The sequence below is a fragment of the Pseudovirgaria hyperparasitica genome, assembly GCF_010093815.1.
Source record: "Pseudovirgaria hyperparasitica strain CBS 121739 unplaced genomic scaffold EJ05scaffold_10, whole genome shotgun sequence".
Lineage (NCBI taxonomy): Eukaryota > Fungi > Ascomycota > Dothideomycetes > Acrospermales > Acrospermaceae > Pseudovirgaria > Pseudovirgaria hyperparasitica.
In genome coordinates, this window is record NW_022985558.1 from 6,640 (window position 1) to 233,120 (window position 226,481).

The following is a 226,481-nucleotide window of genomic DNA, read 5'->3' on the forward strand; positions in this document are numbered from 1 at the left end:
CTTAACTATAACTATAACCTTTCTCTAGAATAGCTATAATCTACTTATAGTAGTCTACGCCTTAAGAATAATAGAGATTCTAGTATATAGAGTAGTTCTAGTTCTACTCTAGTAATCTATATAGAAAGAATAGTAGAAAGTATATTAGAAGATATATTATATAGAGATTACTTATCTAGTATAGAGTACTATCTATATATTAGAGTATAATATTATACTATTCTATAACTAGCTTACTCTATAATCTAACTAGAAGAAGATCTATAATCTTATTATAGTTTAGTATATTCTATCTTCTTATATTCTAGTTATAGTTCTTAATAATACTAATACTAAGACTAAGGGTAGGCTAGTTATATAGTATTTATCTATTTATATAAAATATCTAGATAAATAGATTTATATAGTAGAGAATCTTCTTAATATACTATAGAATATTATTATAGAGATTCTAAAATATAGTATAATATAACCTACTCTACTTAGTCTAGTTATTATAGATATATAGCTATATATACTTTAGATTATTATAATTTAGTTATAGATTACTTATAAAATAGAGAAGCTTACTCTTTATAACTAGAGTATATATATCTTAATAGCTATTTCTTAGAAGAGTATTATATAGTATACTATTCTTAATATTAATCTTTATAGAAATAAATAATACTAACTAGTTATAGTATTATATACTCTATTAGAGCTTCTCTATTATATAGTTTTAAATAATAGTACTATTCTAGGTCTATTATATCTATAAGAGAAGCTAGTATAAGACTAGAGAATATTCTAGTAGTACTAGAATCTATACTTTATTAAAACTATAGTAAAATATCTAAATCTCTCTATTTACTCTTATTACTAGAATCTCTTTATACTAAAAGAGAGTATTATAGAATCTATATATTATACTTAGATAGTAGAGAATATACTAAAAGTTACTTATAATAGAGTAGATAATATAGATATATAGAGTAGCTAGCCTAAGTTTATAGTAGTAGATATCTATTATATAGTATAGTAATTAATTATTTACTACTTTACAATACTAATATATAGATATTTAGTTTATCTAGAATTAATATTATAGTATCTACTTAAGGGGATCTAGAGAAGACTTCTAATTATAATATAACTATTAGTATAGAGTATAGAGTATATATTACTAAGATAGTAACTCTAGTCTTATAATATACTCTACCTAAGAATAATATTATAGTATTTACTAGAGAGTATCTAAGAAAGAGTTCTAGTTATAATATAACTACTAGTAAGAGATAGATAGTATCTATTATTAAGATAGTAATTTCTATATTATAATAATTTAACTCTCTCTATATAAATAACTTTATAGTATCTACTATAAGAGATCTAGAGAGAAGTCTTTCTCTATAACTAAAGATAGCTATTATAAAGTAGATATTAGTTCTAACTATAGTATAGAAGAAATTCTAAATATACTATCTAATAGATATTTATCTATTATAATACTTACTAATCTATCTATAGAACTATTTATTATCTAGAACTATTATAGATTAAATTAAATTAGCTTTTAAATAGATTAAGATCTAGCTAGCTATATACTAAAGAGAGTATACTATAGTATATATAGAAGACTATTAGTATAGTATAGAGTTATTTAGAGAGTATTTAGATTACTTATAATATAATAGAATAATAATTAGAAGATATAATAGAGTTAGTATTAATATTAGTAGATTTAGCTCTTAAAATATAATTATTATAGAGAATAAAGTATAAAGAGAATAATAATTTAATATTATAGAGAACTAGAGAGAAGAAGTTAGTATAAATACTATTATAATATAATAATCTAAGAGAATATAAATAGAAATTAGTATAGAGTATCTAAAACTATTATAGAGATAGAAGTAGAGAATAACTCTAAAGATAGATTATATTATAGATTAGACTACTATTAAATAAATTTAGACTTCTTAAATAGTATAATAGATTAAGAAGAGAGAATAGAGAGAAGAGAAAAAAATTAAAGTTAGAGTCTTAGATATACTAGAAGCTAGAAGAACTATAGCTAAGATAAATTTTTAACTCTTAAATCTACTATTAAATATAATACTAGAGACTTATAAATTAATCTTATCAATAATTATAGCTCTATATATAATAAAAAGTATATAAAAATACTTATTCTAAGTAAAGATAAAAAATAATTAGATAGATTTTTAATTAAGAGTATAGTTAATTTATTATATAGAAAAAGATATTTTTTTATTATAATTCTAGTATAGATACTAGTAGAAGCTAGTAAAAATATTATATCTTTTTATTATTTCTTTAGAATTTATACTAGATCTATTATAGCTAGTTAATATTATTATATAAGTAGTATACTCTATTATTAGAGTAGTAGCTTTAAGATTTAGTTCTTTTATAGTATAGATAGTTAATATATAGAGTCTATTATCTTATAAATAGTTAATAAAGTATATAAGTTAGTATTTCTTAGAAGTAAACCTTACTCTCTAGTATTTTATCTATTAGATATATCTAGTATATTAGAATAAATATTTCTATTATTTATAAGATTAGTTTAAAGAGATTTATATTATATAAATACTATAGCTAATTATTATATATATTATATATTTTATAAGTCTAATAAGATATAAACCTAGTAGTATAGATTATATTTATATACTTATATTTCTTATTATTAGTCTTTTTTAGAGATTAAGTTAATAGAAGACTTAATAAAATTAATATAAGAGAATTTTAGATAGAAAAGCTATTAGAAATATACTTTAACTCTATTAGAAAGAACTCTAGATTTAATATTAAGATAGTATTCTATAGAACTTATATATAAATATCTTTAAATTTTAATATCTTATTATTAATAGAAGAGAAGAAGATATATTTTAAGTTTCTTACTATATCTATACTAGAATTAAAATATTAGACTTATTCTTAAGTTTAAAGAGAGTATATCTATTAGTAATATATATATAGCTTATATTATTATAGAGATTCTAGTAGTCTATATAGATAGTACTCTATTAAAATTAGAGTATAAGACTATTTTTAATATTAATATCTCTTTATTAATAGAGAGAGAGAAAATATCTTTTATCTTTCTTAGTAGATCTATAGTAGAATTCTAAGAAGAGTATTATTCTAAAGTTTTATATAAGTATAGCTATTATTAATAGCTATATATAGATTATCTTTTATCTAGAATCTAGTAGTCTATAGAGATAGTACCTTATTAAATTAAAAGTATTTAAACTTTAATACCTCTTATAAATAGAACTAGAAGAAATATTCTTTATCTTTCTTAATAAATCTATAGTAGAATTCTATAAAGGGTATTATTCTAAAATTTTAAGAGAGTATAGCTATTACTAATAGCTATATATAGCTTATCTTATATAAAAAGTAGTAGTATTCTATATAAAGTTAACTAGTATAGACTCTAAATTTAGTACTAAGCTATTTATATACTATTTATATCTTATAAGTATAAATAGGGAGTTAATAATATATATATATAGTCTATTCACGCCCTATTAATAAGTAAGTAAATACCTAGTATATAGCTACCTAATTAACTAGGGATATACCGGTCCTAGAGGGGTATAAATAATATACTAACTAGTAGACTAAACTATCTCTTCTATATACTCGACTATAAATCTAATATCTAAGGAGGTATAGAGATAGATAGAAGTTAACGTATAAACCGTAATAATAGACTAGAGAATAGTACCTAACTTACTATATGATTATATATATCGCGTCTAGTCTAAAATAATAATAATTACTACCATAAGGTAATAATGAAAATCACTACTATAAGATAATAAGGATTACTACTACTACGGTAGTAATTATCATCACCACGACGGGGCTTATTCATAGTATGGTAGTTATCTACCCGGCACTAAGGGCATAGGTATAAAGGGAGCTATCAACTAAGGAATCAAACTATCCTCCGTAAATAACCTATAACAGGTTAAATGGGCGGATTCTCTTTAAAATCGTTAATTATAAAGGGTGTATAATCCACGACCCAATGGCGTGCGTTAAGTCCAGTCACGAAGGCCTATTAGGGGAGGGGGGGTAATGTATACAATAATGATGATAACTATCACTACGGAACGATGATAATCATTACCACGATAGGTGGTTAGGGAAGCCTAGTATTAAGAAACAGTTTCCTATGAGCCCGGTGGAAACAGGTCGAACAACGCTCACTTATAAGCGGTCCGCTTGTAGCTTAACCCTACGCTACTAAAGTTAAGACTATTATATAGTTCGTTATATGCTATTCCAGACGACATATCTAGAAGGTTTACCGTTCTATATACGCCGACGTACGGACCTATAAGAGTAGCGTTTATAGTATATTAAATCTCAGGGTATTCAAAGGTCATAGAAGCGTCTGGAATCGGCGATTCCAGGTACTTATTTATATTAAGTGATGAAGTTCGTAGATGCGTACGAAAATATAAAGAACTAAGAATTAATAAGACGGCTGAATGCCCACTCTTTTAGTATTACGGTCTAGCTATTAGTCTACGGCTATAGTATTATAGTCATAAGCCTACCCCAGTACTAGATTATAATTTACTAATAACTACTTGAATCTTATACGCATGTCCGCACTTAAGAAAAACCCAACCCTTTAACTACTTAAGTCCATGTCGATATTATTAGGGTCGGTCGAATCTACCAACGAGGGCGGCGGGAAATCTAGGTTAGATCTAGGGAACGCTATATTATAGTAAAGTTCTTCAACTGCGTGTTCGTCCTTAAAAGGGCCATAATTAGCGAGATACTATACCTAGGTAGTAAGCGGCCGGTCTTAGTTAATGATAATGCCACTATTAGGCATGCTAGGCTGTGTATCGATCGTTGGCTATTTAGATAGATCTAAGATCCGCGACCCAGAATCACCCTCACCATCCGATGCGATAGCATCGGTGCCCTTGGGAGATATATACGATGACGTGGTAGTAATAGTCGGCATGGTCAGCGTAATTAAAGGAAAAACAGGAGGAGGGTTAAGGTCCGTAGAAGGTCCTAGAATCGGCGATTCCACACGTTCCTTGGAAACAGTACCAGAGTCTACGAGGGGGTCTAGGGAGTTTATCTATGTAGTATTGTCGGGCACATCATCCAAAACCTTAGAGGCGTCTATAATCGCCGATTCTAGTGCCTCCTCTAGTATCTCGTCACTAAGTTTAACGCGCTTAACGGCCTTACTTAAATCGCTATGCGACGCTATACGCTTCTTCCTTATAGTTACTTCGGCTATAGAAGACTTTTCGGCGGTGTCGGCTAGCGGCTTCATGCGACGTAATAAATCCTCTTCGTCACTCTCGTCGACTTCCTTAGGCGGGTCAAGGTCGGGATCGTCATACTTCAGCTCATCCCGAACTTACTATATGGCGAGCTAATACGCAAAGCCAATATTAGACCAATGATCATGGAAAATTGGACGACCGAGCGACTCCCTAAGTTGGCGAAGTACGGCGAGTTATCGCTCCCGATAATTAGTAGGAGTCTCGAATCTAGGTTCTTTACATACGGGCTAGGCGAGCCAAAGACGAAGACCCTCTACGAGAATTTTAGGGCTCCACACAAGTCTCTCGAGCCGCTCATAGGGTGGAATCAAACGGTAGTATTCCTTGGAGCTATGGAAGTGTAGATCGATGCAGGTATTAGGTCCACAGCCGCCCGCTCTGGCACCACCTAGTATATATGTAATCTTCGCGATAAAAGTAAATCTAGCATAGAGCTTGCCTTAATTCTCGAGACGCGAAATTCTCTCCGCTACAGCCAACCAGAACTACGTAACGTAGTAGTATCCAACCAAGCGGTAGATAATAGGTTTACCTATTACTAGTCGATCGATAAAGAAAGCTATCGCCCAAGGTCGTAGACACCCACTAGGAAGCTTTGGGTCGTTAGAGATTGTGAAGTCACCATCGTTTTTTTTGCGCTTTAGCGCTTTAGCCTTTTTTACAGCTGCGGCTATAACTAGAGTAGTGCTAGTCGGCTTTGCGGTGTCGGTTTAGTTTACCTTTGATCTTTTCGATGGCGTTCTAACTACTTTCCGGGCTTTGGATTTTAACGGTATTCGCGGTGGTAGCAAGTTAGAGGCATCGGGTTCGGAGTCCGGATTATTAGGAAGTTCGCCATCTGCAGGCGGAGGTATAGAACCCAAATCATTAGTATTATCTTCGGGTTCCTTTGCCGAAGATAGTTCCGTAGTAGGGTGTAGCGTTTCTATAGTCGGCTCTTTTACTACTATACTATTCTTAAGTGGCGGTGCGGTCTTAGACGTTTTGCCGGTCTTATTTATAACAGGATCGGCGGTATTTTTAGTCTTAGAACCCTTCTTCTTCTTCTTCGCGGGGGATAGTTTATCGGTTACTAGAGGACGGGCTACCACAGCTCGACCATGTATAACGTTATCCCTGATTATATCCTCGACGAAACGTGTACGGTTAGTATAAACTTCCTAAGACAGAGCTAACTTAACACTAGCGGCGCGAGCCGCATGTACACGAGGTGTCATCGGTGTGTATTAGATAGGTAGTTCTACGGCAGACGGTTAGTATAGAACATGTATATCTTAAGAAGGGCCTGGAATCGTCGATCGCAGACGGTTATAGGGAACATGTATATCTTAAGAGGGGTCTAGAATCGTCGATCCCAGACGGTTATAGGGAAAGACTATAGAGTGTATATAATGACGAATGCGCGGGTATTGGAATCGCTAATCCCAAGGATCACTAAAGCCGGGATTCAACATACCTAGAAACTTAATGGCGCGCGTTTCGATCGACGGGAATACAATACTAAAGAATATTAGTGGATGATAGTAATTCGTATGATTAGAAACCCACTAGACAATAGGTGCAATGTTAAGCATATCCTCCGCCAATGGCACGACGAGTAAGATATCGAATAGTATTTTATTATTATTAGAGTCCTCGAAAGCCATTCGTATACCGAGAAGGGTAGAATAGGCTCCGGCGTCCATAGCCTATCTATACTTCGATGTTCCGAGGACAGGACAAAGAATCCGAGCGACGCTACTAACATCCGGGTCCCAATAATTAACCGTAGTTTCGACGATGCTTTTATACAAACCTCTTAGGACGTCACGACGTTTTTTCATATCTAACTTCGTCTTTACGCATATTAGTATAGCCACGTGTATAATGATTTTTGCATTAAGATTATATGGCTCCGTTACCAGAATTTCCTCGGATTCCAAAACCTTATAATCCGCGAGGGCGGCCACGAGTTCCGGACCGGCTCCTTTACGGATAACTACGTTAATACCACCGAAACGATTAGCATCCAATTACCTCTACGCAGCGTTCACTAAACAGACGTCCTTCTCCAGCATCTGCATAATATTACCGACCACGAACTTTACGCTGTTCATGCGTGACGGCATTGGTTTTTTATAAGATTAATAGAAACGATCGTTCCCTACTAGATTATTCAGGTCTTAAAGTGTCCATTAGGCATGGCGTATGGATCTAGAAGTTTTGGCCGGTTCCGAAGGTCTAGCATCTTCCACGGGTAGCGGAGCTAATTATACCGCCTTCTCTTTTCCTTTGCTTGGCTTGGTCGGAAGGCTCTAATCGCCTGCTATTTTATTAAACCTATATAATCTATTTAGAGGCGTCTGTGAATTGCGATTACTAATGAGATGAACGAACGAATTGTAAGACTTGTTAACGTATACGAGAGTAAGTAAGTTAATATAGAAGAGAGGAAATTATAAGGTGGTATATATTCATATACCTTCGTGCGAATACCAAGCTAGTCTCGTTTAGGCAGTGACATTATAAAAGTAAATAGAGGTTAATGAACCGGACACAATATAGATAAGTAGTAAAGTAAAGTAATACTAAGTAAATGAAATGAACCCTCCCTTACGTCGCGTAAGTCGGAATAATATAATACTAGTTCGAAGCCCATACTCACGTATACTAAGATGTTACTAGGAGTAAAAGGCTGTCGGCGCTCGACGTTTCCAGACGCCTCTAGTACGGAGTGGAACCACGTTTTAAAGGTATGGAAAACAAGTATAGGAATGCTTAACGGAGCGTGTGAGACAGTATTAGAAATTATAATGATATTTAACTAGGCGTCGATTATGAAAGTAAGGAGATATAATAAGCCATGAGGACAACCATCCTTATATAGACTATTAAAGGAAAGATACTAGTAGCCACGAACACAATGAAATAACCAGTGGAATATAAATACACGCTGTTAAAGAAAAGTACCAACCATAGACGCGACTAGAAACGCCGATTCCAATCCCTCCTAGAAGACGGTTAAGCCTTATCATCATCTCCACCTGTGTTTATTAGTATCTCATCTATTATAAACTACTCTACCATATAAGTAGTCCAGTCCTTATTAACGAATCGTTCGGCAGCGTGTTCTATTAGGAAGAGATCTTCATAGTCTTCGATCAACTACATTATGCGGATCGTAGGCTCTAATATAGATCTTAATAATGTTATTTTCTCGCTGGCTTCTCGCAGCGAATGGATCCTGTCTCTACTATCTACCTCGTCCTCACCATGACCATAGGTACTACGCTTAGTAGGGTCCTCATCTAGGCGGTTATTAGAGCGGCGCATAGTATCACTAATAATGTCAAATATACCAGTAGCCCTCTCCGTTAGATCGGTGACACCTAGCCCCTCGCTTTAGTTAATAACGACACCACGGTTGAATATTAGGAGGCGTTTTATGACTTCAAGCACGGGAACAGCCATGGATTCCGGTTTACATAGCTTCTTAAACTCCGGATCGTCTTCATGGATAATTAGATCGAAATCGTGGTACACATCTCTAATTATAGGATACCAGCCCTTAAGAATAGGCGGAATAATAACATCGAGAGTAGTGTCGAGGGTACCGTCCACGAGACTAGATAGAGTAGTAAACATCTTAGGCAATGCTCGGCGAGTCATGGCCATGGACATTTCAGATGCCCATGTGTTTAGCATGTAGTACTTAGAAAGCAGGGTCGGTAAGAGCTATTCAAGTCGAAATATGCGACCTAAGAGCTGCCGCAGGAGAGTGAGATTGGCTGGATAAGAAAAGAAATGAACATTTCTATTCACCTTCTATAAATTAAAACCAACCCCTATAATTCCGCATATATTAACGAACCAATCGATCCGGGAGGGAACTCTATTAATGTCGTCCTAATAGGTATTATCGCCGTCTAAGAACGCACTAGGATCGGCGATTCCAGGCGCCTCTAGTAGGTCGTCCTCATCACCGGCAATATCGTTAGGCGTGGTCTTATTAAAGGCAGAGTCCATCTTCTAGTTAAATAGTCTATACTTTTATTATCTAGTTGGCGCGTCGTCTTCGGCAAAGACGCGTCCGACGTACTTAAAGCCCATTAGCCGTAACATGTAACATACTAACTCACGCTCAATAGGATATTACACCTATACGATGCCCTTCTCCTGGTACTTAAAGTACTGCGTTATAGCTTGTATAGCGAGTGCTACGAGCCGAGGGGACCAGTCAAACAGAATACCTAGTAGTGCCACTAGCACGTTCTCTACTTCGTTAACTAGCTTAGTAAGTCCACCCTTAGGATGGCTTCGATCACGAGCTTAGGCGATATTTAGTAGGAAAGCGTATATCCAACGCGGGCTCTCGTTCTTAGAGCTAGGACGAGGGAATTTTGGCTTCTATTCATTATCTTTCCTTAACGCTACTGTGTCCCTACGCATGAAAAAGTGTAAATACCCAATATAGACAATAGTAGACATCAGCACTAAGTTCCGCTATATGCGGGAGTTCAGGCTCAATTCCGAGGGTCGGTAAGGATTCGGCTAAATAAGCTTCTTTTAGGTCTCCTCGCTAATCGTGTCGTACTTAGCCTACACCTCTAGTAGATACGCCACTTTAATCTATACCCTTTCGGCCCGCGGAATATAGTTACGGATCAAAGTAGCATTATTATCACCATACCGTGAGTCGTTCGTGCGGCGAAGTACAAATACTCCGTATATTATACTTAAGTACTAGCCTTGCACCAGCTCTAATGGCGGCTTGGGATTATTACGGCCGGAACCCAGGCACTAGTACTCAAAGGCCGGAGAAGTTAGATACATACCTAGGACACGATCTAGTTTTTCCTGCGAAACGTCCGGATATAGTCTTACTATCATCGATAGAAACTTATATAGGTTAGACTTCGCCTTAAATGGCGGCTATATACCGGAAATACCGTTGAAATAATCGTCGAGGGATGCGCTCTATTATATGACTTTAAGAAGACCCTATATATCACCAGCGAAGTTATAGACGGGAGTACCAGTCACGAGGACGTAGTGTTTAATGTTAAGCTCGCAGATGGACTGGTTAGTCGTAGAGTTAACATTCCGGAAGCCGTGTGCTTCGTTAGCTACCGCATAGTCGAAGCACTAAGCGAGGTTCTAAGGGGCATTATATAGAAAATGCTGCTTCTCCATATATTTCATTTCTACCAATGCGACGGCGTCCTAATTTCTAGATTTAATATTCTAGAACTCCGCGTACCCTCGTATTTCCTCCCTCTACCTAGTAAGGCTATAACGGGCGTTGAACGTTACGTAGAATATTAAGATAATAGTGCGGGCGTTAATCTCCTCCGGTCTAAAGTACTAACTCTTCTATATTAAGATACCTACTAAACGCGTAGTACCAGTAGCTGATTTCCCGACCCTACTATCGCTGTGACTAGTAATGACACGGAAGAGCGAGGAAAAGTCCGCAATCTGCTCGGCGGTTTAGGTAAGGAGATTTACGGGTACTAATAGTAGGGCGGGCTTCGGAGGAGACACTAGGATACCCTTCTCGCGATTGGCGATGCGCTCGTTAATCAACTACATTTCAGTTAGATATGTGTAGGCGCGTCTAGAATCGGCGATTCTAGAGGCCACTAGGGGAAGGAACTTACATGTAGCCAGTGCGCCAAAAGTATAAATGTTTTACCTAGTCCAACACCATCTACCAATACCACACCCCGTGAAACCGAACTATCCATGCTCTTTCGGAGCTACTAAGCTCCTATAAGTTACTACTAATATAGAGTAACGCCAGGATTCATGTTAAGAATCCGAGGTTTTCGGGTACTAGTGACTTGGAGACCCACCGCGGCTGTAATATAGTCTTATGGTTAGGCGGCGCCGTTATTACTCTAGTCATTTAACCAATCCTATAGTTTACTTCTCTTCTCGCTGCCCGACTTTAACTGATCTATAATTAGCACTATATCACTAAGATCCGTGTTAATACGTGCGGTGATTGCCGCCTTATTATTATTCGCTTAAATAACCTCGTTAGTTTCAATCTCGGAGATCTTTTAAGTACCGCTTAAGCCCTTCATAAGATTCTTAATAGTAAGGTAAGAGTGGTACGGACACGTTCCTAGTTTAAGATAATCCGGATTAACGACGTCACGATCCTTATAAGTTACCGTAAGCGTGGCCTAGAGCTCTTCTTCGGAGGGGAGACTCTCGAGATATGACCTAGCGAATGTACGCCGATCGCCTATATTAATGCCCTCGTCTTCGACTATAAATTCTAGATTATTATAGGTATCTATCGATGCTCCCGATGGATTTAGACCGCGTTTCTATATATTAGTCCACGCCTTAGTATAGTACTCGGGCAATTTTTTCCTTAGTGCCTTTATAGGCTTCAAGGAACGTTTTAGTTTTACTAGGGCAGCTATAGGTCCTTCTTTTATAGTAGCATCTAGTATAGCTAGTGCGTCTGGCATGGGTGCGTCGAGGAGCGAGTTCGGATCTATCGCTTAGATGTCTTCCATCAGGTCCTAATCTGCAGCATCGCTAGTATTCTCACCAAGTTCCCCATTCCGGTTAGTGGTAGAGTTACCATCGGCGGCTTAGTATTGATCTAAACGCCTTCTAGCTTTTTTCTTAGAAGGGCCTATAATCGTCGATCCTAGACGGGCCTATAGAGTAATTAGTGGATAAGTAGGGGGAACCTAGTTAGCAGGAACTTTCCGAGGCATTATAGACATCTACCTCGCGTTAGCATAGACAATTTTTATGCGAAAGTTGTCCTCGTATTCTTGCCCTTGGTTACGGGCATGGCGTCGGTATTTAAGTACATCGTTAAATAGAAGATATTTATCGTTCTCCGATATACGCATTCGCGAAAGAGGATTCGTACGATTAGAAGACAGCTTAAGATCCATCCGGAGAATAAGAGACGCGCGCTACTAGTAATCTTCCCATTCACTACGACTAGCGGCTGTTGCTACAAGGTAATGGGCACGGTCTTCTTTAATAAGTTCCATAGCTAAAGTGAACTAGCTAAACGGATGCGAACCTTCCAGAATCCGCGGGTCAAAGAACTCTACATAGTATTCATTAAGCAAGGCGTTAACTTCAGGATCCTAGAATAAAATGGCTACTTTAACCACGCTAATTCCGAGGTCAGAGGCAATCTTACTAAGGCGACGGTCCTTTTCCAGCCTAGGTTCCTTTTTACACTCCTATCTAGCCTCTTTTCCCGGCTTTAGCTCGATAGGTGCGCCTTTTCCTACTTCGCCTGCTTCCTCCTCTATAGCAGCGACCTCGAGAAATCGCTCCATGGCTTTAGGATTGTAGCCTATTAAGCTACTACCTACGATAAGAGCGGATAAGGTAGCATATTTCTTCTATAACGCTGCTCTGGTTTCGCGAATCTCTTTAGTAGCTACATCTAAAAACGGATCGAGAAAATCATTATCTTCTTCCTCTTATGCTTAAATATTAACTAGAAGAAAAGGAGCCATAATCTCTAGAAGGGTCTGTAAACGGCGATCGGTGGGTTGAATATATATATATCGAAAAAATGAGATTACGTAAGAAAATAGTAAAATGATATAGAAGAGATGGAGAGAGTTAACGGAAATAATATATATAAATATATATTTTGGGTCTTGTCACGTGTTATTATACAACCTCCTTACGTTACGTCATGACGTGTCACAAGTGAAGTGAATTAACCTATCGGTTTTATTAGAAATTCCAGCCCCTACTCTAGGAATCGCTATTTACAGGGTGCCCTATAGTTAAGGTCGTAGATCCTAGTTCTTATACTCTTATACTAAATGCGCAACTGCGTTGCTGGGAGAATCCTTTTCACGTCTCCCTCTTTATATTCTATTTAATATAGGGCGACGTGGATTAAGAGCACTGACTCACGGACGTTATCTATGGGCATTAAGATACTCTATAGACTTTGCATACTTCTAGACTTAAACTATGATAACTATAAATCCCACCGACCCTATCGACTAACATCCACAACCAGTGGAGTGCCCTAATTAAATTCCAGAATGGCATTCGTAATTTCATACGCCCCCTCTCGCCGCTTGCGCTATAGCTAACGGGCTAATTCACTAGAGTCCCATGCACCTTCTCTTATTACCATTGGTAGTTAGCCCGTTTTCGAAATTCCAAACCCTTCCAACCGGGTAGCCTATCGTCTAGATAGGTGGACTACCATTACGCTAAGAGCTCAATATAAACCGAATTTCTATACGCACTTAATATTTCCCGGGAGCCGACGGAACCCTAGTTGTCCCTCCGGTCTAGGCTCCCACCATAGATATAGAATTTATGGCCAGTGATAGGTGAAGCAGTACACGTGTTTAGGCATGACATCACTCTTTCGCATTTAGTCGGCCAGTACACGCTCAACCATGTCTATAAGTCGTCTGTTGTCTAAGTAGTGCGTAGTATAGACTCTACTATTAGTACCGCATGCATCGCAATAACTAGCCCACCATCGTCTCTACTCGGATAATGACTGGACGAGACTTATATATTATCTATTTTATAGACGACGTTCTTATGCTACCAGTTTCATGGACTATTATTATATGAACATTCGTTAATTATAAGTGTCCTCGCCCACGCAATCTTCGTCCGGACGCGCACTAGGAAGTTCTAATACCCGCCCTTTCGCTGGTCTTCCTGCCTCGCCTATACTATTACCATATATACGTGCTCGTTTCATCTTATTCCACGTGCAAGGCGGCTAGCGCGACGGTTAATCGGTCTAGGGTAGGTCGGGTTAACTATTTAAGGAACCCACGGGCGAGCTACTAGGAAGGTCTAGGATCGCCAATTCTAGATCCTCCTAGAGGGTCTCTAAATGTAGCAGGAATATCGATAGGGTAGGATCGTACACATCGCACTTCTCTTTAACCCCGTCATAGCTCTTTCTACCAAACGACCCGTCGAGATACTCGTCTAGAAACACCCTACGACACCCTGTCTAGTTCATGTAAGCAAGTGTTATCGCGTCCTTAGTAGTGGCTTCTCCTATCTTTACGAAGATAGCGAGGCTTCTCGTTAGGTGGTCGCGACCGGCCCGGCCGCTTTCTTATACATAGTCCAGGAATGAAGAAGGAGCGCCTAAGTATATCACGACGCGAATGGCAGCCAGGTCAACACCTAGGCCGAGAGCGTTTATAGCAACCATGATACCTTCTTCTTTAGCGATAAATCCGTTAAGGATCTACTCCTTAGCTATACTCTCTCGATAGTACGCATCATAACCAAGCTCCCCTACGAGGCTAATAGCTTACGTGACCATAGGCGTGAAGACGAGACATCTACCGGTAATGCCCTATCTAACACGTCGCACGTATTCCGCTTAACTACGGGTACCTCGAGCCTTCTTAGGTAGGCTCCCAAGCGTATACACAATATTAGGCCGAGTTATAGCTTCGCGGTAGATGAACACATCTCTAGCGTTCACACGTATGGCTTTCCATAGCCCTGCTTCATCATCGGGTGGCAGGGTTGCACTTAGAAGTATAATCTACATCTCTAGGTCGACCATTATTTAGATGTCGCGAAAGGCCGGCCGGAACTGGTCGTTATTAATGATATAGTGGCACTTATCGACAATCACACGGTCGAGTAGTCCTAGGCTGTTTATATAGTTCATGAACTGCATGAACGGTTCGCCTTTTATAGACTCGGGCGTAATAATAATAATAGACGTCCCGTAAGGGGGGTGCGTAGAGTCGAATGCTTCTATAGTAATACCACCATTATAATAACGGCGGATAAGGTCATCTCGAAGGGCCTTTAGCGGGATAATAACTAGTATTACTCCGTCTAGTACCATTAACGTAGCCAACATGAAAGGTAGACTTTTACCTAAGGTAGTCGGCTATATAACTAGTATCGGACTACGGCCTTCGACTAGCCCGGTAAATACCTTTTCTTATTAGGGTCGCATTCTAGCGTTTTCGTCACGGAGTACGACCTTAACAGCCTTATACGGGTCCTTCTCCCGGAGTGCAGCCTAACGGTAAGCCCGTGCTTATGAAATTCGCGTCTAGCTAGGCGCAACCTTATTGAATACAGGCACCCCGATCTCGTGCTGCTATACGCGACTAACCTAGAAGTACCTCTCTATTGCCGTCTTTGCCGCACTAAACGGGCTACTTATATCACGACTATACGCGATCTAGGCAATCTTTATACTATAACCAGCTTACTTATTAAGAATAGCGGTTAGACTATTATCTCGGGTACCCGGATTCTGGTCCTCGTCCTATAGACCATCCTTATCGGCCTCGTCCACATGGTTAATCTCGTACTTCTGAAGCTTGCGCTTTATAATTATAATCGCGACTTAACGATAGTCTATGATACCCATGTTAACTACTCCTATACTAAGATATATCTATTCCCTTATCGCATGGCTTATGCGCTCGCTAGTCTAGTACGGCGATAGCTATATATATATAGGGACGACTGTCTATGTTAGATCCATGAATCTCTCGAGTTGTTCCTTCCACGGGATGACTAACCAAAGATACCATGTTAGAATATTATATACGACCGGCGGTAGATATCGAAGAATCAGGCGGATATCTCCTTTACGTGTATACCCTTTATGGTACTTTGTCATAATGCAAAGCTTATTACCATAAAGAATAATATTACGTATATCACCCTGTCGCGTATTACGGTACCGTATACTTAGGATTTCTGGTCCGCGTGCAGGCTGTCCAGCTATTATATAGATAAGAATAAGTAGCTGACTAAGAAAGACTCGAATCTATTCGAGCCAGTCTTATACTTTTTATATATCTAACTCTCCTCTAGTAAAGAATGCTAACTATATATTCTAGTCCTTTTTAACTCGCCTTCTAAACCATAAGGACTACTTCTAGAGGCACGCTAACTAAAGGAAGCTATACCCGATTATGTTATCAGCCGTATTATCCGTGAGTGACTACCATGGGATTACTAGTGCTCCCTCTATAGAAGATAGTAGAAGAATATTAGTATATAATGTTCGCGCTGTTCGATTTATTAAGCTAGAGACCATCCCTCTAAATGCATTTATTGGAATTGTATATGCATTATACGTAAGTGTATCATCAACCCACTATATCTTTGCGTCTATGGCTGTGTTACCCACGATTTTAAGACCGTAAGCTCTAAGTTATATCTACTATCCAACTACACCGCGACTACCGCGGAGGAGATACTAGTTAATAAATGGTAAGAGATATCCGAGGACATCTATAGTACCACCCGCTTACTTATGGAAGACTTCCTAGATGGCCTACTCAAGGATAATAAGGCGGGAGAACTTAATAAGTGCTAATAGAGTAGACGTATAGTTCTATGGTGAAAGGAAGCCCCCGTTTCGATCTACATATAGTAGGCCGGATAATGGGACTAGTACGGCCTCGAATAAGTGCATATGTGGCGTCTATCGTAGTAATATAATAATAAGCTATATATAAAGGTAGGCGATGCGAGAAAGAGGGCGGGTTTAGATACTAAACACCTCGTATAGTTTTGCCCGACGTGTTTCTAGATCCCACTCGCTAAGATTACCTTCTACTCCACGATAGTCGTTGGTTACGCTCGTCTCGGGTTTAGAGTCGGAGCTACTATCACTCTCGCCGGATGGCTATTCCGTAGTGATATAGTCCAGAAGCCGAGTAATACACGCCTTAGTCTTAGCGTTAAAGACTAAAGCCGGGAGGTAGTAGGGATTCTAGTACACTTGGATGGCCCCGATAATAAGACGCTAAAGATGCTTCGAGTAATCGCGGAATATTTTCTAGTTCCGATAACGTGCGAGAGGTTACTATAGCCCGGGCTCTATTATAGAACGCGCTACTTCTAGGCATAGTAGTCTATCGTAAGCGCCTACTGTCTCATAGGCTTAGTAGAATAGAACTCTTAGACTAGATAATACTATCTTCAGCGGCCCTTCGGTAGGCACCTCTAGGATATCGGTAAGTGCGAGGACATCCATGCCTTAGAAGTAGTTAATGAATTTTATACGTTCCAGCCATGGATCAACTTCGTCGATAGCGCCGGTTTATACTATACGACCTTCGTCTTTAAGGACGTTCTGCTAATTTAACTAGAGCTAATCGAGTATAGTGTTAATTAGTGTACGAGTGTATGTAGTAGTACGTGTTATAATCGGGATAAGGCGGTTCAACCGGCCTATATTATATAGGCATTAGTATGGTACATTATCTCTATATCCACGTGTCTTATCGTCCGCTCTAGGTGGAGCCCCCCTACGCCCATTGAAGAACGCTATATGTTCGTTTTTAATGTGTGATTTAAGATTCTTTAAAAGGCCAAGAACTAATCCGTAGTTCTCGATAATGCATTAGAACCCTCTCTTAACCGGAATATACCTTATAGGCCGTGATAGGGCAGCGGGTATTCGAAGGTCGTCGATTATAGTGGCGGTATGACTAAGCGAGTAAATATGGCTTTTAATAATCTTACGATACTTCGGTCTCATTCCTCGGTATTCTTAAAGGAGGTGGCGGTCTAGCGCGGATGGGAGGATGGCGCGCTTGTAATCTCGATAGATGATTACTCCGGTGTCAAGGTCGACGACTAGTAGTAAATCTACGGACATCTATATATATTCGTATAGTGTTAGTAGGTTAGCGTCGGGAGTAGACTATGATATATATAATTATGTTCCTATAGATGGGTGTGGAAACGGCGATTCTAGACGGCTCTAGAGTAAGGAGTTTTCAGGTCCTTTGGTTTTCGACGGCCGTGCCGTAGGAAATCAATAGCTGCCACTAGCCCCGATCTTTAGCTAAGGTGTTCCACTATTAGTGTAGTCGCTACTGAATTAGTGTATTTCATTCTCTAATCTACCTCATCATTATCTATAGTGCGCATGTCCTATGGCGTACTTAGCCCCAGGCTATGGTCTTATAGATTAATTAGATTTATAAACTACTCTAGCGCTATATTCGTAATATTTTCCGAGGTTATTCTCTCGATCGGGAACTGCCTAGGTGGCGCAATGTCTCCATTCAAAATCTAATGTAAATATGGCTTAATACCATAATAAAGTCGTCTAAGCCATGGATAACATCGGTCTACGAGGCCTAGGAAGTCCTCTAGTATACTAACCCTTATCTTCTAGAAGAAAGAGTCCGTAATTTCGGGTGGTAGTAGAACGAATAACCCGTCGCCAAACCTCTTGCGGATTAACGCCTAGTGCGCGCCATGACTTAACCAATCGTTCATTTATTTCCACTGTCTTGTCCGCTTAAAGGCCTCCCCTTACTATGTACATATGTCGATATCTAGGTCCTGCGGTTATTCTAGACTTGGCGCATGATCTTCCATGAGTTAATTAATACGGGCATATAGGCGAGCCTTTATAATTGACCGGATGCCTTGCCTAGTGCTAAGGGTGAATATGCGGTCTATTTTTAGTGCCTCCTTAGCAGCGTTTATAGCTTCATATATATCCGCGAGTACTAGGCGACGTCTAATCCCGATAAGACGCGATGTGTGTACTAGCTTAACGATCTTAAAGTAGAGTGTACTAGCCTGGTCTATGAATATACGCACTAAGCGTTCCCTAGTCGACGTTATATCCCTAATAATAACCTATAGGGGATTAAGGCTATGAGGCGCTATGTCTACCGTCTTACCGTCTCGCCATTCTTATAGTAGTAATCTAAAGTAAAGTAGCGTTAACGGTGAACCGATCTCTAATACGCGATTAAGGAGTTGTCTAACCATGTTTGTATCTTTAGGGAAGTATTATAATATGCCTATCTAATGAAGATAACTTGTATTTACACGGAGCTATGCTTCATGTTCGTTCCGTGACGACGGGCTATCGGGGTTAGTAAATGGCTCCATAACCTCCCTAAGCATAGCCTCATGCTTTGCTCTTAACTTAGCCCGGATTTTATTACTTACCCTCGTGGTCGTTAGCGGAGTTCTCGTAGTTAACTATTCGTTCTAGTTAGATGCATCGTTACGGCGCCGCTTTCTAGGGGTATATATAGACTAACGCTCTTCTTCGTCGTCCTCTTCTCGCTCTTAATCGGTATTATAGGCTATTATCTCTGGTTGCGCTGGTACTATACGAAGAGCTACCGTGGTGCTAGGAGTTATATAAGATTATTAAGAGGGTAGGGGAGATGTCGGAGGCGGCAGGCATGTGTTAGGAACGAAATCGTCTTCTTTATCGTTATTAGGCGAGTTATTATTCATATTAGTAACGTATAAATGGGCTGGAATCTATTGCTCGTTCAGCTAACGAGCCGCTACCTCTAGTAATTATACGATAAATAGTGGCGGGCTAGGAAACGATAACGGTCGGAAGAAGGCGGCTTAAGCTCTATCGCTCCCGCCGATGGGGAAAAGTTTAAATATAATGTCCCATGCTTAACGTATACCATCTATATTAGGAAGCGGTACTAAGGGGGGTGCCATAGCTTATAAAGTTCGTGAGTAGTAGAATGGATTAGAATCGGCGATTCTAGAGGTGTCTTAGAGTACGCGATTCTATAAGGATTACTAAGGTCCTTAGACGTATGCGTAGGTCGGCGTGTAGCATACCTAGGTACCGATCGCGCACGGTTGGGAAAATCAAAGTGAAAATCGCGAAAAATGCGTAGTTTTCATGCATATTCTTCGCCACCCCCTCCGTGAAAATGATAATTATAAGTTAGCCAGACATAACTTTTGACCATGCGATTTCTTAATATATAAAAATTATTCGGATGTAGGCGTGGGAAGGGCTGCCTTTCGACTCTGCCTTACGGTGTCTTTCGACTACCTAGTTTTTCTACCAAGAGTCGTGCATGGTTACCGCCTAGGCCCGTGCAACGTTCTTTCGTATATCGAAAGAACGGCTCCTGATTGTTAGATTCTAATAAAGTATATTATTTTAACGACGCTCTAATAGCTTCTACTATTTCTCTAGACGCTCTAGACGCGTAAAGGCGGTCTAAGCGCTCTACTAAGCTTTTCGCTAAGTAGCGGCCGTATATTCTTTCTCTAACTTAAGATAAGTCTTTTTAGAACGAACCTTCTTATCTAGAAATATTACTTACTAGCTCTAATAAGAGGAAAGGGAACTTATAAGATAATTTACTTAAAGCCTTAATTCTATACTTACTCCCTAAGTAACTCTAATAAATATACTCTAAACACTTATTAGACTTTACGAATACCGCCCTATAAGTTAAACTATATTTCTTATAGAATAAGTAAGGGAAAGGTATTTCGTTACCTTTATAATTAATTAAAATAGATAAAGTAACTCTTCGTTTCGCTAGATTAGATTTAGGAGACTTAACTAATTTTATAACTCTAGATATAACGGAAGAAAAGGAAGAAGGGCTCCTTACCGAAGAAAATTAGAATAACCCTCTATTTATAAGTAACTATAGAAGTACTTTAGGACGAAGTACCTTAGAAGGGGTATTATATAATAAATTACTAGCTAGAGCCATAGAAGGATACGTAGACTCTAGTACGAGTAGTATAAGAGGTAGTATAGTACGTAGGAGAGGTGCCTATAATATAATAGATAGCCTTAGGTAGTAACCTAAGGCTAAGATAGATACCTATAGAAAGAGCTAATTATAGGTACTTAGAATAGGTATTCTAAGTAGTCTATATAGTAATTAGGAATAGAACCTTAATATTCTAAGTAACGTACTAAACGCTTAGAATAAGTATTCTAATTAGAAGACCTTAGTAGAACTATATAGACCCTTTAGACCTAACCTCTAGAGATAGTTCTATAGTAATTAATTTAAACTTATACTAATACAATTACTACTTCACTCGTCTACCAGCTAGTTACCATTTATACCCTATTAATACTTACTATAAACCTACTTACACTCCTCTAAGCCTTCTAAGTACCTTTACCTTAAGAAAAGCTAGAATACTCTATATAATGGACTACTTAAGGGATAGACCGTATCCTCCTCTAGGAAGGTTTATTATACTATCTATAGATAATAGGCTATTAATAGTTGGTAGTTCGTTCTAAGCTATCGTACTAGGCTTTTCTAAAAATTTAATATAAAGAGCTTATCTCTATTAGATATAATACTATTAGATAAACTATAGTTTACTATAACTACTTATAGAAATATATAGACTATTTCTTCTACGTCTATATTCTTTTAATAGAGTATAAAGTAGGCGTACTTCGTAAGTTTATTAACTACTACTAGTATAGTATTATACTATACTTATAAAACTAGTTCTCTTAAGAGTAGTAGATCTATTATAAAGTCTATAGAGATTATTTCCTAAGTATATAATAGTAGGGGAATTAGTTAAAGTTCTCCGTATAGTTTATATCTATTAGATTAGCTTTTACTATATAGAATATAGTTCTATATAACTTCCTTAATTACTTATCTTTCCTTATAAGTTATATAGTATCTCTTAAATCTTTTATAAGTTTTTATTTCTCCTTAATATCTATATATTAGGTCTTTATAGAACTCTTTAATAAAATAGTAGGCCTTATCCCTTAGAATTATACTCCTTCCCTTAGAGTTCTTAAGTATAAATTCTTTCCGTATTACTATAATATATTACGTTAGTTTAAGGTTTTCTTCTTTAGTAATCTCTAATATAGTCTATTCTATAGTAGGTTCTTTTCGCTTATATTCTACTTATTAGCTAAGGGCGTTAGCTCTTCCGTTTTTAGATCCTTTATAATATATAATTTAGATATTAAATTCTATAAGAAGCTTATACTAACTAATTTATTTCTTTTAGAGTTCTTTCGTAGTAGTAAAGGTAGTTAGATTTTTATAGTTAGTATATACTTTTACTATATAGTCTAATCTATAGAGGTAGCTTCTCTATTCCTTAAGATACTTAATTATAATATAGAGTTCTTTTTTATAGATTAGCTAATTTATTTCTAATCCTCGGAATTTTTAGAAGTAGAATACTATAGAATATCTTTTCTCTTATTTATCTATCTAGGTTAACTACCCTCTAATAGTAAATTCTAATATATCTATCTCGACTTTATAGGGTTTTTCTATTTAATATATCTTTAATATAGGTTTAGTTATAATAGACTCTTTTAATTATTAAAATACTTATTCTTACTTTAGTCCCTATTTAAATATTATATTCTTCTTTATAAGCTTATATAATAGAGCCGTTTTTATAGAATAGTTATATATAAATTATCTATAAAAGTTCATAAATCCGGTAAATCCTCAGATTTCCTTAACTATCTTAGATTATTTCTAGTTCTTAATAGCCTTAATCTTCTTTAGGTCTATTTATATTTCTCTAGATATAATTTTAAATTCTAAAAATATAACTTTCTATATATAGAAGATACTCTTCTTTAATTCTACTAGTAGATTTACTATCTATAATTTCTAAAGTACCTTATATATATATTCTCTATACTCTAATAGATTTCTTAAATAAATTAATATATTATCTAGATAGACTATTATAAAGTAGTTAAGGTATTCTCTTAGTATATTATTAATTAGTACTTAGAATATAGCTAGTATATTAGTTAGCCTAAATAGTATTACTAGATATTTATAGTAGCCGTATTAAGTCCGAAAAGCTATTTTCTATTTATCTTCTTCTACTATATATATAAGATTATATACTTCTTATAAGTCTATTATAGTAAAGTACTAAGCTTCTATAAGTTAGTTCTATAATGTATTAATTTAGGGTAGAGGGTATCTATTTTTAATAGTAATATTATTTAAGTATTAATAGTCTATATAGAGTTATTTACTCCTATCTTTCTTTAGTATAAAGAGTATTAGATATTCTATAGATAATTTAGAGGGTCGGATATATTCTTTTACTTCTATTTTCTTAATATATTATCGCGTTATCTCTAGTTATTTTTTAGTAAGTCGGTATATACTTTTAAACGTAGATACTATTTCTAGTTAGAGTATTATTATATAATTATACGGGCTACGCTTTAGTAGTCCCGTCTTAAGTTCTTCTTTAAAGATAATATAGTATTAGTAGTATTTCTTTAGTACGAGTACGTTATTTATTTTTTAAATCTATTTATCTATAGATATATCTTATTATACTATATATTTCTTACGTAAGGGTCCGCTCTTTATATTACCTTACTTATTATTAAGCTTCCGAATATAGTAGATAGACTTCCTAATTATTAGCGCCTTTATAGATTTATTAATCTCTATCTCTTCTTTAATAGTTTCTAAGGGTCTTAATATTCTCTAGGGTATAATTTCCTTAGTTTTCTAGTTAATTATAGGGTTAACTTCTTTAAGCTATAGTATTTCTAGAATTAAGTCGTATTATTCTAGCTCCGCTATATCTAGTTATAATTATTAGTATTCTACTATTAAGACTAAATCTAGAGGTTCTATTTCTAAGTATAATAATAATAATAATATTAGTAAACTAGGTAGAGTACCACTCTATAGGCGCATGCCTCCTCTAGTCTAAGCTACTATATAAGAAGAAACCTACGAATAGGAAAAACTCCCTTATATCCATAACTACGCTCTATCTATCCTCTCGTTCTTTATATATATATAGCCCTAGGGGCTACCTATGGGCCTATAGCCTATATTATAATAGTTTACCCTTAGGTAGCACGTATAGATACGGAGATTATTAGTTAAGGGCTACCCTTAACTAATAATCGCGGTTCTCCCGGGGTTCTTCCGACGTATACCGGGGTTCTTCTAGTATATATTAGGCTTCTTCCGGTATATATACGCGGGTCTACTAGAACTAGGGGAGAGGAAGGTATATAAGCATCTATCGGGCGACGTCCTTAGAGTACTTATTAAGCTATCGTGTAATATCGGAGGTCCTCGTTATATAGACGAGGGCTTATCTTAGGATATAGAGGCTAGAGCACGTCGCGAGGTAGTGGCGTATTATACCTCTCCGGCCGCAGTCCTCGCACTAGAGAGATATATCTAGGACACCTCTCTAGTAGAGATAATATAGAAGACCTATGGCGCCTATTCGGGCTTAGAGGAGTATAGATACTTAGGCCTTCGTTAGCCCTTTATATATCTATTTACTCGGTTCCTTCTAAGGCCCTCGGATCTATTCTAGATACCTATTCTATTAGGAGGCCCACTAGGCTTTAAGTACCTCCCTCTATTTATCCTAGATCTACGACCGTATAACGCGGCTAAGCTTCTTAGAGCTCTATTAGCTCGGGACGGTATCCGGGTTATTTCGAACCTCCTATATAGTCTAGCTCGAGTCCGCCTCTATATGGTATTTATATTATACTCGAGTTTATTCTATAGTAGGGAGGGCCTAGTAATACGCGCGGATACGTGTGCGTAGTACGGCGAAGGTATATACTCTATCTCCTCCACGTTCTTATGCTTATTATTTAGTAAAGTATATAAGTCTCTATATCTAGTAGAAGTCCTATATACTTATTACGTTTATCTCGCGTTAGAGGAGTATTATATTAGTAGCTTTATATACGCCGGAGATAAGGCGGAGTATACGGTTTTATATAGACTTAAGCTTTACCCGCCAAGCTTATATAAGGGCCGTATACTAGTACTCGTGTCCGTATATAAAGGCTAGGCGTACTAGGGAGACGTATAGCTGTCTCACCTTATCCTGGGCTATTCTCTATATAGATGCCGTAATCCGGCGTATAGCGGTTTCTACCTAGAGGGCTCTAGAGACGGCGTGTGCCACCTATGGTCCCTATTTTAGCTTATTATTAATTATAACGCCGAGTGCTCGTATACTCTATACTAGTAGTTCTATAAAGGCGTCGATTTAGGGACGACGTGCCCCCTCCCTAGTAGCCTATTCTCTATAGCGGTTAATAAAGTATATAAGCTAGTATTTTTTAGGTGCGAATTTTACTCCGTGGCGCTTTACCCACTAGATGCATTTCTTGTAGTCTTATTCGAGTCGTATACATGTTCTACTAGTACTACTATCGACCGTAAGGAGGTATATATCGTCCGCGTATCCGACTACCTCTATATATTCTATTCTCTAAAGGAGGTCTACTATAAAGAAGAGGAAGAGGATCGGGGAGATGGTACTCCCTTACGGGATGCCGTATACCGTCTCCTTATATTCGCTTCGGTATCCGGGGATATATATTTAAGTAGTCCTTTACGCGAGGAAGGACTATATAAATTATATAATCTACTTAGGTATTCGCCTTATCCGGAGGTTATAGATAAGTCTTATATGGTTTACCTTATTAAACGCCCCTACTATATCTAGGGAGAGTAGCGTAACGACTCGTCCTTATTTCTATATAGTCTAGATAACCTCGAGGATGTGTTAAATAGCTATAATTAGGGAGCTTTCTACCTTCGCCTTCTGGTTTACTAGGAGAAGGCCGTGTACCTATACTACTATACTTATCTTCTTAGTAATCGTAGCTTCTAGTACCTTACTAAGGTAGAAGAGAAGGGCGATCGACCTCCATCCCTTCGGCGTGTTTAGACTCTTCCCTAGTTTTAGGAGTATAACTATATATATAGTTCGGAAGCTCTATAGGTAGTATCCTATACGGGCGCACGCTCGGAATATATAGCCTATAATTAGTAAGGTCGCCTATATAGTCCTCTTAAGGCATCGATTTAGAATTCCGTCTAGTCTAGGCGCTTTATCGTTCGGGAGTATCTTAATAGCGCCGAGTATATCGTCGTCCGTAATTTCCCTAGGGATACTCACGGCTTCCGGGTATTCCGTGCCGTCGATATCTAATAGATCTACGGGTTCTAGGAGAGGGAATATAACCTCTTATAGGATCTCTATTTTCTTAAGGCTCGTGGAGTATATCTTTTCTTAATATATAAGAGGGGGTATAAGTAGTATAGGTGTCGGGGAGGCGGTGCTTTTAGCCTATTTTACTATATACCATAGTCTAGTAGTATTACGTGTGTGTCTATCCGTAACTATACGCTACTATTTATGTCGCTTATTACGGAGGACCTTATCTCGTTATCTTCTCGCCTCTCTCTATTCATTCTACGCTTTAGATATACGGTTATAGTATACGCGTATATATAATCTCCGGACTTCTCGCCTATACTCTCGTACTTAAGGTATACTTTTCGGGTCTAGGGGTCTATATATTTAGTACGGCACGTGTTTATCTCTTACTCCCTAGTACGCCTATAGGAGTATATTCACGGCCTGGTCGATGGCCGGGCTATTAGATACGTCGACTATAGACGGGTCTAGAATTATCGATTCCAGGTCCTTTAGGTACTTTTTCTAGTTAGTATCCTTCTATAGCTATCGCCCTCGTTAGTCTTAAGAGATAGATATATCTATTACGGTCTCTATATATTCGTAGTCGGAGTCTATCTATATAAGGCTTAGGCGGTAGTATTAAGTCCTATTATAAATATATCTAGTGGCTAGGGTAAGGTCGAGTGTAGATCCGCCCTTATCTTATTTATATTTTCGCTAGATAATCTATTCTACTAGTATAAGAAGGTATAGAAAGCCGTGATATCGGGTACGTAGTTCTCTAGCTCGAAGCTCTTCGCGGGTAACGGTTAGTCTACCCTACTAGCTATAATAGAGGTTAAAGTCTCCTAGGAGGATATATTATCCTAGCTTGGTAGTACTCTTAAGCATGTTATCTGCCTAAAGCGATCGGTTCTAATTATATATATTATATATATAGAGGAGTCTAATATTCATCTAGAGGTATAGTATTATCCAGAGGTTATCCCGTTTAGTATACGACTATAATAAGAGTAGAATAGACTTATAGATATAGAAGAGGACTCTCCTCTCCGGTCCTAGGGGGTATATTATATAATATTCTAGGTGTGTTATTGGTTTATTCGTCTGGTAGTATTTATATAGCTCCTATATAGCGAGTATTATAGCTCCGGTCTCCTTAAGGAGTATCGCCTAGTTCTTATATTTATACTATACGTTTATCTATATAATTAGGAGTATATCTTAGTCTCTTATTAGGTGCTAGGGAATGTATAGGCCTATATATTCGTTCCTCTAAGACGCGACTATCCTTATACGGCGGCGGCCTTAGTAATTCCTTAGGGCCGTCCTATTATTAGCTTTCTCGGGATAGTTTACTATTCCTAACCGCTTCCTCGTAAGGAGGTAGTCTATAGTAGTAGTATTATAGTAAAGAGAGGAACGGTAGTAGGTCGCATCGTTTATAGCTACCTTACTCTCTTTATCCGGATTAAGTAGATATATTCGGTAATCTATTTACGTTTTATACACGTAGCCGACTATAACGGGTGCTTACCGTCGTAGTTAGAGTACTTCGCCGTGTCCCTATCCCTCTAGCCCTCTCCTCGTGTCCTATAGGGGCACTCCTAGGTACTATATTCTTATCGATACTATCTATACCTAGTCTTTTAGGAGTACCGCTATGCCGTATACCCGTATCCCTAATAGTTAAAGCACTATATTATCGCCCATGCTCTATCCCATAGTTCCGCCATAAGAAGCTCCCCTTCCGCTAGGAATCCCTCTTATATAATTTAATACGCGAGGGCGGGGTTCTTAAGCTCTACTATTATAGTAGAGTATACCTTCGATCTGGTTTTAATCCCTTATATATTCTTCTACCATGCTCTTATAATCTTAATCTCTAGGTATTTTCGCTCGTTTAACTATTCTATCCGCGTGATATCCTCTTCTCTAATAATCTATCCGCTTACGGGTATAGAGTATACCTATATCGGGTATATAGCCGCCCTAATAGAGGCGCCTAGAAAGATACTACTAATCGCGTTCGGATCGCGCGAGATAGTCTACTACGCGATATTCGTTATCGTAGTAAGTACTACTCCTCCTAGCGTGAGTTTAGCGGCGATAACGTTTAACTATATTCCCTTTTATTTATTAATCTTACTTACTATATCCTTTAGGGATACTTACTAGACCTATACTAGGGTGTCCTTATCCTAGATTACGACGTATATACTATACGCCACGTCGCCGGTCTAGGGGGCCCGTAGTATAGCCTCCGGTGTTACTACTATTTATATCTATATACTAGGGCGCTTACCTTAAGTAAGTTCCTCCTAGATTCTATATAGGCTAGCCTCTATTTAGTCGAGCCTACCCTCTAGTCCTCCTAGTTATATCTTCTTCTCCTCCTCCGTAATTCCCTTTAGATTCTAGATAAGGTCCTAGAATATATATAGAAGGGTCTTCTAGCCCTCTCCGGCTTCCTTCTCTATATATACTACCTAGTAGTTAATATAATCTAGGAGGGTTTCCCCTCTCGGGGTCTTCTTTATTCCGTCTATCTATAGCGGCGTACGCCTTTAGGTATGTTCTACGTTTTAGATAGGTATATAGTTACCCTCGGTAATGTCGCTATATGGCCTTTTCTATTATACCGGTAGGGGTATATCCGGTATATACCGGGGTATATTAGTGCCTAAGGCCGCTATATTTATTAGTTAAGGGCTACCCTTAACTAATAAAAGGGGGTCGGCGTATTAGCGTTCTAGTAGCGTGGTCCGTGCCTCTATCTCCGTAAGGATTTTAAGAGGGTATATATATATCTTTACACGGCGATAGCGTCTTGGTTTTAACGCTACACGTACGTGCGTATAGTAGTAGTTAGTATACTTAGTATACTCTATCGATTAAGGTGTATATCTCGCTGTATTACCCCGAATGGACCAAGTTAGCCTCTTAGGGATATAAAAGAAGTTTTCTATTTCTAAGTATACTATTCTATTAGTATATTCTATATTAAGTCCTTTAAATATAGATAGCTTATATAGTTCTTCTTTACTATTATAGGGTATTTTTAGTTTATCTACTATAGTTAGAGAGATAAAATTAGACTATACTCCGCTATTAATTAGTACTTTAATAGAGTATCTTTAATAGAGCTAAATTTTAAGAGATATTTATATTTCGTTGTCTAAGCTACTAATAGATATAAGAGATTTTCTTTTTAGCTTAGTTATTTCTCTTAGTACGTCTAGCCTTCCTAGTTTTTTTATAGCTTACTAAGTTCTTATTCCATTTCTTATATAAATTAGATTATAGATTAAACTTATTTCTTAATTTCGCCTAAATCTACTTAAAGGTTATACTATATAATAGTCTTAGATATTAAATAAGTTCGGTACGTAACGTCCGGGTATTAGATATATTAGTTCTCTAGATAAATCTTATTTTCTATCTATTTTAATATAAAGTAGTTTTTATTAGCTTCCTTAGTAATTATTTTATACTATTATATATCTTTATCTCTAAAGACTTTTAGAATTACTTAATTTTAATAATATTATAGAAACTATTTCTAGGTTTATTTCTTATAAAGGTAGCGAAGATAGTTATTATAAATATAAGTAACCTAGGAAGTCTTACCGTGTTCCTTATAGTAGGGTAAAATAAGTTAGTTATCTTCTAATTAGATTTCTACGCCTCTTCTAGATAGATCTCTATTATTCTTATCTATATACTTTCTATAGTAATAGATAATATAGTAAGTAATAGAGTCTTATATTATTATTAACTTATTATATAGTTTCTCTATAGTAAGGGTTTCTTTCTTACTATCTTCTTCTATAGTACTTCCTTTAATTATTACTTCTTTAGATATTATTTCTTTAGTTAATTTAGATCTTCTTATTACTTCTAAGTACTTCTATAGTTCTACTTTTTTATAAAGTAATAGGGGTTATTTACTAGCTATTAAAATATTTCTTTTCTTTAGATACTAATCTATACTATCTTTTTCTAACTTATATATAAAATAGAGGTTATTAGTATAACTAGTCTATAATATAGCTATATAAGGTACTTCTTCCTTTTCTATAGTAAAGTTCCCTTATCTTAGTACCGGGTCTTTAATCTAACTTTTCTTATTCTTATTTTTCGGATATTCGCGTATATAGTATCTCTTTTTCTTATAGTAGAGATACTTACCTTTCTTCTTTAGTTACTCCTTTTCTTTATTAGATAGTTATTTTATCTATAAGGCGCTAAGCTCTATAGGTATAGGTCTATTATAGAATTCCTTATATAAGTAGTTTAGGGCTTTATTAATATAGCTCTTTCTTATATCTTATTTAAGTATAGATTAAAAGACCTTCTTCCCTCTTTTCTCGTAGTATGTCTTATATAGTAAGTTATTAATCTAGACTATAAGCTTAATATACTCCTAGAGATTAGTAGAATAGTCTCTCTCTCTAGAGATTTCGTCCTTAATATTATTATATAATCTAGTATAGAACTAGAGAATTAGGGGTTTATTATTCTATTCTAGCTAACTAGAGATTTATTAGAACTTTAAAGTATAGTTAGACACGGATTTTATCTAGACTATTTACTAGATCCGTCTCTTAGCTATTCTTTATTTATCTATATCTCTAAAAGTTATCTTAATATATTCCTTAAATTCTTTAAAGTATTTAAAGACCTTAGTAGTATTATTCTATTAATTCTATAGATTATTTTCTATAAAGTCCCTTAAATAGGGCTTAAACTATATAAGTATATCTCCCTTTAGTAGTCTAGTAGTAAATATAACTTATTCTTCTAGGTTCTAAATTTAATAGGCCTAGAGGTATATTCTAATCTATATTAGAAATCCTTAGAGTTTACTTCGCTTATCTTTAAAAGATTCTAGGATTTTTCTTTTAAAGCTCTCTTTAGCTTTTCTAAGTTTAACGTTTTCCCTCTAGAGCTCTACGACTTACTCCCCTAGTTCTATAATAAGATATTTAACTTATTCTATAGTTAGTACTTATAGGGTAGTTCACGAAGATAAGGATTATCTATTATTTACTATTTTATATTTAAATAGATAGCGTGAATACTTACTTTAGAGTCTAAGATAAGTAATTAAACTATAATAAACCTTCCTTAATAAGGGTACGGCTTATCCCTAAAGTAGTCTATTCTATAGAGTATTCTAGCTTTTCTAAAGGTAAAGATTCTTAGAAGGCTCTAAGAGATATAAGTGTAAAAAGGGCAGGTATAAATAGATATATAATATTCCTTATATAAGGAATATATATCTAAATAGAGTTATATAATAGGATCTAGCCGTAATAGACTATTATATAATAAACGGATCGGCGGAGTATAGCTTAAAGATAATAAGAATATAGTATAATTCTTAAAGTAAAGACTAGATAGAGAGAGAACTAAATACATAGAGAGACCGTTCCTTATATATTCCTCCTTATACATTCTAGATCCTTCTCTTAATTAATAATAGAAATCTTCTAGACCTCTAGACGTACGTATACATTCTATAGCTCTAGTAGTTTCCTTAGAATAGAATAGAGTAGAGTAGAACTCTATAGAACTTATAGACTCTATAGTAGAACCTAATAGAACTCTATAGAAGTTCGTGTTTCTAAAGACCTCTAGAAGTTTCTAGAGGGTTCTAGAAACTTCTATAAGAGTATAGAGTATTTATATATATAAGTAGATAATATTAGTAATATTAATTACTAATATTAAGCTATTCCTAATAAGGAAGTATCTTATATAAACTTATTAGATATAGTAGAGGTTAAGTTTATAATAAGTAGGTTTATAGTAAGTATTAATAGGGTATAAATAGTAACTAGCTAGTAGGCGAGTAAAGTAGTAATTATATTAGTATAAGTTTAAATTAATTACTATAGAACTATCTCTAGAGGTTAGGTCTAAGGGATCTATATAGTTCTACTAAGGTCCTCTAATTAGAATACTTATTCTAAGTATTTAGTATATTACTTAGAATACTAATATTCTATTTCTAATTACTAGGTAGATTACTTAGAATACCTATTCTAAGTACCTATAATTAGCTCTTTCTATAGGTATCTATCTCGGCCTTAGGTTACTACCTAAGGCTATCTATTATATTATAGGTATCTCTTCTATATACTATACTATCTCTTACGCTACTCGTGCTAGAGTCTACGTATCCTTCTATGGCTCTAGCTAGTAATTTATTATAGTTCTAGATAAATCTAATTTTATTACTATCGTTTATAAATAGATAGAAGAATTAGCTATATTAATAAGTCTATATATAGAAACTCTTTCTACTTTTACTATTAAAGTAAGATAGTTTCTTAGGTTAGAGTAATTAAGATAGTAGTAGACTAGAATAGACTATTTTAGTTAGTATAGATCTATATAAATATAGATTAGTTATTACTAGAACTAAAGCGCGTAATATAGCTTTAAGTCTTATAATATATCCTTAAGCTTTATTAAGTTTACGTAGTTATTACTTAAGTTAAGTCTAATATTACCTCTCTTTATATAGTCTAGTATATATATTATTATAAGATATAGTTAACGTTAGACGATTCTAATAGATTAAGTTATTAATATTAATAGGGTCTAGTCTTATATTAAGGTTAGATCTAGTATAGTTTAAACTAGACTAAGATAGAGTATAGTAGACTCTATTCTTATATTCTATAATATCTTCTATAGTTATACGGAATATTATATAAGTTATTAGTATAATAGTCTATAAGGTATAGTTATTAGTAGAGGTAGTTATAGATAGACTATTCTTCTTATTTAAGTAGAGAGAAGGTCTACTATAAGAGGTGGTACTACGAGTATTATAATAAGTAGTTAGAGCTATTTCTATAAACTATTATTATACTATATAAAGAGAAATTAAAATATAAGGATTATAGACATAGAATAGTAGTCTAATAGGTTATAGAAGGATTTAGAAATATATTTAAAAGGGTAGTCTACTCTTATAATAAGGTTAATTTCTAAAGAGTAGAAATTAAGTATATATAGTCTACTTATATAGTACTCTCGCTTAATCTAGCTAACTTAACCTAGATCTATCTATTATAAGACCGTACTAGACTATAGTAGTCTAGTTAAGTCTATTCTAGTATTAGTTCTAATACTAATTTATATAGATTATTATAGATTATTATTATTACTAGCTATATATAGTATAAAAATTAGTAAACTATATAAATTATACTAAAACTATAGTAAATCTATATAAATCTATATCTATAAGAATTAGATAATATATCTAATAATCTAAAAAACTCTATAATAAGTTATAAAGTTTTTTAAAGAAAGAAATATTTCTTAGAAAAGATTTAAATATAGATAGTATCTAGACTTATCTAATTATATTACGTAATACGCTAGGTCTAATTAGGTAATTCTATCTATATAAAAATTTAGAATAGATAAAATCTAGTTTATTAGAAAAACGCTTATATAATTCTTAGATTAGTAGATATCTATATATATCTAAGATAAAGTATAGAGAACGACTAAGGTCTTATAAGACTTAGAATAGAAATATAGAGATAGATAATAATCTAGATTACTAAGGGTAGCTTCCTAAAGAAAGAGGATAATTATTAGAACTTAGTCTTAGATATAACCTAATCTATATATATCTTAGCTAATATAGTTAGAAGGTAGCGTAAAGGATAGTAAATAGTTATATACTAGATAGATTAGCGTCTCTTTATATATATACTCTTAGATTTCTACTAAAAGGGTTTAATAGTAATTTATTCTATAATAGAATATACTCTATTATTCTATCTAACTATACTACTATCTAATAACTCTATTCTTATATTCTTAGTAGACTAGCCTTAATTTAGTCTAGTCTAGACTCTAGACTTACTTCTAGTATCTATTTTACTTCTATAGTAAGCTTTTTAATATTCTAGACTAGACTCTAGAAGATATTAAGAAGAGTAGTCTCTTCTTTCTTAATCTCTCTCTCTATATATACTATCTAGTATTTAATCTTATCTATAAGAGTATCTCTAAGTAGAGTTCTCTTTATCTTAGTTATCTATAGTATTTTATACTCTTAGTTATTTTTTATTTTTTAGATAGTAGATTAGTTATTCTAGAATATACTACTATATAGCTATTTCTATTATACTAATAGTAGGGGTATACCTAGTAGAAGCTAGGGTATATTAGTATCTAAGACTACTATAATTATTAGTTAAGGGCTATCCTTAACTAATAAAAGAGAGTTAGTATATTAGTATTTATTAGTAGTAGTCTATACTTATTACTCTAAAGAGTTTTTAAGTATATATATATAGTATCTCTATATATTAGTACCATTATATATTATATACTATATATATATATATATATATATATTAAAGGTTATTATACTTAGTATACTCTATAAATTAATATATATAGATTACTATATCGCTCTAAATTAACTAGTTTTAGTCCCTTAGAGTGTAAGAAGTTTTTTTAGATAGATAGTAGGGTAAAAAGTATATAAAAATACTTATTATAGATAGAGCTATAAAACTAGTAACTAGATTTTTAAATTAGACTCTAGTTAATTTAATATATAGTAAAAGATGAATTTTTGGACGTGATTTTAGTAAGGGCGTTAGCGGAGCTAGATAAAACATTATATCTTTTTATAATTCCCTTGGAATTTAACGTATTTCATGACGTTACGGCTACTATGTACGATAATATTTAAAGAGCTTATTTACTATGGAACAACGTTATATCGCGCACGAGCGTGCATGCCAAGAGTTGTACTGAAAAAGTTTCGGACGGATGTTTAACAATAACTCCTAAGTAAGAAAGTCTTTGTTCTAAGCTGGCTATGATAGTCTATTAGACCTATGCATATTATATAACCTTCTCTACTTCTATTACACTCTCGGAAATACCGTCAGATGCAGGGTACGTTGCGGCGATTTTTAGACCAGCTCGTTCGATTAGTGTCTTCCACTGTCGCTCGCTTCGCTCGCCGACCGCCAGGAGCGACATCATGTTCATATCTTGAGTTGATGCCCAGACGCTTGAACCAGTCTCGGGGATACATATCTCATGTACTATGAGCTTCGAATAGCCTGGAGTCATTACGTCTGCTAAATGCTTTAACAGCTCCACATTCTTCTCGTCGGGAAAGTCATGCATAACTTACCTGAGATAATATGCGCGAGCACCTGGACGGTGTTAGCAAGTGATCTCGACATGTGCTGTCATGGGACATAGGTTGGACAGGAAGTACCTCTGGTGACCTCGGGCTGAGATGTGAAAATGTCATGAGCCAAGTGTTCAATATCCAACTCCGGCCTTTTTGGTGCTTTCGCGATCACGTCAGGCGTATCTTGTACATAGAGCTTCCCTGGAAGCTCCTTGAATGCCTCTTTGAGAGCGACGGTACGTTGTCCGAAGTTTCCGCCAACGTCGACGAGCATGGCGGTGTCTCGCGCGGCCTGATAACCATCAATCAAGGCTTGCACTGGATATTGACGGAAGAATTGAGTACTGCCTTGAGCGAGTCCCGTGATTAAGATGCTGAATCCAGCTCCACTTTGAACTCCTCTTGCGGCCTGTTCTCCGAAAATCTCATAAAGAGATTTTCCCTTGACGTCAAACGCGTGCTGTACTGCAGTATCCAGTGCGTTGCTCGGGTTTAAATAGCCTGACGAGCTAAGAAAGCCCGGTAAAGCCTCATAGGTCTTCTTCATGAAGATTGCGCTATCAATGTGTTAACGGTAGGCAAGCGTGTACCTCTGAGTCGAGTCTTCTTACCTATCTCCCAGCCCAACTTCAGCGAATTTGGCAAACGAAGGGCTCAGCGCATACTGATTTGTGGTCCTTTCTTTCACTGCGCCATGTGCCACCAGACCTTTGAGGATGCGACCTAGGGGCGTTATTTGCTCGTGCTCTTAGTAGCAAGACCTCTACGACTTACCGAGGAGTACATCATCGACTTTTACTATCTCGGCAAGTTCCTCTGACTTCCACGGTGTTGGTCGACTAGCAAGAAGAGGGAAGAGTTTGAGGTCCCAGGCAACGTTGAAATATGCATGCTCTGCAGGCTGTATAGCGTCGTCTGTCAGCATAGAAGGTATGTCTAGAGCAATGCTGCAAAAGGGGAGGGCCGGTATACCTGATTACAAATGACACGCGCCAGCATATCGGCGGGCTGCTCAATTGCCCGGCTAAGTGCTGTGCTTGCATCATAAAGGCGAGAGTGTAGCTCCGGGTTATCTTTTAGTCCGGCTGGACTCCTCGTGAAAGCTTCAATGTGAGCTACGAGCTCTGCTGGGGTAATCGAAGAAGACATGCTGTTGAGTAGACGAGAGAACCAAGGTCTGCGAATTAAGAGGAAGAAGAGGAAGAAGAGGAAGAAACAAGACTAATGAGCTCAGATGCCCGGGGAGAGTAGGGTCGTAACGTGTCACAGGACCTACGCTGATTTTGGCATCCCTTGAGTCGCGGGCGGTTAGCATCATATGAATGCATTTGGGGCAGGGCCCCGTGTCCTCGACATATAACATCCAACCACAGGTACATGCTATTCTGCTCTCGTACGTAGTGATATGGCACTAACGATGGCTTTCGGTTGGTTGCAGTTTTACGCCAATATACATGGGTCTGACCGGCTTCGTGATGCATGTGCATACCGTGACAACTGTGCCACCAAAGAATACAAGGAGGTCCTGGCCGTGTCACGATTATTCAGCCCGAGGCATTCATCCACCGTGCCTCTCTTGGCGCTTTTGGCTCGTCGCACATACTACGTACGTATATTGAGAATCTACGACCCTCTCTTAGCTACCTGACGATGTACTCTATACAGTATTAAAATGTCGTCCTTCTGCTTCCTACCCTATCACGTGCTCTCTATGTGGCCCATAAAAGGCCCACTGAAGGCCGATCAAGCTCGACTGAGCAAAAAACCTCCATGCTAGAAGCTTTGGAAAACTGCTTCTGGATCGTAGGCCGCAGCAACATCTTCAAGCCTCTAGAACGTCCCCGATCTGTAGCTTTTCAGTGAGCCGTTCATTTTGAAGTCTTTCCTTCGGGGCATACCTGAGAGGAGTCTTTTCTGGACCAAGCCCGATTGCCGCCGCCAGCAATGCTACTGTGCCATTTGTCGGAGGCGCAAATGCCATGACTGGATCCAGTTTCCGGAAAGGCTCATTGGCTGTAGGCCACTCTGTCCATTCTGCATAGAAGAGACCAGTGTACAGACCAGTGGGATTGAAATTCAGGAAGAAGCCCAATTTAGGATCCGCCTCCATGTACGCGTGCAGTTGTTCAACGCCCTCCAATGCCATGCTGGTTTCATTGTGAGTGTACATGACGAGAGAGTACCAGATCTGATGTAACGGAACCGTATATAGGTCAACCCGAGTTATAACTCCTGCATTGGTCTATCGTCAGTCTTTGAAGAATGCAAGTGGGGTATCGTACCGTAATTATTACCACCACCTCTCAGCAAAGAAGAGATCAGGGTTCTCGTCAGCATTAGCAGTGATAACAGTCGAGTTGGACAAAACAACCTGTGTCGGTGATCAGGCACGTTGCTGTCGAGAGAAAGTCATACTTACTTCGAATTCCTTCACGTTGTCATAGGCTAATCCGTATAGGTTCCCGAAGTATGGCATGCCTCCTAGAAGATATGAGTACAGATCACATCAGGTCGAATCAATCTCACCTCCCAGAATAACGCCGGCGACACCCACATCGCCATCTCTTCCTCCGATAGCACTGACATTATATTTGTCCGTTGCGTTATATACATCTATAAAACTCGCACCTAGTCCAGTACTAACAATCCCTCTAGATACATCGACTGATACTTTATCGCCGGCAGCTTCGAGGTCTATTAAGACTCCGTTTTCTATGCTCGCGAATCTGGGATTTGGGTTGTGCCCCCTGTTTCGGATAGCAAATTTGGACTGGGTGCAAGTCGCAACCTTGAGTGCCGCCAGCACCTCAGTTGTTGTTTGAACTTGAACAAAGCAAGAAGCGGGAAGCCAACAAGTTTGGGACCTTGTACATGTGAGACTCTTTCATTCATCTCGGGAGAGTTTTTACCAGTTCACATCTGTTTCAGGGGTATAAGAAGGGTTTCCAGAGCTTATAGTGCGGTTTCCAAACAATGTCTGGAATATCTTGCACGCAGCTGTGCTCTCACCAGTAGTACCTAACGTCTCCTCGGCGCCATCAATGATTGAAGCGCTTCTCTTGATAGTGGCAACGAGTCGCGAAGAAGCGCCTGATTCGAGATTGGGGCTATATGCCGGGATACTGTTCAGAAGCTGGGTCGAGAGAGGATCCCCAATATGCTCTTCCTCCTTCCCAAGTTCGTAACCCACTCTAGATCCACGGTGGGCGGAAACTGAAGTGCAAATTGCAAAGTTTAAAGTTCGCGATGAGGTCGGCACGTAGTTTATGCTAGCCATGTTACTACCTGATGCAAGACCCTCCATCTAACACTATCTAACATTCCTTTTTTTGAGATGCATCCATCCAACCTGAGTCGCCCTAAGAGAAACCAGACGCCTCCACTCCTTTCCTTACACCTATCAAAATGATAGTTCTACTCGTCTCTGTATTCCCTCGGCCTCTTCGATACTCCCCTATCGGGACGTGTTCGGAGCGGTGTGTCCCCTGCGTCAACAGCCGATTGACTTAAAAATAAAGTAAACATGTCCATCCAAACTGTCCCGTGCCATTCAAGACAATCTGCATCGCGGTGTCAATTTTCTGCTACTCATACATGAACCAAGCGTGTTTCCCAATTTCCGCAGCAGTGAGACGACGGCTAGGCTGAAAAACCAGGACGCTTTCGAGCAGTTGGAGAAAAATGGTGTGCTGATCTTGCAAGAGCTCCGGTACGTGTTTACGAATTTGGGAGTCCAAGGTGCACTCTCGCTTGATCTGGTCATCAAACCACCGGTGTTTTCCTTCTATGTTCGCTAGTAGTCTTTCTTTATCGCAATATGATTCTTGCCATTCTTCTGGTAGGGCTCCAATTGTTTCAGTGGCCATTGCCAACGCCTCCTCGTGGGAACCAAATGCTGTGAGGATTAGCGCCCGAAACGTGTAAATCTCGAACATAAGACAACCAAGAGCCCAGAGGTCAACAGCATAGGAAGGGGGGTACCCGAACTGCATCTCCGGGCTCGAGAATGACACAGGGGTTCCAAGCCCTTCAGGTACGTTGTTTCCGAAGAACGCTTCACCGAAGTCGGTTATAAGAACGTTACCAGACAGTTGTTCTATGTCGAGGCGAGAGTAGTTAAGCGCTTCGACAACATTAGTAGGAGCGAATCCTGGTGCAGGCGTGCCATCGAGGAGTAGGAGCGGAGTCGTCCTAGGCGGTTCCAAATAACGATAAATCTCATCTGCTGTCCACTCTCGAAGACCTTTAATTTCGAAAAGCACGTTGGAATCTGTGAGATCTGGATTCTAATAAGTCAAGGGAATTTCATTCAAACCCGGGATATAGCGCTGACCGCCGTGGCATATACCGGCTGAGTGAAGGGCTGCAAGGCCTTCAGCTAGGTTTTGGGAGGCGACTTTTTGAAATGAAAGTGGAGGTCGTTTGCAGTACATGCTTAAATGACTGAGGCTCGGCCCGCCAATATCTAATACCAAACATTGATGAACCCCATTGGGCCCGCAAATTGTAAATGTTTCGTAGAGGTTTGTGATTTGAGCGCTGGCTGCAGAATTTTTAAGATGCTTTAAGACATTCACCTCATGATCCGATGCGTCTGCTCTGAGGACTTTGAGCGCAACATTTCGATTTTCCTCCAAATCCCGCGCCAGCCAGACGAGTGCGAAGCCTCCGTTTCCCAGTTTGTGAATGATTTTGAACTTTTGCCCAATCATATCGTTCAGGTCAATAGGGTGATGCCCACCAGGTCGATACATATTCACATCCTCGACATGGTCAAAGGCTGGACTCCGGAACAGCGACCGCTGCAGGCGTGAGGAGGATGGCGGCGGGGGTGGCGGTGGCGGCGGTGGCGAGTTTCCAGCATTTTCAGGAGTCATATTCGATGGATGAACGGGTATGAAGCAGAAAGGATCCTTGATGCTCTGAACTGGGGACTTGTTGCTTTGTATCAAGCGCGATCAAAGGATGAGAAGCGGCACGGTTTGATGCAGCCTGCAGGCGGGAGTGTCAATGGACTAGCGTACTCCGATCGGGCATAAATAGAAATTATAGTTATCTCTATTTAAGTCTCTTTCTCTCGATTCTTTCTAAGATATCTACTATTTGAAGATTTTCTAGTATAACTTATCTCTTTACTCTTTTACGCTCTATTCTTTTTATATAAAGTAAGAGTCTATATGGAAGTATAACTACATAACTCTCTAGAGTCTTAGTTCTAGAGTTGTTATAGAAATATAATTCCTTTTAAAAGCGGGGTGTGGGTAAAAAAACACGTGTAACACGTGCCAAGAGTTACGGATCCATCCCGATCTAGCGCAAAACCGAACCTCAATCGGCAGGGTGGCATAAATATCAAATGTACAAAGAAACAGTTTTCATAATAGCACGCAGATTCCATCAACCCGCCTCTGGGATCTTTCCTCGCACAATAATATAACACTCCGAGCACCCCAGCATGACGTTACCATCATGTCCGCTTTGGATAGCAGGTGAGGAGCGCATTACGCGACTCGGTGAACAGTTAGTCTTGCATTCACGGTGGCCCAAACCTCACTCACGACAACTTGCATGTAGAATACCAGTCGAAGATCCAGCAACCGGAGATATTATAGCTTCGTACGTCATGTCGTCAGCTTATTCTCAGCAGTGGCAAGCTCACATTCACAGCTGTAATGGAGCATCCTCGGAAGACGTCAACGAGGCTGTGAGAGTTGCGCACGAATGTTTCAAGTCAGGTATCTGGTCGAAATCGTCGCGGGACCATAGAGCTCAAGTGCTTGAGCGGGCTGCAGATCTCTTGAATCAACGTCTGCCCAGTCTGATCTTACTTGAGTCAAGACAAACTGGTAGAGCCATTCGTGAGATGAAAGCGCAAGTTCCATCTCTGGTGCGATGGTTCAAATACTACGCAGCATTAATTAAGACCGAAGAGCGTTCTGTCCTGCCCACCACCGGGAAGTTACACAACTGGATCGACAGAAAGCCCCTTGGCGTTGTCGCCCAGATCGCGCCCTTCAACCATCCATTACTAATCGCTGTGAAGAAGATTGCCCCGGCTTTAGCGGCAGGCAATAGTGTCATTCTGAAACCATCCGAACTCACTCCTCTGACCTCAATCGAACTTGGAAAGATACTGCAAGAGGCTGGTCTGCCACATGGTGCATTCTCTGTACTTACAGGCTATGGTCATACCACTGGAAAAGCACTTGTTGAGCACCCACTCATCAAAAAAGTAGACATTACAGGTGGAACTCCAGCTGGGCGCATGGTAGGTGCCATCGCCGGTCGTAATCTGGCATCATTCACTGCTGAGCTCGGCGGTAAGGCACCAGTTGTGATCTTTGAAAAGGCCGATATAGATACGGCAGTGAACGGTATAGTTTTCGCGTCGTTTATTGCCTCTGGTCAAACCTGCATTGCTGCTACTCGTATTCTTGTCGAGAAAACCATTTTGAAAGAAGTGCTCAGCAAGCTCAAGACGAAGACAAGGTCAATTGCCCAACGTATAGGCTCACCTCAAAACCCAGAATCGACAATGGGGCCGTTAATTTCAGCAAAACAGCTTTCCATTGTGGAAGACCTCGTTGATGACGCTGTGCGGAATGGTGTTTCAGTTATAGCTGGGGCAAAGAGACTGTCCGGGACGTCTGAACTTGATGGAACGGACTTTTCAAAAGGTTATTTTTACCCACCAACGATACTTACAGATAGTATAAGTTGTAACATTGTCGACACCCGCATTTGGAGGGAAGAGGCATTTGGACCCGTGATTGTTGTCATTGGGTTCGAAGGGGAGGAAGAGGCGCTCAGGCTTGCGAACGATAGCGAGTTTGGCCTGGGGGCTGCTATCTGGACTGAAGATTTATCCCAAGCTTTCCGCTTATCAAACGACATCGACGCAGGTATCTGCTGGAGTCAGTGTCATTGTCTCGCTCTTGATGCTCTCCTGTCATGCTAATCCATCGAACAGTTAATACGCACCATCGGAACGATCCAAGCAGCCCTTGGGGCGGGGTTAAGAACTCGGGTGTGGGTGTTGAGAATGGTGTTGGTAAGTCGTCTAGGAGGACATACATGAATGAATGGGTAAATGCAACTAATGGTGTTTGTTTCAGATGCATACCATGCCTATACCACAACCAAAAGTACTATTATCAACTACGCGACTACGGTTGAAAGACTCTCTTCAGATGACTGGTTCAGCGAAGCGAAAGCAGAAGCACGGTATGGCTAATTAAAGACCAAGATACAAATACGATTGGACACATGCCAGGCGCCACTCATGTACATCCACTAATAGGTCTCTGTCATTTACCCTGAATCATTACATACGTTGCACGGAACGTCCTATAAAGTACCTCTGGGTTTACGTGAATCACCTAGGGTCATGTGAGGGAACGATTTAAACCCCTTCAATACACCGAACAGTCTCGTGTTTAGACGTTAGTGTGGCATGTTTATGGCTTCGAGTGATATAAAGGTGAAGCAAGCTGTTGTTCCCGCTTCATGGTCTGGTAAGTTCCCCAGAACATACTACGATGGCTTTTCCGTAGCTGCAATCGTGTCCTACCGCACGTCAATCTATTTACGCGGGCCTTGGATAGAGCACATCTCATTTGGAAAAAGGTTCCTAATGCGAAGCAGTAGAGCAAAGGAAGAGGTCAATGATTCGATGGAGCGAACATATACTCAAGCATGTCCGACTAAATCATTACGCTCTTCAACCTCTGTGCTTCGTGGTCAGCCCTCAGGACGCCTATCAACTCTTGACCGAACGTCAAGTGAGCCTTTTCCATACTCTCCCGACCAAATAAACGAGAACATAGACACATTCACGCACATAGCATTTTGTTGCTCGCGCTTCACCGGCATCCATAGCCCTTCACCACGTTTTCGGAAACTAGGTGTCAAGCCGAATGCTAGTATACAGATCAGTGCGCGGCATTTGTTAGGCTGACAGTGCAAAGGAGCCCTAGGTAAGGGGTTTTACAAGACTAGCAGCTAGGGGCGAGGCGCCTAATGTGCATCGAGAGCAAGTATTTGCCTGTTTGAAGTTGATAGTAAGCGGGCTTACTTTAAACACAGTCTTGGAGCATCGCCTCGAAACGAATAGTGTGAATGATCTAGCGCTTAGCAGACCCTCAAACCACAGCATTCGACGCTGCCGCCATGCACAACAACCTCGCGTCCGAAGTACATTCTGGCAACGTCCGACACGAATTCCACACTATTGGTACTCCAAACATCCAATCCCATGCGTCCAATGTCGTCTGTACCAATGTGAATTACCTCTTTATCGTCCACTTCACTCTCACCCGTTGTGTTCTCATCTGCGTCCTCAATGATGTCCACAAGTGTTGATACCAACTGACCTGTAAGACGATGGAAGTACGCGATGATCCCAGTATGAAGGCCAGCATCCTCAGCATGTATACCTGCATGACTGGAAGAAATGCTCCTCGATTTGCCATTGCTATTGGCACGAGTGATTCCAGGCTTCATTGGTACATGGTCCACGAGATGTCCTATAATGTGCCTTTCTTTCTCGTCTTCTTCGGCTAAAGCAGTATCGTGTTCACCAGCTGATGCCCACCACATGAAACCGGAGTAGGCTAACTGACTCCAGGTCATAGGTTCGATCAGATTTTCATCATAGCCAGGGTCGTCCATTGATGATTCTCTTGATGTGGCAGACTGAAGAATTGAGCGTGAGTAATCGTCTTCGGGGTCTTCGCTATCATTTTCATCATCGTCGCCATCTTCATATGTCGTTACTGAATCGCGGATCTTGGTAAATTCACTGTGAAGTAAGTTCCACCGACGAAGATCTCGTTGCGTAGCCTTGATAACAGAGCCATCAGCTGTCCTGATTATCGGCCACCCTCTTTGTTCTGGTACGTGTTCGGAAACCGGAGGCAACTCAACCATAATATCGTACAGCTCTTTCTTCAGCGCAAGTATTTCGTCGGTTGTGCATGCGAGGAATCCAAACGGTCCGTAGGTGTGGTCACCTTCATCTGCTGGCCGCTCTCTCATGGCTTCCCTTATCGCTGTAGCCTCTCTCTCTAGTAACGGTATGTCATGAATGCCAATCTGAAAAAGAGGTCGTATCCTCTGCAGTCTTTCTGTATCTTGCGAGAGTAATTCTGAGAGAGACGAAGGCATGTTGGAAAGTATAGATATATCAAAGACTTAGATCTTGTTAGTTGAGGTTTAGTAGTAAGTGGCAGTAACGTACCAAACTCGCATGCTCGCTTTACAGGTGGAGCCGTCATGAGCACTATCCGTTTCCTTAGCAATGCTACTCTCCACAGAGGAAATATGAGGGGCCCAAAAGTGTCCACAAATTCCATCATAGACAAAGCAGGGTGAAATAAAGGAAGTGTCTTGTCGTCAGTAATGACGTTGATCAGGTTCGATAACGCTCGTCTTCGGCTATGCTGTTTTGGCGAAGTGTTTCCAAGACTCCCATTAGATATCTCTGTAACATGTGCTTCGTCCTCGACATACGCCTTGTGTTCCTCCCAAAATTGTTCGAGAATGTCTGTTCGTAAACAATCGTGCGCCAAGATGCTGTAGATGTATCAGCAAATGCCAGGCTTTAGATTCCAAGACTAACCGAGCCATGTCGCGGAGTCGCTGAGCATGCAACCAGCCTCTGCCAAGTCTAGCATTGCCGTTACTCAACGGAATAAGGATCCCGACTGCAACCAGTGCTGCATTTCGCTCTTCCTCCCCTGCCGGCGCATTCACAAAAGCGCTAAGCCCGGCATACTGGTCTTCAACAAAGTATCTTCTAGGGTCTCAGTTCATGAGCGTATACTTATGCCTGAAAGCTTACACCAGATCCTCTTTCACTCCGTGCAGGCCAGAAGGAAGCGATTTGAACTCGACCGAGCCATCAAGCGGTACTGCGTCAAGCCATGTCAGCGTAATGTTAATGATTAGTCCACAGTTGATACATACCACCAGGCGCGCTCCGTTTCCAAGTAATGGTATAGCTAGCGCATATCAGGCTGGGCAGGCTCTCGACGTGCAAGTGTTGTAATCGGTGAACTATGCCCACTTACCCAATCTTTAGATCGAACTTGATCAGGAAAGCCGCGGAGAGAGGTGGCGGCCCGGATGGGTCCAAGGCCGCTGACTTAATCATGCTCACATCATCGTGTTGAATAGCCATTATCTCTGGGGCATCGTAGGGGTGGCATAGATGCGTGACATGGGAACAGTTGGATTGTTGATTCACGGCAATGGATGCGCCAAGATGAGTACCACTTCAACATGGTAGGTGGTTCGAGGGCAATATTAGGGCTAGGCTTAATCCGGCCTGTGGTGTGGGGATTCCATTCCAAAGCACTGCACGAAACACCGCCTGAAGTCAAGGTTTATCTATGGTGTATAGTCGTTATTCTTAAACGGTGCTAACTGATCTAGAAGCGTACATGATCACGCAAGCAGAGCTGACCGGCTTTACTGTAACATACTATCAAGGCTTTCCCCCAAAGTCTCCTCGATCATCTTAATCCATCTCTGTGTCTCTTTTTCCACATCCTCATCATCATCTTCTTGTAATTCGGCAATGAAAGGTATCATCTCTGCTAATAGACCCAGCCAATCTTCTCCAAGAGTCTCGGTCAAACATTGTTCACACCTGACTGCAGCAAGACGGATTGCTGGATTGTCTGAGCGGAACATCTGCATGATGAACGAGTTCAGTTCCTTGAGCAGGTCTGCTGACGATGCGGCACTTGCTAGAGCCGTTACAGTGGGAATAATGAGGGCAGAAACTTTCGTCGGCAGAGTCTTAGCTAAAAGGCCCGTGATAGGGCCTGCTAGAGCGGTGAAATGTGACGGGGATTGCCAAAAATCTGTAGGAGTCAATAATGTTGCACATGGTTGTGAATCATCATGCTTACCATCTTCGTCGTGTTCGAAGCTCTTCTGGAGCGCTCGCAGAACGTTTCCAGTCAGCTTCTCACCTTCTGGTCCGGAGACAGGGTTTATCAAGATATGTGCAGAATGGTCTAGGACTGAGCCAGAATAATTTGTGACAATCGATCTCAAGCGATCGAAGAAGATGATCAAGAAGCTATAGAAGCTGATTGACCGGCGCATACGGCCTGACTGGTCCTTACTGGACAGATCCGTTTGCGCCCAAGCAGCGAAACGGGAGAAGAAGGGTCGAAACGTGGCATCGTTAAGTTTCAGGACCATAGAGATGGTAGCATCAGTAATGAAACGCTCAATAGCTTCGACTTCTTCCTCATCAAGTTTGCGTTTCTCTGAAGCTGTCGCATTCGTGTTTCGCAGGTCAAACCCTTGAAGCAAAGCCTGAAACAAAGCCTCGCTGTTCTTCAAAACGACTGACTTCGTGCTGTTTTTAAGTGACATATCTAGTGCCTTAATATGTTCTAGTAGGCCCAGGTATCCTGAATTGACGGCGCTAGGCCAAGTTTGGTTCAGAGCCTGAAACCGTTCCTTTGGTTCAACTACTGTGCTCAGCAGTAGATAGAATTGACGGCGCCACTGTTCTGTCTCCTCCTCTCCTTCATCGCTTGCTGCAGATCTATGTGAGAGCTCTAGCGCTGCTTTAATGTAATCGCCGATGAAGATGAAGGGCAGATGCTCAACCACTGCGCAAATGAGACCGTATGCAGCATTTTGGAGCGATGAATTTGAGGTTAAGCCCTCACGGAGCTGATCAAACGCAATGGATAAAGTTGCCGGAACCAAAGGAATAAAAGAGTTTCCAAGTACCTCAACGATCGACGACAAGCAATGTAATGCGATAATCTTAAGGCGCACGTTGCTTGACTTCAGTATTTGAGATCCCAGAATTGTTCGTCCCGTGCTCAAGATTGCATCGCTGTCTTTCTTCCCGAATGATGTTGATATCTGATCAACACAAGCTATGGCTAGCTCTTTTAGTGTAAGATTGCTTGAATCATCCAAAATCCGAAGTACTTGTGGTAGAAAAGCTATGTATTCCCGGACAGCTCGCAGGTCCTTGTGTTTCACTGCTTTTGCTCGTGTTTGAATAGCTTTCAAGGCGGTTCGCTTGATATCTTCATCTGATCGAGAAAGTAGTTCTTGCGCAATTCTTACGAGTTCGATTGGAGGTGGTAGATTCAAAGTTGCGAGAATGACCTGTCGAGATATGGAAAGCATATCTTTCTGTGACGCAAGTGTTGATGAAATTGCAATAGCTTTTTCAATCAGAGTAATCGTGGCTTTCCTTACGGCTTTCTCGTGGTCTCCACCATCTTTGAAAGCTTTGGCAAGAGGCCCGCGAAGGCTCGTGTTGTCCGCTGACCTGCCAATGTTCAGAAGGAGATTTTCGAATGTTTTGGTAGACTCTTGAGGACTCTTCTCATTGAGATTAAATAATGCATCTCCTAGCTGTCTCTTTGTTTTTGGTTTCATGGCGTCCTCGAGTATATCCAATGATTGTTTTAGCGCGTTCATGGCAATCAAAGGATCAAAGAGACGTAGCAACTCAGGTATAAATCGTTGCACGGTAGTATCGACCGGATGTCGGTCGAACAGGAGAGTCAGGGTAGGCGCAAGTGCATCATCCGGCCCAAGGGTCTCAATAAGCTGACTGAAAAGATTAAGACGACGATGGGATGGGATATGCTCGAAAGCTGCTGTGAAGCTCAATAGTAGCTCAGCTATTCCCAAAACGAAATTGCGGTTTTTCTTGCGGAGAGAAGCAGCCAAGGGAGGGACAATACACCGAACAGTCTAGTAGTGAACATTAGCATACTCGAAAAGGTACGTTCAGAGGAGTGCATGTACCTGATCAATAACGTGGGCCGTGTAGTCATCGCCCTGTCGAAGTAACGTCGACCCCATGAAAGTAAATATTGGCATAACGCTATGAAGAACCGTCTCAGGAAGCCACGAGGCCAAGCTAGAGATGAGTAGTAAAGCTGCATTTTGGACCTGGGGGCCATTGGTGCGGCGCACACAGTCGACCAGTAAGTCGGCCCTGATGACAGAAGGGTCAAACCCGGATGGGGATGTTCCCTACTCAAGTCAGTATGCTAGACTTGCATGATCATTTGATTTGGCGTACCTTGGCTGCGTTGACTATTGATAGCAATGACCCAATGTTTAAATTCTGTAGATAGACCATGTTCGAGTTTGAGACTGTTCGGTAATGCTGAAGCTCACCAAGGACGTAGAACAAGCCCTTGAGTAACTCGACATGGCCTTCTTGTTTGGAATTGTCGACTATCTCCAGTATGATAGTGACACGTCTCAAGTTTATGCTAAGCTGGTCGGCAGGCAACGGTCGCGAATCTGAAAGTTTTTGCCTTTTCATTGCCTCTGGGGATCCACTGGGCTCTTGACGACGCTTTCTGGCTACCTGGTTGGGCGAACCTACGTCCTCCGAAGGTTGGCCTACTATCTTGTATTCGTGGCCAGTGCACGGAGGGATACTTTCCAAGAGGCCCACTAAGGTATGAACTGGAAGTGGCACCGCCCGTATGATTTCAAGAGCAGCTCCGGATGAGTTGATCTGACTTGACTCATTGGAAGACTTGAGACTGAGATCTAGAAGAAAGGTCGCCATTGCATCTCTCGCAGAAGCCTTCATCTGGGGCCAAAGCTCCTTGACTCGTTCAAAAGCTCTCTCCAACGTTTCTGCTCTTGCTTTGAGTGCATCTCCCGATAAAATTGATCGCAGCAATTGCATCGCCCCATTATCACGAGGATGTATCACAGTCAAATGTTGCTCGTCAACCTTTCGGAGGTCCAGATGCTCTTGTGTAGCGAGCTGACGTGCCGTCTTCTCCTTCAAGCTAAACCAGCTGCGCGCAGAAGGGATGAGATACTTCGAGCGGGCGTAAGCGGCAGATTTCCCGATCGAGTGGATCATGTCATAAACATTGATCCGCACTCTTAACGGAGATTTTGTAGCATGGCTGGCAAGAAAATTCGCCAGGGAAGTGCGGAGCGCAGATTTGAGTTCTATTGTCGTTTCCGCTTTCATTTCTGTCTTGTCCTTGCCAGACAGTGCCAATTTGATCAATTGCCGAATGCGAGCTTCATCAAGAATACATTCTTCCAGGTATGGTGTCAGAACTAAGCTTGCAACCTTTAATGCATCGTCCAATAACAACCATTCCAGTCCAGCTTTGCCGTCTGGATATATACTGGTCCCCCAAAACTTGACGCCATTATTCTTTTTTGCAAGCTTGAGCGCTTTCTCAAAAGCGATCGTGGCTTCTGAGGCCGATCGACGGACAGTTGGTGATTCATCGGCCAACGCATTCAGCAAGTATGGTATGAGAATCTGAGGGTCAGCTCGGCCGGCCATAGTATTAAGACACTTAGTGATTTGCGTCCAGGCCGAACCTCGGACCACTGCAGGGTACTGTGTTGAGGTCATGTGTAGTAGCAGAGCGTTCATGAACTCGTTTTCTTTGTCCTGATAAGACGCAAGGCATGGGAGTGACATGATCACATCTGGTGTTTTCCTGATAGCGACTGCTAAAACGTAAGCGCGAGCAAATTCCTTGAACAATGGCATCCCGACGACTTCTATGAGAGCTGTTGGTAGCGTCTCCGGTTCCGCATTTTGAAGCATGCCCAACAGAATATTAAGTTGACCCTCACGAGTATCTGCTCCGTCCTCTTCCGTCATATCCACGTCACCCATATTCACATCCTGTAATCCGGTCGAGATGGATAAGACTTGTCCGAGCTTTAGTTCCAATGTATCCACATCCGTGCTTTCCCCGTCTAATATTGACTGAATAAGTTTCGGACCGGCTGTATTCGATATCTGGTTGAGCATCGACGCAAGAGAATGTCCAATGGCAGGCGAGTAGGCGGGGTCCTTCGATGCAAGGCGAACGACAGCTTTGAGTATGGGTTTGAGGTGATTGTCTACAATTAGACCGCGACTGATCAGATTACCCACAAGCTCGATTCGAGCTTCATCAAGATTAGCTGGTTTTTCAAGGATACCGAGGATGACACCGAGAGAGAGTCGGTCGACTCGACATTGTTGGGACACAGCGGCTAACTTCAGATCTAGATTCGCAATCTTGAGAGATCGTTTGAGCACTTTCTTGGGAAGTCTCGTTGCTTTTCGTTCTTGTGCGATCACTGCAAGACAAACGAGGCAGCTGTCCTCGATTGCGTCCTGGTGACTACTCATAGCAGCTTCCAGCATACCATCCAAAACCCTATCCTCAAGAATGGTCTTGGACACGAAGACCATGATTACCATATAGCACGCTACCATCATTTCCTGGCAGTGCTTAAAAGACAATCCCTCATTGAGAACTGGAAGAATAAACATTAATATGTCCTCCTCTTTCTGTCGCTGCACAACTCCTCGCCCAGAGCGCGCCATCGTAACCATGCTATCTAGAGCTTGGGTCGCCAGACTCGCCCAGAATGATAACAAGATCGGAGACTGCTGATGCTCCCGTACCAATTTGAGAGTGTAGCTATTTATAGCTGAGAACAGGGGCCTATTGGTCGTTGCAGCTGATGTGATTGCCGTTCGCGGTGGATTCTGATACGAAGCAAGATAGGGTTGTAGGAATCTATACGAATGCGGCAGGTGGCGTGGTATTATCGATAGGAGCGTCTGGAAAATGGGAGTCTCGTGGTATGGGAGGAAAGTTGTCAAAGTATACTCTATGTTGTGTTCGTGTATTCTCGGGAATGATTAGCATGACATGAGGGCCGGCGTCCTATGTGCTTACCGAAACCTCCGCACTAACCACTCTACAGCTTTCAGTGCAGGTTTAAGCAGAAGTCTGCCGCTGACCTGACCAAGGAAGCTTTCGATAACGTTGTCCAAATTCCTATTCTCCTCTGCAGTCATCTGCATCCTGTCCTCGGTCTTGCTCTGATCGCTGAAGAGATTCTTCGAGAATGAGGCGAAAGCATTGTCGATAGAGCATAGCTCTTTAAACCCTTCTACACAAATCTGAAAGATCGTATCAAAGTCCTGCGACACTGCGATTTTCGGATCGAACAGCAATGATTTTCCATGAGCCGTCCGCTGCGCTTTGAGGTCAAGTGTATTGGTGGTGTTCGCGTTAATAGCAGCCAGTTGCTGCTGGAGAGTTGTCGCCATGATCTTACTTTTGTATTGTGAATCGGCGTCTGAGCATGTTGTTTTACCCTACTCTTCGACTGTAAGTGTTTGCTGCGATCATTTCGATGAGGTTGCGCCTGTAGTAGAATTTCGTTGCCAAGATTTAAATTAAAGCGGGGCCACTTGAGCTCAGGCACTCCACCCGTCCCCACTCAGCTACGGCATCCATCTATTGCAACCTATCCGAGGATCAAGGTGTGTCGAGTCGGTGGCATCTTGCATTGAACAAATGGACCTACAGGTCAGTATTTACTTGTCTTATCGCGTCTATACTTAAGTATTTACCCCTCTAATTATCAGTCCATTAGCCTGCTACCGTGCCCAAATTCTCGAGTTTCCAACGCAAAGTCGCTCCCCCAACAGATGACACGCGATCTAGCCCACCTCTGAAGACCTCCGCAACGCAGCTGAGCCAATATGAGCTAAAGGAACACCGTGAGCATAGCTCTAAAGGCTCCAGAGCTGAGATTAAGAGACACAGGACACGAGATCAGTCGCGAGACAGACACCAGGCACGACACGAGAGACCACGAGGATCTCATGAAAGAAGACGCCGGATAGACCATCGTACTCATGAAGATGTGAGGGAGGCACACGCACTCGCAGTCAAGCCAAGTCAACCTGACACTGTGGGTGTAACTCCAGGCTTCGACGAATCTAACCAGCCATACTACATCGATCGTAGAGGCGATCCCCATAATGCAACATACGGCGGCTTAAATACGCATAGTGTTCCTCCCTACTATCGAGCAGGTGGTGGCTCTATTGTCGGACTATGTAAGACCCGTCGGATTCAAGAGAATTTGAGCTCAGGGCGCGGGATTACTTTATCTTACGAATGTTCGCACGCCAGTCTTAACAGAAAACTTCTGTCGAAACAGTATGCAAAGCAGTCCAGCGACATCAAGCATCGGATCACACGTGCCACGTCGCTTAGGACCGGCATTGATCACAACGCGGATTATATTAGTACATCGTTCGGAAGAAAAAGAAAACGTTGGTCAACTTCACCAATGGACACGCGGCGTCTCACCAATGCTTCCCATATCGCGTGGCGCTCAGCAAGCTCAGATGAAGAACTGTCTGGCTCTGATCCTGAGGATTGCACTTCGGATTTCTTATATGCGGATGGTGTTAAGGAGAGAAATGCCGAGCTGTCCCGACTGACTAAAGAAAAGCCCAAATCTTTAGATGGTTGGCTACAGCTTATTGAGCACCAGGATAAAATGATTCGACTCCATCATGGCGCCATATCTCGTAGGTTAACAAAAGCTGAAATTCGAAACGTCGCAGAGATCAGGATCTCTGTATACGAGCAAGCCTTACGTAGTATCGACACGGATCATACCAATCGGGTTTCTCTTTGTCTCGGGCTCCTTGAAGAAGGCAGTAAAGTCTGGGAGGCCACGAAGATAACCAAACAATGGCGGCAACTGCTAGAGGAGTTCCCGGACCACATTGAAGTTTGGCTCAAGTATCTCAACTTTTTACAGACAGACTTTCGCGAATTTCGGCTGGATACGGTACGTGAGGACTATCATAACTGCTTGCAGATGCTTTCAGACTTGAGAGAAAAGACTCCGCAGCCAGGGGTTTCAACATGCAAGCTTCAGCGAATTCAGCTCTACATTCTTGCACGACTTACTAAAATGATCAGTGAATCCGGTTACCACGAACAAGCCCTAGCCATATGGCAAGTGATCATCGAAAATAACTTTCTCCGACCTGCCGGTGTGGAGGACCCAATTCAGTCTTTGATACTGTTTGAAGAATTCTGGGACAGCGAGGTTGCGCGGGTCGGTGAACTCGGGGCCACTGGCTGGTGTAACTTTCGAGAAGTATCAGTGTTGCCAAAAACTGATCGACAAGATCTCGCTGCAGACGAAGTATCTAAGTCGCCCTTGAGCGCATTCTACCAGCTTGAGACTTCACACATGCAAACCATCGATGTCCCTGGTCGTACCAGCGACAAGGCTGCCGAGGAGGACCCTTATCACGTTGTGCTTTTCTCTGATATCTCTGTGTACCTGTCTCTCGTTGGTCATGGGCTCCCGATGACAAGAGTCGTAGAAGCTTTCCTTGCGTTCTGGGATCTTCCGCCACTCCCAGGCCCGAACGAGACCCCTTTCGATTCTCGTGATGTCTTCTTGCGCAAAGGAACTATTCACAAGAAAGTCGACTCACCAAAAGATGGTGGGCCACTCGGCCATTTCGTAGAGACTATGGGAACAGTGTCCAGTCTTCCAATTAGAAGGAGACAAACAACCATTTACGATCTTTTCAGCGATGCGTTCCACACGTTCGCCAATACACGTAGCAAGATTTTTGTCAAAACAGTCTTGCAACATCTATCGTCGCTCACAAAAGACGAGGCCATTCTGGAATACTCTATGGCGTTTACAGTAAAATTCTTTCCTCAAGAAGCGGATGCGTTCGCCAGGCGGATTCTCCAACGATGTCCCTCCAGTCTAAGACTTTACAACGCCTACGCTCTTGTGGAATGCCGCATGGGCAACAAAGAAACCGCAAGTCGAGTTTTCGGTACAGCCATCCGTATGAGTGCCAAACTGCCGGTAGGCGCACGAAAAGATGTTATCTTGCTTCGCCATAGCTCGATTTGGGAGTCGTTACATCAGGGTGATCTGATTGCTGTCCAGTCAGAACTTCTAGCTATTGCAAGCCCGAATATCTCCGAATCAAATCAAGATATCAACATTGCGAGCTTCCTCCCAGCTCGCACTAGTCTGATTAACGCCCGAGATGAGCACTACGCAGTCCATGATTATGACAGGGCTGTCCTCTACACAGACTGCCTCGCTGTTTTAATATACCTCTACTCTGATCAAGACCTTTCTCTCGCCATTGATGTCTACCGCACAGCCCATGACCATTTCTCAACACTCAATCTCGCCATCTCTCGGTTCAATGAAATTAACCATCAAGCCTGCACCCGTCTGCTCGCGTACCATGCATCTCGCTGGCGCTCCTTTAAGCCATCTCTACTGCGCGATACTCTCACAGCGAGTCTCAAACTGTTTCCAGACAACACAGACCTGCTGTCTCTTTTCGCCGCTAACGAAAGCCGCTTTCGTATCGACGGACGTGTGCGCACCCTCATGGACGATATATCCCTGCACTCTGACAATGGTAGCATTATAATGCATATGTTCGCAATCTCCACTGAAATACAACGGGGGGTGCAGGGTGGTAGCACTGCATACTCTGTTCGCGCGGCGTTTGAGCGTGCTGTTTTACAGCCTCACGTTCAAAGTAATGCGAGTCTATGGACAAGCTATGTCATGTTTGAAACTTTGGAGGCAGGGAAAAGCCATACAAAGGATGCGAGGGACCGAGTTAAAGGGGTCTTCTTTAGAGGCATGTTCTGCATCCCGTGGTGTAAGAGCTATATGATGCTAGCGTTTGCGCCGGAGCTGAAAGGGTTGATAGGAGTTGAGGATTTGAGGAAGGTTTGGCGTGTGATGGGAGAGAAACAAATACGCGTGTTTGTCGACTTGGATGACATTTTCGCGAAGGTGGGCGAAGAGGGTCGGATCGACATACATGGAGTTTTAGATGAGTAGGAATGGGTTCTCTGTACCGCTGCATAATTGGTAGCTTCAAGTATATACATGGGCTATTAAGTCAACAGTAGTCCTCCACACTGACCCCAAGTCCCAACACCACTCCATTGCAACCCCACATACTTTTTCCTCAAGTATTGGGTATCTGACGTCAGGTCCTTCTGTCCGTCTTACTAAAAATCTTGTCGTGAGAATTACCTTAAGCGCCCTTTAATCTACTTCGTACGTGGTTTGAGTCTGGTGGGGCTTAAGCTTCTGGGTATTTATAACTTTTGCGGCCATGACTAAAGTTGACAGATAGATGAATATATCAGGAGAAGAGAGACAGTCTAATTTAAAGCTAAGGAGGTCCGAGAGATAGTCTATGTAGGTCAGGTTCGGCGCTCTTATTCAAATATGATGTACCCTCATGGGCCAAATTCTGGAGAACAATGTTTTTGTCTACGACGTGGTGCTGTGGCAGCTCTGCCTAGATAATATTCACTATATTTGTGACTTTGGCCCCGGTATCGCACCACGTTGCCAAGGCCATACTTCTGTTAACTATAGAAGGACCTTGCGTATCAGTTCAATGTCAAGGTAAACCTCACACTATAATAGAAGCATTGCAGCAACACTGATAGCCACAATTGACCAAACCGTAGCGTGCACTATAAATCTATACGCTCCAGCTGTATGTAGCGTTCCCGGGCTGAATAATCCCCCATTAATACAACCGGTGACGACGAGTGACGAAACGGCGCCTTCGAGCTCTTGCAGTGGCGTGACAAACGCCATCTGACTCCAAGAAAATAGCTTGTTTCGCCCTCCGTAAACAAACACCTCGAACCTACCTTTGAACTGACCATCCACCCATACTCTGCTTCCTCCGATTCTGTCCGTTTGTATTTGTATCCGACTTGGCACGGTAATATGAACAATCTCATGTGTCGAGGTCGTCACATTCGTCCATATCCGCCCTGGATGTCCACTATCATATCCGTCCGTGCTGGCGACTGACCGAAGAGGGTACTCGTAGCCATCAGCGGTATATATAAGCATCCCGTCGCCGCGTAAGGTGAGCATACTGTCATTGGAGCGGAGTGTGAAAGGACCGGTAGCGTCCATGGTCAACGTGTTGTTCAGGCCCTTGCTCCCGTATCCTAGTTCATACGTCTCATTCCTAGTCTTCGGTGCAGTCCAGCTTATCAACGGCTGCGTACAGTCGGAATTATTGACGCCTAAGATGTTCCGGTCCAGATTCTGGCATGGTGCGGCGGCGGAGAGAAGGTGTACGGATTCGGCAAGGGAAGATATATCCAGAGGGGTGCCGCGTGAGCCACTCCAGGCGCGTGATGCAACTATGGGTAGTCCAGAGCGGATGGCGTAGAAAGCTTCAAGCTGGGTTGTAGCGTCCGGGCCATTGTCGTTCCATGCGGCCATAATAGCACCCCGGTTATTCGGTGAGGCTGAAGGGAGCTGCTCAGTGTTGTTTACAGGATTGTAAAGGGATGGTTCCCACTGGACGTCCGGCTGGTTTCCGAAGTTGAGAATTCGGCTGGTGTTGAAGAGCTGCGGGTAAGCGGCGGGAAGAATGGGCATATGGTCGTTCTTGAGCGTAACGTATGCCCACCAATCTTCCGAGTTGATTATGTTATAGCTACTACGATCGAGCTGGACGGGATCGGATTGGCCGTATTGCCAGTGCTGTATTGTAATATCATTGGATATAGTGAAGTTTTTGGATGGCTCGTATGTTCCCCAGATGCGGATTCGTTTTCCGGCCGTTGAATTTACAAACTGAGACATGCTATTGACGAATCGTATGTAATCATCTGCAAGATCTGAGTCGTACTCGTCTGCTCCGATATGAACCTCTTTCGTCTGGAACCATGGCAGAAATTCAGACCAGATAGCCTGCACTGTGGGTATGGAATCAGGATGAGAGAGATTGAGTAGATCTTTCTTGGCCAACGCAAGGTCCGGTTTCCACTTCGTGATGGCCAGACAGTGACCAGGCGCCTCAATCTCAGGGATGATAGTCACTCCGCGTTGTGCGCAGTGCATCTGCAGGTCTTCGAAGACAGCTCGAGAGAGAGTTTCGTTTGCTCGTTCGATGATTGACCTGAGCTCTACGCTTTCAGGCATGAATGAAAAGTGGGAATAAACCTCGTACCAAGTCTCGTTGTGGCCGCGACTAAGAGGATAGTTGTCAGACGCATGGTAGTGGAACTCTGACATCTTGAACCAGGATGCGTATGTGCACAGCTCTTTCAATGTGGATGGTGCGTACCACTTCCTTCCAGCATCTAACATGTAACCTCTGGTTTCATAGGCCGGGGCATCGACAATCTTCCCTATAGAGATCGACTCGCTTTGCACCATTTGTTGCAGCAGAGTCCGTGTTCCCCACCACATACCTCGAGCGCCAGAACCACCGATGAAGATATGACCTGACTGAACAACGATCTCGTATCCCTCTGTTGTAGGTTCACCATTTGCATAGGTTAAATCGTCCGGTGAGCCAGAGTACGACCCCAGGAAGATACCTGAGGCATTCCTATGGATCTCATCGATAGTCTCGAGGGCCCAACCGTCTCCTAACAACGAATTGAGATCCTTCACAAAAGTCGTAGCGAATTCTTCCGCGGAGGGCGGAATCAATGTTAGTCCGTCCGTGTCTCTAGTCGAAGCGAAAGCCGAATGCAGAAAGATCGATTTTGGCAGACTGGAGAATGACTGAAATCCGCTGGAGCCGTTGTTCCATTCAACTGGAGGTAATGTCTGCAGGGCTAACGCAATGGAACTAAATACCGACCATGATATGTAGATAGTCAACATCATGGTCATCTTCCCAGCAGTACTAAGATGTAGATCTGAATCAGCGCAATGACGCCTGTGCTGGCTATGTAAGCTAGATGGGTCATAGAACGCGCATTCTACGGTTGACGATGATCGTTGATGGTTCGCTTGTGTAGACTGACTTTTGACAAGCCCAAGGTCACATCTCACCCTGGCAATGCCGAATATGCACAAGCGTGAAGTGGCACAGCATTCATGCAGCAGGCTGCTTTGGCGCCAGCATCACATATGACATTGCCTAAGGCGTTCTGAGCATTGCGCACTGGCGATATATTATGGATCCATGTATTTCAGACTGTTTATTCATGAATCCTGTATGTATAAGGCGCCTACATGAATAGTAATATCATAACCCATTGCTCATGAACACTGGCAAGGAAACGTCCATTGATCTATTGATTGTTGTTTCAAGGCCAGCCATCCAAATCAGGTCTAGCTCTCCAAAATTGACACTTTGATGCCTCGCCGCCTTAGGGACCAAGCGCCAGAAAAGTTGTCTTACACAGATGTGTATAATGAGATTCCTACAGCCACGCGACGTCAGGACGGAGCGGGCATGTCTTTATACTACGAGGCCGCATCCGTTTTCGAAAATTTTGACCATGGCAGCGACTCCTTAAAGACCCGAATATATACCAATAAGGGCTTCCAAAGCCGTCCGGGACATCTATACGCTCTGGTGAGCGAGACCGCAAAATGGTCACCTATATTGAAGGAAGTCATAGATAGAAGTGGACTATTGAGGCTTGAGCGAAAGGTACGGTATCTCTATATAAGATCTGCTGTCACACGTCCTGATGCAAATACAGCTCTCACCGGCTCTAGCGCTACTGTTGACGCACGATCTTCTTCTTGCCAAACGAGGCGTTATGGCTCCATCGACTCACGCACTCAAGCTTGCTATAACCAGGCACAAGGCTCGATTGAGCGCGGAATTTACGAAGATTCGGGTCAAACGCGGGTTCGCCTCCGTCGACAAATGGCATCAACATGTAAATGCTAAAGACGAAGCGAACGGGAAAGAAGGCTCAATACCCCGCCCGCGATGGCTTCGCCTCAATACCATACTACCTGGCGACAGGGTTAAAGAGCGAGAAGAAGCGTTCGGAGCATGGGAGCAAGCAAAGACCCTGACATCGGTTTCTCATGCCGGAAAAACGAATATTTACTATGTAGACGAGACAGTTCCAGATCTTATTGCTGTACCAAAGGATCACCCCCTGGCCGATATCCAGCTCAGTCGGCTTGCACCGAGCGTTATATATCAAGACAAAGCTTCATGTTTTCCGGCTCTGCTACTTGACCCCGGCTCTGGCAACGGAGATGTCATTGATGCGTGCGCGGCACCTGGTAATAAGACTACACATCTTGCTGCTCTGATCCAAACCTCCTCAGGTATAAACCGAGCAAACCGTGTCATAGCTTTCGAAAAAAGTGCAGAGCGATCTGCCATCCTGAGACGAATGGTAGAGGCGGCCACATCGTCTTCGAAGGAAGCAAAAGGTTTAGTAAAAATCAATGCGTCTACAGACTTTCTCAATAGTGACCCGACCAGCAAAACATTCTCGAATGTGCAGGCTCTCCTGCTTGATCCGAGCTGCTCTGGCAGTGGGATGCCCCGCGACGATAAACCTTTCGTCTTTGAGTTGCCTGAGGTAGTCGGTTCGAAAACTCATCCTGAAGCTACCAAAGCAAGGAAAGGTAAACGTAAACGCGACGAAGACATGCACGAGGAACTAGCGGGACCTGTAGAAAAGAAATATCAAAGGTCCGGGCGTAAATTACAACCTAATGCAGAACAAAACACAGAAACAGAGCCAAGTTCCCCCGACGATATGCAACAACGACTGACGGGTCTGTCTGCATTCCAACTTCGCCTCATAGAGCATGCAATGAAATTCCCAGCCGCTCGCAGAATCACTTATTCGACTTGCTCAGTGCATTGGGCAGAGAACGAAAGCGTCGTTATGCGAGCTTTGGCGACAGATATTGCGAAAAAGGCTGGCTGGCATATTCTTCGTCGTGAGAAACAATACCCTACGCTCAGAGACTGGGCTCACAGAGGGATCAAGAGTCGCGATGAGGCCTCCGATTTCACTGAAGAGCTAGACCCCGACCTCGGGACAGAGGACAGAAGCTTGATCTTGGACTCCTGCATACGATGTAACAAAGGTACGGAGGACGGCACCCACGGATTTTTCGTCGCTGGGTTCGTACGCGATGTGTCTGTCATGAAGTCTGCAAAGCACAGAGAAAGGATACTTGAGAGCCAATTGCTCGAGCAAAAAGAGATGCCAGAATCCACTTCCATGGCCGTGGACGAAACGTCGACGATACTCGTGGATCCTTACACATCCCTAGAAGTTGAAATGTCCACACGAGCGGCAAAGCTTGAACCACAGATAGGGAAAAAGTTCAAAGGAACTCACCAGGAGAGAGGACGTAGAGAAAAAGAAAGCAAAGGCAAGAATAGTAAAAGACGCTCTGGCTGATTTGACAACCCAGTAAGCATCTGAGAAAGATGCAGGTGAAGAAGTGGGCACTCCACCCAGCCAAAACGACCTTGAAACGGGATGCGCAGCAATAATGCAGCTGATGAAGTAGTGGAAGATGTATGGAGAGGTGTTAATAGCAAGGGGTGAGGCGAAACATGTAGCGAACATAGCAGAAGCAACAACCCAATGATATATCGCGTCGCTCGCCGATGGTAGGTTCAAATGGGGGAAACCGAATCAAGACGAGAAAACGAAAGCCCGAATCTTACACAGGCTCACTCTTGAAAGACCGAAGGTGCGAGGTGTATGGCAAAGCCCAAAGATAGACAGTGTATTAAGAGAGCTGCGAAGAGAGAATGAAATGGGTCCGATAATTAGATCCTGATGGAGGCTGACCCTTTTGGCTTTTGGAGGTCTAAAAAAATTGGTGCGGACACATATTAATAGTACAACGAATTGCACCGAACACTCTGTTTATACCCCTGCGCTATTCTCAATCCCAAAATCTCTGCCAATCTCTGCCCCTAAGTCCATCACCTGACGCTCTTCGACCCCAACACCTCTGCAAAGACCCACAAACTCTCCACATTCACCCTATGCACCACATCCGCACTCGATTCTCCTTCGCGTGCGCCCGGCAAGCATCCTCAATCAGCACAACCTTCTCCCTACAGAATTCAAGACCCAGAAATGCGCAGCCATGCATACACTCGTACTCACACACTGATCCGTCGTCAAGCCAGCCAGAAACAAGATGCCTACATGTTCATCTCGCGGATAACGCTCAAGCTGCGTGCTGATAAATATGTTGTTCATGCTCTCCGTAAAGACGCGCTCATCCGGGTATAGCGTGGCAAAGGACGTGAAATGCGTACTTGGATCAGTGGGGGCTCAAGTAAAGAGGGGAGGGCAGACGTTTAGAGTGATAGCGGACATGATTGAGTTGCGGTGAAGCGCCGATCAAAGCGCTGGGATCGTGGCGTGCCTGGTAGAATAGGGACAGGAGAGGAGATATCACAGCCGCAAGGGTGGCTGGCGTTGCAGTTTGTGCCGGCGAGCCAGGGTGAGGGAATCGTAGATGCTGATGTGCATGTCGATGAGGAGGAGCGGCGTAGGCAGGGGGCCGGGCAGTAGACATGTCTATGGACGAGGTGAGGGTTGGGAGAGTGTAAGGGATCGGGAATGACATGCGCGGGCAAAAGAGATCCTCTAAATGCTTACGCGGAGCTATGTTATTCGAAGGGTGATCACAAGCCGGGCCAAGACTTGTTCATACTGCGATTTCGGGCCATGTCTTAGGGTAGCCAGGTTATACAGGCGAATTAATCTAGGTATGTACGTTCTTTCCGTATGTTTCTTCTGCATGTTTTAACATGCAACACTTCTTGTTCTATAGTACCGCTATAGCGTTAACATGTTCGACATTACCATCACCACACTGGATCAAGGGGGGGTCAGGGCATCAAGCGAACATAACACACGCCAATTCTTCTATGTCCAAGCATATGATTGCCTCAAGAGGTCAAGAAGCAAAATGATATGGCATGCCTGCCTTTTAACCTGCTTAATTTACCTCCTCGTCTCGCCATGCGCACTCTCACCAATCTCCACCGGGCCAGCTGGCTCCGGATCCGCAAGCTCAGCGATCGTATTCTCATTCTGCTGGAACTTACCCCCGCCCATATGCGGTGACTGGGGTGACTGTGGAGTCCAACCGCCCGGATAAGGACTTCCGGACTGAGACATTGACGGAGTGTTGGCGTGTTTGGCGTACATCTGGTCAGGCTGTGGGGATCCAGGACCGAGATATGTGGAGCCGGAGACGTGTGAGTAGCGCGGATCTATGTTATAAAGTTATTATCGTGCTCAGACGAGGTGATCTGAAGACTGACCATCGTGCGAGCTGGTCATGGGTAAGTACACACCTTTGGGGTCGTAATTTGTTCCAGACCAGGCTCCCCCGTTAGGGTCTGGAGAATGTACTGCGGAGTATGAGGGTGGATGTGTTGCGGCTGTGTTTGCGGATTTGGCGGCTTGTTTACGTCGATATAGAAACCAGATGAGCCCTGCGATTGCGAGGATTCCGACGACTCCTACGCCTACTGCTATGCCAACAATGGCACCTGTGGATAGACCACCGTCTGAGCCTCCATTCGAGTCGCTGGGCGCAGACGTGGCCGACGGAACAGCTGAAGAGAAAGTTGGGCCAGTACCTAGGAAGGATGTTCCATTGAGAGCGGCAGCTGTGAGATTGCCACTACAACCGCCCTGGCATCCAAACTCGGTGTCGGCACAGCATCCTATGAAGGGTGGGTTCGCATCTTTGCAGGTGAAGAATGATCCGCCATTAGGACATTCCTGGTCATTGAATTGACCGTACCAAGACGCATTGAAGCTCATCGGACGAAGGTCCTCTTCTGGAGGGCCTGTTGAGCTCCCACAGCCATTAGAGACAGAACAGCCGACGAACGGAAATGTGCTCCTTTCACACGCATACCAAGTTCCTCCCTCTGGACAGTAGGCGCCGAATGAGAGCCCCGATTGAGACATTCTGACGAGACGTAGGTTTCGGATTGGGCAAGGCTGAGAGAGAAATCAAGGAAGAACAAACAGCAGAAAGGTACCGGGCAGGCAGAGGTTAAAAGCACAGATGGATCCCGACCGGGAGGGAACTGCAGAGAGCCAAGCAAGGGAGGGATCCGCTTCGATACGACGGCCCACAGATTGCCACTGTATCTGTCTTGGTGAACAGCTCAATGAAGTCCAGATCTGCTTGGTATTGCTCGTTAGCGTGCTGCGTCGTGTTCTGATAATAACCGTGCCACAAACAGGGCTGTACAAAAGCTTGTGGGTAAGGTCTGCAGAATCAGGATAACGCCTGCATCTACGTATGATTCTATTCGAACTATTCCCACTCCATTGATAGCTCATATAGGAGAGCTTGAATGAGAATTAACTCACCTAATATTGCGATTGCATGGATTGCCAATTCTCAGCCTGATGCAAGTTTGTCAAGGAGGTGAAAGCTGGGGAGCACATGAATGCTAGTGCTTCGCTACTCTCGGCTCGACAAGCATCTAAATGAAGTGGGCACCCTGCGAAGAGGTTTCTCTCTTTTCGCTATAATATGATAGCACGCATGCTTGACCAGACAGCTGGCGCCCAATTACATGCATTGCCGACGCTTTGTATGCACCTAGTACACAAGATCAAGACCGGCCATGCCATGACCATACAATATGACGTTCGCTCAAGACATGTTGATGCACACGGCAAATCCCACGCAGTGATGGGAACGCAAGGCGAGGTGGGAAGATGATAAACGGACATGCAGGGGAAGCTAGCCTGATCAGTCTAGCCCATTATCAAGTACCCAATCAGACGAGCTGCAGGAGACGGGACACAACAACATGTTGACATCCATTCCTTGGTTTACCTGACACCTCGCAAAAGCCAAAGCTGGTTCATTTTTAGAAACACCAACGGAGAGGTGTGGCAGCTGTCTCAAGTGCAGAGACCCACTGATCAGATGCGTCACGGTACGGGACGTGTATCCCCCGGAGTGCTCCACGCCCCATGATAAAGGACCCGCATATCCATTCACTTCGTGCAACGACTTCCAAGGTCCACAGACTATGTCTGCCAGTAGTAGTATTCATGACCTACAACCGGAAACATTCCTTCTCCTCGAGCAATGGGCAGAGTTCGAAATAATCTGTGGTGTGCTGGCAGGTACCCAAGACCTTGCAGGTACCACTGCAGGACTGCGGCACAGCGGGCACACAAGGCTGGCAAATCAGATCGCACCTGAGGCAATACGCTTGTGCATGAAGCCGGAGCACCACAGATCCATACCTAGCCATGTACTGATATAACTCCGACACGTCCCGCATGAGCCGAGTACAAGCCGACAGCCTTGCGGAGGTTGGATGCATCTTTGTTGTTCAGCCTCGCGACTAATGATCAGAGCATAACGTTGGCTATCAAAGCGCCACAGGCACTTGCTGAGTGCTGGTCGTCAGTGGTGGTGGCATTACATCGAGTAGATGCATTGACTATAATGATGACGACAACTCCATGCACCCATATGACCACCCCATGCATAACAATACGGAGAGGTTAGTGCGATAACAATTCCAGCCTCCCAGTCCACCGACTACAGAATGCAGATGTCAACAAACGCCAGCCACCAAGACGGAGCATCAAGTCCTCACCTCTTTGCCAGCCATCTCTCGGCCCCCTCCCCGTGTCACTCCAAACCACCAGGGACCAAGCAAACACCAACATCTGAACTGAAACCCACTCCCTATTCGTCTCGTCTGATCGGGTCTACCTCCTCTCTGTATCCAGCTCCACAGCTGTACTCCCCCCGGTCCTCGCAACTTCACTCCCCGGCACCTCCGAATACCGACTATGCACAGTGTCCATCTGCGAGACACCACCATATCCATTCATAGGACTCATGCTCATCCCCCTCATTGCCCCAATATCATCCGGCCCAAGCGCCACACCAGTCCCCGTCCCCGTCCCCGTCCCAGTCCCAGCAGCACCCGCACCCGCACCCTCCACCGCACCATACTTATAGTCGTACCCCGGCGGGCCCTGCTCATACACACTGCGATACTCCTGCTTCTGCCCGAGACCAGCGTAGAAACCCGTATGCTCCTGCGTGGCCGGATTCGGCGACATGGGCGCCATTCCCGGAGACATGGGCACGGGGGGCGGTCTGGCTGCGTCTCGCTCTTCGGCCTTGGCTTGCTGGGCAGCGTACTTGCGAGCGAGGCGCTTGTGGCGCCAGACGAAGAAGGCGAGGCCGGAGAGAAGGAGGGTTGCGATGGCGATGCCGACGGCTATGCCTACGATGGCGCCGGTGGAGAGGCCGTGGTGGGTGGGTTGAGAGGTGTTTGTGGAGCTGGCGGTAGGGGATGTGCCCCCGGAGATGGTGGCGGAGTATTGCTCTTTGGCTTTCTGTGCCTGTTCGTTGATGTCGTATTGTTCGGACTGTGGTGGTGGTGGTCGTGAGTGCTGGGTTGGTATATGTGTGGAGTAGAAAGACACTTACTGGGTTGATGGTCCCTACCATGCCCCATTTACCACATGATCCAGGTGCTGCACAGTGGAACAGGATGGGCTCTGTGGTGTCTAGGGTATAATTCCAGATGAGAGGCTGTGTGGTCGATCGTATGAGTGGACAAACGGCGAAGACTTGTGATGGATGTTGAGATAGCATACCTCGTTCTCATCTGATACGGGCTGGAAGCCAGAGGCAAAGTAACCTGATCCCTGGTTGTAATCTTGCCAGCTGTCACAAGGACGGTCCCATTGGGAACGCTCTACGCCATGTTTACCAGCTCCGAAGACGAAGGAGATGATAGATATGGCATCATCCGGGTCCGTGTCTGTTCGATTTGGGGTGAAGGTGTGATTGTCAACGCTGCCACCAACGTGGACAATGTATACTCCAGTCGTCATTTGGACAGATGTAGATGTGTAACGTGGCGAACAAGAGCTAGGAAAGAAAAAAAAGAACCAGGCCAAGCTCTGAGATATAAGGGGAGGTACACCACCTTTAAGTCTCCCTGAGTTACGGTCAAACGGCACAGCATGGACAACAACTGAGATGGGGTCGAGAAAGATGAACCTGACCAATATCTGCTTCGCATCCATGCATCATGCCTAAATTTGACTGCACGGATGAGGCATGTGCTGCATGACAAGGTAGTCAGGGCATGCAACATCCAACATGGCCTTCAGCCTCGTGGCCCCACATCGATTTACACACTAGATTGTGCCCTCTTATCCAGACCGTCAACACACTGAAGATGTGGTAAATATTTCGAAACTTCTGTCCACCATCTTAGACTTATAGATCAGGTTCACGTAGAGAGAGACCCTTCTGGAGATCGCGACGAGGCTACACCGAACATGTACCTGTGAGCTGACCGTGATTCTGTCAAACAAAGAATAATTGGGCTTCTCCAGACGAGTTAGTCGTAACAACCATCGGTAATGAGCGACTGATGTGGTTTGAATATTCATTTCTAGAGTTGGCCCCCCGAGAGCAGCTTGTCGTCAATTAAACAAGTCGGCCGGCTCGGCCGAGCGTGCATTGGGGCCGGGACCGGAACAACTGAGGGAGGAGTTAATGCTTGTGTCTGTTCGTAGTCTGTCAACGATGTCAAATTATTCCATGCTGTATAGCGGCATCCGGCATGGACTGGAGGCATCAGATTGACCATGTAGGACGAATACTTCACTGCTCTTTCATATTCACCACCAAGCATACCTATACCCTATGTGACTGTCCGCACGAGGACGAACTTGCATGTTATATTGCCATCTCGTCCTTCCGCGTCTACATCAAAGAACTTTTGTACTTCGTATACATGGAAGAATCGGTCTACTCGTCTGCGGATTGGAACGTGCTACGACTTGTCGTTTCACTGCCTGACGGCGTCGGATCAAGAGAGCTTGATGCAGCTTCAGTCCCGTCGTCCCGAGCCTTGCCCTTGCCCTTGCCCTTGCCCTTGCTGTTGTCTCCTCCACCGGGCTCATCGGGTATCTCTTCGTGCGCAGGGTTCTGGTCAGCATGGATATCTACATCTGCTTGCTGTGCTGTCTCAGCCTCGCGCGTTCGCTGCTCTTCCTCCTCGCGCTGTTGCCGCAAGCGTGCTTCTCGCGTAGCAACCATGCGCTCTCCAAGACCGGGCCACAAGCTGGCCACGAAGAGGGCCAAGGCTCTTTCCACGATGCGCAACTGGTCTCGCATCCAACTGACGTTCTCGTTATTATGGTTCTGGACAAGCCTCTCGGCAACCTGCTCCGGTGTCAATCCTGCGTTGCGACGGATCTGTTCCTCGCGTCTGCGCTCCTCCGGTAAGGGCAGTAGATTCTCAAAATGACGCCGTAGCATATCCACCGGGGCGTTGAAGACCCCGAGCTGGAAAAGATATATGGTGAGAGCAGCACCAATCATCATGAGTGGTCGTCGCCAGCCTGAACCCCCAGAGAACATGTAGAGGAAGAACAGTAGACGAGCAGCAAGCCATATATGCCCGGCAAGTGCCATACCTGCACCGTTCTGGGCGTTTTGCGGATTTTGTGCGTTTCTGCCTTGTGCACGCTGCTGTCGAAGATGTTCGAGACGCTGTTCAAGACGTTGGCGAATGGCCGCTTGTGCATCTGGCGCTTCGTTCTGGTCTTGTTGAGGAATGCGTGGAGCATTGGCTTGATCAGGAGCTGAAGCAGCCGGAAATTGCGGAGGCACGGGTAGTCCAGATGCTGGCCCTGCTGACGATGTAGGCATCGAGGAATCTAGAACGGAATCTATTCGAGTACTTGGCCCAGCGGTCGAAACGTCGAGTGGGAAGGAATCTGAGAGTCCTCCAGTTCGATAAGTACCCGACGATGATAATAACAGTGCATGTGGGCCATCTGGACCTCTTAGCAAGAACACCTGTGGTAAATATTCACTAGTTGTTCGGATATGGTCGAGTCTCGGTGTTGATGCGGTAGCGGCACCGTTTGATCGGGATGTAGTGTTGGGTTGGTGGTTACTACCAGGTCTTGCTGCGTTCTGCACACCTAATGAACCTGGTGGGGGCGAAGTGGAAAACTGCGAAGCTGGATTTTGAGGAGTCGTATAGTTTAACGCTTGCTCGACGCGAGCATGGTATGACTCGTAGGTCTCTAATATTGCGCGTAGGCGGTTGACTTCATCGGGTGTGCTTTCTTCTAAGCGTCCCCCGACATCGTCACGAATCGTTCGCATGTTCTCCGTTGCTCTCCGTATGGATTCCTCCGTAGAATTGGTCCGCATCACTTGAGGCCCTGTAGGAAATGGCGATCCTACTGTTGGCAGCGCAGACGGATGTTGCAGTGACGAAGAAGTTGGTGGTGGCCGTTGAAAGGGGTTGCTGGGTAGCCTAGACAACGGTGATGATCCCATGTATTCGTTCGGGTGGTGCGGGAATTGGTGGATCGTACGGTCCACGGTCATACTCCAGCGTGCACCACTCGGAGTTTCACCTTCTCGATAAATGTGTACGTTGCCAGGGACTTCACCTGGAATGGGCGAGTGGCCACCATTCTGCCTTGCAGCACCCTCGCTGCCATTAGCATTTGGAGTCACAGATCGAGCCTGCTCATGTCCAGTTCCAGTTCCAGCCGCTGCTCTCTGCTGATGCTGTTGGGCAATGACTTGTTGGAAGAAGTTGTTGGGGTCTATGCCAAAGCCTGGTACTGGAACACCTCCCAGCACCTCTTGAGGATGTCTACCGGTATTCACGGATCCATTCTGAACCGCAGCCATCTGCCTCGTTATCATCTCTGCAAACTCTGGTGGAAATGGTGGAGGGCCGCCTTGAACAATGTTGTGGTGATGTCCATGAACATGCACATGTGGCACACCAGGATGCGTACCCCGTTGGGGTGGTTGTTGTTGTTGTTGTTGTGGTTGTGGGCGCTGTTGAGCTTGCTGCTGTACACGAAAAGGGTTTCTGTCGGTTGAAGGTAGTGGAGAAGGAACTGTGGGAGGGCGATTGGCTTGATCGGTCTGAGCGCGGCCTTGGTCGGGTACGACAAGATGGATAGTTTGTTCTCGAGACTGTTTGACCTGATTCGCGTCAATAACAAGTCCGGAGACCTACTCAGGCACAGTCATTGGCGGCTTACATGATCAGCTCCAAAGATGTCTAGAAGCGTGTCCTGCATATTGAGCAGAACCCGTCCTAGGTATATCATGCGCAAGCGATCCAAGGCCGGGTTTGGTGAGAGGTCATCCTGGATCCTGGTCTTGAGGTCGAGAATGGTCGTAGTTACGGGCAGATTGGGATAGAAGAGCGTGGCATGAGAAGTGTTCGTCAGGATCTTTAGGTCAATCTGTTGTTGCGCAGCTTCGGCACCGGTATTGTTCGCCATGACGATGCTTTGGAGTAGATGCGGAAGACGTGAGAGTGTAAAAGAGTCAGCTCATTAGCGAAGATACAGCTTTTGCAGAGTGAGCAAAAGCCGCGATGTCTAACCTTGACTCTCGCACAGAAGCAGGCTCGCGCAAAGGTGAACACCGTGTCTGACAATCTGACCAGCTTGCACTTCACGAGGAAAGCCAGCGGCGGGCCCGACGAAGCTCCGGACGGGCTTGGCATCTCGGAGGCTATTATGGAGGCTACTGACATTCCGATGGCCTGCTAGTTGCCTTTAATACCTTAGCGTCCACCAGCAGCTCTTTTAATGTTTCTCACGTTCTGTCTATGTAACCGTCGCCAATCTTCTCGATATAATTTCATGTGATTCATCTTGATCTTCTCGATATGTTATAATGTTGATCGCGATGAAGGCAGCCCTGGAAATGAATACTAAAAAAGCCGTACATGTCTCTGCGCCATACTGCGAGGTGCTTTCTATAGCCCGAGCATTGTGATCAGTATATACGGCTTGAACTCGCAAAATACACACTGTCCAAATTTCAGATGGCTCATCTGTCTCAGCAGGAGATGCCACCTAGGCTAAACTCCGCGAATGAGTATACTGATCAGGACGCACCCAGCGCAAACTGGCCAATATGGTGGCTTAGCAGTCCCCGACTCAACAGTTGACTGATATTATGCAATAGATCATAGAGGACCGCAACAAGTTACACATGGACTGTTTTGAAGCGCTAGGCTGCAAGCACAAGCGGATCTCGGATGCTCTACACGCTTTGTGCTCCTATGGAACATGCGAGAATTGCCCAGCTCGTGCTAGTGCTGCAAAGCATAGTTTTGGAGACTATCGAGAGTTTCGGTATGAGCTGCCCGGTAAAACTCATTAGAGCAGGCCCGTACCAGAGGGGAGTCTGCTGGCGCGTCGTAGCACGAACTACGGCCGATAGAACCAGCCGGTACTGACGCCTTCGCCTCGTGAAGACAGTGTTGAAGACCTGTTGCTCCACCTCGTACCGAAACGGTCACCAATGGCTAGAGGAATGCCGAAGACGTCAGCCTCATTATGGTGGGTGATACCCACAGCGTTCGTGGCGTTCGTTTGGGTCCCCGTTTGAAACCCCGCCAGGTAATCCACAAATTGAACTATTGCGAAGCCATTTGAGGCATTTCAGCGTTGATGACAGGCGCCACAGCTTATGAGGGGTGCGTTAGTATGACAGGCTTGACATTAGCATTAGTAGGAAGTTGCGTGTTCTACAATGAGGCTTGCTTAGCAGTCAGTATTCCTGTTGTTGTTCGGCCACATGCCAGCATGCATGATACAGCGGAATGTGACAGTGGCAGATTTGGGTGGACGCCAGCTTGGATTGCGAGATCTCAAGCTTTGATCAAGACCGAAGTCTGTAGCGCCATGGCGGGAATGCGTCAGTGACCTAAAAATTAAAGGCCGTTGAGCTTTGAATAGTGGTCGTGGGCGGTTTCTCCGGTGGAACAGAGCTAGCAGTATAGTAAGCATGATACTATGCACGTCTCTCTACACGCAGATTAGCAGCGATGAATCGGACAAGCATGTCTCCTGCTACGGCCAGTAAATAGCGAGATAGCCTCTTGACGGTCGAATGAAGGTCGCGTTGGGTGGTTACGTTGACTGCCTCGAAGCGCGGAGAGAAAAGTTTGAGCAGCTGCCTGATGTCGTGACCAACAGCTGTTAGACGTGCACTGTGCTGGCATCCGGTTGGCTGGATTCAAGAATCTTCAATGAAGTCCCACAAAGGCGGAACCGAGAAACATGTTCTGGTAGTACGGTAAAGTACCTGGATCGTTCCGCCCTATCAAGATAATGATTCGAGAGGGTTGTTATCTACACGAATCGTTTTGCCCCGGCAAGATCGTCATGGATCAGCATGCTGCTTACGGCATGTGGTTAGATGCATCGACATTGACCTACTCGGGATCTTGTACTCGTGTTTTGCTTTTTCAAGGGTTTGCGGGAGCGGCCTGGGTATCTCGCGAGGTTTAATTTTGTTTTGTTTCAACGCGCGTAGATGGTAACACCACGTCTCAACCTGGCTGCCACGGCTTGAGATAGGTTATCAGAGAGTCATTGAAGCGTGTCCTGGAATACAAAGACGGATGTGAGGCCTGACGATGCGATTGTCTGATTCAGGACAAGCATGCTATGTGCATGAAGAATGTTTCATGTTGAGCTCGAAGGCTTATGAAGGACGGGCCGGGTGCAAGTCCGCCAGTGATGAGGATGTAAGATGATGAACCGTGCTGTCAGGTGCTTGTGTGCATATATAGGTAGCCGGAGCGGCACGTGTGATAGGGTGTCGAACAGGATGCATGCAGACAACCTTGGCTGCAGGCGTTTACCTTGATGCAGAGGTCAAAAAGTGGCAGTCGGAGCAGAAGTACATAATTCGTCCACTCTTTTTGAACTCGGAATCAGCTATTAGCGGCGCGCCCGAGCAGGTGGAGTTAATTGTTAGGTGATGAGAGTGGCAGCGGTAGCTGTGCAGCGATGTTTCGAGTAGCGGTGAAAGAAGTGGCTCAGACTGAGACTGAGACTGAGATGGAGATTCAGCCAGAGGATAAGGAAGAGTGTCCTAGGTCTACTACTAGGTAGGTACCAATTGAAGGTAGTCGTAGGTAATATGATGTTTATTACTATTACTACTTGAGCGAGCTGTATAGAAGGGTTCAGGGTCAGTCAGGACTAAAGGACGGCAAATGGCCACGCTATCCACCGTATTCCCGACAGACATGACTGTTTTCAGATGGCGTCAATAATCATGATCATGGAATAATGCCGGTGCCACACATATTGATTGAATCGAAGATGGCTAACCTTGATCCGCAGACAATAGTACATATGAGGACGACTAGGTCTAGCACATGCTCAAGCTCCGTGAAGCAGCGTCACCGTGTCGTCCATATCCCTTCCCATAGGGTCCATTTAATATATTGAGGGACTGGAAAGCGGGGATTTAAGCGGCGTCGGCTTACAGGAACACTAGGCCTATCCATGAAGCGAAAGGCACATGGGCTCTGATATGCAGCCATGCATAGAGAAGACATTTATGATTACGGGTTTGAGGATGTAGGGAGGCACGTTATATGTCGAGATGGTCCATCGTCCTAAGACGGCCAAATATGCGTCCATGTATAGCTGCCACACAGTAATAGGCAGATAATACTGGCGAGAGATTTGCTGGTATGCAGAATCATTCCGATGGAAGATTAATAGGGTTATGCACAGTGGCGATCGGATCTACTCGTGAACGGTTGGCAGCGTGGTGCATGGAGTGTGTGTGTGCATTGCACGTACATAAAAATAGGCCGAATGGGCTGGCGTGATGGTAAAGAGGTGTAGATAGGAGAGAGGCTTCGCCACCGGTTTTTGATGAAACGTAGCCTCTCTTGCACTCACACCAAGTCGAACGTTACATGCTTGGCTTGGTCTATACGTAGCATAAAGTATATATAATCAGCTTCCAAAGCCATCTGCTCTGTGTCGGAACCATCATATCATGGTCGCACGCAGATACACACAGTAACGTCGCAGCCCTTATCCGGCCACTAGACAGGGGCATTTTCAGGAAAAGATAAATATTCAACGGTTCGGCGATATGCAAGCTGGAGCCGACGCTGAGCCTATTTCCAGGTCGAGGGTGTGAGCATAGTAAATACACAATAATTTGTGGTCTCATTGCAGCCTCGTACCTAGCCTGTGCCTGTGAGGTGGATGGAGTGAGGACTTTAACTGGACCACACACACAAGCGGGAGCTTTTCTGGGGGGGGGGGGAGGGGGCGCGGAGGGGCTCAGAGCGGCAGTGATAGCTAGGTCTTAGGGATGTATTGAGGGATGATGGGCTGGTCTGACACGCCATTTTCGCGGGCTGTTCGGGCGAGAGGGAGGGGGCGGGCAGCTTTGGGTTTTAGGTGTAATACAGTATTACTGAGTACAGTAGTTAATTAGTTGGCTCTGGCTCAGGCTCAGACGGCAGCGAGGAGTAGTCAAGAGCCTCACCAGAACAACCAAAAAGGGGCGGGTGCAGGTGCGGGTGCTGCAACAGTGTGCCCTGTGCGGGCTGGGTGTGCGCTAATTGATAGCGAGCTAGACGCCAAATCACACCACTACCACCACCACCACCACCAACGTCTAGCCACCCCCATTTACAAACATCTAGCGCCAATCTGGACACCATCCGGGCACCATCCCGGCCCAAGGGCAAGACTCACTAGCTGCCCGCCCGCAGCATCATGCTCGGCAAGGGGGTGGTGGGCTCTGTGCTTGGCCAGGTGTCCAATTCCCCATCATTCCTGGCATAATGAGAGCATGAGCGTGAGCGTGAGCGAGAGCCTTGAAGATGTTGTACTCATCATTCATCATATATACAGCACAATTGGATTGGGGTCTAGTGCACTTGTCCCTTAGTTAGTCATATCAGGGCCCAAACAAAAGGGGTTTAAGGGTTTGGTTGGGGGAGGGGGGGGAAGGGGGGTTGGAATGAGGCTTAGGACAGTGCAGATGGAGGAAGAGGAGTAAGGTGTGAATTAGTAGAGTAAATAAGTAGTAGGTAAGTAACAGGTAATAGTAGGTACAGTAGTCGTACAGTTAGTAGGTAGTAAATAGTAATTAATAGTAGGTAGGAGCGAGCCCAGGAGAGTGAGCATCAGCACTCAGGAGGACCCTGGGGACCTGGTCGAATAACAGAAACCGGGACTTGCGACAGCCAAAATCCAAAAAATCCTCGTCGCTCTACTACTCTCACACACACACACACACTTCCACATCCTTCACATCTTCTCTTCCCCCCATCTCGACAAACACCCATCCAGCAACGTCTCTCTCACTTAGTTTATTCTTTCTGCTCGATTCTTCTTCGTGTTTTTCGTTCGTGTCTGTTCCGTCTCGCTCGGCTCGTCGTCTGCACCAGAGTCCTCTGAGCGAAGTGTTGGCCGCGTCCTCACCCCTTTCACGACTGTCCAATGCTCTTCTAACGGATCCCTTCTCCGCCTCCACGGAAGGCCGTGAGATCGACTTCGTTGCTCAACGACTCCTTCTCCCATCGCCTACCATCTCGGCTGCTTTCCATTCTACCTTCTGTGTTAATAGACAGTTACGGCTTCGCCTTTATTTGCTTCTCCCTTAATATCTGTCGCCCACCGGTCGCTACAAACAGGTGAAAGTCGGAAGGGGGTACGTAACCTCTCTCTATCTCTCTCTCGTCTCCCTCTCTCCTCTCCCTCAAGCAGAACACGTCGGTCCTTGTCTGCACAACGACTTCTTAACCTTCTTCAACATCTCCAATGCCTTGCCCATACATCATTGCAGCTTCGTGCTAATTAGCTCTCCCTTCTGCAGCTCACCTTTCGTTACCGTTCTGGAAACGACATCCACTCTGCTCATCACTTCCTTGCTGAAACAAGGAATTGAGCTAGCGGTTGCTTAACACACTGGTCTTCACTCACGCTCCGATGGCTGAGGTACTTGCACCGATAATACAACAATCCGGTTCCATGACCATGCTTCATTCTCCTTCGGATGCCTTCCAGAAAACCTCCCAGCCTTCACATTCCTCTCGCTCAAACCAGATGCCGCGAACACATACATACAATAGTCAAAATGGAGGATCAGGATATAGAGGCACTTCAGCTGCTCCTGTGGCTCCATACGCCTTCTCAGCGACGCCCCAGTTACGGCAGGAGCAACATCGCACTTTGTCTGCCCCGTCTGTCCCACTTGTGAACCCAGGCACATCTGGTAACATGAACCCAAGACAGTGGCAGCCAAGTCATGTCTCCACCGCGTCAGACTCTACAGCGTCTACGGTGTCGTCTGGCAATTCAGTTTCGGCAGCGAAAGGCGATGCTTCCAAGACTGAAAAATCGTCAACAATTCCACCTTTCGCCGCCGCTCCAGACCTCTCACTCGCCTTCGATTCTGTCTCGAAGCCTTCGCCCGATCGTTATCGTCGCTCTGCTCGCCGTACAGAGCAAGGAAGTTCATCCTCTTTGCCCATAACACCACCTACCATGTCCAGGTCTGCCATGCCTTCTGGTTCAGGCATGCCCAATGTCGCGCATCTTTACAATCTCAACGTACAGCAACCTATTGCACCTGTCCATCATCGCACTACCAGCGTCGATGACTTGCACGTACGCACTGGGGCCTCAGATCAGGCAAAGAGATACAGACGACGAAGTTTGGGTGGACTAGACGGAGACGCTTTCACGAATGCTCCTCGATTCGTTCAGCCTACCACGAAGGCTGTAGAAAAACCTCCGATCAAAGGCCCAGACTCGAATGACGCTAGGCGATCACCGAATGCCGATCGACCGGCTAGCCATACAAGACAAGGTAGTCATGATAGCGGGTCTTCTCACCGACCGTCCTCGAGGGCCTCGTCACGCCCATCTTCAGTGAGTCTCCTTCAATTCTAACTTCATCATCTGCGTCATTGAACCAGATGACTAACATTGGGCAGTCGAAACAAGACCAAACGAGGCCAGCGTCTTCTGCAGGCTCACGAAGCGACCAAAGGAACATCAACATTCCCCCTCGAGGCTCTTCGGATGCCAACAAGCGCCTCGTCGCACCCTCCCCATTGTCTAAGCCAATGTCCAGCGGCGAAACTGACTCAGTCACGCCATCCACTCCTACCGAGACTCCACAAAGTCCAGCTGTTCAGCGGCTCACGGCTTTGAACGATGGAAAGGCTGATAACAAGGGGATGAAGTCGAGGCTTCGAAGAGCCTTTTCATTTGGTTCTGCTGCCGAGTTACGACGAGCCACTGCAGAGAACAATCTGACATCTGAAAGAGCAAAGCTTCGAAAGGAAGGGCCCCACGACGAACTTGACCCCGAAGATGCTGCCATTGCTGCAAAGCAAGAAGCTGCTGGCATTGGTGCCGGTATCTACTCTGGACAAGGTGGGTTCTCGGGCTCAACCGATAATCTGTCTATCTCTTCAACGGCTTCTTCGGCCTCTATAATGCTCCGAAAGATGGGCAAGGGCATGAAGAAGGGTGGTCGCTCCATCAAAGGGCTTTTCAGGCCAAAGTCTGTCATTGGAGTCCCGGCTGCGGATACTGCGCTTGCGCAACCTAGCCAAGCCCAAGTCTCCATGGTCACAGTCGAAGCTGAAAGGGAAAAGGTCAATGTCAATGCCGACCCGCACGATCAAGTCGGGGGTGGTACTGCTTATCCGAAACTAGAGCGTAATTCCATCGATGCCTCTACAGTGACGGATGTTGGACGTCCTTCGTCGATGCGGGGTCAGGCTGGTGATGCATCTGGTCGGAAGAGCATTATGGGAGGGGATCGCGAGCGTGCTGAAGTACTGGCTGGTATCAGGAAGGGCATCCTTAAACGTGAGTACTAATTCGCTCAATTTTGGTCGGGAGCATGACTGAACGTGTAAAGGTCCGATGGACGGTTCTTCTCCCATCCTTCGGCCCGTCGATGGGCTGCAACAGGTTGAGACACCGGTGTCGAGTGCCCCCAGTACCCCCAAGGATGATCACTCTCGTCCTGTGCAACTTCCCATTACCGAAGATTACTTCAATGGCATACCACGCTTCGGAAATTCCAGCACGAAAAGTCTGCCAAACACACCCAACTCCCGTAACATCTCGTTCAGTCCGCGCATACAGTTCCACGACGCTTGGTCCAGCTCTGAATATGATCGCAGGGGTGATGTTGCGACTTGCAATAGGCTCACACCAATGCTAGCGCAACAGATCAAGGAGGAGCTCAACTCTTTCAAAATGGTACGTCACAGCCTGTTTGAACGCGCTACAGCCCGGAAGCTTACATGTCTTTGTAGGAAATGGAAGTTCACGAACTCTCGAAACCACACACGCATTTCTTCTAATGACCACGCATCATCCCTCAGGGATATTCACGGCGTCTTGGCGATATTTTCAACCTTACTGTTTGGTCGGGTTTTTGTGCAAGCAGCATTTACGAGTCCACTCGCAACCTCTGCTTTGTTTCTTTCAACGTCTTCTGGCTATGAAGGTTATTGTCATTTGCGCATGTATTCAGCCGAAGATGTTCGCAGTGCATTTTGAGCGCACGACACGGGAGTGACGATGACGCGAAGAGAGATTTAAGCACAACCGGTCACGTATCTAACCGATGCGTCGTCCAGTGTTATCGGTCTCATTGAGGATGGCTGATGGATTCGCTAGCGTAGCTCATTCGTATTCGTCCTCCTTTCGTCAAAGTCGTAGCTCCGCAGCTACTTCTGTCCACTGTCGCTCATATCTCTCTTTTATTGCTGTCTGCTCCTGCTAGAAATGAGCTGCTGTGTCATCCCTCTCCTTCGGGGCAGCTAGAGCGAAAAGCATATCTGTAAAGGCAGTACTGGTTCACTATAAGCCTGCATCTGCCATTCGGGAGGTCTTAGTTTTGGACGGTTTGGAGGATCATATTCTCAAATGGGAGATAGCAGTAAGGGGATCCGAGGATAAGGAAAACACCTGAAAGAATCGCTCGAGCTTGTGGCAATCCATTTGCCATGAGATCAGAGCTCATCAATAATAAATTACTGCCGGTTTTGGGAGCTTCTCCATATTGTCTTTCTTGAACCGTGCTGAGACATCTCTTTGCTACTGTGCTTGCTCACCAGACAGCAACACGCCAACAACAATATGTGCTTCGCTCAAAGATCAGCATCATGGTCACTGGTCAGGAGTATCGTGGCTGACCTGCCCTGCCCTGCATGCACTGAAGTGGTGCGTGCGTGCATGCGTGCATGCTTGATTCGTCACGTAATTAACGTTAGAATCGTCACGTAACTGTAGCAGCTAGTGCCGGTCCCCCTCCCTACCTTAATTAATTATTAATAATAATCGGGCTTTGTCTTCCTACTAATTATTTAGTGACTGTTCTAAACTCAAATAATTTTAGCTTGTTTCGCACCACCACCACCACAGACAGAATAAGTCAGGGGCGCGGGAACAACCTGTGCCGCCGCCGCTGCCGCCGCCGTCGTTGCTGTCGTCGCTTGACTGACTCTTGAGACGTCGTCGCTTTAGTTAATTGATTAGTGGCGGTGTTTTTTGAGTCCGTGGAGCGTGTGGTTAATTTAGTACTCTGTAGGTATGTAGAGGTAGGTATGTAGAAGAAAGAAGTAGAGGGGTGAATTTAGAGGTAATTAGAGGGAGCAGCAGCAGGAGTAGTAGCAGCAGCCACTACTTACTTGATAAAGAGCTTTTTAAACTCTGACCTTGACTTGATTAACTGGTTTTATTTTACTTTTCGACTTATTACTTACTGCAGGTGCGCCCTTGTTGCTTGCTGCTGATGAACCATGAGGCAGGCGGGTGGGTATTGTATTCTTTGTCCGGGGGTTCTAGTGAATTCACGTTGTGGATGGGATTGGGGCATTATGTGGAATGGAGGTGCGGAGTAGGGAGTAGGAGATGTTGAGACTTGTATTTTATATGTATATATGTATATATATATAGACAGACATATACGTAAAGGACGTGAGTAACAGGCAGGAAATACGCCAAACCACAAGCATTGCTACATTCGTTCTATCCATCAGCATAAACACACCACCGACAGCCTAGGCTTTTGACAAGAGATATCCTGTGCTGATGGCTCCACAGGGCTTTGCTCGCCAGCAGGTCTATTGGAGTATTAGGGTGCATGCAGTAGCAAAAGAGGATGATATAGGAGAATGTTGTTATACGCTATACTACTAAAGTCCGAGATTCGCTGCATTTCATGGAGAGGGACATGTCCAAGACCTGATATGGAACGGCTATTGGGATTTTGTGGGTAGAGGACGCACCACATGGTTGGTACCTTGAATACACTGAAGGTTATGCAATATATGGGCTCGAAAGATATGCATTCTCGCATAGCGGATTTGTTTAGATTCCAGACTGTGCTTGTTTTCCAGACTGTGCTATTGTTGGGAGTGGAGGTGAAATTGTGCACTGTGAGGATAGAGTGGATATGGGACTTTTTGGAAACATGGCTTGGTGATATATATGTGGCTATCAGTTCTCTGTCCTGAATTTTGACGAAGCAGCATCATGTTGAAGACTGCGTAGAGTTTGTGTGCGCGTCATACATCCAACGAAGAATGACAGATCATGTATAAATAAAGGGGACGTTGCTGAAGGCACGAATCCACCACAGGTAACAGGCAAACAGTTGGTGTATCAATCGGATGGCTCTCAAATACGTCAATAACACTCAGAATTGATTCCACATTTAGCACTGTCTGAATTGTGATCAGGCAAAATTATTAACTTGGAAAGCTGTGCGTAATCATTTGTATAGCTGACTGCCATATCACTGCCAGACTGACTGAGGAATACCAAGGGAGAACGGCACACAATCCTATCCACTCCCCTTTCATGTTCATGTTCACATCCATGCTCTCATAAGACCCATCATCTGCTTCACAGACTTGCCTTTCCCTGACTCTCAAACGGCAGTATAAGCACTAGCAAGCCCGCTGCGATAAACAAAGCCCCGCTTGTGTACACCGGTGCACTTGTCTCCAAGTCGCTATAAATCGCGATAATAGGCGCCATGATACCAAATATGCGATTCGCCGTGGCCGTCAAAGCATTCCCTGTCCCACGATCTTTTGTTGGGAAGATCTCGGGCGTGTACGCATACAATACTGCATACATGACGTTGCTGCAGAAATTGAACGCGCAATTCCAGCCAAGCAGCTGATTCGATGTAACAGCTGTTGTTGAAGCGTAGAGGAACACACCTGTCGCGACAGTGGACAAAGCGAGAGTACCTTTGCGTCCGAAACGTGGAAGGTCGACGAGGAAGCCTCCTAGTATGGCCCCTGGGACGCCAAGCACTGCGATAATCAGAGAGTTACGGTAGGTGATATACGTCGAACCGTCACCAAAGTCAAGGCCACGTTGCCGCTGAATGAAGGGAAGGAATGCCTTGAAAGGTCAGTCATGAAACCACGTAGTCGACAATGTCGCCTACATTGTAGAGGGGAAAAGCTAGCCCGATGAACCCCCAGATAAGTATAATGAGAGTAGTGGAGAATCCCATCTTCTTTGTTCTATATAGAGCACGAACATGATCAGCGTTGAGCTTCTCGAGACGTCTTTTGATGGCAGCGGTCGCAGCAGTTTCTTGTATCGTGCCTTCGGGTTCGACAGCCTGTAGATCTTCAATCGTCACTATACAATGTTAGTCATCGATAACCACGGGGCGCCGGTAGGCTTCATGGAAATTGCGCACGGTTCGATGTCCTCCCGTTGCGTCTTGCAACCTCATGAACAATCTTGACAGCCTCTTCGTTACGCCCTTTGCCCATCAAGTACTTTGGAGATTCGTAGATAGTGAAGCAACCAAACCGTACGAGGAACATGATCATGGCCAGACCACCCATGCAGATCACGAAGTATCTCCACCCCATGTTCTGCGACCTCGTACAGCCTGCAGCCTCTTCACAGCTCATATTCCCCAGAAGGGGCCATGCAATCAGGTTTGCGACGACCTGTGCAAAAGCCCAGTTAATGGAGAGAACCGTGAGGAGATACTGATGACTTCCTGGCAAGAATTCGAGGAAGATGGCCGAGTCAACAGGGAGGTTTCCCCCAACACCGAAGCTCCACAGGGCCGCAAAACAACCGATTGCAGCAAAGTTGGGCGAGCTTGCAGCGATCAGACCGAAGACGCTGGTGATGCCCAGAGTGAGATTGAAACCCCAACGGCGCCCAAATATGTCGCATCCAAAACCCCAGAACATGGCGCCGGCGAGAAGCCCAATGTTCTGAGAAAGAGATAGCAATGGGGGCTTGCTGGGGTTGAATTCGCTGGCGATTGATGGTACTAAGTGAATTAGTATTTTGCTCAAGTTGCCGGTCGAACAGGTCCATTTCGATGGAACCATCGCAGCATAGGCTTACGAATGAGTGAGGTAACTGCCTGTTGTGAGCCTCTGTCATTCAAGCTGGGATCTAAAAGTCCACTACATACCAACAGGCCAAGCGTTGTCGCTCGCCCAACCGAAGCCGACTACAATGAAGAGTTGCCATTGATACCATCTCATCAGCGAGTCAGTATTGTTGTTGGCATAGTGTGTGAATGACTCGATACGAGTCGAACATACCCCATCCCAATGTCCTGGATCTGCACATGGGTTAACAGATCCCGAGAATCGGAGCGACAAAGATTCTACTATCACTTACTGCCGCGTTGAGTATTTTCGCTTTTGCTTCATACACTGGATCTAGTTGTCCCGGAAGAGCCGCCGCCGGACCTTCACCCTCTCGGACAGAGCTAGGCGACCTTGTCACCTCATAAGTCTTGTTATCTGCTTCGGCGCCGGTTGGCGATGCAGTGGAATCAACCATTTCACCACCCTTTGCTAGCAATAGTGCATGAAAGCGGCTCAGGAAATTCGACACGCGATTCGGTGCAGAAGCGTCGTTTATCAGGCCGGAAACCTGCTGCGATGGCGCCATCGAGGAGATGGATGCGCTATGTCTGAAGCGGCAATATGGAAGACGATCGTCGTGGCGCTATTATAGTGAGCTGGAGTACATAATACGTAGCTGCTTATGTTTACAGGTTGTGCACCTACACGGTAAATCTCGCTTCTTTTCCTTTATCGCTATTGCACTTGCCCAGGTGATGAGTCCTAGGATCCGTAGATACTCGGTCCCAGGTTCTCAGATACGTATGAAGCGTGAAGCAAAAAATATGGAATTGTTCAATGGCTCGCTTATAATCAATCTAGTATAATTCGATCATAGTACGTTCTATTTATAACCCTTCGGACAGGTCAACACGAAGTTTCATCTATTTATTCGGGGCTCAAGTCTTCCTCAGTTAGTGTGAGAGAGCACTGAATTTGCGCAATGTCAAAGAGAATCATATATTGATGCTTCCGCAGTCACCAACGTTTACCGTGCCTTGAACTACCAAAACCCTGAGCGCTAAGTACACAGTAATTAAACAAATTTTCCGCATATGATCAGAGATGACAGATACGAAAAGAAAGAGACCGGGTATCCTAGTTATCTGGGGTATGCTGGGGTGTTGTTGGTGTATCGTGCTTCAACAGTGCCCGTTGTAATGAATCAGTGTCCGTTGCAATAAGTCAGTGTTCGCTGTAAATCAGTGTTCGCTGCAAATCAGTGTTCGCTGTAAATCAGTGTTCGTTATAAAAAGTCAGTGTTCGCTGCAACAAATCAGCGTCCGTTAGAGCAAATCAGTGTTCGTTGCAATATACCAGTGTATCGTTGAGATGAACCAAGGCTCACGCAAAACGTGTATCGCAGAAGATGTATCGCGAAGGTGTAGTACAAATGTGCTTCGTGAAGAGTCACACCGAATCGTACTCCGCCTTTGGAATGAAGACCAATTCAAGTTATCGCTTCGAGAGCCTCATCATCACAAACATCTTGAACGGCATCGGCCCGCTCGTCTATGCTTTCGTCCACCACACGGTTTGAGGCTACCTTCCGAGGCTTCAGAGACATCCACATCTTTTGTTCGAGGAATCGCGTCCGTCCAGAAGAGACTGCTTTGATATAGCACAGCTCTAAGCCAGCCATGCGGAAGGCAAGCGACTGCGACTTGTTGATCTTACCTAGACATCGGATAAACAGTGCCGAAGCTTTCAGTAACGACCATTCTGAAGGAGCTCCTGAAGCAACAGGTCTAAGCAGTCGTGAGACAACACGGTCCTCTTTGTTTATCGGGTAGACGTTTCGATATCCATCAAAACATTCTTTGATGCATGCACCGATCTCATCCTTTGTATCCATATCCTTCGTCATGATGCTATTCCAATACTCGAGAATCTTTCCCAACCTGCCATCGATATGCTTGATTTCGATCTGCATCACTTTGTCATTACTCTCACTACGAGAAGCACGATATCTCTCATCGTCGTAAGGCTTCGACAGGGCAACATCCTCTGCCTTGGCCTTCTGCAGAATATTGGAAACCTGTAAGATGGTTTCTTCAATGTGTGGGATCATTAGCTCAAAGAAGAGGTCGTCGTTGACATTCTTGACATGCTGATTCTTATGCGACATAATTTCCGGAATCAATTTGCTATTCCATTTCGACTGTGCAATATGCTTCATTGCTCTTTTGTATGCTGGATCGCTGCTTGACTCGTTCAATTTGATATCACCAAACGATTTTTTGAGCCGATTGAACCTCCCGTTATCATAAGAATAGCCATTCTTCATGCAGTCAACTAAGAGGTCATGAATATCGCATAAGACTTCAGTCTTCGGAGATCTGATGGTCCCCTCGGCATAGCATAATTTCTCATGGGTCAGTGTAACCACCCCTAAGAGGTTTTGCTTCAGTCGAAAGTCGAACGCCTCCCGAATAAAGTGAGAGACCGAATGTTCCTTGCGCATTACTTCCTTTAGACTCCGCTGGTCGACTGAGATCTCATAGTCTGCTGGAGTCGGATTTTCGACGGGTGCCGGGGCATTCATGAAGAAGTTTGTAAAATCCTCTTCCCAGCATATCCAGAAAGTGTCACCGTCGTAGTCACCACCTTGTAGTTTGTTCGCAAGTGCGTGCCTGCCTTTGCAAGGAAATACGACAACATCGTAAAGGTGTCGGAGCTTTTCTTTGGAGACAATTCTGACCTTTTGGAGATCTGATCTTCTGAGTGCCGGGTTCCTGGCCACGAGTGCTTCTGTCTTTTCAAAAGACGTCCGAGACTGCCCAGTACTGATATCGTGGAAAGGCTTGCGAAATTGAATGAATATCTCGCCAGGTTCCAAGACCATGTAAGGATCGACAATGCCGATAGCAATCGTACTCTTCGCTACTGGCAAACGGAAATACTTAGCGGTGTCCAATAGGTTGGGGAAAATGATGCTTTGGGCTAAGTTGGCAAGGTGTTTGAACTCGGTGGGCTTGAAACCAGCTCCAATCATAGCTTTCACACACTCCGTATGGGAGGAATAGAATCCTGCCTGGATACTGGTTTCGCCATTGTGGTCCATATATGTCCCGCACGTATCCTCAATCCATTTTTGAAGTAGCAGTCCGGAATCATCTGGCGACTTCAGAATATCCAGAATTGTCTGACGCTGTAGGTCCATCGAATGCTTCAGAGTTCTCGTGATATACTCAACACTGACCCCTCGATCTGTGAGAATTGGCAAGAACCCTTGATATAGCGCTGCAGGTTGGAGAGGCCGGCTATAAGTCACCATTTCAAACGTGAGTCGATCTTTGTCGAATGTCTTGTCAGAGGAGTCACGGAGATGAGCCTTGAACTTCAGTTGACTCGGGCGAATCTCGATCCACACATCTGTATCCTCAACGCGATCTGTGGAGCCATCGACAAACCAGACACCCTTCGCTCCGCCAATTCGTGCTTGGAAGGCGCTTGGGACTGGTCCCGACTCATTGGCTAATTTCCATATCTGCCTAGCAGCTTCAGAGGATATTCTGGCACATCCATCTGTCATGTCCATGCCTGGTTTGGGCCTGGGGGACCAGTCCAGCTTCTGGTCGTTGAAAGCTGTACATTCGGGTGTGCCGTCGGCTTTGATATCAGGTATGAATTTCACCTGGCTCGGCTTGAAAACCAGTAACGGTATGGTGCGCGAGAAGCCCAGATCCAGTCGTGCAAAAGCCTTCAAATAGTTCTTGTCATTGTTGAGCGACAAAGGCATAAACCAATTGATCAGATCAAAGAGATTCATCTCAGCGTGCATTGGCGGTCTCTTTCCTGCAATAGAACCCAAGAGTTGCTGAGGCATTCGTGGTAATATCCCGCAGCCGGACATAGCGAATAAGATTATACGGTATTTTGACGCTTCATTCTTGAGCCGTGCCGTTTTGCTTGTTTTCGTCTCTTGTAGGTGAACTGCCCGCCACACGCGACCAGCGAAACTATGATTCGTGCGGAGCCATTCTTTAAATCGTGTTACGAATTTGTCTTCGTACATCCCCAATCCCTTTGGCATGCCTCTTGAAGTAGGAAAGGTGATGTATAGAAATCTATCTGATCCAAAGACTCTTTGGAAACGGCATGAGATCTCCTTAACCGGTGGTTCGAGTTCAAGTCTACAAAGAGATCGTTCATTGCGGCTGTTAAAAATGACGTTACCCTTCAGGGTATATTGTCCAGGTTCTTCAGAAGAGCATGGCCACAATGTCTTGGGTCCCCGTGATACTCTTTTAGGTAGTCCTTCTATGCGTGTCCAGAAGCTATCCCAGGCAATCGGTACTTCAGTGGAGAATTTTGCAATGACCTCATCAGGCGGTAGCTTGTTCACTAGAGCAGCCCGAGTACACTCGAAGTGAGTAAGGAAGTCCAAGAAGCCAAATTTATCCGATATAGTGTCAACGAAAAGATTTTGCTTATATAGATTTCGAATATAATGTGGCTCTAAAGCAGACTCTAGAGGTCGGTCGCCATCGATTGGGCTTGTGTCGTCTGCTGCGCTGGGAGATAACAGAAGATTGAGTTCCAGGTCACCCATCGAGCTTGCCAGGGGGGGCTTGGGCTGTAGATGAGCTTGCTCCCGTAGATCGATATCAGCGAAAATCGCCTCATTGTCGAAACGAGATTGGTCCGTAGCTAAGCTCCTTGGTGGAATAGTGATTTCTGTATCATTGGTCCCGTTGGATGTGAAAGACGTGATGAAAGATGTGATAGCTGGTGTGGCAGAAGCAAAGGAGGTCACATTCGATGTTGGAATCTCACTTCTCTGGGGAGAGCTGCTGCGTCTACCATTGGTGGTACGGGTGAATTTCTCGGAATATGAATGCTCCACAGGGTCCTCTGAACATCTTTTTCGCGACGGGGACAGGTCTGGGTACTCTACTGGAGAATATGGTCTCGGGAACCTAGGCGAGCCATGGCATGCTGGAGTAGGCGACTCGGGAGCCGTTTCGAAATCGGACTCTTCAGAACTTGGAGGTGTCGTAGGTATAATGTCAATGGCCGTCAAGTGCTCGCTCTTGCGTTCAAGCCTTTCAATCAGGACTGTAGTATTTGATTGCAAGCCAGACCGAATACCTAACTTATTTAGACAAACCTAACAGTTTTAATTATTGGAAGCTAGCGTACCTTCAAAGTTAGGTTGTCGAAGGTCAAAAGCATGTTCATGCTGCTTGGTAAGGCTATGAATTGCTCGATCTTCTGAGCGGCTAGGCTTGCCTGGAGTGCGTATCTCATCGTAGGCTAGTTGCAGTTTGCTTGCGAGGAGCTTCGTCCTCTCTGATTGCTGTAGATCCGGACGCGCTTGAAGTTGGAGGATGTCCTCCAGCGTCTTTCGTCTTTTGTAGTAAATAAACTTGATCAAGTTCACACATTTCTCCTCGGAGGATGATTTGCCGCCGAGCGAGTTGTTGCTTTGTGGCGACCAGGTCTCACTACGAGTCGGTAGCTCTAACTTAAAGGCTGTTTTGAACTTTTCTACGAAGTGGTTTACTTCTTCGTGGTCCCTCTTGCGTGGGGTGTTGAGCTTCAGATTAGCAGTCATCTCAGCCTGACGCACGAAATATTTGTCTCTTAACCAAGAAAAAGTTCTGTATGATTGAAAGCAGTTCAATCGTCGACCCACACCGGCAGTAATATTTAAGCTATAGAGCGTTAACGATATTGTTGATGTGAATGTGAGTTAATGGTCAGAAAACCTCAGGCTGAAAATGGTGGAGTAAGTAGGCAAGGGACCAGCCGCGAGCTAACTAAATGAGGATTAAAGCGTGTCTAGCCGCCCGCCGCGTTCCAAACTTTAGCGCCCACTGTTATGTCGCGCGATCCCGTGACTTTGAATATTGCATAATTTGCACAAGAGTTATTCGGTTGAGGATGTTGTCAACAAGGATATGTGATTATCTGAGGCCCCCGAAGAGGGACACAGCCTAGATGTGGTAGTATATAAGCAGCTGTAGTCACGACTACATCCCGTGTATTTTATGCAACCATTTCCGAACCCCGGCTTCACGACGCAGCTTAGACCTTCATTTCAGTAAGGCCATGCTTCCAGACGACTACGTAGGGAGTGACGCCATCTTCACGGTAGTTGAGAAGAACAATACTATAAGAGATTCGTTAGGAGGCGGTTAGCATCAAGATACTCCTGGTACTCACAGTCCCTCCGGGTTCATGGATTCGCCCATGAAAAATTGCCAGTCCTTAAAGTTCTTTTTGACCTGTCCGGCGAATTTGGCAGCGCCCTGCTCGAAGGCCTTGATCTCTGATTCGGGCGTGCCTTTTTCTGTCAAGGCCTCCTTGACTTTCTTCATAAACTCTGCAGAGTGTCAGGTAAGACTACGCGATGTGGTATTTGGAGGCGATCGTATATCATACTCTTGAGGTCGCTCAAGTATTCCGAGGCCTTGCCGTACGGTACTTCAGTGAGTCGGAACGAGTGGATCACATCGATAACAGTTTGGGCGTTATCCTCGACACCCTCATCGTCGCCACCTTCGGCAGAAGCATTGGCGCCAATATCTGCAGAGGAAGGATTTTAGCCGGAGTTCAAAACATGGGTGTCAGTATGTGGACATAACCCACCTACGTCGACAGCCCCAAGTGTGATTTGTTTGCAGTCAGCCTCGTAGATGACGCCGTCGATCTCCTTTAAATCGTAAGAGTCGGAGATAATCTCGTCACCAGTGATGATGTCCTACGGAAGCGCATGTCAGAAGGCTTGGTATTGAATGTTAAGTGAGTAGATCAAGGTAGCAGATACACCAGCAGGTTGAATTGCACGCCTGAGTACGTGAAATCCCCTTATTGACGAAGACATACCTTGTAGATGAGCATGATGGGCGACTTGTGAAGTTTTCAATGTGTGGAGGGCAATTCGAGGTGGACAGGACCGGGCGCAGAGAAAGGACTGTACACTATTACTTTATACGATTGCGGCGCCAGGTGAGGGGAAAAATATTTTGGTGGGGTCGAATCGTTGTGCCTAAGGCACAATATGGAAGATGCACAGTGGCAAGTCACGTGTACGTAGTCGAGCCATCATTTTGAGGAGGCATCCGGGCCCCATGAGATAGATTCAAGGTTATTAGCAATCTCACCAGCTGCTCTTCCAACACTCCTTCTTTCACCTCACTTTCGCTACCTCTTCACCGCTTCTTCTCACACACTCTCTTCATCCTTTTCAGGACTCTTAAGGCTTTCTTTCCCCTGTTCACTACTTCGCATTGAAACACTACTCCTTCCAGAACCGCAATCTCCTTACCACGGAGCCCAGTCTTCCTTAGCAAGCTATCGCGACCACTCGCCATCACCCCTGGACATACGTTCGTGATCTTTCAGTCTGAAACTTACGCTTTGCATCACATTGTTTTCGTTGAAGAGCGTCATAGGTCATGGCCGCCAATTATTCGAGCCCGTATGAGCTTCCGCCACTTCCCGAATACACATTGCGCCCTCAGCCTCCAGTAGTTTCTTGGATACCCGACAGTTATCTTACGCTCATACTGCCCATAATTGGATACTGGGTTGTATCACTATTCTTTCACTTCATCGACGTCTACGACCTCTTCCCACAATACCGTCTGCACACACCGGTCGAGCTTCTGAAGCGCAACCACGCGTCGAGATGGGACGTCCTCCGAGACGTCATTCTTCAACAAATCATACAAACTTTGTTTGGCCTCGTGCTTGCACAACTGGATGGAGAGTCTTTCTATGGTAAAGAGGAGTATGATGTCTCTGTGTGGGCACAACGGATCCGGATTGCTCAGCGCGTGATTCCAAGCGCCCTTGCGTTTGTCGGCATCGATGCGATTGGACTCTCTATAAAAGTCGCCGCATCGCACAAGATCCTGGCCGGTGTCATTGCTGGCGGACAGTACCCTTGGCTCTCTCAGTTGGAGTCGGTCACTGGTCAATCCACAAGTGCACCTGCGTTTGCATCTTGGGAGCTCAGCGTTGCTCATGCGATCTATTATTATGTCGTTCCAGCGCTGCAGTTCCTCTTCGCCATATCATTTGTGGACACATGGCAATATTTCCTTCACCGTGCCATGCACATGAATAAATGGCTTTACAGTAAGTCGACACAGCTCCAGGACGTCTCACGCTAACAGGCGAAGCTCAATTCCACGCCCGCCACCACCGTCTATACGTTCCTTATGCGTATGGGGCACTTTACAATCATCCCGTGGAAGGCTTTGCTCTTGACACGCTTGGTACCGGTCTCGCTTATCTTGCGTCAGGCCTCACCGTTCGCCAGTCCATGTGGCTTTTCACGTGCTCGACGATCAAGACCGTAGATGATCACTGCGGATATGCCCTGCCGTTCGACCCACTACAACTCATCACGTCGAACAATGCGGCGTACCACGATATTCACCATCAAAGCTGGGGTATCAAGACCAATTTCTCACAGCCATTTTTTACGTACTGGGACCGTCTTCTCGGCACAATTTGGAAGGGAGATGTGTCGTTGAAGTACGAGCGGTCACGTGTTGCAGCTCAGCGCCACATGGACAAGGAACAAAGCGATAGGGCCAAGAGCCACGTCCCTGAGGCCATTTTGAAGCCCAGTATTTTTGAACAGGCCAAAGTGAACGACCTGCCGCTACCAGCGCCACAGCCCATCTCTACACGACGAAGCCCGCGCAAGAAGAACGGAAGTTTCTCCCAGCAGTCTATCAAGGGTCTGCGTGATCGTGTCAATCAGAACCTGCAAGGTAAAGGAGGCAACCTGGTCGGCGTCGAAAGCTCGCATTAAGCTATGAAGCCCATCAGTTTGGAACAGTATATTAATCCAGTTACCTTCTTGTACGATATCCCTTTTGAGTTCATTTCTCCTGTTTATGTTTGACGTGCTCTACGGCTGGGTATTCATTGGCGCTGCGGCTTCTTGGGTCCTGACAGACACCCTATTAGTGGTGACAATTTTAATCGGTCAATGGTGGCTTGGTGCATTCAGTTCGGAAGCTTCACGGTCCAACAACGAATGGACGCAGCGGCATCATCATAATGGAGACAAAGAAGTTTAGTTATTAAAATGAGCTGGCTAATTCTCATTGTTACTTTGACATGATTGCTGTCATGCCTGTGCTTGTGTCTTGTGTTATCTATTATATGTTAGGTCGACGCATGTACTGTGCACACACTTAACCGTACCCCATCTCCACATCCTCGTCCTCCACCAACACACTCTCTTCTCCAACTCTCCTCTCTCTTCCATCCCCTTCGACCCAGTCCAGATCGTACACCTTGTAATGCTTCAAGTCCTCGCCCACAACACACGCCACGCGTCGATGCTTGCGCCCATTCACCTCCAGCCGCAGCGGCACGAACCGATCCGTTGGCACAAACGTGTGTATGGTATATCGAGCAAAGACATCAGACTGTGATATGTCCAGAGCCGTACGGACGCCGTCCATTGACGGCGCCGAGCCGTGTGGCGCCACGTGGTCGGTTATCTTCCTAGACTCCAGCGCAGGTGTATGTGGAGGACTTTCTTCGAGGAACTTGGCGTAGGGTATAGAGACGAGAACAGACGTGTTATCAGAGCTTCTAAACAGCGCCATGACATACTCATCGTCGACAAATCTGACGTCTCGGATCGCGCCGGGAGGAAGGATGACAGTGTGAGACCGCAAATCGGTCCAATCCGGTAGATGGTCGAAAGAGGCAGGGTGCAGTAGGCGGTGTAAGCGAATCTCATGACGCGCCGAGGAAGGCACGGCGGCGACGTAAGTAGCCAGCGAGTCTGAGCGTTTGAATGAGGCGGGCGACTCCGTCATGCGCATGTCGCGTGCATCGCAGATTTCGTCGTCTTCGAGCACGAGGCCAAAGCTCATGCTAGTGTTTGAGGCCTGCCAGCGCGCGATCATGGCGAATGCGCTCTGGCACTGTGCATGGAGGCGTTGCAGGCTGAGCCAGGTATCTGCCCCGTCTGCGGATGACGACTCTGGAGCAAGTTTGGAAGGCTCGACGAATTTGCATATTTCATCGTATGTGGGGAGGCACTGGGGAAGGGACCAGGAATGGTCAATTTTGGGCTGGCGGCGGAGGAAACGATTGAGCTTGCTGGAGATCATGGGGCCGCGGATGAAGTCGAGGACGAGAGTGTAGTCGACGCTGCTATCACGCTCGGGTGGGTCTTCGGTACTGGAAGATGAGGATGCTTGGACGTCGATTTCGTCGCGCAGCCAGCGGGAGAAGGAGGTGAACTGACGGCGCTCTTCTCTGGCCACAACTAGGACTACGTGGCCCAAGACACGCAATATCTTCAAGGTCTCGAGTATACTTGTAAAGTCGCTAGCAGGGACATTGAAGACGGAGCCAGAATCATTGTAGGCTGCCAGACCGCGAAGCAGTGACACGACGATGCCACAACGGTCAAGGGCTGGTATGAGATTTTCGTGTGTTAGTTCGATCACTTTGGCATAACCTTGCGTAGCCGAGTGGTCCCATCTCTTGTGTCCACTTTCCGTCAACTCGTCGACAAGCCATTCTTTGATGAGTGGGGGGCAATGGCCAGTAACAGCGAGATGGAAGAGGTTTTGCATCAGATCACCCTCATCTTTCTCTGTTAGAGTCTCATTGATGTTACGCATGAACTTCGAGGGTAGGTCTTGAGAATGATACCAAAAGTTACTGATCGATCGAAGACATTCCTGTATGTAACGTAGGAGATTCTCGAGCTGTTGCTGTTTTGATCCAATCAAATGGACATGTAAGCCTGCAGATGCGATATAACGGAAAGTCAGAGGCACAACACAGAGCTTGAATTGGGAATCTGTGGCAGCCAAGTCCATGGTCAAACAGTGACTGCGACTGTATAGGTGGGTTGCATGGACTATGCGAGACTTCTGGTTGGTTTTCCAGCCTTCGGGTAGACGCACACCAGTGACGTCCAAGGAGTTGTACACTTTGGGGCTGATCTCACCATCAGCGTGACACAACAACAAAGCATGCACTGCGTTTGCATATTCGAGATGATGTGAGTGAAAAATGGCATCGATTGAGTTCTGTGAGGTGAAGACCTCTGGCACAGGTTGTAGAGCCGGTCTTACAAAAGGTCCTAGAGTTGGGCCGGATAGTACGGAAAGCTTTGGGAGCAGTCGCTCCAAGTCAATCAGTGCAATCTGATCAGGTAGGTCCGGGGTTGGATCGAGAAGGCGGGAATCCAGGTGGCCTTGGATGACATCGTTCAGTGATATGTTGGTATTGGGAGCATCCCAGTCATCGGTACAGAGGTCCTCTCCGATTAGGTCGGTGGAGTCTTGGGATACGCTATTGACTCTCGACTTTATAGAGTGGACATTGATGAAGTTTGACTCCCAAGCCAAGCATGAGATTCTGGTTGCGTCAGAAAGTACATCGGCGCCACGTCGAGCTTCAAGAGGCTGTGGAGCAAGTTTGCCAGTCTCAGTCGAGAGGACGTCAACAGTGCAATCACTCCAGGCAATAGCTATGCTTTTCCCTGCATGAGGCGTCAGTCGAGTAAGAGACAAGAAAGTTATTGCTGGATGTTACCGTTGAACTTCCAGCATATACTCTGCACAACCAGGCTGTCATGTTTACGCTTGCGGGTGAAAGCTCGCTGGCCATTCAGTCGGTAGACCTCCAAGACCTCTTCTTCAGTAACGATGGCGAGCATGTCCATGGTGGGACAGTAGGCGAACAGGTCAGGCCGGATTGAGACAGGCAAGGCCTTTTCGGCTTGCAGCATCAATGAAGCCGCAGCTGGAGAAGGCATAGTAGACTGAGGTATGCATGACCAAATCCCTGAGGTGAAGCCGTTGCTATATCATAATTATCGAGTATTCGGAATGTTTGGAAGTTCACGATGTTCACGTGTGTGAGGGAGCTTTACGCGAGTTAGTAGAACGATATGCCAAGACTGATGTCGGTACGAGAGATGCGCACTAAAAGGACATAATATACGCATATGAGCGTACTGGGGGCACCTGCCCCTCCTGGCAGCCTGGACTGCAGTCGCTGTAGTCACGGTTAGCGTAGTCTCAGTCACGGTCGAGGTCAGCCGGCCGTTCCTTCCTCAGCTCACAGACAGTGACAGCAAGTTATTGACAGTATTGATGTGTCGAGTGTATGGAATGTCGAGATAGTCGATAGTCATAGTTCACAGTAAATCATGACTTGTACCTAATAGTAATGATGGCTATAACTGTTCTGTCTAGTATTTACCGATCTGTCTAGCTACGTACACGTCTACACCTTCCTCTTACCTCTCATTTAACGTGACCTCTCCCTCTTTTATCATTCACTCATCCCGCTCTTCTCACAAACCATTCACTTCCCAGCCACACCACACACACGGGCATATACACATACACACATATATACACAACTACGCTTGGTACTGTGCGACAAGCACACTACACACTACACACCACACATCACGCCCTAATCCTCTCCATACCGTACACCGTGCCGGCGTCGTGCAAGGGGCTCGGCGGTCTCTGCAACTCTTGAGTTTCGAGTCTGGCCCTAGCCACGAATGCCCAGTTCCCTTGGTACCGGCATAATCCTGTTCCTGTAATGTTAATTCTCTCCTGTTCCAATCTCTCCCTCCCCGTTGAAACGTTGCAACCTCATCCGCTGACGAAACGTGCCGCGCCGCAGCGACAGCCGATTTGATACTCCCGGCGTGCTCACATAATAATAATAGTACAATAACAGGTCATGGAGGTAAGATGCTCTTCTCTTCACTTCTTATTCGCGCCTCGTCCTACTACTAATTACTACTGCTGCTGCTGTTGACGCCGCCGCTGCTGTTCGTGCTCCCAAGCCCCCAATCCACTGCTGCTCCTTGCCCTTCATCAGTCCTGTCACTTGTGGGACGCGCTGATGTTGATGCCCCGGCGATCCCAGTAAAAACCACTCCCAGCGCCCACCAACCCTTGGGCTCTCACAGTCCTTGGAAGCGGATGCCCCGTCCGATATCGTCCTTTAGGTTGTTCTTCTCTCTGGCTTTTTCGCGCTCCACTGGGCACGCACTGGGCACTGGGCACCTACAGGTTTGGCGCTGGGCGCTGGGCGCCGGGGCATTGCTGCTGCACACATACACGCACACATATACACACACCCATACACACTCTGCCCTGCTCTCGCGCACGCCTGTCTTTCCTTTTTCTTTCTACCAGAACGAACATCCTTCTTTGTACGAGTCCTCGTCTTCCTCCTCATCTTCTTCCATCTTCGCCCGTAATCCTGGTCTGCTCTCTCGGCTATAGCCTGCGTCATCTCTGTTCTTCCTTGGCGCATTCGCATTCCAGCTGGCTGTGTCCGCAAGAATGCTGGTCTCCTTATCATAACAATATTTGTACAACCACTTCCGGCCTCTCATTCCTGTAAAACATATCTCCCCTCTCACCTCATCTCACTTGACTTTCTCTGCTACACAACCCGCTGTTCTTGGGGTTTTTTTTCTGGCACCACCGTTAACCTGGTGTTCCCTGTGATTTTCTGCTACTGCTGTAGGTCTCGGGTCGTTGCCATAAAGCGCTGCCGTCAACAACCACAACAACCACCACCACCACCACAACCACACCCCTTCACAACTCCCTTCCCTGATCTTTAATTATCAAACGACCTCATCATGACCTTTCAGCAACGCAATTTTCACCTCATCTTCATCTCAGTTGTCACTGCTGTTTTCACTAGAGCCTAGTCCTTACCATTCGCCCTTCATCCATCCACCACGAAACTGGCACACCATGGCATATCATTCTGCAACCCACAGCATACCGTCGTCACAGCAGCAGCATGAGCGTCGCGATGATCAAGACGAATTGTTTGCAGACGTTTCTCGTCTGCAGAATCCAGCAAAGCTGACGTTGATGCGATATCTTCAGGATCTTCCGGATGCCGACGTACCTCAAAGTCCCGAACAACCGCGATACCACACCGGCAAGCTTCCAAACAGCAAGGCTGGAGATGGCAAGCCTCGCCTCATGCTGATGGGCCAACGAAGGTGAGCCTGCAAGCATGATCTCCAGGGCACCGCTTATCAGCCGCGCATACCTGCTAACGCGAGTCATTTGCAGGAGTGGCAAGTCTTCCATCTCCAGTGTTGTCTTTCACAAGCTACCCCCAAGCGAAACCCTGTATCTTGAGACAACCACGAGAATCAAGAAGCAGTCAATGCAGTGAGTTACCATTTCTACACCGCCCCAAGAGCATTCCTTCACCGCCACTTCGCATGCGCCCAGCCTGGCAGGAACGCCGCTGACATGCACAAGCTCATTCATGGACTTTCAAGTGTGGGACTTTCCGGGACACCTCGATTACTTCGACCCTCAATTTGACGTCGACAACATCTTCTCCGAGATCGGCGCGCTAATATGGGTGATTGATGCCCAGGATGAATACCTAGAGGCCATCGGCAAACTGAACGAGACCATCTTGAACTTACAGAACACATTTCCTGATATTAATATAGAGGTATTTGTTCATAAAGTCGACGGTCTATCGGAAGACTACAAAAGCGACACATTCCAGGACATAATCCAACGCGTGCAAGATGAGCTTTCCGACCAAGGGTACGAGAATGCACCGGTCAGCTTCTACCAGACGAGCATCTACGACCATTCAATATTCGAAGCCTTCAGCAAGGTCATACAGAAGTTGATACCTCAGTTGCCGACTCTGGAGAGTCTTCTGAATAGTCTATGCAGCAACTGTCGCATAGAAAAGGCATATCTGTTCGACGTTCTCAGCAAAATCTACATTGCCACAGACACAAGTCCAACGGATATCGGAAGCTACGAGATATGTTCAGATTATATCGATGTCGTGGTGGACGTAGCAGAGATCTACGGATGGCCAGATAGACCGGCGCAAGACGAAGAGGCGGAAGGGCAACAGCAAGAGGCTGGCAATAACAACGCAGAAAGCCTGATCACAATGGAGCGGAAAGGAAATAACTATCTCTACATGAGAGAAATCAATCAGTGAGTGCGACGCTTGATATGGATCGCCAGTCAGCTGATACCTTATAGATACCTCGCCCTGATATGCTTGATGGGAGACGACAGTCCTGCAGACAAGAAGGCCTTGATTGACTACAATGTCGGTGTGTTTGAGGAAGCAATGGCGCAGGTCTTTCCAAGGTAAAGGAAGGGAATTCGAAGCAGACGAGGGTGTCGATGGATAGAAGTGTAGAAACTGTACGATCTGTAGATGCCTGCTGCACCAATCGGAGCAATCCATTCATGTCAAGTAAACAACCTAGTCCTGACGTGATGTTCTCTCCAACAGACGATCAGGCTGACCATTTCCAGGCCATTTATTCGCCTATATTTCCATGGCAGCCATCACGCCTCCCGAGGTCCCTTGTCTTTCATCCCCGCGCTAATCCCGCCGAACTACTCCTCCACCGCCGTCATTTCAATAAGCTTACCCACACACATCTGGCCTCTTTCGACATCTTAATATAAATGCTCTTTTCTTTCTTTCTAATTTCATGAGAACGCACATAGACAATTGGAGTACCACACACACCAGGAAAACTCATACCTCTGCCCGAGCACGCCAGCTGTAACGTTCTCACCGACATCTACCTTACCTCTACGGAAGCTTCCTCGTCCTTCATAACACCGGTCGCGTCCAACGCCAAACAGGATGCCTGCGAAGAAACCCAGCACACCCAAAACGCCTACAAGCACAAAACCTGATGACTCCATCGGTGGCTTCGGCGTGCTCGACCTCCTCCGCGTTCTCGGTGGGCTAGCCATCGCCTCCGCAGGCGTCAGCTACATGGTCACCGGCGGCAGCTACACATGGAACTACTCCGTCCGCACCGCCCTCTCCCAACTCAAAGGAGCAGCCGTACGCTCTCTCTCTCTCCTATTTTACTCAGCCTCACCACCACTATCCCTCTCAGCACAACTAACCCCCAACTCCCCAGACCGGCCCCATCTCCCTCACCGACGCCGAACTCGCCGCCTACGACGGCACAGACCCCAACAAACCCGTCTACGTCGCCCTCAACGGCTCCATCTACGACGTCACCGACGGCCGCGGCGTCTACGGACCCGGCGGCTCCTACCACACCCTCGCCGGCCGCGACGCCACCCGCGCCTTCATCACCGGCTGCTTCGACACAGACCTGCACCCGGACGTGCGCGGGGCAGAGCTCCTGTACGTGCCCGTTACTCCTGCCGAGGCCGCGGCTGATGGCCGTACCGTCGAGGATAAGTACTGGGCTGCGCTCGAGGGGGCGCGCGAGCTGAGTAGTGGGGAGCAGAAGATTCGGCGGCAGGCGGAGCTGCGCAGTGCGCGCAAGAGTGTGGATGCCGTGGTGGAGAATTGGGCCGTCATGTTTAGTGGGGGTAGGGGGAAGAATTATTTCAAGGTTGGCGAGGTGAAGCGGGAGGAGGGGTGGATGGAGAAGCGGGAGAGGCCGGTGTTGTGTAAGGATGCGCAGATCAGGAGGCCGATTCGCATGGGCTTGTAGGTGGATGGACCATGGGGGAAGCGTGTATATAGCATCAAGTGTGTGGGAGAAGTCCGTATTCGGTTTCCGATATATGCTCGCAGTATATACGCTCTGTTTCATAGACGTGTATTAACAGTATACTTTTAGATCTCGGACCATATGAGACCAATACCAAAACCTCAACGCACACTCGCATGGCAATGGCAATGTAAGTTTGTCGCTGCAGTGACTAATCCTACGCACCATGTATCCAATCGATTCACTGCATACAACAGTAGCAATTACACTTCACACTTCACACTTGACACTTGACACTTCACACTTCACACACAGCACAGCATTTCAGGCAAACGCACGTCATTCTGAACGCGTCATGTACATACAGAGCCGCACGCGGACGCTACTCGCAATATCAATCATGCAAGCACGCCGACCCAACTCGAGCCGACAGACATCCTCAGCCCTAACGAGCCATTATAACGGAGTCTGCCCACAAACGCATGCGCCATGTCATCGGATGACCCCATTCGTCGTCCGCCCAGCCAGAAAGCTTTCTTTTCATTGCCCGGTCCCAATGCGTGAATGAATGAATTTACTCAGTTGCGCCGACGGCACGAGCTATATCTTTGTTAGCACGATGGTCGGGTATGGTTGATATATACACTTTGTAGGAGCGATATGAGGGACACATACTGTAGACGCTCAACTTGCTGTGCCCAACAACCTTCTTGATCAAGCCCTGCTCCTCCAGATCGGTCAGCGCCTTGCGCGCCAGCGAGCCGTTAATCTTGAGGCGGTCGACGAGCGTCGCAACGGTGATGAGGCGGTATGATTGAACATCCTTCTGGAGCTTCTCCTGGGTTTGCTTGTCGAGCACTACGGCGTGTTGGGCCTTGTCCTTGACTAAATATCACTTGTATTAGCTCGTGTGCTTTTTGCAGTGCTGAGACTCGTCCTTGTTATCGGAATAGAGAGTTTTGAAGGGAATTATTTTCTTGTAATATAGAGGCTGCGATTCGTGTGTATGGAGAAGTGGGTGAATTTGAGCCATGGGAGTACACAAGCGGGCGAGGACATACCCTTTCCCTTTGACCACTTCTTCTTTTGCTTCTTGCCTCCGGTTGCTGCGGGCGCCTGTCGGCGTTGTCAGTATCTATTGTCGGAAGGGTTTGTAGGTGTCTAGGCATACCATTTTGATAGATGTGTGTTGAGAGGTCGACTGGAGGAGATGTTCTTCGTGCGGCCGGCTATCTCAATGTGGAGGTTCGAAATTCTGGTGGGGTTAGGTAAGCGCGCTTAGAATCTGTGCGCACGTGATCATCAAGGCTTGGCGCTCACCATACATACGTACCCGGGGATCTTAACAGCCTGGAGGTAGTGCTTGCTTCTATCATGTGCCGCTGTAGTGTACTAAGAGCTTATATAATTACAAGATATGGAGTACCGTCGACAAGTTCATAGCGAAACGACGATCATTCATATAGTCTATGAGAATGTCACAGCTACGACGTTAATATCACTAGGCAATTTCACCCCGAGCACCTTAGGTCAATTCAATATCGCTGATCAAGCAAAACCTTGCATTCGAGCTTTCAAGCTTAGTTCGGCGATCTCACATTTCTCTATTCGTCGAATGTCCCAATCCGAAGTCAATGCTGCTCAGTGCAATGAAACTGTGTGTGGTGGCCCCCCCCTCCGTCTATTGGGCAGGATATGTATTGCAATACGCTACAACGTGCATAGTGGTAGATTTCCAGGAGCAACATTCGCACACACACGCCAGCCAGATCCGTTCGCTGTAGATGGAAGTCTGCTCATTGAAGATTCTTCACGATGAGCCTCCGCAGCCAATACCGATTCGGTCCTCATACGCATCCCATGCCTCGCGGCGGTATCTCTCTGCTTCATGCGATCGATCTGCAGCCTTGAGGATACCCCGACCGACAATGACAATGTCACATCCTTGCTCGTAAACAATCTTCCGTGGTGAATTGTACTGCTGCCCCTGCTGATCACCCAACTTCTGGTTCGTATCCATGGCATCTTCAGCAGGAAGTTGTACACCAGGTGTCATGGTGAGGAAGTTGTCGCCAGGCTCCACGTTCAGTGAACGCTGTGCTATGAAGCCAATGACGAAGTCGCGATGCTCTCGGGCGAGGGAGGCACATTGGGATGTATACGAGCCAGTGAGCAGATGACCCTCGGAGCTCATTTCCGCAAGTAAGAGCAGACCACGCTCAAATGGAGCGTCACCTACACGTATAAGCGGGTCCGAGAATAGATTCGAGTCTTCATTCTCCTCCGGAGTGGGAAAGGGGCTGATACTCTCAGTGCGGGTGGAGATGGTGGTGGAAATGGACACAACACTGGCTTTGCGGCCCGTGGCAGCTCGGTTGTAGGATGAGAAGATAGGAGAGTACACAAAGTCGGCAGACGAGTCCGGATTCAGGTGTAACGAGGACGATTTGCCGTTTTCGTCAGACATATGGCTGTCCGTATCAGGCGGCATTGTCGTACTTGTCGGACTAACCTCTTCAATGTCGTCGCCATCGTCGATATGCCAATCGTCGGGGGGAGGGTCGGCGCTAATTTCTGTCTGTACCACACCAGCCTTGTGTGCATTGATTGCTTGGGACGCACCGAGCTTGAGGGAGGTAATAATATTCGGTCCAGGGAGGATGTGTGCGTTTGTGATCTCAGACCATCGGGCTATTCGGAACGGACCGCCGGTGTACTGCTTGCGAACGGTCTCTAGATAACGGTGTGTCAGTTACGGCGTGAAGTAACACAAGAGACGTAAGGCATACCGCCGATGTCAGCAAACTTGCGATCTTCGAAGATGAGGAATCGCTTCCGGCGAGCAATAGCACGTAAGCCGCGGACAGTCCTTTCACCCCAGTCGCCGACTATATCACAGTGCGTCTTAAGCATACATATAGAGTCTCCAACGTCTTCGGCGAGCTGTAGCAGCTCGGCAGTGGTGGTGACGTCTGCAGAGACGCACAGGTTTGTGCGCTTGATACTGATGAGGCGTAAGAGGTAGGATGTGAGGGCGGAGGTCTGGGGCAACGAGGCGCGCTCTCTGTAACTCTGCGTCCAGGTGGTATGCCTCACTGGCGAGTCCATGATGGCAAGGCGCTGTGCTGGAGTTCTAGCCGTGGCAGAGTTGCATTCAAGATGGGATTTCTAGCGCGATTCGGACCTTGGGGACGGGAACAGATATAGCGAGAGTGGAAATGACAGTATCAAGTGCGTGTAAGTGCGAGTATATCGAGCGTGTGCGAGTGCGAGTGTAAGAGTGGATGTGAGTGTGGCAGCGCTGGTAGTAATTAGTGGCCCTGGTGTCTGGCGTGTAAAGAAGGGTCTGTCTGTGCCTGGAAGCCCAGGCCAGTTCAAAATTGAAGGCGTAGTGATTAGAAGATGAAAGGATCTTCAAAAGAGTGGCGCAGGCGGAGACAAAAAGGAAAAAGCTGAAGAGCATGGATGTGCATCTGGATTCAAGAGTGCATATTGGGTGGTTGCGCCAATGTGGGTGCTCACAATTCATTCTGCTCGTTGATCCCACTAATCGATATTAATTAATTCTCACTCGTTAGGTCCAGTCCAGCTGTCCACGGCAGTCGCTCTCCAGTGCCCCGCCGCCGGCGCCTGCCTAAGGTAGCCTACAGTACTATATCTAGTAGTACTAAGCACCTCACGACGTTTCGGCCGACCCTACACCCCACTTTACATGGATCCATCCATGATGTTTACCTAGGTAAATCTGCTTCAGCCGCCGTATTGGAAAGCATCCCAGGGAACCCCATGTCAGAGACGGTCAATGTGAAGTTATCGAGTTGTGTTGTCAACTGTCAACACACTTACCCCATAGTATCTTCGTCTACCGATAGAATAGACGCACTGCTCGGTCTGCACTCTGAGCACACTCTGAGCACACTCTACGGCAAACTCTTCATCACCATACACACTCTTTCCAGCATCGTGTTACCATTGTCCTCCGCATCCAGCCAATCGCCTGTGATATCACTGTATCGGATGTCCGCTACCTGCTCATCTCGCGCACGCTGGCTCAAAATCTCAAATTCCTATCGGCACGGTCGCTTATACGAGCTGTTACGTGTCATTTGCATGCCACCATATCGTTGATGGCTGTCCGTCTCCAGCCACCACAAGATTATCAAGCTCGCAGCCGGTTTCATGTCCGTCGTCGTTGTGTGGTCATGACAGAACTCCCCGCCATATGTCTGCAGCCTCCCAATCAACCTTCTAAGCACTCGGAAACATGTCTAATAGGGTCTGTGAGTATCATCTGGTCATTCTAGACAGCAAACAATCACTTCTGTGTGTCATCAAAACGTATGTTGTGCGCACATGGTTAAGGTTTGTACCTATATACCTTATTAGCCCTTTCTACCCACTTACCATATCGGGTGATATTGGAGAATATCTGTTCCAACTTGTGCGTATTTACGGTTGAATCGGGCAGTCGGCTGGCGGTACGGTTACTCCTTCGGGCGGCCCGCAGTTCTATCGACTAGTGTAAATATAACAAATCGTGCAGATCATCAGTCTATTATGACGTACTCATTATTCTCAGCGACAATGGGACTATAAGACTTCGCAATTCAGGCAGCTTCGTTCATATTCTGCCGTTCTCCGTATACATTTTACTTAGAAGACGACGAACACCCCAGCGGCCACCAGCAGTAGCGCCGACAAGGTATGCTCACGTAGGGGCTCTGTCAATGATTCTCCATTCATATGCTCATGCTCATAGTCATGACTTTCTGGTCGCTCTGTTGAATTCGGGCTTGGGCCTGGAAGCGTAGTGGTAGAATCCATCGGCATCAAGTCCGTTACACCTTGCCCATTCTTGATGAACCCCTTTTCTTCCGCTGTGAGATGCGTCTTCCTATAATTTTTCCACATCCTTCTCATTCTTACCGCTTGGAGCTCAGTGAAGCCTTCACCTTGCAGACACCGATCATCCACATAATTCATGTAATTATGTAGATTATCTGGTCCACTCTTTTTGCACAGAGAGGGCTCTTTGTCTGGACAGCCACGTGTCGCAGCCCATTGCAACGGAGTATCAGAAATGAAATCCGCGTCTCTAGTACACGACGACGGGTCTCCAGTGCCGAATACATGGAGCAATCCGAACCAGTGTCCAATCTCGTGGACAGCGATGAGGCCTCCGGAGTAGTTGACAATACCATCCTTGTGTGGAAGTGTGCCGGTTTTGATGATGCAAATATCGGCTAGGCGGTCTGCAATCTGTGAGCCGAGAGGCATGCAAGCCTGGTTCTCAATTAGAATTCGCCTTGACATTTATTGACAGACATACACCATAAGCTGTTCCCATGTGCTCAAGCTCTCTCACAAATAGCATGTTCAGTGCGGCCTCACTCCCTTTTCGTTCGATCTTTGCTGGCCAATCTTGGGCGCTGGCTACGCTCGCGTAACTGGTACCGACGTAATACTGCGGCATGCTCGCGAGTAGGAAGTAAATTCCATGCGGATTGAATCGTTCATTCATGACACGAAGCTGGTATAGCAGAGTTTTACGCTATAAGTTTTTAGCCAGTATACACCATCATTCCTCTTAGCAATTCCTGGCGTACGCTAACCCAGCCATCGGTTGAATCTTCACTTGACACGGCTACGTGGAAGTGGGTTGGGACAACGATGTCATCTTTTCCCAAGTGTCTCGATCTCAAATTTGTCTCATCGACCGACAACAATCCCAACCGAGGCATCACGGTACCACAGTATTGTCCGCCATCCGCGTTTGATTCGACAGAGAGTGCTGGCTTGACTGCTGAGTTTCCTAGTCTAAGTATATCTGCCTGGACGAGCCGTTGGGCGAAGACAATGGCGAGGATCGATAAGCAGACGAATCGTGCCATTTCAGAAGCCATCGGATTTTGTCTGTCTTAGAATGAATGCTCGAATATCATATGTGATATGATATGAACGGGATAACAATGAGGACAGAGATGGACAGAGCTCAAGCCGTCCATCTGACAGCGTTTAGATAAAGAATAGGCCCAGGCCACTGGTAACAGAAATGAGACAATTGAGGTTCAGGATGTCGAGGGTAAGTCGTTCCTTCCAAGTAAGTCCTGAAGAGTCCGGATTACGCATCTAGCTCTAGGATGCTAGGTTATTAATAACCTCTGAGTCGTTTCAAGGATAACAGAATGAGACTAACAAGGAACATTTCAACAAGGCGACTTGAAAGACACTATCTCCATGGCGGCACATCCCGTAACTCGAGTCATGATCTCCAACCCGGAACAATTTGATTGAATGTGACGCCCGCTAAACCGAGGGTATTCGTGTACTTAAGCCCATATCCAAAGCGTGAACCGTAGACCATACGTCTCGCACAATATTATCACAAAAGAAACCAATCCGACCGCGTACGAGCGGGCTCAACGGCCTCTGACCTCTGCACCAAGCACACCTGCACTCGCCACTCCCAGTCCCCCGAGGACAAACAGCCCCCAGGCCAGCGCTGCACCTTCCGCCTCTTCGACGAGAGCTTCCTCGGTATGACTCTCCCCATGTGTGGTACTGGCAAGCTCTTCACTAGTGCCGCTGGGTGGCACATATGCCTCTCCTTCGTCCTCTTCATGCTCGAAAGACTTGCGCGATCGTGTACTTCGCTTACCATCATTGCTAGCGGTCGAAGATTTGCGAGGTCTTCCACGTGCTGTCCGCTTCGGCGAAATGGGCGGTGTAGAAGTAATAACAGGTTCTTCTTCGTCGTTCTCGTTCTTGAAGTGAACGTGGTGGGAATCCTCTTTGTCGTTGGGCGTCGTAATGAAAGGTACAGCGCTACATTTTAGCATGTCAAACACATCAAGCCCGCGAACTATCGCCCAGACAGAGTAACTCAGTGCACTAAGTAGAACGTCCCACCCGATGACACTGACAGCGGGATGGTCACTGAGAGCGTTAAGTAGACGAACGACGGCGGTTCGAGATCGTTCATATGTTGTGCGCTCCTGGTGCTCAAGCTTGCTCCAAACTCGATAGTATGTTGTATGCGTACTTTCTGGAGTGTTGTCGATTATCGCCGTGACTGTGTGCTTGGCATGCAAGAGAAATGAAGCGATAGCGAACCAGTAAAATACTGAAGTAAAGGAGCGATGGGCAATTCGTGGGTCACGGTGCGTTGTTCCGAAGCGAGCGGGCGCCAACTGTAACGATTGTGAGCGCTTGCGCTACAAGTAAGGAATGGCCAGTCACTTACATGTATGCCAATTGCGAAGACCTGCGGCAAGATGAAAAAGCCAACCATAAGAGTTCTTATCACATTGAGGTCGTTGGCATAGTTTGGCAGGACGTCGAGAAGGACGAGCGACGCGATAATGGGTGCAATGTATACTCCTGGATGGGGAGTCCAGAGGGAGCTTCTTTGCGAAGTTGAGGAGAATGGCACCGGTGTCAGGAGAAGGCCAATGTAAAACAAATTCTGAGCAATACTGAGACCTACCAATTGTCCTAGAAGGACAAAGGCAAAAGTAAGAGTTTTAGGGAGGTGACGTCGTCGGCCTAGGATGGTCAGTCGATCTTGCAGTGCAGCAATACTACAAAACATACCTTCAACTCCAACAAAGATGCTCCACCCAAGTAAACCAGTAAACTGTTGCTGGGTCCACCAGAAACCGCGGCTTCTCGCTACAGCGACTTGAAAGCCATCACTGAGGATGTTCACGTCCTGAAACCATCTTCCTAGCTGTAGTCCACCTGTGATTCCATTCGTTCCACCGTACCATCCACTCCAAAGGCTATTGGGTATGGGTTCCTTGCTTTTCTGTGCCCATTCTTGGTACGAGATAGTACGGGAACTGAGTGCGAAATGCGACACGATCAAGAAACTTAGAAGTGCCAGTCCAGCTAGTATAGTAATATCGCGCCGTCTCTGAGGGATTCTGGAACGCGTATCTTGGGATGGCGGAAGCGCCTTGGATGCTACACGGAGCTTTGCAAAGATATAGACGAGCAGAGCACCGATTGATAAGGCTTGGCTTGTTAATGTAATAATGGGTATCGCGTTTGAGTTGTTGACATCAGGCTCGACGGGCGCCATATCGTTGCGCGGGGTCCAGTAAGTACTGAACCGAAAGAATGGAATATGGTGGACGTTGGGATGGAACATGCGCACTCTTCAAGCTCAAAAGGTTTGGCTTCCGACAACAAGGACACCTTTCATGTATCCAAGAGCTAGAGAGCGATTGTTGTGGGTAGTCCAACGCGCATGCGGTTGCGTTTCAACCTAGAGAAGGCGCGTCATCACAACCTTGGAACTAAGGTGACGAGGAGGCTTGAGCTCGGACCACTTCGAAACGATCAACAACAGTCCACAGCTCCTAACACGTTATGTATCTAAGCATACGGAGATTCGCAAGATACTTAGTACGCTCATTGCATGCTAGAAGCTCGGCGTCTAAGAGATCGTCTAAACAAACTCGTAGGGATGTCAAAATCATCAACATCATCATTATCAACATCATCGTTATCAACATCATCATTATCAACATCATAATAGTTCTTCTCTTCCTCTACACGTCAACAAGTCACGAATGAGACTGACGCTGGCATCAAAAGTACAATCCTACTTAGGGCAAGACACTGCGGTTGTTATGATAGGACATGTGGCGCTTAGCGAAGCAAGTATGCCCCCTTCTCACAGTTTAACACGTCCGAGCCACTAGATATAGATAATCTTTAAAATGAGGTAATTGTAATAGAGAGACTTAAGACTCAATAGGAGACGAATAAGGTACTAGATAGCCCGTTTTCTTATTATGAGGGAAGTACCTCACTCAAAACTCAAGCCGTCAGCTCTCTCCGCTTGTCTCTCATTCTGATCTCTGCAGTTCTGCTTTTTCACTTTCTTCTTATTCGCACCCAACTTCACGCCTCTCTTGTTCAGAACAGAGATACCCGATACTCCTCTTCAAAGACACCGTTCGACTAACCATCTCTGTGTTATCGTTATTCCTGCTTCCTTGTAATCCCCAAATAACTCCAACGACGGTGATGGCCATTACAGCGATGAATACCGCAAATAACGCCCTTCGTCTCGCCGTCGTCCGCGTAAGCACGAACTTCTCAAATTTCTCATTCATTCGTAATTTATGTTTCAAAGGTCCGCCTTCGAGACGGTTGATCGGGATTTGTGGACCAAGAGATGGGAGGGGAGAACGTATACGTGGAGATGAATGTTGGGCTCCTGGAAGTGCGGCTGCAATAGCAATGGAAGTACCAGAGGCGTACTGAGGTTTGTGAGAGATGTCGTAGAGCCTGTCTGTAGCAGATGTCAAGATTGACCTGCTCGACGTATGCGTTGTGCAATGTGGCGGCGTTGGTGTGGGACATGACGGCGTAGGCAGTACTACGAGTGTAGTCTGCGCAATGTCGTCCTCTTTGAATTTTATTCTGTCCTTAGATGGTTGCTCGTGGCCATTCGCTCGATCTGCTTGTGTATCATCTTCGGATTGCCTCGAATTCGCTTCATGTTGACGTAGAAGCTCAACTTCATCGCCAGACTCTGTCTGTGTACGAATAGTGTCATGACTTTCTCGTTCTCCGGGAGAAAGCGTACTGGAGAGAGAAAATCGACACTCTTGAGTTTGATCGGCCATTGGGACAAGGAGATTGTGCGGGATCTAGGTGAAGTAAAGTGAAGACGCTTGTGGGCTAAGGCTACAAGTAGAAATGGAGGAAGTAGTGCTGGGAACTGTAACGAAGGAACAAATGAGAATTGTGGTCGTGCCTGCCAACCTCTTAAAAGACTTTCGAAGATCTATATATGATATAGACAACGAGAGAAACAAGCAAAGATATATCTCCTGTGAAGCATCATCTTCACAGAAACACTAGCATAGCCCTTACCTCCAACAGACATCAAAGCTATAGTTGTCACGATACAAGATACTAGAATAAAACTCCAAAAAATCATGGGTTTCTAGACTACCACACATAATGTGCCCTCACCCTGAACCTATCCCATGAATAAACTGTGGCGTCGTGGTCCGACATACGCTTGTGGCGCCCCCTCTCCGGTGCAGTAGGGCTAAGGTATTCATACGAACTCTGCTCAGTTTTGGGCAACGCAAACCATACGGCTCGAGTGAGACTCGAACTCCTGACCTAAATCAGACCTGATAAAGAGGTGCATGGTCGCTACTAAACGGGTGCTATCCAACTGGGAATCAACCGGGATGGGTAATAAAATCACCGTCACGTCGCTAGTGCCAACTTTTTATAGAATTAATTAATTAATAAAGGGTAGTTTCTGAGCGTAGCAAGACTGGCGATTGCAGACGTACCAGGTACGTGGGTGTGTTGCGTTTAGCAAGTGAACAGCGCTAAGGGATGGACCCACTTGTAGTTGTTCACGTTTCGAGCAATGGTAATTTGAAATTGTCATTCATTGATCTTAGTAATAGGATAGTCGCTTATCCCTGTCTTAGTAGAGATTGCTCTTTCACTCCAAAATCTCGCTCTACATATGATGCCGTGCTCAACTTTCTATAATTATACCAAATTGGTCAACAGCGTGTTTCAAAACCAAACTCAAATTAACGTGATCGTCACCTGCTGTATTGACCAGGCTTCTGTGACAGCTCGTTGTAAGCACTGGTGACCAGCCCCGACAGCTCTTTATACGACATAATCGCAATATGCTCGTTGTCACGAGACGTCAGCATGATCTTCTCGTCCACGCCAGCGTCGAGTTTGTTCAGGCATGTTATTACATGGCCAATGTCAAGCGAAGGGCGATTATCACTGTCCACTTGATGGAAAACATAATCCCTAAAGAGCTTCAGTGGATAGCGAGCCCCCGATTCTGACCACTTCGGATCTCTATCGTACTCTGTTCGCTCGTTGATCATGCCAAGTTTCGTCATCAGGCGAACGAGCCGCCCATTTTCCACTTCAGCGCCAAGTAGGGAAGTGATTCTATCTTCTGCGTGTAGAGCACTGCTCAACGTCGATGTAATCTCGGGTGTGATCGCCCGAAGAAATGACAGGATATCATAGGATTGAAGAGCCTCGGGACTGACATCCGAGGGGCCTTGAACTAGCCAACGGACAACGTCCTGGAGACGAGGTGAGAAGTTCCTGTTTTGGCTGAATTGAGATAGAGCATTCAAGACCTGACCATTTTGAACATTTGGGGTATTAAAAACACTGATCGGCTGACCAAGACCGATTGATAGGATGAGCACGCCAAATCGGCGTATATCTTCACTCTGATGTGCCTCTAGGCTTTGTGCCACATTGGAATCGCCTTGAGTGACATCTAGGATACCACATCCATTGATCCGAACTCGATTCTGAGAGGTAAGTAGGATCTTACTGGGAGTGATGACGCGAGCTGCCAGACCAAGCGCGTGAATATCTTTCAAGGCATTCGAGATTTGCACGATGTAGCCCCATAACACGCTTTCGGTTGGAATATCTCTGTTCCTTCGATTCGCGGACGGTAAGTGGATGGCTAACGATTGCGTTAGAGGGTGATAGTCTGTAACGACGATGAACGATCCATCACCAAAAGCTCTGGTGGTGAACATCTTATGTATGCCAACGACGTTTGGGTTGATAATCTTTTTCCACGAATTGACGATCTCTTTCACATTGACTGTGTCAAAAAGGGAAAAGTTCTCCAAACGGCGTATGGCGTAAGGCTTGCCGTCATCTTTGTCTATAGCTTTGAAAACGAAAGACTTGTAGCCAAATATGGGCGCAGACTTTGAACTACTCATTGGGAGTGGCACGAGAGAATGGTAATTTTCGACCGCTAGAGCATTTGATGATCCCCCAGGGAGAGTTTGGGCACAGGCATCCATCTTCTTCGACAGTTCTTCTCTCAAGTTGTTCGAAATGAAGAACTCATGAACGCTTTTCTGATACGCCGGTCGAGGCGGTAGATAGTCGGGTGCTGGGAAGTAGTGATGCCAATTAGGCTGAAACGCATTTACGTTTTGGTAGAATCCAGCTTGTGCCGCTTGTGCTGCGGCTGCGCTTTGCGAATAGGGATCCAATGACATCTGGCTGGCAGCCCCGGAAAGCCCGGTCATGGGTGAGTTTGAGTTATAGGTGTCGTAGTTCAAGGCCATTGCGGCACTTGGATCCATCTGATATTGAGAGTCATAAGCGCCAGCCGAGTAGTCCACATAATCTTGTGATTGGTGTGACTGTGAGGGTACGAACTCTTGTGATACATCCTTGCTCAGTGTTGAAGGGGCTATAGGCTGCACGTTTTGAGATTTTGGTGTGAAAATGGCGGCGTTCAACGCTTTCGGGGAGATGGTCGCGTTCCTGGGTGTGGATGAAGCACCATTGGCTGAAAGCTGCAGATTTGTCGTCGATTGCAGAGGAGTTGGCTGAAAAGCTGGCGAGTCGGCATTGAATTTCTTCTTGCTGTCATTCTGCGAGCCTGATGAGCTGATCTTAGCACGGTCATGCTGGAAGTTACAGCCGCTATTTTCATATCGGCAGTGACCATAGATCACCACATTGCGACATAATGTATGCTTGGCATCTGGGTAAAGATAATAAGTAGGTGTAATGGTGGATGGGTGTGAATAGATACTCGCACGAGAATGCTTGCATTGTGTAAGGCATTTGCATAAAATAATCGAATCGCAATGCAGGGCATTGACAGCTTGTTCAGAGTAGTTGTACATGACTGATAGTAAGAGAGTTCAAAGATCACGGTGTATGAGAAAACGATACTTACCTCGACCTCCTTGTTGTCTGTTAGGCCGGGGAGATGACACTCCCCTCCCACCAGATGGGCTTCCGGAAGTGGACATGGAATGTCTGCCTGGAGGAGATCGATGGCGCGCGACGTACTGAGCCTGAGTAAGGTCAAACGATTGAGGGGGCAAGGGTTTGGAGGACGATAGCTCGTGTGGGATTTTCTATAATAATTTTAGGATAACGTTTTGGAAGTGATTTGCGTCGAGATCAAGGACGAAGACTTGCTCTCGATACACTTCTCACTTGATTCAGTTCCGCGGGAAACCTTGCTCCTGGGTCACCTGAGCCAGGTATGTAAGCTTGCCAAAACAATGGATCGATTCCCTGACGCTGCTGGGGCCTCCTATCAGGGAGTACTGGAGTAGGTATAGGCGGCCCTTGATGTACAGGTGTTGGTCTAGATGTCGAGTTTGATATTAGGTTCAATTGTGGTTCTGGCGTTGTTCCTGAGCCTAAGTGCAGGTTCGGTCCTAGCTTTAGAGGAGGCGACGATTTGGAGAGACTCTTCAGTGTCGATAGCTCACTAAGCGCTATGATATCGTCTGGCGACGTGGGCGTCTTCGTGGTATCCGTGTAGGTAAGCGAGGGAATAGAGGAAGTAAGTTGCTGTAATGTATCTGAGAAACCCTCAGAGCGACCTCCCTTACTAGTCAACTTGGTATCTACCGGTACGTCAAGTGATAGTATAGGCTTCTTTGGCTCAGGAGAAATGGGCAATGGGTCTCTGGATTCAGACGCGACAAACTTGACTTGTGGAATCTCGGCTTCAAAAAATAGAGAACGCTTATCAGCAAGCTTTAAACCAAGCAGTAGGACGTGTTTTGCACGCCTTGCAAGATCAACGTAGTTTCTAGCGCAGGACGACGTGCGAGATGACTTTGACTGTTGCGGCGTTGTCGAAGGCTGCACGGCAGAGTGATGCTTGTGTTTCTGCGCGATATCAATAGAGTCTCCGCGGCTTTGCACTCCTACAGATTCTTCAGGTTTCGGACGCCTGATGTTGTACACCTTGCTGTAATCCAACTCAAAGATTTTGTATTTATGTTTCCGCCCGAGGTACCTCCTTGGTGTCTTCTCAACCCCGGCCACTTTCTCCAATTGTTCCGCTTGCAGTCGCGTTGGATCCGGGCTCAATTTCTCAGGTAGACTGGTGGTCTGAAACGATTCAATGGGTTCGGGAGGGGACTGCGTTTCAGTTGTTTTTGCGGCGGCTGGTGGGTCACCAAACGGCAGTGGTTCTTCCGGGTCTGAATACAATGTTCTAGGTATGTGTGGTTGTGTCGCTTTCAGGAGCCGGCTCCCGAAATCTCCTGCCTGAATCCTGCTTTGCATCAGTAATAATGTCGGTATAGATAGTATCTTTCGTATATAGTTATAGTTGGGAAAGGCTCACGATTACGGATTGGAACTTGTAGTCCCCCCGAAGCCCAGCGAGGGCAGTAGCAGCATACTCTATGGCAGCAATGTCTCGCAATCAAGGGACAGAGCAGTGCGCAGAGTCGCGCCGTGCGTAATTGTGAGGAGGAAGAGAATGAGGGAAGCAAGAGAGATCGCGGTCCCGTTCGGGGTTGCAGATGCTGTGATCAAGACTGCGGTAGCGGGATGATAGTTACGCGGCTGGTAGGTGAGTGATACGAGACAGCGATTCTGCCACCGCCTTCGGGCTCACATCCACTAAACTCCATGGCCCTGGTGTGACATAACCACGGACACAGTTTAAAGGTTTCGTTGACACAATAAGCTTCATGCTGCTACAGATACAGGACTGCTAGATACTCTCATCTTTGTGTGTCCGTCTTCTTGTTTCGTAACTTTGCGATCTATCTCTTCTAATGCCTCTTCACCAACCTCGGACGCAACTATGGCTGAAGCAGCGGTAAATCTGGACAGCCTGTCCCCAGCACAGCAAGAAGCGCTGCAACAATACACCGCAGTGACGGATCAAGATGTCCAGGCAGCTATCGATGTCCTTCAACGGTGCCAATGGAACGTTCAGGTACATAATTATACATCCAACAGGCTCTATTCTTATATGATTGCAGATAGCTATCACGAGGTTTTTTGATGGCGAACCTGCCGACCCTATTGCTACAGCCACTCCCGCCGTTCCTCCGCCACATAACTCTCGCCGCCAAGGTGTTTTGCTGGATGATATACCTGTGCGGAGATCTGGTTCCAGAAGCAGAGGCTTAGAGCCGGCCCCGAGGGTCGTTCCGCAACCCGAGTCGCAGATCAATTACCAGGCCCCTCTCCTTGTATACATCCTCCTCTTCCCTCTCAACCTAGCAACCGGAGTCTTAGGTCGCCTGGGCAGGGCCATAGGCTACATATTCCCATTCCTACCCCGACTGTGGACAACTATCTTCGCGAGGAATACAGCCCGGGGCTCAAGGAGCAATACCAGCGGACGTCGCGCCCTCAACCCACGCGACACGGCCGCACGTAATATTCGCGAATTCGAAGAAGAATACGGTCCACATTCTCTACCCATCTTTGAAAATGGCTACGCTCAAGCCTATGATCTGGCTAAGCGCGATCTAAAATTCCTTTTAGTCGTCCTCTTCTCTCCTGAACATGATGACACCTCCTCCTTTATCCGCGACACCCTCCTCGCCCCACCCGTCGCAGACTACATTCGAGATCCAACAAACAACATCATCTTATGGCTAGGCAACGTTCTAGATTCGGAAGCTTACCAAGTCGCTTCGGAATTGCGTGTTACAAAACTACCCGTTGCAACTCTCATGGTGCACACTCCTTCGGTCTCTTCCACCGCCTTCACCGTTATCGCCCGCATCGCCGGACCTATGCCACCTGCTACCTTTGGAGCAAAGCTACGTTCTGCCGTCAGCCAGAATATCGAGCCCCTGGAGCGCGTCCGCGCATCGCGTGCTGAACAGTCCGCAACTCGCTCCCTGCGTGAGCAACAAAATACTGCATACGAGCGCTCGCTTGCGCAAGACCGTGAGCGAGCGCGTAAGAAGCGCGAGGAAGAGGAAAATCGCAAGCGCGAGGAAGAGGAAGCAGCAGAGAGGGAGGCGCAACAGCAGCGCTATGAAGAAGATCTAGCACAGTGGCGCATGTGGCGTGCGCAAAGGTTGAAGCCGGAGCCTAGCGCGGACGTCAAGGATGCCGTGCGGATCAATATTCGCATGCCATCGGGCGAGCGAGTCATGAGGAAGTTTGAAGCAGATGCGCAACTGGAAGAGCTTTATGCGTTTGTCGAATGCTATGACGTCATCACTACAGGAGTGAATGAGAGCGAGAAAATCGAACAACCACAGGGGTTCTCGTTCGAATACGGCTTCCTTCTCGTGAGTCCGATGCCGAGAGAAGAATACAAGCTTGTGGACGGTGGTACGTTGAAGGAGAGGATAGGGCGGAGTGGGACTTTGATAGTAGAGACAATCGGCGGAGTCGATAGCGAGGAGGAGGAAGACGAAGACGACGAAGAAGAATGAGTGTACATGTACACAAGGAGACGAGATACACAAAAGGTCACTATTGTATAGATCAAGGTGCACCAGGCATATATTTAGCCATAAGTAGCCATTATGACGGACTATGTCCGTCTATACAAGAAAGGTATCATAACAATTGTCCGTTTAGACACCATCTTGTCCAAATGCATCAGACTAAGATTTCACGCGGCCGTAAAGTCATGACCGACGCACTCATCACTAAGCAACCCATCGTTTCAACTCGTATTCCCTCACCTGCTCCGTGTCCCTTCCTCTGACATCGTCCTGCACCTCCCTGCTCGCGGTGTTCCCGCTCTTCTCACCCTCAAACGCATCGCCGCAGTCGTCCTTCAGCACATACACCATACTGTCGTACGCCGCAACATTGCGATGGAAGCTACCCATGCATCCGTAGTCCTGACCTGTCCACGCATCCGTCACCCGGTACTTGCCGGCGTCCTTGAGCTCTGGCACGTCGCTGTAGAGTACGGAACGATCTTGTGTTGAAGACGACGGGTTGAAGACAAGGACGAGCACGCCGCCGGTGTAGCGCCCACTCCAGTACTCGGCGGGGTGCAACCAGTCGAACGTCCAGTCGGGGTTAGTGCCCCATTTGTACGGCGCAGCTGCGCGGCCATATCGCCCGTCCTGATTGAACGCGAGCAGGTACTTGTTCTTCAACACATCGACGTTTGCGGCCGAGAGCGTGTCCAGCGGCGTGCCTATCAACAGCGGGCTTTTCATGATCGCCCAGATGGCGAAGTGCGTGCGCCCTTGCTCGAACGTTAGCTCGCCGTTGCCCAACTCCAGCATGTCGGCGTCCGGGCGCTTGAAGAAATCCACGTTGTTCATGTAGAACGAGTTCGCGTTCCAGATGTCAGTGATGCGGTCCCAGCGCGGGTTGATGTCGTCGGTCGAGCGCCATGATGCGCCAACGTCGGCGCCCCAGGCCTCGACGTTTGCGGTACCCCATTGACAAAGGGAGTACAAAATCGGCCGGTCTTGGGCGAGGATGGCGTCGCGCATGCGAGTAAAGCGGTAGTGGGTGTTTGACTTCGTCCAATCGTAGTTGTCAGGGCATTGGCCGTCTTTGTTCGTGCAGGTCCCGTTGCGGAGCTCGACTTTTTCCGGAACGCAGAAGCTGCATTCGTCTTTGTACTTGTCGGGAATGTTGCAGTTGTCGTATTTGAGGTCTGACGAAATCAGCTGCGGGAACACGTTCTTGGGAATGGGGTGAGGAGGAGGAGGGAGGATTGCTTACAGTCGACTCCCCATGATGCCCACGTTGCAGCATCAACGTCTTCGTAGTCAATGCTTGCTTGGTAGCCGGCACAGGTCAATGTTCCGGCAGAGCTGTAGATGCCGAGTTTCAAGCCCATGGCGTGGACCTTGTCTGCGGTGCCGCTGATGCCCTTTGGAAACTTGGTGATATCTGGGATCAGTTTGCCGTTCTCACGGCGGTCCTTTACCTGCCAGCAATCATCGATATTGACGTATTCATAGCCCGCGTCCTACACAGCGGTTAGTCGGAGTATCGTGAATTCGAACAAAGCTTTGCACCTTCAGGCCAAGTGACACCATCTTCTCGGCTGCAGTGAGGAACTTGGATTCGTCAATGTCACAATGGAAGCTATGCACGATCAGCATGTGTTGATTACACCACCAGTAATATTCCATACGCATTCCACGAGTTCCAACCTAAGGCTGGAAGCCTGCCAACCCCATCTGCGCGGTAAAGGGCTTCACTCAGTGGTACTGCCAGTAGCAGAGCAGTAACGGTAAGCCTCATATTGCGGGTGCTGATATGAAGCGTAGGTTTCAAAGTGTTCATACGAAAGAAAAAAAATGTAGGGGAAAGTGCTGTTGATCAAGACTCCGTAATTTGAATCCGGGGAATTATGGAAGTGCGGACTCGGCATGAAATGTCTCAATGTGTGAATGGGTGGTATATATACTGGTCATAGGGCCATGACTGGCTTCAACACTGAGTGGAGTATGTCTTTGTTGTTGTGCTCAAACTTGCTGAGGTATTCAGGGCGCGCTTAGCAAGTGGTACATAGTCAGGCATGCGAGCATTCCCTGGATGTCTCACGCAAAATGAATATGTTTGGTTTATTTGCCCGATGAGACGGCGAGAATGTGATCGTGTATACGTCATTCCTATGGTTCCCAGCCGTTGGAGCTTGGAGGAGAGGTGTCGTTAACCACATGTCCCGTTATCAGATGTGTTAGTGAAGGAGATCAGCGCGCTCCACTGGTCCGCTAGGCATGTGGTCAGGCCTGCTGTAGTATGCATGCTGCCCGTGTCACCAAAAGAGGTCCACTTGTCGATGTTTTAGCTCGGAAGTACGAGTCGCAGTTTTTGTAGTTTGTCTCCTTGATTGCGCTATGAAGGTACACATATCTTGAAGTTCTGCGTACGGGGGTGTGAGCAAGGGATATCATGCAAATGGATGTTAGCATGTTGTGGCTAGATGCTCTTCCTTGGTGTGTCCTGATAAGACATGGGGAAATGAAATGTTACAAGACTGGAAAACAACAACAACCATACAAAACAACTCTGAAGAGATCGGCGTTCTAGGTTGTTTGAGGGTCCACCCGGGCACCGAGGCCGGTAAAGCGCTAGTCCGCTTCGAGTTCGTATGCGGGGGAGCAGGTCGGTACTTTGGGGTCAGGAGGTCAGGAGGCCATGGACAACTATTCAGGGAGTGTTGTGCAGCGTGTTGCTGAGCATGGGCAGTCAGGGGAGTGGCATGCATAGCTAAACAAGTCGTCTCGTGCCTGGGTTAGAGCGAGCAATGTGACTGTAGATCTGAACGACTCCCATGAATATATTACGTTAGCATCCTGACTTGTTAAGAGTGTTCACTTGTCAGACCCCATGCGTGAAGCCCATTCGACCGTGGATGGACTCGGGAAAGGGAGGCTGTCACGCAGCCTTGTGCCCATGGCATAATGATCTGGATTCGTTGGACCTCCATGTGGTGATGACATTGCTCTACCGGTCGACACCAACACCAAGACCTAGGTACACAGGTATGATGTGCAGAGTAGGTTGCGATGGTGTTGTATCTAGCCCGGTCAAGTACACGGTCGATCAACGCACACGCGATACTCCATGGCGACGATTGGACTCGGGACGATCGTGCGATAGCCAGCGCCAGCCGTATATAGTAGGTGTGTGCATCTGTCGCTTTAACGTTGAAAACTTGTCATGTCGCGTGGTCTATGCCGTCACGTCTGTTGCCAGGAGTTCGGATAAAGACTCGTTCTCGTATATAATGCAAGGGAGCAGTTCGACATCCTCGAACTGCTATCAGGGATGAAGTATGGTACTGACAACTTGGCTCAAATGAGTCGTACAGTAAAGAGGGAGTACACATAAAAACAAGTTGTCGGATGGGATCGCTTGGGTAATTAGACGTGGGATTTGAGGTCAGAAAATTGACTCGTGATCTCGTGTTGTTAGCGCCTACGCGTCAATAACAGACGCGTCGAAATTACTCTTGTGATACAACTGGGATGGGTACTCGGCTACCTCAGTACTCATTTAGAAGTCCTGCGGTTCCGATACAACAAGTGATGCGTGTTCCTTTAGGATGGCCATGGAGGTATATATACACTATGTAAACGAATACTAAACTATATAGATATATATGTACATATGTATATCTTGGCGCATGTTACAGAGCGGACTACGATTCATCCACATGCCCGATCGACTGTCCGACCTTCAGCTTCTGGCCCTTTTCAATGTTCCATCGCCAGCCACCTGGTCGCTCCTCTTCTCCGGTGAAGCCCTCGTCAAATGAAGGCCTCCTTCCCTTCGGCGCCTCGAATACGAGCACGATGGTTGATCCAAGCTGGAACCCTCCCATCTCTTCCCCTCGCGTAAGCGCATGTCCACGGAGGATTGCGCTGGCGCCTTCGTAGGTCGCCTCAGCAAAACCCGAGTATGGCTCTCCATCATTCGCTGCTTGCTCCGCTGCGCGATCTGCAGCAGTGTCGGTCGTCAATGAATTTGTCCGAAGTTCACGATCGAAGTTGACAACAATGGATCCTACGTTTGTGGCACCCACTGGCGTGTACGAGAAGAAACCCCATCTCCACCTTCCAAGGAGTACTACACGTTCGTTTAGTGTGAACAGCCCAGGCAAGGTCCTTTGGAGGTAGGGAGAAACGCTGTAGAGCTCGCCAGCGAAATGGCGACGGCTTTCGACGACCCATGATACGGGTGAGTGAAACCTGTGGTAATCGCCGGGTGCCAGATAGACGACACAATAATACAGTGCCGTTGGGCCCTTCTCTTTCGATGTTGCAGGTGCCCACCAGGGCTGTGAAGTCGGCCCACTGCGAGCCAATTCAGCGGTCACGTCTAACTCAGAGGACAATTGAGACTTGGTTGATTGATCCTTTGGTGTGTCCTTCTTGTCCCCTCTATTTTTTGCTGGCCCAGAGAAGAGGTTTGGTAAGGTATATGAAATACCGTTGACTTGTGCGAACTCTTCATCCTCTCGAATAACTTCTTCATCGCCAAGGCTGTGTCGATCCTGACTGGAAACTGAAGGGCGGGATGCTAGCTCTGATGTTGGTGTAGAAATGCCTGAGCTGCTAGGTCTTCTGGAGCCCAGCAAGGCGTCCAAGCTGTATGTCACCCCTTTGACTTGCTCGACCTCGCCATGCTCAATAGTCCCAAACTGAATAACTTTGCCATCTGCGGGCGATACGATGGAGTTGGGATTCGGATCAATTGGTCTAACGCCTGGTTTGAGCGTTCGGTAGAAGAAGGCAGCGAGATTAGGGTAGACGTGGAGGTCGGGTTCGGCGACTTCGTCAAGACTACAATCATTAGTACTGCCTATATTGAATGACTAATGTCTTACTTGACACCGAAGATGAACGAGTATAATCTGAACCCCGGCACACGGAGGTAGTAGGGGATTGTAAGTTCATTGAACCGACCCCATAATCTTGATAGAGCCTTCAGAGGTAGTGTAGACATAATCTGGACTTGCCTGATCGACCGTTAGAAGATATCGATTCGGGTCTCCTTCAACATGAACGTACCATGGCCCACTTGGCCGAATTCTCTTTCTCTTCTTTGGGCAACCGTGTTTTTCGCTTTCGTCATCTTCACGCTCTTGTGTTCGCACTTCTTCCTCTTCAATTCGTCGTTTTTCCCTAGCCTGCACTCTGTATAATTGCAATAACCCCAGAAAACCAATTCCAAGCCCTACTGGTATAGGCTTCCACTCCACTTTTGTCTGCCCCAGGGCACTTCTTAGCCGAGACCTGAATGAACCCCGGGGGTTTTGTTGTTGCTGGATGCAGCCTCGTGGAGAGGAGGAGAAAGATCGACTTCGTGGTAGGGAGTAGCGATGCCGATACGAAGCTGGCGCCCTCGTGTTGGTCCATGTCGAGCGATGGATACGCATATAATGGCATTTTACAAGCCGCCATTGGCTTCGAGCTGCCATCATTCGCCTCGATCCATATATCGACCCGAGTTTTGAGTGGTCCAACTTCAGTGTCGCAACGGGTGAGGACAATAGGAGATGTATAGCGAAAATGCGATCTGCTGAACTGGTATTGTTCTGTAGGCCCGGCGTTCTGGTGCGGGATGACGTCTCAGGCAGACGAACCTCTCCAGGATGGATTCCGCACGACTTGGCGCTGGGCACGCTAGTGTTGTAGCATTGCGACCTCATCCCATTCATGAGCACCTCGTCAATAGAGTGAACCTCCATCAATACATGAGTAATGGTCGTGCACTGGGTACCCATTGAGCAGGCGCATCTATAACAATAGAATCTTATCTCGAACTTATTCTTCTATAGATATAAACGCCTTGGAGGGTAGCAAGCACAACGCTCTTGAAACGGCAAGAGATAGAGTATGGGAGTATATCAAGTCCACTAACAGGTAGAGGAGACTCAGCTCATTGGACCAGTTCTAATTAATGATCACTTAATACTAAGCTGTGGGCTTATAAATCAATGTAATCCGAATTCGTTGGTGATCGCTTATGTTTACGGAAAAACTGAGACCATGAGGACGTTTTATATCGAAGGCGCATCTGCAAAGAGGAGGTATGGTTTTATGAAGAGACTCAATTCTGATTTTCGCCGTCAAGTAACAAAAGCCCTGGCCAACGCTCATATTTTGAGCAGGATATGATATGTGAGGCACTCTACCCAACGCCATAAACCATCCTACCAGTAGAGCTCATATAAGCAGAGAGAAGAAACGCAGAGATAGTAACCTCACCACCGATGAATCCCGAATCCTGCTGTGAATAACACAAATGGAGAGATTCAGACGTAAAGATCCGCCGACAGTAACGTTAAATCATGTCTATACCCATCCCAAAGAACGAATGAATGCCATGCCAGGTGATTATGGTGGTAAAATGTGAGACTGAAATACGTGAAAGTCGAAAATGTTTGTGCGTGCGACTGACGGCACAATAAGGTTCAGAAGATCACTTAAACCTCAACTTCCCTGTCTTTGATAGCTCCATCATCCTCGAATCCATTGGCGTCAGCGTAGACAGATTCATTGACAGATCCATCATCAGAGCCGTTGACGGACAGCTGGGGCTTGTGTTCATCCATGACATCGATCTCGTCTGTTAACATGTTAGTGAACCTTTAAAGATCAACGAGATCAAGCAAGCTTACCCTCACCATCCTTCTTGACTTCTTTGAGTCCAATCTCCGTCTCGGCCTCAGACTCTTCTTTGACGAATTCAGCGGACTTTTTCTTGGTAGCGCGTGCCTTCTTCGGTGGACTTCCACCTTCAGCCTGCTGCTCAGCCTTCTTTTCGATAGCGGTCTTTCGCTTACGAGGGGTGACCTTGGTCACGGGAGTGACCGGAATGGTGTCAATAGAGCCAGAGCCAGAACCAGAACCAGAGTCTTCAGTCTTGGTGGCAGTAGCCTCTTTGGCAGACTTGGACTGGCGAGCACGCTTTTTTGGTGCGGGAGTTGCTGGAGGGCTGTCAACACTAGGCTCCGGTTCATCGGACCCAGTAGATCCGGCTGCGTTCGGCTTGCTCTTCTTAGTTGTGGCAGCAGCTTTCTTGGGAGTTGCGGCGGCAGCGTTGGGCAAACCGTCGGGCCAAAGTTTCTTCTTGATTGCAGTGAAAGCATTGGAGGCTGAGCGAGGGTTGCTCATACCGCAAAGTCCTGCGAGCTTGACATAATCAACCTGTAATTGTGTTAGATTCGCTATACTCGACCAGAGATGTAGTAGTTTGTGATTCATATACATTGGGCAGAATAGTACGAGTGAACCTATAGAGCCATAGAAGGTTTTGCATAGAGTTGAATTCAAAACTTACGTCAGGAGCGGACTTGAGAGAAACGAAAACATTTGAAAGGATCTCTTGCTCGCGAGCACTGAGCCCAAATTCATTCTTTTCCTGAGACATCCTGATGATGTGCTTGAGTAGATCTTAAGATTGAAGAAAGTTCGATGCGAATAAACTGAAAGGCGAGAAAGATTTCGGATCGAAGATCTTAGAGGTTTAGGTAGATGAAGTTCAAAACAGAGGGAAGTACACAGTACTTATAGGAATATCCCCAGCCATTCATGGCCATAGATGAGGGGTAGTCGTCAAGTGAATGCATTCACCATGAAATGAAGCATGCTGACTGGCTGGTCTCAACATGCTCACTTCAATTGTGTTCATTTTGAGATTCACGAGTTTAGCCATGGCTTTACCGGTGCATACCAGCGGTGAGACATGAAACTAGGAACACGCAAATGCAACAAGGGTGTCTGTGTTTATTGTAGTTCCTGTCCTGAATAGTTTGCGGGTCATCACGTCCTATTGGCAGTGATTCCTGAGTTGTGGTCGGTTCATGACAATGATTCTGAGGAATACAGATCTACAGTTAAACACATGCAGACCGCTGCTCTACTTGCTGTGGTTCCTGTAAAGGCTGCAAGATTGTCTTTCTTTTCATTAGCTTTATTGGCTTACAATACGTCAGCATCCTTGTATGTGGGATAGTCCCTTACAGATGTGATGATAAAACGCGTATATAGACCCTGATTGTGGAAGCCTCCTAAGCGCATCTGATTTTGTTCCATTAGTATGGAACGTTGATGAAAGTAAAAGTGAACGTGCTGGTGTTTGGTCGTCTACCGTCTATTCTACATCGGGTTTAGCTCAACGACAAGTGGACGGGCTGTAGCCCCTTGACTTTAGATAGGTGACTCGTAACGGTCTTTCGACAAACGCCATTCAACGACGCAATGAGCTTCATCACGCCCTCACAATAATGTGATGCTAGCGTTTGTAGCGCCTGCAGTACGAAAATATGGGTCCAAGTGAATGATAAGCTCTCTACCAATCATACGAAAGTCGTTTTCGACATGCAAATGGTGCCCACACCCAATTGCGTCTTCCTTGATAGCGGGGCTCTGAAGTAGATTTTTTTCTGTTGCACACTGCTTTTTACGTCTTGGTGTATTTTTTTCCTTGCAACATTGACATATTTTCCCGAAGGACAGTAGCCGCAATCTCGTAAAATGTCGGTTTGGAAGAAGTTTCTCGATAAGCACCGGCGTCGCGGTGCCAATCCTGACGGTGAGAGTTCCTGCGATCCAGAACCGACATTATAATGACTCCTATGTCCAGAGAAGAGTCCAACTCCAGAAAATCAAACTATGTTTCAGGGATTCGAATGGCACGTGCCCGCTGATGGCCAGCACTATCAGCGTCTTACCAGGATCCTTTCGTCTCTCCAAGACATCGGCTTCTCGAGTGTTTGGCTGCCGCCTGGCTGTAAGGCGGATAATCCCGCAGGCAATGGTTATGATTGCTACGATCTGTGGGACCTAGGTGAATTCGAGCAGAAGCAGCAAACGCGGACTAAATGGGGTCTGAAGGAAGATCTAAAGCAATTGTCAGATAATGCGAAAGAGCTGGGAATTGACCTGTATTGGGATGCCGTCCTGAATCATCGTCAGGGCGGCGATCATACGGAGAAGGTCAAGCTCGTAGAGGTCAATAGTGAGGATCGGATACAAGAGATGTGCAAACCCTACGAGACAGAAGCTTGGCTCAAGTTCGATTTTGAAGGTCGCAATGGAAAGTATAGTAGTTTCCAATTGGGTGCAGAACACTTTATTGCGACCGACTGGGACAATAATAATGGAAAGAAAGGAATCTTCAAGATTGAGAGGGCTGACCGACGATCTACTAAGAGAGAAGTCGCGCAAAAGTTGCAGAGGTATCTCATGTTCAATGAATTGGACTACACTCATCCAGATGTGCAGCAAGATGTTAAGAATTGGGGTGTTTGGATCACACAAGAAGTCGGTCTTCGGGGTTTCCGTCTCGATGCCGTCCAACACTTTTCGGAGAAGTTTACCAACGCGTGGATCGATCACCTGTCGAAGGAGTTTGGCCAAGAGAAACTGTTCTTTGTCGGTGAATACTGGGTGGGTGGGGTCTCGGAGCTCGTCTCATACCTTCACAAGACGAGTAATCGCATGTCGCTGTATGATGCTCCGCTGCTCAACAACTTTTCTCACATCTCGCAAACCCCGACAGCCGACCTGCGTGCTGTATTCTCCAACTCACTCGTCGATGTCGCTCCTGCGAAGGCCGTCACACTTGTCACAAATCACGATACTCAGCTTGGTCAAACAGTGGAAACGCCTGTCACGCCATTCTTCAAACCTCTTGCATATTCTCTCATTCTGCTACGTCAAGGGGGATACCCTTGTGTGTTCTACGGTGACCTGTATGGAACGTGTGGCCCGAAAGCTGAGGGACCTTCATGTGGTCGGAAACTTGCAGATCTCATACTTGCCAGAAAACTATATGCATATGGTGAGCAAGTCGACTATTTCGATCAACCAAGCTGTGTCGGATGGGTGAGGAAAGGGCGCTGGGATAAGAAGTTTGGTTGTGCCGTTATTATGAGTACTAGCGGACCAGGAGTGAAGAAGATGGAGGTTGGAGTGATTCACAAGGAACAAGTGTGGACCGATATACTAGGCTGGAATAATGAAGAGATTGTTATCGATGAAAAAGGCCACGGCATTTTTAGGTGCGCCAAACAAGGAGTGAGCATATATGTTAGGCAGGATGCGGAAGGGAGGGAAAGGTTTCCTGTGAATTTTGATGACAATATATACAGTTTCTAAAGTGCCAATCCGAGAATAGATGCTAAGATGCACGTTCTAAGAGCAGGGTTCTGCAATCAGCATGCATTTTCTATAAGGATATGTTATGAGGCATCAAGGCAACAATTCTTTTATGACGTTGACATCGTGAGGGCTGTTCGCCGAGATCGCCCGAGCCACCAGATCGCTACAAACTCCACTGCAAAACATCAGCTATTATGATCATGTCAAGCAAAAAGTAATTGTATCTTCGCCTGGCCCTTGCGCCGCCTCGAACTGTCCGGTTACTGTCACTTCATAGGATCGCGCACAAGTCTCACAACACCCATGTCTCTGCGTCTTGAAATTGAGCTGGACAAGCTCGACCCCGCGGTTCCATTTCGCGCGTCGCGTAACCACCTTCATCATACGTGGGCGCGCACTTTCTATACGTCTCCAGAGCTGTATATCCAGCCGGAATCTCTCGAAGAAGTCCTGAAAGTTGTTACGCTCGCGCGAAGATGTAGGCGCCGAGTCGTCGTCGTTGGCTGTGCGCATTCGCCGAGCGATCTGACCTGTTCGTCATCATGGATAGTTAACTTGGACAAATACAATAACGTACTACGCGTGGACAAAGATGCGAAGACCATGACTGTACAAGGTGGAATGAGGCTGGCAGATTTCAACAGGAGGGCCGCTGAACACGGGCTCACAATAAGGAATCTTGGGAGTATTGATGAGCAAAGTATTGTGGGCGCTATCGCGACGGCGACCCATGGCAGCTCTTTACAACATGGTCTACTCAGTCAGAATGTCAAGAGCTTGCGGATTGTTTTGGCGAACGGGGGTTCTGTGAAGTGTAGCAAGGACCATAACGAAGAGCTATTCCGTGCGGCGCTGGTCTCTTTGGGTGCGCTGGGCATTATCGTCGAGGTAGAATTCCAACTGCGCCAAACAACGAATATCGAATGGGTGCAGTCGATTGAACCTCTATCTCTCGTCACAGGTACCTGGAATACGGACCTTTGGACACAGGCTGAATTTACACGGGTCTGGTGGTTGCCGTACTTGAAGCGTGCAATCATATGGCGCGCAGACACGACCACGAAACCGCGACGCGCACCTGCTAGCAACTGGTATGGCGGATCTATGGGCTACCATATATATCACAACCTGCTGTGGCTTTCAAATTATTTCCCCCGGCTTCTCCCCGCCATCGAATGGTTTGTCTTCGGCATGCAGTACGGTTTCAGAAATGGTACCACAGCGTCCGCCGTCGAGGAAATGCGCTCTGGCTTGCTGATGAACTGCCTATATTCCCAGTTTGTCAATGAATGGGCTATTCCTCTATCCAAAGGGCTCGAAGCGATAGATCGCTTGTCTGCATGGTTGAATGGCGACGAGGTAACGGCTGCCATCCCTTTCTCATCAGAGGGTCTCTGGGTTCATTCGCCCATCGAAGTTCGCGTTTCCGACACATCTTCAGTCTCTCCGCGTCCGTTCCTTGATCCAAGCTGCTCTTCTGAACCGACTCTCTACCTGAACGCAACGCTATATCGTCCATATCATCAAGATCCGCCCTGCCGCGAACGTTACTACGAAGCCTTCGAATATCTCATGCGCTCTCTTGGTGGCCGTCCTCACTGGGCAAAGAATTTTAACACCGTGACACAGACCGACATCCAACGTATGTACGGTGCGGACCTGAACTCCTACCTTAAAATCCGCCAAGAAGTTGATCCAGAAGGCATGTTTGTGGGTGCATGGCACAGACGCTTACTACTCGGCTCGCAAGAAACCCTGCTCGCAAGAAACGCCCTCAGTCTCGAGGAACGTGAAGTTGCACGCGAAAGTAGAAGAGGCGGAGGTATGAAATGGTATGGTGAAGTGGTAGGCGGAAGTGAAAGCGTCCTCGGGAGTGCGACGAGTGAGGAGAGTTTTGACTTGATGCAGGGTGCCGAGGCAGAGCAGAGTATGCTTATGTCGAAGAGCGCTTTTGTGCTCGAAGAGGTGGATGGTGATGAACAGGATCATGAGAAGGCAGATTAGCGGCGAAGGGGCTTCGAATGTCTCCGGACAAGATGTAGGCAGTCTCGGGCCGCGACGGAACACCTCGATTGACCATAAGAACGTAATGAGAAGCTGGATTCGGGCTACTTACAACCCTCTGGAGTGACCATGGTCTTTTCTCTTGGTCTTCACCCCTCAATACATTGAGGGACGTCGACATCTTACGAGGTAGCCGGCTCAAAGCAGACAAGACCTCTCGCGGCACCGTAGCGGACCTGATCAGCCGAACTGCTCATTAAAAGTGTGCCTGTGACGTAATAATGTAGAGTCGACCCAGATGACTCTCTGGAATAGAATCTAGGGTTGCTAGCCTCTATGATGTAGTGATTGACCTCATTGAATGACTTGTTAATGCAATTGACTAGACGAAGTTGTTCTCTGCAACCATCTGATGGTGTACCAGAATAACTGGCTTAGAGATCATCGGCCCAGGTATTCACTGGCTTTAGGCCAGAGCCATGAAAGCTTAAGGTACAATTCCCTCAAATGTTCACTTCCAGCGACCAAAAATGAATCTATGAATGCAAACCGCCCGGCGATCACCTTCTAAAGCAAGTCCCTGCAAGTGCACAGTCATACCAAATAAACCAAGAAACGGTTCTCTATGCTAAATAAACATGCTTCTTCTCCACCCGTTCCACAACACCAGTGCTTATTTTGTCGGCTCCTCGTTTGAAGTTTGAACGAACTCCTCATGGAGCTCTCTACCAGTTATCTCGGACGCTGAGGCAACAAAAGAAATGTCCCATGCCAGAGTCGAACTGGCGGCCTTCGGATAACCGCACTCTGTGAGTACATCATATGATAGAATATGAGACCGACGTCATAACCAACTAGACCAATGAGACGTCTAGACCTTCTGCGCTGGGGATGAGTATTATATATGAGTGACACGCTGCGGCGTTACGATTCGACAGCTTAGTAGACCACGCATAAGGTGTGGAACCAAATGGAAAAAGAAAAAAAATTCTTCACGAATATGTCCTGGAAATGTTATAAAAACAATGCCGCTTCTCGGAATCGAACCGAGGGTCTTCACATGGCGTAGGGATACGAGTGTGACGCGTTAGCCACTGCGCTAAAGCGGCTAGAGTTATGTTGTGAAATTTTAAATCGTAAATATCTCCCTATAACTTTGTGAGGAAGATCAATGCATTTGTCAGGTCTGCTAATTACCGCTGCGTTCGTTCATGGCCACGAATCGGCCCCAGCCGTTCACGCCTACTCCCGGTACAACCGTCGAACCATGTTGATCTCATCTAACGTCGTCCGGTCCTCGTGCCGTTCTCCATCCTAATCTTCTGCGACATTGCAATTCACTTTTGTCATTGGCCACAAAATGAACGGGTACTGAACTTATGGAAAGTCTTCACATTGCAGCCTAATGGTAAGGCAGTCGGGCAGCATTTGTGCGCCACACGACAGGCAAGCCTTCCTTCACACGACTGCGTGACCGATAGGATGCAGACTCAATTCCAGCCTCACATTTCAGGTCGCTAATGTGCTGAGTGCGTTGGCCATACTGTAAGCATCATCGTGGACAGTTGCCTGATGAAACAGGCTACCAGCGAGGCCTGACTAGCCTTGACTCCCCATGACGATGCGAGCAGCGCCTCATTGGAATAGCAAGCCATTATAATCAACTGCTGCAACGATGCTCGAAGCCACGATCCCCCGGATCATGGCACACTTTGTTCGGCCAATTCAGAATAGGGCTTACCACCGTGCGCGGCAATTGGTGAACTACTGCTCTCAAGATGCCGTGCAGAAGAGATGCTTAGCACCTTCAATTGGTCAAGGCTTTGCATTCGAAAGTCGGTGTATGGGATAGGCGTGTAATTATCGTGCATGCACTGAGGCTGAGCTGGGAGCCTCCGGCTCATGCCAATGCAGCAATGCTCACACCTTTAGCTACTGAACAAACGTGCTCATCAACGACTGGATGGCGTTGCTCGATCTCTAGAATTATTGGAATTGAATCGTCATAACATTTCGAAGTAGATTCTGTCTCTCAATGCTAGCCAGTGTCTCGATTTCCGAGTGCGCTCCTATGCCGTTGATACCTGCTGCGCCTCAGGCCAAACCCGACTTGGCTGTGTGGCGCAGGCAGCAATACAATGACCCAGGACAGAAATCGTACCCCCAATACAGACGTACATACAAGCTGAAGGGCCTGATACTCATTGTACCCGCCTGTCTTAAGAATTGTAGACTCCCCACTGTCTTGCTCACAGCTTACATCCTCTGCCTCGAGCTAGTCCTCTAATCTTCGACTGCTTTTCACTCCTATCCTAAGTGAGGTTATAGTCACGCTTTTACAACCATATCTTCTATGATGCCAATCTCCTTCAGTCGTAAAGATTCTACTTTCGTCTAATTCGCCGGCTCATCGCATAATACTGGTACTCGGCTCTAACGACGATAACTCAATCGCTTCTCAGGCACGAAGACTTCAGACCTCTTAACGATTTTGTCGGTGCTACGTCTTTCCAATCGTCGATTGTGAGGGAAACTTCGACCTCCTGGGAACACGTTTTCCGACGTATTTGTCGTCTAACAATCAGTTCGTCGATATATATTGACTAGTCTTACTTCGTGAGCTTAGTAGTTCGAACAATGGCTATTCCCACCACACGTCTGGAGTTTTCTGATTTCCATCGGAGGCCTAGGAGCAATTCTTTCGGTCAACCTGGTCCTCTTCATATCGACATTCCATCCCAACCTCTAGGTCACACTTATGATACAACATTTCACGGTAGCTGTTCCAGATGCCACCACTGGCATGATGGGATTCCCTTTAAGGTCCTGAATGCCCCCGAAGAGTTCACTGGCCTCCATTGTCATAAGTGTAACCACAAAATGTGCGGTTTGGGGAGGACCTCAACACATGCGAGCCTCGCGTCACAAAATACTATTCCAGACCCACTACGCTACCCAGTCGAGAGTGAAATCCTATCAGGAACGATAGCGGAACAACACGAAGAATCAGAATCCATGCGTCACGGCGGTCTCGCCATATCAATAGCCGATGAATCAGGAGATTCCACATTCGACGATGTGGATCACCTTTCTTGCGGACGGGACAGGAAATCCCAGGCTTCGATACACCCGCCTTCCCCGAGCTTACTGTCTCCGAACGACTTCCATGATCAACCAATCCTGCGTGACTACCCAGGGCCACCTCCAAATGACGTTGAAGAACCATTATTTCCACATTCGCAACCCTCGGAGCTCCCACGCCGTGGATTCTTCAAAGATAAGCTCAAGAAGGGAATCAAGCGTGCAGTAAATAAAGTTGGATACGACATTGTCAGACTTTCCCCAACTTCGCCCCATGAGTTTGAAGCCACCACGAAACCACCCGTGATTGGTCATGAAGGAGCAAGTAAAGTTACAATGACCCATGGGGTGCACTCACAGCCCTCTCCGCCTCCATCCCCAGAAACTCGCATATCCCCACGGCTGTCACCCGTTCCCAGACTGCACACATACAAGCATCCAAAAGGACATATTCCGCCGACCGATGAGCTTATCCATGAATGCCGGCAGGCAATGACCACTAAAGCGAGCGCGCATCGCTCAGTCTCAGCTCACCCTACATCGTACAATATTCCATTAGCAAGCTCAGTTGCAGATGATAATAATGCCATCGAAGACTGCCAATTGCCTTCCAACAACAGTCAATCAGGCAGAAGTGACTCATATAGTCAGCACCAGGATATTGTCTATAATGAAGATAATAGTGAGCACCAAAGCTCGTCCCTTGCCACCGACCGTGATCGTGAATCCGGGATAGGAAACGAAGTTTCGGATGCGAGTCATCGGAGCATGACAACGACTGCTATCAGCTCGCAATCATCTGCTGGACACCCGTCGATATCTGATCTGCCTGATTTTGCATTGGCTTCACCTGGTGGTGTCTCCGGTCGCGATGATCAGCTTTTTGAGCATGTAGGATCGCAAGTTTTGTTAGCCGAACCGTACCCTTCAAACCTGAGAATTTCCACAGATTCCGAAGGCTTGGGAATCCAATTACGCTACGACATGCCCCAGGATGACACGAATGAGGAAGATGGTGGCCTCACGCCAGTGGCCGCCAACGGAGGAGGAAGCCGTAGATCTTCTTTACCGTTCCTCGAACCACCTGTGTCACCCGAAGACATCATAGAGAGACGAGAGCAATTACACAATGGTACCGAGCCCCAATTGCGAGGGAGTATTGATAATGACAGCCTGACTGCCAACTACGGCAGTGAAACACCACACCAGGATGAATGACGAGTCTTTTGCATCCTTATGCACAAGGATGGACACATACACTACTGGCCGATAAAGAGTTAATCCACATGGAATTGCAAGTATGAGTCCGGTTCGGTCCTCATTCGATATAATCCCGACAGCAAAGGTCTCGATCAATGGCCACTTTGAGGCAAATTTAACACGCCTGGTATTTCCTTGATCCTTGTATATCCATCTACATCTCTGTATATGTATAGGAAGCAATAGGTTCCCAGATATCTCACTTGCACATTCATTGCTTGTATGTAACTCACCATTTCATTCTTGCGCAATCAGAACACGCTACCTTTATCCACAAACAACAATGGTGTAAATATAGATTCCTACTACTCTATGGAAATGAGCTGAGGCAGATAATATGATTCTCTGTTCTAGATTACAGAATCTTTGACTGCAGCCAAGTGTCTCTGATGTGTATGTGAGCCTGTTCATAAATGGTAGTCCTTTTTGGGGCCTACCCCTGAACCTTAGATCCCTGAAAGCAAGCGCCTGGCCGAAAGCTAAAAAATATAACACTTAGGTGTATTCTGTTTATTGTGAGTACCAATATGGAAGAGCCGTTCAATGTATACGTGACCGATGACCAATTGAAGCACGTTAGTCAAGCATACATGAGTGGAAGTACCGAGGAGGGAGTACAGCCATCGCATTAGTAGTGCGAATACGATAAGACAATAACAGAGTTTGTACGAGGAAAGATCAGGCCCTAGACTTGAGCCTCCACAGACTCATAGCAATGTCTGTTCCGGTCTCTAGGGAGCAGATGCCCATTAGCGGTATGCTTTTGTTTACTTTATCGACATACTGCGCGCCTTGACTCGTACAGGTAAATATTATACATATATTTCTGTCTTTCTTTCTTTCTTTCTTTTTTACTCCTAGGATATGTAATCTTGCAATTAACTTTGTTCTCCGTCGATCTGGCGAACGTTGGTTAAAACTGCTAATCGAAAGGAGCCAATCAATGCCACTAATCTGCGTCCCGTCACCTTAAGGTGGTAGCCATATACAGTTCATCGTCGAAAGCAGGGCGATCGGACAGCATGGCCCGTGTCTAGAAAAAGCGGAGCCTTGACGGATCACTATAATTGGCTTACGAGCCATATTCGCTCCCAAAACGGGAATTTTTGACCATCGTTGAAAACAGGGCCATTGGGCAGTTGGGCAACATGGTCCGTGACTGGAAAACAGTGGGTCTTTGGTGATCTACTTTCACCAGCCACTACTGTACTAGCTTCAAGGGCAACCATGGTTAGGCAAGTAGATCTGTGATGAATTTATGTCCTGACACCTATTGGCTCCTCTACTTTCACACTGATAACGAAGTAAGCACTCCCGCTCGCTCTGATTCGATGCCTCATATTCGATCTATGAATGGGTGGATTAATGATTAGTTGGGTAGATTGCTTAAGCAATTCGACGACTTAGTAGCAAACATCATCATGAATGTATTACGATCGTGGCATTACAGACTCGCCCTATTCGTTTTTCACGTCCAAATCAATTTCTTCAGATTATAACCCAAGCTTTCGACCCAACCGGTCGCTTTCTTCGCCTCTGCCTCACTAATGATATCCTTCTCCTCGATTTTGAGCCCCCTTGTGCATTCCGTAAATTTATTCGCGACCCGCGCGATCTCCTCTGTAATATGCTTACACGTCTCGATTTCGTTTAGTGGCGTATGTGCATCATCATCGCCCTTCGAGGATTGTATCGTTGACGCGGGGGGAAGTGCTTTGAATGCTAGGAATCGAGTTTCTTGGGTAGGTAAAGGTGTCGAAGAGGTGTTCGACGGTTCAAATTCGTGTGAACTGTCCAAGCTGCGGGTATTGCGTCGGACAAGGTCTTTCCCACTACCGGTGCGGAACTGCAAGACCAAACCGACGTTTTTGCTTGTGTCAAGATGTCGTGGTGCGAGTGTTGATGTTATATATGTGCCACGTGAAAGCGAAATCATGTCTCCAAGGTCAACACGTTCGAACATCTTGACTTTCTCTGTTTGCCAATCAAGTCTGCACATGTAGGCAGCTTTCTCAGTGAGTAGCAGAACACATTCTTCGAACGGTAGTGTACGCAAGGTATTGCTTTCGGCTGGACAGCTTAATGTCCAACCGTGGATGAGATCCTCCGCACCTGGATCTTCTATCACGATCTCTGCCGCGCGGTGGATGGCACTTTGGCGGACTTTTCGCATATCTAGTGCGTAGTCAGTTGTCTTCATATCAGCCTCGAACTCGGCGAATATTGATTCGGGGGCACGGCCCAATAGGTAGTCGATGAGCGCTTGCGCAAAGTAATCATTAACAATGTTATTGTAGTATCTCGTTAGAGTAAGACCAAAGTCGGTGAGTGCGCCAGAGATCTGTCTCTTTCTTGTACGGGTGTAATCTCCTTTTAGAGCTGCCGTGCCCGAATATTGTTTCGAGACTGCATCACCATTATCTGCCCAAAGTGTATTGAACCAAGAAGTTCGAGGGTCAGTCTGCAGATCGATCTTGATATTAAGATAGGAGAGCTGGGTCTCCAGTGCTGCACGACCTGTAGCAGACTGAACAACATTTGTGCGGTCAAGACAGTCCATACAATTCGTTCTAAGGATGCCTGATTGAATTGAAGTCAAGGTGTCTCCTTCTTGAACAGTGAACCCGGTAGAATGAAGAAACGGGCCTAGGGTGTCCATAAGAATCGATACGTTCTCGAAGCGCATGCCGCGACACACGTTGTGGAAATCAAACCACTCGAATCCAAGCTCGCTTCCTTTACCATCTATACCGCCAGACTTATTAAGTGCCTCCGCATGCTGTTCGTATAATTTTCCAACTTTGGCTTCTGTCCCATGCTTATCGACCAGCGAGTCAGCATAGACCGTCCCATAACGCGAAGCGAGATTCGCAAAATGTAACCTGAAGGCGCTGGCGTTCATTTCCTCAGAACCCTGCAGGGTTACTGCGGGTTTGAGCGAGTATGGACTCTGAGAAAAAATCAATGGGATAGATCCACGGCACTGCGTAAAAGAGTAGATCGCGTTGTTTGTGGTATCCCATGTTGGGGAGGACAGTAACTGCTCTGTCTCCACACTGTTCGCAACATTACCCTCTCCGTCAACGCCTCTTCGTAGGTATCGAAGGCCTGCGCGTAGAGTTGATCGTCTTGAGATGAGTGTTAACAGGAAGTCCTTCGTCTCAGATTCGGTTGCTGACGCAGCTTGTTTTTTAGCAACCTCGTCATGTTTGCTCAGTATGGCCTGTAAGGACGTTGCAGCGTCGACTACAGTGTCCAAATGTGAGTCCATTGAGGTGTTGACTGTAAATGCTCGCTGGCCCACGAATCCTTGTATAATAGGCAAGACAAAACTTAGCTGCCCAGCGTCTATAAAAGGGCTAGCCATATGGTGGTTCCACAAGTACTGGTATATACTGTGATTAGCAAAGTTTCTAGAGTTGATCGTATGTAACATACCAAAGGATCGAATTGCTTGAAAAGAGGCTGACTGCTAGGTGTCAAACTTTGGATTGCTAGTCTCCGTGAGAGATCGATATCGTACGAGAAATAGAAACTCTTGGATCCAAAATAAATCTTCGTCGTTCGTAGTATTTTTGGAAGGAGTGTGATAGATGATGCATTCTCAGCATCACCCAGAGCTTTTGGTATTTCTTCCACAGGTACGTCGGACATACACACCGCAGGCCTGACTTCATCGGAGTTCAATTTTCGACCCCCGTCTAACGTCTGCTTGTTTCCTTCTCCATAATTCGTCGGCTTAGAGCTATCTAGATTATCATCATCCATAGTTTGCTCCAAATCTTGCTGCCTTCTCTGCGCTAGGCTATCATCGCTGCTGATTCCCTGTCTTTTTCTCTGTTGGGTACTCCAACCCTTACGACTAAACCACTGGTCCGCGAATCTTCCATACAAGCCTCGACGTGCGATAACGTCTTGCCCTATGCTGGTGCGTCGTTGCCTCTCTTGCACTGTGGCTGCATCCTTTTCCAAGCTCGTACGTGGTGTTGAAGGTACACTCTCGGGAAGAGACTCGTCATCGGTCACAGTTGCTGTGTCGCTCTCTTCTGCGGACGAATCATCATCTTCGGGCCCTAGGGCTGTTTCTGTCGAGGTCTGTCGTCTCAAGTGGTCTTTTGCTGAGGTGATTGCCTTCTCGGCCTCGGCCTGGGAGACTAGGGGTATGAGCGATACGTCTGAAATGACATAAATCGGCTTTCGTCGTATATGAGCAACTTGTTCGCGACTTGCGATGGACACCAGAAAACTTGTAGACGCGACTTTGAAGAGGCCTAGTGCGGGGGCAAAGTGATCAGTAGACATACGACGAGTAGCAAACATGAGTATTCACCAACAATGCCCCAAGACTCTAGTACATTCTCTGCGGTCGGCTCTTCTCTGCGATCGTTCAACAGTGGGCCAACGTTACCCTTCCAATCGATCTTTATCGCTTGGTGAGTCGTTGGTGGATGGTTTTTTGGAGGTGCTGGCTGCAAGATAAGACCATCGACGGCAGCAAATATTAGCAGTTTTCGAACTATGCTAGGCATTTTGAAGGGAGTAGTTTGTCCAGCTCTGAAACCGCGATAGCTATCGTGTTGCGCTCTCCCAGGTGTTATAGGGAGCTGGAAGAGAGTCTATCTATAGAAATGGAGACCTGGTCTCATGTTAGAAGATCCAGCTGAATCATAATTTCGAAGTCTGCGATGAAGGGAGCTGTACCGAGTTGGTAGTCTCAGGTGCAGTGGTCGCATGATGACGTCGGTCTTGGCAGGGAAAGTACTTTGCAAGTCGAGCAGGGGGATGCTTGCGGCCTTGCTCGTGCGAGATCGACCGCATATCTGTATAACATTGAATTGTTACATATACACATGTAGTAAGCATTGGGCCGTCTTCAGACTATGTTTCGACATCACGAGTGCTTGAATAACGTTGTCGTGTGGAGTACCCATGTAATATCCTGAACGCCAGAGAACTCGGAACACTTCGTACTGTTACACTGGAAGTGTCATTGGCCTTTGGGAGGCTTTACCAGATTCATATGCCACTTCATCCTCTCGATAGCTTCGCGCATGGCCTCGTCACGATCAGGCTGAAAAGATATGGCATCCTTCATTCCACCAACAGCCTTCTTGAGCTCTTCAGGAGCGTTATCCACACCCAGCCTTGCTATCATCGTCTCTGCCTCATGCAATCTGATTCTAGCATCCATAATCTGGCCCCAATAGTGATCCATCGCACCCATATATCCTGTGTGCGATAACGGCACCGGTAGCTTGTCTTTGTTCCACTCAATGATACCGAAAGAATCTGACATAGCCTTCCATCGAGCACCCTCAAGCTCTGGCGGGAATACTATACACAGCGACCCGAGATCGCCGTGAAAGACAAGATCGTCGCCAATCTTGTTGTTGTACCACTCGATATTCTGGTAAAAAACCGAGTCTCGAAAGCCAGTATCATTGAGCGCTGTTGCCATGGCTTGGGCGTCAATGTTCGCTAGTAGATCCATGTTCGTATCTGTGAATGGAGTTGCCATAGCCTTGACCAGGAATCTGATTGACCAAGGAGAGACCTTTATGAAGAATGAAGTGGTGTTCAGGGCGCCTTGTGTATGTGTCGCGAGGAAAGATGTTTGCGCAAATTGCTCGTGGGGAGGAGGAAGAAATATATCCAAAGGAATTGCAGGATTAATTATAATTATGGCTGGGTCGACCCACCTGTCCAAAGCACTATTAGCATGACAGCGCAGCTGAGGATCGTCACATACCAGATCCAGTCAAGTCGTCCCTCAAGGTCTTTTTGGAGCTCATTTGCTATAATTGTTTGCAGATGCAAGAGCTTATTCCAATACCCTTCGGTGATCTGATGGCGCAAAACGAACATGTCGTAGCCGTGTAACTCATTATGGGGCGTATGGCTCTCGATAGCGCGTTCGTACATCTCGTTGTATGGCCCATAAAGCATCGAGGCCTTGCCAATCTTCAACTTTGCCCCAGGGCGATCTCTTGGGAACAGCTCTGGCAGAGGCGCATGGTGGTGAAGACTTTTGCTCAGAATGAATATGAAGGATACGAGTATCGTTATGGAGAGAATAATGCGCGTCTTAAGAGGAGTTAGCAGTGCGCTAGATCTGATTCTTGCATCTATCGCGTACAGGCTTGATGCGTACTACTATAATATCAGCACTGTCAAACCCCGGACCTGTGGTAGAACGTACTCCTGTTGTTCGACACTAACATCTTCACTTAGGTAGTTCGGCCCGATTCTTCAAGAACTTGACTTGCCAAATGCATAGCTACCACCAGGTGAAATCCAAGGATTGAACGCGGAGGTGTTCAGCGAGCGAGGCTGATAGCTTCTCGCATTGCGCAGGTCGGAGGACGTCTGAATAGATGCGATTCTATGCTGCGCTGGCCAGAGGAGGTAATTAGCCCGCGTATGGAGGCGTCTAAGGACTCCCGTCTAAACTCTGTTGAGCCCGGTGTGCAAGATGCCGACATAAGGAAGCTTGCCGAGTCTCCGGTCCCAGCCCAGCTACGAGTAATTACGGGCAGCAGAAGTCCGAGTCCGAGTCTGAGTCCCTCACATGAATGGGCTGTCAACAACCATAACCCGATCAATGGACACGAATATTAGACCTGGTTGTCATAGATGTTGGCCACCGTGACCCGCTGAACGATCAACATAACGATCGCGTCTTCCTTCTTTGTCTTGCGGTAATTTCGTCTTCGCAAGTATCCACGCCGGCGATCATCCATGATCCATTGTCGCCATTCAACACGGGGCCCTGCTGGACTTTCTGCTTGATTTACTGCACCGCGTTACTATTCTGGAAGACTTGGTCGTTCTCAACTTGTTGTTGGAAGACAATATTTTTACATCAACATTGTCCTTACTAGTAGTCTTGTTCTTGTTTTGGCCTTGGCGCCGAATGTCTTTCCGCCAGAGACGACAGGGCCTCGATGGCGGAAAGACATCCGGATTCGGCGCTGAAAGTGCCAGCACAGCTACCGACTAGCAGTTGACTGTAATCGGTAGGATACACTTATATCATACTGCATGATATACATTTTGTACAATCTCATACAGATACACTGAGGCTCGTTAACACGGCTTAGGAAAGTCTTGAGAGTAGCATATTTGCGGAAGAGGTGGGATTGCGTTATGTACCGTAAATCGTACTAATCCATGGATCAATGCTCAAGGGGGTACCGAGTCACACACGCGAGATAGAACGAACACGACTGTGAGAGCAACAGAACGAACAAGACTGTGAAAGCAACAAGATTAAGAAAGACGAACAACGTAATACAACGTACGTAAAATTCGAGCTACAAGAGAAAGACAGAGAAAGTTTGCATTACTAGGATACTCGTGCCATTTCCAGTCGGTACCTTCTCTACTATCATGTCAACACTAAGAGCACCATCTCGGCCCGCGCACCAAGTCGTGCATCATCATGCCATTCTACCAGCTCATTTTGCCTCTACACGTCAAGCAATCTCGAAGACAGTTTTGGCTAAAAAACTCGGAAGCTCTCGAGGTCATGTATCGCATTTTCGCTCTCCTGAGTTGTCATCGCATCAATACGAACCTGGACACCAACCCTACGAGCACCTACACGTGCACCTACCTTGAGCAATGAAATAGTCACGATGTTGCTTGGTCTCGCTGCGTATTACAATCTGTTCTCTGAAGTGCTGCAATGTTGGACATTGTTGGTTGATGAGTTTCACTGTTTCACAGGTCCCGGTGCAGGGGTTAACAGCTTTTAAGATAGCCACTGATAAGGGTACTGGACGTGGAAACGATGTTAGGTATGACGATATGTATTCCGTGGGTTTGTGTCAAAGCTTGTGCGGTGTCGTCGTTCTAATACATTGGAGCTGTGTAAGACTGACCCCGGCAAAACTTATGTTAGATTCGAACGTCCAGCACATGTAGATCTAGTTGCAAGTAACTACAGCATCACGACTCCCCAGTAATCTTAATAGAACATTCTCGATTTGTTGACCCATGCCTGTAGAAAGCAGCGCCTGTTACGCGCCTGGAGCCGCCATTGGAATGGAAGACTCATCTTGAAAACATTGATAGTTGTCGCGGACTTGTTGTACGGAATACAAACAAATATAGACATCTTGAGACAGACTTCCGAAGGTCTTGGCAGAGAGTTGAACATCCACCTGTGGAATCCAATACACAGTCGCCATACTTGGCGGTGGCTTGACAGCATAGGTAGGCGCCAGCTGAAGCTCAACCTCTTTTCCTTCCACAACGAACCACGCAACGCAGAAGCCGCCAATTTCTATGTTATCATGAGCAACGCTAGGGAAGATTCCCATCAATACAGGACATAAGCTGCACCCCTTCTTGCACCATCATGGCCAGCCAAGACTCGGTCTATCGTCCACTACCAAAAGGTGTAGATGCAATTCGCATTCTCACTGTCAAACCAGAACAATTCCCGGCTCCATTGAACTGTGAACTGAGAGTCGCAGCCTTCAGCGAGCGCCCGAAATATGCTGCTCTTTCCTATACTTGGGGTGATTCTCACAGTGAGAGCTTCAGTGCGTTTAGAAAACTTAAAGTCTCAATACAAGGACGCCATTGGAACTTGGCTCATAGAGTCGAATATGTGGAACTGGGTACGATAACTATCAATGGAATGGATGTTCCCGTTCAAAATAACGTGAATATTGCGTTGCGCCATCTTCGGTCTGCGACCCAGCCTTTATCGCTCTGGGTCGATGCAGTTTGTATCAATCAGGGCGATGTTGCGGAGGTAAACGCGCAGGTTGCTATGATGTCTTTCATATACACGCGAGCCGTGAAAGTAGCTGCTTGGATAGGGTTTCCAACGTCGGACTGGCAAATCTCAGCCAGAGAATGGTCCAGCGGACAGACACGTGCGTTCTCGGACGTAATTGCTGGAAATGCGAAACGATTTATGTGGTCTGCGGAACCGGATCATAATGAGCTCACACGCATCGCCGAAAGTGCATACTGGACCAGGCTATGGATCGTACAGGAGATGTGTCTGGCTGCGGACGTGGTATTCGTGTACGGAGCAAAGATTTGGAGCTTTGAACATATCAAAGCTTGGGCATCGATGAGATCAGCACAGGTGCTGAAAGAGCATTCCAAGTCGATCATAAAGGTTGATCAAGTAAATGTCTTTGCAACGATGCTAGATTGTATCACAGCTCGAAATCAACGTTTCAGTGAAGACATGCAATTGGAGCAACTGGTAGAGCGATTCTCTAAATGTTCATGCTCGGAACCACGGGATAGAGTATATGGCCTCATGGGCCTTGCCAATGATACAAAGTCGTCTGCACAGCCCCATACTACGCGCAAGACACCAAGCGAAAGCACCCCCGATCCGGATGGGTGGGATGATCCTGGCGATATGACAATTCAGATCGACTATACGCGATCTTTCTTCGATATCTGGAAAGATGTTATACATCACAGATTGGCACAAGGCCCCGGGGGAAGTCGTTATTACTCGAACCCAAAGGCAGAACGTCATATGAGTCTTGTCAGATTCGCTGGTGTGGTGCAAGCAGCTCTGAATGGAAAAGTTGAAGAGGAACTCAGAACAGGGGGTACTTCAATATCCCAAGACCTTGTAAGTAATCTTCATGCTGGAGACTGGTCCTATAGCTCATGATTCTGAAAGATTCATGCCCCATTAAATATCCGAGTCCTTGGATTTGTATGCAGCACAATTGCTCATATAGACACTTCGCATTCCTCTCTTTTTGGCTCTTTTAGTGCGCAACAGGCCTGGCATGGAAGCTGGACACGACTTCAGCGTGAGATGCACAGATGGGATCTCGTCACTCTCCGAGAGAAGGATCGAGGATATATGTCGAAGATATGTGAATACACTGACGACGATCTTGGAAGAATAAGGGATATTTCCAGTCCTCGAGTACTAGCTTGGCCATGGAAAGAGGAAAATCCAATCGATTGTGGGAATGACACGAGAAGTAGTCCCGCACAAGGACTCGATGAGGAGCCGAGAATCTGTTTGGGCACCAATAATTTCATCGGTCTAGCACCCCGATCAGCGAAAGTTGGCGATGTCATTGTCCGGTTCATCAATTGTAATGCGGCACTCGTGATGAGGCGTCTTTCAGCTAGAAAAAGGAAAAAGTCAGAGAGCTTACCATCAACCATTGGCAAGTCGTATACTCTGATCGGACGAGCAGATGTAGCAAGTAAGGTCAATGCAGAATTGTCTGCTGCCCCTGAAAGTCCTGCTCAGATGATGGGTAAGAGCACTGATCTACTGTACGTAGACCTCAACTTCCACTTACTGCAACTTATAACGGCCGGTATTTCGACCAAAGCCGAATTCAAGCCTCGAGAAGCTTGAAGATTGGTTCTCTGGTGTTTGATAACATGACCAAGAATGAGGAAAAGTTGGAAGATAGATGCAAAGTTACAATTCGCTCTTCGGAAGTTTCCAACACATAGTTCACTGATCGATTTCGAAACCAGTCCATTAGACTCGTTCATCTCAAGCGTCACTGCTAGGCTTATTACGGGCGTAACGTATTCCATAATGGCTGGTACGTGCCGTAGCCTTGCACATAATACGAGCTCAAAGAGCATGTCAAGACTAGGGTCATGATGGCAGCCCAGAAGTTCCATCACTGCACAAAGACTTTGCCCCTTGAATGAGCTTTGCTGTATTCTCGGCTCCTACGAAAAGCCTTCAGAAGTCTTCATTTCCTTTCTCTCTGCCTAAACCTATTCTTTTGCGTCTGTCTCTCGTGTTTCATCGCTATCCGACGCAACTGCCACATCCAACGTAGTCTTTGGTCCTGTGAACCATTTCCTTGCGCTCAAAAAATAGTATGCAAGGCTTCCACCCCATACCGCCGAATTCACCACCACTGCATAATTCATGCTCGCTGGTTCCGGATTTGGGCTTCCCACCGGGAACATGCTCAGACAAATTCCAAAAATCAGAAACACGATCGCAGTCCATCCAATCGCGTTACTGAACCTACCAGTATGGAAAAAGCCTGGCCTAAACTTCTGCTGTCCCCAAACAAGCCTGCAGAATATCGGCAGGCCCCAGGCAAGATTATTCCCGGAGACGCAAAGACTGAATAGCGCCGACGCAGCAACTGGTGCAATCAAGCAGATCAGGCCAAGAACCAGCCCTGCAATCGCACATCCCCAGACCGTCCTTAGTGGAATGTATCCCAATCGCGTCGAGATCGGCCTGAAGAACGAACTGAATGGTAATGCACCATCTCTCGAAAATGCCCAACTCTGTCTTGATGCAGCGACGAGAATACTCAACCCCATTAGAAACTGCACAATCATTAGGAAGCTCATCATTCCCATTGCCCCCCTCTTCCCAAGCGCATCGTAGTAGATCTGCGCCATTGGCTGCCCATAGCTCGTTCCAACAACCGAGACAAGGTCCTGGCTCATGCATGTCGCAATCACAATGCACAAGATCCAACCAAACAGCCAACAGCATCCAATTGACATGAGAATCCCGTATGGCACGGCTTTGGGTGCATTTGATGCTTCCTCACTGATATGCACACAGCTGTCAAACGCGCCAATCGTCCAAATCGGACTCATCCAACTCAACATAAATGCCCATCCACTTGGCCAACTTGTCAGATTATCAGTATGCGTGAAAACCCACTTTGCGGCATTCCTCTCACTCCATCTCCCGACCGGCAGCACAACAATTGTGGCCAATATCAAGGCGAAGTTTACAACCACAAATACGGTCTGCAGTTTACCCATGACTTTGGAAAGCGTGGACGCAAGGATAGCGTGACAGAGTATGCAGACCGTAAAAACCGCATAAACAGTGGAGTTAGACGGCACCCACTCACCGTCGCGCGCAATGACGATGACGGACAGGAACATGAGAGCAAAGCCGTACTCAACGGAACATAGGCCGCCAATCAGACCAAGAGTATTGCTGTAGCCGACGAGAAAGGAAAGGGGGTTGCGGGTCTTGGGGGATGCGAAGTAGTGAGTCCACCTGATGTACGATTAGATGTGTATCTTGAAGAAGGGTTTCAGGAGAAAATAGAAGGAGCGCACCAGTAAAGACCACCTGCGGTTGGCATAGCAGAGCCGAGATCTGCCATTGCGAGGCCGACAACGAAGATGAACATACTTGAGAGAAACCAGCCCTGGGAGGATGTAAGCAGTCGAAATATCTGGCGTCTGGATCGTGAACGACACACCCAGACGAGTCCTACAGGCCCGGCTGAAATTGAGTAGGACAAGGTGCTTGCGATGGACGGCACAAGACCCATAATGGAGAACGCAATACCTATGGATTCTTCAGCGGATCTGACAAGAAGTGTCGGACTCTTCAATCACATACCGAAGACCTCTATCATTTTGAAGTTGCGTCGAAGCTCTTGCTTGTACCCCATACCAGCTTTTCAGCGTCAGAAGTGTCCATTACTACTAGTCGTAATCTTACCAAGCACAACAGTATCGCCGTCACTGATCAGACCTTTGTTCACAGGCATTGAGACCACGGAGGCTTTCTGGCCCTCGATATCTCGATACACCTTCTCAGTCATGACTCAAAGTACAACAGACTAATGGAGAGATTGCGTCACTTGGATGGAGTAAGGCTCGGCGATGAGATGCGGAAGCTAATTAGTAGAGCAAGCTAAGTAGTACATATCTAGTCGTGAGGTTTCAAAGCATGTCACGGACGAGTGAAAAAAGACGCAATGCTCAGACCGCATCTTGTCTTCCCGTAATGGCGGGAAAGAATTCACTCAACCTCGATGAGTATTGGATTACCGACTAATTGATAAACATTCGCGTCTTCACGCTTGTCAGATGGGAGAAAGCCATGGTCTACTTGGATGCTGTGAAAAGGGTATACATCAAACGAGCTGGGCTTCGTGTACTAGCTTAACAGCAACAGCGAAAACGTCAACTGTGTTGGCTTCGGCGGCGGGTCGACGAGGAATGAAAGTCCACATGCTAGCTACCCGAGTCACCTGCAAATCGTAGTCGTCATCGTGGAGCTTTCATCTGTTGATTGCCCGCTTCTCCATAAGGCTAAGACCCGACCCACCTTTCACCCAGTTCTGGTAGTCCTGACCAGGGCTTCACGTTGCACCTCAAAGACATCAGATCAATTCCAGAACTGGTGATCATATGTTCCAGAACTGGTGATCATATGATACTGTCTCAAGCCAGAGTATCATCTAATCACTTCACCGTTTCCAGAGTAGGTTTCTCCGCTTCGGTCTTTTCTATCAGATCAGCACTTGACCTTAGATTGACCGCCCCGTTGAGTGCCTTAACAACTTCGCTCTCGTGTCTATCTCGCACTAATTCTCGTAGTGCACTGACAAGGAAGCCCCCAAATATTTCCACGGACCATTCGTCCGGCACCTGGCTCAGGACATCCATGACATCGAACCAGCCACCAAATCTTTCGAGCAGTTCGCCTGTGCGTTCAATACGTTCCCCAAGATCCTCGATTTTTAGGAACTCTGCGAGTAGGACCTTAAACAATCGGCCCTGCTCCTCCCGAGATGGCATGGCATTGTCAGGTACATATCCTAGTGAGGGTCGGAAGATGGATGACCCTCCGAGAAGACAATAGTTCACTGCGGTATCGAAGTCGCCAAGGCCGTGGGTAAGCAGGCGGATGGCCGAGTCGTGCTCTCCTTGTCGACCCGAGAGAACAATCATCTCCGGTACTAGCTCGTTCTCGTAGGCTTTCAGTCGAGACATAACATTTACAACATCGTAGTCTGCAACAGCAGAGCCTGTGGCGCTGCCGAGTAGTTGTAGAAGGCGCAATCGATTGTCCCACCACTCCACACCCAGCGAGTTTTCTGTAATAAATTGTCGATATGTGGGTTTGTGGGGACGAAGGGCTCTATATGTCTCATAGGTCTGGAGGAGAATGGTCCGTGTTTCGGGTGAGGATGAGAGCTGCTCAATCACCGAGTCCAAGTAGAAGCCGATAAGGTCATTGGCGTACTTCGAGAGTTTTTTCCCGAACACGAGGTACTCAAGGTACTCTTTCACTGCACCCGGAGCCCTGGCTTTGAGTATCTCAACCGCACGCGCAGGCTCGAACTTTACTCTCGCATTGTCATCGGCGAATAGCTCCACCCCGAGCTTCGGGTTTCGGTTCGCTAGCCACGTTCCGTATTCTTCCATAAGTGCCGGATCGCGGACTTCAGCTAGATGCTTCCGCATTCGAATTTCTCCATCAGCAAACTCTCCACCTTCATCGTTCTCGCCTTCGAGAATACGTCTCCATGTCTCGAGTACTTTGCCTACCAATCTCTTACTCATGTAAAGCCGACTGAGCAGGAAAAGGCGCTGATATTGTTCAAGTAGCTCCACAGCCCGTTCGAAACAATCTACACCACCGTCGAGTAAGCTATTAAGCTCTTTCCGCAAATTTGCATTGGTGGATGGACCATGTGTGCTGTGTCTATCCAAGAGAAGCAAAATGTGCAGGAGAGCAGCGTCCACGGTCTGGAAAACTTCCTTATCGTCTGCAATACTGGCCATGCCTTTCTTCTGCCTCCATAGACCCAGATAGCGTCTTATGAGCTGAAGTAAATTGTCACCAAAAGGGCTTTTGGGGTCTCGGGAGATCTTCGTGACATCATACTGCCCTAGAAAGGCTTCAATGGTACTCTTGAGACCTCCTAGTATCGAGATTCCGCTTGGCCCTTGCACTACCTCGTCTTTAAATTGTGGCAACAGAGCGAGAATGATACGGGGGTCAACCTCGCCTTGAATCAAGGCTTCTTCGGTCGATCTTTTGTCCTTTTCAAAGACTAGGACGTCTGAGATTGTGCGAATTATGAGGTCCATGAACAATAACAAAGATGCTTTCTGTCGAATATATCCAAGACCCAGATAGTCGACTTCAGTCCAGCCCTGAAGCCCGTGCAGATCGTTTAGTAAAAGTTCGATCTGCTCTCGGTTGGGCACCATCTTTGAGTCAGCAGTTTCTGAGTGTTGCGCGTTGTAGAGCCTAGCATCGAGTTTCAGGATCATTGGGTTTCTGACGATCCACCATACATTATTACTAGACCAGAGCACACTCCGAGCCTGCCATTGAGATAATCGCTCAGCATACTGCTTTGCACCCTGGTCATCTGACTTGAGCGATGACGACCGCACCGGTACCAGCTTTTCACTGGTCAATCCACGCAGATCCATTTGCCTAGGTGTCAGTTTCTGTCCCAGCTCTGGTAAAATCAGGCCCGTCTTGACAACCATACTTGACATGCCTGCTGATATATTTGGATGTGAGGTGTCATTGACCGTTGAAATGTCGATCCATTCTTTCAGGGATGCGCTTTCTCCTGGTTCCGTGTCCCAGCGTTGTACTTCAACACAGACTTTGTGCTGTTCATCTTTGAACAAGTACACCATGGCCAGGACATAACCTTCTTCAGGTGTCTCGCCTGGGCCCATAGAACTACTAGGATCAATGCCTCTGCCATCCGAAATAATACTAATTGGGTAAGAGCTGAATTCCATTGTACCACGTGAGGGATCACCATCAAGATTGACGAACGACCCTACGCCTCTATCCTCAGGAGTTGTTCCAGTAGTGAGGAGAAACTCATTTGGTGTCGGTGAGATGATGTGAGGCATCAATGGGACGAACTTCTTCAACGGCTCGGGGGGTGTGACTGATATAGGCTCTGACTCTGGATGATGTTCTACCGGGCGTGCTGGAAGAGGCTTATCTGATCCCTCTGGACCGGGGGCCGGAGTCGCACCTCTTTCTGGTGATCTATCGTCTGGGGTTGGTACTGGAAATGGCGAGCGGGATCTTGAAAAAAAGTCGGGCGCATCGAAAGCATATCTCGACTGACTCCCTGGCCGCGGGCTTTCTAATTTCCGTTGGTCTCCAAAAATGCCCAGACTTGTGCTTCGGCCATGAGTTCGACCTTCAGGCTGTCCCCGGGCTGGTAACCCTTGGGTAGATGCCATGCTCTTCGATGGCGTATGGTGCCCTGAGCTTGTCGAAATATCCTGAGTTGGGCCGGCGACAATTCCACTAGCTTCCTCGTCCAGTGTCGATATAGGAAATAGTGGAACCTTCTGTTGCTGATCAACATCTAGCAAGGCATAGGAGTGTTGATCTGCTGCGCAGGCGATGTCACCACGCCTTCTTGTTACCAAGCAACCGCCGTACTGGACGCTTTTCTTACTCCTCGGGCCTTCTTCAGTCACTCTGACCATGCGCAGGTTGTTTTTCTGGGCCATAAGAATGGCCATACTATCTTCGTTATCCTCATCATCTTCTTCGAGATTTTGATCTACGCCTCCGACATGTGTACAGGCGATGGGTTTGGTGCTTGGGAATGCGGGACTCAGTTCGGGAAGTGAGTAGAATGTCAATGTGTTGTTACAGATTATGCAGGCTTTATTGACCTTCGGAAGAAGAAGAATCTGTTGTATACCGGCTTTCAGGTCTTGTGCATAGGCTGGCTGTTGCCTTGAAGCCAGCATCGGCGTGGGTTCATCTGAGGCATCATCGGGTTCGGCCGGGATAAGGACGAAATGAAGGATTTCTGCAGCGGATGTGCCAATATACAGATTCTCGTCTGCAAGAAGGATCAGTTTTGATACTTGACTGATATCTCTTATGACTGCAGTTCCATGGTTGCGACTCACTGTAAACTTCTACGCAGGTGATTCTGATGTCTGACGTCTGCCCATCTGCGGAGAGCGGGACGTCAGATATGAGCTTGCGCAAGACGAAGGTGCCGTCTTCATGCCTATGTATAACATCATGAACTAAGCTCTGTCGCGCCGGTGAACTTGCCATAGCTCACCAGGCATAGCATGGTCGTGGCTGGTCGTAAAAGTTAGGAGATGTACGAGGTGCCCAACACACTTTGAGGCTTGAGGAGCGGGTGGTCCGAGCACTTCCGCCCCGTCTAAGCCACCCATCCATAGCGAGGAGTGTCCTCTTCGATGGATTCATAGCTGCGCAAGCAGAACTTGAAGCGCAAAGCATTGAGCAGGCCATTGCAACCCGCTGAAACTGTAGGTCAATGATGTTGCAATCTGTGTACTTTACGCCATAGACCAGGGTTTCATGCCAACGCGCCATCCAAATACCAAGGGCACCAACATGGACAAAGACGCGGCAAGAACCTCACAAGACGAAGCTGCAAATGGGGCCACAACAACAGCTGCATCATCAAGACCCGGAATGTCTCCCGGGGATGAAGAAAATAAATTCCAGAAGGCTATCGCAGCGTGGCGCAGTACGTACTACAACGTAAATCTACGACACCAAAGCTGACCTGTGTTGATTAGACATCGATCTGACTACCTTGGTTCCCACCCTTGATACTGCTGCCTATGATCTGAATGCGAATCAGCGTGATACTTTGACACAACGGAAGGATCTTGCCCAAAAGACGAAGGAATTTAGGAAACTTGACGATGCCGGCAAACTGGCTGAGATCAAAGGACTACTGAAATGTATGGCCTGACCGATTCAATACAGCTTTATGGGAGACTAGCTGACTGGTCTCAGCATATCAGACGTTCATTGACCTGATCTCGAACCAATCCAAAAGCATATCAACTGCGTTCTTCCAGGTGTACACTCCCTTGTCTGAAGCCCCTGATCCATACCCACTCCTCGAAGCCTCGGTTGAATCACTAGTCACATCTATTGATACCGTTCCAAGGCTCGAGAAAGAAAATCAGGAGCTACACAAAAATGTGAAGGCTCTATCGACACAGCTTGAGGAAACGGAGGTGAAGCTACAGGAGGAACGTACCACAAGGCAGGCTTTGGAAGAGACTCGTGATTCAGAAGTAAAGGAGATCGAGTCTACATGGTCAGCGGTCTTGGGCGAGAAACAAGACAACTGCGATGCAAAAGTAAAGAGCTTAGAAGACAAGTTAGAGAGCCAGGATAGACTCCTAAAAGAAATCAAAGCTAGCTACGAAGTCTCCCAGCGGCTTGACAGAGGCGAAGAGGCAGAGAATGAAGGTGCCCGAAGTAGTGCAACCGCCGCTGAATTGGAAGTTGTCAGCTCGGAGCTAGAGAGAACAAATCTGCGATTAGCGGACGTAGAGGCAAGGAATGAGCAGCTACGCCTGGAACTAGCCCAATCTGCTTCACAGTCACACCGTACCCGACCTGAGGCTGTTGAAGATGACCCGGTTTACCAGCGGTTGCAATCCGAGAACCAGATCTTGCTGCGCAAGCTTGGAACTACCCGCCTTGAGAAGGAGTCCGAAAACAGAAGAATTGAAGGCGAGATTAGAACACTAGAGCGAGAGATTACGACTCTCAAGAAAGATCGCGACTCTTTAAAAGATAAAGTGCAGAAGTGGGGTGACTATGAGAACGTCAAACAAGAGCTCGAGGTCCTAAAGGTACGTCAAGCCGCTGCGGGCACTTGCGTAAACTAATAAGTATCAGTCGATCGAGTTCGCCACAGGCGATGATGATGAGGAAGCTGATCTTGACACAACATCCGACCAGAGTGAGCAGCCAAATGGCTCCGCAAGCACGAGCAAGGGAGATACCCTGGAGCAATTACTTCTCACGCGCAACAAGAAGCTCACGAATGAGCTTACTGTGCTGCGCGTCTCACATCAGGATCTTCAGAACAGGCTCGAGACCCTGCAAGAAGAGCTTTCAAATACCAACATGGACTTGGAAAAGTCGAGGGCTCTGACCGCAACACTGGAGAACGATCTCGAAAAGGTTCAACAGGAAGCTACCAATGCCTTTGATTCTTCGGCTATGTCTGTAGCAGGGACGTATACGTCAAGGTACCCTGGCACAGCCTATGGAAGTCGACGAGGTAGGGCCTCCTCCCCAACTTCGTCTATTATCTCTGGGTTCGACAACTCAGGGCCGAAATCAACGCTCGATGCAATCCGAGCTGGAGAACCAGTAGGTGGTGGCTCTGGTATATTGCCCATGATCACTGCTCAGCGCGATCGCTTCAAGAAGAAGAATACTGAACTAGAGTCTGAGCTTTCCAAGGCCCATCAATCAGTGTCATCGCTTCGCTCTGAGGTCGCCTCCTTACAGAAAGACAATCTGAATCTTTACGAAAAGACTCGTTATGTGTCGACATACAACCGTGGCGCGACTTCATCCTCAGCATATTCAAATGCAAATCCTTCCGCCATCCAAATGACCTCCAACACCTCGTCCGGTCTGACTACCGACCGATATCGATCTGCTTACGAGTCTTCTATCTCGCCATTCGCAGCCTTTCGTGGACGAGAAAGCGCCCGCGCTATAAAACGTATGAGCTTACCTGAACGGATAGTTTTCAGAATTACGCGGCTGGTATTAGCGACACGTGCGAGTCGAAACCTTTTTGCTTTCTATTGCATGGCATTACATATCCTGGTCTTTATGATGCTTTACTGGATGAGCACAGTGGAAATTGAACAACGTAGTAGTGGTTTAAGCAGCGGAACTGCTGCTGCAATGCAAGCTGTCGCAGACGGCGCCTTGTCAGGTAAGGAGGATCTGGCTGGCAAGGAGTGGCATCAAGAAAGTTTCCAAGAAGGGGGATAGCAGTGAATGTTTTCTGTATAATAATGTGGATGTCCCATCTAGGATGTGAGCTCAATTTCGGGAAATTTGATCTGTGAAGACTCTTACTAGCCATCATTGTTTGTCGGCACAATTAAGTCGTATCATTAGCAAGCGCTCAGCAGCAGACTCGTGTCTTATGTACTTCCGAAGTTCGTACTGTCAGTGGTTGGGCTATGAAACGAGTGACGCTGGTATACGAATCTGAAACCCCTCAACATCCCTGCAAGGCGTAATTGAAAGCTATTGGACCAAAATAGTAGAATGGTCATCCGATCCAATGGGGGGCGTTTGAGAATGTAAATATTGCCAGTTAGCCGACCATTCATTGTCAATGTACAAATATCGCGAACAATGCGTGTAGCGAAAAAACACGAAAGAACTCATTGGTCACGCTATTAATGATTTCATTTGTTCATGTATATTACTATCATTCGATGCGTAGCATCGTCCAACGAGCATTCAATGGCGATACAACAATGAATGCCACCCAAGTACAACCACAGCCAGAGCTCCATTATATGGCAACGCCTTTCAACGCCCCCGCGCCATACTATGCATCATCAAGATAAAAGAATATATCGACAGTCAGAACCAAATTCTCCCTTTCCCACACTTCCCACTCAGTGGTAGAAGTAGTAATTTGCCGCATATTGGACCTGAAACGTCGCAGCTTGTCCGTCACATGTCTTGGGTGCAACACCACCCGCGGTATCTACACGGTACACCTCCTTGTAATTACCCTCCACCGCCGTTAGTCGCAGCCACGGCACGCTGCCGAGGCCATTGTATCCCTTTGCTGCGTCCCCTGGCGCAGGCGTCTTGACCGCGTTCTTGCCGTCGCACATGACGGTGCCAAACTCGTGGTTTGCGGTGTCGAGGTTGAAGAAAGGTGTTGTGAGGCTAGTGAAGAGATGGTGGCCGCTCATGAGCATGTCAACGTTGTCGGCAGCGCGAGTGGAGACGGGGACTGGGAGGGAGAGTGCCACACGAGGGAGCCAGTGGATTAGATTCGAGGATTGAGCCGCGGCGCAGGTCATGTTGAACAATGTGGCGATGGCGCCGCCGGCTTTTGGCGCAGAGGATGGGTTTGATGTATCGCATGTGTAGTTCTGGGTGCCACGACCTAGGGCGACATGGGCGAGTGTAAGGCCTTCTGAAGGGGGACCGAGGGCTTCAAAGCCTGTGGGAAATTGATTAACTATGCGTAGAGGAAAAAGAGAGACGGGACTAACCTTGAGGTAATTGTGCTTGTGAAGGATCACACACAGCCATACCAGTGCGTAAAGCGTCAGAGCCGCGCCGGGCGATTGAGTCCAGCCAGTTCAAGTTGAAGCTTCCACCAGGGAGAGCAGCAACGAGAGGAATAGCAGCAACAAGGGTGAGGATACTCGAGCAGCGCATGATGTAGAGCGTCAAATACTGTCGGATATCTGGAGAAGAAGGTTGATCAAAAGGGAAGCAAGGAGAGTAAATAGAAAACAAGAAACCCCAAAGCAAACGCGCAATCAATGCAACAGGAATGATGAATGTATGACACTGCAATCGAAGCGGTCGGAACAATTCCTTATATGTTTTCTCCTCTGCTCCACAAGATCAAGGTTGCCAAACGAGGTCCGTCCAGAAATCCAGTTTTTCCCCAGCGCGTACGGATGGCAAAAATAACCAGCCGCGCACAAGCCAATCAACGCGCTTGCCGGGCTAAAGCGCTAGTGTCACCCCCTGATGCTTCTGCCAGGATTATGAGGCCAAGCTCATTAGCTCCCGTAGCTAGCGCACGGCAATCTGACCCAAAAATAGCAATGCTGAGAGATACACAATCTGTGAGCTGTGATAGGTCAAGGATGCCAGAGTTCGACTGGTAGAGATCGGGTGGGTGCTTTGACAACGGGAATGCAAGGATCGAGTGGAACCAATGCCCATGTGCGTTCTGCGTTCTGGTCATCTTCTTCGACGCGCCGTGTGGCTGGTGAGCAGGGTGGGCTAAGAAGCATACGGTCCGTAGGGTTGCGCAATGTGTTGTCGATGTCTTGGCTAATGATATTTTGTGCTCATGAGCCGTGAGGTTGTTGACAATCTGAGTCCAGTCGTTCTTCGTGGCGGTAAATGCCGAGTACGGCTCGGCAATGGATGAAAAGTTCCGGACCGGGGAGTTCAGTGCGCATAATAACTTTCTCCGTCACGCTTCCTCAAGGAAGATTGTTTAATAGTCCTCTGAAGACCATATTTGGTATCCCATATTCGTACTCGTCTAGAGACCTACGTCAAAAAGACACTAGCTTGGACACCGGTCTCAAGGCTCATCGCGCTATTGCAGATTTCGCGCCGTGAAAAGGCATTGACAGTTTGACACCATGGTTTCCACGGGCCAAGCCGCCGAACACGTCTTCGAGGGCTTCTATGAGCCGCACGCGCTGGCACCGTGCCACCATGCGATTCTGCGTTGTCGAAGACCCACACGCAAGCCGAAGTCGCCAGCACGACGACGACCATGATAAAGACCGCTAATTGCACTACCTAAGAGGATATATTAGCATTCAATAGATGTCCATTATTCAGCCCATGGATGAGATCGTCCAATCGCTGCCGTGGATCACGGTTCCCTTGTACCCGCTAAGTCAAACTAAGAAAGCAATCTCGATGAGCGCTTCAATGAAGGTTCTGATTGGACGGACGCTTCGGATGTTTCACGACATATCCGCAACGACTCTTCACTCGATAGGAGCTTCACAGAAACAAGGTGGACGTGGTGGTGGGTTGCGCAATACTTATGCGGTGACCATGTTAATATGCGGCTGATAGTAAGAGATTGCGTGGTTCCTTTTGTCGCGTGCACAATCTATCAATGGATTATGCTGGCCTGTTCAAACGTCGTCATTCGTAGCGTTACTAATGGTGAAGCAAGCTGTACGTGGGAAGCTACTGAATTCGTGATATCTGCAAGATCCTAGTGTCCAAATTTGAAGTTCATATCGTGCTCGAGCATAAATGGATCCCGAGTTCTGTTCATGACATGTCGTATCACTTGTGCTAATGACATGGAAAAAGCAATAACTATATTAGCCTTGTTGGATAGGTCCACAATTTTCAAGTTACTAGTCAAAGCACGTCTGGCAGGCATGACAGTGTTGGAAAAACAACTTGGGAACCGTCGCTGTGCCCAGCATACGTCGAGGCAAATGGCTATAGATTATTCGCATGCGAGCAGAGCCAATAACAGCACTCTTGCATTCACTTTCTTCATCAATTCCCATTTTCACGCATTGGCATATAAAGCCGCCGATCTATCATTTATACTCCCGGAGTCCCGGATATGCTCTGGTCAGGTTTCAAAGAGTCGTGATAGAAGAGGTCATATGCACAAAGTGAATCGGAGAAGGCCATGTGCTGCTGTGGTTTGTAGCACAGGATTCCAACTCATCATGTACGTCCATTCTTTGACATTCGTGGGCATACAAAGCCCTGACTGCCCTGCACATGAAGAGCCTTGTTCTTGTAGTGATCATTGTTGTTGCTTTATAAGCCCCTTGTAGACCTTACACCTGCATCAGGCTGTACTTTGCATAGTATTGGATATATGCTAGATCTATATAACATTTCATAGGTTCTTTGAAGAGATGCATTCGGCTGTGCTTCAGCTCCTCAAACTTATCGTCCAACACGTTTTCGAGACGGTGGCGTATCCGTATGCTGAATAGTGGATTTAAGATCAAGGACGATGAGTACTTCATGGAACGCTATGTGTCTTTCGTCGGTACGTAGAGAACAACGACAGCAGAGGCCTACTTGCAGATCCTACTCACTCACGACCAACTTTATACACAAATTGAAAGCTTCGATGAGAGCGATCTTTGGGATGTGCCACTCGCATCGGGGCAGGCTTTTCGATCACAATTTCTTGTGCAAATTGGATGAGACTCGCCTGTGTTCATCTGGCCATCAAAATCGTATCACGATCCAATGAGCATGAACAGTCTTGATCTCGCGTCGAGACTCATCCAATACCTGCCTGGTGGAGATCTTCCTGTCTCTTATCTACCAATGATCATGCCTCTCATATTCTGTCGTCTTTTGTCTCACGCCATCGATGAACAATGCAATTTTCGGGCCTCTCCTAATCGTGTCCACCGCTTGGGAGTTATGGCAATCATCACCGCTACGAGAGATCCTGTCTGTACGCTGGAACGCGAGAGAAGTATGTATTGAGCGGCCGGTATGAACGAGGAGACAAGTAGAGAGGCATTATGCCGGGCGTGATTGCCGTTGAGAAAAGTCGAGTTTATCAGCATGGACGAGACGCTCATATCTGGGAGCGATCGAGCTGGACGTCAGGTAGGACAGGGCAATCAGTCAATGAGAGCGGCAGCAGCAAGAACAACGACGAAAGAGCAATGAACCCAAGCCGAAATCAAACCGAAAAATGGGCGCTCAAAATTCAAAACAAAAGCTCATGCCCGGAATCGAACCGGAGATCATGCGCCTCTGCGCCCCTGCAGATACTTAGCTCCTTCATCTGGTGCTTTTCTTCAGTGGTAGGTCAGGTCATTAACCAACTAGACTATTCTCCCACTGGGGCTTGCATTCTTCGGTGAATAGAAAACTTATAAAGGATGTGTGTGGAACGCTACAGCCAATGAACAGAAGTCCTGAAGACGAACACAATGTACACTCGAATATGTTAAGTGAAGTACGTAGGGGTATCTGATCCACAACAAAATGAAAACGCTAAAATCCTCAAATTAGCTCCTGGCAATGGTCCAACGCAGTGAACAGACAATGGCCATCCTTCGCTAAAACACGTTCATCCGATCATATTACTCCAAGTGCTGCGCAAAGAGCCAAATATGCGTCGCCCAAAATCTCCAATTTTTGCACCAAAAACTGCTGCAGGCTTGGTCGCAAGCTGTGCTTCAAGGTCTATGATCTGCTCTAGATGCCTCTGCTGATTCGAAGCAAAGAATTTATTTCGAGCGCTCGAGTTTGATAACTCGACTTGGGTTTGCAGCAACGAGATCTGTAGGCTTTCAAGTTGAACCCTTAGCTTTCTCTCTCTTTCTTTGCCTCTTTCATCGTTCATAGTAAGAATCCCTTCTAGCTTTGTATTGATGGTCTCCTGAGTAACGAGCTTTGCCTTCAGGCCTGCCATATCGGACTCATGGCGTGCAACTATCGGATCCCATTCTTCGCGGAGCTTGTAAGTGATATCGCGCTCGTTCATGAGTTGTTGTCGAAGTGATATAATCTCCTCGAGGAGCATCGTTTCGGTGCGGAAATCAGTCCCAATAGCCGTCCCTAGTGAGAGCTTTTGAAACTGCAGTGGTTGGGGAAGATCTTCGATGGCATCAGAGTTCACACTGTCACGTCTGCCTAATGATATGTTGTCGTCTTCGGTGTATGCAGCCGAAAAGCGTTCGTCACGGGGACGAGCACGAGCCCGAGTGCTGCCACCAAGTATGTTGTCCTGGGCGAGACTACGTAGCGTTTCTATTTCTGATATCAGTTCTCTTCGTCTTTGTAACTCGGCTTCTATCTGCTTCTTTAGGCGATTCGTGGATGCTTCGTATGCCAGAGATTGGGCATGGTAGTGTTCACGCTGACGAACGGCTTCATTCTCCGCATCGTGTGCCGTTACTAAGCTTTGACGAAGCTGTTCTGATTTACGAAGTTCAGTCGCTAGCCTTGCTTCGAGCGCACTGATCCGAGCCACAAGGCTGTATTCACTATTACCTACTTTTTCCAGATCCTCTCTTAGCTGTTTAGTGTTTCTGCTTTCACTGTCGAGCTGTGCTGTAAGACGATCGATCTTGTTGACCAGCGTAAGATTCTTCGCGGCTTTCTCCGTCATCTCACTCTCGTATTTCTTCAAGACCACCGACTTGTCTGCAATGTCGGCCTGTAGTGCTTCGATCAGATGGTCTTGGCTGGTTTGAAGATCCTCGACAGCGGCCCGCCCTTGTTGTAGGACTTGTTGATACTCTCGGGCAGATTCGCGTTCTTGTGCAAGTTCGGCATTGAACTCAGCTTTTTGGTATTCTAGGAATGTTCGCAGCTCCTCTGCATCACGTGCACGCTCAGCGTAGGCAATTTCGAGTTGATTGATACGCGTTTTGAGGTTTTCGTTGTCTACTTCTGCTTGCTGCAATCCTTGCTCGTGTCCAAGTCTTCCTGGCGGAGTGGAGAGGCGGAAGAACATGTGACGGTCTATTTCATGAATCTCGGATACAGTGCTTTCGGAGCTGTCCGAGAGCGCAAGATGCACAGGCTCGCTCGAGGAGTAGACGATTTCTTGCAAGCGACTCTTTTCATGTCGCTCAGCAGCGAGCTTCCCGATCAGCCGGAGATTCTCAGTGCGCAGTCTTTGGCTATCTTCGTAATTGCGAGCCTCTTCGTATACTTTGCGTTTCCACTTGGCGACGACCTCGACCTTCTGATTTGAATGAACAGATGGACAAAGGCATAGTTTGGCTAGTTTTGATAGGGCTATGGCGGAGTCGCATGGGGAGAATGCCATCATGTTATTGATCATGATGCGGATCTGTACAAGATCCGAGTCGGGTATCTTGTACTGGCATCGAGCATTCCAGCGCGAGACTGAGCGCCCGACACAGCAAAGGACGCCTTCGCCATCTTGGTGAGAGTTGAGGTTGAGAGTCTGGTAGGGATCCCAAATTTGGCGCGTCATCGCATCAGTTCAGGAAAAAATGAAGTCTTCGGTGCGAGCATAGGGATGGGATACTGGGACGGCAGATGATTAAGGGAACTATTGGCGGTCCACATAAGGAGATATAAAAGCCCACTCAAAAGGGGAAAAACGCGGCCGTAAGTCAAGTGAAAGTACCATTATGCGTCTATAGAGACAGGTCAACAAACTCAAATATAAGTCGATCGCGAAGCTTAGAAGGATCTTCGGCAAGTCGCCTAGGATGCGAATCTTTGCGATTGGCTAACAACGAGATCACAGCCCAGTTGAATGCATGATTGCATTTGATGGTTTTGAGGTTTCAGCCCCAGGGCCTATCGAGGTAATTGTCAAAAAAGGACTCGCCTCGTCATAGCATGAAGTATGCAGTCAGGCCTGAGAACCTTAATCAGTCAGGGTCGCGTCTTCGCTCAGGCTCTTCATCTAGGGAGGGCAGAAGAGACCAAAAATGTTTACGCTCGTGTCTTATCTTGGAAATCTATCCGTATTCCTCGTAATGCTCGTGACGCCGCAACAATACGAGTAGCCAGCATGGTTAGCCAAGTGTTTGTCGAATGACCATCACGCTGGAGCGAGCAAAACAACATAAGACTTTTCGTGTTGATCTGGTAACGTATAAATATACATATGACAGCTCCGTCGAGCTGGAAATTAGGACGAAAATGTTCTTCGAAGCCTGTGAGCGATGATAGAATAATCACGTCGTTTGTCTCAGGATGAGGTCTCATACAGACTTCCAACGCCTTGGCGCGCTAGACAAAACTGCGCTCAACCCAGAGTGGATAATAGCTTAACTCACGTCAATGCATCCATTCCATCAAAGATCGTTGACATCAACTCAAACCTGTTGCATCCAGGTGTGTCCCGCACACAAACGCCCCAAATTGCAGTCAGCTCGCAGCCTCCAGGATAATCACTACGCGCAATATACAACAGAACCTGAAGACACCTACACAATTACCTTCCGCTAACTCACTGTACATTACCGGAGCTGCTATGGCCGCACCTCCTTCGAAAGTAGACCGCCAGACTACCACGCCCTTTCTGCTGAAACTGTTTTATCGTACAGGCGCTTTTCACCGGTAAGCATGATATCCGTCGTTGTAGCGTAGTCGATTCCTCCAAATCTGCCAACGGGCGCTCAGACTAGTCGTACCTTGTGACCACCAAGCTCTCGAAACAAGTTGAAGCTCGCCTTGACTATTGAAAGCGCAGGGCTTGATGCACTTACTTGGTACAATCGTCCTCACAAGCGTCGTCCCCATCTCCATCGAGCAAGCATCGTTACGCACAGATCGCCACGCCTCAGCCTCATACAGAACAGGCACGGCCAGAGATACTCTGCTGACTTTACATGTACAGGAACGATGAATTCTCCCCCCAATCACATCCGATAAACCAGCATTTACAGATCTACACGTGGCCAAACTGTACTCTCAAAGAGCTGTCGCATCTCCTCGTATCTGCCTTGCCGAATGTCTTGCCTTCACCGGCGATCGGTACACGTCTCGCCTTTCGCCTAGTATTTCCTGATACCAAGAACACCTCGGGACCACCTAGATACATGAGCAAAGATCTTGGCAGCATAGTTGTCAATGCTGAGCCCGACCCGCAAGCAAAAAATGCTCCGATGGGCGACCTCGGAGGTGATGCCGAGAAAACGCTACAAGATGCACGTTTTGTTATAGGGGACTATGTATGTTGCGCAATATTTCCACCATTAGCGAATGGTGACGTCGCCGGACCGCCTCCACCACAAGCACCTGGTTATGGAGGTATGGGATATGGCGGACGAGGCGGGAGACCACCTCCGCGAGAGAACGGATTCGGGAGGGGTCGAGACTTCCGGCCAAGAGATCCCGACGGCTTGCCCTCCGGTGAATGGAGGCGAGGAGACATACCACCCCCTGCCCCAGCAGGCTATGGTGGGGGAGGTAGGCGTGGCAATGGCCGCTACGAAAACGACCGAGAGTATCGTGGAGGATATGGGGGTGGTGGCTATGGTCGAGCTAGAGGCCGAGGCCGCGGTGGCTACTGATACAGGAATCGTTTCAAGAACTGACCAGGATGATATGACATTTATAGATCCGTCAGTCATCGAAGATCAAGTTCAAGTTGGCAGCATTGCAGGCTCCAAAACAGACACAACGAACGCCTACTATATCCCAGACGACTACAGGCACTATACGCTCTATACTCGCGCCGTTTGCTAGTGTCTGTCCATTCGGGCGTTCCATCAGGCAAGCGTAAAGCATGCGTAACTAGACATTTACCATGAAAGCGACAACAGTTCATCTTTTTGCAGACACATAGTCCGTGGATTTGACTGTCGTATGGTAGGGCACTGCAGATCTTCTAGCTCGCGACAAATTCCAATCTCTCGGTCGAGTGATGAGGATTCAATCAAGAAAATCCTACAAAACGTTTACAAGACAAACAAGGTTTGGAAGGCAGAAGCGATTAACGAAAATAGCACGGCTGTGTGACTTCGGGTACGAGGCAGGATAAGCAAGGCGGTGCGTGGAGAAGACTGGTAGCACAGCATGAACATTATGATAGTATGGAACGTATATATATCCATGACGCGAAACACTTGCCCACGCCGCAAACATTGCGCCATCAACATCTACGCGAGCCCGGCTCCTGCATATGTGGAGATGTACGATTCCAAATACCGAGATATACAAAACGTATGACTAGGTCTTATATCAGTTGTGCCTATGACGGACTGAGCAATTGGCTCTTTATACTGAGACGCAATGTATATCTTTTAGCGTAGCCCAGTCGTTTATGTCGCAAACACTCTAGGCTTCAAAACGTGCGTTGTGTTGGTCGCAGTATTCGTGTTATTCTTCTTCTCAGCATTAGATCTGGAGGTCTTAACAGCACATCCTCGGGTCGCCAAAGGAGTCCAGATCGATGTGCATGAACAACAAGCGATGAGCAAAGAACTTATCACCAGCCAGCATTCTGGTGTATTTATTGATAGTCCGAACAAGTGAACTCCGTCCAGTCCGTGTATGGTGCACTCTGCGAGCCATACACGCCACAATTTTCATATCCATGTCTTGATACTGACAGATGCTTACGCTACACAAGTACTAAACGTCGTTCCGTCCCAACAGTCCCATCGTTGGATCGGATGATGATGGTATCTGGCGTATATAGAGGGCTTAGTGTGTGGCACAGATGGCTTCTCTCAGGGCGTAAGTTGACGTTCGCTCTCATGCACACAGCATGGAAGAATACGATGTCTCTGAAGATATATGGTTCATGAAGAGAACGCAGTATTGTCATTTACATATTTAGCAAGGGTATGATATTCAAAGACTGTACATAATAGTATGATGCCCGACGGAACATATTGATGTTAGGGCTGACCTCCAAAGCCGATCGTGCGCTGGGGGCGGAGGGCGATGCACCAATGAAGGAGCGCCTTACCTGGCTGCCTTGTTGCCTGGAAACAGTGTGACGCCATGCATGGTACCTACAGTTTTACCTACGGGTCTGCTTACTTGCCTATAATGCATCACCGATCCACAGTGCCTGTCCTGTACATAGGCAAGGCTATTATGATGTGGACGCGATCTTCTCCTTCAGACCCTCACCATCGTCCTGATTGACAGCGAATGACTTTGTTGGCGTCCTTATGTCCTTGTCTTCATCCTACCCCTTGTCTTCGCTCATGTCTGTCTTCACTCTTCCTTCCGCTTCTACCCGGCTTGTATGCATCTTATAGAGATCGCGCCTGTCAGCATTGTATCCTCCCTAGTTCCTAGAAACTACTTCTGACACCTGGAACCAAGACCTGAGTTCTCTTCACTGAGAAATAATGGCTGTGGTAGAGGCCCGGCCGAACCCGCCTCCAAACCCGCGCTCGAATCGACCAAACGCCCTAGCTGATATACATTATGGCTCTATCGTGGCATCTGAGTCGGGAACGCCTTCGGAAGAGGATGAGCATGAAGATGTATCCAAGTATACTAGAGAGGATGCAGAGAATGCGATTGGCGTCAGTATCGGCCAAGAGCAAACACGCCTCACCTCCCCAAAGACGCCTGCTGCTGAGAAGGCTGCTGCTATGGACGATCTCGATGGAGGAGCATTGTTTGACAGCGCCCTGGTAAACACTGGCCATGACTCGCAGGAACCCAGCCCTGAGAAGGTGGAAAGTACCGAGGAGCCTTCGAGCTACTTTGAACAACCTATCGACAACGCTGTGAACCATTCATATCCCGTCAAAGAAGAAGAGTCCCCTAATTATCCACCCATGCCTTCACCGTGGCGGGCGCAACCTCGCAAGTTTACCCGACTGGAGGCTACACGGAATACATTGCGAGATAGTTTTGCTGGTGGCCGACGAAGAGCACACTCCAGTAGCGGCATGACTGCCGAAGCGATCAGAAAGTTCATCGGAAGCCTTCCTTCTATGCCCAAAGGACCTGCTATGCTGCAATTTAGCCTCCCCAATTTCTCCAGCAATGACAAACCGATTGAGGTGAATGAATATACTAGAGCGAGACCGGCATATCCCACACGCACCAAATCAGGTGCACACAATCTCCCTCAAAATGACGGCGCATCAGGGTCCAAGATTCGACATGACTCCCAGATATCCCCTTTGCAAAGTGGTAGCACTATTACCGGACCATCTGCGATGCAGTCTCTAGATCAAGTCGCAGCTTCCGATTATGCAGCTTTGCAACGGGCCAACTTCGAACAGCCTCAGCGGCCAATCCATCGACCACCCCTGAAAACACTTCCGAGTCAACTTCGGAAATCAGCCTCCCATGATTCGTTGCTCATGCGCCGAACTCTTTCGACCGCCTCGTCTCTGGGCGACGATGGGCGATTTGACAATGTTTCCGATCAAGTGAATAGTCGATTCAAGGCTATTAAAGACAGCTTGCAGGACGCCAACTTCAAATTGCCCAGCATACCGACAAGAACGACTTTCACCAATTTTGACTTTAGTGATTCAGTTTCGAATCTCTTTGGCGAGAAGAGGAATAATAGGTTTTTGGAATCGAATAGTCCGGATGGTTCATTTGGGAGTGCTGGTAGTCGAAGTCCTCGCCCCTCATATAAGCGAGGTTCTTTGAATGCATCTTCAAATACACCAAGCTCATCTGGTATGGACCCCGCTTTTTCTGCTACTCATCCACACTTTACGCGGGCTCTGGAGAGGCTCAACGGAGATGTCGTTATCATGGGGGGCTATAGGGGCTCTATCCTACGTTCTGCTGAACCTCCCAATCGCCAACTATGGGTCCCTATAAAAGTAGGCCTCAACATACGAAAGGTCGACTTGGAGGTGGGTCTTGAACCAGAAGATGAGGAGACGATGGAAAAGCGAATAATACCAAGCGGGATGCTCAAAAATATAGGGCCTGTAGACATCTCTCGACGACTCTTCAAACGATTACGACATTCGGAGAATGCGAAGAGTGGTCGATTACGTGTCCATGACTACGGCTACGACTGGCGGCTTAGTCCTCACATCCTTAGTCGCAAACTCATAGAATTTCTCGAGTCTTTACCATGTAATCAACCTGACGTACCATCCTCGGAGCGTGGCGCCACTGTTATCGCACATAGTCTAGGAGGTCTCATAACTCGGCATGCCGTGAATAGGCGTCCTGAGCTCTTCGCTGGAGTTGTATACGCAGGTGTGCCTACGCGATGTGTCAACATCCTTGGCCCTTTTCGTAACGGTGACGACGTTCTCTTTAGTTCACGTGTACTCACAGCGCAAGTCAACTTCAGCATTCGTACGAGTTTTGCCCTACTTCCTCTCGATGGCGAATGCTTCATCGATAAGCAGACAAAAGAGCGCTACACAGTCGACTTTTTTGACGTCAAGAATTGGATCGACTACCGCTTTTCTCCATGCATTGCACCACCGCTTCCTGCCCTCAATGCAGCTCCGCAGAATACCATCTCTGGCATGATCTCCTCCATGGCATCGATGCTCAATGATCTTCCGAACCCCTTGAATCCTCGCAAGAACTCAATGCCAAAATCATGCTCTGATGGCCCGCCCGCCGAAACAAAAGAACACCTCATGTCTGCCATACATACCGCCGAAGCTCAAGTCAAGTCAGGCGGAGCAAACAATTTCGAGCCTCAGATGGGCGGTAAAGGCTCTCCCCCACCCACCTCGGCTTCTCCTCCTGTGACCGCACACAACCAGCATATGCGTCAGAGCTCTGGTAGCGGGAGCACAGCCTGCACCATTCCATACGCCAAAGCAATCGCATATCTCGAGCGCACTCTCGCGGATACCAAACGATTCAAGCTCGAACTCGAGCATCAGCCTGCTCATGCTGCTGCAAATGCTTACCCACCCATTGCCACCATCTACGGCAAATCTACACCGACGGTGTATGGTGCGAAGGTCACTGGGCGGGACGGGATACGCAGAGCAGATGCGTATGATGAGTTGGCGTTTGCGAGTGGGGACGGAGTTGTGCTGGCACGCGCGGCGCAGATACCGGATGGGTACAAGGTCGTTAGTGGTGGTGTCGTGAGTAGCGAGCGTGGACATGTCACGCTTTTGGGCGACTTGGAGGCTGTCGGGAAGTGTTTGGATAGAGTGACGCAGGCAAGGAGGAAGCATGGTATTGGGCTGGGGGTTGGAAAGAGCAATGATTGAATGGACTTGTATATTGGATATTCTGTCGCCTGTTGGATACGCATGCTCAGTCTCATACGATAAACGTGGAGGTTGTTCCATTCGATTTCGCATTCCTCCTAGAACGACGTAGACGATTCACTACTTTTGGTGTATAACACGGTTTTTGAGGCCAATAATACTGACCAACTCTCTACTGAATAGACAAATTCGCATAATATTCTAGACTCCATACGGTTGAAGGTAAGAGATAGTAATAGATTCTTTTATAGCGTATTCATAAGCCATGTGTCGTGTAATTTTCTCATCGGTGGTTGCGGTGTGTAGAGTGTGATAGGGAAGATCCAGAAAGATGGTGTTGGCCAGAGCAAACTCTCGGGGATGTCTAGGTTTCTTCTCAGCTTGCTGGAGAGATCTTTGCTTATATGGACACGTTATTAGGAGCACAGAGGTATTGATCCATTACAGTGAATCGGGCAGGCCTAGAGAGGCAAAGATGGAACGATCACTGTTGAAATCAAGAGTGGCAAGACAGCGATGACTCGAAGAGGCACAGTTGAAATGAGTGGCTGACATGAGGAAAGTATTTTCATATATTGATTGATATAAGTTATCCTGAATCATGAACGCTCATTACTGCATTCCCACATTGCGCCATTCCCACATGGTTACATGTTCCCAAGTCTAATATAAAGATTTCTAGTCCACAAGCTTGATCTCATCACTCCGACTATCGCTCCTGTTGCGGCCCGGCACTCGGACATGACGATCACTGCCGACGCTGTCCTGCCGCGAGAGCGTCTCAGCCGGGCTCCGATCCGTCGTCCTGATGCCGATAGGGCGGTGCATGTTGAAGACGCCGTTCGGTCGCGCATGCGTAGGCCGCTCCTCGTCGTTCTCGCCAAAGTTGACGCGCGGCTCACTGACAATTGTTATCTCCGTCGTCTTTTTCATCTGAGTGCCCACGGGCACAAACGAGTCGCTCGACAGCCTGTTCTCCTTCCAGGTCCACATTGCATCGCCCTTGCCCATGTCGTCAAGCTCGGTGCCGCGGAAGCTTGAGCGGTGGCGACCATCGCGGGAGGAGCTTGTTGTGCCGGCGGCGGCGAACTCTTGCGCGTGGGAGAAGCGGCCCTTGGCGTCGCTGGAGATGGCGATGCGTTTGATGAGGTCGGCCATGGTCATCTCGATGTTGAGTTTGACGAGGTAGGCGAGAGGGTGGAACTGGATGTAACTGGTGGCAGAGAGTCAGAGGGAGACGAGTCGTGAACGGAAGAGGAGTACATACACGAAACTGTTGGGTATGCTCATGGCTGCGATGATCATAACATCCATGAGCAGGGAGATGATAATGATACGTTGATTGAATCTGAGCAGCTTGTGGTACTTCTGGAGACCATTGTCGACAAGACTCTTCTTCACAGCGCGAATGAAGTACCAGTTGAGAGAAGCATCGATGGCAAGGTATATGCCTTTCTCGATTCGGTCCCAAATCTCGTTGATGTGGATGTACCTAGAACGTCGAGATTAAGCGATGATCGACCATTCCATCGGATCATGCTTACCGTGAGCTTGTCTGCAGCCGAGCGGGGATCCAGATGTTGAAGACACTGATATTGACAAGGGTAACGACGACGGCAGTGGTGACCAGGATCCATAGGGACTTTTTGCGATTGGGTGTAATGACCCGGATACGATTGATGATAATCTGGAGCAGCAATTGTACTTGGATACACCACCAGAAGACTGTTCATGATCAATATGAGGCTTTTCACTCATAGTCCGGCATGACTTACGGATAGTGAAGTAGAATGCAAAACCTGATAAACATTAGTGGTCTGCTCGATGTTTTGAGAGTGTATCGTGATTGGACATACTAGGTCTGATGATCTTCAGAAGATGCATGTAGCATTCCGAGGCCATGAGAAAAGAAACCAGTAACTCCAGCCAGATGAGCCATATGTATACACTTCTCAACGGCCGCCGTGCACTCTTTGACTGTGCGATGCCTATGTAGATTGCTATACCGACGTTCAAGATCGTCAATGCGAACACAACAGTCGCGATGATGACATCGGATAGAGTGATGGGCTCAAGGACGTATTCTGGCGAGATAAAAGGTCCCCATGTTGTGAAAGTAGGGTCCTCCTTGAACTCCTTGATACCCGCTGATTGAACCATGGAGGGCCGATGCAAACAAAGACAAAACGCTGGGTGAGAATCAAATGAATGTCAGATGGATATCGTGCTCTCGACAGTGGAGGTACATGATAGTAGTGCTAGGGATATATATCCTGCCCTCTCCAGAGGTGTGAACTAAGCGCAAAACGGTTACAGACTTGTGCAAGCCACAACCATAAACACAGTTGCTGACATGGACAATTAAGCTGTGGTGGCCTACCCAAGCGCGAACCCAAAGCTCGAGACGCGGGAAGAGCATGAGCGTCGCATAGCGGAAGATTCGGGTACCTGTCCCTCGCCAGAGCCATGGCCGTCCCGGGGCGAAAGTCTAAGTTGCAAATTCGGGCAGACATTGCAGATGTCCAGAAGCAAGGTTTCAGCGCTGAGTGCCAGCCATGATTCTGGTCCTGGAGTACGTACCGTTTGTAGAGAAGTCCAACAAGGAGATAGTACCGAGTGTGAACCGCTGTGTACAAACAAAACGATACTGGCAGGGAAGCCGAGGTTCCAGTCACACTCACTATGAAGTATGAGGTATCTCCCCGTAGTCCCTACCAATGTAGCTGTTGAGGTCTCTACATTCTTACAGCATGGGATGGCTGTATGGCTGCGCTTGCCTAGCAATTAGGGTACCTCGTATTTTCCTAGAGTCTGTTCCATACTGTGGTCTGTTCCCCCAGTGTTGTGTTGAGAGTGGATGTGGCGGGTTCTGATCTAGATCTTGGATGCAAACTTTAAATCCATGACCCGCAGCCGACGGACCAATCATACGAGCTCCTGCCGCTCGCTTCTCTTACTCCGCGAGTCGAGCATTTCATCGACATCCACACCTTTTGAACGTTGGCTGTCGCCGCAGGTGCCTCAATCGGCCCTTTCTGTAGTATGCTTTACGGTATCCATGTGCCCAGAAGACAACGCAGACCTTCTGATTGCCAAAGTCAGTTTCGAGTATCGCAGTACGAAATTGCTTATAGATGTTGCTCGTGGCGGCATCGGCCGAAGAAACGACGATGTAAATGGAATTGTCCCGGGCCCCCGGCCACTAATCCATTTAATTGAAGACGAAAGCCCTCGGGCACCATTCAGACCTTTCAAATTCCAGCCAGCGCCGTGGCTGAAGCCTATTATAGTCTGAGGCTAAGCACTACCGAGAGCGCAATGCAGCTACCGTGGGCGAAACAGCATAAGGGTTTTTCACTACGGGATAGGGCTGGGCTGTTACAGATTTTGACTTCTCTTTGACGAATCTTACAGGCCGCTAAGCTATTACCGGTGCTTCCTAATCTGCTTCCTAATCTGCTTCCTAACGCAGAAGATGCCCCAGATCCTTCCAGTCGCGGCACTTATCTCGATTGCACGGACATTCATGTGGCGATCAGGACAGTGCTCTTGATTTCAAGGCCTCATATACTTTGTCTACCCTGTAGCAGGATACGAACATGGATTTTGGGCTGAGGAAGCCACCAACAGAACTGCAAAGATCTTGTGTTGATGCCCTGAGCCCGCACATGATGGTTCGCATACGGCTGATGGCTTTTGTTGTCCCTGGCCTCCCGAACAATTTCATCAAGGGTAGGCATGTTCCGACTCTCGATCTAGTCAGACTAGACACCGCGCTACTCGGAGGTGACTGCGAAATGATTATGGATCGGACTATCGTACCATGGGGCCCCATGGCGAGTCTAGGTTGGCTTCCTGGGATGCCTGGACCTCTGAATGTAGTCAAGTGCCTTGTCAGTACTAAAGACGTCACCTCGCAGAGCACGTAATGGAGCTATGTCTTTGAATGTTACTGCGGCACTAATAATACTCGAAAATCTCCGAGCGTTCGTTCAACCAGTCACCGTTTGCGGGACCGCTAGTAAACCAAAATAATCTCCAGACACGCCGCACCACAGAAGCTCTTGCAATGATTACTATGTAGACTATGACCAGCACGACGAACGACCCAAATAGGTGAGGTCCCTACTTCTGTTCGTCGATCCAACAATGTAGGACCCAAGAACGAAACCCTAAGCGACGTAGACAGGCCAAGAGAAAGGTGTAGAAGTTGGAAAAAAAAATGCATAATGAGGGTGCCAACTGCAAAGATGCAGGGTAGAAAGCCCCACCCAGCATCAAGGTCGCCTAGTTTGAGTTCCGGTAGCAAAACAGTCTCGTACGAAATAGGCCTGCCCCGAGATTTGTCTCAATGCGGGAGCGTGTGCTGGACTCTAGTTCTGAATCCATGATCCCTGGTATTCTAGAGCCGCTCGCGAGCTCTCATATAGCCTTGTTCTCTCCTGCGATCTCCTTACATTGTTGTATCTTCATGGCCAAATAACAATGCGACCACATTAGGAACATGCCAACAGACCAAATAATGAGGATTATCAGCATGAGCTTGAGCAGAAGCCCCACTGAGATTTCAATGCGAAGAGTCAGTCTTAGCGCAGAAACATACAGCAGAAGTCGATAATCCTCAGATGTCTCGCAGGAACCATTCTCCCCGATGTACCTGTAGTCGTACACGGAAATCGATGTATTCCATTTGGCTCGCAAAATATCCTCTTGGGCTCCCGGAGTTTCTGCATCAAAGTTGGAGAAGGGACCGTCTGATGGGAGGTAGTAGCCCGTGATGTCGAGCACCGGTATTGGCAACGACCCGCTGTTTAAAGTGTACTGCCCATGTGATGTCCATCGTGTTACACTCGAAGTTGTGGCTAAGAGACGTCGTGGACATGGAGCAGTAGAAAGAAAAGCTCCACGGACAGCGTTCCTGAGGAAGAACTGGCTCCGCTGAACACATTGCTAGTTTTCTGCCTGCAGTGCACATATGACCACAAACACCAACCAGTGCTTTTGGGCCACGTCACGACGAATTCATCTGCCCTGTTGATACTCGATCCATCATGTATGATGAAACGATCCCCCTTTTCAGTCCTGATGAACAACCTTACAACCCCACTACACCCAGTCATCGAACTCCCAAATCTCGGACAGGCTAGCAAAGATACCATGGTCATGACTATGAATATCATGACGAGCATGGATTGCAGTCTTTTGATAGAAAAGTCACGCACCAGGTGTGGGATATCGTAGAGCATAGGGCCAGTCTGGATGAAGACAGCACGATAGGTGAGGAATGTGATAGGCGATACCCGCATCGAGGTCGTAACACGCATGGCGAACATCTGCTACGATATGAACGCAAAAAGAGCCTGGCTGCGACGACTGAAGCACTGCAGGTGTTATTAGACTCGAGCATCATTTCACGTCGTAACGTTAGATTGATAGCTCACCACATCTATGACTTTGCCTGTAGTGAAGCTCGAGGTCCCGAAATCAGGTGTGATCTAGAAAAACCCAGAGTCCGATCACAAGCTGTAGAGTGGAGTGTGCATCCGGAACGAGCCATCAGGCATGCATGCCGCATCCTGACGAGAGAACGCATAGGAGCTGCTGATAGGGGCTCGTCACAAGCAAGCAAGTGAAGAGAGCAGACAGCCAGATAGATGGAAAAAGCCGCACGTTACCATCACGTACGCATATCCCTCCTGATTTGACGGTGACTACCGACCCAGCCTGTTGAAAAGATGGTCTTGCTCTTTCAAATCCATGAGTATGTGCCCGATCGATCTCAAGGGAAAAATCAAAAGCCTCTTGCCCTCTACTTAAAGGCTATTTACTGCTGGCATACCTTATCACCGAACCTGATGCCCAGCCGCACACAGGCCAGGCTAGATCTAGCAAGGCTGAAGGGTGAAGTAGACGAAGTCCAATACCCGTCATGGAGACACGGCCAAGAACCTATCACTGCGTAGGCTTCCCGAGTATGCTCGTATACCTGCAGTCCCTTTTTATCGCAACGTCCAATCACAATTAATTACCCATACATTTCGATTCGACACTAGAATCATTCTATTATCGCACGACGCACGCAAGCATAGACTCCTACCTCCCTCCCTCACATCCTCTGCCTGCGCTCCACACACCCACACACACATACAACGCCAGACTAAATCTTATCCAGACAGAGAGGACCTTGGCACATCGTGCATATACAGCCGTATGCACAAACGAGGAGATGAAGTAAGACAAAACCCCGAAAGTGTATAATGGAGACGGGATCGACAGCCGAATGTGGAGAAGAACTTGGTGGTCCTGTTGCCTCAGGCACATTCATGTGCACATGCCTCCCGTCCCGTCAACACTTCTTCCATGTACCGGAAGGCGCGGCACGAGGACAATCGTCATTATGCATTCAACAAATCTTACAGTAGTCTCAAACATTGATGCCACAAAAAAGAATTCTTCTTTAAGTATCATGCCATACTATGCTATGAAACGCTCATCCCATTCGTGCGTTGCTCTGCTGGCTTCGCTCAATGCCTACGACCATGGTCGGTCGTCATTACAAAAGTGGCCATCATGCTATCTAAATGCAAGACATCACTGCCGTTAACTAGCATCCATCATTCATATTCGTCAATTCGTCAAGATATCCACGTCCTATCGCATCGAGAAAGTGCTTCCGGGACGAGAGTCCTCTACCAGGGAACGCAATCTCGGGTTCATCGATTCGTGGGCTCAAGCGTCACAGCGGCCCAGTTTTAAATTATTGATGTGGCGGACAGGTCCCTGGTCGGCTTTACAGAATTGATTCATATGAATACTGGTGGCGGCGCCTTCTTCAGACTTCTCAGTCTCGAAAGACGGCGATGACTTGGTGTTACCCATGCGAGAGTCAAGAGGTTCCACGGAAATGTTACGGCGAACGGGAGTTTCTAAGGAAATGTTACGGCGAACGGGAATTTCTAAAACATCTGTAGCGGCGGGAAGAGCTTCTCTAAAAGTGGAGACTGCAGTGTCTGTAACGGTGGAAACAACTTTCTCGATAACAGCGTCAGAGATACCTGTAGCAAGGGGAGGAACTTCTTTGGCGGTGAACAGAGTCTGGACCACTGTCTGGCTAACCGTCTCGGTGGCAGTCACAGTCTCCAGAGCGATCACCGTTTCTGTGACAGGTATAGCATTTTCAATGCTAGACGTGAAATGCCTCATACTGGGGAGTCCACGATCGAAGACTGGGGCTGGAGAGGGCCTGATGCAGAGGAACAGGACGACTAGGCTAAGTCCAATGACCATAAGGTTCCGAGTATCTTGTGCCAGAAGGTAGAAGTAGTTGAGGAGTGCAGCAGCCAGAGGTACCTCCTTGTTGCTACACTTCCTGGGAAGTGCAGGCCTGTCCGTATCGAAAGAAACAGTCTTTGGTGCAGAGGATGGAACTTGTGGCTCTCGTAATATTTGACTTGCGTCCATCGCAACATCTGATTGCTGTCGTGAATGCGCTCCCTCTGAGGCCGGTGGTGTAGGAATCCCGTGCCTGATGCTAGTACCGATCTCTTTCTGCAAACCTCTCCTGTTCTCTTCACTTTTCATCTCCCGCTCCAGCTTTTTCTTCAGGTCTTCGGGTATCCAGGGTAACACTTCAACGTCGACTCTTTCCATCTCCATCCAAGCGGCACTCCACGCGCCCGAACGCATCAGTCCATTTGCTGCATAGATTCTAACATCCCACCTCCGCTTCCCAATTCCTGCTCCCTTGCTCGGCGAGCCCATTGGCTGCGAGCAATCCGGACATACATCATCATCTAGATCTTCCTCCATGTCAGACCCGGAATTGCTCCCTCTCGCCGTTGCACAACCATCATCGTCATCTTCAAATGGATCATAGCTGATAGATGACGCACAGCTACTACTTCGATGGCGATTAAAGTGTCCACTCTTGAGCAGCCGTGGAGGGGCTAAGTCGAGACTCTCCAGTAGCCTCTCTTCTAGAAGTTCATATTCGTGTCTGGGATGCGGGATCAACAGCCCTCTACCCATCAGGGTCGAATCTTCCAATCTATTCTCCAACAGCCTGAAGTTCTCTAACAGCCAACCCGGCAACACCGACTCGAGGATATGGGCAGAGTATGGCAAAGAGGGAGGTAGCAGCGTAACATGAAGGAGGACTAGAGGATAATCGCGTTTCGGTGTCTCGTAGACCGGGGTCTGGTGCGCGCTCTCGTATCTCCGCTCAAGTTGTCTGTCTGATCGTATCGACTGAGATCTTTGAGACCGTGGGGTTTCCGAGCGCCTGATCGGAGTCGCTAGGTGATGGGGTTGCTGCATATGAGGCGGAGAGGAAGGTAAGCTAGGGAGAGGGCTTGACATTTGCATTGCTTTGACAGACGAGGTGTTCCTGAACGCAGGCCGCGACCGCATCGGTGTGTATTGCTTCAAGGTCGCATGTAGATCCTGATCCAGTTCTTCTGAGGTAATTTCGGAAGGAAAAGACGATACTGAGGATACTGTGGCATTTGACAATCTCTTTTTCTTCTTGTCCTTTGACGTGTGACCAACATGAGAGAGGGGCGCGTCATTCTCAATGCTAGCAAGTGGTACGTCGCAGTCATAGTTTGGCACCGTAGAATCATTCACGCTCATGCCGGTGCCGGCTGCTTGGTCGAATCTATTGTGCTCTTCGTAGATCGAGAATGGTGAGACCGAGTCTGTACGAATGGAAGCCATCGGTAGCCGCGTTGCACTTGCGCGGATGTCACCTCCGAAGGCGCCCGAAGACTTCCAGAGTCCTAGGTCAAGCTGATGATGGTAAATGTGTGTGGGACGCTATGGTCATCGAATACTGTTGCAGTAGACTTTGGCTCCAGAGTAATTTAGTGGGGCGCTCACGGAAGAGATTCAAGAGCTAAAGTGAAAGTTGGTTGTGTCAAGGTTGATGTTTAGATGTTACCACAGCAACATAACCGTTATCCCAACACCACATCCAACGTAGCCATTGAAATGCCAATCCATCGTTCGTGACCATATAATCGCTATTCATAATCAGTCTTCTGCCTTTACATTCTCATTCAAGGCATTCTAATATCGAAGCAAGCATTGTCTCGTTGTGTCTAGTCGTCGTCAGTGCATGTAGGCCACAGCCGTGACATTCATTGAATTGTGAATTAGCGCTAGTCGTTGTCGCACTCCCGATGTGGGCTAGAGAGGCGTACAAAAGTAAAGCCGACCTGGGCGATAAGGATCTTAGAAAAGAAGCAAGTCATGACCTGAGGTCCATAATTAGATCTTAATTAGATGTATTGTTGAGTTGAGCATAAGACGCAGTATATCTCCAATGAAACAGCTCACTATCAGCAATGTCAAGTCAGTGCAAAGCAAATAGTTCATTTAGTTTGCCAGAACGAGCGCATCTGCATAAGTAGTAGCAGACATCCCAGACAATGCCATGCCTCTAACCAGACAGTGCTTCATTACGCGACCTAGCATCACTATTATCAATCCACGGTTTCAAACATGAAAATTATATCATCGAGCCTGACCGACGGATGTTGCGGGTCAAGATACATCACATAAATTTAGACCATGAAATCGTTTCGCTAAGAAAACCCGAACACCAAGCTGAACCCTTCACATGACGCCGTACAGTAACGTTTCTAACAGATAGACTTGCTTTGCTTGCACTTCGTTACATTCGTGAGATGGTCAACAGCGCCTCAAGTGTCAATAGATATGAGTAGGTCCAGAGTGCTCCAATTTTACGTATCCACTAGGAGCATGATCAATACTCCACAAGTGCTGCTCAAACTCATCTAGGGTGAGTCCAGGACCGACTGCGATCGCAGAGGGCATAGAACTCTGCAAGCTGCACTGCGAACATGTCACCTGCCAACCTCTGACTGGACACAGCCGAAGTCTGAAGTCTGCCATGGGATGCTTCCGGCGTAATTCACCTTCTGCTTGTACTAGCCACCACGGTTTGAGATACTGGCTTTGTTCAGACTCCTCCAGAACATGTAGGCGCTGCGAGTCCTGGTGTGTTGGATGTGTATATCCTTTGAGCTGCATGCGGGTTCTATATGAACTTGGAGGTGAATATAGCTCCGACGATTGAGTGATAGCAGAATACATGTTAGGGTCTCGAAACGGGTTTGTGTTCCAAGGCAATTGCGACTGCACTGGTACTGGAGCATGGAATGGATTTCCAGGCGGCTTTTGGGGCTCAGACGTCTCAGCCGGACAGGGGAGCAGTGGCATAGACTGGCGATTCCTCAAAGGGCCTTTTGTGCGGATATTCGGAAGCTGCGGAGGTATGTCTGAGTACCCAGTATTGTGGCCAAAGCTCTGGCGTTGTCGATGTGCAGCCATGTGTCTTACGGGGGAAGCGTCGACCATTTTCTTGCGACGTGTGTTGTAATCCTGAAATGGGTGAGGATCGGCTGCATGGCAAACTTGCCTGTCAGGGAGGCAACCAGTGGTATTTGACCGATTTGGAACCACGGACGAATTGACACTGTGTTGAATCAGATCTATCGATGGCCGTCTATCAGACTGTTCCATCTCAGGAGCAACATAAGCTGATCGCAAAGAGGCAACGCTGTTGCGGTAGGGCATCGGTTTAGCGGGAATTTCGGGCACCTTCTGTGGAACGGTTGGTCCGCCAGTGGTTTCGAGCGGTGTTGCACCATGATGCCACTCAGATTCCCTCACTCCCTTGTGACAGGGCGAAGATGTAGGCGATTGCAAAGAAGGACTCGAGGTCTCATCGACAAGTATTAGCGGTGTTGAAGTCTCTGACATCTCCCACGACTCCCTTGTACCCTGTGGTGATCCTGTGCACTCTTGATGATTGGTTTCTGTCTCTTCTATAGCAGCCAGCATACTCTCGGTCTCACTCCCATCAAGTAGCCAGTGGAGAGTGTCTGCTGTCATCCTTTTTGCAGCCGTCTCACTAAAACGAGTTCCTAAAGTCTCGGTCTCGTTCCCATCGAGTAGCCAATGCAAATTATCCTTTTTCAAAGTGTCTGTTGTCATCCCTGTTACAGCGTGCTTACTAGAACGAGTGTTTAATGCTTCTGGATGGGACCTTGCTGAGCTCACAGTTGATGACGTAACGTTTGGTGGAAGTGCGATCGTCTCGTTTCGTCCTCTCTCCTGAAGCACACTTTGTGCATGCAGTTCATTCACTCTGCGGAGCTGCTCAGCATATTGCAGACTGGCCAAACGACGTTTAGTAGTCCGCCTAATTTCGGTTGTATCAACATAGGTTTGCATATCATGTCGACCTCGGATTGGGCAATAGAGCGGTGCTGGCGTGTGAGAGTCGGTGTCATCACCGTTTATGATACGCAGTGCTTCGTTCCCCTTGGGAGCGGTAGTCAGATTCTCATTTCCTTTGGATGTTATCAGATAATTATCCTCGATCCTCACACCACCGACTGGGAGATAGCGCTTAAGTATAGCTGGGTTAATGAATTTTGCGTGGACTGGAGAGGGCAAATATACAGACTCCAGAGCGAGACGATTAAAGTAGCTGCATGGCGATCAGATCACGGTGACAAGATTCGGACGCTCTACTCACATTCCAGGCTCGACTGTCAACACCATGTTTTCCTCCAGTGTTGTCCCGTACGGGCTAGCAGCGTTTTCAACCATCGACTCGATATCCATAACCTGCCAGACAGATCTTGATGTACCAGACTCTGCTGAAACAGCTTTAAGGGGACGCAAGAGGTCCCTGTATAGCACATCGTGTACGTCTAGTCCTATGTGGTGTCCCAGCCCGTGGGGATAGAATGCGAGTGACGTCCCAGCCTCATAAATTTCTGCCACGGTCCCGTTATGCAAGATGCCAAGATCAAGAAGTCCGCGGATAGCGACTTTGTGTGCGAGTATATGCAGATCGATATATCTGACACCAGCACCCATTCTTTGCACACACGCATCCTGCATTGCTTGTACGAGTTCGTATATGTCTTTCGCCTCCTTTGTCCACGAGCCTGACAATGGGAACGAACGAGTGACGTCGCTGGCGTATAGATCGTACTCACACCCAGCGTCCAGACACATGAGCTGTTTATCTGCCAGTGAGTCATTGTTCCTCGCATAATGAAGTGTGCTTGCATTCTCGCCCGCAGCAGCGATTATATCGTAGGCTTGATTAGGCGCACCGTTCGAGATACACGTATCCATAAATATACCTGCTACTTCTGATTCCGTAGTGAACGTTTTGATCTTGCGCAGCACGTTTCTGTGCGCCTCTGCCGAGATCTCGTTTGCCTTCCGTATGAGTTCGATTTCATGGTGATCTTTGATCACTCGTGCTTGGTTCATGGCATTCTGAAGAGAGTCCGTGTTGAACCTCGTCTGATCAAGCTTAGTTTCGGGCTGCTGTTGCTGGTGAAGTACGAATATTGGTGCGTCGTTTCTTCTAGCCCAAGCCTCAACATGCGCCGCGACACAAGTATTCAATTCCACAACATCGACATCATATTTAGTATATGCGCTGGGTATGGACAGTCCCGGCCCGTTGTATATTGTGTCATGAAGGTCGTGTTTCGGGATATATAAGTTCAAGATATCGGCACCAATATCGTAGGTTACGTGGCAATCAATTTCGTTCACGCCAGTGATGTAGTAGAAATAGCGTCGTTGGTGGAAGGGTATGGGCATGTCAGAGTCTTCGAGGAGTCTGGTAGGGGTTCCCGGGAGATATATGAGCCCCTCTTCGACTCCCAGTTTCTCTGCAACGCGCTGGGCATGCTGTTTAGCTAGCGAGCTGTAAGTTAGTTTGACATCCTGTTTGACAGCGGAATGCTCTCCGTACCTGGATACTTGTTGAATGGCGTAGACTCTGGTGCGTGACAATGCTCTAGCCGCAATCGGAGGTCCATACTGCTGGTTTTGGACCGTCCGAAGTCCGTGATGAAAGCTCTGGGTGCTGCACGTTACCGAAGTGGTATTGTAGCAGAAGGAGATAGATGAAAGTAAGTTTGGTGTCGTCTGTAAGCAGTGGGGCTATGAATGGATCCATGGATGGCGCAGGTGATAAGATCGTGGCAGCCTAGCTAGCCTAGCCTCCCCCACTTCTGTTAAATAGCCAGGCCCCCATATCAGGTATGGCTACGGCGGCCATTGTACAATCGAATCATCGCAGCAATGTACGTTCCCGGGGTTATCAAAGATGTAGGGAACATTATCATCATCCAGGATGCGAAGACGGTTTCGACAAACTTGCCAGGACAGCACCAATATCGCACGACGATGACCACCAGGACGCATTACTCCTTGCTTCCTTGATCTAGAAGACGGAGTGTGTAGTAGGCCATGAAAAGGAGACATCACAGAGAACGGGCATAGAGATGCTTTCTGCCAATTTGATAACGCATACAAGCTTATTGGCCATCGGCTTTTGGCTTGGCAAAACTCTTGCTATTCTCAATCGACATCATCTCATCATAGTCCGGTCGCGGTATCTCTAAACCTTCCACTGTTCTAGCATATGTGATGCCGCCCAGGCGAGAGATTGGACGCAGGACGTTGGGATCCATGAGGTTTCGATCTTCATTGATTGCATCCTCTCGTGCCCAAAATTTTATACCCTCTAGCATTAGGAGAACGCCCGTCTTCTTGCCCGGTGTGGCTCGACTCTCAAACTCTTCTGTCTTGTAAAGCTTGGCCTCAATGGAAAAGATGGCTTCTTTGACTCGGGAGGCTTTGATATGGGTACATGGTGCTGGGGTAAGGCCTGTCAAGGCCCACTCCGATGTTCCGTATGGAGCGTTGACGCTGCATGCATTTGCAGCCTCGACGTAATGCTCTGAAATGATGTTGATGCACACTGTCAGGCATTGTCAGCATTTGTTACTTGGACTATTCAATTTGTGAGCGATACCTTCCTGCGTCTCTACAACATTCTTTAGACTATCCTTCGCTCTGTCCATGCCGCCAGCAACGCCTATTATGAACATCGGAGGGTCGTGGTTCACCATGTTAAAATATGAGTATGGAGCCAGGTTTATGCTCTCGCCTGTCATCAAGTATCAATTTCAATTACATGAAGAAACGGTTGCATGCTAGTACACACCATCTTTCGAGCGAGTGCTCAAGAAGCCGATTGGGCGGGGTACAATGGCACTGATCAAAAGTTTATAATTGAATGTCGCAGGACGTCCCTCCTGGTATGGATCGATCTCAATGTGATTCTTCTCAAGGGATCGGCCTCCGTCATTTGCCCCACCACCAAGCTTCCAGTCGGGATCGCGAGTCTTTGTGTATTTCCACTCCAGGGACTCGTCCCATTTCGGTCGCGAAGCCTCGACTCCTTTGAAATCCGGATGAGGATTTCGTTTGATAAATTTCTCAGCGTCGGCCATGACTTGGTTTCCTGCATCGGAACTAGCTTTCAATTTCTTTTCGTATTCGGCCATTACTTCAGCTCGAGATGACATCGTGGGCAAGAGACAGTATGTCGGCTTTCTATGAGAGCTTATAATATGGAGAGGAAGGAAAGAAAGTAAAGTCGCAGATATCCGTCGGCTATTGACGGACCGTAAGGCGGAAGACGTGTCGGGAGACAGACGAGCGCGTTCGCCCGTCGGCTAGCTGCCCTAGCCTAGCATTCAAGATGATATCATGCTATCATTTCCTTGTGTAATTACTATAAGATAGGTGTCTCATTGAATGCTTATCACTATAGATATTATTATAGTCAATAAAATGGTTATACAGAAGATGATCTATGGTACTAACTCGTAAGAATATATCATAAACTTATCCATGTGGTTTAGCTATAGTCAAATGAAAAGAAAGAGTACAGTTTGATTTGAGATCATATTGCTCAAGAAGACATATTTCATGATGATATCTACTGGTTTTATGAAAATAATGGATTATCTGTCTTATGGTAATCTAGGTACGGGATTCATAGTGTGACATCTCGTTTGGACAAGCAACGAACACCACGTGGGCAGACTCCTAAGTGCATCATCTCTCTTTGTTGTTTCGACTAGCCGTCTCAGACATCGATGAGTCGTAATTATGTGTCAGTTTCATTCACTCCATATCTCACCTTCAACGTCATCTCCTACTCCGAACTTCAATGTCACTGTGTCACTGTGTCGCCGACCTCACTCTCTCGGGAACTACAAGCGTAGTAGATCGTTTTACATTTGCTACTCCCAACCTCGCACTACCTCTTCTTCCGACCACCGCGACAGCGACCAGGTGTTTCAGCGCTCGTCATCAGCATGTTTCACATCGCAGTCCATCCAGTAGAGGTCATTCTCGGCCAGTATTTTGTCGCACTGTTCCTCTTTCATCATCGTACGATCAGCGGATGGTAGTCAGTGACATTAACAAACGTCAATCATTCACTGATTGCTGTTCGTTCCACCACCCTCATGTTCATGGCCCTCCCCCACAAGTAGCTCTTCCTTGCGCCGTCTTTACGAGGGATGTCAAACGGTAGCTGCTGAAGGTCATACCTCGGTCCCCAGACTTGACGGCTCGTAAATGCAGCACCAGCTCATCTGCACTTTTTGGAATGCAAAACACTGAAGTTTATGGCATGCTCAGCCCACCGAATCCTATGCGATGGTACGTATATCGCACTGTCTGGAATCTCTATATCTTGGAGGTTGGTACGTTGAGACGTCAAGCTAAGCTTGGAGATATAGGTCGTTGGCTGTGCTCGTGATCAGGAGCTGAAGCAGTTATGATAATAATCGACTGCACGTTCGACTACGTACGGGCAGACCGCGCACCATGTATAAATTGGCTGCTCCACCAGATCCCCATGGGTTGCGCTCGGGCGTTCCGGAGATGGATGAGTGACATTCGTGAGACATCTTAGCGGTAACTTCACAATGCCGGGTTCAACAACTGCCGCGAGTCCTGTCAAGGGCACACTTCTTTTGAAACCGTATCCCCGGTTAGTTCACATTGTAGGCCAGCCCAGAAGTAACATTATTCTCCCACCTCGCTTCTTGCTTCGTATGAAGTATTAGTAAGGGAACACCGTCTGGTCCCAGGACCCAGTCTCTGCCAGAACTACGCCTACAATTCTCATGTAGAAGGTGGTTTGGTACATCAATTGCTGAAGCCTCTTAGCACCATGGTGCGACATCATCGGAGGCGATTCTTCGAACTTGCGATTTGCAGCATACTGCTCTCTGCTGTTGCAAGAGCACAACATAATGAGAATGGGACCGATCCTGTTGGGGACATGTGCTCCCGGTGGTATCAGGCCTGTAAGTCATGTACATCTAATGATATACTTGATAAATTGTTGACACTTGCGTAGCCACGCTGATGGGTAAAATACTCTATATGACTGGTGGCATCGAGACGTTCCAAAAAGGTCATAAGAGCAGTAGCAATATATCTCTTGGCATCAGTAAGTGCATCTCTATGGGTATTTCAAAGGGCGATGCTGAGCTCTTTCAGACCCTACGGTAATCACGGTCCAGATGGGTGAGTCCTGGGACTGGAAACCGGACGGCGGGATTCCTATTCTAAGTCATGCTAAGGAGTACATCGGGAGCAGTAGGATCCTCCCACCATCACTGATGCGTGGTGCTTTTTTTCAAGGAGATGCTAGCGACGATCGCCTCTATGCTTTCGGTGGTACGGCCTACTACGGTAACACCAGCTTCCCGGGATGGGTTGATATGCCCGATGCACCACCACTATGGGTTTTCAACACCCACAACAACACTTGGATTGAGCAGAATACCAGTATTCCTTTGCAGAGGCCGAACAATGGAGCTGCGGCGGATGCGCTTGAAGCAGGCCTATCGTTTTACCTGAACGGGCAATCGGATAACACTACTCAATCCAAGAACACCCCGAATCGAAATGGCACTTCCATTATGGACGGCCTCTTGGTATTCGATCATCGGAATATGTCATCGGTGAGGAACGTTTCCACCGAATTTGAGGGTGGCAGGTTTCCCAGGATTGGAGGGACGATGAACTACATCTCACGTTTCGGACATGAGGGTATCCTAGTGTCGCTCGGTGGATTGTGGGCAAACAAGACGGCGAAACCAACTCTGGAGATGGTCGGTTGATTGAGAAGTTGTTCTCGATGCCCGAAGCTAACAAAGTAAAGGTCGAATTCTCCAAAGTCGATATATTCGATGTCGCCGCTCTGAAAAGGAATGACGGATCCAAGTACTCGTACACACAGGGCACTACTGGTGATGCTCCCTCGCCCAGGGTCGATTTCTGTACCGTCTTGCAGTCCGCAGCAGACTTATCGAGCCATAACCTGTAGGTGGCCATTCCTCTGTTGCGCCTCTCATCGCTGACTATATAGTTACGTCTATGGTGGCCGCGACGCATACTCAGACGTCATCTACGACGATATACGGGTACTTTCTTTACCTTCGTTCACGTGGACCATTATCTACAACGGCAAATCCCCTCGTTGGGGCCACGCGTGTCATACAATCCCCGGAACGCGACAAATGATCACCGCCGGGGGCAGTCTCGCGGCGCCAAACATCACCTCGAGCTGTGATTGGGAGGACAAAGGTGTGGCCATCTATGACCTGAGTCTAGGTGGGCTTGGTGGCTGGGGTATGATAAAGCTCATAATTTGTGGAGATCTGGAATGTCTACTGACTCTTTTGAAGGGAGTGTATACCACAGCGAGCCGCGGCCCTATGAAGTTACTAAGAGTATGCTTCGTCGCATTGGCGGAACACCACAGGGCGGAGCGATGATGAAAGCGCCTGAGAACGGATACGAGTCCTCGCAGCTTGCCGGCGTCATGCGCTTGAAGGGACCGACTCAAAGCGGAGATTCATCCACGATATCAAAAGGAGTAATGGCAGGCGCAATCATCGGGTCAGTCGTAGGTGTCATCCTTATCGGGTTGGGGGTACTATTCCTCTTGTTTGGGAAAAGGCTCCTAAAAAAGACAACAAACGAGGACAGACCAAATACTGAGATTGGCGAGACGATAATATACAAGTATGAGAAAGAGGAGAAAGGCATAGAGCTCGCGGTGCCACCGCCTCCTGTCGAATTGCCGGTCACAGAGAAGGCTGTGGAGGCCATGACAAGCATACATTCCACGACACAGCGGCATGGTTATGAAGACGAAGAGAGAGGCCAGACGACTCCTGGGGGCGCAGAATCCATGCTGGACACGTGGAATCACGACGAAAAGTCATGGCTTTCCTTACCATAGTATATAGATATGAAACATTGCTACTTCTTCAAAACTGATTACGACTACGTATGAGGGTAGAGAGACTTACCGTTCCAGGCCATCCTTCCCGTTGGATGTGCAGTTTGATAGGATCTGTCTGAACTGGGACGCCTGGCAGACCATGGCGGAGAAGTCCGCATGCAGTCGCTGGACGTGTTTCAGTTCCTCGAAGCAGCATTACCCATGTGTGAGATGAAGACCTGATGCATGACGAGCCATCAGTCCTCGATTGGCTCTGTAAATACATTCTATGGCTATAGACAGCATGATACATAGTCAACAAAGAAGTGTAAGGCGCGTGGCCAGTGGGGCCAAGGACTGACTGCAGGACGCTGGCAAAGTGGTTGAGATATTGAGAAGCCGAAGCCAAGGAGAGAGAGGGGGGGGAGGGGGTAAGAGAGAAAAGCCGCGCAATGGAAGTGAAATGTGGGGAGAGGGGGCCGCAGAGTGGCTATTGCAGTGTTGACCCCCTGACAAGTCTGTTGCACTTAAGCTCGAGGTTGCCGCCAAGCCGAAGAGAGACCGCTGCTAAATTAGCGCCATCGCCATTCATCGCCATCTCCATCTTCCATCCCGGGTCGGTCGCCATCTTCAGCTCAGCGGCTACGTTGCATTCCTCAGGCACAGAATGCTCATACACTCAACACTCAACACCCAATATTGTCACCGTCACTGACCACGTCAACCTCAGGTCTATCCTGTGTCGCTGTGTCCTTGTGGTCTTCTAAACCCTTGCCCTCACCGCCGCTCTCTGTCGTCTCTCGCGTTGCTGCATACTGTCGCTCGTTGTTCGCTACCGTCGTCGCATCTTTCTCAACATCCATCTTGAACCGTCACTGCCTGTATCCTGCGCTTCGAGCAACAGGAACAGCATCTTCACACTTGTCTATTCGCCCTTCTCCGTCTTTACCGTCTGCGCGTGCTGCTGGTTCCGTTCGCGCAGATCTGGACTCGCAACAACAGTGTTGGGCTACAGGACACACTGTCCTCAGCCTTCTTGATCGTCAGGCCTCCTACAATACCTGCCTGAGAGGCTCATCGAGATTTTTTGGACACGATGGAAGAACTAGACGACAAGTACGCCAATCCGCATACGCCGATTTCAGCACTATGGCTGACCGCGCTCTTGTGTAACTTGTAATACTGACCGTCGGTACAGATACATAGGCCTGGCACTGGCCATACTAGGCACTGTCTGCATAGGTAAGCACATCACTCCAATTTTCACAGCATGCAATGTCCCGGCTAATGATGTAACTATTAGGAGCGAGTTTCGTCATAACGAAGAAAGGCTTGATGCAAGCGTCAGAGAGACATGGCTTCGAAGGAGACGGTTTCACATACTTGAAGAATGCAACGTGGTGGGGAGGAATAATAACAAGTCAGTCGACCGTCTTCGATATCCCGAGACCAAGCTGACTTGCGTAGTGGTCGTTGGAGAAATCGGTAATTTTGCAGCATATGCGTATGCTCCCGCCATATTGGTCACACCTTTGGGAGCACTGAGTGTCCTAATCGGGTCAGTCTTCACGAGCTGTCCTACTTCAAGTACCCTCTGACCGTCTCGTAGCGCTATCCTCGGTTCATATTTTCTGGGCGAACGACTTGGAATACTCGGGAAAATCGGTTGCGCCATCTGTCTGTTGGGTTCTTTGATAATTGTCCTACATGCGCCCCCAGATAAGGACATACAACGAATTGACGAGATGCTACAATATGCACTTCATCCACGTAAGTCGTTCCACAATCAGCTTGTAGGGTCGATGCTCACTGGATTAGTATTCGTAATATATTGCCTAATTGTCGCAGTCTTCTCTGTGTTCATGATATACAAAGTCGCCCCGAAATATGGACGTACAAACCCTATGATATACCTCTCGATATGCTCGACAACAGGATCGATATCTGTCATGGCGATTAAAGGCTTCGGGATCGCGCTCAAGCTCACGTTCGCGGGTAAGAATCAATTTGTATACCCATCGACATACATATTTTTGATCGTCGTGGTTGTTTGCATCCTTACACAAATGAACTACTTCAACAAAGCTCTTAGCCAATTCTCGACATCAATGTAGGTCCCACGGCATGTCTATTTCTTCGCAAAGCTTACCAAGCCGTCAGAGTCAATCCCCTCTACTACGTAACGTTCACGACTTGTACTCTCCTTGCCTCGTTCCTCCTCTTCCGCGGCTTCAACACCACCTCTGCCGTCGACATCATTTCACTCCTCTGCGGCTTTCTGATCATCTTCTCTGGTGTCTACCTTCTGAACCTCTCCCGTGAGGACCCCGACGGCAAGAGTAAACTCGCAAATAAATTCTCTGACGGCATTCCAACGGACGGAATTGCATCTGTCGGTACGCGGCGCAGTCTACAGGCGCGCAGGAGTAGTGTCGAAGCCGGCTATGCCCGCGGCAGCTTCGGCGACCGCGACGCACTGATGCACGGCTACGATGAAGAAAACCAATTCGGACTCGGTGAGCTAGCCGAGGACAGCGAGGACGACAGCAGTGGTCACCGCAAGCGAACGAGCTTCGACGAGACGGAAGCGAATCCGCGGAAGAGCACGCAGACGCGTACATCGAGCGCTAAAGGTGTGCGAACTAGTCTTAATGTCCGCGGGAAGAGTGTTGATCGGTGATTTCTAGGCGATGCGTGGGCAGAATGGTAGAATGTCGAAGTTCGGCTTGATTCGCGAGTACATATATCTCGCGAAAATCAACGACACATCGGCACATCAGCTTTCACCCACCTGCACAAACGGCGTAAAGGGCGTTATCGGGACGACTAGACCTCAAGCGTACAGCGGCGTACGGAAACAACAGGGACTTAGAGAGCATTTTTTTCAGTATTCATGTCTATATCATTGCACACGCATTGTGTTCCGCGAACACACGCGCCCGGAGTTAATACAGGTGGTGGCACAAGGGTGTACTTTGGATAGAGGTTAGAGGATGGCATCGGGAACGGCTGTGTCACGATACGGAGATCATGTGGCATGAACAAAAGTAGTTATATGAGAGTATATCCATGTCTCCAAAGGTGCAAACCTCTTGGAAACCACATTGCCAAAGCAGAATAATGTGCATAGGACGTGATTCAACGAGTTAGAGGCGCGGAATCTCTCTGCTTACAGAAGGTTATGATGGTATTACTGACGAATCTACTGCACCAAGACGCGAAACAATAGTGGTCAATTATGATAGCAACCGCAAACTAAGGGCACCAACCTACCTTATAGCACTGACAGAGCCTGCATATAGTCTTCCTGCAAAACCTGTCATATGCAACAACTCCTCTCAGTACGCATATCGAAATATACCGCACACCTCTTCCATTGCCGTGCACCACAGACAAAACACTCCAATACCTAATTAGCTTCAGTAGGCTGCTTGCTGCTCTTTAAGACCGTGCCTGCCTGCCTTTCTCCATACCCTATCTTTAGGTGGAACGGACGCCCAGAGCTGATCCTTATGGTAGAAGTATATGATTTGTTTTTTTAGGACTTGGATGGCATCATGCAAGAAGCACTGGCCTTTGTCTGTCTGTCTGTCGTCTGTCGTCTCGAGAAAAGGACCTCCCATGAGAGACGTTACCCCGGAAGGAGGAAGCAGGCAGTTTTGGTAGACGACGAATGTCTGGCATATTTGTGACTCCTTTGAACTTACTGAACAATGCCGTCCAAGTATAGACAGAAGTACCCACTCCGTCATTCTCAAGGAAACAATGTCTATCGCTGCATCGTCCATGAAGCTGAACAACGTTAGTGGCGAACCTCTAGGCATTGCGTATTCGCCATCGATGGTATAAGATTACTCCAAATTCTTGCTTGGACAGAGGTCTCAATACACGCTTGATCATAATAAGAGAAATCTCGAGCACTTCAGAACCTAAAACGGTTGTGTGAATATTCGCCAGTCAACATCGCACCTCTTTCCAGCCATCACATCTGACATGCCAGTTAAACTTCGAAAAGCAAGCAGAGCAACTGAATTTAGCACTATGGCCCCATTCAATGGCAGAATTACGTCTCCTCACCGCCCGTCCAACGACGATTCTGAAACACTCACGCACTGGGATGACGACTTGAACAGCCCTCCCGCAGAAGAACATGTTGGACCTCAGAGGAGAATCGCAGAGAACAGTATCGCCGATGTCCATTTCCAAAAATTGCCCGTCACCAAAAACGAGCAGCGTAAGAAATATACAGGGAATATCCGCAAGCTGTTGAGCACCGCCAGCACATTGAGACGAGAGTTGCCGAGCTCGATGAATAGACCACTGAACTCGGAAGCCACGATAGCGGACTGGAGCACGAAGCTGGGTTTCTGGAAGAACGAGGTGATACATCTCAAGAATAGAAACACGAAACTCGCCAAAAAGCTCGCAATATCGGAGGCCAAGTACGGGGAAATGTCCGTCAGCCTGAAAAAACGACTGAGTCAAACAAAGAAGGATCTTGAACAGCTGAAAGAGGCTCATGAACAGGCAGAGGACACGCTGCAACAGGAATATCTGCTCAAGCGGGGATCCGAAAACGCCGTACTTGAAAGTTTGCACTCGAAATCAATGTACCGTGTAGAGCAGGCACATACACAGGAACGCAAGCGTCTGACGGACAAGCTGGAGACCCTGCAGGACAAGCTGGAGAGCTTGCAGGACAAGCTGGGGACCCTGCAGGACAAGGCCATGTACCAGTTGCTTCACACTGCTTTCAAGGCACTAGGCCTGACCGTTCTCATGCTTTTCCTCTTTGTTCCCGTTTGCGTGTTTCTATCCCTATACTAAAGTCTGAGTAGGCTTAGTACTGCTAGGTAGGGCCTGTGTACTCGTATTTGTCTTTACTCATCGTTTGTTTTTATCTTTGTATAGTATTGTCTTTTGACGTAGCTTGTTACACTTAATCTCACGCTACCTTCTTATACGTGAAGACGGACTTCATGAAAGAGGCTGAAAATCTGAGTGTCGAGCGATGATCGAACGAGCGACTGTAGAAGGACTAGATTGTTGTAAGAGAGTCAACATGTAACATGTTCAGTTATCCAAAGCTTGAGGATTAGCAGGCGAACGCAGCAAAGTTCAAGTCCAGGTATAACCTCAGGGGACGGCAGAACAGGTGTCCCCTTGCGTGGCCCGAGTAGGCTTCCAGCCGTAAGTCCCGAGTCTAGGGCATTATGCCCCTTGCTCGTAGGCGTTATATTACCTTTCCATCTAGATCTTAACGCAGTTGTCTGGTCTGGTGAGTACCGACCATCCTTCACGTCGTCCGCTGCTGTACGAAGCGCTTATTGATCTGGTACAGTGAGATCTAAATAAGATTATCCAAGGCCATGTGCCGAGCGTTCGGAACACATTCCTTAGTGTTCATCCAAGGATCGGCATTAGTTGCTCCGGCCCGGCTTACCCTACGGTTACACTGCATACACATCGGGCCGCACTCACGGCTCCATCCCTTAGCGTTAGTTCTCATCACTCATCATCATACATTGATCTTTTTTTGTATCTTACGTTATTATCTGCCCAGCTCTTTCTCCAACTCCACGATGAAGAGACGAAGTTTGCTGTCCTGGTACAGTAGATGTGGGACGGGAGTCTTTACTGGATATAGCTAGCGTTCCGAGGTGCCGAGGCATCTGAGCTGGGAGCGGCTCAATTGTTGCTCCGACTCCTTGACACATTCTTCTCCTGATTTGTATTGTAAAAGCATCTTTTCGTCCGCTATGCATCGGGTCGGTGGATAGTTTCCCTTCAGAAGTTCTTTTATATAGACTTGCGCTCATTTCTCAACTGTCATATCATATACATTCTACATTACACAAACAGGAGGACATCTCTTTCCTTTTCATTCGCCATCATGTCGTCTCTATCTTCCCCTCTAACGCTTCCGAGCGGTCTCGTACTTCCAAACCGGCTGTCCAAGGTATGTTACAGGTTGCTGAGCATGCACCTTACATCGTCTAACATCTCCAGGCCGCCATGGCCGAAGACCTCGCCGAATCGGGCGCCCACCCAGGTACCGCCCTCAACACCGTGTACAACAAATGGGCGACCGGAAACTGGGGCATGCTCCTGACCGGAAACGTAATGGTCGACAGCTCACACCGGGGCTCCCCAAGCGACGTCGCGCTCCCATCCTCAATCGCCACCTCGAGCCCCTCCGCGCCCTCTGATCGCGCCACTGCCCTCGCACTCTGGACCGCCTGGGCAAACGCAATCCAATCCAATGGCACGCCCGCAGTCATGCAAGTCAACCACCCGGGCCGCCAATGTCCACGCAACCTACGCAAAGGCGCCGCCCTCGCTCCGTCCGCGATCCCGCTACAGCTCGGCACGGGGCTGTTCGCGCGCTTCATCAGCTGGGTTGTGTTCGGGTCGCCACGCGAGATGTCCAAAGATGACATCCAGCACGTGGTAGCCGAGTTTGCGGAGACGGCGAGGCTGGCGAGTGACGCGGGGTTCAAGGGTGTGGAACTGCATGCCGCGCACGGCTACCTCCTTGCGCAGTTTCTCAGCGAGAGGAGTAATCAGCGTACAGACGAGTATGGCGGCAGCGCGGTGAATCGGGCGCGGTTGCTGCGTGAGGTCGTAGCAGCAGTGCGCAGCGCCGTGCCGAAGGAATTCGCCGTGGGTATCAAACTGAACAGCGTGGACTTCCAAGCAAAAAGCGGTCTCTCGGACGTATTAGCACAGATCGGGAGCATCGTCGACGCAGGGGGCGTAGACTTCCTAGAAATCAGCGGCGGCACCTACGAGAATCCCGAGGTATGGTTATTATGCCCCTGACCAACAGCTCTCCACCATACTATGAGAAGAGTGCATTGGAAGAGATTATCAGAAAAAAAGATTTAACGTCAAACAGATGGCCGGCCCCGAATACTCAGATAAGCCCAGCGAGTCCGAGAAATCCGCGCTCAAGCAATCGCCCACTACCCAACTCCCCGTCAGCTCACGCACCGCCGCTCGCGAGGCCTTCTTCATCGACTTTGCACGCGACGTCCGTGCCGCCTATCCCTCGCTTCCGCTCATGGTGACTGGGGGCTTCCGCACACGTGCCGGGATGGCTGCTGCGTTGGAGAGCAATGCGTGCGACATCGTGGGCGTTGGACGGCCGGCGTGTGTGACGCCGGAGCTGCCGCGGGAGATCGTTTTTAACGAAGGTGTTGGCGATGAGAAGGCCGTGTTGCCGATGAAGGAAGTGCGTGTGCCGTGGGTGGCGCAGATGCTGGTGAGGTGGGTCGGAAAAGGAGTGGGAGCGGGGATCATGACAAAGGCATATCAGGATAGCATTAAGGCGTTGGTCAAGGCTGCGTAGGACGCGATAAAATGGTATGGTGGAACTAATTTTTGGAGCTGGGATGTATTGTAGAGGATAGATTTGTGTGTTGCTGCTTGTAAGATATCACATAAATACCCCTGAGTTTTCGTAATTCATTCCACCCTCACGACTTTAACGCAGGGATGTAAGAACAGTGGTCTGTGTTATTTGCTGAATAGAGTCATTCATTTCCTGTTTTAGTCTACATCTATCTATGATCTTCATATGTGGTCACTAGCGACGAGGGTATCTGCCGCTCTGCTACTACCAGGTCAAATCTACCAATCCACCCTCATACCTACCTACCCTTTAGAATTCTATTAAAAGACACTTTGACCCACTTCGTCACTCACCCAAGTCTCTCCCCCGATTGCAGCGTAGAAATTAAACAAAAGTCCAATTCAGACACCATGGTTACACAGACAATCAGCCTCAACCCACAAATCAAGCGTCCAATGCAGAAAATTATATTGAAGCAAACAACATCCGAATATTGTCCCCCCCTGTAAATTATACCCAAAACCCAACAACAAAGCCTAATATGTACCACAACTCAGCATCCGAGGCAAGGATATCCCATGCCCAAAGAAGATCGCACCTATATACTTCAGATGTCAACATTACATTACATCCCTCCACATCCCTGCCCACGCAGTTCGAGCAGAAACACAAAAACACAAAAACAAACGAACCCTAGCACCATACAATCCAATCATTCTACAACTACAACAACAACAAGCCTACCGGCCGTGCTTTTCCACCATCACAATCAAAAATTCTCCATTCTTGTACCACCATCTCCCACTTCCCCGCTTTGCTCCGTATAACACACTGCATATGCGCTACGTCAGGACATATAATTACATCTATATAAACCCCTCTCCCTCTCCGCCCCTTCTCCCTCTCTCCGCCCTTTTTTTCTCCAACTCTACTTACTCTCTCACCCACATCACGCAACCTTGATCTCTAAACCCACACCACTCGGTATCTCACCTCCAAATCCTCACGCCACAGAGCACAACCCCCCCCCCGAAAAAAAGTAAACACCCCCTTCCTCCCTCTCCATAGCCCAGACTAACAAGATTCCTCAGACGCTCAAAAATGCATCTCACAATCCCCACCCTCACCACTCTCGTGACCCTCGCCACTCTTACAGCAGCTGGCCCCATTGGCTACGCCGGCTGTCAATCCGGCTGTGCCGTCGTTGCAAAGGCGTGTTTCGCAGCTGCGTTCACGCCTTGGGGCGTATTCACGACTGTGGGTTGTATGCCGGCGTATGGGGTCTGTCAGGCGACGTGTGCGGCTGTGCTTGTTGCGCCGACGCCTTAGGGATGGGATGGGATGGGATGGACTATACTGGGTTGAGTGAACATGGGGGAGGAAGGTGCGGACAGGAAGTTAAGGGAGGATGTTGACTTGAGAGCGGTACTGAGATAGGGATGTCCCATGGATCTATTGGGACTCGTGTTAAGTGTGCCATAACGAGACGATGCCGATAGAATCGTTGAAAATATAACTCAATGGCATGTCATGTCCCATTCCGTGCATCAAAGCTGAATACCCAAAAACCGCGGTGTCTTATTCAGCTTCCAGCCTCATTATACACCCGTCTGACTGTGGTCTTACGCAATATGTAGCTTCAATACTATTATCAATTATTTGTAAGTAAAAACTGATAAGTCAGCGAAGGACACTGTATCCTGAGTCAATCTTTTCCTGCACCCTCCACATATCAATTCTCAAACACTGCCTTGTATGCAACAGGGTCATGTCCCAGTAGCTCCAACTCAATCGGGCCCATCTTGTCTTCATACATGACTTTACCCTGGGCGGCCGTGTCTTTGCCCTGATACACCCATCTGATATGACCAGACGCAGGTGCCAGGCCGTTGGTCCGGCCATCAGTCGCTCCGTCGGTATGACCATTAGTATGGCTGCTTCCATTACTGGTTCCATTGCTGGCTCCATTCGTGCCATTCACGTTCGGGTCGATTGCAGGTTCGGTCTTCACTTCTCCATGATCTCGATTCTCATTGCGCAGCACCCATTCAGACAAACCAGCAGGAGCATATCTCCCCTTGTCCTCCCAGCCCTTCCCACCAAGATCGATACGCACTCTCACGGAGGCGTGCACGTACTCGTTCGTATTCTCCAGGGGCTCCTTGTATTTCGTACCCTTGAACGGATCTTCCCCATGGAAAATGTGGGGAGTGCGATTCTTTTTGCCTCCCAAACTGGTCGGAAACTTGCAGCTCTGGTAAATCTTGCCCAACGCCCACCCACGCTTCTCTTTCAGACCCTGAGATTGGACAAGGGCGTCGAATTGGTCGTTGGCACGGACTTGAGTTGAAATGTAGCCTGGTTTGAAATCGATCCATGGCGAAAGCTGGTCCATCATCCAGGCAAGGGTGATGTCTGCCATAGCTGTATCATCATAGGAACCCCCGACGTTTGAGTGCACACCGGGGAACCAGACTTGCTTCAGATTTGTGTTGTTTCCGGGAGGGTTGGACCACATTGTTGGAGCATAGGCGGCGCGTTGCTCATCGAGAGCGAGCGCATGGAAGGCATTATGGATATAGCTGTCGATACTAGTGTCGGTAAACTTGTATTCTTTCACAAAGTCAGGAAAGCCGACTTTCTGTAAGAGAGGAGTCGTAGGGATGCCAAGTGCACCGACCGTATCCCACACGCCGATTGCAGTGATATCGACTTCTTGCGTCAGTTTCCTCTGTCACAAGTCAGCTTCGAGAGTGGTCTGCGGACAATGTTGGAGGAGACTGACCTCAAGCAGCGCAGTTCGGTACGCGTCGATGTACTCTGCTCCTTGATCTGCCACGGCTTTGAGCTCAAAACCTGTGATAAACTTCATTGCAGATGGTTTATATCCTTTCACACCAGCATGCTCCCAATCGAGGAATATGTCATAAAAGTACGGCAGTGCCTCCTTCTCCAAGAGACCGAACCCCCCAATCAAGCCGGCGATGCTCCTTGCCGTGAATGCTCCTCGAGAGAAGCCCACGAGGAATATTTCATCGCCATCAGTGTAGTTATGGGCAAGGAAACTATAGGCTTCGCGGACGTTCTCGGAGAGACCAGCGCCAGTTGAACCACCAAGAACCTGCTCGCTCAACGCCATGCCCGTGCCAACACCGGCTTGATAGTAGACGATCTGCGGATGACCTTTCGAATCTTCTGCTAGAACGGCATGTCCGATTCTGGTAACATTTGACGGAACCTGTCGCTTCTCGCCCGCGTCACTGCTCTATGAGAAGTCAGCATGTAGCATACGATACGCATCTTCGAAGCCCATCACCATCCATGTTCCATCACAGCAAATAATCAATTTCTTGGGTTTCCGAATCTTTGAATGGCCCATGTTGATGGCTGAATCGGCTAGATTCGCCATTGTAGAAGACTCAGAGATATTTTCTACACTTTTCAAGAGCCAAGCATCCGTCAACTCTTTTCTTTCCCCTCAGGAAGAGGCTGCACAGATGTCTGATATGTAATTCCCTGCTTAAGGCTCGAGGTAATGCGATACAAGTGTTGCAATCTCACGATATCAATTGAATGCCTTCTTCCAGGCAACACTGACACACCGAGAGCGTCAGCACGAACAAATGGCCCCTCTATCCCGGATTCGCAGTCTTTAAAGCGGCCAGCAGCAGGGGAGGGACAAAGCCTATGCACGAGCTTGGGAACACACAAAGCTTGCGCCGTTCATACGCCACAAAAACTTTCGCCTAGCTTTTTCTTTTTCCTCAGCTGAATGTGCAATGTCGAGCACTACCCGATTGGGACTCGCGGCTGGTAATCCAAGTCAGCATCAGCATCGTACAGCGGTCTGTAATTACGGTGGAGGCGTCCTCTCCTTCAGCTGAAAGGCTCCCATGCTCTCTGCTTATACCTTTGTGGCCACTCACAGTAAGCTTCTGTCCTCGGACCCTACTGGGGTGACCTAAACGCCCGGTAGCCTTTCCCAGGTCTTGTAGGGACTGTGTTTAGATGTGTCTGTCCGATGGTACAGCGGGGTGCAGCTCGTGTATATGCACTGGCTGTTAAGCGAACCCGGGACTAGAAGTCTTTGTCTTGTTCTCTCTTTTGGTCTTTGCTTCAATCAGTAGTATGGGACTCGCCATTCAGAACTAGTCTGGTTCGATATTGCGGTCCAGTTTCCACTCAACTCGAAAGGCATTGGAGAGAAAGTGCGAGGACGATACCAGCGAGAGCTTCATGCAAGGCTGCAGGCGTAATTCACCTGGTACCGTGGCGCTCTCTGTGTCCGGTAGAGAAGCAGCCACGACTTGGCTGCACAACCTCATCGACGCCATCGACTACGGATCTGCATTGGTGCAACCTTCTTCGTTGGGCAGTATGCGAACATGCGATCGCTGATAAACAAAGGAGTGAAAACAATGATGAGTTGTGAACAAAGGGCATGTTGACATTTAGCTTGCAGACTACCACTTGCCGAGCAGGGTCGGCTCGCTAGGGTACCATACTCCATCGCTGGTAGATTGCTACATATCACCCTACAGGCGGAATATCTTCCATACTTGTTACTCTTCCTAATAAGTGCCTCTGTCATTGGCTATATAGGATGAATGCACGCCCACCTGTATTTAATCTTCACTTGGACTGAGCAGGCTTATTCTAGAGCGATGTATAGCTCATCTCTTCATAATACACCGGTAGATTTGTGACTGCCTTCGTAGAGCCTTAGTATTGAACCTCCAGCCAGTATATATGTCCTCGGTCCAACAGCTAATAGAGTGTACTTCATGAACCCGTATACAAGATCATAGTGTACATACTGGGTAGGACGGAAGTTCCGTGTCTTACTCCGCACATCATCGGCTATTCCGACCATCAAACCAGAACATCTTGATATATAGCAATGCCTATGTCTGATTATATTATTATGCCACCGTTTCCCTAGACACGGCTTCCATCACCATGCACATCCTGGGCCTTGCAAACGGCACCCCGGCTGGAAACTCTGAGATACTCCTTAAGGCAGCCCTGTCTGCCGCAACCCAAGCCAGAGAGTCCATCTCGGCATCATGGATCCATCTGCCCTCTCTATCCATTCCTCTTGACGGCGGGCCCCTTCCCGGCGCTCAGGACATATCTCTCGGCGCCAATGCCTCGCTCAAATCATCCACAACCACCAAAGACCCCGCAGCGGATGATCGTCGAGCACTCCTCGACGCAATCCTCGATGCTGACGCCCTGATCTTCTCCACCCCGGTCTACAGCCACACCCCGCGCGGATCATTGAAAGCCATATTCGACACCATTGTAGGTCCATCCACAGATGCTGTATTCGCCGCCCGCTGTCTTGAACGACAGAAAGCCGGCGATCCGCGATTCGAAGACGTGCAAATTGACGGGAGACTATTCAAGCCGCGCGTGGTAGGCTTTATATGCTCAGCAGGCTCAACGACGCCAGACCAAGTCAGCCTAGCGCTGCCAACGCTGCATTTGTGTGTGTATAGCTTCCATGCCAAGGTTGTTGATCAGATGGTTGTGTATGGAGTAGGAGCGCCAGGATTTGTTGTTGCGAAGGTTGGGGGTGCTGAGCTATGTAGGGCGGAAGAGCTGGGGCGTAACATCGCGAGCGAGATTGGGAAAGGGTTCGACGAGGCGAGATATCTGGGGCCGAAAAGTCGAGGGGCATGTCTGTATTGCCATTTGAGTACGATTGAGGTGCTGGATACAGGGGAGAATGAGATTATGTGCGCGACATGTGGAGCGCAGGGGAAGTTGGCCGTTGGAATAGATGGAGTGATTGGACCGATGTGGAAGGAGGATGACCAGGTGTCTTGTATCACGAGAGACGGGAAGCTTCATCACTTGGACGATATCGAGGCTGGTGCAAGTCTCATCAAGCCGCAGCTTGGAGATTCGACGTTTAGAGACGAGGTGCGAAGATGGGTTGATGTTGACTTTCCTGTCGTGGGAGTTCCAAGTCAACAAAGAAGGACGGAAAGTGTAGCGTGAGGACCTGTAGCTAGTACATCAGTCGTTTTTGGTTTTCATGTCATGTTGTTGGACTCATGCATGCGGTGCATGAACATCCATCATGTCCAATGTGTCTGGCACGTAGACCCGAATGCCTGGAGATGTCTGCTATCCACCAGCAATTACAGGCCCACCGCCAATCTTGCCGCTCAAGTTTTCATAGTAAGTGCCGTCCATACCAGCGATTTCTCTCGCCTCTCGGTTAAACGGCCCTTTGAGTGCGCCCTTGAAGTGCTCCATCACATTACTTCTGAAAACCTTCACCGGATCCGTCCCCTCCTGCTCACAGATCCAACTAAGCCAGCGGTGGCCAGTTGTCACATGCGTAATCTCATCATTATGAATGACGTCCAAAACTTCCACGCTCTCCGGATCACCACCTTTTCGAAACTTCTCGATCGTCAATGGATTAATATCAAGGCCTCGTGCCTCGTGCACCAAAGCGATAATACTGATCCTCGCTCGAAGATCATGTGCCGTTGCCGTTGCGCTCTCCCACAACCCGTGATGCACCGGCAACGCACCGAACGAGCTGCCCATTTCCTCCAACCTAGCTCGCAGCAACGAGAAGTGCTTGGCCTCGTCGTTTGCCACCTTCAACCAGTCATAGTAGAACGTCCTTGGTAGCGCTTGCGGAGTAGTGGCCTCAGTCTGGAAGCTGGCAAAGCGCACGCAGATGTCGAGCGCAAGATCGATCGCCCATTGCTCAATGTTCGCAAGCGCGTGCAGTATCGTTATGCGGCTCTTGAGCGTACCGCCTTTGCCGGGGTTGGGCATCTCCCAGGGCTTGACGGCGGTGAGATTGGCGCGTGGAGGCTCGGATGGGGGTGTTATGCCTGCGCCAAGAGGCATGGGGTGCGGCGTCGATTCGCGAGTTGCAAAGTTGGAGAAAAGTGTCGTAGTGAGTTCAATCTTGCGTTCTGGGTCGGGTGTATTGAGGATGTGGACGCACCAGTCGCATAATGTGGCATCGGATCCATGGTCTGAATGTGTTCCTGTTGATATTGATGGTAGTTGCTCTGGTTTAGATCGAGGGCCATGTTTAAACTTGACTTGTTCGCTGACAGGAACAATGCTTGAGAGCGAGACATCTGTTGCATGATTGAAGTCTAGTGTAATCTCGTTGTCTTTTACGAAGACGGGGAAAGTGCATGCCTTTATGCCGTAGCTTGATTTCCCATTCTCGACATTAAAATCATAGGCGTGCCATGGGCATGAAGCTATGTATGAAGAGTCCTCAATGTCGATATGTGCTGACTGCATTGGTCCACCGGCGTGTGGGCATTCTGCTTCCATAGCATAATACGACCATCCACCGACAGAGGAAGAGATCTTGGACACTTTTCCATCCTTCTTGCCATCAGACGGTAGTGTTGGAAGACGAAACAAAACAAGTCTCTTGCCTGAAGATAGATTAATCACATAACGACTATGCGTTAGATTATAGTGGTTTCCTAAAGGCAAAAGGGGCATGGCACATGGCCTTGAAGTTGAGAGATGGCGTGTTGGTGGTGCTACGTGCTTATATATGTGGATCTGCGAAACGTCGCCAGCGTGCTTGCGTGAGAATCGTCAGATAGACCGGTACATGTGATGGCGGACTGGTGAGGAGATGAAGTAGAATTTATCAATCGTTCTGATGCCAATGCAAGAACAGTTTCTATAACTCTTTGAGGCGCTAGAAAATATTGTTATCCTCAGGCATCAGCTCATACGCTATACCTGATTGGGCCTAACTTGATGCTTAGTAGACTTGGGTAGAAAATGGACTTTTCATGTCTTATTTCGACTTCAGTGTTAACAAGTAGTACATTATGCAATGCCTGAGCCTTATTTCTCATGCCACGCTCATGCAACCTATCAATCGTCTTCTATTACGATCGAAGAGGACTTCGAGACCAAGATATAAATTGAACGTCATCAAGCATATATCAAGACAGACCGCAGCTGCCCAGGCCCAGGGTGCAAACACGTCGTCCACTTGTTGGACAATTTCATTCACAGCGGTCCTAGTGGACAGAATATGTGTCTTGTACTGGAGTTCATCGCCCACGGTGCTGCAACAACGCTTCCCGAATACGCAGCTTCCGAACCGTATTAACGCTACATCGTCAAACAGATATTCGACTATCTTGACTGGTTGTATGGTTCCTGTGGCATCAGCAAACACTACGACCCAGATCAAACATGACTAGCCTGATGAAATGCAGATATCAAGCCTGATAAAACTTCCATCGAACTTTGAGATGTGATGAAGCTGTTCATACGTATATCACACAGTCCGATCAACAGGGTGGTGTCGGCAAAAGACTACGAGAGCTTTTGGGTTTTTCATCCAGTGATGTTGATGCACGAACATCAAGACAGCCATGGCTTATTGCCTATTTTTATGAATTGATAGCAAGATGAAGACTTGCTTGATCTCGTGCGATAGAATTCCCTTTCACACGTGGTTCGATAGTATGTCCTTCTGCTAATATTTGACGTGATGAGAACGAAAGTCCTCTTAGACCATACGTATCTGATACACAGTCCCTCGAAACGTGCGTGACTGTTGTACCTGCAATTGCCGTATGGAAAGTGCTCAATACCCTTTCGGACTAGCGTGACCCAGACGACTGACGCACTGCTCCGCGTCTCTCCATTCACCGGCACGTCGCTCTATACTGGAATGTTGACATCAAATTATCCTCTCTTGTCCAGCAATTACCCCCCGAGTTCGACCTGTTCAAGATATCCTCGTGCAGCTAAACTCCCAGTTGCTCTCGTCAGAGTCTGCGCGGCCTCGCAGGCAACCATGCGCCGTCCTCAAACACATTCGACTTAGGCGGCTCACACGTCCACTTTGATACAGCAAAGGGCACAACAGACATTGCTTTCTCCAACGGTGCTGCCCTCATTCATACTCCAGCCGCCGCCTCCGTACGCCGAGCTCATAGCGCGGCTCTATGGAGAGGATGAACACTGCTGCTGTCGCGAGACCGCCCCAAACTCTCCGACAGCGACGCGAGTCGCAACGACCATCACAACTGAAGACTGCCCGCAACGGAGGCTTGGAGAATGGCGATACATCGAGTAGAGCTGAAGCCACTTCGGTGCCTTACGGTATCGTGTCTTGCCCACGCGCTCACATGAAATCTCTATACTCACAGTGTTGCAGTCAAGGACGACCAATATATCCTCCGGAAGTTCCAAGGCTTGCCTCCTTCCCTCGTCGTCCATCTCTATCCTTCATACTTTCGCATCGATCCAATTCCTGAATCTTTCGGCTATGATTCGCCTATGAAGGGCTTCCTGCAGCACATCCGAGATCACACATTACCACATGACATATTAGAGGAGATATATGAATTGAACGCTCCGTTCTACGAAGGTAAGAACAAAATTGCGCGCGACGACTGCTCGCTGGCTAATATACTAACAGGTTGTCTGATCGTCCAAATCCAAAATCACAAGTCTATCAGCAACAGCCGACCCAAGAAAGGCCCAGCTAAGACTGAGAGTGATGGCGTCAAGACATTCTCCCTTCATAACAGAACCCAGTTCACGACTCCCTCTCCCTTTGTTCCCTTTGACAGTAAGCCTAATGCGCCGCAGCAGAACAATGTGAATGGTTCGAATTCCGAGGGTGCTGGCAGTGAAAATGCTGCGGAGAAGGAGAAGGAGAAGGAGAAAGAGAGGGAAAGCATGCCAGCTCCGCAGACAGCACAGCAAAAGGCAGCAAGTAACGAGCCCAAGATCTACACAGTCGTCCTGCATCCAACTGGGCTTTCCAAGCAAGAGGACATGCGCTTGCGAATGACGACCCATGTGTTTGATTCGAGCACCCTTCGCCGACAGCAAAATGGGAACCGTACTGCTGCGACGCCAACTATGGCGCAACCCCCGACACCGCTGACAGCCTTCTCTCCTACACTGTCCCAAGGCAAGGGATCCAACAAAGGCAGCCGTCCTCCGAAGACTCAAGCAGAAGTGTATGCGTACGAAGCAGAAGTCATCCTGCGGACGTCTGAACAGTTATATCTTGAGCCGACCGCAACTTTTGAAGAGTCTCAACAACTAATAGACGACTTTACACACCCTAATTACAAGCATCCACCGCCTCCTCCCCGAAAGCGAAAGAGAACTGTTGCCGAACTGGCGGCGGACGATGCTGCGGCAGCCGCTCAGCAACGTTATATGCTCATTGGAGACGACCGCAAGGCAACGACTACTACTGTGGCTACAGACGACGACGACGAAGTTCAACTTGGCGTGCGTGGAGGCAGCGCTGCCTTTGCCCCGCAGTTCTCAAGGTTCAAGACGCTCGAGAATATCAGAGCCGCCCATGAAGAGAACGAGAGGAGAAAGAAAGAGGAGGAGGCCAGAGCAGCCCAGACTCGCAAAGAACAACAGGAGCAGAAGAAGATTGCAGACGCAGCGGAACAACAACAGCGTAATGAACAGTTGGCACGTCAACAACAACAAGCTCAATTGCAAGCACAGCAGCAACAGGCACAACAGGCGCAAGCACAACGAGAGCAACAACAACAGCAACAGCAGCAGCAACAGCAACAACAGCAGCAGCAGCAACAACAACAACAGCAGCAGCAGCAGCAGCAGCAGCAACAGCAACAACATCAACAACAGCAACAACCACAACATCAACCACATCAACAACATCAACAACAACAACAGCAGCAACAACAACAACAACAACAGCAGCAACAGCGAGGGCAGGCACAACAAGAAGCACAAGCAGTCCGCCAAGCTCAAGCCCGTGCTGCGCATCATCTCCACGCTCAACGTCAACAAGCAGCATCACCTCAAAACCCCCAGGCACAAGCCATGTCTCACGCCGCGCAACTCGCAAACCAGTCACAGCAGCAATTCAATGGGTCTCAAGGTCAACAGGGTTCACCTATCGTGCGTCACCGTACCCCGTCGGCCTCTTCACCTAATCTTGCCTCTACCTCACACCCCATGGCCGCGCCCATGGCTGCCACAACTTCAAGTATGGGAGCTGGAAGTCCACAGAGACCGCCTTCAGCTGTTTCACATCACCCTGGTGCCACTCCTCAGATCGGCATGGTTCGGCAGGCAAGTCAGAACCAAGGGCCAAGTCGGAACGGTACGCCGCAATTGGTGCAAAACACGCCAAACATGAACGCTGCGGTGCCAGCGAATGGCGGCCGGATCATGACTCCACAGCCGGGCCGTGTAAATGCGCAGGGCAGTCCAATGGCCGGCGGACCGGTCATGATAAACCCACAATCGCAAGCTTTCGCACAGATGTCTCCCGAGCAGCAGCAGCAGCATATGATGATGCTCCAGCAACAGCAGCGTCGCCAGGTAGCAGCCCGCCAGGCCGCGATGGGTAACATGGCAGGATCTACGCAAGCCCAGTATATGGCAATGCGGCAGAGGCTCGGCCAGCTCCAGCTCCAAGCGCAACAACAGCCCGAGAATCAGGGCATCATGCTAGCAATTCAACAAGTCCAAAACCAGATGAGAGTGATACAGCAGCAGCATAATCAACAACAACAACAGCAACAGCAGCAGCAGCAGCAGCAGCAACAGGGGCAGCCACAGATGTCACACTCTCCCAATCCCGGTCAGATGAATGGTGGCGTGCAAATGCGTCCACAGAACTCTCAAAACCCAACGATGATGAATCTAGCCCTGCAACAAAACGGCAATCCTGTGACTGCCCAGCAGCTGCAAGACTTCAAGATAAGAATGCAAACACAATATCCTGACGGCAACTATCCCCCACAGATTGCCAACAACCTCAACCAAGCTGACCAGCAACTTCGGATCATGGCGAACAACCGTGCCCGCATGGTCTCGGCCCAGAACCAAGGCATGCAGCCAGGCATGGGTCAGCAGGGCATGCAGAACCTCAACGCCATGCCGAACATGAACGGCATGAACGGGGGAATGAACATGAACAATATGACTGGCATGAACAACAACATGACCGGCATGAACGGCATGGTCGGCATGCCCAGCCAACAGGGCGGCAACATGAACGCGCAGAACAACAACACGCACATGACAACGTACGCGCGCATGCTCCACCAGTCTCAGGAGAACCAGGTGCGCCAACGCATGATGATGGCCCATCAGCAGCAGCAACAGCAGCAGCGCCAGCAACAGGGTCTCGGGCCTACTAACATGCAGAACGGCGGCAGCATGCAGGGCATGGGCGGTAGCGGTGGTAGTGGTGGTGGTGGTGGCGGCGGCGGCGGCGTCGTCAACATGGGCGGTATGGGTGCTCAGATGCAGATGGCCCCGGGCCAAATGAATCCCCAGCAGATGCAGCAGGCCATGTTGCAGATGCGTATGCAGCAGCAACAGCAACAACAACAACAGCAGCAGCAGCAGCAGCAGCAGCATCAAAACAACCAAGGCGGTCAAAACGGCATGGGATGATCCGGAGGGGATTGATTGATTGCATGCATGCATGCATACATACATGCGTGAGTTGGCATGATACATGCGCTGCGCCAAACAAAGTCATCATCATATACCCAGGCGTTTTTTTGTTTTTCTTTGGAGCGCTTTGCGTTGGGAATGAACCCTCTCTCTTGGACTGTGTGTGTGTGTGTATCATCACTATGGTATTTTCGGGCTGGGAATGAATGAGCTTCTTATTTGAAGAGCGGGTGGGCAGACATGGTCGCATGGACGCATTGTCAATGTGAGGGATGGGGAAGGGCACGGCATGGCATGGATGGATGGATGGATGGATGGATGGCACGGCGTGGTCTGCATGCGATAGGATGCGATGTGAGATGATGGTATCTATCCACACACATACACACGCGTCCGTCTATAGATAGCGAGCGGCTTAATACAATTGCTATACTTGATGCTGGCTCGGGCTTGATGCTGGGTCTTGGCTTGATGCTGGCTCTGACTGTGGCTCTGGCTCTGACTGTGACTCTTGACTCGTAATGTGTTTGTTTGTGTGTTCGTCGGGGTATTTGTCTGTGTGTATACGTATGTATGTGCGAACTATAACGACCGGACATTGAATTTTCCAAACTTTCAAAGCTTCATGGACGTAAGTAAGCAATGCAATGCCACTCAACGAAACGCGTCCACACGAGGAATCGCACGCGGTACATCAGCAGTAAAAGGCCAGTCAGACAGTCAATTCATCCACTCATCAATCCAACATCCATACACCGCATCAAGTACAGCATTGCCATAAACGTCATTGCAACCTTTTCCTTTCTCCATTCATCCATTCCTTCCACACATACATACATACATCCTACATGCCCTCCTGGCATACAACCCCCTACTACACCCCATCATCCTCACGACCATCCATCCACCCACCAACCACTCAATCACGCCCACCAACCCTCCTCTCGAAATCCTCCTCCATGCGCACACCCTCAACAACCTCAACCCTCTTCCCCAAACCCACCATATCGCTACTCTGCCACCACTTCGCACTACCAGTACCACCACCACCAGCAGCACTCTCCCTCCCCTTCCCTCTACCCTTACCCAAGCCAGTATCCGCGCCCCTACCACCACCAGCAACAACAGCATCACTCTCCTCATCATCATCATCCTCGGTATCAATCAGCCCGCCCAAGCCACCTCCCGCAGCACCGACAACAACGACAATCTGCGCGACCCAGTCACGCAGCAGGGCGACATTCTCGCCTGCGTCGCCGGCGAGGCTATCGGTCAGGTAGACGAGGTCGGGCGCGAGGTGTCTGAGCATGTGGACGAAGCCGGAGGGGGTGTTGAAGGGCATGACGCAGGAGTCTGAGTCGACGAGGCGGAGGGCCTGGGCGTGGATGTCTCGGAGGGCGGGGGTGCTGTCGGGGGGTTGGGTGGCGGAGAGGGCGGGGGTGGTGCCGGGAGTGTATTCGGGGCGGGGGTCGAGGGTGGTGAGGTCGTCGCCGGGGGTGTGGGCTGCTGGGGTGCTGATGGCGCTGTAGGAGGAGCCGAGGGAGGCGGCGTGGAGGGAGGAGCGGCGGGATTTGGGGGTGGCCGGCATGTAGATGAGGATGAGGAGGTTTGTGGAGCGAGCGGAGGGGGGGAGGTGGGAGAGGATGGACTGAGGGGGATTGTGGTTAGTGATTTGGATGATACGGAGGGACCGGAACGGAGGGGGACACGGAAGAGGGGGAAAAGGGAAAGGGGGTGTAAACATACAGCATTCTCAGAGAAATGATCTCCAGCATCATGCAACTCCTCCAACGCACTCTCCGCACTCAACACCACCGCAACAGTCTTCCTCTTCTTCCCCCCAGCACCAGCACCAGCACCAGCACCTCTCACACCCTCCGCAAACGCACCCGCATCCACCACACCCCCGGTCGCACTCCTCTGCACGCTCTCCTCACTCCACCGCGCATGATCCCCAAAATCATCCCTCCCCTCCTCCTCGCGAATACTCTGCAGCGCACCACCCACCATCGCCCCCGCCGCCGCCACCCCAGCAACCACATTCCTGCGCGCCAGATCAAACGCCTGCTGCGGCGACGGCGTGCGCCGAATCGTATGGCTCATACGCGCCATGAACCCTGCGTCGTCGGGCGGGTACGCGCCCGGCATGTCTGCACCATGTCTCGCATCCGTCTCGCCTCCAAGAACGCCTTGGCTCTGGGCGTATGTGGTGCTGTTGTTATCCTTATTCTTATTGCTGTTCCGTGCCCGGGCATCGGTATACGGATCACCGTAGCTGAGATCCGTGTTCGTGTCGTCGTCGCTGGAATCGTCGTTGTTGCGCGCGCTCCAGACCCAGGCTGCGAGGCCGCCGGCGGCGAGCGTGGCGGTGATGAGGAGCGGGACCCAGTAGCCGAGGGTTGTGCGCCGCGTGGGCGGCTGGTTGCGACGGCGGCGGTCGTAGCGGTCGTAGGAGAAGGACATTACTTTTCTTTTTTCTTGGTTGTTTGTTTCGGGTCGGGTGTGTGTGTACGTGTGTGTTGTCAGGGCGTGTTATCGGCTTTTACATGTTCGGGTGAGCGAGTCGTGCGCGAGTAGTGAGAAGGGCAAAGGATCGGGGGGGTTCTGATGATTTGTTTGTTTGTTTGTTTGTTCGTGTGATGGACTGCCGCTGTTTGGATCTGGTATTGAAGTTGGAGAACTCGCGGTGGCTGGGAGAGCGGATGGAGGAGTGAGCGGAGGAGAGAGTGAAGTGAAGCTAGCGGTGTTGATGTTTTGGTGGCTCGTGCGTGCGGCGGCCGAGGGAACGGGAAAAGGGTAAATCCACGTGTGGCTGGGGAGTCGACAGCCGACGACGACGACGACGACGATCACGTTCACGCCGGCACGACAGAGTCAGAACCGAATTGATGGTGGAGCATTCTGATGATAACATATACAAAGCTCGTAATAACTGCAGTATGTCTGCCCTTCACCCTCGCAGACAAGACATCCCCAAGCCCCAGCCTGCCCACCCATCAACCCCTATCATGCACTCCATAACCACATATCCGAACACCTCACCCCCCAGACCACAAGACCACAAGTCCGCAAGACCCCAAGACAACAAGACAACAAGACAATCTACCCCGTCTGCCTCGGCGACAACACCCCCTCCAACACCCCCTCAGCACCACCACCACCACCAACAACCTCCATCTCCTCCCTACAAGCCTTAACCTCCCACTCCTCCGGACGCTCATCAACCCCATCCAACGCCTCACTACCCCCCCTACTCCGCGGCCCCTCCAGCATCTTCGCAAAGATAGACGGCTTCCTAGCCCCGCCGCGCTTAACATTAAGCCGCGATAACGACGACGGCGGCGGCGGCGGCGCAAACACAGAGCCACGCATCATCATACCCCCTGGCCTGCCCGCCTCCTTCTCCTTCTCCTTCTCCGCCGTCCGATCCGTCGAGCCAAGCTTCCGCCCGACGAAACCGCGACTCTGACGACTGACGCCGCTCTCGCCAGACGTGCCGGTAGCAACGGACTGAGTCGACCCGGTAGCAGACGTCGTCTGAGATCCGAACTTGCCCTTCTTGTTCTTCTTCTGCTTCCCGGCCAGTGCGGGCGAGATCGCAGGCGTGGGAATGGAGAGCGTGAAGCCGGGCAGATTAGCCGTCAACTTCGCCCTAAACCTACCTGCTCCGGCCTCAAGCTTATGCTGTCGGGGCGTCGGGAGACCATCGTCGTCAGGCTCAGGGAAGAAAGACGGAGCGGGCTCGCTGCCCTCCTTTCTCTCCAGAAGATCCAGGAGGGGCTTGCCGGCATCGTGCTCGAGAGACTCGGCAGCCATACCCGGCGCGGACGACGCAGGCGGCGCAACAGACTCGTCCGAGAAGACCGCTTTGACATGCTCCGGCCCTTGCACACCACGCTTCTGCCGCAAGCGCTTATACTCGAGGTAATCATCCACCTCGTCCGCGAGCGGATGCCGCAGCACCTCATCCATATCCACCTCCTCATTCGGCTCGCGCTGGAACGTCACCTCGAAAACCAACACCGGCTCACCGTCATCCACCATCCCACCACCACCACCCCCCGTCCTCCGCACCGGCTTAATCGACCACCCGATAACACGATGCCTAGACGAACGCCATCAGCAAACCCCTAACTACAAAAACCAAGCACTGCCTACAATCCATCATACCGAATCCCGACCTTGGGCGCCCACAGCGAATTCAGCGCATGCGAGCGCAACACGCGCACCGGCCACCGCGCCTTGGAATCCGCGCCCGTGAGCCGGAACCGGCCGCGATCGCGCGCGCCGCATCGGTAGGTAAATGTATGCGGCGACGAGCCCTCGACCTCCGAGTCGTCCTTGAGCACGACGGCGTAGGCGCCGTGCTCGTCGAAGCAGACGCCGCCGTCCGTGGTCTCGATGTCGATGATGCCGGCGTGGCAGGCGAACATGCCGTTGATCCACCACCTTTGCTCGGTCGGTCAGCTTCTTGTCCTGGCCTGGCCTGTACAGGGCCACGACGACGATGATAAGGACGACGATGACTCACGACCCCGGCACAAAGCCCAACCCGCCATGCTTCTTCGAGCGCGCAGGCAACAGCCGCTCCGGACACGAAAAGCTCCACAGCTTCAGCAGGCCCTGTCTCGTATATCAGCCCCCTGTTTTCGCCCTCCCCTTTTCCTCTTTCTCCCCATCCCCTCCCCCCTCCCCTAAAAGTAAAGTAAAAAAAAGAAAAAGACTCACAGCCCTCGCCAAATCCCCCGTCCCCGCAACCCCAACCAACCTCCCCCCAACCCCAAACAAAAACGGCCTCAACGCATCCAGCCTCCCGAACCGCGCCTCCCAAACCCCCACAAGCCCATCACATTCATCCGCCAACTTGCCCGGCCAGCGCGTCGCCTTGCCTGCGATTTCCATGACGGCGAAGTGCAGGCGTGAGGAGCGGAGGGTTGAGGCTGTTATTTCGGCTGTTGGTGCTGTTACTCCGCCTACTGTTCCAGCTCCGCCGCCTGCGGTTGTAGTTGTAGGCAAGCAGGACCCATCAGCACGCACCCGCACAAACAAGTCGTGTAGTGTGAGGACGTCGTCCGGGTGGAGTACGTCGGGCCCCTCGCGCGCGACGAGCGGGTCGAGGTCGTTGCGGATCCAGGAGGCGACGAGGCGGAGGTGGTGTTTTGAGAGGGGGATGGGGGAGAGGGCGGAGAGGGAGGGGGGCAGGGTTGGGGGGCGGGGGTTGTGGCGGGTGTTGGTTGTGGTGCTGGATGTGAGAGGGAGAGGGGGGCGTTTGTGAGGGTGGGTTGTTGTCCAGGGCATTGTTTTGGAGTGTGTTTTGTGGTTTGTGGTTGGTGTGGGATGGTTGGGGAGAGGGTGTGGTGGGTTGTTGGATCTGAGGATGGAGTGTTTGTGTTTGTCCTGTTTTGTTATTGCCGACGTATTCACTCTCGCCTTGACGCTACCTGCCTGCCTACCTTCTTACCCATCACTCCCTTCCCACCCACGACTTCCTCCGTACGAAGCCCGCATATAAGCAAGTTGGTCAGTAAGTAGCCAGTCGCGAGACAAGTACAGGTAGAAGACCAGAGCAGTAGCAGAGGAGTGTCAAGGGGAAAGCGCCATCCATCAAGCACCATCCATCAAGCGCCACCCATCGAGAACCCCTATAGGATACAGATATGGTCAACGAGCAATGACGATAGAATAATAATAATAGAATCATTAGGCCGAGACGGAATAATCCCCCCCCCCCCGTATATCAACGCGAATCGAGTACATATATATACGTAGAAAAGCACCACCCATCAACACACACAAACCAACGACTAATCAGTACCGCACAAACTTGACCCGTCCCCGTATACCCACCGGCAAATCATCCACATCCACCAGGCCCAGCGAGACGGCGTCGCCCCAGAAGAACAGGGCGCGGTCGTGTGCGTAGGCGAGGTAGTCGAATTCCTCCTCTTCTTCTTCTTCTTCTTCTTCTTCTTCTTCTGCTTCGTCGTCTTCCCCTTTTTCGTCTCCGTCCACCTCTACGTCCTGTACGTCTCCTTGCTTTCCCTGTTCTCCGCCATCACGCCCACGCTCATTCCCATCCAGCGTCGCCGTGTCTCTCTCACCACCACCACCACCACCATCCACACCAGCCACACTCTTCCCTTCCCTCTGCCCCTCCGGCAACCCCGGCACCTTGGCCTGCACCACACCCCACGCAACCCACTGCGCCGAGTTCGCAAGGCGCCACACGCGCGTCTCGGCCATCAGCCGCTGCACCTCCTCCTCGGTGCGCGCCTCCATTTCGGCGTCTTCCTTGGCGACGGTATCCTTGCTGGTCATGTCCTTGAAGGTGCGGGAATCAGGGCTCTGCGCGGGCAGGGAAGGAGGAGCGCGGGAGTCGAGCATAAAGGCTGATATGATACTGCTAGCCGACGACTGGGTGTGCGGCACAGCACCATTGGCACCAGCAGACGCAGACGCAGACGGATACGACGACGAACGGGCAGCAAGCAGGGGCGTAGGCGGCGTGCTGACGCTCGAAAAGGCCGGGCGGTGCAGGACGTACGCGCGGATAAAGCGGTGCTGCTCGGGCGGAGAGGGGTAAGCGGCCGTGTTGACGGCATGTGCGGCGTCCGGGTCGTGGTAGTTGTAGCACCACTCGGTGAAGTGGTTTGCAAACTCGAGCCCGGGCAGGTTTGCGTTTGCGTATTCAAAGTCGATGACGACGAGTTGTTTGTGGACGTTTGCGGGGAGGAGGAGCGGGGACTCGCCCGAGGGGGTCATGCGGAGGATGTTGCCGTATTGTGTCTGTTGGGAGGCATGTTAGTTGTCTGGTTTACGGATCCTGCAAATTCATCTTATGACGACCTACATCGTTGTGGGCAAAGACCAGCCGTTGCTTGAGCTTCTCCGCGCCCCCGTACTGCTCGTCCAGCCAGGTCCGATACTTGTCCACCGTCCGTCGGAATGTCGCCCACGGCACACCACAGACGTAGCCGCGTGTCTTCCAGGCCTCCCCCTTACTCGAGCCGCCGCCCACGCCATCTGCCCTCTCAACAGCAGCAACAGCATCGACCTGGCCGTCCAGCCAGGTCACGACCTGCTCGCATCGGTCCACCCACTTGTCCCAATTCCTCCATACAAACGGCCCGTCCTCGCGCTCCTGGGGCAGCAGATCAATCCCCTCGTGCAGCTCACGCATCCGCTTCGCAATCTGTCTGGACGTCTCCGGGATGCGCAGGTCACGCGGCGTGAGCGGCTCAGCATGGAGGAACTCCTCGAAGCGGCCGTTGATGAACGTGCCCAGCAGACGGGGCCCGATGCGTTTGCGCGCGAGACGGCGGAGGATCTGCAGCTCAGACTCGCGGTCGATCAGATGCTCGACTTGCGGGCCGTAGATGCGGAGGAGGAGTTTGCTGGATTGATGTTCCGTTAGTGGCACGGGCGGGGATTGTGTACTGGCAACAAACTTACGGAGGGGGTTTCTGCGGCTGCGGCACGGGTACGCCGTCTTTGACATCAGCCGCCTCGGGTACCTGTGGCAGCTCTTTTGGTGGACTGACAACATACACGGCGTTTGTCAAGGCACCACTCAGCCGACACACCTCAATCTCGTCGGAAAGCTCGCGTGGCACCTTTCTCCAGCCCTTGAGTCGCAGGGTGTGGGTCAAGCGGACAATCTCGGACTTGAACGTCGTCCACGCCTGGCGATCGCGCTCTTTGGTGGTGGCAGTGCTGGCGCGTCGGGCGTCTGCAGCTGCAGGTTCGCTCTGACCGCCAGAGTAGGCCATCGTCTTGGAGTTGTCGAGAATGACGTCCGCGGTGGGCACATGGGGCTCGGAGTCGATAGTCTCTGTATCCGACGAGGCCAGATGAGATCTGCGGCGCGACTTGCTGAAGGAACCGGATCTTTTGTGAAGCACGCTGAGCGGGTTCCTGCGACTCTGGCCATGGCGCTGACTCTTCTCCGCCAGCATTGCCTTTTCCAGAATGGCCGTCAAGCTCTCGAGCGCGGCGGAGCCTTCGTCGGAGCTGTCAGAGTCGCGGCGCTCTCCTGACCCTGCTCGTTCACTTTCCCGCCGAACAGCATCTTCCGCCTCCACCACCGCCGCCAACTTCCGCGCCTTTCTCGCCGCCCTCCTCGCACTCCGCCGCTCCCTCTCCAGCCTCACCCAAGCACTGACCTGCGCAACAACACCATGCTCCCCCTGAGCGCCCGTCTGGCCACCGCTCTCGAGCCGGTCCGACGACGAGACATGAGGATACTCCTCGGTCGAGGGATTCAGAGCACCCCCAGCAGCTTTCTCCAGCGAAGGACGGGAGCCATGGCGACGTTTTCCAGCCAAGGAGGCGGGGAAAGGCCTGCTCTTAGAGGCGCCGTCGAGCTCGAGCGGGTCTTCAGTCGTGGTGGGATCCTTGTGGGCGCCGATAATTAAGGGCGAGATGCGCTCTGACTCGGCGATGGAGACGCCTAGGCGGAAGAGCATGTGGTGAGTATTGGGCGTGGTACATATGTATACATATATACAGACACACTTTGAAGAAAGAAACAGAGAAAGCAAAGAATGTACAGCACAGAACGGAAGTATCAAACTTACATTTCACAGCCTTGTTCCGCGGCGAGCACGAGGCATTATTACTGTTGCTGTTGTTCGTGTTGTTGATATCGTCGGCCATGATTGAACGAGGGGCTTCCGTGGGGAGGGGAATGTGACAGCAAACAGCGCCCGGTGAGAGTAAAGTGTAACGATGGATAGATATCCAAACCGGAACGAGAAGACACGCACAGAAAACAATCAAGTTTGTCCCTCGATACTAGCTACTGTATGATAAAGTAAGACGCGAGTTCTGTAGCAAGCAGTAAGTAAAAGAAGAGCAGTACAATGAAGTCCAGTCGGTCCAGTCCAGTCTTATCTATACCAGGCCATGTTAGCATTATCTGGACAACAAAGAAGCGGAATAACACCACAAGTCGGCATGACAGCTTACCTTTGCCTTGCCTGCGCAAATACACGTATTGTTTGATATAAACGCGTGGAGTTGATCAGTTGTTGGACAGTAAGAAAGAAGGGGAGGCGATGTCCGGACACTAATTATTCCTGCAGTAATAAGTTGGTAGCAAGGTGGGAGGAATGGGTGTGCAGGATTGGGTGCCTTAGGCATCCACGATTGGTGTCATACGTGTGTTGCATCCATGTGAAGATATTGTAGTACGGCGATACAGAAATACAGAAGATGTACATGTAATTATTCTACGAGGGCATTTGCTTTTCCCAGTTCATAATGTCGTGCCAGTCAGTCACCCGCAGAAACGCCATGCTCTATAACCCCCCCCCCCCAAACTGCCCGCCATCAAGACAATGGCAGTTCCCCGTCATTATATATGTATGTATACTACAGAGAGACGTGTTTTGTGTCCAGCATGTCAGGCATGTCAGGCATGTCACGCTAGCGCGTCGCCCATTCGACCGTCTCGAGCGCCAGCATGACGAGAACGAGTGTCGATGGCAGGATCCACACGACATAGCTCTGGAAGAGCAGCCTCGACATTGCGCCCATGTACACGTTGTTGATCTGGCAAATCTGGGCCAGCTGCAGCGCACTGGGTGCTCCGGTGAGGAGGAAACAGACAATGATGAAAATCTTGTCGTCCACGATGCTGACGGGTATATACTTGGCCGTCAGTGCCAGTAACGGAGCCATGACCAGTGTCGGCAACACCATGCGGCAGACAATGCTGGCAATCAAGATGTTCCGCTCGACCTTGGGATCCTCCATGCTATCCCGGTCCTCTTTGGGGAGGGTGTTGCGAGCCAGATTGGCTCCAAGAACTACAAGGATCAACGGAACGGCCACGCCGCCGCTCTGTCCAATGGCTCGAGTGACGGAATTCTCGACAAAGGTGCCCTTGTCAAAAAAGAGGTGTTGCAGCGGCGTGATGGAGGCAACGACGATAGCGGCCAACATGGCCCAGAGCGGTGGGTTCATAAACGACCACAGTCCCTTGACGAAAGCAGCAATGTAGCCATAGATGTGGGTCAGCAGACTTTGGACCGGTTGAGGCAGGCTGCTAAACACTGCGTGCGCACCTCTCGATACAGCCCGTGCTGCCGAGTCTTTGGACTCTGCTGCACTTCTCTTGATCTGTGCCCACTTCCCTCTGATGCCTCCAAACGACTCGTCGTCTGATTCGTCTGCAGGTCGGGGGAAAGACGTAATGTGGCCGGTAGAGCGATGCCTGGCGTGTTCGCCCCGGCCAGCCATGTTGCCTGGGCCCTTTGCAACGACGTTTCCATTCGCAGGCGTAGGCACGACGTCATGCGCATTGTAAGCACTGGACGCAGAGCTAGATGTCGAAGTCGAAGTCGAAGTCGAAGAGTCGTACTGGCCGACTTTGCGAGGCGTAGCCGTGCCAGACTCGTAGTCGGAGTGGAAAGACTCGCCCAAAGGCGGACAGTCGTCTTCCTCCTCGACGTCGATAAGATTGCCATACGAGTCCGAGTAGGCAGCACCCTCAATCCTGGCATACTCTCCTTGATCCTCGTCGGGGTATTCACTTTCAGGCTTCAACAGGACGTTGTAGCCCCATGACCAGCGGAGGAGCTGACCGAGTTGTTGAAATATCAAGAGGTAGAGAATCCCGCGCGCCGCAACCTCGTCATCGTTGTCACCGGGTACTTTGTCCCAATGCAGTCCTTGCAATGTCTTGGATAGGGATATTACGAGCGAGATGGGTAGCGAATTCGAGTTTCCAAAGACCTGGTATGTGCGTTAGAGACGGTGTAAGTAAGTAGCAGAGTGATGGGAAGCTTACTGCCATGGCTATGACGAAATTCTGGGCACGGATCTTGAAGCCAAACAGCCTGGAGACTATGCGTGCACAGACGTATGAGATGAAGGTTTGGACTAGAAAGATGAGAGGAATGATGGCCAGGTCGACCAGCTTGTCTGCGGTGAGCTGTGAGGCTAGTTTGTGGAAGACTGGGTCTGGTTAGAGTGCTGAATACTAGATGTCTACTCCCATGGACACAGACTTACTCAGACATGGAGTGAAGAGCTGTACGTTTAGATTCGCGACGAATTTCTGTGCTTCAGCGTCGAACATGCCCTGTCGAGCAATAATGTAGCCAGGCAGACTGACGCAGACAACCTCAAGCACAGCCTCGAAGACCAGGAGAGTGAGATGGCCGAGGTCAGGATGTTGCGAATGGAGCGGGAGCTTGTTCTTGAAGGCTTCCAGCATTCCAGACGCATCGACCATGGAGACAAAGTCCGGCGAGGACTCGATGGAGTTGAGACGGTATGAACGGGGAGCGAGAGGCATGATGGGAGGTAGGTGTGTATATGAGTAGGTGGTAAGCGTTGAGGAGCAGCGAGGTGATATGAGGCCTGGAGGTAGTGAGGCGTCACGGCGTGAAGCTGATGATGGGAGTAGAGGCGAAAGCAGGAATTGAGGAAGACGAGAAAGGCGAATGATCAAGTCATGCTGGCGGTAGTACGAGGGCAGAGTGAGTGAAGGGTGTGAATCGGAGAAAGAGAGAGAGTGAGAGAGATATGTGAAGTGATTTGACCGGACAAAGAGAAGATAGCAAGTTGCAAGTTCGGGCGAGAGAGTTGGCAGCGAGGGTGCGACGGGTGTTTGATGGCGTGCTACATGCTGTGTTGTGCGCGGAATGGGATGTAACATACTGCGGACATCGGGTCTAGGCAAGGCTGGGCTGATGCAAATAGGGTGCTTGGCGAGGTGACTACTGCTGCAAGTCTCGCGGTAATTACTATTATTACTGCGCAGTGCTGGAAGATAAGAAGAGTGTACTATATAAATTATCATGAATGACATGAATAAAGCATACTCATGTCTTGTAGTGTGAGGAGTGTATCTAGACAGCGATATAAACGAGTGTGTTGTGTTGTCGTGTACTGTGTTGGATAGATAGAAGCGATGTATTATCGAGTGGAGGTTGTACGTAGGAGTGAGTGAGTGACCTGCTGGTTGATGCCTTGGTGCCTTGATGCCTAAGATTATTGATGCCTGAGGTGTCCAGCATCGTCACCAAACGGTCCAGATCTTTCTCGCGTGTGAGTCGGTTAAAGTTGCTCTTGCGACTGTGGCGAGTGCTGCTGCTACTGCTGTGGCGGTGCTGCAGAGGGGCATGTGTGGCTCACTCAAACTGTGGCTGCAACTGTGGCTCCAACTGTGGCTGCACACGTGTTTGTGTGATGAAGATGGCATTCCCTCCACTCTCTCACAATCGAATCGTCGATGATGCGGATGCTGATGGCGATGTTGATGGCGACGGCGATGGCGATGCGTGTCAGCTTGCATGCGAGACACATTCAAGTCGCATGAACCTGAACTGCAACACACTCGACCATTTTCCCCATGTTCGTCTACGAAGCCTGTTTTGGGTCACGTTCTTCTCATCTTTGAGTCGAGCGTATGAGCTCGTCGTCCCCTCTCCACCTGTGTGTGTTTTCCCCATCCTCCTTCATCCTCTTCACTCACACTCTCACATATACATACACGCACACACACACTCTCTCTCTCTCTCTCTCTCTTACTACTCACTCACTCCACTAATCTATACTCACAACTCCTGTCTACCGGCTCCACCACCAATCCCACTAACATTCCCCCGGCCTAGACGACACACTATTATCGCCCGATCCTCTCTTTCACCGGCTCTTCTGCCCCTCAGTCCCTCTCCTCGATTCCTCCCATTCCACTCGCGCCAGGTGTGTATAGCAGACCTCTACCAACACATTCTCTCCTCACTCACTAATTACGCTGCCAGTCTACAATACCCCGCTCAGCTCCTCCGCTAATTACCTTCCCACTCACTACGAGCCCGCATTCCACCGGTCCACCCTCCCTCCACAGACAGCCTCGTCGAGAAGGCCTTCGAAACACTATATTCATTACCACCCACACACTCTCTCCAACACCTTAGCACCTCCTCTGCCACCGTCAGCCGTGTCTGCTGCGTGAGCGGCAGCTTGCCTGGCCATAATGTCTGCAACTACTCCTGACTCTGACGTGCCATCGTCGCCGGCCGAGTCTTCCGCCAGCGAGACTACCTCTCCCTTCGTCGAGTCGCCTCTATCCCCCAATCCTGCCTCTCCCTTCGTGCCCGCCCCAGCAAGTCACCTCGATCGGCCTCATAGCGCTGGCCGCGCCGTCTCTGCTGCTGCCTCCATGACTCCTTCCAGTCACCCTCTGGGTGCCGTGAACGCCGCTAGACGGCCACCTCCAATCTCGAGTAGGGGCACCGGTCTACAGAACATGCCGCAAGACATCCTGGCACGCCTTGATGCTGTCCGCAATCGTACTGGTCCTGGACCGGCGAGAGGGCCAGGAACACCAGGCTCGTTAAACAGTCCTGCACTATCCTCTCCGGCTGCAGGCGGTCCCGGAGGTATTCCCACAAACTTCAAATTGCCAATCGGCATGTCAAGACCAACTGCGCCGAATTTCCAGTCGGCTCCAGCTGTACCGAACCTGCGATTAGGTGGCAACAAGCCTTCACTGGCGGATCGAAGAGGAGGACTCAAGCTTCCGGGCGGCCTGCCTGGCTCTGGTCCGCCTACTCCAGGCGGTGCTGGTCCCGTTGGAGGTAGAAAGGGACCTGGTCTGAAGTTGTCCCAGATGAATGGTGGCGAGCAGCCCGAACAGTCAGGAGGCCGCTCCAACGATCTCAAGAACTTTTCACAATTCATTGACGTCAAGTCTGGCAGTCTGAACTTCAAGGGCAAGGCTGTGCTGAACGCCGAGGGCGTCAAGTTTGCCGGTGGCACTCAGTTCAACATCTCGCTGGACGAGGTGGATACGCTGGATGAGCTGGGAAAGGGCAACTACGGCACAGTCTACAAGGTGCGACACAGCCGGCCAAAGTTTAGGAGACCGGGGCTTGGACTGGCAGGAAACAAGCCTCTTCCGACAGATCAACAGCCTGTCCCACCGTCCCCGACGACGACGACGACCAAGACCGGCGAGCTCGACTCGGGGGACAGTGCAGCTTCGGCAAAGGCCACAGCCGGCACTACTGGAGTCATAATGGCGATGAAGGAGCTTCGACTGGAACTGGACGATGCCAAGTTTGCCGCCATCATCATGGAATTGGACGTCCTGCATCGCTGCGTATCCCCGTACATTATCGACTTTTATGGCGCCTTCTTCCAAGAGGGTGCGGTGTACATCTGCATCGAGTTCATGGACGGTGGCTCAGTCGACAAGATTTACCATGACGGTGTGCCCGAGAATATATTACGGAAGATTGCGTACGCAGTGACGAAAGGACTGAAGTTTCTGAAAGAGGACCACAACATCATCCATCGAGACGTCAAGCCGACAAACATTCTGGTCAACACAAAAGGACACATCAAGATTTGCGACTTTGGTGTCAGCGGCAACCTGGTGGCGAGCATTGCAAGAACAAACATTGGCTGTCAGAGCTACATGGCGCCCGAGCGAATATCGTCGGGCGGCATTGCACAGGCAGGCGCAAACCCGGGCGGCGGCACGTACAGCGTGCAGAGCGACATTTGGAGTCTGGGCCTGACGATCATCGAGTGTGCTCTGGGCGCCTATCCCTATCCCCCTGAAACGTACAATAACATTTTTAGCCAACTCAGCGTAAGTCTTTTTTTCTCTCTCTCTCTCCCACTTGTGCCCGTGTGCCACCATCCATTCGTCTTTTTTTTGGTGTGAGCATGCTTATCAAACCCACCATCGCATCACAGGCCATTGTGGATGGGGAACCGCCAGACCTTCCTGCCGAAGGCTTCTCTGAAGCAGCAAAAAACTTTGTCAGGGGCTGTCTCAACAAGATCCCCAACCTACGACCCACCTACGCCATGCTCCTCCAGCACGCCTGGCTCGCCCCGCTCGACAAGCCTGCTACCATTACCGAAGCGGACGAGGAGGCAGAACATCTCGCCGAAGATGGCACCACCACCACCACCACCACCACCACCACCACCACCACCATGACCACCGCTCCTTCATCAGAGCCCACCGCCACAAATGACACCACTTCCGAGTCAAACGCCGCCGCAGATGACACCACCACCACCACCGCTCCCGAGTCAAACGCCGCCGTAGACGACACCACTCCCGAGTCAGACGCCGCCCCACATGCCGGCGCCATGGAAGATGCCGATGTGTTGGACAAGGAAGTCGCAGATTGGGTCAAGGAGTGCCTCGAACGCAAGAAGAATGGCACGCTAGGCAAGAATAACCCAAAGAGCAAGGAGAAGCCCGCCCTGCACGCGGCACCACTTGACGCGGTGGGCAGCCCTGACGAGGCGGTGGTGGTCAATGGCAGCGCAACGACGACAACAACAACGACGACGACGACGACGGACACTACTACCTGATGGATGTGCACACTATTATGGGCAGCTATATAATGATACCAAACCCACACATTTATTTTCCCTCAAAAACTTGACTGCCGCGGCGGCCTAGCTGCTGCTTGTAGTCCCATCATCATCCCATGTCCCATGTCCCATGTCTAGATATGATTAGATCATGTACGTCCGCCCCCCAACCCTCCCAGTCCTCAGCCACTGCACGGTTGTTGTCGGTCTCAATGGATTGGCTGGCCACGACGACGGACCTGACAACTCACGACGACGTGTGTCGAATTTCGCTCGACAGCCCCCTCCCCCCAACACCCAAAAACACACGGACCCTCTTTGTTTCATGTTTACAGCGGTCAATCCCTGCGCTGGACTGTACGAACAACGAATGCGAAGAAGAAGAAGAAGAAGAAGAAGAAGAAGAGAAAAGCACGAGCACGAGCACTACACTACAGTAGCACTAGCACAACCGGCACAACTAGCAATACTAGCAATACCAGCAATACTGTACTGTAATTACATAAACTACGTGGACACCACACCACACCACACCACACCACACCACACCACACCACCCCTGCCTCGACAGTCTAGACAACTCGGACAGTCTAGACCGCCTTCTTTGTTCTTCTCTCTGTTCTTCTCCTTCGGCGCCCCACCGTATATGCTCCACTCATCAAGACATCAAGGCACCATGCTACTCCATCCCATCAGGCATATCAAGCTCCATCCACCCCATGAGGCATCATCCATCAGTCAGGCATCACTCACTCACTCACTCCTTCACTCACCCCGACACTCCCTCACTCACTCACACCAACAATCCTGCCATCTAATGTAAGCCAGCACGCACGCAGAAAAAGACAGAGAAGAAAGATGAAAAAGAGGTAATTAGGTAACGCTGGTTGTGTTGTGTTGTGTTGTGTTGTGACATGTCATTTATGGCGGGCGCCTTTTAAACCATGTGTCGTGCGTGCGTGCGTGCGTGTACGTGCGTGCGAGCCATGTGTGCCATGCGTGTATATATATATATATATATATATAGATATGTGTATACACAGGTTGCATCTTCAGATCATGCACAAGCTTTTTTTCCATTTGCCGCGTTCAATAAAGAGCGCCTTAGGCAGGACAGGACAGTGAACAGGCTAATTACTACTAGCTACGGAATGGCTCGAAACGGCAGTACCGAGACCGTTCCGTAATCAAATCCTGACTCATGCTTTATACTTTACATGCACTTCAGAGTCTCAAAGTAAGGTCAAGTCACGACGACGACGACGACGACGACGACACAGAGAGTCCAGGACTCCAGGCCATCAGCATAAAACAAATTGATTCTCATCTACACTCGCCACCTTTCATCATGCGCCGACACGTCCAACCCACAGCATCCCAGCCTCAATTCTCCGGCGCATAGCCATACGAGTACGCCACCTCAAACTTCTTGCCGTCATACTCCACACTCTTCAGTGTTGCATTCTTGGCAGGCATCGCATTCGCATACAGCGCACAAAACGTTCCCACAGGCTTCGTATTCAGCACGGCAAGGAACGCGTTAAAGTACCCACACCGACGGTGCGCGTGAACACTCGACTTGGCAGACCCTCCGCCACTCCCAACCATCGTCAGTTCCTGGTTGCAGAGAATGGCACATTGCGCAGGCTCATATGGACCCACCACCAGCTGACTGCCGCTGATCGACTGGGATATATGAAACGACCCTGGCAGCGCAACCGCTGCTCCAAAACCGTCAATTCGGTTCGGCAGGATCTGCTTGCGGTTGTAGCCGTTTGATCCAGCTATCATAACCTCAAACTCTTCCATTGAACTGCCCCTATCCGTGACTGAACTCTCACCCAGAAACGACCCAAACAGTGCGCAGCGAAACGACGCTGATGATGCAGGGTTGGGGCAACGAGGTCCAGGGATGAAGATTGGGTCCCGCTGCACGAAGATGTTGAAGCCTCCACACGATGAGACTGCATCGCACTCTCGAGCGCACTCCATCGGATCGTACTTGTTTAGCTGCTTGCCAGAGATGAAGGTTGAAAGGTCTACCGACGCCTTTGCGTTTTCAAACACGCGGATGTAGCCTTGCGGCGTGTTCGCATCCTTGGCAATGATGGCATATTTATCAAAGTTCAAAAAGTCTCCAGCCGTATCGTGGAGCGGCAGAGGCGCAGTCCCAGCTGTCTGCGGCGAGCATGGACGACGCACCGGTCCGGGAGCTGTGATGTTGACAGTTGTGTTGAACGATTTCCCGTCAGAGTGGCCGAGAGGTACAACAGTGACGTTAATTTGGTGGCCAAATGTGGTTGTGCCGTTCACCAGAATTGATGGAATAGGCTTGCTGGTTCGGTTGCTGGCAGTGACTTGGTCTCGAGCCGGGCCAACAGTCGTCTTGGAGTGCACATGATTGATCGTGGTATTGCTGAACGTGGAGTTGCTAGGTCTAATAATAATACTGCTGGCATTGAAGCGAGGATTGTCAACAACAACGATGCCGGGCTTGATCTTTATGCCCGTTGTGGCATTGTGAACGACAATGCCACTAGGCTTGACATGGGATCCTTTGACAACGACGCCAGTAGACTTGGCACGACCGAGGGTGCTTGAGTTGCTTGCACGGCTTGGCCCGCTGGAGATCTGGCGTTCGAATGTCGAACAAGGCGTCTTCTGTCGAGACGTTTGCGTTGAATCTCCTTCCAGGAGACGCTGGCACAATGCCGTGACGCTGTCATCATTCGAGCGTGTTTTGCACCAACTGATAGAAAATGCCGCCATAACACAGGGGTGAGCTCCGTTGCAGTTTCTCAACCAGTCGAGTGTGTCTTCACATTCCGCTACGCTGTAAGGACCATTGCGACGTGGCGCTATGGGAGTGACTGGCTCGCCCTTGAAGGCTTGTGTACACTGACGTGCGAACTCATTGATAAAGTTACATTCCCTACTCGGAACTTGCGCTGGCAAGCAGCGGTCGAGCACAGAACTACCGTCTGCCCTCTCAGGATGCAGCATGAGCTCGCAGGCAACATGCTGGCCCTGAGTACGGCCTTCATCGTTGCACCACTTCGCCAGCCTGACACTGGGAATCGTGGTATTGACTGGAGCGTCCGAAGGAATGTTCTTTCCAGGGATACTTCCGCCATTGAGGACCGCTGCAGATGCGAGGCCAAGACCCAGAGCGATGACGGCAAGTGAGCCCATGATGGAGAACTGCTTCTAAAACTGAAGCGGTTTGGCGAACGCCTGTGCTGAATGAGGTAGATACTGCAGAAGCAGTAATCAAATGACGATTCGGACAGAAGATAAGAGTATGAACAGTAAGGCTGTTTCAAAAGAAGAATGCGGATGGGATATAATATGCAGCTGGAATGAATTTTGATTGCTGCTGTAAATGGGATGTTGATGATGTAGAAGAAGACGAACAGTGGGCGAGAGAGGTTGAGCTTTTGATGATGGGTTTGTTTACACATATGAACGGCAGGAGAGGTCTACGCCCGTCAAGAATCCTAAAGTCGGCAGGAAGAGCATATGGCCAGAGCAGGTGGAGCCTCGAACCAGCTGTCATATGGAAGGATGCTATTGCAATGTCAGTTTCTTGGGCAATAGTGCACTGCTCTACCTCGTCAGTTCCGGAACACAGCCGACGTCCAGCATGGTCAAAAGTCACCAAAGGTCCCTGAGCTTGAGTTCAGGATCGCCACGTCTATTCAGCAGCTAATGTACAGGTGATCTTACAAGCCTCGACAGGGGAGCATTCAGGGCGACTTCGATGAGCCGTTCACCAAGAGAATCGTGCTGCCTAGTTGACGACGAATGTCCTCCTTGTCAACATCATGGGTGTCGTCTACCTCGCCCCACATCTTTGTCTGCCACGAGACCTCCAGCGTTGATGCCTCTGCAGCTTCTTCAATACCAAACCGCTTTTGGCTGTCAACATCTTTCCGCAGATGACTAAACTCCTGGCTCCATTCAACCAGTAACCTCGCGCTGACGAGCAAGCTCTTCGTCGCCAGGACGGCGCGCTCGAGACCAGCGAGTTCGAATGCTGGAAGCCCACTCAGCCACCCTTGGATAACGCTCCTGGTGGCTTCCGGTTGGGGAAGCGGCATGATGCTGTTTGGATCCAGCGTCGGTTGGATCTCTACCCCTGGCCAGACGTGCGAGGTCAAATGGCTAATGATAGGCTTCGCGGTGCGGATCTGCAGCTGTCGTAAACTCTCCACGCCTCCCCTTTGCTCTAGACCAACAGCATCATGTATGTTCCTCTCGGGAGCCCAACATAGCAAAGTATCCGTACTCAAGTAGCGCATCAGCATCTGTACAAGGTCCCTGCGGAGGTTTGGACTCGCATCCTCATCAGCCTTCTTTAAGTCCATTGCTCGAGACGTCAGCGACGTCAGGGGTATGTAGTGATTCTTCAGCGCTTGCTGAGCGCTGACGAGCTGATCCCATTCCAGTGCAATTGCAATGGCGAGTGCATGTTTGTTGCTTGGGACTACGAGAATGTCTTTGGATGCCGTTCGGACTGGCCTTGTATCAAGCATCACTTGGTAGCCCTCTGTCGTGTTTGTCTTAGCGTGATATCGAGGCTGGATATGGCCCTACACATACCAGGCGTCTCTTTGACCGTCGAGTCTTTCCAGAATCTCTTTTGAAGAGCGGTTGCTGGCTTTGCAGGATTGGCACGGATAGCCTGGCCCCGGCGCAACAGCTCAGCTTGTTTCAGTTTACGCGCGACCCGGTCTTGAGCCTCAGAGACAGCTGGAGTGGGAGGTTCTGGAGGAGGACCGGTCGCTGGAGGATGTGCTATAGGCGTGGCATGTTGGGCGATAGTTGTGTGGATGCACCTGCGTGGCCTGGTGGTGCTCGCGCGCAACGAGACATGGCGAGCGGCGGCACGGAATGGCAGTGCCATGTCCATTGGTGATTGAAGAGATTACAATTGTGAGGGTCGGAAGGGTGAATTGTGAAGAGTGAAGCGTAAAGTGTGGAGTGTGAAGTGCGTGATGCCCATGTCAAGCTGGATGGATGGATCGAGCTTGGATGACCGTGCATGTCAGCGGTTACGTACTGTATTAAAAACCGTCCACTACATGATACATCCATGATAGAGCAGAGCACCCAACGACCCAACGCATGGACACACGCACGCATGGATGCATGGATACATGGAATAGAAGAACGAGAGATGAGACACAAAAAGACACAATAATAGGACCGAAGTCCAAACTGTCACCACCTGTGGAGCTGGGCGGGCACCTACTACAGGTACGTGCGTGGTGCGATATCACTACTGCACACGTCCTGCAGGAAGACGAGTGATCTCTCTCTCTCACTCACACACACTCTCTCTCTCTCGCACACACTCACTCACTCACTCTCCACTTCCCCAGTCGCCCGTCGCTTTCGCACTCAACTCGAGCCCTCGTACAGCCCTCCAGACGTTATTTCGGCTCGAGCTAATAATTATGTGACCACCGAAATGCTAGGTCCTACCACTGAACTGATGTACTCAGCCCTGACCGTACCTATTCGCTGTGCTGAGCTACATTCCACTGCCACCCTACTCCTCTACTGCAAAAAGATCTACTGATCCTCTTCGATCGGATCAGTCGTAGATCCTACATAAGACCCGCCACTCCTGCTCGTCGCTCAGAACAGAATAGCCCGCTGCTACAATTGTCGCATCTCATTTTCGGTCCGATTCGCTGTACCTACAGAACTTCTCCCCACTCCCAGCTCTGCCGACGCGGCGCGAATATACGCTCAAGAACCCCCCCCTTACGAATACGTCTTCCAAACTGGAGTACTGTTCATGAGCTTCAGTACCTTGTTGGGAACATCAATGCCATGAACAACACCTCGATGGTCGCTCGACCTGCCGCAGTACACCAGCAGAAGCCAATCCGATTCGTTACAAACAACGACGGCCCCTACGCAAAGAGACGAAGAATCAACTCAGCTTGCCTGACATGTCGGAGAAGGAAGACTCGCTGCTCTGGTACGTCGAGCCAGTCTACCCCGCAACATTCGTCGACTAACACAACCTGTAGGCGAGAAACCAGTCTGTGGGACCTGTATTCAAAACAAGCACGAGTGTGGAGGATATGGCAACGAGAACGATCAATTGACGTCTGGGAATAACGAGTCACGAGTGGACGACCAACGATTGCGGGTAAAGAGATCATACCAAGCAGTCCTCAACGAAGACCAGGAGTTGCACACTGCAACGACGATATCCAGAGAAGTAAGCAAGCCGGAGCATGCACCGTTACGGAAGACCATTTCTGGAGACTCCATACTGTCCAGCAGCAGTCCCGCTGCTGGTGGCGGCGAAAGGAGAACGCCTCCCGATTCAAACACACTCAGTCTCAGCACGAGGAATCGTATGCCATATTTTCGGTACTTCGGTCCCACCGCCATCATGCCCGGCTTCAAACAGATGGTTGTCAAAGTTCGTGGCAAGGCACAGGGCACAGGTGGAAGTAATTCAGGATGTATGCATGTCGAAAGCCCCGCGCGAATCCATCCACTAATATTCCCATAGATGATTCGCAGTCGGCAAAGGGCGCTGGACTGACCACTGGTGTTACTCCATCCTACCAAGGCGCCGAAGAAGCTACTCCTGTAGAGATACCGGTGTACGACACCTCTGCCATGGCTCCACCTCCACTGATCACCACTCTCTGTAAACTCTTCTTTAGTCACGTGGGATGTAACTTCCCCTTCTTACAAAAGGACAGGTTTATGCGAGATCTGGAAGAGAAGCAAGTCGATTCCATCCTAGTCGACGCCGTCTGTGGTGTGGCTGCGAGGTTCTCGACAGATCCCATGTTCACCGGCAAGCCCACCCAAGCGGACGATACCACCAGGCCAGATCATTCACCATCAGACCACGGCGCCGCCTTTTCCCAACGAGCAAAGTCTGCCATTGCAGATACCTTTGCTTGCCCTAGTGTGGCTGTTGTCCAAGCTGCTTTGCTTCTTGCGTATGATGAATTCGGTGCAAGCCGGGATAGCGGATTGTGGATGTACCTCGGCATCGCCATCCGCATGGCCCAAGACTTGGGTATGCAAACATTAGAGGGACTAAGGTACGAAGGCCGTACTGGGCCCAATCCGCAGAGCATCAAGCTTGCAGGCTCAAAAGATGGTCAGCACTCTCCGCGTCGAAGCACAAGCCCGGCTGCACTCTCGGGAGACAACGCGGCAGAACAAAAGGCTGTAGAACGAGAACGCATCGACACGTTCTGGACAGTCTTTTTTCTCGATCGTGTAATCTCTTCTGGAACAGGTCGGCCTGTCACGCTTCGTGATCGCGACATTGAGATATCGTTTCCGCCCTTGGACGAAGACGACGTTACCACTGGATGGCCTGCACCTTTCCCGGCCCTCATCAGAGTCATTCATCTGTATGGACGTGTGACGGATCTTCTCAACAGCATCCGAGATGTTTCTCATGTCACTCCGGACGTTTTGAAGAAGTTGAAGTCAATGGAGGTTCAGTTGACGGAGATCTACCAAGGGCTATCATCGAAGCTTCACTTTAACGCCATCAACTTCCAGCATTACGTCAAGGCAGGCCAAGGGACGAATTTCATTCTATTGCATTTATGGTTTCACACTCTGATCGTACTACTCCACCAGCCCACCCTTTTGAAGACGTTCGAGGGTGAAATTGAGCAAGTGCTGCCGAACAGCCGCGAGCTCTCCATGTCGTCAGCAAAGACGATTGCCGACATCCTAGCATTCGCTGAATTGATTGATTCCAAGACTGGAATGGGCAGCCCCTTTTCGAGTCAACCAATCTACATTGCAGCCTGCGCCTTTCTGAAAGAGATCTCTCTCCTCACCGTCTCTTCCAACCCGCAGTCGAGGCTTGGTACACCGCCACCCATCATGTCTTCCGATAGCTCGTTAACATCTCCCTCTACCCTGCAAGAGTCGCCATCGACAGGTGTGAGGTTTGCGAAAGGAGAAACGAAAGACGGCAGCATCGCAGTGGATCAGAAAAAGGCTGCAAAGGACACTCTACTTGCGACAGCTGCAAACCAAAACTACCATCGTTGTTATCGCGGCCTGAAGTATCTAGAGTACTACTGGTCTGGATGCAAATACATATTGACAGTCTTGGATCAGAAGGCCAAGGGCGTAGGCGACCCGCTACTGTACGACCGAGAGGAGATGGAGAGCGCACTTGAAGTGCCTCAGCCCGAAGCTGCTTTTACATCACCTGGTTGGAGGCGGAAGCTATCATGGGGAACATATCTGACGGCACAAGGTCTGGGCGACGTGCCAGCGCTACGCAACAGACCTGGGGGGCTTGCTATGGGCGATGGCATGTCTGCGAAGATGGAATCAAGCCAAGGCAAGCCCACTCCAACAAGTCTAGGGGTTGATGCTAATTGTCCACTAGCAATTGGCTGGTCATTGACTGGCACGATGAATTCTCCTTGCACAAGTCTGGCCGTGTTGTATTCTAGCGACAATCATCCATCAGTCGGCCGCCCCCCTACGGAGAAGGACCACAACCCGCCAGTTGCATCAGATCCACGGTTCAGGAGTATAGCCAGCCCATCACCAAACACCCTCTCAGTCTCTTCGCCACACCTTCCGAGCCGTCCTCCCCGAAACTTTACCAGTCCTACCGCACTACCAGAAATGCCCCCGCCGAATACCTCCACCGCCTTCCAACCACCACCACCCCCAATCCCAAATGAACGACCCTCCATGATGTCGGATGCCGATCTCCTCTTGAACCTGCATTCGCCATACTCGACCGCCTCGCCTCAGCTGAGCAATCCCGGCATGCCTTATATGCCGACCTCGCAGCTGCCTCGAGGCCCAACCTCGGGCGACTTTGCCTCTCCGCAGCCTGGGACAGACCAGTATTCCACCAACGGTCTCCACTACCAGTCCTTCAACTACGGCGACATGATGATTGAGAGTCAGGACATTGATATCAGCGCGCTCAACGACGACGCCATGTCGTGGTTCGAGTACCTCCCGCCCGAGCTGATGGGCATGTACGAGAACAACGGGGGCATGCCGCCTCCCTTTCCGCATTCCGGACACGGGCCCGACACGCCTGGATCCGGGCGTTGAGGCGGCGTGCATCGTCTCAGTTCCACATGGCACATTCATACAACCTCCTTCCTCTTCATCATAATCATACACAAGACAGCTGTTCTCCCCCGCGTCTCCCCAGACTGATATACAACGCAAAACATACCAACCGACCACTCTTTCCTCTGCTGTACATACATTACTTCCCCCAGCCCTCTATAATCTACTCATTGAGCATGTTGTTGTTTCTGTTGCATTTGGATGGTGGCGGTGGGTGCTGGTGGTCGTCGTCGTCGTCGTCCTTTTTTGTGTGCATGCATGACATGGCATTTATTTAGCGAAAAACCGCATACCCCCCTTCTTCTGCTCGTATCAAAATTGTTTGTTTGTGTTGAGTCATCGTGCATTTGCCTCCGCCACCCTGGGAGTGCATGCAATACTGCTTGTTCTGGTTGCTGGTCTTTTGGGCTGCGGTGGGGTGGGAAGAAGGGAAGGGGGTGTTGGGCGGGAGGGGGGAGGTTTGTGGATGTGCGTAGGATACGTATATATATTTTGTGATGTTAATATATATGATATATATATATATATACATGCGCGTTCGTCCCGTCCGTTCGTGCAATATTGCTGTGTTGAACACTTGTTTGCCTATTCTCTACCTCATCCACCTAACTCATCCACTCCCTCATCCACTCCCTCATCCACTCCCTCATCCACTCCCTCATCCACTCCCTCATCCACTCCCTCATCCACTCCCTCATCCACTC

At 48.1% G+C, this 226,481-nt stretch overlaps 66 protein-coding genes and 2 non-coding genes across 68 annotated transcripts; 23 read left to right on the forward strand and 45 right to left on the reverse strand.

Annotated features, from left to right (window-relative positions):
• Window positions 1-6,009: 6,009 nt before the first annotated feature.
• On the reverse strand, window positions 6,010-7,036 carry EJ05DRAFT_486823 (uncharacterized protein; the record flags this gene model as incomplete). Its single annotated transcript, XM_033745567.1, has 4 exons — window positions 6,010-6,021; window positions 6,071-6,507; window positions 6,808-6,851; window positions 6,900-7,036. 4 exons carry the CDS (start codon window positions 7,034-7,036, stop codon window positions 6,010-6,012), a joined length of 630 nt encoding a protein of 209 aa, XP_033599242.1.
• Window positions 7,037-34,979: 27,943 nt separating this feature from the next.
• Window positions 34,980-36,753, reverse strand: EJ05DRAFT_538939 (putative Sterigmatocystin 8-O-methyltransferase; the record flags this gene model as incomplete). Its single annotated transcript, XM_033749488.1, has 5 exons — window positions 36,253-36,753; window positions 36,055-36,181; window positions 35,892-36,003; window positions 35,365-35,837; window positions 34,980-35,272 (listed from the first exon to the last, which is right to left on the reverse strand). Exons 1-5 carry the CDS (start codon window positions 36,427-36,429, stop codon window positions 34,980-34,982), a joined length of 1,182 nt encoding a protein of 393 aa, XP_033599243.1. The 5' UTR covers window positions 36,430-36,753.
• A 357-nt stretch (window positions 36,754-37,110) lies between these two features.
• EJ05DRAFT_486825 (FAD-binding domain-containing protein) lies at window positions 37,111-38,557 on the reverse strand (the record flags this gene model as incomplete). The annotated part of the gene is made up of 5 exons (XM_033745568.1): window positions 37,111-37,126; window positions 37,179-37,468; window positions 37,700-37,761; window positions 37,807-38,144; window positions 38,190-38,557. 5 exons carry the CDS (start codon window positions 38,555-38,557, stop codon window positions 37,111-37,113), a joined length of 1,074 nt encoding a protein of 357 aa, XP_033599244.1.
• EJ05DRAFT_538940 (kinase-like protein) lies at window positions 38,536-40,290 on the reverse strand. Its single transcript, XM_033749489.1, has 2 exons — window positions 39,614-40,290; window positions 38,536-39,559 (listed from the first exon to the last, which is right to left on the reverse strand). Exons 1-2 carry the CDS (start codon window positions 40,155-40,157, stop codon window positions 38,865-38,867), a joined length of 1,239 nt encoding a protein of 412 aa, XP_033599245.1. The 5' UTR covers window positions 40,158-40,290; the 3' UTR covers window positions 38,536-38,864.
• A 139-nt stretch (window positions 40,291-40,429) lies between these two features.
• EJ05DRAFT_43929 (aldehyde dehydrogenase-like protein) lies at window positions 40,430-42,624 on the forward strand. Its single transcript, XM_033741866.1, has 5 exons — window positions 40,430-40,800; window positions 40,855-40,896; window positions 40,948-42,194; window positions 42,251-42,331; window positions 42,396-42,624. The coding sequence occupies exons 1-5, from the start codon at window positions 40,736-40,738 to the stop codon at window positions 42,512-42,514; spliced, it is 1,554 nt and encodes a 517-aa protein (XP_033599246.1). The 5' UTR covers window positions 40,430-40,735; the 3' UTR covers window positions 42,515-42,624.
• A 786-nt stretch (window positions 42,625-43,410) lies between these two features.
• EJ05DRAFT_501351 (uncharacterized protein) lies at window positions 43,411-45,460 on the reverse strand (the record flags this gene model as incomplete). The annotated part of the gene is made up of 6 exons (XM_033747107.1): window positions 43,411-44,471; window positions 44,519-44,853; window positions 44,900-45,073; window positions 45,122-45,191; window positions 45,247-45,281; window positions 45,351-45,460. The coding sequence occupies 6 exons, from the start codon at window positions 45,458-45,460 to the stop codon at window positions 43,411-43,413; spliced, it is 1,785 nt and encodes a 594-aa protein (XP_033599247.1).
• Window positions 45,461-45,666: 206 nt separating this feature from the next.
• Window positions 45,667-51,460, reverse strand: EJ05DRAFT_532175 (U3 small nucleolar RNA-associated protein 10). The gene is made up of 5 exons (XM_033749063.1): window positions 51,009-51,460; window positions 48,359-50,960; window positions 48,079-48,309; window positions 46,197-48,024; window positions 45,667-46,148 (listed from the first exon to the last, which is right to left on the reverse strand). Exons 1-5 carry the CDS (start codon window positions 51,383-51,385, stop codon window positions 45,751-45,753), a joined length of 5,436 nt encoding a protein of 1,811 aa, XP_033599248.1. The 5' UTR covers window positions 51,386-51,460; the 3' UTR covers window positions 45,667-45,750.
• Window positions 51,461-51,635: 175 nt separating this feature from the next.
• EJ05DRAFT_501353 (DUF1740-domain-containing protein) lies at window positions 51,636-54,987 on the forward strand (the record flags this gene model as incomplete). Its single annotated transcript, XM_033747108.1, has 2 exons — window positions 51,636-51,647; window positions 51,715-54,987. 2 exons carry the CDS (start codon window positions 51,636-51,638, stop codon window positions 54,985-54,987), a joined length of 3,285 nt encoding a protein of 1,094 aa, XP_033599249.1.
• Window positions 54,988-55,327: 340 nt separating this feature from the next.
• On the reverse strand, window positions 55,328-59,158 carry EJ05DRAFT_493380 (family 20 glycosyl hydrolase; the record flags this gene model as incomplete). Its single annotated transcript, XM_033746109.1, has 4 exons — window positions 55,328-55,456; window positions 55,726-56,229; window positions 56,263-57,772; window positions 59,133-59,158. 4 exons carry the CDS (start codon window positions 59,156-59,158, stop codon window positions 55,328-55,330), a joined length of 2,169 nt encoding a protein of 722 aa, XP_033599250.1.
• Window positions 59,159-61,163: 2,005 nt separating this feature from the next.
• On the reverse strand, window positions 61,164-61,702 carry EJ05DRAFT_44140 (uncharacterized protein). The gene has a single exon (XM_033741986.1). It carries the CDS (start codon window positions 61,510-61,512, stop codon window positions 61,204-61,206), a length of 309 nt encoding a protein of 102 aa, XP_033599251.1. The 5' UTR covers window positions 61,513-61,702; the 3' UTR covers window positions 61,164-61,203.
• Window positions 61,703-63,062, reverse strand: EJ05DRAFT_44139 (uncharacterized protein). The gene is made up of 2 exons (XM_033741985.1): window positions 62,216-63,062; window positions 61,703-62,164 (listed from the first exon to the last, which is right to left on the reverse strand). The coding sequence occupies exons 1-2, from the start codon at window positions 62,871-62,873 to the stop codon at window positions 61,893-61,895; spliced, it is 930 nt and encodes a 309-aa protein (XP_033599252.1). The 5' UTR covers window positions 62,874-63,062; the 3' UTR covers window positions 61,703-61,892.
• Window positions 63,063-64,357: 1,295 nt separating this feature from the next.
• On the reverse strand, window positions 64,358-65,955 carry EJ05DRAFT_477042 (uncharacterized protein). The gene is made up of 3 exons (XM_033744167.1): window positions 65,556-65,955; window positions 65,386-65,490; window positions 64,358-65,324 (listed from the first exon to the last, which is right to left on the reverse strand). Exons 1-3 carry the CDS (start codon window positions 65,793-65,795, stop codon window positions 64,653-64,655), a joined length of 1,017 nt encoding a protein of 338 aa, XP_033599253.1. The 5' UTR covers window positions 65,796-65,955; the 3' UTR covers window positions 64,358-64,652.
• A 401-nt stretch (window positions 65,956-66,356) lies between these two features.
• On the reverse strand, window positions 66,357-69,427 carry EJ05DRAFT_44202 (uncharacterized protein). The gene is made up of 2 exons (XM_033742013.1): window positions 68,997-69,427; window positions 66,357-68,937 (listed from the first exon to the last, which is right to left on the reverse strand). Exons 1-2 carry the CDS (start codon window positions 69,240-69,242, stop codon window positions 66,724-66,726), a joined length of 2,460 nt encoding a protein of 819 aa, XP_033599254.1. The 5' UTR covers window positions 69,243-69,427; the 3' UTR covers window positions 66,357-66,723.
• A 739-nt stretch (window positions 69,428-70,166) lies between these two features.
• EJ05DRAFT_477044 (uncharacterized protein) lies at window positions 70,167-70,856 on the forward strand. Its single transcript, XM_033744168.1, has one exon. The coding sequence runs from the start codon at window positions 70,461-70,463 to the stop codon at window positions 70,677-70,679; it is 219 nt and encodes a 72-aa protein (XP_033599255.1). The 5' UTR covers window positions 70,167-70,460; the 3' UTR covers window positions 70,680-70,856.
• Window positions 70,857-74,446: 3,590 nt separating this feature from the next.
• EJ05DRAFT_44286 (uncharacterized protein) lies at window positions 74,447-77,264 on the forward strand. The gene is made up of 5 exons (XM_033742056.1): window positions 74,447-74,454; window positions 74,620-75,677; window positions 75,743-76,628; window positions 76,681-77,027; window positions 77,084-77,264. The coding sequence occupies exons 2-5, from the start codon at window positions 74,733-74,735 to the stop codon at window positions 77,129-77,131; spliced, it is 2,226 nt and encodes a 741-aa protein (XP_033599256.1). The 5' UTR covers window positions 74,447-74,454; window positions 74,620-74,732; the 3' UTR covers window positions 77,132-77,264.
• Window positions 77,265-79,540: 2,276 nt separating this feature from the next.
• Window positions 79,541-81,905, reverse strand: EJ05DRAFT_477047 (MFS general substrate transporter). Its single transcript, XM_033744169.1, has 8 exons — window positions 81,848-81,905; window positions 81,453-81,785; window positions 81,374-81,393; window positions 81,241-81,308; window positions 81,171-81,185; window positions 80,500-81,093; window positions 80,239-80,438; window positions 79,541-80,192 (listed from the first exon to the last, which is right to left on the reverse strand). Exons 2-8 carry the CDS (start codon window positions 81,726-81,728, stop codon window positions 79,683-79,685), a joined length of 1,683 nt encoding a protein of 560 aa, XP_033599257.1. The 5' UTR covers window positions 81,729-81,785; window positions 81,848-81,905; the 3' UTR covers window positions 79,541-79,682.
• A 726-nt stretch (window positions 81,906-82,631) lies between these two features.
• EJ05DRAFT_501361 (uncharacterized protein) lies at window positions 82,632-86,741 on the reverse strand (the record flags this gene model as incomplete). Its single annotated transcript, XM_033747109.1, has 2 exons — window positions 82,632-86,275; window positions 86,327-86,741. 2 exons carry the CDS (start codon window positions 86,739-86,741, stop codon window positions 82,632-82,634), a joined length of 4,059 nt encoding a protein of 1,352 aa, XP_033599258.1.
• A 473-nt stretch (window positions 86,742-87,214) lies between these two features.
• On the reverse strand, window positions 87,215-88,075 carry EJ05DRAFT_466013 (microtubule/calcium-binding protein; the record flags this gene model as incomplete). The annotated part of the gene is made up of 5 exons (XM_033742793.1): window positions 88,016-88,075; window positions 87,779-87,890; window positions 87,572-87,715; window positions 87,353-87,512; window positions 87,215-87,299 (listed from the first exon to the last, which is right to left on the reverse strand). Exons 1-5 carry the CDS (start codon window positions 88,028-88,030, stop codon window positions 87,215-87,217), a joined length of 516 nt encoding a protein of 171 aa, XP_033599259.1. The 5' UTR covers window positions 88,031-88,075.
• Window positions 88,076-88,505: 430 nt separating this feature from the next.
• On the forward strand, window positions 88,506-90,151 carry EJ05DRAFT_44428 (uncharacterized protein). Its single transcript, XM_033742118.1, has 2 exons — window positions 88,506-89,272; window positions 89,317-90,151. The coding sequence occupies exons 1-2, from the start codon at window positions 88,588-88,590 to the stop codon at window positions 89,955-89,957; spliced, it is 1,326 nt and encodes a 441-aa protein (XP_033599260.1). The 5' UTR covers window positions 88,506-88,587; the 3' UTR covers window positions 89,958-90,151.
• Window positions 90,152-90,408: 257 nt separating this feature from the next.
• On the reverse strand, window positions 90,409-92,951 carry EJ05DRAFT_418513 (uncharacterized protein; the record flags this gene model as incomplete). The annotated part of the gene is made up of 3 exons (XM_033741449.1): window positions 90,409-91,965; window positions 92,227-92,666; window positions 92,720-92,951. Coding segments are annotated over 3 exons (2,229 nt in total), but the record flags the coding sequence as incomplete, so codon positions are not given.
• A 2,095-nt stretch (window positions 92,952-95,046) lies between these two features.
• On the forward strand, window positions 95,047-96,322 carry EJ05DRAFT_440291 (ras-related GTP-binding protein-like protein C; the record flags this gene model as incomplete). Its single annotated transcript, XM_033741923.1, has 4 exons — window positions 95,047-95,180; window positions 95,254-95,355; window positions 95,449-96,159; window positions 96,208-96,322. 4 exons carry the CDS (start codon window positions 95,047-95,049, stop codon window positions 96,320-96,322), a joined length of 1,062 nt encoding a protein of 353 aa, XP_033599262.1.
• Window positions 96,323-97,109: 787 nt separating this feature from the next.
• EJ05DRAFT_440571 (cytochrome b5) lies at window positions 97,110-97,664 on the forward strand (the record flags this gene model as incomplete). Its single annotated transcript, XM_033741939.1, has 1 exon — window positions 97,110-97,664. A coding segment is annotated over one exon (555 nt), but the record flags the coding sequence as incomplete, so codon positions are not given.
• A 484-nt stretch (window positions 97,665-98,148) lies between these two features.
• On the reverse strand, window positions 98,149-98,884 carry EJ05DRAFT_466030 (uncharacterized protein). Its single transcript, XM_033742794.1, has 3 exons — window positions 98,836-98,884; window positions 98,726-98,780; window positions 98,149-98,549 (listed from the first exon to the last, which is right to left on the reverse strand). Exons 1-3 carry the CDS (start codon window positions 98,836-98,838, stop codon window positions 98,239-98,241), a joined length of 369 nt encoding a protein of 122 aa, XP_033599264.1. The 5' UTR covers window positions 98,839-98,884; the 3' UTR covers window positions 98,149-98,238.
• A 141-nt stretch (window positions 98,885-99,025) lies between these two features.
• EJ05DRAFT_466033 (Orotidine 5'-phosphate decarboxylase) lies at window positions 99,026-101,193 on the reverse strand. The gene is made up of 2 exons (XM_033742795.1): window positions 100,454-101,193; window positions 99,026-100,397 (listed from the first exon to the last, which is right to left on the reverse strand). The coding sequence occupies exons 1-2, from the start codon at window positions 100,770-100,772 to the stop codon at window positions 99,475-99,477; spliced, it is 1,242 nt and encodes a 413-aa protein (XP_033599265.1). The 5' UTR covers window positions 100,773-101,193; the 3' UTR covers window positions 99,026-99,474.
• Window positions 101,194-102,248: 1,055 nt separating this feature from the next.
• Window positions 102,249-103,634, reverse strand: EJ05DRAFT_44740 (uncharacterized protein). Its single transcript, XM_033742270.1, has 2 exons — window positions 102,994-103,634; window positions 102,249-102,947 (listed from the first exon to the last, which is right to left on the reverse strand). The coding sequence occupies exons 1-2, from the start codon at window positions 103,183-103,185 to the stop codon at window positions 102,318-102,320; spliced, it is 822 nt and encodes a 273-aa protein (XP_033599266.1). The 5' UTR covers window positions 103,186-103,634; the 3' UTR covers window positions 102,249-102,317.
• A 449-nt stretch (window positions 103,635-104,083) lies between these two features.
• On the reverse strand, window positions 104,084-105,747 carry EJ05DRAFT_501369 (uncharacterized protein; the record flags this gene model as incomplete). Its single annotated transcript, XM_033747110.1, has 3 exons — window positions 104,084-104,854; window positions 104,908-105,209; window positions 105,258-105,747. 3 exons carry the CDS (start codon window positions 105,745-105,747, stop codon window positions 104,084-104,086), a joined length of 1,563 nt encoding a protein of 520 aa, XP_033599267.1.
• Window positions 105,748-106,401: 654 nt separating this feature from the next.
• EJ05DRAFT_44769 (uncharacterized protein) lies at window positions 106,402-107,385 on the reverse strand. Its single transcript, XM_033742281.1, has one exon. It carries the CDS (start codon window positions 107,303-107,305, stop codon window positions 106,559-106,561), a length of 747 nt encoding a protein of 248 aa, XP_033599268.1. The 5' UTR covers window positions 107,306-107,385; the 3' UTR covers window positions 106,402-106,558.
• A 731-nt stretch (window positions 107,386-108,116) lies between these two features.
• Window positions 108,117-110,525, reverse strand: EJ05DRAFT_453718 (uncharacterized protein). The gene has a single exon (XM_033742436.1). It carries the CDS (start codon window positions 110,354-110,356, stop codon window positions 108,257-108,259), a length of 2,100 nt encoding a protein of 699 aa, XP_033599269.1. The 5' UTR covers window positions 110,357-110,525; the 3' UTR covers window positions 108,117-108,256.
• On the reverse strand, window positions 110,499-111,951 carry EJ05DRAFT_44777 (uncharacterized protein). The gene has a single exon (XM_033742285.1). It carries the CDS (start codon window positions 111,762-111,764, stop codon window positions 110,640-110,642), a length of 1,125 nt encoding a protein of 374 aa, XP_033599270.1. The 5' UTR covers window positions 111,765-111,951; the 3' UTR covers window positions 110,499-110,639.
• Window positions 111,952-112,141: 190 nt separating this feature from the next.
• Window positions 112,142-114,063, forward strand: EJ05DRAFT_477055 (uncharacterized protein). Its single transcript, XM_033744170.1, has 2 exons — window positions 112,142-112,428; window positions 112,475-114,063. The coding sequence occupies exons 1-2, from the start codon at window positions 112,294-112,296 to the stop codon at window positions 113,891-113,893; spliced, it is 1,554 nt and encodes a 517-aa protein (XP_033599271.1). The 5' UTR covers window positions 112,142-112,293; the 3' UTR covers window positions 113,894-114,063.
• Window positions 113,985-115,682, reverse strand: EJ05DRAFT_493390 (alpha-galactosidase 1; the record flags this gene model as incomplete). Its single annotated transcript, XM_033746110.1, has 5 exons — window positions 113,985-114,004; window positions 114,295-115,086; window positions 115,155-115,404; window positions 115,454-115,523; window positions 115,573-115,682. 5 exons carry the CDS (start codon window positions 115,680-115,682, stop codon window positions 113,985-113,987), a joined length of 1,242 nt encoding a protein of 413 aa, XP_033599272.1.
• A 1,807-nt stretch (window positions 115,683-117,489) lies between these two features.
• Window positions 117,490-119,546, reverse strand: EJ05DRAFT_466044 (phosphatidylserine decarboxylase). Its single transcript, XM_033742796.1, has 3 exons — window positions 118,961-119,546; window positions 118,777-118,908; window positions 117,490-118,732 (listed from the first exon to the last, which is right to left on the reverse strand). The coding sequence occupies exons 1-3, from the start codon at window positions 119,371-119,373 to the stop codon at window positions 117,589-117,591; spliced, it is 1,689 nt and encodes a 562-aa protein (XP_033599273.1). The 5' UTR covers window positions 119,374-119,546; the 3' UTR covers window positions 117,490-117,588.
• Window positions 119,547-120,237: 691 nt separating this feature from the next.
• Window positions 120,238-121,600, reverse strand: EJ05DRAFT_44949 (uncharacterized protein). The gene is made up of 3 exons (XM_033742335.1): window positions 121,236-121,600; window positions 120,574-121,102; window positions 120,238-120,521 (listed from the first exon to the last, which is right to left on the reverse strand). Exons 1-3 carry the CDS (start codon window positions 121,323-121,325, stop codon window positions 120,379-120,381), a joined length of 762 nt encoding a protein of 253 aa, XP_033599274.1. The 5' UTR covers window positions 121,326-121,600; the 3' UTR covers window positions 120,238-120,378.
• Window positions 121,601-122,131: 531 nt separating this feature from the next.
• Window positions 122,132-124,090, forward strand: EJ05DRAFT_453730 (thermostable alpha-amylase). Its single transcript, XM_033742437.1, has 2 exons — window positions 122,132-122,489; window positions 122,541-124,090. Exons 1-2 carry the CDS (start codon window positions 122,432-122,434, stop codon window positions 124,055-124,057), a joined length of 1,575 nt encoding a protein of 524 aa, XP_033599275.1. The 5' UTR covers window positions 122,132-122,431; the 3' UTR covers window positions 124,058-124,090.
• Window positions 124,091-124,192: 102 nt separating this feature from the next.
• On the forward strand, window positions 124,193-126,270 carry EJ05DRAFT_44973 (D-arabinono-1,4-lactone oxidase). The gene has a single exon (XM_033742344.1). It carries the CDS (start codon window positions 124,364-124,366, stop codon window positions 126,062-126,064), a length of 1,701 nt encoding a protein of 566 aa, XP_033599276.1. The 5' UTR covers window positions 124,193-124,363; the 3' UTR covers window positions 126,065-126,270.
• A 556-nt stretch (window positions 126,271-126,826) lies between these two features.
• Window positions 126,827-126,933, reverse strand: EJ05DRAFT_t53. Its single transcript has one exon. It is a non-coding gene; the product is annotated as a tRNA-Met (tRNA).
• A 157-nt stretch (window positions 126,934-127,090) lies between these two features.
• EJ05DRAFT_t52 lies at window positions 127,091-127,173 on the reverse strand. The gene has a single exon. It is a non-coding gene; the product is annotated as a tRNA-Thr (tRNA).
• Window positions 127,174-128,526: 1,353 nt separating this feature from the next.
• Window positions 128,527-130,518, forward strand: EJ05DRAFT_44988 (uncharacterized protein). Its single transcript, XM_033742350.1, has one exon. It carries the CDS (start codon window positions 128,702-128,704, stop codon window positions 130,361-130,363), a length of 1,662 nt encoding a protein of 553 aa, XP_033599277.1. The 5' UTR covers window positions 128,527-128,701; the 3' UTR covers window positions 130,364-130,518.
• A 1,230-nt stretch (window positions 130,519-131,748) lies between these two features.
• EJ05DRAFT_466054 (uncharacterized protein) lies at window positions 131,749-135,101 on the reverse strand. The gene is made up of 3 exons (XM_033742797.1): window positions 134,736-135,101; window positions 133,844-134,676; window positions 131,749-133,790 (listed from the first exon to the last, which is right to left on the reverse strand). Exons 1-3 carry the CDS (start codon window positions 134,932-134,934, stop codon window positions 131,874-131,876), a joined length of 2,949 nt encoding a protein of 982 aa, XP_033599278.1. The 5' UTR covers window positions 134,935-135,101; the 3' UTR covers window positions 131,749-131,873.
• Window positions 135,102-135,351: 250 nt separating this feature from the next.
• EJ05DRAFT_45020 (uncharacterized protein) lies at window positions 135,352-136,627 on the reverse strand. Its single transcript, XM_033742364.1, has 3 exons — window positions 136,605-136,627; window positions 136,155-136,489; window positions 135,352-136,104 (listed from the first exon to the last, which is right to left on the reverse strand). Exons 2-3 carry the CDS (start codon window positions 136,349-136,351, stop codon window positions 135,393-135,395), a joined length of 909 nt encoding a protein of 302 aa, XP_033599279.1. The 5' UTR covers window positions 136,352-136,489; window positions 136,605-136,627; the 3' UTR covers window positions 135,352-135,392.
• A 2,140-nt stretch (window positions 136,628-138,767) lies between these two features.
• EJ05DRAFT_501381 (HET-domain-containing protein) lies at window positions 138,768-140,771 on the forward strand (the record flags this gene model as incomplete). Its single annotated transcript, XM_033747111.1, has 2 exons — window positions 138,768-140,018; window positions 140,070-140,771. The coding sequence occupies 2 exons, from the start codon at window positions 138,768-138,770 to the stop codon at window positions 140,769-140,771; spliced, it is 1,953 nt and encodes a 650-aa protein (XP_033599280.1).
• A 317-nt stretch (window positions 140,772-141,088) lies between these two features.
• On the reverse strand, window positions 141,089-143,028 carry EJ05DRAFT_45058 (putative GABA-specific permease). The gene is made up of 3 exons (XM_033742374.1): window positions 142,767-143,028; window positions 142,478-142,712; window positions 141,089-142,415 (listed from the first exon to the last, which is right to left on the reverse strand). Exons 1-3 carry the CDS (start codon window positions 142,816-142,818, stop codon window positions 141,149-141,151), a joined length of 1,554 nt encoding a protein of 517 aa, XP_033599281.1. The 5' UTR covers window positions 142,819-143,028; the 3' UTR covers window positions 141,089-141,148.
• Window positions 143,029-143,617: 589 nt separating this feature from the next.
• On the reverse strand, window positions 143,618-147,227 carry EJ05DRAFT_493396 (uncharacterized protein; the record flags this gene model as incomplete). The annotated part of the gene is made up of 2 exons (XM_033746111.1): window positions 143,618-147,003; window positions 147,074-147,227. 2 exons carry the CDS (start codon window positions 147,225-147,227, stop codon window positions 143,618-143,620), a joined length of 3,540 nt encoding a protein of 1,179 aa, XP_033599282.1.
• Window positions 147,228-147,617: 390 nt separating this feature from the next.
• EJ05DRAFT_440424 (uncharacterized protein) lies at window positions 147,618-149,966 on the forward strand (the record flags this gene model as incomplete). Its single annotated transcript, XM_033741929.1, has 4 exons — window positions 147,618-147,672; window positions 147,725-147,892; window positions 147,948-148,801; window positions 148,848-149,966. 4 exons carry the CDS (start codon window positions 147,618-147,620, stop codon window positions 149,964-149,966), a joined length of 2,196 nt encoding a protein of 731 aa, XP_033599283.1.
• Window positions 149,967-150,375: 409 nt separating this feature from the next.
• On the reverse strand, window positions 150,376-151,569 carry EJ05DRAFT_538972 (uncharacterized protein). Its single transcript, XM_033749490.1, has 2 exons — window positions 151,220-151,569; window positions 150,376-151,167 (listed from the first exon to the last, which is right to left on the reverse strand). Exons 1-2 carry the CDS (start codon window positions 151,386-151,388, stop codon window positions 150,608-150,610), a joined length of 729 nt encoding a protein of 242 aa, XP_033599284.1. The 5' UTR covers window positions 151,389-151,569; the 3' UTR covers window positions 150,376-150,607.
• A 3,112-nt stretch (window positions 151,570-154,681) lies between these two features.
• EJ05DRAFT_45160 (uncharacterized protein) lies at window positions 154,682-156,901 on the reverse strand. The gene has a single exon (XM_033742392.1). The coding sequence runs from the start codon at window positions 156,664-156,666 to the stop codon at window positions 154,786-154,788; it is 1,881 nt and encodes a 626-aa protein (XP_033599285.1). The 5' UTR covers window positions 156,667-156,901; the 3' UTR covers window positions 154,682-154,785.
• Window positions 156,902-157,546: 645 nt separating this feature from the next.
• On the forward strand, window positions 157,547-158,750 carry EJ05DRAFT_45142 (uncharacterized protein). Its single transcript, XM_033742389.1, has 2 exons — window positions 157,547-157,766; window positions 158,047-158,750. Exons 1-2 carry the CDS (start codon window positions 157,681-157,683, stop codon window positions 158,720-158,722), a joined length of 762 nt encoding a protein of 253 aa, XP_033599286.1. The 5' UTR covers window positions 157,547-157,680; the 3' UTR covers window positions 158,723-158,750.
• Window positions 158,751-160,215: 1,465 nt separating this feature from the next.
• On the forward strand, window positions 160,216-163,602 carry EJ05DRAFT_477066 (uncharacterized protein). Its single transcript, XM_033744171.1, has one exon. It carries the CDS (start codon window positions 160,517-160,519, stop codon window positions 163,337-163,339), a length of 2,823 nt encoding a protein of 940 aa, XP_033599287.1. The 5' UTR covers window positions 160,216-160,516; the 3' UTR covers window positions 163,340-163,602.
• Window positions 163,603-163,938: 336 nt separating this feature from the next.
• Window positions 163,939-165,572, reverse strand: EJ05DRAFT_45198 (uncharacterized protein). The gene is made up of 5 exons (XM_033742405.1): window positions 165,196-165,572; window positions 165,115-165,138; window positions 164,884-165,064; window positions 164,607-164,831; window positions 163,939-164,552 (listed from the first exon to the last, which is right to left on the reverse strand). Exons 1-5 carry the CDS (start codon window positions 165,497-165,499, stop codon window positions 164,018-164,020), a joined length of 1,269 nt encoding a protein of 422 aa, XP_033599288.1. The 5' UTR covers window positions 165,500-165,572; the 3' UTR covers window positions 163,939-164,017.
• Window positions 165,573-167,884: 2,312 nt separating this feature from the next.
• Window positions 167,885-168,768, reverse strand: EJ05DRAFT_45240 (uncharacterized protein). Its single transcript, XM_033742412.1, has one exon. The coding sequence runs from the start codon at window positions 168,670-168,672 to the stop codon at window positions 168,202-168,204; it is 471 nt and encodes a 156-aa protein (XP_033599289.1). The 5' UTR covers window positions 168,673-168,768; the 3' UTR covers window positions 167,885-168,201.
• A 1,007-nt stretch (window positions 168,769-169,775) lies between these two features.
• On the reverse strand, window positions 169,776-172,238 carry EJ05DRAFT_477069 (uncharacterized protein). Its single transcript, XM_033744172.1, has one exon. The coding sequence runs from the start codon at window positions 172,052-172,054 to the stop codon at window positions 170,069-170,071; it is 1,986 nt and encodes a 661-aa protein (XP_033599290.1). The 5' UTR covers window positions 172,055-172,238; the 3' UTR covers window positions 169,776-170,068.
• Window positions 172,239-173,047: 809 nt separating this feature from the next.
• EJ05DRAFT_501393 (Creatinase/aminopeptidase) lies at window positions 173,048-176,217 on the reverse strand (the record flags this gene model as incomplete). Its single annotated transcript, XM_033747112.1, has 3 exons — window positions 173,048-174,857; window positions 174,906-176,094; window positions 176,151-176,217. The coding sequence occupies 3 exons, from the start codon at window positions 176,215-176,217 to the stop codon at window positions 173,048-173,050; spliced, it is 3,066 nt and encodes a 1,021-aa protein (XP_033599291.1).
• Window positions 176,218-176,718: 501 nt separating this feature from the next.
• On the reverse strand, window positions 176,719-177,699 carry EJ05DRAFT_493399 (uncharacterized protein; the record flags this gene model as incomplete). The annotated part of the gene is made up of 3 exons (XM_033746112.1): window positions 176,719-177,164; window positions 177,219-177,353; window positions 177,411-177,699. The coding sequence occupies 3 exons, from the start codon at window positions 177,697-177,699 to the stop codon at window positions 176,719-176,721; spliced, it is 870 nt and encodes a 289-aa protein (XP_033599292.1).
• Window positions 177,700-179,783: 2,084 nt separating this feature from the next.
• On the forward strand, window positions 179,784-180,437 carry EJ05DRAFT_477072 (uncharacterized protein). The gene has a single exon (XM_033744173.1). The coding sequence runs from the start codon at window positions 179,794-179,796 to the stop codon at window positions 180,394-180,396; it is 603 nt and encodes a 200-aa protein (XP_033599293.1). The 5' UTR covers window positions 179,784-179,793; the 3' UTR covers window positions 180,397-180,437.
• A 2,000-nt stretch (window positions 180,438-182,437) lies between these two features.
• Window positions 182,438-184,279, forward strand: EJ05DRAFT_45326 (DUF803-domain-containing protein). The gene is made up of 7 exons (XM_033742426.1): window positions 182,438-182,621; window positions 182,704-182,747; window positions 182,809-182,925; window positions 182,973-183,063; window positions 183,115-183,275; window positions 183,324-183,615; window positions 183,666-184,279. Exons 1-7 carry the CDS (start codon window positions 182,602-182,604, stop codon window positions 184,183-184,185), a joined length of 1,245 nt encoding a protein of 414 aa, XP_033599294.1. The 5' UTR covers window positions 182,438-182,601; the 3' UTR covers window positions 184,186-184,279.
• A 1,082-nt stretch (window positions 184,280-185,361) lies between these two features.
• Window positions 185,362-186,806, forward strand: EJ05DRAFT_477076 (uncharacterized protein). The gene has a single exon (XM_033744174.1). The coding sequence runs from the start codon at window positions 185,814-185,816 to the stop codon at window positions 186,330-186,332; it is 519 nt and encodes a 172-aa protein (XP_033599295.1). The 5' UTR covers window positions 185,362-185,813; the 3' UTR covers window positions 186,333-186,806.
• Window positions 186,807-187,277: 471 nt separating this feature from the next.
• On the forward strand, window positions 187,278-188,869 carry EJ05DRAFT_45419 (FMN-linked oxidoreductase). Its single transcript, XM_033742444.1, has 3 exons — window positions 187,278-187,464; window positions 187,515-188,306; window positions 188,404-188,869. Exons 1-3 carry the CDS (start codon window positions 187,399-187,401, stop codon window positions 188,854-188,856), a joined length of 1,311 nt encoding a protein of 436 aa, XP_033599296.1. The 5' UTR covers window positions 187,278-187,398; the 3' UTR covers window positions 188,857-188,869.
• A 1,722-nt stretch (window positions 188,870-190,591) lies between these two features.
• Window positions 190,592-192,106, reverse strand: EJ05DRAFT_440706 (uncharacterized protein; the record flags this gene model as incomplete). Its single annotated transcript, XM_033741946.1, has 2 exons — window positions 190,592-191,590; window positions 191,645-192,106. Coding segments are annotated over 2 exons (1,461 nt in total), but the record flags the coding sequence as incomplete, so codon positions are not given.
• Window positions 192,107-193,381: 1,275 nt separating this feature from the next.
• EJ05DRAFT_538984 (flavo protein) lies at window positions 193,382-194,804 on the forward strand (the record flags this gene model as incomplete). The annotated part of the gene is made up of 2 exons (XM_033749491.1): window positions 193,382-194,682; window positions 194,781-194,804. Exons 1-2 carry the CDS (start codon window positions 193,819-193,821, stop codon window positions 194,802-194,804), a joined length of 888 nt encoding a protein of 295 aa, XP_033599298.1. The 5' UTR covers window positions 193,382-193,818.
• A 125-nt stretch (window positions 194,805-194,929) lies between these two features.
• On the reverse strand, window positions 194,930-196,525 carry EJ05DRAFT_45426 (rieske [2Fe-2S] domain protein). The gene has a single exon (XM_033742447.1). It carries the CDS (start codon window positions 196,357-196,359, stop codon window positions 194,995-194,997), a length of 1,365 nt encoding a protein of 454 aa, XP_033599299.1. The 5' UTR covers window positions 196,360-196,525; the 3' UTR covers window positions 194,930-194,994.
• Window positions 196,526-197,552: 1,027 nt separating this feature from the next.
• On the forward strand, window positions 197,553-201,539 carry EJ05DRAFT_477082 (uncharacterized protein). The gene is made up of 3 exons (XM_033744175.1): window positions 197,553-197,991; window positions 198,047-198,259; window positions 198,311-201,539. Exons 1-3 carry the CDS (start codon window positions 197,835-197,837, stop codon window positions 201,298-201,300), a joined length of 3,360 nt encoding a protein of 1,119 aa, XP_033599300.1. The 5' UTR covers window positions 197,553-197,834; the 3' UTR covers window positions 201,301-201,539.
• A 523-nt stretch (window positions 201,540-202,062) lies between these two features.
• Window positions 202,063-203,766, reverse strand: EJ05DRAFT_517198 (uncharacterized protein; the record flags this gene model as incomplete). Its single annotated transcript, XM_033748670.1, has 2 exons — window positions 202,063-202,951; window positions 203,050-203,766. 2 exons carry the CDS (start codon window positions 203,764-203,766, stop codon window positions 202,223-202,225), a joined length of 1,446 nt encoding a protein of 481 aa, XP_033599301.1. The 3' UTR covers window positions 202,063-202,222.
• Window positions 203,767-204,150: 384 nt separating this feature from the next.
• Window positions 204,151-206,984, reverse strand: EJ05DRAFT_511633 (uncharacterized protein). The gene is made up of 4 exons (XM_033748256.1): window positions 206,032-206,984; window positions 205,835-205,926; window positions 205,462-205,752; window positions 204,151-205,408 (listed from the first exon to the last, which is right to left on the reverse strand). Exons 1-4 carry the CDS (start codon window positions 206,599-206,601, stop codon window positions 204,406-204,408), a joined length of 1,956 nt encoding a protein of 651 aa, XP_033599302.1. The 5' UTR covers window positions 206,602-206,984; the 3' UTR covers window positions 204,151-204,405.
• Window positions 206,985-207,111: 127 nt separating this feature from the next.
• Window positions 207,112-212,605, reverse strand: EJ05DRAFT_440820 (kinase-like protein; the record flags this gene model as incomplete). Its single annotated transcript, XM_033741952.1, has 7 exons — window positions 207,112-208,089; window positions 208,154-208,697; window positions 208,756-209,752; window positions 209,922-210,096; window positions 210,805-212,040; window positions 212,096-212,262; window positions 212,326-212,605. 7 exons carry the CDS (start codon window positions 212,603-212,605, stop codon window positions 207,112-207,114), a joined length of 4,377 nt encoding a protein of 1,458 aa, XP_033599303.1.
• A 1,393-nt stretch (window positions 212,606-213,998) lies between these two features.
• On the forward strand, window positions 213,999-217,131 carry EJ05DRAFT_45744 (kinase-like protein). The gene is made up of 3 exons (XM_033742525.1): window positions 213,999-214,017; window positions 214,077-215,914; window positions 216,022-217,131. Exons 2-3 carry the CDS (start codon window positions 214,292-214,294, stop codon window positions 216,655-216,657), a joined length of 2,259 nt encoding a protein of 752 aa, XP_033599304.1. The 5' UTR covers window positions 213,999-214,017; window positions 214,077-214,291; the 3' UTR covers window positions 216,658-217,131.
• Window positions 217,132-217,763: 632 nt separating this feature from the next.
• EJ05DRAFT_45766 (uncharacterized protein) lies at window positions 217,764-220,129 on the reverse strand. The gene has a single exon (XM_033742538.1). It carries the CDS (start codon window positions 219,850-219,852, stop codon window positions 218,044-218,046), a length of 1,809 nt encoding a protein of 602 aa, XP_033599305.1. The 5' UTR covers window positions 219,853-220,129; the 3' UTR covers window positions 217,764-218,043.
• A 277-nt stretch (window positions 220,130-220,406) lies between these two features.
• EJ05DRAFT_440187 (ATP12-domain-containing protein) lies at window positions 220,407-221,566 on the reverse strand (the record flags this gene model as incomplete). The annotated part of the gene is made up of 2 exons (XM_033741919.1): window positions 220,407-221,209; window positions 221,263-221,566. 2 exons carry the CDS (start codon window positions 221,564-221,566, stop codon window positions 220,407-220,409), a joined length of 1,107 nt encoding a protein of 368 aa, XP_033599306.1.
• A 1,669-nt stretch (window positions 221,567-223,235) lies between these two features.
• On the forward strand, window positions 223,236-225,867 carry EJ05DRAFT_45822 (uncharacterized protein). The gene is made up of 4 exons (XM_033742550.1): window positions 223,236-223,339; window positions 223,395-224,932; window positions 224,993-225,019; window positions 225,068-225,867. Exons 2-4 carry the CDS (start codon window positions 223,399-223,401, stop codon window positions 225,754-225,756), a joined length of 2,250 nt encoding a protein of 749 aa, XP_033599307.1. The 5' UTR covers window positions 223,236-223,339; window positions 223,395-223,398; the 3' UTR covers window positions 225,757-225,867.
• Window positions 225,868-226,481: the final 614 nt, after the last annotated feature.

What these genes read in the sequence shown, in the direction of transcription:
- EJ05DRAFT_538940 (XM_033749489.1), bottom strand. Translation starts at nt 40,157, where the DNA reads ATGACTCCTGAAAATGCTGGAAACTCGCCACCGCCGCCACCGCCACCC. An exon ending in AGCCGGTATATGCCACGGCG is followed by an intron (nt 39,560 to 39,613) that starts GTCAGCGCTATA and finishes ATTAGAATCCAG; the next exon opens with ATCTCACAGATTCCAACGTG.
- EJ05DRAFT_43929 (XM_033741866.1), top strand. Translation starts at nt 40,736, where the DNA reads ATGACGTTACCATCATGTCCGCTTTGGATAGCAGGTGAGGAGCGCATT. An exon ending in ATTACGCGACTCGGTGAACA is followed by an intron (nt 40,801 to 40,854) that starts GTTAGTCTTGCA and finishes ACTTGCATGTAG; the next exon opens with AATACCAGTCGAAGATCCAG. An exon ending in ACCGGAGATATTATAGCTTC is followed by an intron (nt 40,897 to 40,947) that starts GTACGTCATGTC and finishes TCACATTCACAG; the next exon opens with CTGTAATGGAGCATCCTCGG.
- EJ05DRAFT_532175 (XM_033749063.1), bottom strand. Translation starts at nt 51,385, where the DNA reads ATGGCGACAACTCTCCAGCAGCAACTGGCTGCTATTAACGCGAACACC. An exon ending in TGGTTAGTGCGGAGGTTTCG is followed by an intron (nt 50,961 to 51,008) that starts GTAAGCACATAG and finishes ATCATTCCCGAG; the next exon opens with AATACACGAACACAACATAG. An exon ending in CAATAGTCAACGCAGCCAAG is followed by an intron (nt 48,310 to 48,358) that starts GTACGCCAAATC and finishes TGACTTGAGTAG; the next exon opens with GGAACATCCCCATCCGGGTT.
- EJ05DRAFT_44140 (XM_033741986.1), bottom strand. Translation starts at nt 61,512, where the DNA reads ATGTCATTCCCGATCCCTTACACTCTCCCAACCCTCACCTCGTCCATA.
- EJ05DRAFT_44139 (XM_033741985.1), bottom strand. Translation starts at nt 62,873, where the DNA reads ATGTCTCAATCGGGGCTCTCATTCGGCGCCTACTGTCCAGAGGGAGGA. An exon ending in CATGACCAGCTCGCACGATG is followed by an intron (nt 62,165 to 62,215) that starts GTCAGTCTTCAG and finishes TTTATAACATAG; the next exon opens with ATCCGCGCTACTCACACGTC.
- EJ05DRAFT_477042 (XM_033744167.1), bottom strand. Translation starts at nt 65,795, where the DNA reads ATGACGACTGGAGTATACATTGTCCACGTTGGTGGCAGCGTTGACAAT. An exon ending in CCGTATCAGATGAGAACGAG is followed by an intron (nt 65,491 to 65,555) that starts GTATGCTATCTC and finishes TCGACCACACAG; the next exon opens with CCTCTCATCTGGAATTATAC. An exon ending in TGGTAGGGACCATCAACCCA is followed by an intron (nt 65,325 to 65,385) that starts GTAAGTGTCTTT and finishes CCACCACCACAG; the next exon opens with TCCGAACAATACGACATCAA.
- EJ05DRAFT_44202 (XM_033742013.1), bottom strand. Translation starts at nt 69,242, where the DNA reads ATGGCGAACAATACCGGTGCCGAAGCTGCGCAACAACAGATTGACCTA. An exon ending in ACATCTTTGGAGCTGATCAT is followed by an intron (nt 68,938 to 68,996) that starts GTAAGCCGCCAA and finishes GACGCGAATCAG; the next exon opens with GTCAAACAGTCTCGAGAACA.
- EJ05DRAFT_477044 (XM_033744168.1), top strand. Translation starts at nt 70,461, where the DNA reads ATGACAGGCTTGACATTAGCATTAGTAGGAAGTTGCGTGTTCTACAAT.
- EJ05DRAFT_44286 (XM_033742056.1), top strand. Translation starts at nt 74,733, where the DNA reads ATGGCTGAGGTACTTGCACCGATAATACAACAATCCGGTTCCATGACC. An exon ending in CCTCGTCACGCCCATCTTCA is followed by an intron (nt 75,678 to 75,742) that starts GTGAGTCTCCTT and finishes AACATTGGGCAG; the next exon opens with TCGAAACAAGACCAAACGAG. An exon ending in AGCTCAACTCTTTCAAAATG is followed by an intron (nt 77,028 to 77,083) that starts GTACGTCACAGC and finishes ATGTCTTTGTAG; the next exon opens with GAAATGGAAGTTCACGAACT.
- EJ05DRAFT_477047 (XM_033744169.1), bottom strand. Translation starts at nt 81,728, where the DNA reads ATGGCGCCATCGCAGCAGGTTTCCGGCCTGATAAACGACGCTTCTGCA. An exon ending in ATCCAGGACATTGGGATGGG is followed by an intron (nt 81,309 to 81,373) that starts GTATGTTCGACT and finishes CTCGCTGATGAG; the next exon opens with ATGGTATCAATGGCAACTCT. An exon ending in CAACGGGAGGACATCGAACC is followed by an intron (nt 80,439 to 80,499) that starts GTGCGCAATTTC and finishes AACATTGTATAG; the next exon opens with TGACGATTGAAGATCTACAG.
- EJ05DRAFT_44428 (XM_033742118.1), top strand. Translation starts at nt 88,588, where the DNA reads ATGGCCGCCAATTATTCGAGCCCGTATGAGCTTCCGCCACTTCCCGAA. An exon ending in CATGAATAAATGGCTTTACA is followed by an intron (nt 89,273 to 89,316) that starts GTAAGTCGACAC and finishes TAACAGGCGAAG; the next exon opens with CTCAATTCCACGCCCGCCAC.
- EJ05DRAFT_466030 (XM_033742794.1), bottom strand. An exon ending in GAAGTGGTCAAAGGGAAAGG is followed by an intron (nt 98,550 to 98,725) that starts GTATGTCCTCGC and finishes AGTGATATTTAG; the next exon opens with TCAAGGACAAGGCCCAACAC.
- EJ05DRAFT_466033 (XM_033742795.1), bottom strand. Translation starts at nt 100,772, where the DNA reads ATGGACTCGCCAGTGAGGCATACCACCTGGACGCAGAGTTACAGAGAG. An exon ending in CAAGTTTGCTGACATCGGCG is followed by an intron (nt 100,398 to 100,453) that starts GTATGCCTTACG and finishes ACCGTTATCTAG; the next exon opens with AGACCGTTCGCAAGCAGTAC.
- EJ05DRAFT_44740 (XM_033742270.1), bottom strand. Translation starts at nt 103,185, where the DNA reads ATGAATGAACGATTCAATCCGCATGGAATTTACTTCCTACTCGCGAGC. An exon ending in ACATGGGAACAGCTTATGGT is followed by an intron (nt 102,948 to 102,993) that starts GTATGTCTGTCA and finishes ATTGAGAACCAG; the next exon opens with GCTTGCATGCCTCTCGGCTC.
- EJ05DRAFT_44769 (XM_033742281.1), bottom strand. Translation starts at nt 107,305, where the DNA reads ATGGCCGATCAAACTCAAGAGTGTCGATTTTCTCTCTCCAGTACGCTT.
- EJ05DRAFT_453718 (XM_033742436.1), bottom strand. Translation starts at nt 110,356, where the DNA reads ATGTACAACTACTCTGAACAAGCTGTCAATGCCCTGCATTGCGATTCG.
- EJ05DRAFT_44777 (XM_033742285.1), bottom strand. Translation starts at nt 111,764, where the DNA reads ATGCAAAGCAGGATTCAGGCAGGAGATTTCGGGAGCCGGCTCCTGAAA.
- EJ05DRAFT_477055 (XM_033744170.1), top strand. Translation starts at nt 112,294, where the DNA reads ATGGCTGAAGCAGCGGTAAATCTGGACAGCCTGTCCCCAGCACAGCAA. An exon ending in GGTGCCAATGGAACGTTCAG is followed by an intron (nt 112,429 to 112,474) that starts GTACATAATTAT and finishes ATATGATTGCAG; the next exon opens with ATAGCTATCACGAGGTTTTT.
- EJ05DRAFT_466044 (XM_033742796.1), bottom strand. Translation starts at nt 119,373, where the DNA reads ATGATGGCAGCTCGAAGCCAATGGCGGCTTGTAAAATGCCATTATATG. An exon ending in ATTCGGCCAAGTGGGCCATG is followed by an intron (nt 118,909 to 118,960) that starts GTACGTTCATGT and finishes ACGGTCGATCAG; the next exon opens with GCAAGTCCAGATTATGTCTA. An exon ending in TCGTTCATCTTCGGTGTCAA is followed by an intron (nt 118,733 to 118,776) that starts GTAAGACATTAG and finishes TAATGATTGTAG; the next exon opens with TCTTGACGAAGTCGCCGAAC.
- EJ05DRAFT_44949 (XM_033742335.1), bottom strand. Translation starts at nt 121,325, where the DNA reads ATGTCTCAGGAAAAGAATGAATTTGGGCTCAGTGCTCGCGAGCAAGAG. An exon ending in CTCTCAAGTCCGCTCCTGAC is followed by an intron (nt 121,103 to 121,235) that starts GTAAGTTTTGAA and finishes ACACAATTACAG; the next exon opens with GTTGATTATGTCAAGCTCGC. An exon ending in AGTCAAGAAGGATGGTGAGG is followed by an intron (nt 120,522 to 120,573) that starts GTAAGCTTGCTT and finishes ACATGTTAACAG; the next exon opens with ACGAGATCGATGTCATGGAT.
- EJ05DRAFT_453730 (XM_033742437.1), top strand. Translation starts at nt 122,432, where the DNA reads ATGTCGGTTTGGAAGAAGTTTCTCGATAAGCACCGGCGTCGCGGTGCC. An exon ending in TCGCGGTGCCAATCCTGACG is followed by an intron (nt 122,490 to 122,540) that starts GTGAGAGTTCCT and finishes TCCTATGTCCAG; the next exon opens with AGAAGAGTCCAACTCCAGAA.
- EJ05DRAFT_44973 (XM_033742344.1), top strand. Translation starts at nt 124,364, where the DNA reads ATGTCTCTGCGTCTTGAAATTGAGCTGGACAAGCTCGACCCCGCGGTT.
- EJ05DRAFT_44988 (XM_033742350.1), top strand. Translation starts at nt 128,702, where the DNA reads ATGGCTATTCCCACCACACGTCTGGAGTTTTCTGATTTCCATCGGAGG.
- EJ05DRAFT_466054 (XM_033742797.1), bottom strand. Translation starts at nt 134,934, where the DNA reads ATGCCTAGCATAGTTCGAAAACTGCTAATATTTGCTGCCGTCGATGGT. An exon ending in AGAGTCTTGGGGCATTGTTG is followed by an intron (nt 134,677 to 134,735) that starts GTGAATACTCAT and finishes CCCCCGCACTAG; the next exon opens with GCCTCTTCAAAGTCGCGTCT. An exon ending in TCAAGCAATTCGATCCTTTG is followed by an intron (nt 133,791 to 133,843) that starts GTATGTTACATA and finishes AGTATATACCAG; the next exon opens with TACTTGTGGAACCACCATAT.
- EJ05DRAFT_45020 (XM_033742364.1), bottom strand. Translation starts at nt 136,351, where the DNA reads ATGCTTTATGGGCCATACAACGAGATGTACGAACGCGCTATCGAGAGC. An exon ending in GGACGACTTGACTGGATCTG is followed by an intron (nt 136,105 to 136,154) that starts GTATGTGACGAT and finishes TGCTTTGGACAG; the next exon opens with GTGGGTCGACCCAGCCATAA.
- EJ05DRAFT_45058 (XM_033742374.1), bottom strand. Translation starts at nt 142,818, where the DNA reads ATGGGGTACAAGCAAGAGCTTCGACGCAACTTCAAAATGATAGAGGTC. An exon ending in CAAAATGATAGAGGTCTTCG is followed by an intron (nt 142,713 to 142,766) that starts GTATGTGATTGA and finishes AAGAATCCATAG; the next exon opens with GTATTGCGTTCTCCATTATG. An exon ending in ACCGCAGGTGGTCTTTACTG is followed by an intron (nt 142,416 to 142,477) that starts GTGCGCTCCTTC and finishes ATCGTACATCAG; the next exon opens with GTGGACTCACTACTTCGCAT.
- EJ05DRAFT_538972 (XM_033749490.1), bottom strand. Translation starts at nt 151,388, where the DNA reads ATGCGCTGCTCGAGTATCCTCACCCTTGTTGCTGCTATTCCTCTCGTT. An exon ending in ACAAGCACAATTACCTCAAG is followed by an intron (nt 151,168 to 151,219) that starts GTTAGTCCCGTC and finishes AATTTCCCACAG; the next exon opens with GCTTTGAAGCCCTCGGTCCC.
- EJ05DRAFT_45160 (XM_033742392.1), bottom strand. Translation starts at nt 156,666, where the DNA reads ATGACGCGCCAAATTTGGGATCCCTACCAGACTCTCAACCTCAACTCT.
- EJ05DRAFT_45142 (XM_033742389.1), top strand. Translation starts at nt 157,681, where the DNA reads ATGGCCGCACCTCCTTCGAAAGTAGACCGCCAGACTACCACGCCCTTT. An exon ending in CGTACAGGCGCTTTTCACCG is followed by an intron (nt 157,767 to 158,046) that starts GTAAGCATGATA and finishes TTACATGTACAG; the next exon opens with GAACGATGAATTCTCCCCCC.
- EJ05DRAFT_477066 (XM_033744171.1), top strand. Translation starts at nt 160,517, where the DNA reads ATGGCTGTGGTAGAGGCCCGGCCGAACCCGCCTCCAAACCCGCGCTCG.
- EJ05DRAFT_45198 (XM_033742405.1), bottom strand. Translation starts at nt 165,499, where the DNA reads ATGGTTCAATCAGCGGGTATCAAGGAGTTCAAGGAGGACCCTACTTTC. An exon ending in TGCATTCTACTTCACTATCC is followed by an intron (nt 165,065 to 165,114) that starts GTAAGTCATGCC and finishes GATCATGAACAG; the next exon opens with TCTTCTGGTGGTGTATCCAA. An exon ending in AGCATACCCAACAGTTTCGT is followed by an intron (nt 164,553 to 164,606) that starts GTATGTACTCCT and finishes CTCTGCCACCAG; the next exon opens with TTACATCCAGTTCCACCCTC.
- EJ05DRAFT_45240 (XM_033742412.1), bottom strand. Translation starts at nt 168,672, where the DNA reads ATGTTCGCCATGCGTGTTACGACCTCGATGCGGGTATCGCCTATCACA.
- EJ05DRAFT_477069 (XM_033744172.1), bottom strand. Translation starts at nt 172,054, where the DNA reads ATGGCTTCCATTCGTACAGACTCGGTCTCACCATTCTCGATCTACGAA.
- EJ05DRAFT_477072 (XM_033744173.1), top strand. Translation starts at nt 179,794, where the DNA reads ATGGGTGAGTCCTGGGACTGGAAACCGGACGGCGGGATTCCTATTCTA.
- EJ05DRAFT_45326 (XM_033742426.1), top strand. Translation starts at nt 182,602, where the DNA reads ATGGAAGAACTAGACGACAA. An exon ending in ACTAGGCACTGTCTGCATAG is followed by an intron (nt 182,748 to 182,808) that starts GTAAGCACATCA and finishes TGTAACTATTAG; the next exon opens with GAGCGAGTTTCGTCATAACG. An exon ending in ACAATATGCACTTCATCCAC is followed by an intron (nt 183,276 to 183,323) that starts GTAAGTCGTTCC and finishes TCACTGGATTAG; the next exon opens with TATTCGTAATATATTGCCTA.
- EJ05DRAFT_477076 (XM_033744174.1), top strand. Translation starts at nt 185,814, where the DNA reads ATGAATAGACCACTGAACTCGGAAGCCACGATAGCGGACTGGAGCACG.
- EJ05DRAFT_45419 (XM_033742444.1), top strand. Translation starts at nt 187,399, where the DNA reads ATGTCGTCTCTATCTTCCCCTCTAACGCTTCCGAGCGGTCTCGTACTT. An exon ending in TTCCAAACCGGCTGTCCAAG is followed by an intron (nt 187,465 to 187,514) that starts GTATGTTACAGG and finishes TAACATCTCCAG; the next exon opens with GCCGCCATGGCCGAAGACCT. An exon ending in GCACCTACGAGAATCCCGAG is followed by an intron (nt 188,307 to 188,403) that starts GTATGGTTATTA and finishes AACGTCAAACAG; the next exon opens with ATGGCCGGCCCCGAATACTC.
- EJ05DRAFT_45426 (XM_033742447.1), bottom strand. Translation starts at nt 196,359, where the DNA reads ATGCCCCTTTTGCCTTTAGGAAACCACTATAATCTAACGCATAGTCGT.
- EJ05DRAFT_477082 (XM_033744175.1), top strand. Translation starts at nt 197,835, where the DNA reads ATGGAGAGGATGAACACTGCTGCTGTCGCGAGACCGCCCCAAACTCTC. An exon ending in AGCCACTTCGGTGCCTTACG is followed by an intron (nt 197,992 to 198,046) that starts GTATCGTGTCTT and finishes ACAGTGTTGCAG; the next exon opens with TCAAGGACGACCAATATATC. An exon ending in GAACGCTCCGTTCTACGAAG is followed by an intron (nt 198,260 to 198,310) that starts GTAAGAACAAAA and finishes ATATACTAACAG; the next exon opens with GTTGTCTGATCGTCCAAATC.
- EJ05DRAFT_511633 (XM_033748256.1), bottom strand. Translation starts at nt 206,601, where the DNA reads ATGCCCTGGACAACAACCCACCCTCACAAACGCCCCCCTCTCCCTCTC. An exon ending in CGGGGGATTTGGCGAGGGCT is followed by an intron (nt 205,927 to 206,031) that starts GTGAGTCTTTTT and finishes TATACGAGACAG; the next exon opens with GGCCTGCTGAAGCTGTGGAG. An exon ending in GGGATTCGGTATGATGGATT is followed by an intron (nt 205,409 to 205,461) that starts GTAGGCAGTGCT and finishes GCGTTCGTCTAG; the next exon opens with GCATCGTGTTATCGGGTGGT.
- EJ05DRAFT_45744 (XM_033742525.1), top strand. Translation starts at nt 214,292, where the DNA reads ATGTCTGCAACTACTCCTGACTCTGACGTGCCATCGTCGCCGGCCGAG. An exon ending in ACATTTTTAGCCAACTCAGC is followed by an intron (nt 215,915 to 216,021) that starts GTAAGTCTTTTT and finishes ATCGCATCACAG; the next exon opens with GCCATTGTGGATGGGGAACC.
- EJ05DRAFT_45766 (XM_033742538.1), bottom strand. Translation starts at nt 219,852, where the DNA reads ATGGGCTCACTTGCCGTCATCGCTCTGGGTCTTGGCCTCGCATCTGCA.
- EJ05DRAFT_45822 (XM_033742550.1), top strand. Translation starts at nt 223,399, where the DNA reads ATGCGAGATCTGGAAGAGAAGCAAGTCGATTCCATCCTAGTCGACGCC. An exon ending in AACATATCTGACGGCACAAG is followed by an intron (nt 224,933 to 224,992) that starts GTCTGGGCGACG and finishes TGGGCGATGGCA; the next exon opens with TGTCTGCGAAGATGGAATCA. An exon ending in GAAGATGGAATCAAGCCAAG is followed by an intron (nt 225,020 to 225,067) that starts GCAAGCCCACTC and finishes ATTGTCCACTAG; the next exon opens with CAATTGGCTGGTCATTGACT.